Source organism: Terrapene carolina, unplaced genomic scaffold (assembly GCF_002925995.2).
Source record: "Terrapene carolina triunguis isolate 2854851 unplaced genomic scaffold, T_m_triunguis-2.0 Scaffold130, whole genome shotgun sequence".
In the NCBI taxonomy this organism is placed as follows: Eukaryota; Metazoa; Chordata; order Testudines; family Emydidae; genus Terrapene; species Terrapene triunguis.
The window spans coordinates 17,239,040-17,515,261 of NW_020664481.1; the positions used below are offsets into that span (position 1 = coordinate 17,239,040).

Here is a 276,222-nt window from a genome sequence, read left to right on the forward strand (position 1 = left end):
GCAACTATGTGTCCTCGTGCTGGAATTTACACCTTCCAGCTACAGTGTAGACATACCCTAAATCACCTGTTCTTTGACTGTAAGCTCTTTGGGACAGGGGCTGTAGCTTCATGTGTGTTTTACAGTGCCCAGCACTATGGGATTTATCTGTGACAAATCTTGATCCTGAATTGGGGCCTCTAGCCCCTGCCATAATAATAATGATAATAGATAACAACAACACATGCTTTCATGTTGAAATTAAACCCATTTGCATTTAAGGGTATTTAAAAGGGGCAAACTTTTAGGCAAATCACTGATGCTTTAGAATTCCAGGCCCAGGTTTTCAAACTTAGGTACCTAAAGTTAGGATTCTAAATCCATATATAAGTATCTCAATCAAAGTGGGCTGATTTTCATAAGCACTGAGCATCCAGAGTTCCCACTGAAGTCAGCAGGAGCTGCGGGTGCTCAGCTGCTCTGAAAATCAGGCCTCTTAAATTTAGGCCACTTCAGATGCTCGGGTTTGAAAATCTGGGCCCATCATCCTTTCACAGAGAAATATTATCTCTAAGTGTTCAAACAAGGATTTCAAAAGCCTCCAAGTATCTGAATAGGTAGGAAGATAAGAAACAAACTGTCTTTCTACAACCAAGTGTATATTTATGGAGCAGAAAGAGCAGGTGGGGATTAATATTCACACCAGTCATTGCCTTTGCTTGAGGAGTGGGAGACCTAATCAAGTGGAAAGACAAGAATGAAAGAGTAGCTCACGCAATCCCAAGTGCCTGAGAGGTGGAAGACCGAGGGGTGGATAATCACTCACTTGGGATCTTTCCTGCCTCAACGAAAGGTGATAATGAGACTCTCCTGCTACAGAAGTCTGATGTAGCAGATGCTGTTAGACTTCCATGTATCTGAATGCCACAGGAGTGACCAGTTACATGTTTTATCTTGTGCACTCAGATGAGTCTGCTTCATATTAAATTTTGCTTTTCAGTTAGGAAAGAAGTGGCGGGAATACTGACAGAGCCCTGCTCTCCAGTGACAAATGAAAGAGACAGAATAATTCACTCCCAAAACTAATAAAGGTCCTGTCAACACTGACTAAGGAAATCATGTTAGTATTTTTTTTTAATCACAGAAAGGTGCTAAACAGTGTGGAAAATAAAAGGCCATGTGACAATGCATGTGGTAGATCACAGGTCCAAAGGACTGTGGCGTTTTCCTTAGCAACTGGTTTTCACTTGTCAGATGTGCACTCCTGCGTATTAGTGGGATAATCTCAGCGGCAAATGGAGTGGTTAAAAACACAGGAAATAAATAAATAAATGCCAGTCTCTTTAACCTTTCAGCTGCTTTTCATATCAAGATCATGTCCAAGTCTTTTTTCTGGAAGAAATAGGAAATCACATCAAAATAAGTCCCTGGCTGGTACTGTGTAGTATGGATTTTATTCCTTTGGGTGATGTGTTTTATGTCAGGCCTCATGTTTTCTTGATGCTGCACAGCTCAAAATAGTTTCTTAGCGCCTTGGTTCAGAATTAAGATGATCTGATTCTCTTTTTCTAGGCTGGAGAGCCCTCCTCCCTCTGCTTGTTACTGTGTTCATTTTGTTGCCCATTTTCAACACAAGAGACTGGTCAAAGTTTGGGGCCCTGGTTATGCTACAGTTGGAAGTAGAAATTGATGGAGTCTGGTATTTCCTTTGACGCAGTTTTGTTTATTTACAAGGAACGTACAAAGCCCTGTGTCTCTAAACACAGAAGGAACCAAGATCAAAAGGAGTAGTTTCTTAGCTTACAGACCCAATGCCTCTTTAGCCGACACCAGACCCAAAAGCTCTTTCTCTAGCTTTTCCCAGGGCCACAATGCACTAACGCAGTGGTTCTCAACCAGGGGTCCAGGGCCAGTGTTAGACTTCCTGGGGCTCAGGGCAGAAAGCCAAAGCCCCACCTCATGGGACTGAAGCCCAGGGCCCAGAGTCCTGCCACCCGAGGCTGAAGCTGAAGCCTGAGCAATGTCGCTTTGTGGGGGCCCCTGTGGAATGGGGCCCCAAGCAATTGCCCAGCTTGCTACCCGCTAACACCGGCCCTAGCTTTTATATGCAGAAAACCAGTTATCGTGGCACAGGTGGTCCATGGCATTTTTATAGCACGTTGGAGGGCCTCAGAAAGAAAAAGGTTGGAAACCCCTGCACTAACGGGTTTCTGTGTGGCTTTCTTGATTCTCCCCCCGCCCCCCTGTTCTTGTCTGTACTCAGTTGGTGTGTGATCTCTTCCCACCCCCCACCCAACACGATACTCAGCCAAAAGCTCCTGGGAGGGTTCACTCACACCTTTTCTCTTCCGGTTTTGCCCCTTTCTTTCTCCTCATGTGGTGCAAGGATTAACAAGTGCAACCCAACAGGAGCTCTGTCCATGTCCCTGGGGATCCTCAATACAATTAAACTTCATTTTGTTGAGCATCTTTCCTGTAAACTGTACCCCAAATGCTTTACAGAGGTACACAATATTGGATGGGTAGAGAGAGATTAAGGGATATAGGCAAAATTGTACAATTATCCCCGTGGGGCTCCACACTGAGTCTTGCTCAATCATTTGAGGTCTAATTGGCTCAGTTTACAAACCAAAAGGTGATTTTTCTACCTGGCAATGCAGCAAACTCCACCCCGGATCTAAAAATTGTTTCTCCTGAGGTTCCTGCCATTTGGAACAGCCCTCCTGTATCCTACTCTCTATTCTGCTCCTTGCCCATCTAGCACTAGCCTCCTCTTAGTCACTTAACACAATCTCCACAGTGCTGCCGCAAGAGCCATCTCCTCCTCTTTAACTTCTCTGCCTCCTTCCTATCCTGGCTCTTCTTAGATTTCATTTTAAACCTTCTCCTTTAGTTTCTCTCTCTCCTTGATATTTGACTCTGTGGTTGTATTATTTAACTCCAGGATACAACCTGTATGCAAGATCCTATACAAAGTGATGTTGCAGTGTACTGTGTTGACTAAGAGAGAAATGAAACTACAAATGTCATAATTTGGTGTTATTGGGAACTTGAAATTGAAATTGTTCTGCAAAGTGTTCACCTAAAAGAGCAGAGCTGTGTGTGTTATTTTCTCTCCAGATGTTATATAAATCAATAGTAACCATCCAAATACACTCAGGGCCAAGCACTGCCCACATTATTCATGTGTCATCTGCTAACCTCAATGGCAGTGGGAGCAGGCCCCCTGATTTCTGTATGTCTATCTGGAAGAGTAAATTGAGCAGGATTTGACCCTGAGCTTATTTGCAACTGTGGCCTGATGCATAAGGGACAAAAATAAGGCCTAAGGCAACTTTCTAAACTCCTTGCACTAAAGGCTAAATTGGGCCCTACCCCAGTATAGGTGCCCAGGGCAGGTGGGGCTGGGCAACGCTATGCACAGCACTGCATCAGGGCATTGGTGCTAACTATCCCAAGAAGGTAGGGAAGAAATAGGCTCCTCCCACTCCCATGCTGGCCAGTCTGAAGAGAGAGTTCTCATCGCACTCTGCTCAGGGATGGTGCAGTGGCTGCTTTCCTCCTGCGTCCCAGAGGACTCTAGGAGGTGTCTCGTCTCACAGCTAGCTCCCACTGAGGTGGTGTGGCTTCATATGGGGTAGTGCTTGCAAGATTCAGTCCAGCCCTAATGCTGCTCTTTCAGCTTGGTGTGGAGTTTCAGAGAGGGATGAATTGTTTTGTGGGACTTTTGTGAGGAAGTAATCACTAATTTGAGTAATGGCTGCACAGTTAAGCCTAAGGCCTGGTCTACACTATGAGTTTAGGTCGAATTTAGCAGCGTTAAATCGAATTAACCCTGCACCCGTGCATTGGCGCTGAGCTTTTCGCGTTTGGCTAGCAGGGATCTTCCCTGATACCAGCCACACGGTGTGGGGAGGGATAAAGCGAACATCCCAGAGAATTGGATATGGGGGGGGGGTTAGTTTGGTTTCTGCTGCTGCACGTTATCAGGAAAACCACAGCACTCAACGGGCTTTGCTTGGTATGTGGGAAAGGAGGGCGCTGCTTTTAGGAAGGCTGCAGAAGCTGAAAGACAATGGCTTACCATGGCCGCATGCAAGCCGAATTCTGTTGCCCGGACCTGCGTCTGTGATTTCTAACACCAAAGCCGCAGGCACTCAATATTAAGATGCAGGACCACAGAGTGCCGCTGCAGCCCCTGTATAACTGCCCTCCCCCCTCACCATGTTCCATAGCCTTCTCACCCAGACATGTAAGAATGCGGGGGGAAGGCTCCGTGCACCCTCCCACTCCACCCCAGTGGACAGCCCAAGCAAAAGGCTGTCATTATTTTGAACTTTTGAAGTGGCCTTTTCCTTCCCTCCTATCCTCCTCCCAAACCCCACCAAGGCTACCTTGTCAGTTCTCTCCCTCTTTTTATAATCAATTAATAAAGAATACATGATTTTTAAATGATAGTGACTTTATTTCCTTTGAAAGCAAGCTGTGATCGAAGGGGAGGGTGGGTTGCTTACAGAGAATGAGTCGATCAAGGGGGCGGGTTTTCATCAAGGAGAAACAAACAGAACTTTCACACCGTAGCCTGGCCAGTCATGAACCTGGTTTTCAAAGCTTCTCTGATGCGCAGCACTTCCTGGTGTGCTCTTCTAATCGCCCTAGTGTCTGGCTGCGCATAATCAGCGGCCAGGCGATTTGCCTCAGCTTCCCACCTCGCCATAAAGGTTTTCCCCCTTACTCTCACAGAGATTGTGGAGAACACAGCAAGCAGCAATAACAATGGGAATATTGGTTTGGCTTAAGTCTGAGCGAGTCAGTAAAGTGCGCCGCGACCCTTTAAACGTCCAAATGCACATTCTACCACCATTCTGCACTTGCTCAGCCTGTAGTTCAACAGCTCCTGACTACTGTCCAGGCTGCCTGTGTACGGCTTCATGAGCCATGGCATAAAGGGGTAGGCTAGGTCCCCAAGGATAACTATAGGCATTTCAACATCCCCAACGGTTATTTTCTGGTCTGGGAAGTAAATCCCTTGCTGCAGCCATTTAAACAGATTAGTGTTCCTGAAGACACGAGCGTCATGAACCCTTCCCAGCCATCCCACGTTGAGGTTGGTGAAATGTCCCTTGTGATCCACCAGTGCTTGCAGCACCATTGAAAAGTACCCCTTGCGGTTTATGTTTATTTACTGGCTGCCCTGGTGCTCCAGTGCCAAGATAGGGATATGGGTTCCATCTATCGCCCCACCACAGTTGAGGAATCCCATTGCAGCAAAGCCATCCACTATGTCCTGCACATTTCCCAGAGTCACTACCTTTGGTAGCAGCAGCTCAGTGATTGCTTTGGCTACTTGCATCACAGCGGCCCCCACAGCAGATTTGCCCACTCCAAATTGATTCCCGACTGACCGGTAGCTGTCTGGCATTGCAAGCTTCCACAGGGCTATCGCCACTCGCTTCTCAACTGTGAGGGCTGCTCTCATCTTGGTATTCTGGTGCTTCAGGGCAGGGGAAAGCAAGTCACAAAGTTCCATGAAAGTGCCCTTACGCATGCGAAAGTTTCGCAGCCACTGGGAATCGTCCCACACCTGCAACACTATGCTGTCCCACCAGTCTGTGCTTGTTTCCCGGGCCCAGAATCGGCGTTCCACAGCTATAACCTGCCCCATTAACAGCATGATCTCCAAAGCGCTGGGGCCCGCGGTTTGAGAGAATTCTGTGTCCATGTCCATGTCCTCCTCACTCCCGTCGCCGTGCAGCAGTTGCAGCCTCCTCCTCGCCTGTTTTTTCAGGTTCTGGTACAGCATAAACTGCACGATAATGCGCGAGGTGTTTACAATGTTCATGACTGCTGTCTTGAGCTGAGCGGGCTCCATGCTTGCCGTGGTATGGCGTCTGCAGTGTTCACCCAGGAAAAGAGGCGCGAAACGGTTGTCTGCTGTTGCTTTCATGGAGGGAGGGGTAAGGCTGTACCCAGAACCACCAGCGACAATGTTTTTTGCCCCAAAAGGCATTGGGATCTCAACCCAGAATTCCAATGGGCGGGGGGGGGGGGTTTGCGGGAACTATGGGATAGCTATGGGATAGCTACCCACGGTGCAACGCTCCGGAAGTCAACGCTAGCCTTGGTACATGGACGCACACCGCCGAATTAATGTGCTTAGTGTGGCCGCATGCACTCGACTTTATACAATCGGTTGCCAAAAATCAAATTCTGTAAAATCGGAGTAATCCCATAGGGTAGACATACCCTAAGGGTATATCTACATTACAAGCACTACCTGAGCACAGCTGTAGATGCTGTAAGTCTGTAAACACATATGGGTTTTTCTGTCACCGTAGTAAATCCATCTTCTCAAGAGAAAAGAATTCTTCTGTCAGCCTAGCGGTGTCTACACTGGGGCTGGGTTGGCTTAACTACGTCTCTCAGTGGTGTGTATTTTTTATACCCCTGAGCGATGTAGCTAATCAATCAAAGTGTTAGGTGTAAACCAGGCTTCAGTCAACATCCTAAAGAAAGGAAACAAAACAGTTCTTCTTAGCCTGTCACATGTTTTTATTCACCTTACACCTCTCCTAACAGTGAGGAGTGTCTGAGGGCTACAAGAATCAAACCACATGTTAACAACAAGTGTCTGGAACTTTGGCAGGTCCTTTTTGTTCACCCAAAGCTTTGCCTTTGCAACATCCACTTGATACTTAGGGCTTGTCTACACCACGCAACTTTTAGTGACAAGGCTGTGTCGACACACCCTTGTCGCTAAAAGTCAGCATGTGTAAATGCTCCGTCGGTACTTTGTCGGCACTTTTGTCAACAAAATACTTTCAGCCCCGTGAGCGGCGTTAGCTTTGTTGGCAGGAGAGCGCTCCTGCCGACAAAGCCGCATTCACACTGCCACTTGTGTCGGCAAAACTTCTGTCTTTCGCGGGGGGGCTTTTTTAAGTACACGTGAAAGACAAAAGTTTTGTCAACAATTTCACAGTGTAGACATACCCTGACATGCAAAAGGGATGTTAATGCAATGTTAAGTCTGCATGGTGATTTTTTTTTTAAATCAGGAATGAGCATTGTTTTCATCCTTGCCAAACTCAAAATGTCTCAACAAATTTTCTGCTTTTGGGTTGAGATCAGGCATGGAAAGTTTTGGCTTAGAAAGGAAATTCTCCCTACAGTTATGAGCTTCAGAAAACAAGGGGTTATAACTGAAACATTTTCAGCCTTCACTGTAACTCTGATTTCTCACAAAAGCTTTAAGAAGAACAGATCTGGTCTGTTTCCTTACATCTTCAGGCTAATATCTACATCTCCTTTGTGCTCTGCACGAAGGCCCAGATCCTCAAAGGTATTAGGCGCCTAACTCCCATTGAGGATCTGGGCCTAAGTCATTATGCATTTACATGCAGTAACATCTTCCTCAGCAGAGCATGCAGGCCTCGCCTTACGTGTTTAATTTACTGCCAGGGGTTTCGTGTTATGACTTGTCTGGCATTTGTAGTGAGATTCAGTTGAAAATACATGAGTGATACTGTCAGTTTATTAGGGGTTTGTACTTCATCAACTTTTAACCTTTCTGCAGGAAATTTGCAAGAGAAAAGATAAATCATGCTATAGTGATATCAATCAGGCAGAAAATGTATCATTCCCTGTCTCTGACTTTACCTAGTGTGACTTCTTTAGTTGATTAGTATTTTGTTGAAGCTGGATGACATTTTCCCAGTATGTCTCTCTACTCCTACCCTTTGAGATCTTAGCTCAGATTCTGTCCTGATATATGTAGCTTTAACTCCAGTGGGACTCTCTGGGCTGAACTCAGTGGTGTAAGTTACGCCTTCAGGGATAAATTAGTCTCTCAGTTACATCAGTGTAACTGATGCCAAAGGATTTGCACTGTGGTAACTCAGAAGAGAGTTTTGCCCTGAATGTACGATTGTCAGAGAGTGAATTGCAAGTGGCAAGGTAGTGCAACTTCTGCTGATTTAGTATTTTGTGGGCCCAGTCTACCTCTGAACTTTTAGACAAAGAGTCAGATCCTGATATCAAATACATGTTGCATAACCCTACAGAGCTCCCATGTGCTTTAAATTTAAAGGAGAGCACCTCAGACATCAGTTCACAGATACATTAGGTTACACAGCTCTCCTCCCATTAAAAAAAATGTAAGCAAGGGGTGGGGAAGAAAACTAGCAAAGGGGCAACTGGAGACAATGAAAAACAGAGGGTGTAGAACAACTTGTTCAAATGAGTTTGATGCAATGAATAAATGAATGTCAGGGCAGCAGGTGTCTCATGCTGCCATAGATGTTTATATGAGGTCTCCTTCCTTCACACAACTCCAGAGGTCTCCCTAGAAGGAGGGAATGAGGCCCCAGTTTAGCAAATCACTTAAGCATGATCTGAAATGAGTGATTCCATCCCCATGCCTAAGAACTTTGTTGAAAGGGATGGAAAGTCTCTGTCATACAGGTGCTGTGCCACTCTGGAAGGCTTCCAGCATCATCATCATCTGAACTAGACAGACAGGAAAGAAAGAGGCAGAAGAGAGGGGTGGAGAGAAGAGAAAGATGGAGGGTGTATGTTTTATTTATCTACTAAAACAGTGTTTGTCTGATCTCTAATTCTCTATTCTATCAGCGAGAATTGGTTTTTCTGGTTCTATTTAAAGAAACCGCAGAGTTTAGAAGTAGCTGCACAATTATATATACAACATCTTCAGAGGTCATGCTGACACCAAGGAAAGGGGTTTCTAGTAAAATGAATTGACCAGTGGAAAAAAAACTCAAGACACATGCAGCTACAAGGGAGCTATTTACAAACAAAAATAACCACAATCGCTACTGCTCATTATTGCTTCATTTACTTAAAAGTGAAAACATGCAAGAGTGGCCTTTTGCTTAGTTGTTTTACAGGTCTGGACAAAAATATTTCACAACAGTTTTTGCAAAATTTCCTGCAATTTTGTTATACTTCTCTTTGTTCCTCCAAAAACTTCATGAAATTTCACAAGAAATGTTAATTTGGCAGCAAAACTTGTGAAATGGTGAGTTTTAAAATGATTCCTAAGGAAAAAAACCAATTGTACTTGGAAAAAGACCCCTTTTAATGAGAGCATTTCATGAGAATGGGACCAATTTCAAATCTGCAATGAGTAGGGTGACCAGATGTCCCGTTTTTATAGGGACGTTCCCGTTTTTTGGGACTTTTTCTTATATAGGCGCCTATTACCCTCCCACCCCCATCCTGTTTTTTTCACGGTTGCTATCTGGTTACCCTAGCAGTGAGATACAAAAATCCTCCTGTTTCAAGCATCTTGAATGTTGTTTCCTCAGCTCTCATTATTATGCTTCAGATAGTAATGATGTGACCCTGATGTTATTCAAACCAAAGGGGGTTTTGACCATTGCCTTTAACAGGAGAAGGGTCAAGTCCAACACATGGTATCATATAATGCTACATAAATTAAGGCAGGGATAAAATCTGCGGTTTCTTTTATGTGAAAGTGCTTTTTGCACTAAACAGGTTTAAAAAACACAACACATTGAACTGAGCAAGGCCTTTTATTAAACCCAAAATCTCTGAGTTCAAGAGCCCAAGGAGAGCTCTTAATCACATCATCAAAACTATTATGCCAGGAAAGAGCATCATAAAAATCCAGTCATGCCCTTTTTGGAATGTGATGAGTTTTACATAAGAAGCTGTTAATTAGGGAAGAGCAAAAGAAGGGGAACATACAACCAATGGGCTGAATCTGGTGCAAGAAGGACAAGACATGGCAGAGAAGTATATAATGAGAGATTACAAAGCCAAGAAACATATTTTTAGGAACTAGATTCTAGAAACTAGAAATTTTTAATCACGCCTGCAGCTGCACTTGCCCATGTTCCAGTCTCTGCTTCCAGTCCTTGCTCCTTTTCTGTTCCAGTCCCTGCCCCAGCCTGCTTCCAGTCACTGCTCCTGCTCTGCTCCAGGGTTTGTTCCCCTCTGCCTTTTGACCTCTGGCTTCTGTTCCTCCAGTACTGACTCGTGTGACGGGTTGGATCACAGAAACCCCCTTGGGAGCTGCCACCCGATGTGCCAAGACTACCCCTGCTTCTGTTTTCCCTGCCAGCTCAGGACTCCAGCACCCCGTCTTGCTGAATTAGACACTCCAGTCCACTTCAACACAGACCCAGGGTCTGAATTACTTGTCCCGAAGCTACAAGTTTACCCAAAAACAGCTCACAGAAGTGTGCTTGTCTTTAGCACTCAGATGCCCAACTCCCAATGCGGTCTAAACCCAGATAAATCCGTTTTACCCTGCATAAAGCTTATGCAGGGCAAACTCATAAATTGTTCGCCCTCTATAACACAGATAGAGAGATATGCACAGTTGTTTGCTCCCCCAGGTATTAATACATACTCTGAGTAAATTACTAAATAAAAAGTGATTTTATTAAATACAGACAGTAGGATTTAAGTGGTTCCAAGTAGTAACAGACAGAACAAAGTAAGTCACAAGCAAAATAAAATAAAATGTGCAAATCTATGCCTAATCAAACTAAATACAGATAATTTCCTCACCAGTTCCAGAATGCTCCCTTTTACAGGCTAATCTCCCTTTAGCCTGGGCATCCAGCAATCTCTCACACCCCTGTAGTTACTGTCTTTTGTTTCAGTTTCCTTCAAGCATCCTGGGGGGTTGGAGAGGCTCCTTCTTTAGCCAGCTGAAGACAAAATGGAGGGGTCTCCCCCAGGGTTAAATAGACTCTCTCTTGTGGGAGGAGACCCCCCTCCTCCCTCCTATGCAAAGTCCAGCTCCAAGATGGAGTTCTGGAGTCACCTGGGCAAGTCACATGTCCCTGCATGACTCAGTCTTTACAGGCTGAAGCCCTTGCCCACATGGAATCTTGCATGTCTCCAGGAAGACTTCTTATGTGGATTGGAGCATTCCAAGATGCATTGTTCCCTGATCAGGTACTTAACCTGGCGAATTCTTTCCTAAAGAAGCTGACCAAATGCCTCCCAAAGCTTACTTAGAAACCAAGCAAGCATACAGCCCATATTCTTAACCTCAAGTAGAAAATTATATATATATGTACAAATAGGATGAATAGATATAGTAGACCATAACCTTTACGGAGATATGTTACCTGGCACAGGCAGCACAAAACATATTCCAGTTATGTCATACATACATTTATAAGCACCCCCTCCCCATAAAGCCTTATGGGGTACACTGTCACAACTCGTTCCTGGACTCTGCCCATCCCTTGTTCCAGTCCCTGCTCTTGTTCTATTCCAGCCATGCTTCTGCTCTGGTCCAGTCCCTGCTCCTGCTCTGCCCAGGGCCCTGTTACCCTCCAGCTTCTGAGTTCTGGCTTCGATCCCCATCTGTCTCAGGCTTATGATGGTGGTTGACCCTCTGGCTTTGGCATTTGGTTTCTGTCCCTCCAGTACTGACCCTCCTGGACTCTGCCCACCCTGGACCTCTTACCGGTAGGACATACTCTTATTTCAACCAGTAGGCCTGACCACCTACAGCCCGGTCAGCTACACCCACATGCAGATGTACAGTCTGGGTGCATCAGTCCTTTGCTAAACCAACTTGTAATGTAGCATTTTACATAATGTCCTGTACAGCAGAGAGACACATTGAAATGCTACTTATCTCAGATCCTGAAGTGCTGAAGCCCCTATGACATAAGGTTGTGTTGACACTAGGACTTTTCCCCTAATGCACTGGTGGTAGCACCAGTTGGAGCATTAGCATAGTTTGGGCGCCAAGCAGCAGTCAGTGTTTTAATCACCGTGTCATTATCATGCTCAGAAAAAGTCTGGACATCAGGATAGTTAAAATACCAGTAGCACCTGGAACCCTGTCTACGTAAGTGCTACCACCAATTGAGTTGAACAGGAGGTGGGCACAATGTGAAGCTCTTTGGCAACAGATCCTCTTTTGAGTGTTGGTTAAAGGAGGGGACTGAGGGTCAGTACTCAAGAATTCTACTCCTGACTTATTGTGTGGCCTTGGACAAGTCACTTCATCTCTCTGTGCCATAGTTCCCCCATCTTTAAAAATGGGCATGATAACACTTACCTCCCTTGCAGAAGTGTTGTGGGTCTATATTAATTAAGTGCTTTATGTCCTCATGTGAAAGGTGCAAGTTATTTTTATTCTAGATGGAGAGATTTTTTTTACCCAGTCCTAACCAGCAAGTCTGGTTTCTTGCTCTCTATATTTGTTCACATTCATTTTGCAGTCTAGGAACTCGAAAACTTTTTCTTTGTAAAGAATGTTTTATGCTGATGCTGAAAAAGGAAATGCAAATGCTCTGTTGTCAGCTATGGTTCCTGGAGAGTGAGAACTCGAGAAATGATTTCTGCACAGCTCATTGAAAACTAACACAATTTATCTTGGTTGCAGAGAATTCATTTGTAGGACACCAAGGCCTGAGACGGGCCTGATTATGAGCTGCTTACCAGGGAATAAATCAGGAGTGACTCCACTAAAGTCAATGAATTGCAGTGAATTACACAGGGGTAAATTTAAGAAGATTTATGTCAACTATATGTGGGCCAGATTCTGATCTCTGTTATACTGGTGAAAATCTGGAGTAACTCCATTATCTTCAGTGGACTTACTCTGAATTTACACCAATGTAACGAAGATCAGAAACTGGGCATCTTTGACTCAGTGAATTTGCCCACTCTACCTACCAGCTCACCTTTTATCAGACATCTTATGCCCTGAAAATCCTAAAATGTAATGATCTATTAGGAGCAAAGTGTTATTTTTAGGTAAGTAAATAAAAAGTATATTAGGCTGAATTCTTTTCTCACTTACACAGGTATAAATCCACTAACTTCAAAGGAGTTATTCTGGAATTAGAACACACTTGGTTACTGAATTTGGCCGTATATGTGAGAAATCTGTTTTCATTTCCTATTTCTTTTAAGTGGTGTGCACTGTATTGGGGTGCATGTTATACCAAAGTGCATGGAAGATGGTATAATTATGCCTGCTCCATTAGGTCAGTAATACCATTATTAAAGTTGCACAAGGGCATCCGTTACCAACCCTGGTTTTAACATCTCATCTGTTTCAAGTCTCACTAGGAAGAAACCTTGTACACAAGTTGTCAATCAGTTGAGGTTTTTGTTAAGGATCAGTGTAGATTGTTCATGCTTCTTAAAATATATAGTGCCTTGCTGTGCCATGCCCCAATATAAAAAAATACATATTTTTAAAGGTTACATAATTTAGAAGCTTTTCTGATCAATTCAATCTAAAAAAAAGTTTAATTTTAAAAAGTATTTGCTATTCAGGCAACATGTGCCATATTGTCAGATGCCAACAGGAAGACGTTGAAGAAAAGAAAGAAGATTGAAATTAGCGAAAATATTTAAGTTAAGAAAATAATATCACCAGATGAGACCAACAAGGGGAACAATTACAATGTGTATTATGGAAGTGAAAGAATTTCAGCAGAATTCAGTATAAAACAAACTGATGGCAACACAATTTCTCCTGGGGTAAAAAGGAAAACAAACAAATAAACGGAGGAAATGAAAGACCAAAAAACTAGGTTACAGTTGGTATGGTGATGCCTTAAACCCAAATGAGCAAGTGAATTTAGTTTGAAGACCTCACTCTGCCTAGCTAGTGAAGCACCTTGAACATGGCTCTCCTGCTGCTTATCTTTGAAATTTTTACATATACAACTGTTGCCGTACCTAAGCCCAACAGAAATGTTTAAAGGGTGTGTGAGTGCCCAAATTATAACTTTCTTTGACTGAGATATGCTACTTATCTAATATTCTTTGCACAGTATGCTGTTGTAACATGACTCAGAATTTATAAACATTTGCAACATTCCACTAGACAAAAGCCTCTGGCTGGATTCTCATCTCACTTTTGGTGGTTTTAGACTAGTGTAATTCCATTAACTTCAGTGGGTTTACTCTTGATCTATATCAGTGTGGGGGGTCAGATTCTAGCCCTCTATTTCTCTTATTTTACCATCAGAGTGAAGCCTCATCTGGCTAGAACCATCAACTATGTCTTTGTTAAAAGGTTTCTAACAGCAGATAATACCAGCAAAGTAATTTATAGTCTGTATGGGTCAATTGGTGTTGCTGAAAACTGCTACGGAAGTAATCCCTAATCAGGGACCTGGCACTATTGAACATCATCTGTGGAGTGGTCCCCACTGGAATATATGGACCCTTGAAGCTCTGTCAATGGGTAGCAGGAGAATCTGCTGGTCCAATGTGTAAGTACTGTGCACCTCAATTCAAGAATGAGTGGCATTGTCACATAGGCTGGCTTTAGGCAGATGCATGTTAAAGTCAACAGTGTCCAGATGAAGACTTCCTGTGGCCTATAGTCACAATGAGACTCTACAAAGCCATCTTATATAGTAAAATACAGGTAGACACTATTTAGCTGCTTTTCTGACACAGCCACACACACACAAAAAAGCACCAGTCATGACACAGGGGAGAAACTCACTCCCCCCTTCCCCCCACATCCCCATTGCAAAGGAATGCACAGTTATATTGCTCCTATACTCATGCTGTCTCCTACACTTTCTTTGCTTGTCCGGATACTTTAAACCACAAAGAGATTCAATAAACTGCAAAACTGTGGTGCAGTAAATTCCACTGAAAAGCTGTATAAACATTTTCATAAATCAAGGCATGTGAGGGTGGTGTTTATTTGGCACCACAATAAATAAATAAATACATAAATAAATGTAGGGGATTGCTTCATATAAATCACATATGCAATGTGTGAATGGATTACGGGTCATGACAGATTGGTAATGTGGTGAACATCTGCCCTCATCCCCAAACCACCACCAAACTAGACTCAAATGGTGAATTTTTGCTCAGCCAGGAATAGGGGCCTGATCCAAAGTCCACTGAAGTCAATGGAAAGAATCCCATTGGCTTCTATGGACTTTAGATTGTTCCCTAGAACAGCAGGCAATACTACAGAATAGTGTGCTTTTGGGAAGACCTTCAAGGAATCACTCTGATTCTGCTGAACAGACATTCTCCCAAAATTGGATAATCCAAGTCTGTTAAACAGAGAGAAAGAAGCAGAGAGAGGCAGGTAGACAGCTTATGGGCTCTGGTTGTCTCTTGAAGTACCTACTTCCTTCATAAGTCTAAAGGATGAGTCCATTATGAATAAACACAACAAGTTCTCCAGATATCACCTAATGCTTATTCCTCAGCATCTAGATGCCAATCCAAACCTCATTGAAGTCTGTGGGAGGCTTTCTATTGACTACAAGATGCGCTGGATGAAACCCTTACTGCATAACATTCTACAACAGTAGAACTTTACCCTGGTCGTGGACTAGGGTCAATAAGGACATAGACATGCAATGGATTATTACTATTATTTGTCATTCATACTGTGGTAGCACCTAGGGCCCTTAACTCCATTGTGCCATTATGGTAGGCACCGTACAAATGTATAACAAAAAGACAGCTCCAAACAGCTTACAATCTAATGTAAATTAATAGCATCTTTATGAAAGACAGGGAATTTCATGGCATCTAATACTTTGACCCAGTGATAATCCTTAACATGGTGGATGTTTTGCAAAGTGGCCAGTTGCATTTTCTTTCAGGTTGTCTTGTCAATCTTTGGTTGGAAAAACATGTTGGCAATGAAATTGTCTTTTAAAATTAAACAGCAATTGTGTCAAGCTACAAAATTTTCATCTTTGAAATAAACAAAGGGGAAAACAAAGAAACAGAAAACAGGCCAGAAACAACTGAATTTTTAGTTGAGATACTATCCTGGTAACACACAGTGCCCCTTTAAAGATGAAAATTCCTACTGACAAACTACAAATTTTCCCTTTTAAAATGAAATTCCATGCTGGCAAGCTATAAAATTTCCAGTCTAAAGCAAGGATCATAGGGATTCTAAAGTAAATGCACTGTTTTAAGAGTAAAGGAAGACACTTTTTATAAAGGAATATTGATTTGCTAGGAGAAAATAGGAATTAAAAAAACCTTCACCCTACCAAAATTAAAGTTCTGTACAAAGACTAATGAAAATCTTTTTAGAAAGTATAAAAAAAAAATGATCCCCCAATGTTTTGAAGATGTAAAAACTTTTTATTTTGAAAAGAAAGTTATCAAAAAGACATCTTATTTTTTCTTCTCAGATCCCAATTCAGCAAAGCACCTAAGCGTGTCATTTAGTTTTAAGTACCTGTGGAAGACAATAGGACTACTCACTATTTGAAGTTAAGCATATGCTTAAGTGCTTTGCTGAGCAGTAATGGGATTACTGGGCCTCAGTCATTGTCTCTTCCATATTTGGGGTGATTTACTAGAAATCCTTTTATCTGTTCTCTTCTGGGTCTATATGGCTTCTTGGGGTGCTGCGACTCAGATGAGCAGTTAGGATGAAGAAGACATCCAATAAGCCAGACTTGTGTAAAGAGCCCATGTCCATAGACAAACAGAACTAAAATTACCAGTCAGTAAAAAGCCCTGGATCTTCAGCTCAAAAATCACCAGCCTACCTATGCTACTTGCATGAAAGGACTAACTCAGGCCTTCTCTACTTTAAATACATCAATTGCTTATGTTCCTCTGTTGATTAAGATGCACCTTGCAAACATATGTCCGTTGACTAATAGGGAAGCCAGGATGGAGTTGAAGTACCCGATAACTTGTAGAGATAATTGATGGAAGCTCAATAGACAGAACACGCTGACACAATCTGTTCAGTGAACTCCGACAGTTGTCATCTGCTTGATACCAGTGGTCGCAGCAGTGTACATACCTTCATGACATAGCAGTAAAAACACCTGGGCCTTGGCTACACTAGCACTTTCACCATTCCTGTCAGTTGCACCCAGTGGTGAAAAAAGGGCACCAAATTTGCTAGCATAGAGTGTGTCAGTGAGTCAGTGGCAGAACCTGGAACACAATCCGGGTCTCCTGAATCCCAATTCCTGGCTCTAACGACTAGATCATATTCCTTCCCTGGGAGCCATTCGGTCCCTACAGCGCAGCTGACCATATGAAATGTAACTCTCTCCCAAAACTTTAACCTGAACATCTCATAAGAAATACTCTAGAAGTGACTAAAAATTCCAGAATGAAAGCATTTTATTAGCACTTTGAGTTTTTCGGACACAGGTAACATCCCTTTAGCCACTGTAATAGCTGTGTAAGGACACAGTCACAGCACTGCTCCCCATGTTAGCATATAAATCAGGAAAGTCTTTGAAGCTGGGTAGTTCATCAGCAGCATCAACAAAAAAGGTAGCCACATTAAATAGTAGTTTAAATATTGCTAAGATAGCATTGCATCGATTGCGTGATTTTTCTCCTGCATCAGCATTTGCTAAAGGGAAATGAAATTCACTTTTGAGGTGAACACAGGAGACAAAGTTGGCAAACTACCAACTTTCAAGCTACCAACTTTCTGGTCCAGCCACAGGGTGGGGGCGCAGCTTTGGGGATTTTAGCTCCCAGGCAGAAGAAGCAGAGGGAAGCATTGTGATTGTAATTATGTGTGGAATAGGAGGCTGGGTCCTGGCATTTGCCTGGAACAGAAAAAGTATCTGAGGGTATTTAAGTTATGGCAACAGGAAAATAAATAAATAAATGCAGCAGTGACTTTGAGACAGAAACATAAGGTTAAATTAAATCAAACTCAAAGGAAAGAGCAATTAACTTGAGGGTCTTATCAGATCCGTTCTACAGTGCTTGCTCTACACCTCCACATTCAGGCCTGCAGTGCAGCTGTTCTCCCATCTCCCACTGTGCTCTTCTTGACAATGGCTCAGACCTGCATTGCAGTGTTACAGTACTTCCCTTGCTTTCCCATCTCCCCTACTGCTCTTCTCTCAGACCGCCTGCCTATAGAGTTATAGGAGCTCTACATCTTTCTTCCCACATTGAGCACTGACACTTGGGGGCGATGCACTTCAGAAAAGCCTGGTCTCTTAATATTACAATTATGGAGGCAGATTGTGGTGTCGCAGTGTATCAAGACATAAAACGTTTCTGTCTGTCTGCCTATAGACATTCTAAAGCAGGTTGGCAAAATCCTGACAAAACATTTTTGGTAGAAAATGTTTTGTGGAAACAGTTCTTTTTCAGTGGTCTTCTGGTGGACCCCAGTCAGAGTTCCATAGAACCTGACTGGTTTCTTGCCAGCTTGCCCACCTGGTTTCTTGGCAGCCCTCTGAGCCAGGAACCTTTCATTTGGGAGCTGGCACTTCCAAGGCCTTCACCACTGCCAAACACTTAGGGTACGTCTACACTACGAGATTAATTCGAATTTAGATAATTCGAATTTGGGAAACAGATTGTATAAATTCGATTGTGCGCGGCCACACTAAGCACATTAATTCGGTTTTTAACCACATTAATTCGGTGGTGTGCGGCCACACTACCCCATTAATTTTAACCACATTAATTCGGTGGTGTGCGGCCACACTACCCCTAATTCGAATTAACAAAATCGATTTTGGTGCTACTCCGCTCGTCGGGGTGGAGTACAGAAATCGATTTTAAGTGCCCTTTAATTCGAAGTAACTGGCTCCGTTGTGTGGACGGGTTAAGGATTAATTCGGATTAACGCAGCTAAATCTGAATTAAAGTCGTAGTGTAGACCAGGCCTTAATAGCAATCATGAAACTGACCAGATTGTTGTTAACATGATAATGAGAGTCTCCACAGTTTCATGGCTGCTATTCAGTGGTGGGCTGTGGTGAAAACATCAAGGGTCATGTCAGTTCCAATCAGTAGCTGCCACAGCTTCCAGGGTCCCTAGCTCCACTGCAGGCCACCAGGAGGGCAGCTGAGGGGTCCAAGGGAGCTCAAAATCCCCAAAGCTGCACCCCTACCCTGCTGCTGTTCAGAAACTGCATGTCCAAAATGAAATAGTGTAGGATTTCAGTGTTGCAAACATTTTTGAGTTTTTGGCCTTTTGTTATGATTCAGGATGAAAAATATGTCTGAATAGGTGAATATTTTCACAGAATTAAAATTCAGTTTTCTGGCTAACTCTAATGCACACTCTGGGCTCCATTTTCAGTTGCACCAGAGCACTGCTCGTACACCTGAGGAAGAGCATGGGACACTCATGACTTTTTGACACTTTTCTGCCTCCCCCAATCCCAGGACAGCCATGTGTCAGATTGGCTGCTGGAACAAGTTACAGGGCTGCTCCAACTTACACCAGGCATAAAGGCCCCTGTAGGAGCCATTACACGTGCCCAGATTTACCAAAGTACAGAAGGACTCTAACCTCTTCCACCTTCTGGGACAGCCCCTATGGTGGTGGACTATGAGCAGGTGGTGTAGTCCTCAGGGCTCACTTTACTTTGCTTAGGGATTTGCTTTGCTATTAGTGCAGCCTTAAATCCGTTTGTGGCACCATGATGGCACAAGGGGACTTACAGCATTTAAGGATTTGGCCTTCTGTTGCGTGCACTTGTGCATGTGTGTGTTTGATATTAAACTAAAACAAATGTTTTCATACTGTGCAGGCAACCTCTCAAACCAACATATCCCCCCTATTCCCCCGAACAATCCCCACCTCCTTAAAATGGACATTGTCATCCAGCTAGGAATGAAAACATCATAGTTCTCTTGGTTATACCAGAAATCTGCAGCCAACTTCAACTGTGTCTTTATTGAATAGATTTTTTTTATTTCATGTAATATGATATGGACCCTAAATCAACCTCAGGATGACAAGGTGTATCTTTCATTGGCATCATTTTTTGCTCCTAAACAGAAAATGTTCCTAAAGGTTAGAATAAAGGAGCTCTAGTAAGAACAAAAGCTTACTGTTAAAATTAAGAAGGTAATGACCATTTTGGTTGGCTTGTAGATAAGCTAGATGGATCTAAATATGTATCTAATAAGTTTTCCTCCATTCTTCTGGTGGTAATATAAATAAAATCATAAATAATAATTAATTGTTAATAGCTCACATTAACATTTCTTCATTCTATCATAATTTTTCCCTGGAGACGTTAAAATATTTTTAAAAGGGAAATAAATATGTATTAACACTGGCAGCCTGGAGACTGCAGGGTTGTTATGCTGCTTTGTTATGGTTCAATAGCCATTTGAGACATTGAATCAACACAACTCCGTTAAAGTCAATGGGAACGATGCCAATTTGCACCCGCTCAGGGTCTGTTTCCCATTTGTGTGTGCTATGACCTGGCTCACCTGCCCAGTTCCACTCTGCACATACAATTACCTGACCAACTGTTTTTTCTAAAGAGTCACGTTTTATTTGGTTCACATTAAGAAAGTATTTTCCCTGTGTACTGTGCTCTGCGGTGGGAAAAGTGTGTGACCACACCACAAACACGCCAAACGTCACAATTTTAAATGGATCATCTCTCCATGTGTGTATGTTTGTATATATGTTTATCTGTTTGCATATATATATGGGGACGGGGTAGTTGTGTCTATCAGTGTGTCAGCTCAGCGTTATCTCTCTTCAAGCATGTGTGTGGCCGTGTCCTCCAAGTGCTGCCTTTTGTATTTATGTTTGTGTATGTGTGTATTTGCTTGTCTGTGTGTATTTTTGTTGTAATCTGTGTGTGTGCATATATTTATCCCTCTCTTCATATTTGTGTACCTCTCGGTGTGTATATTTCTTTGTGTGTTTTTATCTCCGTGTGTGTTTCTGTACAGATTTCTTTGTGTGTGTGTAGCGTGTGTGTATATTTCTCTGAGTGCGCACACATTCCTTTACCTATGTGTATTTCTCTCTGTAGCTGCGTGTGTGTGTCCGTGTATTTGTGTGTATTTCTCTGTTTGCGTGTTTATCTCGCTGTACATCTCTGTGTGTGTGTTTCGCTCCATGTGTATCTATGGGGACACTGACTGTCTGTGGCTCTAGTTGTGTGTATTTCAGTCTCTCTCCCTCTCCCTGCACTTGTACCACTGGCTGCGCCTTGCCCCCTCTCTCCCCCCCCCCTGCTTGCAGCCCTCGCCTCGGGAGCTGGGCTCAGGCCCCCTCCCTCTCCCCCGCCCGCCTCCTTCCCTCCCTCCCTCCCTCCCTCCCTCGGCGCTGGGGCTTCCCTTTCCCCGCTCCATTCAGTGCTGCCGCGGCGCGCGCTGCTGCCGCTGTCCCCGCCATGTCCCGGAGCCGAGCTCCCCCGGGCAGCCGGACTTTGTAGCCCTTCCCGGGGCGGCTACACTGGAGGCTCCGTGCCCAGCAGCGCCAGGCACCGCCCGGGGATGGAGGGAGCCTGAGTCGGCCACGGAGCAGGAAGAGCAGGCGGCACCAGCGCTCGCAGCCGGCTAGGGAGGCGACAGCACCATGGAAGCGCAGCCAGCGGGGGGCCCCACGGCCCCGGACCCCTCCGGCTGCCCTAAGGACTCGGACCGCCAGCTGCGCCTCCGCCTCTGCGTCCTCATAGAGATCCTGAGCACTGAGCGGGACTATGTGGGCACCCTGCGCTTCCTGCAGTCGGTGAGTGCTGGGGTGCAGGGCGCGGGCGGTCTCCAATGGGCACCGGCGCGGGGCAGCTGGAGCGCACGGCGCGTCCAGCCTGGGGGTCCCCAAGGCACCGGCGCGGGGCAGCTGGGAGGACACAGTAGTTTCAAGCTGGGGTCTGCCATGGGGCACGTGGGTGGGCGCCTCCTATGCAGCCCTGCTGTGCGGTGCCCACGAGGTATGCGCTCTCCCCCGGGGGGCAGCGAGTGGGTCCCAGGGACAGGGGGGCACTTGGCGCAAGTGCCCCCAGTGGACGCTGCAGCTTTGCCGGTGTGGTTTTTACAGGATGCCTATCGTGATAGTTACGCAGAGGCGTGTTCACAATACTTGAGCGGGTTGTGCAGTTAAGTGTGTGTGTGTGTGTTGGGGCGGGAGTTTGGGGGGGACACGAGTGTGTGTGTGGTCTATGTGCTTGTTGGGGCGGCGAGGTGTGTGTGGTGGGGGCGTGTGTGTGTGGTGGGGGCGGCGGTTTGGGGGGGACGACTGTGTGTGTGTGGTGTATGTGTTTGGTGGGGGGCGGCGAGGTGTGTGTATGGCGGGGGCGGGTGGGCGTGTGTGGTGGGGGGAAGGCATGCGAGCGCTTTGGAAAGAGCATTGCTAGTAGCAGCAGAATTTGGTTTAAACTAAGAAAACCCTTTAATGCAAAGTGATCTAAATGCCTCCTTCTGTAGCCCCCAGTCACAGTCACAGTGAACTCTGCTTTCCTGCCCGGAGTAGAGCGGGAGGTGGATTCATGTCTGGTGTCTTGTATGATAATGACGGGGACCTGTAAAAAAATGAGTCGCGTCCCTTTCTGGGGAGGTTCGCTTTTGCTTTAGTTTCGCTGTTGTTGAGAAGTGACTGTCTATTACACCCAGATGGAAACTCTCCCCCTCGTTGCCTGTTTTTTACTTTAACGCTAAACATAAGTATGGGATTGGGTCAGGGTGTGTCTGTCCATGCGGGGACAATTACACCCTTCCCCTGAAATTATCCTCGGACAAGTTCAGAAGTAAAAGCTCCATTTCCTTCTTTCTGAGTGTAGAAATCTGGACTTGGAATTCATCAGCATGCCACCACACTCCTGTGTAACTTTGTTAAAGGGCTTAATCGTTCATGTAAATAACCAGAGGAGCCTGCACTAAAAGTCACTAGATAACGGATGTAATTAAAAGAGAGAGAGAGAGAGAGACTAAATACACTGATTGCAGTAGCTCAAGATGCAAAGCTGGAGGAGGAATCCCTGAAGAGACCTCTAACAGATTGGAGAGGGCTGAAATTTTCTTTCTGGTGGATTGCTAGCCAGGTCCTAAATTCTGGACTCATCTAACTGGCTTATACCTTGAACCCTTTCTCAGTTGTTCTTTCTGGCAGGTTTGTCTGTTTTTTTTTTTTTTTTTCAGTTTGGCTGCAGGGTTTTTCAGCATCTCCTAAGTGGCAAATTGCCTAACATAAAAGATAAATGAAAAGACTGTGGTTGCTTTATGAGCTGGTACCTACTTAAATCCTCCTTTTCTCTCACAAATGGTTGAACACAGGAAGAGTCTGTACATTTTGAAAGCTCCCAAATACAATCAGTTTGATTAATTTAAAAACACAATTCTATTTCAGTTTGACAGGCTTCTCTAAAATGCTACAAGTTGCAAAACTGCCCCCAGCCCCAGACATAACAAAACAAAAAACTCAGAGGAAAAACTCCTCTGTCCTAAGTACTGAATTTGCAATTTTGTCATCTGCAGGCTGGAATGTCAGTCACTGGCAAGATCCAGCTGAGTGTATTTTAGCTTCAACATGTACAGTTCAATGCCTATTCAGTCTCATTAGTGGGATTTTCATTTATTTAAAAAAGTAGCAAATTTATTTATTGTCATTAGTTTTCAAGACAGCAGTAGCGATTACTATGCCTTATGTAATGGAAGGGGGAAAACATTGACAGAGGCACTTTATTCCATTTCCACATTTCAGAACAGAGCAGCAGGCAGTCTTTGTCTTTCACCATCGTTCTGTGCTGCACTGGCTGCTGCTGGGTGTTGATTGGCTTGGGTATTAGCTTGGGAGGTTTGGTTGTTACAATATAACCTTACCCCACTGAAAAGTTTGAGTTGAAGTAATGATATTTGAATCCAGGCCTGGAGGATGGATTAGATAACCTAACAGGTCTTTTCCACTTGTAGGTCCTGATTCAGGAAAGCACTTAAGCATGTGCTTAACTTTAAGCATGTGTTTAAGTGCTTAAGTTCTGTCCCTAATATGGATGATTTCCTGAGTCGGGCCTAGTTTGTATGGGTCAGATTCTGCCCTGGTTACCCCCTACGCAGCCCCCTACAAATATTTGAATGGCATGAGCACCTATAAGGGAGAAGAATTATGTAGTGTGGAGCATGAGGGTAAAACTAGGAGTAATGAGGTGAAACATTAAGATGACGATAGGAATGAATATCCTATTAGGCTGTGGAATATCCTCTCCAGGGAAGTTGTGGAAGTTCCATGACTTGGTGACTTGGTACTTTCAATACTTGACTCCCCAAGCACTAAAAAATGAGAGCTGTAATATTTTGGTCTAATTCTGGTTGTGGGGCTTGGAGTGGAGGTGAGTGGGCAGTGTTTAGTGGCCTGTGATATGCAAGAGGTCCAGACTAGATGATCTGATGTTCCTTTCTGGGCTTAAACTCTGTGACTGTGACTTTAGTGCAGGGAACAATCTGCACTGGTTCCCACATCTAGGATAATACGCTCTGTGGAGTCAATGGGATTGCATGGGGTTGTAGGGCAAGGATTTTGCCCTATGGCTCTATTAAAAACAAGAGATGACCCTGTGCTCCCAAGTACAAATCCCTTGGTCCACTTTATTCCTTTTTCCTTCTCTTGGTCCTTTGATAGTATTGCTTAAGAACTGCTACTTCCCACCTGTCGGTCTGATCCTCCACTGCCTGGCACTGTGTGTGACCAGTCATTTACCCCTGTGTAAAGTGAGCATAAACTGCTGCCATTCTGAGGGACGTACCCAGTTAACATTCAAGTATTGTTGAGGAACATGTGAGGCTTCACTGGATGCTGTGAATTTTATTGTCATCAAGTGGATTTCTATATGCATTAGAAGTTATTGGCCCAATTGGAGCAAAAGTCTGTGCAGTATTCTCACTGTGCAAACCCACAGAAACTCATTTTCCTTGTCTGAGGCCAACTTGTTCACGTCAGTGCTTAACAGGAGAGACACAAGGGCCGGGGGAGCACAGTTCTCTTGGTTACTAACATTAAATATGAATTTGATAAATACAAGAGGGCTAAATCCTGCCATCTTTATTCAGGCAAAATTATCAGTGGGAGTTTTTCCTAAATAAGGACAACACAGATGGGCCTAGAAGGAAGTTAGGCAGAGGGAGTCTGTGCCCCCTGTTAAACATTCACCATTCAAGCCCTAGTTCTCATTGAGTATTCTCAATAAACAATGTTTTAAAAAGCAAACAACACAATTCTATGGGTTTATTCACAGTGTTGACACAGCCATCTACCAGCAACCTCCTTGTCTTCCCTGGTAATGTAAAGGAATCTCATGGGTATTTGATGTTATGGATTTGCCAATAAATCAAAGTAACTAAGAGCATTTTTATCTCTTTTAGAAAGACTTGTATATGGTCATGTAGCAGTAAGGGAAAGGATTTTTGTTTTTTTGGTGCTTAGAGACCTTTTCCCCCTAAGCTAGGTGGGGGTCCCTATACACACAGAGGCCGAGCCTTTATTTGCTTTGTATAAAAGATTCTATGGCCTTTATTTTGCTTCCATGGCTCAGTCAAGTGGACATCAAGGAAGTTATAGAATGGAGCGTCTTTTAGGTTCCCAACAAAAACGGTGACAGTCACCATGGAAAACTGTTGGATTTTTTCCTCCTGGGGAATAAGAAGATGTACTTGAAAGGGGCATTTGATCTAAGGTGTCAAGCCTCAACTATTTATGTATCTAAATAAAATATATTTCATTTTTAAAGTAACTGACCCAAAATAATCATATACGTGAAATGCCAATGTTCTGTGTTATTGATAATACTTTAGAATCTAAGATTATTCAATCTGGCAAGATATAAAATATTTAATGAATTTTTCACCAATTAGCCATTGGTTAACTTTTTGCATTTCATTGAGTTTTGGACAATGAAAAGAGTCTCCAGCCAGTTTTGTCCCTGTCTTGTCTTGTTTCTGGAACTCCAGTAGAAGGTTGCATTATGTTATGTTTCAGAATCCTGGATGGGGAGATTTATATAAAACCAACAACTTATCATCACATTTTTTTCAAGTTCTCACAAAAATGCTCCTATTCACTTTAATTGCAGGAATTTTATTTTAACAAAATCTAGAATTTCAACCTATCCTATCAATCAATAGCACCCCTTTAATGTCCTTTTAACTATCCTTCTGAGCCTGCAAAGCCTATAATTTCCTTAAACTAAGGGCTACCACCCTGAATAAAAAGTCAAAGTTTTCTTCTGGGCAATCCCCCACCATTGAACTATGGCTACGGATTTGATCATGAATGTGGATGTGTATCGTTGTACCACCTTTCTTATCTGCCTATCTGCTCCATACTCCTAAGCAGGCACGGTACTGCAATGTACAAGAATCCTGCTATGTAAGGCTACATCTGCACTACAAGCTAGAGGTGTGATTCCCAGTTCACCTAGACATATTTGTGCTAGCGCTCACCAGGGCTACTGCATACTGAAAGTAGTAGTGTAGCTGGATAGCCTGGGCAGTGGTAGCAGCAGCAAAGGCTAGCCACGCTGCATGCATACCCAAGGAGTTCAGGCAGGTTTGTACTCAGTAGGGCTAGTCCCATGCTGCTTCTGCCCATGCCAGTGCGGCTACAGTGCTATTTTTAGTGTGCTAGCTCAGAGTAGAGCTAGCATGATTATGTCTACATGAGCTGGGAATCACATTAGTTCATAGTGTAGACATAGCCATAGCGTAAAGCATTAGACGATCAGGACCCTACTCTGCAAATATCTACACACATGAGTAACTTAACTTTACTCACACAAGTATAAGTTTATAAAAGCCATTTGTGGTGTAGATGGGACCAAAAGTTTCCATCAACAACTCTTTAAACCATCAGTGAGGCATTTGAGAGGGAGAAAGTGAAAATCTGAGGATGCCAATGTAGTTAAAGGAATATTGATCAAATAGGAGATAAAATGGAAAACATGTCAAAGGCTAATGGAACTTTACTGAAAGTTACCGGTGGCATAAGATGGGCTTCAGAGAGAGAGTTTTATCCTTGGTGTCTGCTGAGATCGTAAACCATAAGAATTTTCAGAGTCTCCAGAACCTAAAAAGATTCAATTAATTCGTTCCCTCACTGCTGCCTGATTTAACTTTCTTCACTGTGATTTGGAAAGGCTTCTCTAGGTCCTGTGCTCTGTGTGACAAATTAAAAAGCTGTGATCAAAGGCTTATGTGAAAATCCAATGATAATCTCAATCCAGTGCCCAGCTGGGTACACTCCAAACCCACCATCTCAGTTGGTACTATGGCAGCCTTGCTGGCATTCCCACCAGAGAGGCCAAGAATGGAATAGATCATTGAGACTGGGCTATTGTCTTTGAGGCTGAGGCATGTTGGCTGGGCACTGCTGTTGCTCATAGAATCATAGGACTGGAAGGGACCTCGAGAGATCATCTAGTCCAGTCCTCTGCACTCATGGGCAGGATTAAGTATTATCTAGACCATCCCTGACAAGTGTTTGTCTAACCTGCTCTTAAAAATCTCCAATGATGGAGATTCCACAACCTCCCTAGGCAAGTTATTCCAGTGCTTAACCATCCTGACAGGAAGTTTTTCCTAATGTCCAACCTAAACCTCCCTTGCTGCAATTTAAGTCCCTTGCTTCTTGTCCTATCCTCAGGTTAAGAAGAACAATTTTTCTCCCTCCTCCTTGTAACAACAACCTTTTATGTACTTGAAAACTGTGATCAGTCTTTTCTTTTCCAGACTAAACAAACCCATTTTTTTCAATCTTCCTTCATAGGTCATGTTTTCTAGCCCTTTAATCATTTTTGTTGCTCTTCTCTGGACGTTCTCCAATTTGTCCACATCTTTCCTGTAATGTGGCACCCAGAACTGGACACAATATTCCAGTTGAGACCTAATCAGCGCGAAATAGAGCAAAAGAATTACTTCTCATGTCTTGCTTACAACACTCCTGCTAATACATCCCAGAATGATGTTCGCTTTTTTTGCAACAGTGTTACACTGTTGACTGATATGCAGCTTGTGATCCACTGTGACCCCCAGATCCCTTTCTGCTGTACTCCTTCATAGGCAGTCATTTCCCATTTTGTATGTGTGCAACTGATTGTTCATGCTGTACCTAGTCTGTGGATAAAGAGAAGTCTTCATTCGCCAGCATTGTCCATCTTACAGCAGCACTAAAATTCACTACCAAATTCAAAGAAAACAAGAAAGCTGTGTTTGTTAGAGTTCTGTATATTCACTTCCAAAAATCCCTAATCAAAGCTGCAGCATTGCAATTATGAAGGGCCAGATATTTGGTAAGGGAGACCTGAAAGCCGGCTTAGAAATGCATTTGCAATTCCATGCATGCTCATTTACTATGACTCCAAGAGCAAACCAAATATTGGTGCCCACAAATAGTTAGCTAGAAATCATTATTTATGTGTTCATTCGGCCAATTTGCCAGTGTAAACATCTGATCTGCATGTGGAACTGTCATAACTGCATGAACCCCATCTCCCACTGCAAATGTTATGTAGGTAGCCTATTGTACTATACACATTTCTGTACACACCTTGAACGTCACTAAACATTGAGCCCTCACTTATGCTTGTAGCTAGCACAATTGTGCCTGAAATCAGGAAATTGCAAGGATATATGGCTAAGTTGTGCCCAGCTTGTATGAAAATCTGGTTCCACATTTCATCTTTGTAAAGTCAAATCACTAACTTGTAACATTTGACAGAATATACTTTCTGGTCACTATGAGCAACTGTTGTGTGTATTGTGGTGGCATGAGAATAATTTTTAAGTTAGACTGTCCCTATCTAAGGCAGGTTTCATGTAGGGTAAGTATTTGCACCTGACCTATTTTTAGATCAAAGTATTATACAATCTTTTTTGATAGAATATAGACGTCTTTCTCCATCTTATCATTTGTGTAAATGTGATATGTTAGCACACGTGCCATCACATAAATTAGCCCACATTCTACAGACTCAAAATATTTTTGTTCTGTACCCTGTAGGATTTTCTGTTATTTGCTTTGCGTTGTAATCAATCTGGTATCTCTGAATTCTGCACTCCACCCATCTCAAGAGGTAACAGGCAGAGGTGTTTTTCATATTTTCACCAGCTGGTTTGCATTCAGGATCAGTGCTTTGGGGTTCAGAGTCAAGAAAACACATTTGTCTCAGAGGTGTGGTATGGTTTCCTGCCCTGCCCTGTTCTACGCCTGTTTCAGGTTCAATAGATGCAGATAAGCTCTGCCTGCAGGAAGGCGTACCCTGTGGTTTAGGTAACTGTTGTTTCTTTGCTCTAAGGGCTGGTCTACACTTACCCCCCAAATCGAAGTAAGGTACGCAAATTCAGCTACGTGAATAACGTAGCTGAATTCGACATACCTTACTTCGACCTTACCGCGGTTCAGACGCGGTCCACACGCGGCAGGCAGGCTCCCCGTCGACTTCGCGGTACTCCTCTCGCTGAGCTGGAGTACCGCAGTCGACGGGGATCACTTCCTGGTTCGATTTATCGCGTCCAGACCAGACGCGATAAATCGAACTCGGAACTTCGATCCGCAGCCGTCGAACTAACCGGTAAGTGTAGACTAGCCGGGGAGCGAGAGGGAGCGGGGAAAGGAACTCACTGGGAAAAGATCTAAATTAGCATGGCTGTCCTCTGGTTTCTGGGGATCAGCGCCATGTGCTTATGTATTGCTACAGTGTATGTGAGAGGCACTCAGATTTATTTATTTTCCTTTTGAAAATCATTACCATTCTCAATGTTGCTAACTCTTAAGATTTTTTTTTTGAGAGGGAGTCTCATATTCAGCATTGTTTTTAAAGCTCCAGCTCATGGAGTTGTATAAATACATGGGAATCTCTGCTTTCATTTAAAAAAAAAAAGTTTCTAGCCCTCCAGGTTCCGGAGAAAAGCTTGAAAACGTGAAGCGATAGCCCTCTTCCAGAAGGCAAAAGAAAAAACTCCCAAGTGTATTATTCTTTTTTAAATCCCATGATTTTTTTTAGGGGCCTGACTCATGGTGCTTGAACGTTTGGGGTTGGCAATGCTTCATTCTGTTAGTTAAAGAGATTTCCCTTCTCAGAAGAGTCCTCCCTTCCAGTCTGGGTAAGTTCCCAGCAAAATTGACTGTTAAGGACTAGGGCTTAAAATGCTACAGTGGTGCCACTGTAGTGGTTCAGTCTAGATACTGTAGACAGTATAATCCACTTTCCTGAAAGGCGGTAGCTAGGTTGATGGAAGAATTCTTCCATCGATTTAGCATTGTCTACACAAGAACTTAGGTCAGCTCAGTTATGCCACTTGGGGTGTGGATTTTTCACCCCCCCGACTGATGCAGTTAAACCAACAGATAGAGAATGAGGGAGAGATTCAGGGCTGGTCTATACTGAAAACTTGGGGCGTGAGAAATCCACACCTTTGGCAGGCATAGCTGTGTAGATCTAGCCCCCGGTGTAGACAATGCTAGTTACCATCTCTCGGGGAGGTGGATTAACTACAGCAATGGGAGAATCCCTCCTGTTGCTGTAGGTAGCGCTCCAGCTGTGCTGCTGTAGTGTTTTAGAGGTAAATCCTCAAATCACTCTGGGTGCTGTAGGCAGCAGCTGAGCCATTGGAGGCAGTCTGTATTTTCCACTGCAGAAAGCAACCTGAATGTAGGGAATGAAACAAAAGCAATTAAAAACAGACAAACCACCCAACCCCAGTGCAAACACCTGTTTCTTCAGTCAGTATCTCAGCTGATATAAATCAGGGTAGCTCAGTTGAAGTCAGTGGAGCTCCACTAGTTTTCTCCTGCTGAGGATCTGGCTCATAATGTCCTAGCAGCAATGAAAGGGTTATTAGGAAAAAAGAATAGGATAAAACATTCCCCTTACCTCTCCCTCTCCCCTCTCCTTCCTGCTGAATTGATGTACCAAGGATAAAAGAGGTGTACTTCTGAAGTGTGCACTAGCATGTCTGAAAGGGAGGAGAAAGAGAATGGAAGGGATTAGCTTTTTCCCATGGTATCTTCATGCCTTTCAGATGTTTCCAGTGCCTCCTATGGAACTCATCTTTTGTAGTTCAGAGCATGGTACTCCAGAGGCTGAATCATGTTGATGTTAATGATACTGAGCTCTCTATGTGTCATGGAGCTGAGAGATCCCTACAATTTTTACTTGTTTCGATGTGCCAATAAGTGGCTTCCTCTCACCCTCCTTCTATAGCATAGCTTGGAAGGCAACAGCGTATAGTCTAAAGGAGGGGTAGTCCTTTTTTTGTGTGTCAAGACTCAAATGTCTTGGTCAAGGTATAGACAAAGGGCAGACTCCAGAGAAACATTTTCCACACAGCAATAGCAATAATGATAATAGGTAAATAAGTAAAAAGATTTTGCGGTCCGTTCAAAAGCTTCTGGGTCCGGATTTGGCCCGCAGTCTGCCTACTGAGTGCCCCTGGTCTAAAGGGTTAGAACAGGAGATTGTGAACCAGGAATCCAGATCTTGGTAAGTGTTTCTCCATCTGCAAAATGGGGTGAATAATACCTACCTTGCGGGGTGCTGTGAGACTTTGTTAATTAAGATGTGTAAAGGTGCTGCAGATGTCTTGGATGAAGGGAGCTGTGTAATTACTATGTATTATTATTGCTTTCTAATAAAGTCTCCTTTATGGCATAGACATGATGGATAGAATAGCAGAGCCCCGCCTAGCGCAGAGCCTAGATTTGACCAGATACATCCTACCCTGTTTACTACAATCTGCCCAGAAGTGATCTCAGACTGCTCAGCTCATGACATTGGGGACTGCGGATTGGTCCAAAAGGAGCCAAAAAGTCAGCCAAAGGGACACTTAAACTGTGATTATATTTGTGTGTGGGATGGGGGTTATTTCACAGAATGCAGCTTGGAAAACTCTCTTTTTTTTATTTGCTGTTATAAACAGTAGATGGCACATGGATGGAGCCCTAAGATCTCACTCAGGATCTGATTTGTAGGAGCACTAAGCACCCAGAACTCCAGTTGAAGGCAAGATGAACTATAGGTGCTCAGCACCTCTGAAGACCAGGCCATCACCTCTTAATCTGAGTGACCAAACAGAGCAGGCCCTGCCCTTAAAATGCCATCTCAAGTGTGATGTAAGGGGTGTGCCCAGCTCACCCTGCCCTACCACACCTTCCTGCATGAACAGGACTCAAGGAAAGAGAACTGGAACCCCTAATTCTACTGAGCTGCATATAGCCCATGGGACCGTTGCGTGCTAAAAACACCCCTGAACTAATTGTTGTGTACAGTCTATTTGTCACCAGTTCACTACCAGATATGCCAATTTGGTGGGGATTAACCCATCATTTCTCTTGTTCTCCTTGGTTCATTCCAGCCCAATGCACTCCTGACCCTTGTTGTGGTTTATCTCAACCCCACTGTCCTTGTGCTCGCCACCTCCACAGATCAAGGTGTCTAAGCTGAATATAGTTCTGCTGTGTGCCTGAAGACCATTATTTATCCCTCCCCTGAATTGCAGTAACCAGCAATCTGCCCTTTTGCCATTCAATCCTTCCCCTCGCTACAAGGATGCCAGTGGTTTGATCATGTGTCATTATAAGGGGGCAGGGAGCAGAGAATAGTTCTATGGTTTCCCCGCCACTCTGGTGCCTGTGCAACTAATCTCCTTTGCAGAAGCATCACAGCAGCTGGGTGAGTGCAAGTGAGGGGCAGAGACCCTGGGCTCTGACAGGAAAGGACATGTGGATAGAAAAATAAAACAAACCACTAATAGTGAAGATGCTTCTGGCTCCCTTCCCTGGCACATGATTTGAGTGAACACCTCTGCCTATATGGCTGAAGGCAGGGAACATCCAATTCCTGGCTTCGCATGACGGGAAACTGTTGTTATCCATTAAGAATATTTTGCTTTCTATAGATAACGAGAGGGATCACATTTTTCCTATGCTTTCAAATGGGTTTATTATTCTTCATCTCTTGCCCTAAACTGGTTACGGTTGCTGTGTTCCATGAGCAGAGGTGATGCATATTGGGTGGGCTATGCGATCCTGTAATTTTTATATATATCATAGCAAATCAGTCATGTTTTTAAAAGGCCTACTCTATTTTTGTGGGCACAGATTTTGCACCTACAATTTTAAGACAGTTTATTGCTTGTGCCAGTGCTAGCATTGTAGATGTGTGAGTGTCTGATTTGCAGCAGCATTCTAGTACTTAGACATACAGGGTGAGATTCTGTGTTGTGCTGCTAGGCACAACATAGATCTCACAGCCCGGGGGAAGGGGATAAGGCAACTTTTGTTCTCTCCTGATCCAGAGGCTGAAGGGGCCCTGGTGTAACTTAGTCTGGGGGTTGTCCATATTACAGCAGCCTCCTGGGGCTGCCCTATGGGCTATCACCCAGTGCAGAATGTGTGCAGCACTATGGGGCTGTAGCCCAGCCCCAGCACACCTCCTGTACCAGGGCTTGCAGAGAGGTCGTCAGAGGAACCCACAGGGCCTGTGACGGAGGAATCGTCCCCTGACTTTTAAGGCCTTTTTCTGCTTCCTTCTGGCATGAAGGGGCCAGTGTGGGGAGGAAGATTTCACCTTGAAATGGGAGAATTTGCAGCCACAGTTAAATGTAGTCAGAAAAGCACATCTGCAAAAGTTGGGTTCCTTTTTCAAGGTCGTCTCCTTAAACTGTACTTGTCTTTGTCTCACCTGCCCTCAGTACTAGTTGCAAAACCTAATATTTGATGTTTTAAGGAGCAGAGTGCTCCCCAGTGAAGTGTGTCTGTACTCATCCAAATGAGTCTGGGTGACAGGTGAAACCTGTCAAAGTAGCAGCTAAAAAATAAATAATTTCTGGTGCCTGCCTGTTGTTTCCCTTCAGGCAATTGGAAGGAAATACAAGAGAACTAAAAACAAGGGTAGTTTCTGAAATTCCCTGCACCTACTGACATCTTGGGTTTTTCTTGTCATCCTCGGAGCTAGGTTCTTTATCTGAGCTGGGTTTTTTGCTGGCAGGTGCCTCACAGCAGCCGTCACAACCATTTTTCAAATATGAGATATAACTCCTGTGGCTCTTGGAATCTGTTGTCCAGTGTCAGAAGGTCTACGTGGGTTGCCAGTGGAGAAATCAGCTGAAACGCATTGACGGCCCAGATATGTTCTGCTACTCTCCATAGCTTTGACCTCCATCAAGGACCATCACCACCTTCCCCATCACAAAAATTAAATCCAGTAACGGAGAAGAGCAGAAGTTTTGCAGAGACCTCATTTGACCTCTGAGTTCTTGCCTGCGCCTTCTAGGGATTAGCAGATAAAACCACAGGCACCGGCTTCCAACTTTCCCCGGGGGTGCTCAACCTCTGCTCAGTCCCAGGCCCTGCCCCCACTCCACCCTTTCCCCCAAACCCTCACCCCGCCACGCCTCTTCCCATCCAGTTCCGCCCCCTCCCCCAAGCGCGCCCCATCCCCGCTCCTCCTCCTCCCTCCCAGCGTCTCCTGCATGCCGTGGAACAGCTGATCTGCGGTAGGCAGGAGGCACCGGGAGGGAGGGGGAGAAATTGATCAGTGGTGCCGCCAGTGAGCGGGAGGTCCTGGAGGGAAGGGGAGGAGCTTGGCTGCCAGTGGGTCCCACACACGCTGCTATTTTGGAGAGACTTTTGATTTGCTAGTAACAGTTTTCATGATAGCAAAAAAATCTGTCTTGTCAGTGAAATCTCTGTAATCGTCACAGACTGTTCTCTCTCTTCCCCCCTCTCTGGCTACATGACATGATGGTTCCTCCTCAGCCGACTTTCAGCTGTGAAAAAGCCAGAGCCTTTTGTTTTGTGCTTTGGATGACAGGAAAGAATGTGCAGTTCATTAGTGCTGCCCGCTTACTCCCAACCTCTTTGTATTGTGGTGGGACACTTAATCCATGTTTACACAGCAGTATTTCTGTTAAATGCCCTGAATTGACAGAATTGTTAAATGCCTTCATTAATATAATCAGTTAGGTGGTGCTGTTTTAGGGCACATGAAGGCCAGTTGGATTAAAGAGCTAAAAAGCAGGGGCAGGGCACAGTCATCATCTTGGATTTTAACTGTTGTTTTCTTTCTCTGGGGCTGGGGTGGTTCCTGTCTATCCATTTCCAGTTTTTCCCTGTAATTTACATTCTGTGCTCCAGCTCACACTAAAGCAACCATCCTTCTGTCCTCAGAGCATAGGCTAGGACTATGATTCCCTCCTGGAGTTCCCTTAGTATCACTCCTTATTTATTTGCAAGGGTTGCCTTTTAGTATCTGAAGTGTTCCTTGGGATGAGTGCAACATTCCCAGCCCCTACCAGTCAGAGACTGGGGCAGAGGATTGAAATGCCCAACAATGTCAGTTCTTAATCAGCCACAAAGCAAGAAGCAGTGCTTTTATGTAGGGGCTGCGTTTGCTGCCTCTGCAGCTCTCCCATTCCGTTCTGGACCATAAATTGAGGCCTGGTCTCACGAGTGCATCCAACACTGTAGTTGTGACCTGAACAGAATCGTGAACTTTCATCTAGCTGCAGATCAAAGGCCTGACTGGGACCTCAGCCTTGCCTCCTGTGGATGTGAGTGAGTCACGTTGCTAGGGCGAGTCAGACCTGGTGGCAGAACTGGATGGCGAAAGAACCCCCGGGAGATGTCATTGTCCAAAATGCCTTGCTGATGATCATTCCCTCCTTCCCCCGCTGTAGAAGCCACTTTCTTGGTGAAGCCTCAGGAACCCTTTGAACTGCAGATGCCAACAAACCAGAGTGAGAGAAAACAGCCCTGTGGCTGTGCTCCTTCCCTCTTCCGCTGGGAAATGCAGAGCCCTCCTCATTAGGAGTATAACCCCCTGCTTACACAGCTGATAGCCAGATGTCAGGCCATAAGATAGTGATTGCCAGCGGCTGACTGGCAGCTCTGATAGGCCACTGGAAGCCTGATGACAGAAAGACAGGGTCTGACCCCTCTTCCCCAGCACCAGTCTGCAGCACAGGGACTTATGAACTGGTTGGCAGCCTGATTCTGTACAATGCAGAGAAAAGCTCCAGCCCGCCACTTCCTTTATTGCTTTGATTGTGGAAAAGGCAGTCGATTTCTGCACCTCAGTCATTTTGGGGTTAGGCCAGGTTTCCCAAGGCGATGTTGGAGAGGGCGTGGAGTGTTGAGCTGTGGAATCATTTATGTTCATGTAAGCCTTTGGTTGCTTAGTGGACTGGAGCTTATCGACTTCCTGCAGCAGGTCATTACTGAGGGACCATATCAACTACACAGAGGAGCCTGATTCATCCTTGCTGTAACTCCATTGACTTCAGTGGCCCAGAGAGTGAAATTTCACCCTGTCTCAAGTTTTCACCCTGGCCTCCATTTTTGCACTCCCAGTTTTGCACTTGCAGATCCCTGATCTTTGCAGACAAGTTGGATTGTGCTTCACAAAGTGTCTAGTTTGCCTATGTAAAATGGATGCACATCCACTTTTTCAGGCACTGTCATTTATCCCTGCAAAAACAGAGGCTAATTGCTGTTCAGCTGGCCCCAAAAAATGAATTCGACAAAGAGAGGGCTATGCTTTACATCCAGACAATTGGAACTTTCCCCCCCCTGTGAGTCATCAGTTGTTCAGTTGCCAGTGTTTAGGGACACATTTTCCAAGGCTCCATATAGCCCATGTTAGGTGCACAGTTATCTGATTTGGGCATGCAATTGGATGCATGTGTAAATGTTTTGCTTGCACTAATCAGAGTGCTGGAGGAAGTGTGTGGTGTGGTGTCCTGGGTGTGGTGTTCTGTCCCGTCTAGTGGCACCGAGGCCACTTAGAGAGAGCGATAAAATGAGTCTGCTCTACAGCCTTAGCTAACAAGCAGGTGGCTTTTAGCTCACGCAGTAGAGGCTCATGCACTAAGATCAAGAGGCCCCAGGTTCAATCCCGCCTACTAACGACCGGGGTCTGTTGGCATTAAGAAGCACTTGATATTGCAGGACCGTTTGGGTTGAGTGGCACAGGCCCACCTCCTTCCAGTTGCTATATCCTGCACACGTCTGCCATAAGTGCTACTACTGACAGCTCTGAGAGTGTTCTGCCAGTGTGCCTCAGGCCCGCCCAGGAGGGACGACTTCTACAGAGAAGACGATAGCTCGGTCTTTATGCCTGTTGATCCTCACTGCTGAGACTGCCAACATGATGTGGACATGAAACAGACTGAAACCAAACCCATTTTACATAGGGGCCACTGCATGGCCAACAGATGTTAACTATGGAACTAGGCTGGGTTTGAACCAGGGTCCTAGAGATAAACTCTAAATCCCCTGAGACATCAAGTTGTCCACAATAAATCATTCTAAGGCTAGCGCTGTCATCCTGGCAGTTTTGCGTGGCTGCTGTTAAAGGCCCGCTAGCATTGCTTTAGGAAACTCTTGTGGTAACTCTTGGTGACCCCTGATAGGATAAAGGAGGGAAATGCTTGTCTGGAAAGACAGAGAGTGGCATAATAAGTTGTGCTGTGGCTTTTCCAGCAGCCTGGATAAGGTAATGCCAAGGGTCTCCAGAATGGGTTGTGAGGGTGAAGGGAGTGGATAATGATGGGAGTTCCCTGCTCTTGAGAGGGGACTCTAATTGATAGGGGCCCAAGGCTTAGGAATGGAGTGCTAATAAGGGGTCTGCACTTTACTGCGTTCTTATCTCAGCTAGGTGGGTGAGTTTCAGTGATGCAGCAAAGAGCCTCTGGCCCTATGGGATTCGCTGCCTAACCTGACTACTTTGAATTCATCACCTCACTGGAGCCATTTGCTCGAGTGTTGTTACTGGGTGGTGAGGGTAGCCCCTCTCCTTTCCTTTGAAGGGGCAGATACAGAAGGTTGTAAAACTTTTGATCTTGCAAAAATGCTGCGCTCTCTGGTAGCTAGCAAAAATCTAGTCAAAGTTGTTGGTGGCATTCACGGAGCAGCTGCAGACAGTGGAGTGCTGCTTCTCAGACATCAGTTGAACATCATTTTGGAGTTGAAAAATCCACAGTGGGACAGGCTATCTTAACACAGGTGTGCAGGGCCATTAATTGTCTCCTGCCAGGCAGGACTGAGGTGGAGCGGCTGTCTGCTGCGTTTTAACAGCCAGGCACAAGGGCTATTAGAAGAGCTCAATATGGAGCTCTGCAGCCAGTGGCCACAGTAATGTGGTGTAGTGGGCTGTGCTCTTCCCGGACCTGAAGTTATGGGGCCTGCTAGGAATTGTGTGTTGGTTGTTTAGTTGCATGAAACAAGCATTGGGCAATGGCACTGAATGCTGGCACTGCTTTCCACAGGTTGTGGTGGTTTTGGCTGAAATCTCACTCTTGAGGGTAACAAAGGCACAGAGAGCACAGCTGCTGCTGGCATCCGAAAGCCACCCAGGCCCGTATGCCACTAGCCTGTTTACTGCAATGGTGCCTGCCAAAGTGATCCCAGAGTGGCATGGGAAAGTGTCCTACCGCGGCGGAAGAAATAAGGCAGCCCTCCCCAGAAACCTTTGGCAGTGGATTGCAGAGTACCTCCATGAATGTTTCATCGAGATCTCTCAGGAGGATTCAAAGGACATCCCTGTGTACATAAACAAGATACACAGCATGCCCCCCCGCCTAACTCTACACGGGAATGGAAAGCAGATAACGGCTCCACCTCACTTTGTTGTACACCCTACCTCTTCTAGTATGAGTACATTACTGAAAAGTCGATAGAAAAAGGAAAGAACAACAGGGGAACATTTCCCAAGAAAGCTTCAGAGTTGCGTCCACTGTAAGCTTGCAACTGACGGAGGCGTGATCCTTCAAGAGAAACAGAAAAGGGGTGGATCAGAAATCACAGAACTTGGCCCCTATGCTGCCTCCAGATATAAACAAGGCACTCACTGCATGTGCAAACATTCCTATAGTGCACACACAGCTCCCTGTCCGTGCCTGTGCATGGCTATTAGCCAAATGAAGCTGAGAGGCCAAGTGGCCCGAACAGTTGAACTGAGCTGAACAGAGCAAATCAGTGTTGCAGGCCATTTGGGCAGGAAGGTGCTCTCTTCTCTTGAACCTTTGCCTGGATGGTGAAATACACCGCAGGGCACAGGGTTTGTACAAAGTCCCTTTGGACCATTTAAGTCCTATTAAGCCCTTAATGTGGATCTTCAGTGGTGCATAGAGCCTTGTGCAGGCCCTGTACACAGGGCTGAATTTCTACTTTGGAGTACAGATTAAGCACAGATAACCTTTATATTTAGAATCTTCACAAGCTGTGTTCCGGGGGAAATAGCAGCAGGTGTCATCAGTCACTGCAGCCTGGAGGGTGAGGTGAACTGTGCTGATACTGCACTGCAGGACACAAAACCAAATGCAGAATTTCATGTCACAGGCTCTGGTTTAAAATGCAGCTGGGCTTTTAACTGGGCCGGACCTGCAGCTTTGTCTTTAGGCTGAGAATCTGAGCTTTCCAGTGCACCCAAACTCCAGGCTTACCCTTGCCTGTCCAGTGGCCTGCAAAGCCTTTGTACAAGCTCTGAAGGAAGAAAGTCCTGTCCCACACATTTTTTACATCTTCTCACATTCCTCCTTTTCTATGCTTGCCATCAGTACCAACACTATACGCAGGACATTCCAAAGTAACCATCGTTCGAGATAGAGGGCAGGGGAAGAGAGATTTTGAAAGAAAAATGAACCGATGAAGCTGCAACAGAGGGGAAAGCTCTTGTACTAAAAGTAACCAGAAAGGAGGTTGATTCTGGATGAATGGAAGGAGTAGGAAGGGAGAGAGGAGATCTGTGAGATTACTGGAGTAAGTAAATGGATGGCTATGGAAGCATTTAATAAAGCCTTTTGCTATTCACTAATTATTATGGTGCCCTATAAAAACTCAGCTGTGAGCAAGTCTAGGTATTACAATCTTAGAAGTTGCATATGGTTTTTCTATTCTATTACTTTATTTTTTGTATGTTTGCCAAGCAGGATATAGCTCTGTATAGTTTTACACAGTGAACAAAACATTCCCCGAAGAAAGACAATTTTTTTTCAGCTGTCAAATATTTAAAGGAAGAAAATGTTAACATGATCAGCTGCAAGTTGATTCTGAGCTGGCAAGCAGCTCAGGTTGACAAAGCTTTGCCTTGTGGGCGGGTCTGTGTTGGAATGAAGGGTCTCAGAAATCTACAGAGGCTACATTAAGAGCAGCAAAAAACAAACAAACAAAAAACCGAACAATGTTTTGGATAAAATCCATCTCTGAGACCAGCATGGTAGAACTTACTTCCAATATTCTGGTCTCCCTATGGGCTCAATCCTGAGCAGTGTGAAAGCCAGTGTGAGTTGAGGGAGCTCAGCGCCTGGCAAGAGGTGCCTACCACCCTGCATGATCATGTGTGTAGATGGCAAGCACTGTAATCTGCAAGGCACATCAGACACTTTTGCTTTGAACTCTGTTTCCTTCCTCCATTTAAAAACAGCTTAATAAGTATTTTGACATAAAATACAGCCAGAAGCAACAACTGTTTGTCTGACTGTGCCTGTTGTGTGTGTCATGGAGGGTTTCTTTTGCACAACACAGGAACACTACATCTTTCGTAAGCGATTGCACAAGAAAAAAGCCACAATATTTGGAAAGTAAAGTATGAATCAAATTTTTACTTCAGTACAGCCAGAGGAACTGAAATTTGCAACCGGGCAGCAAGAATTAAACTGCAGTGGCTGTGTCCAAGTGGTGTGTGTTTGGAGGCAGTGCTTTATGACGTCGGTTCTCCTTTAATGTGGTTCTGGGTGTGCTGTCAGGCAGAGTGATACCAGGAAACAGTTTAGCCCAGTGGAAAAAAAATCCCAGAAAAGACACTTAGAGAAGAACATTTGGCTTTGAAGTACATTAAAGACAGAATATTGCTACTTTGCATTTACGCAGCACTTTTTCATCTGTACCCTCTCCATGTTGCAAAAGTATTGAGGAACAGATGGCAAGACTGAGGCCCAGACAGGTGAAGGGATTTGCCCAAGAGCCACGCAGGCAGGCAGTGGCAGAGTTGGGAAGAGAATCCAAGTCTCCTGGCCCCTTGTGCCTGGCTTTACAGGAAAGTAAGCAGAACACAAACATTTGCCCCATTGATTGAAAAAGGGTGAAGAAGGAACTTTAACTCACTCTTCTGACAACTCTGGAAACCCATGCAGAATGAGCTGGTGTTCCCAGAGGAAGTGTCTGCATCACAGTTGGCCTTAATTGTCCAGTTTATTGACATTCTCAGTAAAGACACCAATAATTGATGGGGCCAGAGAGATTAACTCCTTTCTCACTTTGAGGAATTGTCGGCCCTGGTAGAGTTAAGGCACCTTGCTAGGGTGAAGAAGTGGAAAGCTTACCCTGCTGCAACCCTGTGGAGTACTCACTGGGTGGTTAAAGGAGGACTTCATTCTTCAGGGCTGTCAGTCGCTGCTGCCTTATTGCTCTTAAGTGAATAAGAAAATAAAGTTATGTCTCAAATTAGCAGAAATGCTTGATCACAGTTGTGTGAGCAATTGTTGTGATTAAACTGCAAACTCAGCAAATGCTCACACAACCAAGCAGTTGGACATCTGGGTTCTTTACCTGTTTGCAGACTCACACATGTTGCTGAAACGATCTCACCTCAGTACTAGAGGGAACTGCTTATCCTTACTAAGAGGTGAGCACACTCCTGAAGTCTGTAACCAAGTCTGACTTGCACAATGCCAGTTGCAAACTGCACATGTCAGTGGCTTGCCTTGTCAGGAGATCTGACCAGGATGCCCTCTGTGTCCCCTGGGGATGGGCAGAGCTGTTCTAGTAAAATACGAGCTGACTTGGACCTGAACTGAGCCTTCTGTGAAAAAAATCTGGGGAGATTTAAATTTAAAAATAGAGAATGCTTCATTTGTGTGGCTTCCTCTGCACTTCCTGGTTTTGGTTAGTGATGTAAATGCTGAGATGCCGCAAAACAGAAGCCTCTTCTGAGGAGATTTCCAGCCTAGATGTACAGGCTCGGGAAGTTTGGATGAGGAATGGAGAATTAGTTGAGCTTTTCAGAAACAAACACTGGACTCTGCTGTGAGTCTCTCATGTCCGGTGTGTTTATGAATCTCTCTCAACTTCTCTGTTCCTCTCAAGGGTGCATCCTGTTCCTGTTCTCTTTTGCATTGTTCTAAGGGTATGTCTTCACTTCAGAGTTCATTCAAGCTCTGACTCAGGTGTTACCCCTAACCCACCTCCTGTCCACACACACACCTCTCTTAACCGAGTTTGTTGGCATTTTCAACCTGTCTGACCTGGCTGGACTCAGGTCCACTTTCACTTGAGGCTGGTAACTCACTTTGCAGTGAAGGTGCGCTCAAGTGTCGATAGTCCTCCAGTGCCATCCCACAATTCCCCTCATGTGCCCAGGACACACAAGTTCTCCCAGCATTCACTGTGAAAGAATCAGAGTGGCTCAGCTTGCTGCAGCACATCGGCTATGCCTCCAGACTTGGGTGCTGGTCACCTGGGCTAACTCTGCAGTGCAGATGTCCCCTAGTACAGTGCTTGCTTTCTGGGAGCCAAGCCCTTAGCTTGTTCTTTTTTCAAAGGTGAGTGCAGAAGATACTTGAGAGATGGCTTCAAAAGAAACAAATATAGGCGGGGGGGGGGGGGGGGGGAGGGAGACAGAAATCTTGCTGCCTTCTTTTACTTCTGTTTTATGGGCTCATGATGACATTGGTTATGTTTGCTGTCTAAACAGCAGCTCCAGCTGAACTGATGAAATATGGTCAAATGGTCGAGGCTTTAACAAGAAACAGGAACAAATGCCCCAGGGTTGTAAATGTGAAGCAGGATTTGGGGGTGGGCATATTCTCTCTCTGACCATAATGCGACTCAAATGTATACCAGCCCTAGCCGCGGTGAGACAGGGGTCTCTTGGTTTCTCCATTGCAAATCTTCTTCTTTCGGGATTGATAACCCAGCCATTTTCATAGGCGTTAATCTTAAATTGCACAAAGTGAATCATTTCCAACCTCCCTCCTCCTTGGACAAAGCTGTCTTTTGCTTTTATATTTTTTCAAAGGGGAAAGGTCTCCTGTGCATTGAAAGAGGCCTCTTTCCCCCAGCGTTTTACACATCAATCAATTGTCTTGAGCCTTTTACAGTTCTCCTAATCCTGTTATCTCCCTTGATGTTATCCTCCTCTCGACCTTTCCTGCCCCTCCCTGGATACATCTGAGGATGCCCTTTGAGACTGTTGGGTAGTTTGCATAATGACATCCATCAAGACCATCTAGGCCTAGAACCCATGGAGCCCTGATATTGTTATCAAATCACATCTCATTTGAAGTTCTAGGAGAGCTGCAAAGAATCTCGGGTGCATCCGTGCAAGAATGGCTGACTTTAGCATGGCAGGAAGAAAAAGGATTGAGACCCCCTGATATACTGACTTGCCTAATATAGCTCCTTCTGAAGATGAGGGCTCTGTTTGTTCGGGCATGATGAATCAGTGCTGGTTCTTTACTCTCTTTGTCCTTGTTGATGGAGATTGATGGTTTTTTTTCTTTCTTTCTTTTAGAGCAGGGGAGAAGGAGAAGCTGTATATCAGTTTCAGGTTAGTTTTAAATGTGGACTCCAAGTTGTGACAAGGAGCGAAATCCTATAGCAAGGTCTCTCTCCACATCTTTCTTTAATCAGCACTGAAATGAGATCTACATTAGGTGTGCAGCATTCTGCATACCATGGAAGAGGCTCTCATTGGTTTCAGGAAGAACATATTTCAGTCCAGAGACTGTGAAGCTGGAAAATGCCAGTTTCGCCACATGTTTTCATTTCTTGTTCTGGAAGAGTGTGGGGGTTTTAGTCTGAGCCATTAAAACATGCAACTATTTCAGCTTATAAACTGACCCTTTTGTAGAGCAGACAAGTTTTCATAGGGTCAGAAATGGAAGCAAATAACTGTTTGAAGATCCACTGGTGTTTCATGGGGAACTCAAAAAACCAGCCCATTTGGAGGCAAATTCTGCTGATACATAAAATGGGAACTTTTCTGCCTCTGTGTTATTGTTTTTTCTTATTGCTAGAGATATCAGCATGAAAGCAGGTTCCTTATTCCTGACTTCATTTGCTTCTTCTGCTTATTCCCTAGCAGCAACCAGAATCCTGTATGTGTTGATACGTGTTCCGGAGGGGTGGATAGGGGAGCAGGTGCTCTGGCAATCACTGTGGTGCCATGCAGGGTTTTAACCTCCGGGGAGGTAGACAGGAGAAGCAGATGAACTGCTAGGAAATAGAAGACCCCCCCCCACCCATGTAAACGTCCCCAGAGATACAAAAGAAAGTAAATACAGTAAATACTCTAGAAAATAAGGGACCTGGGGATAGAGTGGATTCTAAAACAAATAGGTTTCAGATGTTTTTATGTGGCTTCAGCTCCAGTTGGAGGATACATTTGTGTTCATATTAACCAAGGGATACAAAAGCAGGAGTGATACATTTCTAAAACGTTTCTCACATGGATTTTCTATGCAATATAGAGCATATGCAGATCACACAAGAGATATAAAAGGATTAGGGCTAAAATCCGACTCCGTCTGTGCACCAACACAGGGAAGGAAGACTGTCCCACAGACACCTGCCACTGGACTGCCTGGACTTTAGGTCCAGGCACACAGGGCAGGTCTACACTTACTTCCTGGTCCGGCCGTAAGCAATCGATCTTCTGGGATCGATCCCGGAAGTGCTCGCCGTCGACGCCGGTACTCCAGCTCGGCGAGAGGAGTATGCAGCATCGACGGGGGAGCCTGCCTGCCGCGTCTGGACCCGCGGTAAATTCGAACTAAGATACTTCGAATTCAGCTACGTTATTAACATAGCTGAATTTGCGTACCTTAGTTCGAAGTGGGGGGTTAGTGTGGACCAGGCCAAAGATGTAAGGGGTGCTGCATGCCTGCTTACTCCTCTGTACCAGGGACAGGTGGATGGGAACGGGTGAGGAATGGGCAGAGCTGAGCCAGAGAGGATAGGGAGGTGTAATTTGCTCCTGGTATAGGGCAGCAACAAATGATCACCTTCCTGAATAAGAGGGGAGCAGAGAAGAAATTGGGTGTAACATCTCATATGCATGCCACAAAAGCTTATGTACCACACCAAGCCATCGTATATTTCATAGTTTGTTATGTTTACTTGGTATTTCTAAATGCATTCTAATACATCAGTAACTCTGAATATTCTTTCTATCTATCCTTACCTCCTCAACCATGACAGAATTATGGTATTCATCATCGTGCTGGACAGTGAATGCTCAGACATTACTGAAGATTAATGTGGAGCTCTGATGAGTTTACATAGCAGTCATAACTCCAAATGCATAATCTATTGATGTGTGGCACCAACTGTTAAAGCATGCGCCAGCTGCAAATCTAAGCAGAGTCTGGAATGAGTTATGAAGAGCATTCATGCATGGAGTGTGTGAAGTTAGTATTATATGATGCTGCTCCTGCCCAGTGGTTCACATGGGCTTGCCAGGTCTCCAGCTGTTTGCTTGGGCAATGGCTGGTGTTTAAACAACACCACCACCACCAAATGCATTTTGATTCGTAATAGAATTTTGTTTCATTGACTAAGAAGTCAGAGGGAGATAAGCTACTGCTGTTTCCCTTCTCTACCCTCTAGGAGCTTGGATTAAGAATTAATTTTCTTACGGTCTCTTTAAAACGAACAATGAAGCAGTGATGGCGGAGCCTGGTTTGGATTTTATTAAGGAAAAATGAAAGATACAAATGCAATGGTGGAAACTGAGGCAACGATCTTGCAGAGGCAGGAGTAATTACAACAGGGCAGCATGCTCAGGCCTGGGGGAAGGTCGAGGAAGCCCCTCCTCTCATGTCTGAGTGACCAGCACACATGTCCCTTGGCTGGAGAGCAGCTTGGCCTGAAGCACAGCCTACAGCAGGGAGAGTCAAGCACAGAAATGTCACTGGACTGCCTCTCCCCTGAAAGAAAGTGGGAAGAAAGGATTTACGAAAGAGAGAACAAAGAGTAAACGCTCCAATCCCAGGAATGGAGAATTGAGGGTTGGTTTTTTAAGGCAAGTAATCAAAGAGCTGAAGAAGAAATGCCAATTGGCCAATACATTTCCTGCTGCCCCATCCCATTGCTGCCCTGGTCCTGAACACTCACTTCAGCATGAAGCAAACTCAAGGCTCCCCATCTGGGCACCTGATTGGAATGCACCGATTCGGGGCTGTGCCTGCAGGTGAAAGCTGCTCTCTTTTTTGCTTGGAGAAGCATGAAAGGAGATGACCCCCACTGTGCACAGTGATTCCTTGAGTGAACAGGTGAATGGCTCTGTCTGGTTTTTGTTTGGCTGGATCGGGGACAGAAGTAGTCAGTCACTATTTAAGGGTCTGGCTACGCTGCGATTAGACACTTGCGGCTGGCCTGTGCCCGCTGACTTTGGCTTGGGCTGTGGGCTGTTTTATTGCAGCATAGAGCTGCAGCCCCAACTCTGGGACCCTCCCCTCCTCACAGGGTCCTAAAGCCTGGGTCCATCTGAGCCCGAATGTCTACGCCACAACTAAACAGCCCCTTAGCCCGAGTCAGCTGGCACGGGCCAGCCATGGGTCTTTAATTGCAGTGTAGACATACCCTAAGAGGACAACACAGACAGAGTACGCTGCTGGGAGACAGACAGCACAAACGAGTGGAGAAAAGCCCTCTGGGTCATAAAGCAAGCAAGGCTAATATATAAGACCTCTTATGAATTAATGGGACAGGCAGTGCCTGCTTAAAAATCACACACCATTAATAAAACAAATTCCCTCATCTGTGTGCAGCTAATATGCTATTAAAAGTGAAAGAGTTTGAAAGTCTGACTTGCGTTTCATTATTGAAGCTCTTTGTTTATAAATTTCACTCAGTATGGACAATGGAGCTAGATTCATCTGTTTCTCCATTCCTTCTAGGCAGCTTCCCTTTCTGGTTACCTGATCTGATCTTATCTTATCTTATCCCTGTAGTCTCACTGAATGTCACTGGGACTTAGGCTTCTGAAAATGGGACTTAGGTGCTTTCAGAAATTTTACCTTGTCTTTTCTAAATCAAAAAAGCCTATTTTAAAAAAATACCCAAATGTAGAAAGACTTGGCCTTTTGATGTTGGGAAATCTCAAGTGGAATGAAGGAAAGTTTTTAACTGGAAGTTTCCCTTAAGTTTGTGTCAGATGTTGGACTGCGGTTTTAAAAATACCAGCGCTAGCCACAGGTGCAGAAACAATCTTGTGTGTCACATGCTGTGACACTAGAAGGATATTTCCACATCTTGAGGCGATTACCTGGGTAAATATTTTGCCCAAGTTTCCCTGGAGAGTGAGTGTTTTCTGCTAGGGAAATTATTTTTTTCCAGAACTGATACCCACCTAGATAAATTGCAGGTATTTCCTGCAAATACTATGTCTTAATAATTCATTAGCAACCCCTATGCGAGTCTGTTGGGTTCGGGGAACCCTTGGCTCTTAGATACATTTGGTTGGCATTGGTTATTATTATGACACTTTTTAAAAATGTGAATGCCCCAGAAAATTCTCTCCCTTTCTATCTTGGTCATACTGACAGGGTGGACAACTACAAACTATCGTTGTCCCAAACACATCAGCATGAAAGATGTGTGCAGGGCAAGTATCAATATCACATGAGGAGCAGGTTTGGAGCTTAGATGCTTGGTTTACAGCATCACCATGTGTCTGCTTTTTATCAATGAATTTGTTGCTGTTGCTTGGGTGAGGCACGGGGAAAGCTTGCCCCCCACAGCTCTGCTAGTGCACTTTAATCTAGACCCTGCTGTTCTGTGTCTGGGATCCTCCACATAGCTCTGCCAGTTCACGTCAGTTGTGTGCTACACTACAGCTGCCCCAGCTATTCCAGCCTTCCTCGTAGCTCTGCCAATGCATTTAAACCCCAATCTCTAACTTGCTACTCCAGCCCTGGACTTCTCTTCAACAGAGACTGTGAGTGAATTTGCCATTTGTAACAAATTGTGCGGTGTTATTGTATAGTCTAGTTACTAGACAGCAAGTGCCTATATCACAATTAGCACTCCTGCCCCCTGGCATATTAGAGGTTTCCCGTGTTGCTACTGCAAATGCTTTAGCTATTCTGTGCACAAACAGAGGAGTTGCCCTACCTCCAGCACCTTCAATGAGAACTAAGTTCACTTTGGGCCAGACTCTGCCGCTCTTATGCTGAGTAATTCCCCCTCCAAGTCGTCTCATTAAAGTGTAAGGTGCCGCTCAGTGCAGGGGTTCTGGCACTATGGGTGCTGGTGTGCAGCAGCATCCCCTGGCTTGAAGTAATAATAGCAACTGACTGCATGGCTACCATCATCTACAGGGTTTACAGTTTGGTTCAATGGCTTTCAGCACCCGCCACTGTAAAAATTTCCCAGCACCCTGACTAAATGTTAGTAAGGATGCCAGAATCAGGCCCTTAGAGAATATAAGTTATTTTAAAGAATGATCTGACAGTCCATGCAAGTGACTTGTGGCTCTTGTTCCCTGGGATGGTTAAATGCCCATGTCTGTCTCCGACCCATTCATTCTCCCACCCATCCAGTTTCCTGAACACTTGTCATTCAGTTCCCTTTCACTTCTTTGCCTGGGAAAGATCGTAGCAGAGAGAAAACTCTTTAGAAAAGTGTCCAGAACAGTTTCCTTAGGCTGTCAGATATTGTTTAAGGAAAAATTCAACTTGCTGCTGAAAGGTGACTCCACATTCGGAATCGATACTCCAGAGAGGTAGCTGCGGCACTGGTACCGGGGAGAGTCAAACAGCAAGGGGACTATTGGAGGTCAAAGCTTGATATCATTCACTCAGGATCAGATGAGGTGAGATCAAAGAGGTGTCCTGGTATGACTGTCTATGATTCTAAAGAATTTCCAATGAAATTGGAAACATGCTATAGATTATAAATGCCTTGTGATAGGGATTTGCCACTTGGAGTGTTTTTGTACAGCACCTTGTACAGCCGTGATACTAAATACATTAAGAATTACAAATCATTCATGGTAATCTTCAGGTTGGTTTGTGAAGATTTCCTTCCTTCCTGGAATTCTGTGAACTGTTACTATGCTTGGAACATTTCCATGGGCCGTAATACCTCCCAAATTCAACATGGTTTCTGACTTGGATTTTCAAAATTGCGCATTCATCTAAACTGGTCATTGGCATGTGCAGGGATGGTAATTCCATGCACAAATTGGGCTTGAGGGTCTGAAAAGTTGGGCTCTGGTTTACAACGTTGTGCCCTTGTACTGAACTGTTCACAGTGTCTTTGGAATCAGTGTAATGGTTACTTAGTCTACAGTCAGTGGCCCAGCCTTTGTTAAAAGTCTGTTTGGGTCAGGGTGCCACCATGAATGATTTCTCCTCGGGGATAAAAGAATGATTCAGGCTGTTGCACATTGTGGTGCAAGGCTGGGGGTGATGTCATTGTGCTGGATCTGAAAGAAGTTCCAAGCACATTTTGGTGTGTATCTGGCCTGGTTTAAAGGTTGTGGAAATGTCCCATCAGAACTGGGACAATCTTACAAAAGTTGGGACAGGTGGCAAAGTGACAGCCTGTGCTCAGTAAACAAATCAGTGAACGGCTCAGAGTTTTATTACATCAGGCAAAACTAAGCAATTTCCAGCCCTCTACTTCTGCTAAACTGATGAGGCCAGAAACATACCGAAGTTACACTGGAATCCTCTTTGACACTCACCCTGCAGCCATTTTTGCTAAGGCTGGGATCTAATTTAGAAAAGCATTACAGGCCCAACTCCTCATGGCAGAGCTGGACTCTTCTATTGTGCTCTCCCTACATGCCTGGCTCTCTGAGAGCTGCACATGTAGGAGGAGCAGCAGATCAGAGTGGAGCTTTGCTGGGCAAATCCCAGAGAATTTTGCCCATAGTTTGTAAGTAACTCTGGATCCAGAACTTGGGTTTTGTCTTTGCTCAGTGTTCTTGGCATCCCTCTGCAGCATTTCCAGTATTCTTTATCCTGATCAGTATCACTACTCTTTGGAAGTGGCTTCCACACACAATGGTATAGCTGTATTTTTCACTCCTGTAAACAATATTTTTTCCCCCTTAGTGCTCTTCCTCCTCAGCCGGGTATTCCCACACTTTATAAATACACTTGCAGAAGTGCCATAAGCCAACCCTCCTTATTTATGGACAGAGTTGCAAATTCAATCCAGATGGTGCTGTTTTCCAAAGTCTGCTTCTGAAATCTGTTTGCAAGATATGATCTGCACGAGCATATGCCCAATCGGCTGCTTTCAGGAGATCTCATTTCAGGTTTCATGGTTAATTGTGCAGTATCAAAATCACCCTTCCATAAATGCCCAGAGTAGGTGGGATTGGATCCTTTTTGGTTGCCACAGCAGCTCAGTGTCTAAAAGTTGCTTAGACTCAATTGTTATTTTAAAAAGAGCTCTGGTGATGACGTACTAGACATAATCATTTCCAGGAAATTCTCGGGCCTTTTATCTTGATAAGAATAAAATGTTTTTAATGCTAAAACAGCAATTAATGACACCATTAATAATAATCATTAGCTTTGCATCAAGAAGCATATGATTCTAGTGCACGCTAGAGACACATAAGGGATGTGGTTTCTCAAAATGCCAGCCACAAAGAGACAGTCACATTTATTTAACAGTGCATGTTCTGGAGAGCTTGTGTTCATACTACTCACAGATTTCATGTGCTGGACTCAGTGCCTGCTATCAGTTCACATCATATCCATTTCAGTTTCCCAGGCCGATCTCTCTTCATATTCATCTCCCTCTCTCTTCTCCCTCTCTCATAAGAACATAAGAATGGCCATACTGTGTCAGACCAATGGTCCACCTAGCCCAGTGTCCTGTCTTCCAACAGTGGCTAGAGCCAGATGCTTCAGAGGGAGTGAACAGAACAGGGCAATTTATTGAGTGATACACTCATTGTCCAGTCCCAGCTCCTAGCAGTCAGAGGTTTAGGGACACCCAAAGCATGGAGTTGCATCCCTGACCTTTTTGGTTAATAGCCATTAAGGGACCTATCCTCCATGAACTTGTCTAATTTTTTTTTAACCCAGTTATACTTTTGGCCTTTATAGCAATGAGTTCCACAGGTTAAGTGTTCATTGTGTAAAGATGTTCTTCCTTATGATTGTTTTAAACCTGCTGCTTATTAATTTCATTGTGTGACCCCTGGTTCCAGTTATATGAAGGAATAAATAAAACTTCCGTATTCACTTTTTCCACACTATTCATGATTTTATAGAATCTATCATATCTGCCCTCATTTGTCTCTTTTCCAAACTGAACAGTCACAGTCTTTTAAATCTCTCCTCATATGGAAGCTGTTCCTTACCCTTAATCATTTTTGTTGCCCTGCTCTGTACTTTTTCCAGTATCTTTTTTGACATGGGGCAACCAGAACTGCACACAGTATTCAAAGTGAGGGCATGCAATGGATTTATATAGTGGCATGATGCTATTTTCAATCTTATTATCTATCCCTTTTCTAATGGTTCCCAACATTCTGTTGGCTTTTTTGAGCTGCTGCACATATTGAGATATTTTCAGAGAACTATCCACGATGACTCCAAGATCTCTTTCTTGAGTGGTAACAGCTAATTTAGATCCTATCATTTTGTATGTATAGTTGGGATTATGTTTTCCAGTGTGCATTACTTTATGTTTATCAACATTGAATTTCATCTTGCCCAGTCATGCAGTTTTGTGAGATCCCTTTGTAACTCTTCGCAGTCTGCTTTGGATGGAACTATCTTGAGTAATTTAGTTCTGTCTGCAAACTTTGCCACCTCACAGTTTATCCCCTTTTCAAGACCATTTATGAATATGTTGAATAGCACTGGTCCCAGTACAGATCCATGGGGGGCCCTGCTATTTACCTCTCCCCACTGTGAAAACTGACAGTTTATTCCTTCCCTTTGTTTCCTATCTTTTAACCAGTTACTGATCCATGAGAGGACCTTCCCTCTTATTCCATTACTGCTGACTTTGCTTAAGAGCCTTTGGTGAGGGTCCTTATCAAAGGCTTGCTGAATGTCTCTTGACCACATGTTTGTAGATTTGTGAAGCATGATTTTCCTTTACAAAAGTAGTGTTGACTCTTCTCTAACATATCATGTTCATCTGTGTGACTGATAATTCAATTCTTTACTTAGTTTGAAGCATTTTGCCTAGTATTGAAGTTAAGCTTACCAGTCTGGAATTGACTGGATCACCTCTGGACCCCCTTTTAAAAATTGGTGTCACATTAGCTATCTGCTAGTCATCTGGTACAGAAGCTGATTTAAGTGTTAGGTTACATACCACAGTTAGTAGTTCTGCAATTTCACATTTAAGTTCCTTCAGAACTCTTGGGTGAATACCATCTGCTCCTGGTGACTTATTACTGTTTAATCAATTTGTTCCAAAATCTTCTCTATTGACACCTCAGTCTGGGATAGTTCCTCAGATTTGTCACCTAAAAAGAATGGCTTAGGTGTGGGAATCACCCTCACATCCTCTGCAGTGAAGACCAATGCAAAGAATTCATTTAGCTTCTCTGCACTAGCCTTGCCTTCCTTGAGTGCTCCTGTAGCGCCATCATACAGTGGCCCCACTGATTGTTTGGCAGGCTTTCTGCTTCTAATGTACTTGAAAATATTTTGCTGTTAGTTTTTGTGTCTTTTGCTAGTTGCTTTTCAAATTCTTTTTTGGCCTGCCAAGTTATACTTTTACACTTGACTTGCCATAATTTATGCTCCTTTCTATTTTCCGCAGTAGGATTTGACTTCCAAATTTTAAAAGATGTCTGTTTTGTCTCTAACCGTCTCTTTTATTCTGTTGTTTAGCCATGGTGGCATTTTTTTGGTCCTCTTACTATTTTTTTTAATTTGAAGAATATATTTAGTTTGAGCCTCTTTATGGTATTTTAAAAAAGTTTCCATGAAGCTCGCAGGCATTTCACAATTATAACTGTGCCTTTTAATTTCCATTTAACTGGCCGCCTCATTTTTGTGTAGTTCCCCTTTTTGAAGTTAAATGCTACTGTGGTGGCATTCTTTGGTATTTCCCCCCCACGAGAATGTTACATTTAATTACTTTATGGTCACTATTACTGACCAATTCATCTATATTCACCTCTTGGACCAGATCTTATGCACCACTTAGGAGTAAATCAAGAATTGCCTTCTCCCTTGTGGGTTCCAGGACTAGCTAGTCCAAGAAGCAGTCATTAATAGTATCTAGAACTTTTATCTCTGCATCCTGTCCTGAGGTGACATGTTCCCAGTCAATACTGAAATCCCCCATTATTATTGGGTTTTCTGTTTTTGTAGCCTCTCTAATATCCCTGAGCATCCATCTCTCTCTCCTTGCTCCGTCCCTCCTTCAGTCTCCAAACTAGATGAGCACCATCATCAGGACTAGCCTTAGCAGTTTTTTGCCAGGCCTGCAACCATGCCAGAGGACCTAAAGGGGTTCTTGAATGGTTTAAGTTTCAGAAAGTCATAATCTCCAGAAGGCATGGTCAGGAAAACGTACAGAGCAGCAGCACAGGTGTGTGGGTAAGTCTGCCGCAGCCCATGCTTCACAATATGATTCAGACAGGCTCGTGGGGATGAAGGTCTTAGTATCAGTGATGCCAACTCTTGCAATTTTATGGTGTGTCTCGCCATATTTGATGTTTTCCTTAAAGCCCCAGCTCACATGATTACAGGAAAATCTCAGCTTTCATTTCTAAGCCTCATGCTACAGAGAAAAGCTTGAAAGTGGCACTGGGACGCTTGAGATGTCCCAGTGCCATTAACGGTAGCTTGGGAGGCATTTCCTCTACAGCTGTAAACCTGAACTGGGGCCTTCCCAAAGGTCAAGGGACCCATAGCTCTGTCTTGTCCAGACATGGGTGGCTGTGACTGGACAGCAAATAACTTGTGATCATTAGGAAAAATCTATGAGAAGTCTTCAAGCCTAGTGTTCATCTGGCACTGGCTACATTTCCTAAGCTCCGCAAAGGGCTGCAGAACTGCGATTTCCCTTTACACTTCTTGGTCCCCCACATTCAGGGTGGGAAACTTGGCAAAAGCTGGTTTTGACCATCGGTACCAAACTGATCAGAGTCTGACCTCAAAGTCTATGTTGGACAACAAGCTCCCTAAAAATCCTGCTTTTTTTTCAGGGAACTCCCAGTGGTTGCTATTTACATCTGCCGAACAAAAACATGCTTTGATGTGATGAACTATTGAGGTGATCTGGCTTCCCTGCTCCAGTACCTACAAAACCTTCATACTGCATTTAACAGGTGTGGGAAGAAAGAGAGTGGGCAGAGAGGTGTGTGAGCTGACTAACATAGGCAAAGAGCAGGAGAGATTCTACGGTCTTCTGCTAGTGCCACAGACTTTTGACAGTTCTAAGACATGTTTAACTTGCCCTTAGCCATTTGCTCCAAGCTGGAGATTTGCATAGATCTTCTCAGGCAACTAGGGAATAAGAGCAGCTTCTGAAAGAGGTGGTGTAATCAAAATTATTTGAAAGGTTTGAATCCCAGCTTGAGGATCAATTACTGGAATTGGTGCAGGGCAATGACACGCAACCTTCAACAACGGCAAAAACTACCTGTGCATCAAGAAGTCCCACAGTGAGTCACAGTTCCTACTCCGTCTGCAACAATGCACGTAACAAGCTGGTGAGAGTTCACTCATCAAAACAGCACAATAAAGGTCACAGAGTTATTTAGGGCTCAGGGAGAGATTTAGCATTCACAGCCTGTCATCAGAGGAGTTTGGCTTTCTCATTGTTATGACCCCATATATGTGTCTCTGTGTGTGCATCTCTGTGTCTGTCTGCCAGTCTCTGTGTTTTGGTTCTAAATAGCCATTGTGTGGACTGACTCAGCCCGGAGAATGGAGCCACATGCTGAGCTATGAAGGATCACATGCACCTCATGAGTATTCCCGGTCTAGAGATATGAAAGGGTTGTGGAAATAGCAGCAGGATAGACTGGATCTCTTCCGGTGCCTCCTCTTTCTGCCTGCAGTTCTGCCTATGATCTGGAGGCTTTCTGCAAAAAAAAAAAAAAATGTGGAACTCTGAGGCGGGTAGGTCAGAATGTGGACTTGGGCTTCCTTTTGTGAGTCTGTGTCAATGTAAAACAAACAAATGGTGAGCACACAAATCTTTTCACTATTTGAAAAAATGCACATATTTGTACAATGGCTTTGGGCCAGGCATTTCCATAAGAGGGAGAGTGAACTCACTGCATGGTAGCCGTGGCTTGTAAACAAAGAGATCCACCATTACAAAATATGGCAAGCTCTGTTTTCACACAATGGGTCATTCTGTGCCATGTTGACTATTGGACACATTTGAAAAGAGGAATTTTCTCCCGTTGCTTTTATTTTGCATAATCATAATGCAGCCAATAATTGAATACATAAAATGAATAAATTAAGAAAATTCTTTTTTTCTGCCGTTTCCTGAATTCAAATGATTATCCAGACAGTTAATGCTCACTGCCCCTAGCACTTTTTTTCTGCTGTCTTCCTGGAAGTCACCACGAGCTTCCAAATGTGAGGCCCCCTTTGCTGAACCTTCCGGGGCGAAGGGCTGAGTTTGGTTTAAACAGTGGGGTCTGGAAGATAGGAATCCAAGACAGGTGCATATTATTTAATCTGCTAATGCTTTGGCTGGTTTAATAGAGTAACCTAATTCCAGTAACATAAATTCTGTTGAAACCCCCATGCAGGTCCTGGACCAGATTGAAAGGAAATAGCATTGTATTTCCCCCCCCCCCGCCCCTTCTAATATACAGATTTGCCTTTTGGCAAAGATCTATCTGTCTATCTTACTAGGTGCTTATATTGGCATCTGTCAACAAGGTGTCTAAAATCAAGCATTCTCTCAAAGCTTGGTTGGAAAACCAACATTTTTCCTGCAAAATATTTTGCAAGAAAAATCCCCTTTTTGAAATTTTTCAACCAAAACATTTGGGGAATTTTTGAAACAAAATGTGTTCCATCTCAAAATGTTTATTCCAAGCAAAATCTTTTGTTTCAGACTTCCCAGTTGGAAAATCAAAACATTTTCATCAATATTGACATTTTCCTGTGGAAAATTTCAGCTTTCCAACAGGACATTTTTTTTTGGTCCAAACCTTTCAACCAGCTCTGTGTGATATGACCTCTGTCAGGTGGCCACCTGTGACCCTGGCAGGGGGAGGGGTGAGTAGGTTCTTTTCCTCCCTAATTCTGTCATGGAGCAGACATTGGCTAGTGCAGGGGATTGGGATTCCAAAGACTGAAGGGGAAATCCTGGTCCCATTGAAGTTAATGGGAGTTTTGCCATTGTCTTGAACAAGGCCAATATTTCACTGTAGGATTCTGTTCCCAGCGCTCGCAGGGACTTGGTGCATGACCTGGACAAGTCAGCTTACCTCTCTGTGCCTGTTTCTATAAAAAGGAGATAATTATAGCTAGCGTACACAAGGAATTTGGAGCTTAATTCATTAATGTCTGTAGAACGCTTTGATGCCATTGGAAGGTGCTGGAGGATGGTAAGTATTTATCTTAGTATTATCATCCTATAACAAATAACACAAGCCAGGAACTCAGTGAGCAGAGACATTGTGTTCAGAGTGCCTGCAGAATAGGGCAGTAACGATACATGGAGTCAGCCTTTTAGGTTTTTAAATATGAGTTTTGTTTGCACCATAAATTTGGCTGTAGGAGCCCAGCCGGTGGAATCATGACTCCATGGAGGACTGCAGACAGGGGAAGAGGAAGATCGATGTGAGGTTTTTGGTTAACATATGTCACAATTAGCTCTGGGATTCTATGTCCCAGGTGTCAGCCCCCCCCTTCCGTGGGCTCAGGCTGCTGTTTCGCTGTGGCTTTTGGTTTTGGCACCAGCTCTTTACTTTTCCCTGTCTGAGACAGTAGCTGAAGTGTGTTGAGTCCAGCACACACTCCAGCTCCTTCCAATCAGGCACCTGTTGCCCTGTTCATTCCTTTGGTTTACAGTGGAGACTCCACAAAGTCAGTTCGTCCCAGTGGGCGAGGGACAGTAAGTCAGATCCTCACCATGGTCGGTATCGTGAGCGTGACTGGAAACACACAGTGCTGCTGGGGTTTTACACTTTAAATCTCTGTGGGTTGGTATGTAACTTGCCATATGTATGTATGTGTGTGAGTGCGTATTTGTCCTTTCAGGGTTTGGTCTATAATCAGGATGTAACCCCACCTCTGCGAATGGACATAATGCCTCTTGCTGACCTCAGTTGCTTGCCATCTAGCGATTCACATCTGTTAAACCAAAGTAGCTGATTTAGCATAAGTTAGACCAGTGTTTTGTTTGGTTACAAACATTGATGCAGACTGGAAATTCCAGCAGAAATCTGGGAACAGGCAATTCAGGAGACAGGTGGTTGGCATTCTGAGAGTCCCATCCTCCCCCCACCTTCAAATTCAGCTTCCTCTTGAGCAGTGTGAATTAGACGTGTAGGGAGAGTCAGAGGAAGAAAGGGAGAACAGGGAAAGGATTGGGGGAGAGAGAAAGAATTGGAGAGGAGGGACAGACAAGGGGAAAAGTAAGCAGAGAAAGGGAAAGGAGGGAAAGAAGAGAGGGAGGGAAGGAGAACAGAGAAAGAGCTGTTTCTTTTCTTTTTTTTTTTGAGGAAAGGGAGCCTTCAAATCAAGATGACTTCGTTCAGCTGTACAGGCCACTTAATACCCATGAACTTGCAATTAAAGGCGGAAGTGGCAGACAAGAGACGAGCTAAAAGAAGATATTGTTAAATGCTCAGCCGCGAAGGATGTAGGGAGAAACACGACAGAGCCCAAGTCATGAATAAACACTCAGTTTCCTGGGATCTGCTGTGGGTGGGAGGGGTGCTGGAGGCCTCTGTCATTCAGAAACGCTGCAGTGGCAGAGGCCCTTTGTCCTTCTCTGCTGGACGCTGCCACAAAGGGAGGTTTTATTCAGTTTCACAGCGCTGAGCCGCCAGGCCCCTTTCTAGCAGAAGGGTTTCTTCCCTAGGCCAAGCTCTCAGAGAGCTTTGCAGAGAAGCTCTGTGAGCCTCGATTGATGTTTGCCTTGGAAATGCATTGTTTGCAGCTTGAATTTTTCTTGATCTTTTGCCCAGATAACCTCAACTGGTTCCTATTTTGCTATGGGAAATGACACGTACCCAGTGAGGGTTTTTTTTCTGGATTATTTTACAGAACGGAGACACCAGAAAGAATCAGGATCGTTACTTTGTGGGTTTGCCTCAGGGCTCCTGGAATGCCCTTGTTTTTGTTCAGGTCAGAGGGTGAAAGCTCAGCTTCTCTCCTAGTGATAGTCTGCTCATAATTGTGCGTGTCCATAGTAACCTTTGCTGGCTGGTGAGAGAGAACACCCCCGCCCATTGCTCTAAGCCTGCTGCCCACCTCGCAGTCTCTAGCCAGACTGGACTCTCTCATAGTTTGGACATTAGCTAAAGTTTGCAACACATACTAGAATTCTTTGGAGTGAAAGATCCTGTATGTGTCTCAGATCATTCTCAGCAGAGTCCCATCTTTCCTGAAAACCTGGACTGATTACATACAACCTTGCGCCGCAGAGAGCCCTGGCATGTTTTACATGTGCCTTTCATAATTATGACCATTTGCAGGCACAGTTACCAGATTTGCATGTGAAGTTGTGGTAACTGCATTCACAAATTACATGCACAATCATGCATGAATTTTGCCCAGGCAATTATGCACCCAATTTTTATGAAAATCTGGGTCTAGAGAGGAGGTGTTTACTAGTGGTTAGAGTGGGGTCTAGGAGACAAGACTTCAGACTCCTATTCCCAACTTCACTATTTATTTTCAGTACAACCTACAAGTCATTCTTCTTCTCTGTCCTTCAGTTTGTCCATTTGTAATACTATAATTTTACCACTGTGAGAGCCTACTTCTGATGTCTCTACCAAGGGCTCTCTACACACAAACATTACACTGGTATAGCATTTATTGGTATAGTGCAACTTAGGCTAGGTATTCCAGTATCGTTTTCACTGCTGCAGGCTCACTGTCTTGTTGGGAATGTTTGCAGTTGTGTTATGGGGTACCTGCTGGCGTTGTGGGAGCTGGGGGTCAAATGCCCAGATTTCTCTTTGATCTGTCCTAAATTCCATCACTCACCCACATGGCATTCTGAACTGCTTACCACCAACATGGACAAGGCATAGAGGAATGTAGAGCTCTTGTCCATCATTGGGACAGGGTGCACGATCCTAGAAAGGACCCTGTGGGCAGATGGACTCAACAAGATAACTCGCACATGAAGGCGGTAGATGCACTCCTGTTTGATCTGGTTGCGGAGCAACTGCACTCGATGCAGTGATGTTTAGGGTTGTGTCCAACAAGCACTGAGTAGTGGGACCTGATTGTTTTACAAACCCGGGAGGACAAGCATTCATTCTAGACCTTCAAGATGCAGACGGCCATGTTCCTGGAGCTGTGTGCTGAGCTAGCCTCTGCTCTGCCAGTGCAGAAACCACCAGGATGAGCAAGCTGCCTTTAATGTGGGGAAGAGAGTGATGATTCAATATAGAAGGTTGCATGCACAGATTGAGGAACGACTTCAGCATGGGAAAACTGACGGGCAGTTGTCATGGAGGCCTGCAAGGCAATAAAGCGTGTACTGCGGCACAGCGTGGTCAGGCTGGGCAATGTGCAGGAAATAACAGATGGGGGTCTAAGCAGTTAGCTGTACTCACTATGATGGAGCTATAGATAGGATGAATATGCCAATTTTATGACCCCCTCCCCTAGACTTGGAGTAATTGAATTGAAAGGGGCATTTCTTGATGATTCTGCAGGCCTTTGTACATCACCAGGGATGCTTTGCTGACCATAACAGTAAAAGCCCACAACAGCAGAATATACAGAAATTCAGGACCCTTTTGCAGGCTGAACGCAGGACTTCTTCCCCAGACCATCCGTCCTCACTCTGGAAAAACTCATGAAATCAGTGGAAATTTTGCTGGCATAAGAATTCAGTGGAAACAGACTAAGGTCTGCAGGACCTGGCTCTCTGACATTGATCTGTGAAAAGCTTTCTGAAATGCATGTGCGTTAAACTTGCTCAGTAAACTAGCTGTTTTTTATTACTCTGATTAGAGCTGGGGCTGGGTTCAGAGTAGGGCACATCTAGTTACACTGAAGTGATTCCATTAATAAAGGGACTAGGATGTGCCCCTGCTTCTGCATCCAGGCTCTCCCCTGTGCTGTTACAACCCAGCACCAGGCTGCCTCCACATATGAACATTGGAGGGAAGCTACAGAAGGGCTATTCCACTAGCCTCTTAGGCTGATACACTGATTTGATGCTCCCAATCTTCCTTAACCAATTTATGATCCTGTTTCCTTTCCTAGTTTCTTCTTAAATGAAGCACTTTAGCAGGTTACATTAGTTCTTCTGTATGTGTTTGCAGTTGTGTCTCAGGGGATGATCTGAGCTGGTGCTGTGTGGTGACAGAGGTAACAAATGCCCCATCCTGCTATCATTGAGCAGGGAGGAGACCCAGAAAGCTGCTGCAAAGCCAAAGGTTTTTTGTTATTACAACCCTGTGTGAATTAGTCATCGTTTAAAGGAGACATTTGGCTGCCTGATAGCAATTGTCTGCAAATTATCTCCACAGTGTAAATGTAGATGTTAAATAACTCTCTGACATGCATTTGTAACTTTGAGCGGAGTCAGCTATACAAGCTCTGGGTAACTTACTGCTCTAGTCACCATCCAACCAAACATTCCTAATGATTAAAAAATATATAGGGGCAGGCTTTTAAATGGGTCTCTAACACCCACAAACATCAGGCTAGTGCGCACCGTGTATGTGGACACGCTGGGAAACTATGCATGAATTTACCCACAATAACAGGTGCTGAGGTGCGCTCAGAAATTTTGCAGGTGCATTTTGGGGTGGCCTGGTGGAAATTTGACCTGCTGTGTCAACATAAGGCTCTGTTTTGATCACTGGCCTTGGAGTGGCTGGAAGTCTGGGGATCACACAGAGGCCAACAGGGTCTTTAATGAGTGGATTCCATGATGCAGAGTGTTTTCTGATGAAAGCTTACTACAGTCTGCCACTTTCCCTGCCTCTGTGATTCGCCAGAATTGCCATCTCTCATGATTTTATCATGAGTCGAGCTGTGCGACATGTTTTTGGCAAATAGCAAATTTAACAAGGATTTTTTTTGGGGTGGGGGCACCAAAACCATTCAATGAGAAAAACCTCCCCAAAAAATTAGTTTTGGTTCAGAATGAATTTCAGATTTTTTGATTCAGCTACTGAACTTAAAAATCAGTTATTTGCTCAGGTCTCATCATGAATCTCGTGATATTTGGTGTTTCTTATAGCCCCAGCTCCTGGAGTCATGTGACTATGGGAGACTCTCAGCTTTCATTTTAAAATGTCCCTACATTTCTAGCCTTCATGGTTGCGGAGAAAAGCTTGAAAATGTGAACCCTAAAGGTTAAAAAGCCAATCAAACAGAAGTAAGCCAGAATGTGTTACTTTTAAGCCAATTTCATGATATTTTGGGACCTGAATCATGATTTTTGAACACTTGGGATTGGCAATAGATATCTCAGAAGCATGGCACTGTATGCATCAGTGGATCTAGGTGGGAATCAGTGCTCTGGCCTTTGTAAATTGCAGCTCTGTGTTGGTTGGCCCACTTTGGAAGGGGCTCATTGAAGTTACCCCAGGGATGGATTTGGCCCACAGTCTGGTAGGTGCCAGGTATGTGGAGAGCTAGAGGGCCCAGTTCAAAGTGGAGCCCTGGTGACTAGACACTGCTTAAGGTTTTGTTTTAAAAGTCTTGGGTGACTTGGTTGAGCTATACATTGCTTTGGAATATTAGGTCTTGGCAGTATATCCCGTCACTTTTTCATGAATAAGAGCCACATCCTGTTCTACTTTGCCTGGGCGTGTGGAAAGGAAGGTGGCCAGAATGCTGCTTCTCTCACTCCAGCGAGTCTGTGCAGCAGATGGGTAGGATACCTACCTAGCACTCAAGAGAACACTACTGGGGGGCAGTCATTGTGCCCATTAGCACAGAACCTCTTCAGTGACTATGGTCTGCTGGTTAGCAGTGCATGAAGACACTCAGGCAACTGGATTGTGCAGCACGCAGAGCTGGGAATGTAGGATGTTTCTTTTAAAAGCAGCGCTGTGCATCCTATCATGCAAGTCTCATTCACATCCTTGAGTCACCTTGCACAGATAGGATAGCTCCAGTGCCTTCCCAGCATAGCTTCTGCAGGTCAGGGCAGAATTCAGCCATGAATGGCTAAGATTTAGTGCTGGGTTGATGTCAGAAGGTTGCGAAGTTTCATTTGGTTGAGAGAAGAGCCATAAATGCTTCTCTGAACCCCCTGAAATGCTTCGGTCTGCAAAAAAACCCTGCCCTGGAAATCTGTTGAGAAGAGGATGGGTCAGAAATACCCCCCCCCCAAAGCTCTTCTTGGTGTATTTTGCTGCTTGTTGCCAGCACCAGGGAGCTCAGAGGGACTCAAAAGTTAAACAAACAAACAAACAATCCTGAACTGCTTGTGAGTCTCCAGAAAGTTTCCATTTGTGTTTGAGCAAAGAGTTGTTGGGCATTTTACCTAAAGCGGCTCATCCCATTGCTGCTCCGACCATTCCTCTGGCTGCTCCGGCTGGTGTTTTGGCCTCAGGCAAAGCTTGCTGCTCAAAGGGAGGTTTTCTCTGTTTATCATTTTTATTCCTTTCCTCCTTGTTTATGGGGACATGCTTTTCCATCTGCATGAAAACAGTGTGGAAGAGGTTTGCTCTGTACAGCCATCTCCGTGCCTTAATCACAAAATAACTGGGGCTGTGTTGTGCTTTGCCTGGCTGAGCCTTTTATCTCGCAAGGCCTTTCAGGCAGCTGCAGGGATTGTCTTTGCAGCCTAAAACAAACCTCTGGAACAGATTATTACCCTGTGGCAGCCAGCCATTGGAGAGTTAGCTTTTTTTAAAGTACCCAATCCTAATGGCTGCGTGTTAAAAGTGTCACATAAACTCAGGGCTCCAGCACTGTCTTTCTATGGCTTTTGTAAGTGCAGGACAAGTCTGGTTCCTCTTTACTAAATGACCTCAGTGCTCGTATGCTGCATAGCCATGATTACAGCCAGACTAGGGCTGGCCCCTATGTGGTGGCATTAGGGGCAGGTGGGAGGGCACAAGGAGCCCCGCTCTTTGCAGTCCCTGTTCAGTTGCAGTTTCTATGCTCCCCTAAGTGCAAGCACAAGGCTAGCACCCTAACAGGAGCGAGGAGGAGGCAAGGCTAGGAAGTGGCTGACTGGCCTTGGAAAGGAGCATCCACTGCACTCCTTTAAGAAGTGTGGCAGTGGGCACATCCCCCTGTGAGCGTTTTGCATCTTCGAGATCCTATGTCTCGCAAAGTTCCTGCTGGGATGGGGTGGCTCGGTTCTGCACCCTCCCTCCCCAGTGTTTCATGTACTGCGGGCTGGGTAACAACACAGTGGTACTCCATGCTTGTAATACTAAACTGGACCGTTATTAAGAGAACTATTTACAGTGGTGCAGCCTGCAACTGTTGTTAGTATTCTAACCATGTGCCCACAGATTGACTTCATGATGCCTCCCCCAAACTCTTCCCTCCTGCAACCTGTGCTCCTTCATCCAAGTTCCACGCAGGTTGCTACACCCAATCGCAGCTGAGCCCACAATTGGAACTGGTACCAGGGATTAGAATCAGTGAAATCCACATAAGTGACTCTACACTGGAGATGTGGCACCCCAAGCTTGTGTAAGTAGCGTGTAGCCTATTCAGAGCTGTGAACTAGTGTTCCCAAGCATCCATTTTCCACTGGGCAGCCCCTTGTCACTTTATACTGTCTGCTTTCCTGCTTTTTGTGGCTGTTCCATGAATTGGTTTTATCTTACTCTAGGACCATATCTTCAGGCAAAACTCCCATCAAACTCAGTGCATGAGGATGATGATGAGTGGTAGGTTAGTCCCTATTTATTTAACAGTTTACTTTACGCTGTGCTAATGTTTAAAGTAAAATTGAATGTCTCACAGCTCATTGCCTCCCTCTCAGCCTCCAACTATCGAGATACCCCTTAGGTGTTTTTGCCAGGCTCTGAATTGGGCCTCTGGTGCCTAATTCAGGCCACACAGAGAAGCCGTCCTCTCTCTCTGCAAGAGCAGAATGTCCTTCTGCAGAATTTTTACCTGTAATCCTTATGCCCATCTTTGGAAAAGACTTCTATAAGCCTGAGTTAAATTCAGCCCTGGTGCTGCTCCTCTGAATCTGACAGAGTTACACCAGGGATAGATTTGGCACTTTGCATTCAGACAGTGGCAGGTGGCTGTGAAACCTCAGGAACAAAGATGCTATCATTTTACCTTCACTGGTGGTTTTCAGTTCAGAAACTGCTAATCAGACATCACATCACTCCGGTGTTGAATGGATTAGTGGTTTGTGCATATTGGTAGGGTTGGGGCAATTAGCAGAGTCTCCTGGATGCAATAACCATCCCTATTCAAGGGGCAATAGTCGCAGGTTGTTCCAAGCTGTCCTATGCGAGGTTAAGTTGCTGTCACAGAAGGCAGCGATGTCAATGTTACCTCTACTGCCAAAGGCTGCTCTCAAAGTGCTAATTATCTTGTTCAGCTTTTAGAAGCCACTGGAACAATTGTTGTTTATAAGACAAGTCCTCCTCAGGGGTGGGGGGAAATGAGGGATTTCATCAAAAATCTATTTTTTTGCAGATTAGAAAATGAAATAAATGAGATGAATGTTCAGTGACTTACCGCTGGGTATTGCCAATGCCCAAGTTGTGCTCTGCTTGGGCACAAACTGAGACCGATGGGGAGGGGTGCAGCTTATTGACAAGGGATGAGGCTTTAAATTCACATGGGAATCAAATAGGGGTAGGGGAAAAACAGATTGATTGCATGTTAACAGCTGGAATTGATATGCATCAAAGGCCACCTTTATGGCTTTCCCACGCCAGCAGCCATGTGGTGGTACCAAAGAGGAGTGACATGTCAGACACACTCCAGCTGGGCTCTCATCCTCTTCCCCCTTGTCCAACCAGATGCTCCTTTCCCCTCTTTTTCACATTTTATTCAGATTTTGAAATAAACAGTGGGGTGACCCCTCCTGGCTTGGGTAGATTCTTAGTTTCTTGTAGAACATGAAGGTGGTAGGGACTCAATGGGAATAAATAATTACACAATAACAATTTGTATATTAACAGCTCCTTGCCACGGGCTGTGGCTCGCACAAATGCAAACAACTACACCACCACAAAAACCTAATGCCCTCCTCTCATGCCACCATCACCACTGAAAATACCAATGCACTAAAACAAAGGAGGGGACAATTTATAAAAGAAAGACCCAGGGTGGAAAGACAAACTGATTAATATGGGCCAACACCATGGAGAAAGTTAGGGGGAAGCGTTAAAGTTGGAAGGGATAAAATGACATGGGGCCAGATCATCAGCCGGTGTAAACTGTCATCGCTCTCTTTATTGGCTTCAATGGAGCCAACTGAGTGTCTGGCCCAGGGATTTCAGGAGGGAGCAAGTTCTGCACTGTGAGAACAAAGCATAGTCACCTGGTGGAAGCCATAAACAGCATGTGATATATGAGTGGAGATACATGGCACTACAGGATCGGGTATCCAGTTTAGCCAGGGGCAATGATGGTGGAGGGAAGATGCTGTCTGCTCACTGAACATAGTGTAAGAGGCATGCTTGCCTCTTGGGTTGGGTATCTGAGAGCCTGTATAAGGCATGTATTGGGCTTTGCACTTTGCTCAGATGTGGATATGTTGGGGGTGAATGGAACCATGAGTCTGTGTGCATGTTATACATTTCGTGTGTTACTCATGTTTCATGTCCAGCAAGTTCTCCATACTTTTTCTTGGCATCCAGGGGTTTTGCATCCCTTTGGGTTTATAAGTGAGATGAAGGCGCATCCAAATAGGGTACACTGATGAAAACTATCAGCCCAGGTCATTAGTGGTCGATAGCTGTTATCATCTGATGCCTGCTCAAGCGGCCCATGTGTAGCATTGAGCTTAGTTGTCTTAGTCCAATTCCCTGGGAAGAGGTAGCCATCTTATCAAACCTCCATCATAAATGGCCCTGACTGACTCCCTTGTTGGCAGTTGCACCAGAGAGGCCGGGCATGTTGTGGGCACGGAAACGAGTAGCCTCCCTTCATCCTGAAGTTCTGATCAGGGTTGCTGCAGATTGGCTGGGCAATCTGGGGGGGTGCATGCCATGGGGATGCTTGTAGCAATTCTACCCTGGCTATATAGCCCCTGTTATATGGGCAGTTAGAAGACATAATCTCCAGAGTTGTGAATACAGCTCCTTTCAGCAACACTAGAATTACTCAAGAAAAAATAATTGGTGAAAACTGTCTGTGCAGCAGCTGACTTGACAACGTACAAAACAACAAAGCAGAGAGTGGACCATGAAAGCAGGTCTTGAAATCAGGGAAGTTACTCTGGACTTTTGCTGGGGTAGTGGGAGCAGAACTTGGCTCGGTGAATTAGCTCTGTTCCAGTCCTGTCTGAGCCATATGACGTTCTTGGCTTTTATGACACATGCTTTTTTTTTTAAAATGATCCGAGCCTTTCATGTCTAAATCTGTGTAGTTCTAATATCTCAAATCCACTTCTGAAAACTGAAGTAAGGGCTCACTTAGCCACTGTCAGATGGAGCTCCCCTGGCACCCACTGTCGCTCATCTGTTATCAAATGTTATTCAGCAGCAGCGCAGGGAGATGCTTTCATAGAAATTCACAGGAATAAAATGGGAGCAAATCTCCAGGAGAGAGTTCTGGCAGATAGTCAGTTCTCTCTACATGGACCAGGTGCACTGCAGAGCTGCTAAAAGGCTTGGACTCTCCTCAGGTTTCTTTTGTCGTGGACACCATATCACCGTGCATTCAGGAACACACAGGGGGATTTTTTGAGGAACTTGTTCTGTAGCAGGCCTGAGCAACACACACAAAGCTGGAAGCTGTGTCGGCAAAGATATTATTGTTTACTGAGCCCCCACAGCTTAGTACTCAATTCCTGCCCTGCTTAGTTAACAATCTATGTGAAATATAGACAAAAAGCACAAAGGGCCTACCCCTGAGCCCACACTGAAGTCACTAGGAATTTTGCTACTGACTTCAATGGGAACAGTAACAAGTTTGAAGGTGATACATACAGTGAAATCCTAGAATTGAAACCAGTCTATTTCTGTTGTCATTTATTTCTGTACTTATATATTTCTGTTTCTCTTTATTTTACACACACACACACACACACACACACACACACTCTCTCTCTCTCTCTCAATGTGCGTCAGGCTCCATGGCTTATTCAGTACTTAGCCTCTCTGAGGGAGCTTTGGTCACTATCAAAGTAGGCTTTGGTCCTTAATAGAAAAAGGAAGATTACAGCTGAGTGCAGTGAGTGACCTAATCTAACACCTACTGAAATCAGTGGGAATCTTTCTATTACAGTGAGTTGGGCCAGACCTTAAAGGTGTCCCAACTTCTCTTTAGACTGTGAGTTAGGGCAGGGAATGATGACAATGTAACTGGCAGATGGACACACAGAACTAACCTAACGTCATTGTCATTTGCTTACAAAACCTCCTTGATTTTTACACTTAAAAATTGCTTTCAGTGGGAGAAAAATGGGACAATCACATTTCCCTCCTCATTAACCCACCAGTTCACCGACTATCATGTCACTGTTTTACTGGGGTTAAATGAAATCCCTCATAAATGGGAGGTTGCCCATACATCCTAAAGAGCCCTCTTTCCCCCTTTTGCTCATCCCGCTGCTCATGTACATGGATGATGGATCCCATGTTTTCATGAGCAGTTTCAGCCTGACCAGTACAAAGAAGGTGTTTTGGATTCCAAGTAGCCGTGCTGCCTGCAGGATGAATTTGTAGATAGCCTCAATTCCAAGCGTGCTGACATTCAGCACTTCTCTGGCTAGTGTTTGTCGATGGTAGGAATGAATAATAAATATTCCTTGGTATCGTGGAGCCTTACTGGCCAGGACACTGGGGGAGGGACAAGGTAACCTATTAGACCTTTCCCGTCTATAATCTCTATGATAAAGCCACTAGGTAGTGAGAAAGGCGTGGGGGCTTTTGACTAATTTAGTGAGACTGGCAGCCCAAACTCCCGGGTTCTGTTCCCAACTCTGCCAGGGAGTCACTAAAGGCATCTTGAGGCCAGTTAGGCCCCTCACCATGCCTCGGTTTCCCCTTCTGTGTAGGGAGGACAATAATGCCCCCACCCCCCAAAGGAGCATTTGAGAGTTCATTAATCAGTGTGTCTAGAGGAAAGTGCTTTGAGCTCTCTATGAGGAAAAGCAAGCTAGATGTGCAAAGGATAATTTTACAGCCCTCGGTGTTTAACCCCTTTTGGTTAAACGTTTATTTTCTCCTCTTTTGCCTCCTTATTGGAGCAGCCTGTCCATCCTGCTGAGGAGGACTGGATATGGCTCCCTAAGAAGCCTGTAAATGGGGCTTAGAGCATTGAGCGGTCTAAGGCCCTTCTGGCACTCTCTTTCTCCACACTGTATTTTTCTCTCCCCCTCTCACCTCTGATGATGAACCTAGTGTTCCTGGAAAGGAGCTGCCAAAGATATGCTACTCCTCATTGGCATTGTAGATTTCCCACTGAGCCTCCGAGATCAGAGTTCACAAGGGGGTGGGGTAAGATACACATGGCCGCCATCAGATGGCTCAGCACCTTATCAAGCAGGCCAGAGTGGCCTGATTGCTGAAGCAGATGTGGTGGGTGGTGCTGTCCTCAAAGTGCCCATGCTTTAGACTCACATATGCATATTTAATGCCACATCACAAGCTGTGATAGAAATAGAAGGGGTTCTGGTGCCAGAGCATCCTAGGCAGCTAACCCTAAATTAGAGATGTGGTTCCTAAGGGCTGCAAAGCAGTTCCCATGCGGAGAGAGTGCAGGAGGGAAGCAGGGACATCAGCAGTGCTTACTCAACTGATTAACCCTGGACATGCTGGTGAAGTTTGTTTTGTTCGAGTAAATTAGGCACGGAAGGGATGCTTGTCAGCTTTACTTTTGAGGGGGGTTAAAAAGGCATTGATGAGTGGGCTATAGGCCCTCGATATCAAACTCTCGTCTACATAAAACCCTTGAGAGAGAGGATCAGGGACAATCCTGAGCTAGTGCAGAGGGAGAAATCAGCAGGCCATACAACCTCTTCTCTCTGTAGGATGGGAGCCTTTGAAAGGTGTTCAGGGAATAAACTACTCTTTATGTTTTGGTTGTAGAGGCTAAATTTTAAAGAGTCAGATTTAGTTCTCAGTTGTAATTGGAATTACTCAGATTTACTCCAGCATAGGTGAGAGCAGAATCTGGCTCAAAACATGTAGCCCAACCAGCGTTTGTCCTTTTGTGTTTGGAAAACACGTATTCTTGTCCCTCTCTGTATTTCTAATGGAGCAAGAGCCGAAGTGGCTGCTTTATATTTACCGTTAGGTTGTCAGTGATCATGGTCTGCATGGGGAACAGATATGCAAGGCGTGACTGGCCACGGCATTACTCCAGTGTGACTCCCGTGGGGTCAGTAGAGCTGCCCTGGTGTAAACTGGAGCAACCTGGTGAGGAATCAAGCTGACTGGATTTTTGAGTAGTACATGACAGTGGAGGTGATTTTTGACTTCCTTGGCTGCAAAGAATGCTGAAAGCAGAGGTGAGACAAGGGGAGTTGTGTTGCAGTGTGTGCATGGTTGCTATTCACTCCGGCAATGCTTCTCCACTCCGTGCTGTCTGCTCCTGCACTTAGGGCTGTGACGCCCGGTGGGCTGAACGCCTGGCTTGGTTTTTACAGGTGTCACTAGAGTGACAGCTTTTCCAGAAGTGTTAAATTCCACAAAATATTGTAATTCTAGCTGGGCCTGGAAACTTACCTCTACAGCACCATTAAGGATCAGCATGAGCTTCCTTCCTTCTGTTTGTATATGGCTTGAAAGCAAACACATTGCTGAAATTTCAGTGGCATTAAGAGCTGTAGTATTAACTGCAGGAGTTAGGCAATTCTTTAATAACTCTCCAGGAGTGTGTCAGGCCCAGCTCAGAAAACATCTCCCAGAACAGACAGTTACGGGTTGTTGCTGCCTTCACCATTTCATATCCCTGTATTCAGTGTGGGTGGGGGTGATGGATTGACAGCCTTGGAGATGGAGGTCCTCTATCCCCACACCAAGCACAGCAGAGACAATTTAACAGAACAAGCTTCCCCTCACCCTACCGGACCAATATACCCGAACTCTGACCTCCAGGGATGATCTCTAAGGATGACTCACTTTCCATGGCTCATCCAATCCTTGGTCTCTCTGCTGACACTACCAACACAGTTGCTAATTCGTGCCAACTGCAATGGTGGCTTTGGAGGAACTGGGTTGAGACCCACTACTCTCTTGTCACACAGGACACCAATCAGCTGTCAGATGATAATAAGTTTCGGGCACTACCAATCTGAGCTGGATTCAAATGGGTGACCAGTTGTAGAGTTGTCTACCATCACCAGTCCCCTGAACCATCCAGGCCCCTCTTTCCTGTAGTCTAATTGATTCACAGATGTAGCAACATACTTTGTATGAACGGTAAATAGCAGGATGTATCCACCTGTGTCTGTTACGTGCATCATGTATGTGGCCTCAGGTGAGTATTATAACTGCCCTGCAGATAAGAATGAAACCTGACAGAAAATACACCAACCAACCCTTGTTTCAGAACAGTGGACGCCTCGAAGCACAATATGTGAAGGTGAGACGCTATAAAACAACACTGAATGTTCAGCCAATCGGAGCAGTTCCAAACTGATCAGCTAGTCATTCTGATACGATACTTCTTGTCTTCGCCTGCGGAATGAGCCCTCTTTGGAGAGCTGAGCATTATCTGTGTCTCTGTCCGATCAGAAAGAGCTGCTCTTCACTCCACCTCCCGCTCATTCTGGTCTTGCTCTTGGTGAAATTCTAACCCAAAATGAGGCACCTGACATTGTCTCATTCCCTTATCTCCACGTAATGGGGCTCTCTCATGTGTTCTTAGAGCAACAGGAGCATGAAGCAAAGCTGGGCACTTTTGTGTGCAGATCCCTGTCAAGCATGCGATTATGTGTGATATTGCATGCGAGTAGATCTTTTCTGAGGACTGCATCTTAACCCTTGGTGGGTTTCAGATGCTTTCTGATTTCATCTGGAAACGAGTTCCCAGGAGTTGAGTCTGATTTTCCTAAAGCAGTGGGAATGTTCACAATAGACAGTGATTTGAATGAGACCGTTTGTATGGGTGCAACATGAACACAGCAAAATGATAAAGTGACATGAGTACATCTGGCTTCTTCAAAGGATAACTCGCAATCTTAATTACTAACTGATTTGGAGGCTATTTATATATGACATCGATATTGTGTGTCCAGCAGCCCTTTCTGGCAAGTCACAAGAACAGAGCTTGGAAGAATATCATCACCCTTTTACTCTATGTTCTGCCCTTGCTAGGCAGCGTATGAAAGGGATACTGCCAGGTAAAAAAATCCAGAACCTTATTCTGACCTCACCTACACCAGCATAAATCAGAAATATCTGCTGAAGTCAGTGGAGTTATACAATGTAAACCCAGTATAAGCGAGACCAGAATCAGGTCCCATGTTTAAAAAAACCCAGCCACGATTTAAATCCATATTTGGGTACCTGCCTGATCTTCAGAAGTGCCCAACACCCATCAGCTCCCATACTGAGTTGCTGGTTGCTCAGTACATTTGAAAATCAGGTAGGTGTTTAAATATGGTCTTAGCAACCTTAAGTTAGGCTTCTGTTTTTGAAAGTCTTCACGCCACTTTCTATCCTATGTAATTATTATTTGCTTAATTGTTAATTAATTGTTGATTATTAAAACTTTAAGACTATTAAAAATATAATGTACCTGTCACTATTTATACTTATTGTTTATTTTTAGCATTTCCCTGATCTTTGCAATAAGGTTAGCATATTGAAAATAACCTAGTCAGTTTTACTCTCTGGCTCTCATGCACTTGGAAAACAATTAATAAATAACAATAATGAAAATAATAAGAATAAGAATAATAAATTGAACATTGGGATTGTATTGCTCTCCAGTCTGGTACAGACTTAAACTATTTTCAACTAAATAAAAAAAATATGGAAAAGTTTCTACTGGTCTTAGATTTAGTAAAAACTTGATTTTTCTCTTTAAAAAACCTACCTGTTTTGAGGCCTGACAATGGTTCTTTAAACATCGAAGTCTTCTCTTGCAGATATGTTGAGCATGCATTCATGCAGAGCACTACAAGGCAGCTGTCTTCCTCTGCTTGTTTTACAGAATTCAAGTTTCATTCCAGACTAACCTCATTAACCTCACTGTACAAGCCTCTCCTCTCCCACAGAGACCTGTCGGCCATTGTCAAGGGCAGTTGCATTTGCTTATTACAAAAACCTCAGTCATTAGTAACATCAATACAAAGCTCTCAACAGAACCCCAGATTACAATTATAAATCAATCTAAATCTCTTTTCAAGCACAGTTACAATATATATTGCCAGTGATCATTCACCTGAAGGGCTGCTGCAAGTTCCAGTCAATGCATACATTTTTAACAGAGAGATTTTTACCAACAGATCTCTTGGACACTAAACTCAATTGGTCTCCACCATTAGGTGGCAGGTTGAAGAATGGGCAGTATTTCATGTCTTGACAAACCCTGTATCCAACAGCCTTGCAGGTTTCCCTGAACGAATGAACAAATCTGAGAGCCACATCTCTTTATAGTCCACAAACGTGCAATAAAGTATTGTGATTGTGCAGACTGAGGGGCTTTCCCCTTCGGCGGGACATTCCGACAGTTCAAAATTTCCTTCTGTCCCAAACCAGAATGAAATGTCAAAATGACCTTATCGAAACATGTCTTTCTGGTAAGGTTGATGTACTTTGTTTCTATATTATATTATATCAGAATAAGGTCAAAATGAAATATTTTGACTTTATTGAAACCATTCAATAAAGTTTCATCAAAAATGGTGACAAACATCAATATGTTCCCGTGAAATGTTTTGATTTAGTTAAATCACCATTTTCTGATGAAAAAACTTTTTGTTGGAAAATTTCCAACCGGCTCTGCTTATGAGCCTGGAGAGATTTGGATTCTAACTACAATGGTGAGTCACAACTCCTTTTTGCTCAGTGTGGGGATAGTGTCCCTGACCTCAGGGCTCTGCGGGGGCAGGCATTGGACACAATGGCCTTTGCATCATAATTCTATGTCTGTTTTTAGGGCACAGTTCTGTTTTTATTTGTTTTTATTTTTCACACAGCCAGATCTATTGCCCTAGATAACTGGTATGCAATATAAATATGTTTTGGGGCAGACGGAGTGACTGCAACAGCCGAGTTTCAGAAACAAGCAGTGCAATATAGACAGTTGGCCTAACTCCTGGACTGTGAATTATCGTGCTAAGGGAAATATGTGGTTATTACACCATCAGTCTGGGCCGAAGGGGCTTAGCTTCTTGCCCATTGTGGCTAGCGGTGGCATGGTTTCTTCCACCCACATCCCTCAAGTCTTTCCATGGATTTATATTCCTAGCATTGTGATTGAATTTTCGATAGCCAAGCAAATCTCAATTCCCTGGAGATGGAGTCTCCCCCTCCCTCTCAGGGCTGGTTACAAGCCTTCTAGGCAAGCTTCCAGTGCTTGAGAGTCCCTGAATGCTTTGGGAAGGATTCAGAGCTGACATCTCTCAGGGAGATGTTAATGAAAGGAAGGGGAGGAAGGGGTGGTTTCCTTAGGAACAAAGACCTTGATCACTGCAATTCTGAAATCTTTGCATTGGCTGCCTGTAACATTTCAGATTGATTTCAAGGTTTTTTTAATTACACCAGGCTGCAATGACTAAGAGCCTCATATGCATCTGACAAGCATTTTTTTTTAGCTGATGTACCTTCTTGTGCATTGTGATTAGAATCACCAGGTTGTTCTGTAGTAGGTTATAACCTTGGGACATTTTGTAACCATGCCTCTTGAGAGCAGAAATTCATTTCCCAGTGACATCCGTGCTGTCCAACTTTTTGTCCCATTTCAAATGAAATTTAAATATACATAATACATTTGTTTCTGCTTTTAACTGCTCTGATCTGCTGCTAACTTTGCTTGTGTTTAATTGTCAGACATCCTGTGGCTTTTATGTCAGGGCTGAGCTGTAAGTACATTTTGGTTGATATGCCTTTAAAAATAAAGAGAAGCATGCGAGCCGTCAAAAGAAGTTTCCTATGTGCAGATACGTTGCTAAGAATAACACCTACACTAGGAGACTTGCCTGGCTGTTCTATAGTTACTGTAATGTAAAATTGATGCTTCTGGGTCAGTGAAAGCTAATGTTGCTTCATTACACTTTGGTAATGGAGCTTTTCTTTCTTTGTGAAGGAGACTTACAGCTGCTGGTGTTCCCTTCAGCTGGTGAATACTTCTCAGGAGGGCATTGGGGTACTAAGCTCTGATAGCATTGGTTAATGTGGCAGCTTCTTTAGAAGTGATCAGAAATCCCAGAGTACCAGTCTGATCTTGTCATTATTTCTCCATCTGCAGGAAGAGAGAGATACAATGTCTTTAAGAGCATCCAAACTGGCAAGGCCCCCTCTTAAAACAGATTTGGGGAGTTTTATTCCAGATACAAGCCCAAGGTCCAACCCTGTATCTCTGACAATATTTTTCTGCAAGTGAAATGAATGAGAACAAAGCTCTGGGTGCCCTACAGATTCCAGGATTGAGTCAAACTTGCACTTCATTGCTCACAAGAGGATGGATCCTCAGCTGGTGTAAGTGGAGTGACATCTGGCCCTAAATGAATAACAAAAGAGCACTGGGAAGAAAGGAGGAAACAGAACTGTATTTTTACTGAGAGGGTTTGTGGGTCGCGTCAATTAGGGTGCTGCTATTCAAGAGCAAGGACTTGTGTTGCTCTGCTACGTTGACGTTGCTTTTGACACTGAAGCATTAAAATCACGTACCCTGGTGGTTTAAACTACCTTGCCAGATTTCACCCCATGCACAGAGCAAGCTAGTGTCTGAGTCAGTGCCCTTTAGGAGTCAGTGTCAATGCAATCAGTACCGGAGAATAGGTTAATGCAATCATTGAAAGGGGGCCTAAAGCAGGATCCTGAATCAAAAGAGCTGTAGGTAATGTTATGCTAATGTCAGAGAGTCTTAACAAAGGTTCAAAGGAGCTGGCACTCTGACTGAGACTTGCAGCACAGATTGACAGGATGAGCTGGGGGCAGATCTAGGCTGGTTTTTTGCTCATTCCTATGACCCTGGAAGAAAATGGTATAAATTTCCCTCCTGAATTGTTTCCCTCTTCCCTGTCTCACAGCCTCTGGGTCACTGTTGACTCCCTCTCTACCTCCTCACACATTCACAGAGTTGCACTGGTCTAACCGTAGGTGTGAATTTAACCAGAATCAGTTAAACTGGTGCAATCCCCTTTGTGGACATTCTGAGGGCAGGTCTACCCTAGAAGCGCTACAGCAGCGTGAAGACGCTCTATGCCGACAGGAGAGCGTCTCCTGCCAGCATAATCATTCCAACTCCGCAGGTGTCCCTTAGGTTAAACTGGTGCGACTTTCCTGGGTAGACCAGACCTAACTAAAAAGTTAAAAAATCCACTCTCCTGAGTAACATAGTTAAGCGGGCCTAACCCCAAGAGGTGGCGGTGGATTACCTACACTGACCAGAGATCCCCTCCTGTCGGCATAGGTACTGTCTACACTGAAATGCCACAGTTGCACAGCCATGCCCCTGTAGCATTTCAAGTGTAGACAAACTCTAAATCTTGTTCCTTTCTTGCTCCACATTTGAAAAATCTGACCCTTCCTCTTCATCCTCAGGGTCAAAATACGTGTCCTCACTTTGTTTACTGTAACGGCCTCGTCTCTGGCCTCTTTGATCTTCACATTACTACGCACCCAGTTGTCCAAAATTATCCCCCTTGCTCATCATTCAGACTTTGTCACACACCCCCCTTGTCTACTCACACGCACTTTTAATCATTCCACTCCCTTCCTCTGCCCACTGGATTCCGTTTAAATGGCTTGTTTTCATGTATGACTGTATGACCCATTCCCATCTCACCTGCTATTGTGTCTCTCCTTATCTCACCACCTCCCCAATGCCAGCTTCGGGCCTTCTTCTGTTCCTTCTCAGATTACTAAAATGCTGGCTTTAGTTTACAGTCAGGGAGTACAACTGGGATGGAAACCTTCTATCACCCCAAATGTACAGTGCAGGGAGCTTCTCCACTGCCAGTCAAATCCCAGCCATTGAGGCTGTCGTATTTTCTCCAATGATATGCTCTCCTTCTTCACCAGCCATCACCGCACTAGCCACACCTGACACCCTCGCTGGACAGCAGGATTGACAATCTCTGGTGTAAATCCACTTTTCAACCATAGCTACTCCAGAGCTTTGAAGGGGGCGCACAGACCCTTCCCTGCACTGTGAGATGTCAAAGATTAACCCCAACTCTGCGTTTCCTGTAGTTGTGAAATCTACTGAGCTATGGGGCCAGTCCAACTAGATTAGCAGGCAAATCTTCATTTTTATGTTTAATGGGTTTCTAAAGGCTTGTCTAAATGCAGAGATACACTGGTTTAACTTAGGGTGTGATTTTAAACCGGTTTAGTTAAAGTGGTGCAAGGGTCTACATGGAGACACTGAATTAGTTGTACCACTTTAACTGTACTATAATTACAACAGTACATAATAATATAATTAAAGCAGGATAATCTCCTACAGTCAGGGTTTAAGTCCAGAAGGGACCACCAGATCATCTAGGCTGACCTGTACGTGACAGGCCACTAAACCCAACCCAGTTACTCCTGTAACGCTTTTCTGGCTAGAAATTGTATGAAATCTGTTATTTCTTGTGGTATTGCCACATCTTTTCATTTCTGTTTGGAACCCCAAAGAGCAGAGATGCGTGAACATGAAAAATAATGAGAAAAAAATTAACTAAATGCAGTACAGAAGAAAGTTTCAGCTCACGTTTTGGCCAAAGGATCAGGTTGTTGGTGGTGTGGTTTTATTTTTTCTAAGCCCTAGTTTCAGTGTTTCTCTGTTTTGCTCACTGACAAATTTGCTCTGTAGCTGTGGCTAATACTTGGCAAAGAAGCAGTTATAAGCAAAGTTTGCTTTCCTGACATGCTGGTCTCTTCTTGGCATTATTAAAGTTAAATCAGATTCTTCTGAGATTATCAAAGGGGTTGTAAACCTTTAAATGCTTCTCACAAAGCTGTTCCAACAAGGCACTGGAGCCCTTTATAAAGGCTGTAATTTTTTTTTTAAAGCAGCATCTTTTTGGAAAGTTTAATACTCTGGGACCTATTTGTCCCTCAGACCACCCTGTAAAAGTGTTGGACTTGAAATCTACCCAGCAGGTAAATTACTCTCTGCATTTATCTTTGCAAAAGAACAACCAACAGCTTTCAGTAACTTTCACCTCTCCTATAAAACTTTTCCTTGGCAGTCTAAGCATCTGCTCGAGTATTATATGGGGACTAATTGGCTGTGCAGCTGTTGGTTTTGGAAGATGGCAGTTGACTGCATTGTGTGAGTGTTGACTCCACAAATGAAACCAACAAAAATATTGAGGTTTGCACACACTCACACTCACACTTCTCCGTTACACTAAATAGTGAAGAGAAACGATTTAGAATTTGACTCTCTCCATCTTTCTACTGTTTTTCCACTTTTAAAAATATCTAAGGAAGGATTTTGGTTTTGTTTTTTGTTTTAAAGGGAGAACTTGAGAACACTAAGTGAGGCAAAGAGATGGGAAACTAGAACTTAGCTTTGTGGGGTCCTGTGTAGCAGGGGCCCAGGCAATTGCCTTGGTTGAAAAACAATTGTTGTGGCACAGGTGGGTAGTGGAGTTTTTATAGCTTGTTGCGGGGGGGCTCAGAAAGAAAAAGGTTGAGAAGCGCTGCTTTCGACAGCACTAAGGTGCTGAACAAATGTGCTTGCAACTGTGCAGGCCGAAAGGTTTGAGTCCAAGATTTCTAAGATTTTTGTAATCATTAATATTATCAGCATTTTTCTGCACTGGGATCTGTTGATGTAGCTGGAGAATATTGAAAGAGCATGTTAACGGGAGTCTTCCCTAATGGTGATATCAGGGGACAGAGAGATGAGACTCCTGGGTTCAGTGTTTAGCTTTGTAACTTTGTCACTGACTTGGTGTGTTGCTTTGGGCAAGTTGCTTAACTTTTCTGTACCTCATTTCAATAGTATCAGTTACCTATTATTGCTATTTATATTCTAGTAGCATCAGTCCTGGACCAGGTTTTCACTGTGCTGGGTGCTGTACAAACAGAGTTGGAGCTAAATCACAGAATGGTTGTGAGATTTAATTAAATGCTTGTGAGATGCTGTGATGAAAGATGTAATATAAATGCCACTTTTTTTTGTACTGCCGTCAAATTTACAATCTCCTGTAGAAGTGTCAGCACAGGGTACAAAGGCCCAGTAGCTGGTATCGCCTCTGAGTCATCATTCCTATCTTGTTCCCTCCACATCCACTTAGTCTGCAGTCAAGATATTTCCATCTTCATTACAGTGCAACAGGATGTGAACTAAGTTCAATAGGACATTCCCCTCCCACTGACAAACCTTTAGCAGAAGAAGACACAGTTGGCTCATCCTTTCAGTAGTCAATGAACTGAAGGTCATAGTATGAACAATGGGCCAGAGGGTGAATATGGAACCGGTGATTGTAATAGCTTTTGCTTGACATGGTGAGAGGAGCCATAAATCTCTACCATCTTTGATGACATTGTCTAATTATTTTTTTCTGTTCCTGGAATGTGACTTGCCAAGTCCCTGACAGCAGAGCCAGCTCAGAAGCATGGCAGAAGTTCTCAGTATTGGGGGTTAGTTTATGTGGGCCAACTGCTGAGCAGTTCCTATCAAAATGGTGAGAAAGATCAGCGGTTAGGGAATGGGGTCCGGGTAAAATATCAGGCTTCACATATACGCAGCAAGACACCCAGAGCCTCTTTTTTAGAACCTCTTTTAATCAGGACAGAACATTTTGAGATGGCTGAAGATTCATGCAATGAGAGTCTGAGCGCTTAGCAGGCCACTGGCATGACTGGTTGGCATTGCCTGGCATAAACATGTTTATGATTAGCGGTCAACTGGCCTTGGGACACAGGGTACCTCTCTTATTACCTTGGTTGGGACTACACCCTAGAACTCCAGAATAAACTTAAGTCCTTCCTCCCGTCAAGACAGATTTCCATGCTGTTTACTCCATGGGGGTGGAATGGGATTGCGGCAAAACATTCCCTCAGCGAAGGGGTTTGCCTTTAGTGTCCTTGGACAAAATTTCCACATATGTCAGTGGTGGATCATCAGCCTTCCATTGGTTGGCTGCTGCCTCCTGCCCTAAAAGTAGCTGCATAAACAGCCCTCTATGTATACGGTGTGTGAGGTTGGTTCAGGTTTTAAGGCATAAAGGAAATTCAAATGATTATTTATTATGAATTATTAGTCCCCTCACTTTACTGAGAACCACATTCGTGGGTGAAAAAGAAGGAAAGGAGCAAAGAGCTGTTTCAAGTTCATTCCAGAGCGAAACCTGCTCCTCATGTCATGAGTAAGCAGCTTTCTCCAAAGACATCTGCCTTCAGAAGGGCTAGTCACGTTTCTCAGTTAAAAGTATGTAGTAAATCCCAAGAATGGAAGGATCCTCATGCCCAAGCATTTGTATCTCCACCAGCAGTCAGCTGGTAGTTGAGGGATGTATCTGTCCATTTCTAGGGATCTCTGAGTTAAAAGGACTTGTGCTCCCCCCATAGCACTTTGCCTTGATTCAGTGCCCATTTGATAACATTTGCAACACGTTTCTCTCATCTTTAGCAGGTAACAGTAGGTATGATAGCCTCTGTTTACATATGACAGCCCCATTTTCTCTCGTCCCAGATACTTCCTTTACTTTGCCCATACAGAGTTCCCTTTCATGCCAGCAGAAATGAGTTATTGAATGTACAGGATTTGTAGTTTTAGTTTATTGCCAAAGCAAAACCCTTCACCATCCAGTCTCTCAAGAATACAAGCCATTAGAGCAGGGAGGGCGACCTAGTGATTGGAGCAGGCTTCTAATTAGAACTCGCAGGTTCTTATCCTGGCTCTGGCGCTGGCTTGTTGTTTGACTTTGGACAAGTTAAATGGGCCCACATTTACAAAAGTGGCCTTTACGTTTGGGTGCCTCCATTTTTAGTTGTCCAATGTTAGATAAACAGGACTTGATTTTCAGAGATGATGAGTCTCCGTAGCTTCAGTTCAAGTCAATCTGAATTTTGCCCAAGGAAGGACTGCAGGATTGGGCCCACCCGTGGTCTGCTCAGCATATGCTGTCAGTCAGAATGTAAAAGCAACATTGTTTGAGGATATTTTCTGCTTAGGATTCATTTTTGGCATACCATGCTCTCTCCAGCTTTGAAGGCCTCAGATGGCTCACGTACTGTTACACTAATTATATTAGTCTGTTTGACCAGTTAATGTAAACGACCCCACCCTCAAAGCTGTCTGAAATGTAAACATTTCTCAACTTACATCCAAATATTTATATATCATTTTAAAATTCATAAAATGCATCTAATGTGGATACTCAATGTGCTCGTGTAGTAGGTGGAAAAACTACTAAAAATTTGATATGTTCACTAGAAAGAAAAAGGCATTGAAACAAAGTGAAAAAATCAATCGGTGTTATAGTCGATTGCACAAAGGGGGCATGGTCAGACCTTGGGCTGCCTGTTTAATGCTCAATAACACTTAAGTGGTGAAATCTTGGCCCCATCTAAGTCAATGGCAAAACTCCCACTCACTTCAATGGAGCCAGGATTTCACCCAGAACTTTGCTCTCAAAATCAACTAATGCATCTTCACAGTGAAGACACTATTGTTCCCATTTTACAGATGGAGAAGTAAAGGCTGAAAAGTTATGTGACTTGCTCCAGATTACTGATAATGTCTTTATAAGGATAGAATTAGATCTCAGGAGTTTCTGGCTCTTCGTCCTGGGTTTAAGGCAAGCAAAAATAAAATAGATTTTGACTGGAGAACAATGAAAGCTAATCTTTGACATCAAAAAAGAATGATTTCTAATCAAACCAAAAATACTTCTCCCTAAACAATTCTTTGTGCCCTGACCCAGAGTGAGTAATTGCCATGGTGGGCTGGGTGTGTTATTTTATGTAGCTGTAGGAGACGGTCTCTGGAAACAATATACAAAAGAGACAGAGTGTAAAAATAAGCAGGGTTCTCTAGAGAGAGGCAGGGGAGAGAAAAGTCTCCTGACATTTCCTGTGCAATTCTTTTCCCAAAGCAAAACAGTTGTATTGGGTTGGACAACTGAAGAGAGGGGAAGCCTGGGAGGATTATTGTGTATAGTGTACGTGTGTGTGCGTGCGCGCACACACGTGCAGATGTGGGTGATTAAGGTACATAACAAGTAACAATGCAGAAGACCCTTCCATATCAGCCATAGGACATCTTTACTTAGCTGAACAATGTTCCCTGCCAGCCTTTTGGGTTGCTATTGATTGACATATCTGACCTACCTGTGCTGTTTCCAAATACATTGGCTTCAACCTGTAGTTAACTAAAAAAAACCCTCAGCTGATCCAAGCCAAGCTTGGCTGTGACCGTTTCTTAGGAAGCCATGTGACCACTGATCACATGGGTCAACGCTGGATCATTCCAGGAGCTTCACTGATGGCCTCTAGAGTGAGCTACATCCAGCCTCCCTTGCTAATGGGGAGCCCGTGTAATGTGGGCCTTTGGAGAAGAAAGTATCAAGGGGGAAGCTGGGAGGCTCCTCCAAGCTCTGGATGGTCATCAAAGAACCTACGGGTGTTGGGAGAAGGGAAAGTGCAAGGGGATCCTGCCAAAATTTGAACCTGTGGCTCCAGAGAATCTAGTATTATTATAGTAGACAGAAAAGGCACCTGAAGTGTCAAATACTAGAAACACAGGCATCTCAGTAATGCGGACATTCAAATTCCTATCCTGAAGGACTTCTGAGGCAAGGATGCACCTGAGAGCAATGCAAAGCAAAGGGGTACAGCAGTCAAATGCCTCCTGCTGCCTGCAGAGACCTCCCTGAACTGACTGTGTGGAAATGGTCTGGGGTGCTCTCTGTGTGAGGCCTATGGAGAGACTCTCCCAGCAGGAAAGCAATTTGCTCCTGACTTGCCAGTGCCTTGTTAACGCTACCAGATCCAGGAGCCGTATAGGCCGGCTTCTCCCCACCATACAGCAGGGGGCTAAGATCATACCACACAGTCGGAATATAAAAGTGATACCTTTCAGAACTGGGACAATCAAAGAGAGAGATGATGACGATGAAATACAGAAATCTTGGCAAAGATGTGCAATTGTGTATTCCACACAGTACAGTCCGTATTGCTGTAGTACCTTTCAGACCATGACCAAGTTATCACTTAGCCCGGATTTAGGAAAACGTCCCTCTACAGGACAGTACTTAAACATATACTTAACTTTAAGCAACTGCTTAACTACTATCGAAGTTAATGAGATTTATGCTTAAAGTTATGCATGTGCTTTAGTGCCTTCCTGAACCTGGGCCTACATAATATTGGAAGCCATTCCTCCTTCTTCCCCTACCTTGTCCCCCTACCCCTTCTGCTATTCCTGGAGGAGGCAGAGGAATGTCACAATAGACCTTATATCACCTTGCTTGGCTGTTGACAGACCATCTTGAAGAGTTGGGGTTGTCTCCAGAGTAAGCCATTTAAGTGGGAACATTTAGGTAGGATATGATCAGACCAATTTTTGGTGGGGGGTAACGGGCTACAGCCTCCCTTACAGTCCTCTCCCTGTGTTCTGCCAACTATCTGTACAGTGATCTGTAACTTAGTTTGCTAACAATGTATGGATGCATTGCAATAGATTTTCTGATCAAGGTTCTTCTCAAAATCACACTTCAAAATTGAACTAATTGCATACCTTTTTAATATGAACCATAATTGTAAACATTTGGTTTACAATGGGGCTTGGAAATATTCTAGCACTATTTAGATAGGTTGTTCAAGCCAATCAAACCCCTTCACATCTAGCAGGATTGGAGACATTTTTCCCTCCTATGTTGCAGAATTATTAAGGGTTATTTATGAAAGGTTTGCAGGAAAAATAACAAACCCAAGAAGCACTAGAGACTGGTTTTCCCCAAATCACAATGTGGTTATTTCTGTAGCTTCAGTGTTCAGATCTCAAAAATGAATTGGCCAAACAAAATGAAAACGATTATTATATAAAGTACAACAATGAAATATTTAATCATTTCCAATGGAGGAAGAAGGATCTATCTTTGAAGGAGCTGATTAATTAATGCCATATGGTAAGAAGAATTGTGGTCTATTTTCTTTTAATTAAAAAAACAAAGCAAAAAAACTTAGCCCCTTTTTAAAACAAGTGAATATAGTGATAATGGGAAGAGGTTCTAGGTACACACAGTGTAATTAATTACCCAGGCTGAAATTTGGCTAGACAGCAGGATTAGCACACAGACTCTTGCAGAATGTGCTAGGGGATCTGTAAGTAATAACAACAAATGATCAGGACCGTGAATTCTGTCTCATCAGATTTCTGACATTCCTCGCTTCCTGGTGTATGCCTTTAAGAATTCTGCCCTAAAGAAGTTTGGTTCGTGACAATCCCTGTGTAATTAGAAGCATTGCTGACAGCTCCAGCATAAGGGATACAATGAAGGAGAGGTACCAGTCTGTCTGAACGTTCAATAATTGACAGGGCATCAGAAGCAGCATGATTAAAACTGTGTAAATTAACACTATGATAATGAGCCTCTGACACTGTCAAAGGCAATGGAGCTGTCACCTTAGGGATGGAGAGCTGCATTTTTTAAATCTTTAAAATTATCCCAGTTCAATCAACATGCGCATTTCAAATAAAGATCGACCATCTATTGTATAAAGCATGGAGTCAAGGAGGGGAAAAACAACAGATAGCAAGTCTAGTGTAATTAATGTAGGTTAGGGTGATTAGCTGGGATTGTACTGCTGGTTTGTTACTGTCCCTGATATGTTAACTCAGCCCAAACTACCTGGCTTTTACAGATAAATAATATTTTAGATTTCTGTGACACCCCTTCTCTCTAAAGGGGCCCCACAAATATGTGTGTGTGCCACTGACATGCAGAAACACCTGAGGGAAGGAGAACATCAGTGAGGTTGACAGTTAGCACCCTGCACATCTCACATCCGGTAGAGAAGGGAAACGCTGGCTGGGGAATCTGGGAGAAGAGCCTGCTCTGATGAAAGGTGCAAAGGGATCTCTGTCATCCATACATCACAGACAGAACCTCATTTTTTACATTATCTGAAAGACACGCCCAAGCAGTAAGCAATGCAGAACTCCCATTTATCTATCTCTAAATGCTGAAGGGCTAAGAAACCTTGGTGAGATTAGAAACTGGGAGTTTGCAGATTCTACACCTCAGAAAATATTGATCAGGTGTCCTCATGTTCCTCCAAAGAGTTCTCCCGCTCTAATGGATTTCAACAAAGTTAAAAGGTGTGTCCCTATTTTTCTCCCCGATCTCCTTATTTATTACTTCCAGATGTTGGTAGGATAGACTAAGCTCTCCCCTTCAGGTCATCCACTGCAGATCCCTAATGGGAGCCAGTCCACTCGCACTGACCTTTAAAGCATTTCATAGCTTAGCAGACCCAAGGTTTTTTAATAAATAAAGCGGTATTGTAGAGTGTACATGCATCTGGCAAACAGTAGCAAAATGCTTTGCCTTTTCAAGTGTTCTTTCTGCTCCAGTTGCTAAAATTCATACAGTGAGAGGTTTCACAGGGACTTCTATACGCTATTGCTTTTTTCCTACATCTTGCTTTTAAACACAGCAAAGCTGACCTGCAAGCCTTTTGGATTCCTTGGTGGAAAAGACCCAAGATCCATTGGTAAATCGGTAGAGCAGTCGTTATCCATTATCTGTGGAGTGCTTTTTAGCAGGTTAGTGCCTAGTATGGTATTGTAGGATGCCAGCGCTGATCAGTCCATCATCTTCTGCTCCTCCTAGCCCCCTTTCTCTATTGAAGTATCTGGTCCCAGAGCTATTTCTCTGGACACCCCCAATCCATTCCTCCTCCAGCATACCAACTGTCAGGCCTGTCTCTCTGGAGTCTTGCCCCTTTATCCAGGCCCATCAGAGGGATTCACACTCTTCTGTAACCCTTCTAAGTCTTTCCTGCTCTTGCCAGACCTCCTTCCCAGGAGAGGATCCCCAAGGCCTATTCCCCCCCCCCCCCCCCCACACCTCCTTCACACCCCTGAGCGAGAAAGTTGCAGTGCTGTAAATTGCCAGTGTAGACAAGCCCTTATGCACACTTGCCACTCAGTTAACACTTTTTCCCTGCAGACACCAGCAGTGGTGTTAGCCGCAGGATGTCACAGTAAAACCATTAAGCCTCTGCATTTACATTACAGTCTAAAGGCTGGTCTACACCACAGTAAACAAGTGTAGACAAACCATGAGGCCGTATCTATATGGGTCGGTCAAATCATTTTACCTTATCCAGACTAGGATTTAAAGGTGTGATGTTATCTAATTACCACCTTCTAAGCTCTAGTCAAGACAAAAACAACGAGGAGTCCTTGTGGCACCTCAGAGACTAACAAATTTTAAACTCCTCCCTGCCCTTTAAATTTGAATAGTTTAATATATTGTAAAGTAGAATTACTTTGTATTGATTTGTGTTTTAGAAGGTGTTAGAATAACTAATTCAATCTACTGTCACTCTTTTAATCCTAATCTAGACAAGGCTTTAGAACTGTGTTTAGTTGCAGCAGTGGTAAAAGCAGGTTGAAACAGAAGTAGGTTTCTCACCACATCAGACAAGTGGGGAAGGAGTTGGGGGGAAGCACTGCTTCTCCATGCAAGGGAGAGGAAAAGAAATGTCCCTCAGCTTTTAGCATAGGAGGGGGAGCTCTGGGCACACCCCACATTTGTTTTCTTTATTCTCTACCTGCCATGATGTGAAAATTGTATTTACACATGGTTTCTTACCTTGGTACCTGGCTCAGTGTAGAAAGGGCTTAAGTTTAAAAGTTCTGGACACCTTGTGCAGGTAGAAGAAATTAGAATAGTTTATATGAGGCTAATTTAGAAAGAAAATCTTCCCAAACACCTACAACACTCATCTGGAAGCAGCCTTCAGTTTCCCATTCATCACAGTGCAGAACGAGTCCCCTCAGTCCTACTATCTGGATTCCAAGCAGAACTCAGAGGGTATGAACCACACAAGGTAAAATTCTCTTATCCAGTAGTCTATGAGTACAGGGAAACCCAAGGTCTAGGCTGAGTGAAATCTAATTAGAAACTGGCTGCTGGGCAAGATGCTGCCCTGCCCCTAAACTCCTGGGTGCATTGGCTGAGTGGTGCGTCCCACCTAAGGCTGAAAATGAGAAATGGCATCCTGCCTTTGTTTCCTTGTGAGCACCACTGAAGGATTCCTGAAATGGATCATTTTCCCTCCTGGCCCAAGATGTTTCTAAACCCTTCCATTTGCTCAGTCAGCTGCATCTCATGTTGAGAGGAGAGTGGACATTATTAATTATGCTGGCTACAAAAAAAGTGGGGACAACCATGTATTCTTATTAGACAAAGGAATTTGAGGTCTAGGTTGCTCTTGGACAGGTGACCTTGAAAAATATTTTCCTAGCCTGATTTTATTATTTATTGCAGTAGCCCCTCAGGACCCCAGTCATAGATCTGGGTGCCATTGTGTTAGCTGCTGCACAAACACAGAACAAAAAAGAAGCCCCTGCCCCGACAAGCTTACAGTGTATGTGGCATGGTATGAAGCGCTGCAAATTGAAACAAACCAAGAAGGCTCGCATGAACCCCTTTGAAGCAAACTTGCCAGATTTTACATGGCTCCAGCACCTTATCTAAGCTTAATTGTCAAAACTTCCTCCAATAATGATGCCACTCTGCATTCCGGTTAATCCTGTCCTTATGGAAAAGTCCTATTGGATTTTAATAAAGGGTAACTTTTATATAAGTGTTTTTACTAGCCTATAGAATGCCCAGAATTCTATGCCTGTTATCTATTTGTATAGGATGGTTTAAAATCCCCACACACAATTGAAAAGAACTTACTCTATTCATTCTATAGACTTTTAGAGTAATTTGTATAAACCCATATTAAATGTCTATAAACCCTATTGCTTTAATCCCTGTCGTGTTCTATAGGACTTTCCCATGGAAATAGAACAGTTAGGGCAAGGTTTACAAAACCAGAGGCCCAAGGTCTGCATGCATTTCTGAGGGCACATTTTTGCCCTTAAATTGGCTTGCATGATAATTGTGGTTGGACAGGCAAATTGGGTGTGTGCACAAACAACTAGTTAGTCTGCACCCAATAGCAGAATCTATTTCTTACAAACCAGGACCTCACATTTAACGGCCAGGCTAATTTATTTTATTGTATTGTATTTTTTAAAGTAAAATTGGCTACTGTTTCAATTCGAAATGCTGACTTAAAAAAGGAGAATTAATTAAACTGGCAGGACTTGAAAGTCCAGATTTATATAGGGAATTCTGGGCATCTCAGCAGATGCACCACAAGTCACTGGCAATCTCTGAGTGTTGCTTTTATTAAATTCTGGGGTATTTTTTCCACTCTCAATATTTTATTGCAAATAAAGTCTCTGCTCGGTGTGAGCCCTCAGTGACTGGCACTCAGCTGAATTCACAGATGCGGTTAGGACTCTTGCAAAGACTAAATTCAACCCACTGTGTAAACTTGGTGGGTGAAGTGTTAAATGAGCTATTTGCCTTGGCCCAGGACACTGTGGTAGGAGACCTGGGCTTTGGCAGCACATTCACGAGTTTGTTCTGTGGGCTGGTAGGGAAGGAGCATGTGGGGAATGTAGTGCAAGCAGCCTTTGGGGTGGCTGAGGATGCTGATAGGCTTGGATGGAGAGCTCCCACACTGACAGATAGGATGAATGGCAGGGGTGTCAGCTCCAAAGGGAACTCCTTGTGTGCATTTCTTGGCCAGAAATTAGGTGCTACTATTCAGCAGCTAATGAAAGGGCAGCTGAGGGGGGAAAATGGCAGCCTGAATGAATGGGCTGCTTAGTACAGCCAGTCAGTGCATTGGCACATAGGCTGAATGGTCAATGTGCCTTTCTTAGCAGGGGCCATTCTTAAGGCTTCATGTTTTGGGGTGCCAAAGCCCTGGATAATCCTAGTTTCAAATCTAGGGCTGTCAACTAGCCTGTTTTCATAGTGGCTGTCCCAATTTCCAGAGGCCTGTCCTGGCAATAGGTGCCTTGAACTGCTGCTGAGCTATTTCTACCAGCAACGCGGCTAGTACCGAGGAGGATAAAGCCTGCACCACTGCTGGGAAGAGCACTGGCTGCAGAAACGCTAGCCCAGGCTGCAGAAACGCTAGCCCAGGGAGGAATCTCAGGCCCTGATTCTCATCTGCCACTGGTGAAACTCAGTTGCCATCACATGAAGGAAAGATAACCTGGTGTGAGTGAGATCAGAATCTGCCCCTGGGGCTTTACTGAAATATTTTGTGAGTAGCATGCAATGTAATATAAATATAGAAAATGAGGTTATAGGGAAGGGGGGGAAAGAAGTCACTCTGGAATGGAGGAGGGCCTGGAAATAATAGGGAAACCCCTCTTCCCCCATCCCCCCTGGGACCTGATCATATTCTGATTCACATCACAGCATAGCCCTCATGCCAAGGGCAGTGGAGGAAAATGCCCATGACGGGGCACTAAACAGAAAAGGCCCTTAATCACCCTGACTGAACAATAAATAACCACCATCAGAGCCAGCTAAGTTTTTTTCATAGAGCTGGTTGAAAACTGAAAACTGCCAATTATTTTGCATAGGACATACTTTAAAAACATTTCCCCCCCAAAATATCCCGTGAAAATTTGTTAGTTTGCAAATGAAAGACTAAAATTGAAAACCGAAAATATTTCACTTTTCAAAAATGATTTTGGTTTCTTCTGTTCAGAATATTTTGACCCAAATAAAAATGTTCTGGGAAAATTTTCATTTTGGTCAAAAAGCCATTTTTTGACAATCAAATTTGACCAGCTCTTTTTATATATTTATTAATAAGAACATAAGAACGGCCGAACCGGGTCAGACCAAAGGTCCATCTAGCTCAGTATCCTGTTTACCGACAGTGGCCAATGCCAGGTGCCCCAGAGGGAGTGGACCTAACAGGCAATGATCAAGTGATCTCTCTCCTGCCATCCATCTCCATCCTTTGACAAACAGAGGCTAGGGACACCATTCCTTACTCATCCTGGCTAATAGTCATTAATGGACTTAACCACCATGAATTCATCCAGTTCTCTTTTAAATGCTGTTATAGTCCTAGCCTTCACAACCTCCTCAGGTAAGGAGTTCCACAAGTTGACTGTGCGCTGCGTGAAGAAGAACTTCCTTGTATTTGTTTTAAACCTGCTGCCTATTAATTTCATTTGGTGACCCCTAGTTCTTGTATTATGGGAATAAGTAAATAACTTTTCCTTATCCACTTTCTCCACATCACTCATGATTTTATATACCTCTATCGTATCCCCCCTTAGTCGCCTCTTTTCCAAGCTGAAGAGTCTTTAATCTCTCCTCATATGGGACCCGTTCCAAACCCCTAATCATTTTAGTTGCCCTTTTCTGAACCTTTTCTAGTGCCAGTATATCTTTTTTGAGATGAGGAGACCACATCTGTATGCAGTATTCGAGATGTGGGCATGCCATCGATTTATATAAGGGCAATAATATATTCTCTTTCTAGATTGATCTCTTTCTATTCCCAGTACAGAAAGTACACACAAATACCTCGGGGGCATGGTTGGAGCTGCATTTGAGGGTGCATGCTACACATGAGGCAAGCCGCATGTGTAGCATGTTCTTATAAATTAGGCACACAAATGCTTGCACATTTTTAACACATGCCTATGCATACACAGCACAAGGCCTTTAAGCCCTGGGTTCTAGACTGCCTGTGGTGAGGGTGACCTCTTCACACCGTCTGTGTAATGGCAGCTGGAACCCCAAACATCCTGAGGGATACCAAGGGTGGAACTAATATGCCCTACTAAAGGTTTGAATGCAGTCTGAGGTGATGGGAATGCTGGGGAGGGTAGCTGACTTGCTGGAGCATTTCAGGTGATGGTGTGCATTGCATGCATTGAATGCCCATGGAAGCCCTGAATGTGACTTCCTGACTGGCTGTGCCTTCAGGACAATTCTGTCTGGTTCCCAAATGCACATGTAGAACAGCATGCCTTATTACAAGTGTCCTGGCCTGCCACTGCTTTCAGGTCAGGTTACGCTAGCAAGCTTCTCGATTTCCCCATTATGTTTAAAACATAATGGTGTGATTCTTTGCCCTGATTCAGAGGAAGCGGGCATTGGAGGCTGTGTGTGATACGATTGTGTTCTGCAAGAACATGTGTGCAGGGAAGAAATGCTGCAGTGAGACGGAGTCATCAAGATAAAACAAATGTATGTAAAGGGGAACTATGAAACCTAGCTTTTTGTGGGTTTGGGGGAATGGGGCAGTAGATATATTTAGATTGTGCTCTTGTCTAGCTCTCTGATCAGGCAAAATGATGCATGGTTTCCTGTTTGTTTTGGGAGGCACGGGACAGCTTTCTGAATTTGCGTCTTGGTAAGCACCCCAAATTGTAGATGCTTTTCTGAACAATCCAGACTTCTTAAATCTGTAAAACTGGGCAGGAAATCTCACAGGAACAAGCTTTCTTGTGAGATATTCTGGTGTGTTCTGTGAGCTGGAGAACCCTGTAGATGAGCTTGTCTCACACCATTTTGATGCTTGCTCTTTTATATGGAATTTAAGGATGCAAAGGCAGCTGTGAAAAGAGGAAAAAACAATCTGCCCAATTCACCCCCAGGAAGATTTTTGGATTGGTTCAGAATTTGGGGCCACATTTCAGAGCGTTGTGAGGATTTTATGCTGCCTGTTTGTCCAACTCTGCATTATTTTCATTGACCACGTATTCCTTGTGGAAGTGCAGGCTGCTGACGTGCACAGGCATCTTCCAGTCTGTGGTGCCAAGAGGTAAATAATACCTTGTGCCAAGAGGTAAATAAAGGGCTGACTTTTGTGATAGTGATTTCCACATTACTGTGCCCCACGGCACTCAAATGGCTAACTGTTCCCCGGGAGGTGAGAGCCTAGACACTGCTGTGCTGGGCTTAGTAAAGAATGCAGCTCAGTTCAGTGACTGCACTAGCATCAAGCAGTTTTTCATTAGTGAACTGTTTATTCCTGTTAATGACATCAAATGTGGCTATGTGGCTTGCTCGGCTTGCTCTTTTAATTCCTTTTTTTAAAACCTGCATATAAAAGAAACTTATTTGCTGGAAAACTAAACCACTTCCAGGCCAGATTTTGAGAGGTGCAATTTTGTGTGTGGCCTGAGTCGCATGCATGCAAGCCCCAGGATCTGCATGCACAACCCTCAACTAGGGTGCGAGTTTCGGAAGTTATGAGCATGCAAAACTGAGCCTTTCAAAATCTGGCCCTTTATTTTCTAACTCTGAAACTATAAAGAGATTATGTTTCTTCTGAAGATGATTTGCATTAACAGCTTTATTGACAATTGAGTTTTAGTTAAACACAGACTTCCTGTCTTCATTCTCTAGAAATGGAAGTACCAGTCCTGAACCCTGCCTCCGTTGCAATCAATGGCAAAACTCCCAATTGACTTCAGAGGAGCCAGGATTTCACTGTGGGTGTGTTGGAATAGTGAGTGGAGTGAGGAGGCATCGGTGTTTGAAGAAGGGAAAGGGCTTGTTTAACTCTACCTAGGTTTTTACCTTATTTAGAGACAACGATGTGATTTGATGGTCTTATCACAAGCCTGGGAATCAGAAACTTCCTATCTCTGGTACTGACTCCATGTGTGGCCTTGAGCAAGTCTATTAAGCTCTCTTCTGCTTTCCTCGTCTGCAAAACGGGGATTATTACTACTTGCCTCACAGGGGTGTTGTAGGGCTTACTGAAGTCAATATCTGTAAAGCGCTCCATTATGTATATCTGTCCTTGGCTTTTACAAGCTTTGATTATTTGTCAATGGCCTACCTATCACAGCTTGTAATTCAGGGTTGATCTTCCCTGGAGGAAAAGAAACAATCCCCCATAAATATATCGATAATTTCAGGTAAACACACATACCATAATGTGCACAAGCAAGGCTGGACATTTCTATGACAGGATATACTATATGCTATTTCTAGAAGTAGCTTATAAATCAGTTCTATATTGACTGGTGACATCTGATCACAGAAATGGATGGGTGAGACCCTGTGCTGTTTGTGAGCACCTCCTGCTGGTTAGATGTTGGGACAAGAACAACAAATGAGTGCTGTCCTTAGTCTCCAAGCCCCAGTGCCAGGCCCAGGAGGAATGGCAGGGAACTTCAGCTGAAGTTTGCCGCAGTAATTGCCATGGAAGTGAGCAAATCTGTGTTGGGATTGAGAACCGAGAACCCTGCCACAGGGACCAGTGGTTTGCAAAATAAATATGAAAAAGCAAAACAGAAATATTTCACTGTACATTGAAATCTTTCAGACTAGCTGTTTGACTTGGCCAAAGTTGCTCCTTAAGGGAAAAAAAATACATGGTTAACTCTTTCTGTCCTCATTTCCCACCAAATAAAGGGAGGGGGAAGCGGGAACTTGGAGACAAATTGTTGCATTTGTAAGCAAGCTATAGAAGGGAGTATTAATTTAAATTCAGACACTCCTCCTTCCCTGAAAAGCCAAACTAGGGATCCAATGTTGGGTTCACTGAATTCAGTGGGAGCAGGATCAGCCTCTATATTCTTAGCTCTTGGGGGGATTTTGATATGTGTCTTCCTCTGGATTCAGTTTCTTTTCCGAGTAAAAAGAACAGGAGTACTTGTGGCACCTTAGAGACTAACAAATTTATTAGAGCATAAGCTTTCGTGGGCTACAACCCACTTCTTCGGATGCATATAGAGTGAAACATATATTGAGGAGATATATATACACACATACAGAGAGCATTTCTTTTCCATTTATCCTGAGCTGGTTAGCTGACAGACACACATGCACTAACTGCTTGTTTTATGAGGCGGAAGAATCCACAGCAGGGAAAGCTCAACATGCATTTTGCTTTTTGAAAGCAGCCCAAAGTGTATTAACTGCACACTCTCCGGGGCATAGCAGGGGAGAGGGGAGAGTTTATCTCCCAGATGCCAGGGGAGGCAGCCTATCCTGCCTTCCATATAGATAGTTTGGAACTGTTCTAATCCCACCACACCTCCTGGAACTCTGTGGCATCAATCCCGCTTTTGCCCTTTCACCAGATCACAGATTTTTCCATGTGTCTGCACTTCTTGGAAATTGCTCACAGGCCGCAGAGAAACAGCCTCTCGTGTTAGGCTCTGATGGTGAGAATCCCAGCATGTCATAGCCCTTTGTGGGGTTTGTGCTGCCTCCACAGAAAGCTGAGCTCCCCGTTGTCACATCACAGCCGCTTAGCAAAGTTCTTCTGGCGGGATATTTGAAGCGCCAAAGACCAGAAGTTATAACATGTGTGTTCAGTACTGGAGCTCCAGTCGCCAGCTTTGAAGGGACTTTTCAAATACCCCAGAAGTCTTTATAACCCTTGGTAGTGAACTGACAGATGCTGTGCCACGCTGACATGATTCTGAGGAGAACTAACTAGAGGGGCCGCTGTTACTGAAGAGATTTATGTTAGGATGGTCTAGTTCAGAAATATTAACTCCACCAATGTAAGTCGCATAGGTACATTCCTGCACCACTGTTCAGAATGTATAAGGGGAGCGGAGGGTTGTTGACTGCAGTCATTAACACTTGCTATATTAACTCTGGTGCCCCATATACCTTAATTGGAATTCAGCAAATTGTTTGAAGTGGATTCATGGCAACTGTTGCCAAATTCTAAGACCAGCTCTCTGGATGTGAAGGGCACGTACAGACTCTGAGGCTATCCTCTCTATATCAACACTAAAGTTTGGCTAACAAGAACCCCTTGCATGGGTAATTGTGTCCTGGGGAAAATCCCTCCAGATGGGAATGTCTGCCCCAGTTTAAAATTTTACTTGGTTCCTTTTTAGCTTTGTAATACAGCAGCTCAAAAAATACAACAGAAACACCACCCTGTGTTCCATCATTTTATCTTCCTGGGTCCTTTTAAAAATCTAGTACAAAGATCAAAGTACAGAACTGGTGGCCTGATTTTTCTGTACCATAAAGGTGACCTTAGAATAGTACAGTAGTTGCACATGCAAAGTAGATGCACAGATGCAGACTTATAAATGTTACCTTTTGGGCTTGCAAATGATAGAGCACACAAAACTGTGAATGCAGCTCATTACACATTTGCATACTCACAAATAGGGACCAGGATGAGGCCTCCTTGAAAATGTGGTTCATAGAGAGTATGCCCCACAGCAGCATCTCAATATTACGGTCCAGTTTGGAACCTAAGCTACTTCAGGGACCCTCTAACCATATGACAATTAGATCTGAACAAAATGTTCCTAATGAAATACAAAACCAGGTGAATGTGCTCCGTTTAGGATTTTGTTACATGGTTAAAACATAGACCTGGTTTGTGGGTCTCCCAGGTTTATGAGACTCTGAAGCAAGCCTCGATTGAACAATGACTGTGCATGGAAATTGTGTAAACTTGGTGGTAAAACTGGTGGAAACGTGCTGAATCTCACCTGTTTCAAGTAACTCTGAGCTTTCCTCTACACTTGAAAATCAAAGTGAAACTCGGTGTGAGAATCTGAAGACTGAAGGCTAGAGTCTCAGCTGTGTAATTTGGTTTTGCTGAAGTGGGGCTACAGTTAATTCCCTCAGCTGAGCATCTGGCCCTTATGTTTGCATGAACCCCTGAAAAGAGAAATTGCCAACTTCTCTTCAGCTTTGAAATGATCATAGAGTGCTTCTTGGAGCCAGAGCACAATGTCTGCAAGGATAGGCTGGGCTCTTTCACAGATTTCGGCAGGTTTTCATCTGGCCCATTGGTTTATTTCTGTTCAGCTTGTGGGAAGACCCAGGAGGGTGAAATCCTGGCCCCACTGAAATCAGTGTGAAAACCCCATTGACTTCAATGAGATAGGATTTTACCCTAAAAAAATTTCAGACTTCTCTGTGAAGTATTTGATATTCTGACCAAGAAAGAATCACTAGGAAGAGAAAGAGCAGAGGGCGAGAGAGAAAGAGAGAGAGATGTTGGAGACAGTCATCTCCCCATCATCTCAGTTCTTTAGTTAGGTCAGAAGTCAACAACATCTTTGCAATCAGAACATAAACTCAAAGGGTCCAACAGTTTGGTATGCGTCAGTTTAACATCTGGACACTGGTGTGTGTGTGTGTCCTCCTCCAAACCTGACTTTGGCATCTTTTGATGTTTGTAGACACTCTGATGCTTGAACCTCCCCCTGGAGAATGGAGTAATGTAACATATACTGGAAAATGGTTCAAAATGTCTTGGTACCGATGGGCTCTGTTTAACTGAACAAACTTCAGTGGGCTAGAATTGGCTTTAGTCTGCAGCCCCCTTTCAGGTATGGGTTCAGTGAGAGTTTAGGTAATATGGGTCACCTCCTGAGATCTTTACGCAGTGTTTACTCAGCCCTTACTCCTCAGGCAAACTCCCACTGAAGTCAGAGTAAAGGCTGAATAAACACAGAGTAAGGCCCTCAGGATTTGGCCCTATTGTTTCATAAACCACCTAAAAGAGGGGTAGAATACAATGCACCTTTCATGTAAACTGCACCCTAAAGCACTTTGCAGAGTTAAGTGATTCAGCAAAAAGATCAAAATAACCAATGATAGAAGCAGAGAGAGAGAGAAATTAAGAGGCCTTGGAAAGGGACAGCAGTTGTATGGAATTTTCAAAGGAGCCTAGGGGTGTTAGGCACACAGCCTCCTTTGAAAATACCAGCTGGCATGTTTTGATGTGAGTTCAGAAATGAGCTGGAGTAGCAATGAGATGGAGATATCTAACCCAGATGGCAGGAGAAGGAGAAGACTCTTTCACCAAAGTGGCGAGATTACGTGTAGGGGTTTGAGTGAGTGATGTTAGATTGGTGGGGAGGGGAGGGTCATGAGGTATGCTGGAGCATGCCCATGAAGGTGACAATTTTCAAAATGAATGGAAAACCCTTAGTGCTGCCTGAGGATGGGATCGCTCTGGCCTTGCTTCCTTGTACTTCGAAGAATGTGGGCAGCAGCAGCATTCTACAGACACTGCAGCCTGTGGAGCTGTTACTTGGGCCTGGTCTACACTAGGACTTTAATTCGGATTTAGCTGCCTTAATCCGAATTAACCCTTCACCCGTCCACACTACAGAGCCAGTTAATTCGAATTAAAGGGCCCTTTAAATCGATTTCTGTACTCCACCTCGACGAACGGAGTAGAGCCTAAATCGATTTTGTTAATTCGAATTAGGGTTAGTGTGGACGCACACCACCGAATTACTGTGTTTAAGTTAATGGGGTAGTGTGGCCGCACACCACCGAATTAATGTGGTTTAAAACCGAATTAAGGTGCTTAGTGTGGCCGCGCACAATCGAATTTATACAACCTGTTTCCCAAATTCGAATTATCTAAATTCGGATTAATCCTGTAGTGTAGACATACCCTTGGAGAAGCCAGGTGAAAGCTGCAGTGCAAAGGCAGGAGGTGGTGACAGCCAGGAGGAGGATTTCAGTAGAGGTCAGGACAAAGGTACAGAAGCGGCAATAGGCGGGTTTGCAGCAACAACTGTCTGTCACTTCAAGAAGTAGTCTTTATCATTTAAATGAAAACAAACTCTCCATAAGAAAGGAATCTCTCCCTCCCTGCAGTGTCAGACAGGCCACATGTTGCTCTCACTCCCCATTGGTCTCACCTTTCTTTGCTATCAAGCCATGAATGGCTTTTGTTCTCTTTTTGCAGATTTCAGGTGTAAACAGTATAATGGAAATGTAGACACAAGCTGGGTCCTTTCCAAACCTGCTCTGTAAATGATTTTCCCCAGGAAGCTATGCTAGGTGTGGTCACAAAATTCACATGTCCTGGATCCAGAGCAGGGCTCTACTGAGAATGTCCATGCATATGCATATTCATGTTGCAGGCATCACACTCCCAGTTGCTGCTTGCAGAGCCACAGTGCTGTCACCCATACATGCTGAGAGACACTGTCACTGGCTCATGGGTTGAGCTGATTCTCTTACATTTCACTAGTTGCCCTGGAATTTTGTACTTGCACAAACTATGAGATTGGTACCATCCAGGGAAGCCAGCATTGGTACATAATGACTTGCTGACACAATCCAGACACGTCAGCTGAGATTTACAATTGAGCCTAAGGGAGTCAAATGGGATTTGAGTGCCTAAGTCCCTTGGGCTCCACTGAAAATCCCAGCCCTATGCAATACCTATATTTTGCAATCCTTTTTATTACCTTCTGTGTTATACAGCATGATACCCACTTACAGGACGGCCGTTAGACACGTCAGTGGTGCGTTTTAATGTACGGGTGGTCCTTTTGATGCAGGGTTAGTTAAGGGAAAGGATAAATGCCATGCTATCAAGGATTTGGCTTGTGTAAGCAGCAGCCACTTCTCACTTCCAAAATATAAAGAAATAATCCTTCAGTTTATTCATACACTTCTGGATTTTAAACAGCTGTTCTTTTCCACAGTGCACTCAGCCCTCATTGGGAATCCCCATATATTGTGTTAAAAAGTGGAAGCAAAAGATTTTTTGTAGCCAGTGTCTGGGCTTAATTCATATTTATCAGATTGCTGGTACCAGTGTGTGTTTCGTAATACATATAGACATAATTATTATTTACCTATCCGAGGAGGTAAAAAATAATCTCTTGAATGTGGTATCTGTAAGCCTGGCTTGACAGGTCTCCGGGGAACCCTAGCAGTATTCACTGTGCTTCTCCCTGTGTTTGTTTGGAGAGGCAGCTGTTGCCTCTGGATTTTGCAACTGAAGTGGTGTTTGTTTTCTAGTGGCCTATCCATTTCCACTGAGGGCTACCTTTTAAAAATGTTCACACAGCCTTTCATAGGAGCAGATGATTTGTTCCTTATGTTGCTTTTAGGGTTGCCAACTTTCTACTCAACACAAAACCGAACACCCTTGCCCTGCCCCCTCCCCGCCCCTTCTCCAAGGCCCCGCCCTCTGCCCTGCCCCTTCTCTGAGGCCCTGCCGCTACCCACTCCATCCCCCTTCCCTCTTGCTCGCTCTCCCCACCCTCACTCACTCGCTCATTTTCACTGGGCTGGCTCAGGGGGTTGGGATGCAGTAGGTGGTGAGGGCTCCAGCTGGGGGTGCAGACTCTGGGGTGGGGCCAGAAATGAGGAGTTCAGGGTGCGGGAGGGGGCTGTGGGCTGAGGCAGTGGTTTGGGATGTGGGAGGGACTACGGGCTCTGGGCTGGGGGTGTGGGCTCTGGTGTGAGGCCAGGGATGAGGAATTTGAAGTGCAGGAGGGGGCTCTGGGCTGGGGCCGAGAGGTTCAGAGTGCAGGAGGGGGCTCTGGGCTGGGGCAGGAGGTTGGGATGCGGGGGGGAGGTGATGACTCCAGATGAGGGTGCAGACTCTGGGATGGGGCTGGGGATGAGGGGTTTTGGGTGCAGGAGGGTGCTCTGGGCTGGGATCAAGAGGGTGGGAGGGGGATCAGGGCTGGGGCAGGGGGTTGGGGCACAGGAGGGGGTCAGAGGTGCAGGCTTTGGGTGACGCTTACCTCAAGCAGCTCCCAAAAGCAGCGGCATGTCCCCCCTCCAGCTCCTACGTGGAGGCGCAACCAGGCGGCACCGCAAGCTGCCCCATCCGCAGGTACCGCCCCCGCAGCTCCCATTGACCATGGTATAGAAGTCAGAGGGGAGACATGCCGCTGCTTCCGGGAACCGCGCGGAGCCATGGCAGGCAGGGAGCCTGCCTTAGCCCCGCTGCGCCACAGACCAGACTTTTAACTGCTGACCAGAGCTGCCAGGGTCTCTTTTCGACCGGACACCTGGTAACCCTATTTGCTCTAACATCCATGTTCTTAAAATGTGCAATAGGTTCATAATCCTTAAGAATGAGGACATTGGAATGAAAAAAAAAATAGTTTCTTAGAGGAGACAAAGAGTGTATGTTAGCAAGAAAGAGACAATGTCCGTCTGGGTAGAATTCTGCACATATCACAGAGATCTTCATACATGCCTGCAAAGGATGGTGAAATGTACAGCACAAAGCACAAGTGATTATTACTATTAATCCACCTCATCACGTGTCTAACATAGCCCAGTGTTATGTAGGTGCTTTTACATTTGAAGAAAAAGTGCCCATTTGAAAACACTGTATAGAAAGGCTGATTTGATATTCTGCTGAGAAAAAAGCAGTAATGCATCATACAGGTCTTCAGTTCAGAGATCCAGGCACTGATTGGGCTATTGCAGGTTTTTTGTTTGTTTGTTTTTTGTTGACTCTCCAGTGTATAGTACATAGCTTTCATTCTACTTCTTCTTCTTGATCATTTCCAGGTCGTTAGCATTTCAGTTCCTCTTCAGAGATTAGGTCAAAATATAAATATGTGCCGGTGAGTTTTGAGACTTTGAAGCCTACGTAATACACAGGAAGCACAAAATTAGGGCAATAAAGAACACTGTGATGCTATTTCCTGCCACTAAACACCTCTGCCTATGAGGCAAGTCCCTGTTCAGCTGTTTGCAGATGAATTAATTAGATCTGAACCCTTTCTTAAAGCTTCATTCTTCCTCTCAGCTGTGACTCTTCATTGTTTCAAGAAGAGATGGGAAATGCTCTTTGTATGGCAAATATTGCACATAAGTATTTCTTGACAATTTGCTTGTATGATGGGACTTAAGTTCTTTTCTACCTTTACCAGAAATTGCTCATTTTAAATTTCTGATGATGAGAGCCTAAATATCAGCAGTCAGTAATTCTGCAATTAACACAATAAATCGCTGCAGTATAATCTGCAATATAAGAGGCATAATAGTAAATTATAATAATAAATAGTTTTGATCTCACACCAGTTTTACATAGGTGTAATTTCGTTGACACCAGTTGCTCCTGATTTACACTGGTGTAAATGGAGTTGCACCCATGTAAAACCTGTATATGTGAAAATTGAATCAAGCCCAGTATCTGGCTTTCATCCTGAAGTAGCCCAAATAGTTTTACAAACCATACTGTCTATATATAGACAGGAATCACTTCATTCATTACTAAAATCCAGCTTCCTCTGGGGTGGAACTCAGTAGCTTTTTAACAGCACACAACACTACGGAACAGGTTAGAAGTGACGAAGAGGAGAACAATTCCATCTCCAATTGAAATGACTTGATTCCTGATTGAATACAGGGCCGCCCAGAGGATTCAGGGGGCCTGGGGTCTTCAGCGGTGGGGGTCCTTCTGCTCTGGGTCTTCGGGGCATTTCAGCGGCGGGTCCCGGAGTGAGTGAAGGATCCGCCGCCGAAGATCCGGAGCGGAAGAAGCCCTTGCCGCCGAATTGCTGCCGAAGACCCGGAGCGGAAGAAGCTCCGGGTCTTCGGCAGCGGGTCCTTCACTCACTCCAGGTGTGTTCGGCGGCACTGAAGGACCTGCTGCTGAAAACCCCCCGAAAACTCTCGTGGGGGCCCCTGAAAACTTTCGTGTGGGCCCCTGTCGGGCCCGGGGCAAACTGCCCCACTTACCCCCCCACCCACCCTCTGGGCAGCCCTGATTGAATATGACTGGGAACTGTAGCAGAGTTTCATAAAAGTTCTTCCTTTAGGTGGTTTTCAATTTGCTTAGAAAGAAGTACCCAAAGATATGGTTTTCCTCAGACCTATATATTTAGTTTGAATGTGTTAATACGAAAATATGTCCCATATCAGATTGAAGTGTTTGGAAATAGCCCCAGTGCTGTCATTGTTTAAATTATCCTGAGATTATTTACTATGTTGTGGTTGAGACTTAAGCACAGATCTGTAGCTCACAGAGTGTTTGTCACATGGAGGATGAAGGATGTTCATGTTTCCTGTAATTTCTGCAGGGTGATTGGTTATGATTTGTGCATCTACTCCACACTAGAAGAACATGAGCACTCTGCTGAGGCTGAGGGCTAGCAGTTAAGCAACTTGAACTAGGATGCACTTGCATTCAAAACCCAGATTTCACCAAATGTTCATTTGAAACCGTCCCAATATTTTAATATATCCATGTTCCCAATAGGGCCGGCTCCAGGGTTTTTGCCGTGCCAAGCAGCAAAAAAACAACAACAAACAAACAAAAAAAAGTCACGATCTGCGGCACTTCAGCGGCGGTAGCTTCATTCTTCGGTGGCAATTCGGCGGCAGGTCCTTTGCTCCGAGAGGGACTGAGAGACCCGCTGCCGAATTGCCACCAAAGAGCCGGACGTGCCGCCCCTCTCCGTTGGCTGCCCCAAGCACCTGCTTGCTGAGCTGGTGCCTGGAGCCGGCCCTGGTTCCCAAAGAGGTTGTGAGCAACTGCATTGAAGACAATTGAGTTATACCAGTGTCAATTTGGTGTCCCAGTTGATCCGAAGCGCAGACCCAAGGGCAGTGGCAGTGCTCACCGAAGCAATGAGAAGAGAAAGGAGGTGTTGTACATTCAAATACAGGGTTTTTATGGGAACGAGGAGTTATTCCCAGCATTGCCAGGGCCAGATAAAGGTATAGAAACTGCAGGCCTGTGATGAGGGCCCCACTTTCTCAAGGCACATGATGAGATCAGAATCTCAGCTTTCATTTGAAAATGTGTTTCTGTTTCCTCATAGAGGCAAAGAAAAGCTTGAAATGTGACCTGCGCCAGAGGGGATACGTGGAGGGGAGGGGCAGGCTGGGTCACGCCCCCCCCCCCCCTTCTGATTTGCTGCTTCGCTTGTAATGAGCATGCTCACACAGACTGAGCATGGTCAGTAACACTGCTGAAGCCGGCTGCCCTCACTCCGCTCCCTCCCTCCCCCACTATCGGCAGGGCATGGGTCGCCCCTGCCTGAGTGTAACTGATGCAGTCTGAGTTTGCAGAAGGCTTGAAACAATAGCTCCAGGAAGTGTGAACTAGCTCCTTTATCTTAACTCTGAAATTTGCTCCCCCCCCCCCACCTAGCTGGAGTGGGGCCATGAGGGGGCATAAGGAGTTGGCTAGGGTGCTGGGTTGCTTTAATTCAAACCTGAGTATTACCAAAGTTAAAAAATAGTCTATCAAATATCAATCAAAGCCAATACATGGCATCAGCTACCTGTCTAGGGAACAGGCTTCATAATACTGCACTTTGAGTTACCGTTTATTGCTGATTTGGTGGTGGGCTGTCCCATGCTGTTTGGCTGTTTCTGTTCCCTTTTTCATTTCTCCCTGAGTTATGCACAGCTTCTCTTCCTTGTATTTACTTGGAAATCTCTTTCTATTCCTGAACATTTGAGGAAGTATGCTTTGTATTTTGGGTAGGGAAGTTGAGCTTGAGTCTCCTTGCAATCTCTGCTCTGTTGTTTTGGTTACAGAGCCATTCCCACTTTGTTTTCTACTGTGTCGTCCACTCCTTGTTTTTATTGCTAGTTTGCGATCTCTGATTTTAGAGTTGGTGAGAGCCTGTCCTTGCTTTGTATATTTCATGTGGTCATGTAACGCTTGTTGTCACTGCATTATTAGCTAGAGATATAACTCAAGTTTGGCCTCTAACCTGACTCCCATCCACACACACAAATCTGCAGGGTCATGGCTACACTACAGAGCCTATGTCGGCATAGCTGTGTAGTTGTGTCTACCCTAGAGATTCTGCCAGCATAACTATGTCTCCTGTGGGGGTGTGAATTTTTTACCTCCCTAGCCAACATAGCTATGCTGGCAGAACTTTGTAGTGTAGACCAGTCCTAGCTCGAGGGAAGTGGTGCTTTAAACTGGAGCTAGCTGGCCCATCAGGTGCGGAGGAGGGGTTGACATTCGAGTGCAGCTGACACTTGAGCTGCTAATGCAAAGGATGCAGCTACTGCTAATCCAGGCACTCTGCTAACCCAAACACCGTGCTGTTCTTTTTAGGTATAGGGCTAGTTTCTTAAGTGTTACTCAGTTTTGAATGTGGTTGCAATGATCATGTGTCTGGAAGTGAGTATTGTTGAGGGCTGGGAGTGGAAAGTTCTTGGAGTGTGGTTTTAACAAGCCTTCTTAGTGGTTTGTGGTGGAAAATGGGGAGCTAGGAAGATAGCTGAGTATAAGGGCATGTTTATACTAGGAAAATAAGTGTCCTTTTACCACGTTAGCGAACACCTTGTAACTAAACACTAAGGTATGTTTAACTTGACCGACTAATACACGTTAAAACTACAACAGCCTTGTCCACACTAAAATTTTACCATGTGTTAGTTAACACATTCGCTAACAAGTGGTAAAAACACACCTTGTTTCCTCATGGAGACAAAGCCTAAGTATTTAAGACGCAACAAGAACCCCTCAGAACCCATTTCAGAGGGAATCCAATGTGATTATCCATCTGTGAAAGACTCCTTCTGCAAATCATGCCTTAAACTGAATGCCACATGCAGTGGAGGTTCTGAGTTGCACAATTCAAACTAAATGACTTGCAGTTGTGATAGTGGACTGCCAGTGTAATAGACTGAATGGCGTAAGACTTGCATGCAAAGGGAGGCATTAAAAAAATCTGGCCTGATGAAAAGAAAATATCCGTGTAACTATTGTTTGCATATTCCAAGAGTGTGTGTGAGTTTCCCTGTGAGTCTGTGTAAGGATGGAAATGATTTTATTTTTCCTATCCTTATAAAGATGCATGATGCAGCTTGCCCTGCAACGTGGTACAGAAAGGAAACATTTCACTTCATAGTCTCTTCTGCTTAATATAGGTTTGCTTGAATCCTGCGAGGCATTTGCACCTTGAGTAAACATGCGTGATGTGTGGTGAATCAGACATGGCCTACTGTGTTTGGAAAGCCAGCAGACCTTTAAGGCAACGAGTCACAGACTCACAGTGCACAAATAAATATGGTGTTGATGCAGCAGCAGAGTTTTAAACAAAAACAAATCCTCCAGGGGCTGTTTTTCTGCAATGGGCTGCTTTCCGAGCGATTAGCACGCACACAGGGAAGAAGGAACCTTGAGCTTCAAGAAAAGTAGGAGGGGAAGGAAAATCTGCCCTACTGATCTGGCTTGTGCCATTGACTCAAGTGATTCCCCATTTGCTTCTAGACGTTGTGTAGTCCTAGTACTCTGAGCTAGGCTCTACCTCTCTGTGCTGGTGTGCTACCATTTCCTCCCTCTTTTCTGTTGTGCATGCAGTAATCCGCCACTGAGTTTAAGCTGCTCTAAAACCCAGCGTAATGACTGACTGCACAAGACTAAGGTATATGGGCAGATAGAATAGGAAAAGTATCTATCTACTGTCTGTCCATCCATCCATCCCAGGCTCACTGCCATGGTACCTCAGCGCCTTCAGAGTTTAACTTTTGATTATACCTAGGGCTGCAGATTTGTCACAGAATTGTTTAATCAAAAATCACAGAGCAGTCATGGAAAATTTAGTAGAAGTGATTTTTGATTTAAAAAATGCCATAACAAATGAGGAGGAGGGGCCTGGGTCAGGGGAGGGCTGGATAATGTTCTCACCCTACATGTAGGATGACCAGATAGCAAGTGTGAAAAATCGGGACGGGGGTGAGGGGTAATAGGAGCCCATATAAAAAAAAGCCCCCAAATATCGGGACTGTCCCTATAAAATCGGGACATCTGGTCACCCTACCTACATGCAACCTGCAGTGATTGTTCCTGCAGCTCCTGTCCTGGAGGGTTGGGCCCAGATCCCCACTCTAGGTGTTGCAACCTGGCACATGGAGTCACAGTGCTGCTCAGATTTGGCCTGGCCAACCCTCCCTCATGACAGTGGAGAGGCAGCCAGGCCAAACCTGAGCAGCACTGTGACCTCACACACCAGTGGCAATGCCCAGAGCAGGGAGCCAAGGCCATGGGACAAAAACCGCAAGAGCTGTTGCTGCAGGGTGAGTTTATTAAAATCACAGATGCAAAGATGAGTCATGGACGAATGAGAAAATCACATTATCTGTTACATGTTTCCCACCATGACAAATCTGCAGTCCTACTTATAACTTTCTTATACTGTATGTCTTGCGCTGCTCTCCCTTCCCCCACTATCCCATAGTTTTCTTTATAATTTGGGGAAGGCTAAAACAAGTCAAATAAGTGAGTTTTGCCTTTGATTCTGAAGGGGTGAGTTTCCTGGCCATCCTGGTGTGAATGAATTCCATCACCCTGGAAAGCTCAGTTCCCTATGTTTATGAGTCTCACCCTTGTGATTGATGGTTCTGTTATCCTAGAGAAGCACAGCTATTATAGATGAACATGACTGTGCAGAGGGAGACAATTCCTCTGACAACCTGTCTAAGGCATCAGGACCAAACCCTTGAATTCATGGTGTAGCCAGTGAAGAGTGCGGAGCCGGGGCTCTTTGCAGCCTTGGATTCTGAGTAACCAGTGGCTGACTTCAGAACCAACTGAAGCTTTTTTAATTAAGTGAAGGGGTCACTAATGTATGGCTTTGTGGCCAAATCAGAGTTGGATGGGATACAGACTTCTGGCCAGTCAGAGATGGAAGAGGCCATTTTTTGCATCCCCAGATCTTTAGGTATCTAGAAGGATGCCACAGCAGAAGCCTGTTTGAATGTTAAGAGAGCTGATGCCCTTAATGGAGGGTGAGGTTATGGACATGGCAGGTTGTTCAAAGTGCTCCCTTCTTCCCACCAGCATCACCTTTGTCATTCCGGGGCTCAACTTCAGCCAGTTATTCTTCATCTCTAGGTACCAGGGTGATGGTACTGTTGATGATGTTGGATGGTAAAGAAGATATGTATTGTGGGCACTTGAGCCTATGCCAACTGCTGAATGGGAGATGATGCTGGTGCAGATGTGATCTAAGCCAGGTAAAAACTGGTAGTTACCTGCAAAGGATGGGATGCGTTGACTCAAAGCATTTAACAAAATGTCTCTAGAGAAGGACTTATTTTCCCAAGCATATTTGGGAGCAGGTTGGAAGGAAGGCAGCATTGTCATGTGAACACAGCATGATACGTTAGCTGTGGGGCTGTTCTTTAACCACTTGGATCGTTTTCTTTAGTGACTTGAGTGACTGTTGAAAAAGACTTTGATTTCAGAAGAAAAGGGATTTAAAACCAGTGAATAGATAGCCAACTTTTCAAAATGTAACCATAAAAATCCGGACTTACTGGACGCAAAACTATTAGGTTTCTAGGACAAAAAACAACACCAACAATCTCATTTAACAACTGTCTTGTTTCAGTGACACTGGAGAGATTGTTGTTTATACACATCAAGATGATCAGAAGGTTGGAACAGACTAGACAGTCTGTCTACAAAGCTGATTCTCTCTCTTCCCCCTGGCATGCCTTTCCCTCTCTTCTTTTCTCTCTCTCTCCTTCTGCGTCTCGCTATTTTTTCATCTCACTTTCTCTGTGTGTGCCCCTCGCTCTCTCAGTCTCACACACATATTAAATGATCTTTTCAGACAGGCGTCACAGAAAAGCTGTTTTTTAAATTAACACAGGCTCTGCTTTTTATTGACTAGACCGTAACAGCTAATGTGATTTGCACCTTCTTCTTACCAGCTTTCTATTATTAGAAATATACATTGCCGGGACTTAGATGCTGGTAAATATTAGTCACCAGTGGAGCTCGCTAATTGTGTAGATTAATTAATTATTCCAATTGGATTTGTTATTTCCAAACAGCGAGAGGAACCTGTATTAAAGCAAGCCAAGAGTCCCTGCTTGGCTTATCGTTTTAGAATTAGGGAAACAGCTTTTCTGTCTCATATAAATCTGGCTCCTATTAATTAGTGCACAGCTATCACACCCAGTGCTGGAGCTGGGGGGGCATCATATTCTCCCCCCCCCCACATACTTCCTGTTGATCCTGGTTCCATTGCTCATCATGTTAAACAGTTCATCTCAAACAATCCCAGTGGCTTCCCCAGTTGCTGCCAGGACATTTGGAAGCACATGAACATTGTGGGTGAGTTCGGCAATCTTACTGGTTAAGGTTATTGGCTGGGTTCTTATAAACTGGCTCCTGGGTCATCAGAAAAATGTTCTGTCCCCTAAAAATAGTGGTTCTCAAACTTTCCCATCCTGGAACTCTGCTCCCAACTCCCCATAGCTAGCTGGGATCTAGTCAGGATCCTCTTCCCATGTAGCCATATGGGAAAAGCAAGGTGGTTGTGACCCCAACGTTTGTGAACCCTAGGTTGAGAATCCATACTCTGGAAATTATATATATACATGATGGGCCTAATCTGTCTCTCCATCCATCCAGCTGTCAATTGTGTACTGGCATCCATCCCTGTAGTGTCTGAACACCTTCTGATTCTCTTCTCCCTTCTGGTCCAATAGTAACAAATGAGAGAGGGCCAGGGCTGAGCAGGAATATAGTGGTGCCCATGCAGTACTGAAGGGCAAATAAATGGCTCATGCTTACACTCTTCAAGCCAAGAAACTAGAGGCAGAGACAGTCACAGGCCACAGGTTTGATTCAGCAACACAGCTCCCTGTAGTGTTATGGGCAGTTGCCCAGCTCCACATGAAGCCGAATCAAAAATTAGCTGGATCTGCATCAGCTGACATAGACACTGCTCAGAAAGAGTCCAGCTTTTAAAGGCTTTTTAGTATCGTTCAGTAACAGGACAGCTTTGTAGCATACATACAAAGGAATGACACAAATCCCCCTCTGTCTCAGGTGGGTAAGAAAAGCCCCTTCTTCTCCTGCTTGCAACACTCCCCAGGGCTCAGCCCTTTGTGTAGGAGGTGCGTATAGAAACCACTAACAAGGACAGACAGGAAAAACTCTCTCCCCTTTTATGTTGGTACCACTTTAATTGATCCCAGCAGATTCCCTCCTCTGGGTTCCCACTCAGTCAGCCTCCCCTTCAAGTGTTTGTGTCTGCCAAGATGCCTTGGAGGGGAAGGGTAAAATTCTCTTCTCCTCATCTCAAGGGAGGCTTTTAACCCCATCACTGCATCGCCAATGTCCTCTGCTAAATCCTTTCAACTGGATCAAACATGTTGTGGTCAGATATATTCAGTGTAAATGCAGACAGTCCCTCACTAGCAGTAACCTGAACAGAAATCTAAGATGGGTATTGGAATCACTGTCCATTTGTATCTGAACCTGAGCTTTTTATTGGATTGACTTTCACAACCAGAGATGTACTGAATGGGGGAGCCTGGGCAGGGGTGAAAAGTTCTGACATTGTTTTGACTGCACCTTTAAACTAGTCCAAGTAAAATGAAATGGAAATGAAAATGCAACCCAGACATCATTTGCAGGTTTCCATTTCCCTTCCCCAAGTTCTGGGTATACTGAGATTGTCTATAGCCCCAGTTCCTAGCTCTGACATGCCCTCAGCTTCTGCAACATGAACATCCTTTGTTGTTCCTTGCAGTCCTTTTCCTTGACATATATCTTGATGGGAGACAGGCATTTTGCCTCCCAAAGTCAAGTCAGAGGAGAGAGAGGAAGCCTTCAAGAGAATAAACAAACAGTTCCTCACGTTGGTCTGCCGGTGCTAACAGATATTTAAGTCAAAAAGAGTCAGTGGAGCTTCTGAGGAAAGACATTTGTCACAAGGCAAAAACCAAACATCTTTAAGGAAATGCCTTTTATGTACTTGGAATGCTAAGCTCAGTCTAACGGTCCTAGTAATGACATGAAGTAGGTTTAGATTCAAGTCTCAGAAATGATCGGTCCGTTGTGTTATAACATCGTACTTGTGTGGCTGGATGCTAGGGAAAAGCCAGAAGGCACAAGCAGTGAACTCAAGCAGTATTAAGCCATTTGAAAATAATCCCTTTTTCTCTTCCTTCAGGCATTTCTGCACAGAATCAGACAGAATGCTGTGGACAAAGCCGAGAAATACATAACAGAGGAGAATATCAAGGTACTTCTTCCAGCTTTCTCATTTTATTGGCAGTTTTATTAGTTTATGTGAAGAACTCATAATTAGTGGCAGAGAATCCTGGGGGAAATTATTCATGAATATTTCAGTGAATGAGAAACCAAACACCCATAGGTCATATTCACACTTGTTTTTCATTTGTTCTTCATGAACACGTTGCGAGTGACATTTGTCTTGTAGGAATTTTAGTTAAAAACAATTTTTGGGACCTGTAGCCAAGTGAAATTTGTGGCAGGAAGAAATGGAAGTTCTAGAGCTTCGGCCATTAATCTAAGGCTTATCAGCTGAACTGGGGCTTGCTCCTGTAGCAATGACATCAACGGAAGCTTTGCCATGAGCTTTAATGAGCAGAGGATCTGACAGTAATAGAACAAGGTGACAGCAGCAGCATCCTCATCATGACATGAACAAGGAGGTTAACACCCCTTGTTTTCCCCAGAGTTGGTTCCTCCCTTTCATATGTTAGTATTACTGTAATGTCTAGAGACCCTAATCAATGATTAGGACCCTGTTGTGCTATTCGGTGTGCAGTCAGTAACAGTAGGCCTTGCTGCAGACAACTCACTATCTACATGTCAGACAGGACAGACGGGTGGCACAAACCAAGCCAGATGATGTGGGGGTGGGTTGGCAAGATGAGATAACAATAAAATGAACAGAGTTTAGCCAAAAAGTAGAAGTCACAGCTCACCACTTAGTCCACCTGTGCCACATGGGAATGATTGGGAGGCAACAGGATGGGTTAGAAGGAGGGATTTTAAAGAAAAAGGGTACAGATTTTACCAGGGAGTTTTTCCTGTGCATGGGGGAAGGGAGAGTTGGGAAAAGCATGGAGAGGCTTGAGAAAGAAGCGGACAAGTGGGCAACTGAGGCTGCCACAGTTGGCAGAGTGAAGGCAAGAGTCCCTAAGCATTCCTTGTGCAGTCTAGCCTGACCTGTTAGCAAGGCAGAAGTGTTACCCATCAGCGGAGAGCACGTGTTCAGGGGAATAACACATGCAGTGACTAGTGACTACAGATCCTGCGTGCTGCAAAATATGTAAAAAATAAACTAATAAACCCACACACCAATTTGCAGATCTGACGAATGAACAAAGGTGTTGCTGAATGTTATTCTTGCTGCTATTATTCATTTAGTATTAAAACATGTGCTAATTATGACGGTTTCATAATCAAATGCAACAACCACCAGCCCATCCAGAAAACTCCTCATTTTCTCTGATGATTAAATGGATTTGTGCTTGAAGTTCCATTGCACCTCTCTGGGGATGCACCATTATATTTTCGGTTTATTCTTTCGCTAGGTGCCCAGAGGACTTTCATGATGAAGTCTTTAAAGGCTCTTCCTTATTAATGGTTATTATCTTAACCAGCTTGCAGGAACAGAGCTTCCCTTTGGAAATGAAGGGCCTATTTACATTACAGTGGAAGCGGGTTCATAGCAGCACAGTATGAACGTTATTTCCTCCTTTCTGTTCCCACCAGAAGCAGTTTCAGTGTCTTTCCTGCAGCCAGGAGCTTTTTCTTCTTGGCCTCCCCATGGTGTTCCTCACTGGTGCCCTGTGGAGGCAGGTGGCCACTTGTGCTCTGTATCTCTGGTTACCAGGGAGCTGTGAGATAGCTAGCACCCTGGCTGGCTGGTGGCACATACTGTGGAGAGTGTATAAATGGCTTGGAAGCCTGTTTAAAGACGAATCTCTCTCCTCCTCTCCCTCTTCCTGCAGTGCGAATGTCTGGAGGGAAGTTTAGAGTATTTTGACTGTTATTCACTGCAAAGCAAAGGAAGAAAATGTCTTTTAGGACCAGCTGGGATAACACTGTCAGTACTAGCACTGTCGATTTCTCCTACAGCTGACATTTTAGGTGGTTGGAGAGTTCAGGGAACCTTGGACACCAGTTGTGTCACCTCTAAAATGACCAGTCCCAGGCCTGGTCTACACACAGTTTTTGTACCAATATAACTATTTTGGTTTGAGGGGTGATGTTTTACTGAAATAATTATATTGATACAAGCCCTAGTCTGGATGCAGTTATAGCACCATAAAGGTGCCTCACATACATATAGCTTATCACCTTTCCATATGGGAATAGCTATCCCAGTATAAAGCACTGGGTATATGGCTATAACTGCAGCCACACTATGAGGGTTGTTCCACTTTTACTGTACCGGTATAACTAAAGCGACACAACCGTTGTGGGTAGACAAGTCCCCAGCTGCAGATCCCTGACATAGTGCTGGGAAATAGAAACTTCATATCAAACAAACAGACTTTTTAGCAAAGTTAGGGAAGGCCCCTCTGCCCCTTTTAGCCTCCTCAGATGACCTTTGTTACCTAAGGAGCCTGGATTCCATTGGCCATCACAGAACACAGTATATTACACAGCAGATATTCCTTGGATCATAAAATACCCCCTTGAAGACTGCTCCTTGTAGGGTAAAGTCATGCCTGACAGATGTTTTCCTCTTCCTTGCTAATCTCCTTCTGGCACAGCTTTCCTCCTGGCCATGCAACAGAGGCTAACATATCATAACATCGGTCGCAGCTGAGCTGGAGAGCTGTGGTATGTTCTGCTAGGATTTGCACTGGGAATTTTCTGGAAGCAAACAAACAGTCCCTCTGTGGAGAGAGAAGCTTGTGTTCCTCTCCTCCTTCCTCTGCTTTCTGTGGTTGAGCACAGCGAGCTGTTCAAAGGCCAATAGTGCAAATTCGCCATGTTGGAATGCTTGATTCTTTTTGATCCAAATGGTGGCTCTAAGACACAGGCCTGCATTGGGGATGGTGCAGGGCTACAGTGTTCTAAGTCAGTGGTCCTCAACCAGGGATCCGGGGCCCCCTCGGGGGCCGTGAGCAGGTTTCAGGGGGTCCGCCAAGCAGGGCCAGAGCTAGACTCCCTGGGGCCGAGGGCAGAAAGCCGAAGCCACTCCACATGGGGCTGAAGCTCGGGGCCTTGAGCCCCACCACCCGGGGCTGAAGATGAAGCCTGAAAAATGTAGCTTCCCCGGGCAATTGTCCTGCTTACTACCCCCTAACATCGGCACTGGCTTTTATATGCAGTAAACCAGTTGTTGTGGCACAAGTGGGCCATGGTGTTTTTATAGCATGTTGGGAGGGGCTCAGAAAGAAAAAGATTGAGAGCCCCTGTTCTAAGGCAAGCTCTGAGCCTCTTGCAGTGAAAGGGAAGAGCAAGTACAATGCAGTTCCATTAGGAGGATGCAGCATGATCTCCTTTGCACATCCAGCCAACAAGTGTGGAGCGGCAGAGGACTATGGCACTGCCCCCTTGAGAACCTTACAGCAGTGGTGGGCAACCTGCAGCCCGCAGGCCGCATGCAGCCCGTCAGGCTAATCCGCTGGTGGGCCGTGAGACAGTTTGTTTACATTGAGCGTCCGCAGGCACGGCCGCCTGCAGCTCCCAGTGGCTGCGATTCGCCGTTCCCGGCCAATGGGAGCTGCGGGAAGGGTGGCCAGCACGTCCCTGAGGCCCACGACGCTTCCCGCAGCTCCCATTGGCCGGGAACGGCGAACTGCGGACACTGGGAGCTGCAGGGGGCCGTGCCTGTGGATGCTTAGTGTAAACAAACTGTCTCGCAGCCCGCCAGTGGATTACCCTGATGGCCCGCGTGCGGCCCGCGGGCTGCAGGTTGCCCACCACTGCCTTAGAGGGCACAGTTGTGTCTATCCTTAATGTAGAGTGGAAGGCTCTTTGAATCCTCAATCTTGCACATGCTGGCAGGGACCAGATACAAACTGGCCATAGGAGGAAATGGACTTCATACCTGTCTTGGGGAGAGTTAGTACTTGAGCTCAAGGTGGTTCCTCCCGTGAGTGGCTAATATCACATTAACTCAGGCTGAAGCCTGTGATATCATAGCCAATGGGTAAATTCCAATGCACAATATTGCAACCTGAGAGCATGCCTGATAGCTAAAATGTGGGGTGGGAAGTGCTGGAAGCTTCTGAGTCTCCTGCACTTCACCCAGTGAATGTTTGGAAACTGGAAGTCATTTCTCCTTGGTATTGTTTACATCACAAGAGTGTCACTTATTGATGAAGCCAGAGCTAGGAGGCTGTTTGCAGTGTGAGAAATGACTTGACTTCACCGCATTCCTTCCCTTTGACACAGGCCTGGTTAGAAGAAAGGATTGGAAAATATAGTGTAACACACATATCCCAGATGAGGCTCTAGTATAAGGCCTGCCTGCTAAGCCTGTCCTCTAGAGACTGCCAATGCTTTTAACCTAGCTGGGTCACTCGTTTGTCGGGACTCCTCTCTCTTTATGGCAGCATTCCAGCCCCTGCACTTCCACTTCCACTCATGGTTTCTTTTCCTATTTCATATGTTGATAACTAAATATTATACAGCTTGCATGTTTGTAGCACCTTTCACCCAGAGAACTCTGTCAGCATACTACACCCCAGGGGCTTTTTTTCAGACCTGAACTGAGTGTGTGTGTTTGCACATCAGCCGTTGTGCATGCTCACTACCATAGATGCTCACACAAAGTCAGAAATCGTGTTCACACATGGCTAGCAAGATACTTATCTAGTAAAAGGATGCACAAATGCCCAACTTGCACCGACACGCAATAGTGCATATCCAAATTAAGGACCTAATTCTCCATTACCCTGCAGCTTGTGTGGCCATTTCCATCTGTGCAAAGTGGGAGTACAATGCTACTATTCTGATTTGGAAGCATTGTGATATTGATTTTGCTCTAGTATAAATAGCAACACAAGGAGCAAGGTAATAGAGAATTGAGGCCCTTATCTACATGTGCACGTGTGTGTGTGTGTGTGTGCAAGCTGGGAATCAGGCCCTTAATGTGTAGTTATGACTATGTAAATACATGCCTAATTTTGGTCTGAAAAAGTAGGTCCTGTGTTTGAAGGAAATGCTTTGTCCACTAGTAAAATACACGAAAGGTGTGGAACATGGCTGCTGTTTCACAGCATACAGCAACACTGCATTGCAGGGTCAGACGAAATGGTGTATATAAGTGAATAGTATCATAATTATTTAAAGGATAGGAATAATAACTCCTTCCAGTTTGCCTAGAAAATTATTGCTAGCCCCTCATGTTGTGCAAAAAGTACCACAGGTTCCTTAGTGACCACAAGTGCTGACGTGTTCAAATGACCTCTTACTTCTGTTTCCTCCGAAAGTTGATTTGTCATGAGTGGGAGGGGAAGGCAGAGGACTTTTTTGCCCATCTCCTTTAATGTGAGTTTGGCCTTTGTGAGCCCACATGGTATTTCCCATTTACCTTCTTGAGAGTTTGTGAGAAACATTCTATAGAACTGACAAAGGCCGATGATGATTATCAGGCCTTGGAAAGTTCATCTTTATTTACATAGGTCAATGGCACAAGCAAAACTAAGATCCTCCCTGGGGGAAGGCTGAGAATGTGAAAGGCACATAATCATCCATACCCCAGAGACATTTTAAAATGCAACCACTCCTATTGATTTTGATTGCTTCCTGGCAGCAGTAGATAGGCACCGTATTTAGGCACTTCTACTTTAATAAGACACCCCAACCTTCATCAACAGTTAACACTGGATTTCTCTTGGTATTTCAGATCCTGTTTTCCAACATCGAAGACATTCTTGACGTTCACAAGGAGTTCTTGGCTGCCCTGGAATTTTGTTTACAACCAGAACCTCAATCTCAGCATGAACTGGGAAATGTTTTCTTAAAATTTGTGAGTACAATGACTTAATGCTATCTGTAAATGCAGCTTCCTGTCACATGCTCCCATGTCCCTTAGCTAGCCCTAATCTCTTAGTTTTGGTAACTGTACCATGACAATGTGTATCTTTTATGAACGTACTATATAGGGTGGGAAAAACCTTTGTGAATGAGACTGGAACAATGGCAACCAGATCAAACCCAGCAAAACAAGGAGGTATTTTTAGAAATTCTTCCTCTTCCCCTTGCATAGAATTTCTTTTTTCTTTTCTTCTAATCTAGCTGATCACATTTTACTAAGAGTTAATTTTCTTTGGTTCTAAAAGTTTTAAAAGAGCATCTCCATTCTAAATAGAATCAATGCAAAAATCTCTATGTTTTAATACAAAATAAGATAGGGATTTTAAACCCACAAAAGACAGAAAATTCAAAACTAAGGCTCCTACTGTAGCAATTCTCCTTAATAACTTGGTTACACAATGAAGGCCCAATTTAGGTGTGCAATCCCAAGACTAATTTTTGTATAAAATACACTAATTGTGTATGCAAGACAAGTAATTATGAATGTGTACAATTTGATTGGCATCTCACTCACATGCTATTTGCATGCAAAGTTACCTGATTTGCATACAATAACCAACACAGTTGCATGGACATTTTTTATGTGCAACTGCACTCCCAAGGCGTTTGAAAATCAGAAACCTCCCACATAACATCTTTGCTGAGAACTCTAATAACTTTATTCAACAGCAGCAACTCTCCATTCAAATCTATTCCATCATGCTTCAATAATCTGGGATGATCCAGACTTTATAGTGTACCTGGTCTGTTTGAGTGCACAGATTTTATACAGTCATTCATTATATTCGTAAAACCACAGCACCTGCTCCCTTTGCATACATTTGTTTATTTATGATGTGACAATCATGTAAATATTATTACTAGTAGTAGAATGTATTATTTATATTGTAGTAGTGCCCAGAGGCTGTAGTGAGGAGTGGGGCCACACCATGTTAAGGCTATGCAAACACACAGGAGAACAACAAATCATAGAAATGTAGAGCTGGACCAGACTTCAAGGGGTCATCTAATCCACCCCCCGTGCAGAGGCAGGATTAAGTCCATTTAGACCATCCCTGACAGGTGTTTGCCTAACCTGTTCTTATGGTCCTTATATTGAACACCTACTAGTATCGTTGCCTGACAGTGGGACATACTAATGATCAGATGTTTATTTTACAATTATGTGGAGATGTTTATTTTATAGTTGTTAACTGGAGATACTAAATCAGGATGTTCCCTTGGGGATGCTGGAAAACTGCAGGGTTTCTTATAAAATAGCATTGATTCCACAGAAATGTTAGTATATAGTCATTCGCCCAAATTCAGCCCTGGTGTATAACCCCATTAACCTCACTGACTATAGTTTCTTGTATAAATGTTGTATTGTATAGAGTCACAAGGTGGATGAGGTAGTATCTTTTATTGGGCCAACTTCCGTTGGTAAGAGAGACAAGCTTTCGAGCCACACAGAGCTCTTCTTCCAGACCTCACCCACTTTGTGTCTCTCTAATATCCTGGGACCGACACGGCTACAACTACACGTCAAGTAATATTGTATAACAGTAGTTTTCAACCTGCTGTCTGCAGACTAAGATTTCCAAAGAGGTCTACACCTCCATTTGAAATTTTGTAGGGGTCCGCAAATGAAAAAAGGTTGAAAACCACTCATATATAACTTTGTTATTGAAATGTTTAGTAATTCATTCTTAATCCAATACCCCTTATTAATGAAATATACATAAATGTGTAACAGAGAAATTATTAGACTAGGGGTTCTCAACCATTTTCTTTCTGAGCCCCCCTTCCCCTGCTATAAAAACTCCAGGGCCCAGCTGTGCCACAACAACTGTTTTTCTGCATATAAAAGCCAGGGCCGGCGTTAAAGGGTAGCAAGCAGAGCAATTGCCCAGGGCCCCACACCACGGGGCACCACAAAGCTAAGTTCTTCAGGCTTTGGCTTCAGCCCCGAGTGGTGGGGCTTGGTGCCCCGGGCTGCAGTCCCGTGTGGCGGGACTTTGGCTTTCTGCTCTGGGCCCTAGCGAGTCTAACACTGGCCATGCTTGGCGGATCCCCTGAAACCTGCTCGCGGCCTCCCAAGAGGCCCCGGACCCCTGGTTGAGAACCACTGATTAGACAATAATGCCAGATGGATGAGTGCTACTGCAAATTTCTCTTGTATTGGAGTCTAATGGACTGGCACATTCTGCATCAATTTGCACTGAAGCCCGTACAATGCATTGTTCATAATGTCTACACGATTCTGTCCCACGATTCCCAAGAGACAAAGGCCTGCAGTCCATACATTGCAGTGAGTCAAACTCCTTCCAGTTCAGAATATACAGTCAAGACTGGTCATAACCATAATTGCTATGTGTGTCCACCTAGGGCTCCAGTTCTAAGGAGATGCAGAAATAATGCTGGGAGGCACTATCACCACTTATTTCCAGGCAAGCAATGACCAAGAGAAGGTTAGCAAAGGGGGAGAAAGCAATCTCTTAGTATGTGGGGTCCTGCTGGAGCTCAGAAGATAATATACAGCCTGAAGTGCAGCAATGTGGAAGACAGAAAGGGCTAATTCTCAGGGCCCTGTGTCTTGCCACAATGCAGATTTAAATAATGATACCCTGGCCACTGGCAGTAAGATTTCTAATGCAGTGGCCTGGGTTTAAAGCAGATCTCCAGTTCCCCTCTTTGCTTAGGGTACCAGTGCCCCATGTCTGTAATTGGTACTGTTCTAGTGAAGTCGTGGCACATGTGAGCAAGCTGTACTATGGAGGTACCGTTGTTCTCAGCAGTTTTCCATGGAGTCATTGCATAGTTTCAGCGAAATGGTGGGCAGTATTTTGTCACAAGGAGAATAAAGGATGGAACACTCTGGGCTTTGAAGGGAAAAAGCCAACAATGATCCCCAAGAGATGCAGTTCTGGGACATAGCTGTAGAGCTGACACTTTTTCCATAGCACATGTTGTTAGCCAGTTTGACAAGTGAGCAAACAACCTAGATGCAGGAGGGAGAAAACCTTGAAATAACAAATATTCTAAAAATAAATCTTGTAAGTCTCTGGGTCCCCCTAGCAAATAGAGTAGAATGAATAGATGGATTTCCCACCCTGAATTGCATATGAAAATCACTAAAGGTTTTGTGAATCCAAACATCACTCTCGCCATATTGTTTTTCATTATGGTCAAGTCACAGCATAACCCAAAGGGGGTTAGTGGTGAGGAAGTTAGATAAAGCCTGTGACCTGAATGTGCCAGTGTATCTTCATGATCACCTGACTTAATAGCAAGTTCATCATTGTTCCTGATTACAAGTGCCACTTCCGTGTCACCTGCCAGATGTTAGCACAGATGTTCCCCTGCAGCAGATAGCTGTTTTTAAAAAAATGCTCCTAAATTCAGCAAGTAGAGTGAGAATCCCAGGACTCAAGTGCCCACAGGCTAATAGTGTCTCTTTCTGACATTTCCCTTGAATTTCTAAGCTCTAAACATTTTCCCTGAGTTTTCTTGTCATAAAGGCTCTTTTATGCAGACCATGGAAACATCAGGCTGTCTGCGGACCAGAAATGCACAGAGCTGGCGAGAGCTTGGTCTCTCTGTTATTGCCAGAGCTGATTCATGTCGGGTGGAAGCAGTACAGGAAGTCTGTGTGCAGGTTCCTGGATCACAGTGAACTACCTGCTGACAGTGATATAACCTCAGAGGCCAAGCAGCATCTGCCTCCATATAACTTATGGTCTGAACAAAGCACAGAACTCCCCTTCCCCCACAAAAAACCCTCACAACACACAAGCACTTTCATGGGACTTTGAGTTCTGTTATTTTTACATGACTGCTCCCTGCTGGAACAATGGGGCTTCCCATCAATGTCACAACAGTCAGGCACAAGTCAGCCAAGCAACATCTATTGATGTATATCTATGGCAACTGACCTGCACTGTAGGCCAGCCTTAGCCTTCATTCTGCCTTGGATCAGCAGTAGGGTGACCGGCTAGCAAGTGTGAAAAATCGGGACAGGGAGTAGGGGGTAAAAGGAGCCCATATAAAAAAAAAGTCCCAAATATCAGGACTGTCCCTATAAAATCGGGACATCTGGTCACCCTAATCAGCAGTGATGAAGACAAGACAGGTTGCTGACTAACCAAGCCACTAGGTCTAGATAGGAGCCTTACTGGCTGATGGAAAGGAAGAGTATCAAAAATAGGGTGTAGATGCACCACTTGTAGCTCCAACCTCCAGTTCAGCAGTGCTGGTTTATTTGATTCCATCAGCTTTCTGAGCTCCTATTAATTTGAATTAGATACATCTGCTGTTTGCCTGGTGCCGTGTGAATATGATCAGACAATGCTGTCTCAAGGATGAGGCAAGTTAATGCAGCATCCCCTAAGCACACCGGAATCAAGCAATCTCGAAGCATTTAAGAATGTGCTTAAGTTCCTGAATAAGGATAGAAAGGACCACATGGTTAAAATTAAATGTGTGCTTAAATGCTTTGATGAATCGGGGCCCAAAAGCTGAGGGGCTCCTTTGAGGGGAACTTCTTTCTCTTCCCACTCCAAGGACTCCATGCAAGGCTCAGAGAGAATATGGGGGAACAAAGCTTTTAGGAATATTCCAATTTAGAGCAGTAAAAATTTATTTTTGTCAGTACAGCATCTCTGGGTCTGGATGCACATGGGGAGCAGCTCTGCTGAGTAAGAAGGTGTCATTTTTACACAGTCCCTTGTCTGACCATAATTGCACTTTAAGGTAGTGGTAACTGTAGGCTCAGCATTCCAGGGGATAACATCTCTAATTATGGAACTGATCATTTCTTCATCGATGGGAAGGAGGGAAACCTCAGTGTCACCCAGAGAGGAAATTAAACACTTCAGACACCGAGTAATTTAAAGCATAGCTCTCATACTTGTGGGTCTTATGCATGAAAGGCAGCTGGAAAGGACTTGATGAAAGCGCTCGGCTGTGTGTATAATTATGATATTGAGTCAAGTTTAGCAGGGTGATTTTGTCATGATACAAATAGAAGCTCTCAGAAGGTGGGACGCATGATGCTGCAGTCAGTAACCTGAGCAATGACATTTGCTCCTGTTGCATTGATACAAGCTCTCCTCCTGATCCGAAACAGATGCTGTCCTGAGAATGGAGGCTATTTCTAGGAAGCTGGTTTTCAAGCGTGCTGCTCCTGTGCATCTGGAGCTGCCTGAGGGAGTCAAGAAGAGCAAATATTGGAGGAACTCACATGCCCAGCTTCTCCTTCTTTAACTTGCTCTTTTAAAGACACAATCAGCATGATTCCCAGTTCCCTCCATCCATGTGTGTCATGCATCCAGCCTGCCTTTTCCTGTGTCTGGTGGTCTGGAGCCTCCCTTTCTATTGAACTCCCCAGGATTAAAGCCATATACTGATGTGTGCCATGCAGCTGAGAGATAAAGGTCCAGAGCATCTGCTTGCCCACTTCTCACTCCAATTTCTTTGTGGCTGCTGCTTTGTTTGCCTTATGCCATTGGTATTGTTGTGTTTGGGGAGAAATCAATTTAGTCTTAGCTCTACACCCATCAATAAAAGGAGAAACAAATGCCTCATCAGATCAGTGATCCTTTGGTATAAAAACAAGCAGCACTTTACTCAGTTCACGAGCACGTGTCCAGCCCTGAAGCAGTTGACCTGAATGCTGAGTTAGCCTCCTGTATCAGTGTGTAAACACAGTTTCTCTTCCATGAGGTCATAGGGAATGCAGCTACATTTCTCTGGATCCATGTTGCTTAACTGTTTCAAACAGCCATAGTTTTTGCATGGATCTGTGCATATCAACATAAATAAAGCTGTTAAAGTCTGCAAGTATCTAATCTGCAGCTTGCGGAGGAAGATCTATATGGACCAATACCGGCAAGATACTGCTTCTAAAAGTGCCCTTCTCATAGTTTGGGACAGATTGTGTCTGGTCCCTGGATATGGAAGGGTGCATGGAGCTTTCATCCCCTAGGGCACAAGAGCCTTTAAACTGCAAGGTGCTGGAAATGGTTTTTATTGCTTTTCTGTAAAATATTCCATGTTGTTCTCCAAATAAGTTATGTTTTGCGGTGTGCTCAGCATCTCTAATCTATTACACTGGAAAAAATTCTACCGTCACTCTCACCCTGTGGTTTAAATAAAGTAGAACATGGTACTACCAGCTGCTTCTTGTACTTTAACAAGGAGATTTTATTTCCATTTGTGGGCATGACATCATGTGTATGGCCAGAAGGATCATGTATATTTACAGCACAGTAGTTAAGGAATTAGAGGAGCACTTCCATTTATTGTTAATGTTGTGCCTAAATTCAGACTCCTTTGTAAAGTATTTAATTTGTATTATTCTGAGAGAAAATACGCAAACCAGTTCTGTCCATACAATCATACTCTGAGTCAACATGTGTTACTTTTTTCTTGCAGAAAGACAAGTTCTTTGTATACGAGGAATATTGTAGCAACCATGAGAAAGCACTCAGGCTCCTAATGGAACTGAACAAGATTCCAGCAGTGAGAGCATTCCTCCTGGTGAGCATCTTCTCTAGCATTTTGCACTTAACAATCCAACTTTGTACTGTACTTACAAGGAACCTTTCATGTCCCAGGGGCTCAAAGCACTTTACAGACATGAACCATTCAAGCCTTACAGCTGCTGGGAGGGTAGATATTAATATGTCCATTGTTTTGATTGGCAAACTGAGTCACAGAACTAAATTCAGCCCTGGAACGAGCAATTTCAATAGGAGGTTGTTCCCATTTAGGCCAGAGATGAGTTGACCCACAGATGATTAAATGAGTTGCCCAACAAGTCAGTGGCAGAATTAGGACTAGAACCCCAGTGAATCTGATTTCCCACTCCATGCTCTAGCCAATAGACAGAGCTCCCTCCCAAAAAAGTGAACTGCACTTCTTGATTATTTTCTGTTTCTTTGGTGGCATTTCCTCCCTCCAACATCCTCCTCCCATCTTCCTTGATTCCAGGTCATTTCTCCCTTGTTCCCAACCATGGGCAAAGGTATTGGGAGTGAGAGTTGCCACCAGCTGATAGCCTAACATCCTGAATCACCCTAAGTTCTTACTGCATGCCTTGAGGTAGAAAGGAGGCTGCCATTTTGAAAATGTGGTCCTTCATATGAGGGCTTCATTCCCTTCCACTCCTAACTTGTCTCCCACCTGCCAAAGGCCTAGTCCTTCCGGATTAAATAGAGAAGCAGAAGCCCCTTCTGAATGAATATCCCTTCCAGGTAGGCCCTCATCCTCTGGGCACTTTTCAGCCACAATTCCTAGACCTAACAGGAAGCATGGAGAACAAGAGTTCATTCCCTTAAGTATTCAGGCCCTCTTCACTCTTGTGAGTTTGAGTTAGTCCCATGATGTCACTGTGTTTTTGAAGCACTGAAGTGTCTCCTTCTAGCCTGATGGCTCCTCTGTGTGTCACTGCAAAGGAAAAATTATTTGGGAGAAGGTCTAGACCAGGGGTCGGCAACCTTCAGCACGTGGCCCATCAGGATAATCTGCTGGCGGGCCGTGAGACATTTTGTTTACATTGACTGTCTGCAGGCACGGCCCCCTGCAGCTCCCAGTGGCCATGGTTTGCCATTCCCAGCCAATGGGAGCTGCGGGAAGTGGCGCGGGCTGCAGGGACGTGCTGGCCGCCGCTTCCCACAGCTCACGTTGGCCGGGAACAGCAAACCGTGGCCACTGGGAGCTGCGGGGGGCTGCGCCTGTGGATGGTCAACGTAAACAAAATGTCTCGCGACCTGCCAGCGGATTACCCTGATGGGCCGCGTGCCGAAGGTTGCCCCTGGTCTACAGAGAAAAGTGCATATGACCATTGTTTCAGAGTGTTCTCTGCACCTACTAATTGGGCCAACAGAGACAAAAAGCATTAGCTATGTTGTTGGCCTCAACTGGCAAACTGGGCAGGAGGCCCAGAGTAAGAGATGATGTGCTGCCAACTGTCGTTTTCTGTAGCACCTGGATTCAAAAGATTCTTAAAATAGCTGTAAATATGGGGAAAACACTAAAGCCTGTGCTTTGCTGTGGCTGGTGTAATTCCTTCCACCCCCAATCTCCCATGAAAGCCCACGTTATAATGTCACCCTGCAACGAGGGCTACATTAGAATACAAAGCATTGCTTGTGTGAATGGATTTGGCCTGGGTGCCCTCTCACAGCTGGTGAAATATAGAGCCCAGCCTCAGAAGATCTGGGAATATATCTGAAAACTTAGTAAGATTTAAATGGCAATTTTGATCCAGTGTTGGAGCGATGGGCGGAGAAGAGGCCTGGGAAGGACTGAATCAGACGAGACTCTTGGAAAATTGAACTGAGAGCTTTGTGAGCTGGTAGCAAGCACCACAGATCTAGAATAGCCTGGAGAGTGGTTATTGTGCAGGAGATTGTACGTAAAAATATCATTCAGGGCTGTTGATAAATGGTGTCTGTGAGGGCTGTTTGAAAATAGAGAGATGATTAAACCTACAGCCAAAAAAGCACCAATGCTCAGAGTGCTTCTGGGCCACTATAATGAATGATGCACTAGGAAAATGTTCTTAATGAACAAAGCAGGTGAAGCTTGACTTGTTTGAGGCTTCGTTACAAACATAAAACTTAACTTTGGTTGACTAGAAGGTTTTGTGAGTCTTTCAAATACACTTTGAATGAGTTATGGAACAACTCTGACCCTTTTACCTGGACTTGGTTGGGTTTGGATTTACTTTTCTTACTTCTTGTATCAGCAATAATTATACTGAGTGTATGGTTTATATTGTCCCTTTCATTAACTATGTCTAACCAAAACTGGGTGGGTTTGCCCCATCCTGGGTACAAACATGCCCATTTACCCTTTTCTGTCTGGAAACTGCAGGCTAAAATAAGATGCACTCGTTAGGAACAGTATAATAAAGTTATGGCCAAAGTTTGAGCTGCTGGAAATCAAAGTCCACTGCATCCCATAGACAGTCTCACAGCCTAATCATATGTCACATAGGGTAAACAAAACATACCCTGGAACCAAACGATGGGTTCAGACATGATGATTAGGCAGTGAGACTGTCTATGGGATGCAATGGACTTTGATTTCCTGCAGCTCAAACTTTGGCCATAACTTTAATGAGTGCATCTTCTTTTAGCTTTTTGGGTTCGATATCCTTGGGGCCCAATGGTGTAAGCCTTATATAGGTGAGCACTAACTCACATGAGAGGTCACATTAAGTTCAGCAGGACTATCGAGTAATGACAGTAATGAGTTAGTTGGGTTCCTTTTGCTGATTGCACATTTTCCCCTTCACATTGTTTGACATGTTCTGAACCTCAGGCAGTATAATGTTTATCTTTGGATTAAGAACTCCACACTACCATCTTTACCCATAATGGCTCATCTCCTATTGATGCCTAGAGAGCTTTGAGCATCTAACTCCCTCCTTTGTGTCATCAGCACTTGCACACATAAATCTCCCGCCACAGTTAGTAGCATCTTCCTGAAGCATTTCCCATCCTTTCACATTCTGTCCACTGAGTTTCAGCATGACTTGCATGTCGGGGTTTTGCCCGGTGTTGTCAGTGCTCCAACTGAGCAGGTAGTTTTAGGAAGTGAAGACCGATTCTTATTTTCCAGAAGGAGCTGGGCTCCAACACCAAAAAGAAAAATACTGGATAAAACAGGGGTGGGCAAACTTTTTGGCCCGAGGGCCACATTGGGGTTCCGAAACTGTATGGAGGGCCAGTGTAGTGTATTAAATTGCTCCCCATGAGAATGTGCTACTTACAGCTGCCAATCCTGGTGCTCTGAGCAGCATGGTAAAGAGGCGGGGAGTGGGGGGATTGGATAAGGGGCAGAGGGTCCTGGGGGGAGTCAGGGGACAGGGAGCAGGGGGCGGTTGGATAGGCGTGGGAGTCCCAGGAGGCCTGTCAGGTGGTGGGGGTGTGGATAGGGGTTGGGGCAGTCAGGAGACAGGGAGCAGGGGGGGTTGGATAGGGTCGGGGGTTGGATGGGGGTGGGGTCCCGGGGAGTGGTTAGGGGAGGGGGGTCCTGGGAGGGGGCAGTTGGGGACAAGGAGCGGTGGGGTTGGATGGGTTGGGGGTTCTGAGGGGGCAGTCAGGGGACGGGAAGTGAGAGGGGACGGGGGCCAGACTGTTTGGGGAGGCACAGCCTTCCCTACCTGGGTGTAGTGCATTAAATTGCTCCTGTAGGTAGGAATGTGCTACCTACAGTGTTCTACTTACAGCTGCCAGTCCTGGTGCTCCGTAAGTAGCACATTCCTATGGAGAGCAATTTAATACACTACACCTGGCGGCTCTCACCGCCCAGCCCCTCTGCCCAGAGCGCAGGCGGCACGGCGAGCTGAGGCTGCGGGGGCAGGGCCGGGGGCTAGCCTCCCCGGCCGGGAGCTCAAGGGCCGGGCAGGACCGTCATGGGGGCCGGACGTGGCCCGTGGGCCGTAGTTTGCCCACCTCTGGAATAAAGGATATAAAATGTGGAAGAAAAAAAATAAAAAGAACATCATTGCAGAGGGCTGATGGGACCTGTTATGCAGGATTCACTCCCACTCATTTGCTATTAGTATTATTGTTTCTTTTGGGTCAGTAACCATTTTTCATTGTGTGTTTGTAGAGCACTTAGCACAGTGGGGTCCTAGTCCGTGACTGGGGTGCTTAGGCACTACCACAATGCAATTTACAATCGACTGGCCCCCAGCTCTGACTTGTCCTGAAAATTTATCAGAATTCCTCCAGCAACTCTTGACCACGGTTTGGGAATGACATTGCGTCTCCCTGGCTTTGTGCATGCATTGTTCATAGGGTGCAGCATTCTTCTTCATTTCTTGTTCTGAAATGCTCTAGAGTGTTAACAGCAGCAGAAAAACAGTTGCTGCCTTTCAGGAAGTGGCTGCTTTTCAATGGTGATGAAGTGATTCTCTTTCCTGTACAATATGGTTTGGGATCCGAATGTGTGAACAGTGCTATGGAACTATAAAGTCATTATCCAAGAGTGTATGGGAGCTTTGTATCAATGATGATGTTTCTTTTCCTTTCTGTTTACAGAGCTGCATGCTTTTGGGAGGCAGAAAGACGACAGACATTCCACTAGAGGGTTATCTGCTGACACCAATTCAGAGAATTTGCAAATATCCACTTCTCCTAAAGGTACCATTTAGAATAGAATTTCCCCAGCTGGCTGCTTTGTTCCTGGGTTGCTTCCAGCCCTGGCTCTTGCGCTCTCACTTCTGCCCTCCGAGTTTGCATATCTAAAAGTTAACTTCCACCCTATGTGCATGAATGACTTCTGTAGGTGTAGTCAAAGGCTGGCTCTAGTCTAACAGATGTGTGATTACTGCAGTGGTTTGGGTAGGTGAGAAAAGGAGATGTACTGACTCTGTAATGCCGTTCTGCTTGAGAGTCCCTTATGCTTACTCAGAAGAGTCAGTGCTAAGGTGCCACAAGGACTCCTCGTTGTTTTTGCTGATACAGACTAACACGGCTACCACTCTGAGTGCTATTTTAGCCACTTCCTGAAAAGCTGTGTTCAAACAGAAGTTATATCATTATTCCGGGGGTGTTGGATGGCTCAGGGGATGAATAATGGGCTATCAAGCCTTTCATCTCTAGGTTACTGGTTTGAATCTACAACCTCTTGTTGTTTGGCAGCTTGTCTGAAATGTGTTCAGGTGTCTCAGCTCAGTTCCCAATTGACAGGTAACACTGCAAAAACCATCCTTGCTGTTAGCACTAATTGGCCTCCTTGTTGGCAATCTCAGCAGATGAGCCAAAGAACCAATGGGCAATGAACTGACCTTACTTCTCATCCCTAGCAGTGGCCCCTCTGGGTCAAGACTGAGGCACATAGGCAAAGGCGGCCAGCATGGGAGAACTTGCACTGCCCATGCTGTACCTGTTTTGTGGTTAAAACAGAAGTCGTCAGTCTCCTGGGCTGCCAGTCTCATGCCTTCTACTAGAATCACATTCATTTATTAATACAAAAAATAAAAGAAGCAACTGCCTTCCTTCTCTAAAGAAAGGTCCCTTTGTGGGGAGTGAAGTAAGAAAATATATGTTCCAATCAGGGCTGGGGAAGCTGCCTTTGCCAGGCATAATGTTGTAGCGCCACTGTATGTCACAGAATGCCACTGTACTACTGTGTCCATTAGTCCCAAATGCATGAAAACTATCACTACCTAGGTGTGGACTCCTTGCCTTTTTCCTCCTTTTATTAAACCACTGCTTGTTTATTTGAGCCTATTGTATTTTCTCTAATTCGCTGCCACTCCCCCAGACACTTGATTGGAGTTTTCAGTGTCAAATGTTTCCATTTGTGCTTGTGCAACTTTGTACATGCTGGTTTTCACACACTATCATTTGTGGGCACAACTGTTAGGATTTACACACACTGAAACTGTTTTGTGTGCAAACCAAGTGCAGGCTGAGTTCACATTGGGTTTGCATACACAAAAGAGTGTGAGCATAAATGCAGAAATGGAGGACAATGGAGACTGCTATGAACATTTCTTCCTTACTAAAACAACAAGGAGTCCAGACTCCTCATTGTTTTTGTGGATACAGACTAACACGGCTACCCCTCTGATACTTTTTTCCTTACTGTTAGCAATAGGTGGGAGATGACAATAGCCTTTGTCCTACAGTGCCACCAGCTCTGGTGTATCTTTGGATATAAGACTGGTCACATCTAGACCTTGTGAAGCCTGGTTTGAATGGTGTCTCAGCTCCTGCAGTATATACATTTGTTTGTGTGGGATAGTTTGGGGAGGACTGGGTGTCTGTTCAGTCTTTGAATTTACACTGGGACTGTGAGCAACATTACTGTGCATAGAAAGACGGCTGCGGTGGTATCTAATAGGGTAAACAGGCCAGAGGAAGTGGGGATCTAAAAATGCGGTTGCTTTGCATTCCTGATCAAGGACCTTAGTAATATTTATGCTTCCTTGTTTCCACATTGTGGCTGGTTGCTTTATTGGCTCCCAGCTGTGTTTATCAGAGTGGTGGAGCCTGAAAATCTGAGGTTCCTTAGATTCTCTGGAGTTTCCAAAGGATTCAAAACACTGGCCACACACAGGAGAGTAGTGACCGGATTCTTGCTCTTGTTCCACTCTCTTTGCACTGTTCAGGAAAGTTCCTGCAGGTTGCCTGTATGGGGGAGTCCCCAGTGGGTGCAGACAGGGCCGGCTCCAGGCACCAGCTGAACAAGCAGGTGCTTGGGGCAGCCAAGGGAGAGGGGCGGCACCTGAGGCAATTCGGGGGTGGCAGGTCCCTCACTCCCTCTAGGAGCAAAGGACCTGCCGCTGTACTGCCCCGCCGATCGCGGCTTTTTTTTTTTTTTTTGCTTGGGGCGGCAGAAATGCTGGAGCCGGCCCTGGGTGCAGAGCTTGTGGAGCTGGCTCCTACACCTGCCTTTGCATAGCCTGGTGGGCATGTGGGGGACATGCTGGATGTGGATGGCCAAAGTGGCTAGTGGATGATATCCTCTAACTATCCCCAACTCGGGAATGGTCTCTGGGCTGTTTTCACCTGTGACCAGGGTGGGTCAGAGAATCAGGGATCTCCTCTCCTGCACCTAGTGGAAGCTGGGCATAGCAGAGAATCGAGCCCTAAAAGAGAATGAAAGATATTGCTTCTGGAAGGCCATTGGTTTTCTATGCCTAGATTTGTCCTGCTGCCTTCCCCCCGCCCCTTGACCTTTTCTTTCACTCAGACCACATGTTTGGAGTTTCTTTCAGACAGTTTAGTGCCTTCTGCTTTTCCATCCATGTCCGGTAAGTCTCGCCTGCTGAGTCAGCCTGTGCTGAGTGGGGGTTGGTGAATTCCTAAGTCTTTGGAAAATATGATACTTTAACGTGGATTTCTACCAGTCTGTGTTGATCTATGCAGCTACTTACTCATTGGCTGCAAGTTAATGACATGCAAATAGAAGTCTGTGTTCTATTTTAAAAGCCCATCAATATATTAGAACAGCATATTCTGCAAATATTAAAGCGAATCCTGAAACCTCAGTGCCTTCATTCAAAGACAGATGGGATATGTGCCACTATTTAAATACCATGGACATAGTTGCTATGGAAACATCTCAGATAGAGACAGACATTTTTGATTGTCAGATAGCAGTTCTAGTGATATGATGGAATTTTGGCACCGTCTGACTAGGGTGACCAGATAGCAACTGTGAAAAAACGGGTCAGGAGGTGGGGGGTAATAGGCGCCTATATAAGAAAAAGTCCCAAAAAACGGGACTGTCCCTATAAAAACGGGACATCTGGGCACCCTACCTCTGACTTCTGTTTCTCTTCTCTTCCGTAGCTTTTGGTGCAAGGCATTGAGTGCTAGTGATGGGTTCTATGCCAAGAGATGGCAGTGCCTATGAATGGAATTTCCATAGAGCCAGTTTCTCCTGCTTTGCTTTAATAAAGAATGTGTTGCTTTATACATGGAGAAAAGGGAAAAGACATTTGAATAAATGCCTCTAAGCCAGAGATTTAAATCTAACCCAGCTCAGCTGCAACCCAAGTCATTATTATCTGATGACCATTTATTGGTGTCAAGTATCAGAGGGGTAGCTGTGTTAGTCTGGATCTGTAAAAAGCAACAGAGTCCTGTGGCACCTTCTAGACTAACAGACGTATTGGAACATAAGCTTTCATGGGTGAATACCTACTTTGTCAGATGCACGTGGGTATTCACCCATGAAAGCTTATGCTCCAATACGTCTGTTAGTCTAGAAGGTGCCACAGAACATTTATTGGCCTTTTTTGAAATGGTCTGGTGGTTTCAATTCCCTCCCACATACTCAGGTATGTATGTGATAAAAATTCTAATTGGCACTAATCTCCATTCTCTGAAGCCAGACTAAATACTGACTAGGCCTGGAGACTGAAATAGCGTCTCCTACCTAGAAATGGTCCCTCCAGGTCAGTATGAAAGCACACTGGAAGAATAGGGTTAAGCGTGCACTGTTGATGCCCCTGCTGTAAATGTTTTTATAAGAACAGGAGAATAAAACCACTGAAGATGCTGAGCATCTCCTGAGGTACTTGGCTATAGGTAAGTAGTTAGTGTTGATAAGATGCTATGGAAATAAGTAAGCAGGTATCGCCAATATTTTCTATGATTCCCTGTGTGTAGTATGATATCTAGTGGTGGATCTTCCTATAGTTTCTCATCTGATGAGGCCAGTTGATGTCTGAACCAATGCATGAGGGAAATGGAGATGGAAAAATGAATTCAAATGTTGATGATTGTTGCTATTTTAATGATAATTTACATTTTCCTAGTTTGTCCATCCATTGCAGCAGCTCTGACTAGTGTGAGCAGTTTTTTAATGTTTGTGTTGCTTTTCTTTTGAACTCTCCCCAATTTCCCTGTCCCAGGTGTGGAATGGGGCTCAAACCTCAACACTGTTTTCCAGCTTCTGTGTATAGGTAGAACAATTCTGATACTACTATTAATGGCCCCCTTCCTCCCAGTACTGCTTTTGCCTAGCATCTCTAGCGTATAAGGGAGTAAGCACAGAATTTGTTGGCTTGCACATTAATGATCCTCAATATGAAGTCTTTCTAATCTTACTTTCTATTCTTCTCTTTCTTGTTGGTGCTGCGTTTTGGCAAAGGATTTAGAGTCTGTATTTGGGAGGTTGGCATTCAGAATATCCCACTAGTCATCTGTCTGTTGACAATGAGTTTCATCATGTACACGAAATAACAGGCGTCACCTTTTAAGCATGGGATTGGGCTCAGTGAAGGCTTAAATTAAACAGGGAGAAATGTGCTGTCTATGGCAAGCGTTCTGATCCTTTAAGAGGAGAAGAAACAAAGACCCACACCACAGACCTTGGTAGCGTACACTCTACCAATGAGGTAGAGTCCAGCATTGATGTGTCAGCTGGAAATCTCACTGAGTAAATATTAGTAGAAGATCTATATTAAAGCAACACTCTGTCTGGCTGATAACAATCCTACGACTCTACATTAATTAGTGGGAACTACTGCACTCCTTAGGAGTAGAAGCAGCTCTTGTGCTAGCTAATCCCAGCACAAAAATAGCCATTCCCCCCTAAGAAAGTGCATTTATATCAATGAAAAGAGAACCTGAGGAAGTAGTGACCATGAGTAAATCACAGCCTTCGGGGGTGGGATTGGAGGCATTCACCCCCCTCTCCCCTACTTCATACCATATCAGGAATGTATAGCCCATGATAACTACACCCCTGGAATCATCTGATCTCCAAAGGCATGTTACAGAGGCTATGAATGTTTCCTGTTTTATGCATATTCTGCTTAGGAGTTACTAAGTACCCAGCCAGACATTTACACTCAAGTTCCAGTCTATTTTTTCCCAATAATATGCATCGCTATACAGAAAATCCAAGGTAGTAATTATGTGTTGCCTCATGGGATGGGAGAGTCCTAGGTCCTGAGAGGGAAAGAAGGACCTGGAGGCAAAAGCTGAGCTGCCAGATTCAGAATCCATTTGAAAGATAAAGCAGAACAATGAGGCATATGTAAACCCTAATGAATATAGTGCCTGAATTTTGAAATGGAGAATAATGAGGCCAATCATGCAGATATAGAGTGGGATGGAAAACTGCTAACTTCCCCTCTATTCCCCTCAGAGTTGTTTAAAAGACAGGACACCTCTAATTAGCCAGCATTTAATGTGTTACCATCTAACTTTCCCACTTCGGAGAAACAATGGGGTTGTATTTGGGTTCATAACATTGCATCAAATGTTTAAATTAATTCCCCTGTCCAGAATGAATTTAAATTTTAAAAACGTGTTCATAAATGAATGATATACTGCTGTGCAGGGATGCCGTTCAATTTAAGAATCCCACCTATCCATGAAATAATTTTTATCTGCTATTTTCACAAGTGATAGCTAAGATTCCTATCAATGAAAAAGAGAAAAATTACTTCTCATGGTTAATGATTGTTCACTTTGTGGATTTTACAGCATTTGTGTATAATCAGTGGTATCGTTTCTCCCACCGTTCGTGAGAGTTTTTCACAGAGCAGAAGGGGGAAAAATACATTTAAAAATAGGATTATAAAATCACACAAATTAGCAGGCAGACTCAGGGGCAGAAATAAAATCTGAAGTGACTTTTAACTTAAAAAAATATATACTAAACTTCAAGTTGACAGAGTGCAATATTATTATTATTCCAGTTACTTTAAGGAAAATAATACAGAATCACATAAACATTAAAATCATGGAATCATTTCTATTCATATTAGGTTTTGTTGCAAAAATACAGTTTGGAGCTGAACTATTTATTAATGATCCTTTCCAAGTAGATTAGAACAGGAAATCTGGTGTCTTTGTTATCTTTATCAGTTGCCCTAAGCTTTTCAATATGTAGCCCACAGGATTCCCACCTAAAGCTATATTTTACATGTGCATTAGTTTGTTGTGAAAATCTAGGCACCCCGGCAGGCCACGACTTTCATCTGCAATGAATGTGCAGCGTGAACATTCCAGTGTGGAAAATGTAGTGTATGGTCATAAATGTGTGTGTTCTAGAACGTATGAAGGAGGAAGCATGGAAGTATTTTTATGTGGCTACTTGTAATTTTCAATTGCAAAGTATGTGCTCAGCTATCAGTTTACAGTATACAACTAGAGAGTATCATTTTGAGGGTGGTGAGGAAAAGGCTGGCAGAGTCTTAAAAAAAATAAAAGAAAAGAACAGTTTAGCTGAATAACATCCTTTGTGCTCGGAAGTGTTACAGCTGGGTTTGTATTTGAAAAACCTCTTACTTCCTCTGTCTAAATAATCTGCATTGTTCTTCCCTTCGGTGTTTGTACCTTCCTTTAAAACGCACATTACACTGAGTCCTCTCCACCCTGTTTTAGTTTTAAATTTATGGGGCATGCACAATTAGCAGCACGTACTTTTTTTCTGCTCCCTGATGTTATGTCTTTCATCCCAAGTGATTCCGTTTTTACACTTGGATTCTATCGGATGTTTGCAAATCTTTTAGCTTTGCGCTATGTGACCTGCATTCATGACTGAAATACTTGATTTAAGTTGGAAATCCTTTTGCTGTGTTGCATGATCTATGATTGGCATCTCTGCTTGTCGGGCATAGAGCTCTCTTTTTTCTGTGGCAAAATGCTGCACTGAGCATCTGAAGAATATTCAGAGAGTACAATTTCATAGAAAGAATGTACAGTTCAAAAGAAAATGTGTGTTGGGCAGCATGAGCTTTTCCTGTGTGCACATTTCTTAGGCTTAGGGTTGCCAACTTTCTACTTGCACAAAACCCGAACACCCTTGCCCCGCCCCCTGCCCCAGCCCTTCTCTGAGGCCCTGCCCCATCTCACTCCATTCGCCCCCCCGTTGCTCGCTCTCCCCACCCTCACTCACTCGCTCGTTTTCACCGGGCTGGGTCAGGGGGTTGCGGTGTGTGTGTGTGTGGGGGGGTGAGGGCTCCGGCTGGGGGTATGGGCTCTGGTGTGGGGCTGGGGATGAGTGATTTGGGGTGCAGGAGGGGGCTTTGGGCCGGAGCTGAGTAGTTCAGAGTGCGTGAGGGGGCTCTGGACTGGGGCAGGAAGTTGGGGTGCAGGGGGTGTGAGGGCTCTGGCTGGAGTTACAGGCTCTGGTGTGAGACCGGGGATGAGGGGTTTGGGGGTAGGAGGGTGCTCCGGGCTGGGACCGAGGGGTTCGGAGGGCAGGAGGGAGATCAGGGCTGGGGCAGGGGTGCGTGGGGGTGAGGGCTCTGGCTGAGGGTGCAAGCTCTCTCTGGGGTGGGGCTGGGGATGAGGGGTTTGGGGTGCAGGAGGGTGCTCCGGGCTGGGATCAAGGGATTTGGAGGGCAGGAGGGGGATCAGGGCTTGGGCAGGGGTTTGGGGCGCAGGAGAGGGGGTCAGGGGTGCAGGCTCCAGGCGGCACTTACCTCAAGCAGCTCCTGGAAGCAGTGGCATGCCCAACCTCTGGCTCCTATGCAGTTCCTGGCCAATGGGAGCTACAGAGCCGGTGCCTGGGACGGGGGCAGCGTACGGAGCATGGGAGCCAGAGGGGGGACATGCCACTGCTTCTGGGAGCTGCAGGGAGCCTGCTTTAGCCCCGCTGTGCCTCCAACTGGATTTTTAATGGCCTTTTGCCGGACTCCTGGCAACCCTACCTAAGCTCTGATATGTTTGCGTGGAAATCACAAGCAAAAATAAGCTTTTAGAATCCAAGTACAGAAGCTGCAGATGCACCTGTTGACATGGCGCTTTTATGTGGTTTCTTCCAAAAATAAGCACACAGATTGCCATTTCCAAATGAAGTGGTGCATGTGTGCATCAAAGTAGGTTTGATTTCAGTTACATTGGGATCCAGTCCTGCTTACATTGAATTCATGGAAGTTGTTAAACAGATTTCAATGAGCATCTGATCAGACCTTAAGTCTTTTGGAGAGGTGGTTTTCAAGCATGGTGCATGGAGGAATGAGATTATAGCCATGCACCACAAGCAAAATTCATTGCTTTGTTTATTTAGATATCTAACATTTGTTGCATGTACTAGCTCACACTTACAGTTCAGTAAATGCATGGAGTGGCCCATCATCATTTCCTCACTGAGTTTTAAAGCAGACTTCTGTCTCCACTGCCGTGTAGTCAGAACATGGTGGGCTGCTATGGGTGGCATGTCTGTAGAGCTGTGCAACTGTGAAAGTGATGTTGGAGTATAATGGAGGAGTGTCAGAGAGGGCCTGTCCTGACGGACCCAAGGGAGACAGTCCCCTCTGTCATCTCAATTCCCTTAAAGAGGGGAGGGGATCTTTTCTTAATTTAAATTAAAATAATGGATTTGAAATGATAATTACTTTTCAAATGGAAGACAGAAACCCAAGGTTTGTGACTCAGACAACGGTGGCTGTTGGAAAAGCTCAGGCTTTTCAGTTCCCCAATGAAGGCACGTTTGGGGGAAAGTTAGTGTATTTTGTGAATTTGTTTAAGATCTCCTGTGTGGCTGCATGCTTATTGCAAGCAGCAGCCTTACTTTCCCAATGCAAGGCCAGTAGTGCATAAATGATAATACGCAGGGCATTTGGCAATCCTGACTCAGGCCAGGCAAAACATATGTAAGCAGAGTCAGGATGAGCTCTACCCTGACATCTGGTGGTGAATTATGGCGAGTGTGGAAAAGAACTCCAGGGGCTGATCTTGTTTGCATAGGCACACCCACTCGCCTGGCAGAAAACACAGCAACTGAAAGTGGTTACTTTGGCTGGTGTGGGATCCCCAGTTTCTCTATTATTGGGGCAGGAAGAATAAAGTTTGTTACCCTGATTCTGTGAATCAAGGCCAGTGGAACTGTTGTATGACAGAAGGACTGAGTGAGTCCCTCACCATTACCTAAGTAGCACTTGCTTGACAAGGGGCATGGGTTACAAAACCCAGTGAATTGAGAGAGGATGGGGACAGGTATTTGTACCTGATGGTAAAGGGACCTCTGATGTGTCTGTGCTGATAGGAACCAACTCCAGTCTCTTCAAGGTGCTCGCGGACTACTGCAGACGACAGGCTGGGGACCAGTACCTGAATACCCTGATGATCCATACGCTTTGTGCTGAAGCCTATAGGAAGATTGAGGGTGCTAAAAAGGAGACATCTGAGCTACCGATTGGGGCGCTGAAGTACATGGGCACAACCCCCTTAGTAGTGCCTGCAAGGACAGAGCAGGAAGTGCTTGTCATGAGTACCCGGCTGAAAGGCAGTAAAGGGGCATTAGCAATGGTAGAGCAGCCAGTTGAAGGAGAGCTCCCGGAGGGAGTGCTGGTCCCCAGTGGAGTCATAACCCTACCTGCTGAAGCCCAGGAAAAGGTGACTATACTGATTGCTAATGAAACAAGTCGAGATGTTGTTGTGAAGCAAGGACAAAAGATAGCAGACCTTGCTTCAGCGAACCTGAATCAATTGTAAAACCCCAGTGTGAGACTCAAGTTCCGACAATAGACCCAGCAAAGTTTGACTTTGGAGATTCACCGTTGTCCGAGGAGTGGAAAGATCGCCTGAGGAGGAAACTTTGTGAAAGATCCAAGGTGTTCTCATTGCATGAGTGGGATGTGGGATGTGCAAAAGGAGTAGAGCACAACATCAGACTACATGACTCTCGACCTTTCCGGGAGAGATCTAGGAGGATTGCCCTCTCCGAGATGGAAGATGTGCGACAACATCTTCAGGAGCTGGCTGCGAATGGCATCATTACAGAGTCCCGCAGCCCATACGCCTCACCCATTGTGGTGGTCCGTAAAAAGAATGGGAAAATCCGGATGTGTATTGACTACCGCACCCTCAACCGCCGTACTGTGGTTGACCAGTACACAATGCCCCGAGTCCAAGATGCCTTAGACTGTTTGCTAGGAAGCCAGTGGTTCTCTGTGTTGGATCTTCGGAGTGGATACTACCAGATCCCTCTGGGTGAAGAAGATAAGGAGAAGACAGCCTTCATCTGCCCATTAGGGTTTTATCAGTTTGAACGCATGCCCCAAGGGATTTCTGGAGCACCTGCCACATTTCAACGTCTTATGGAGAAAGTTGTGGGAGACATGAATTTACTGCAAGTGTTAGTTTATTTGGATGACCTGATTGTGTTTGGAAGAACCTTGGAGGAGCATGAAGAAAGACTTCTTAAAGTGCTTGATAGGTTAGAGGATTATGGTTTGAAGCTTTCAATTGACAAATGCCAGTTCTGCAGGACCTCAGTGAAGTATGTGGGTCACATCGTGTCCCAAGAGGGTGTGAGTACTGATCCCGATAAAATAGAAGCACTCACTACATGGCCATGTCCAAGTAACTACAGAGAACTCAAGACCTTTCTTGGGTTTAGTGGCTACTACCGCAGATTTGTGAAAAACTATGCTACGATTGTAAAACCTCTGAATGATCTTACCAGGGGATACCAGTCCAGCAGGAGCAAATCTAAGACCAAGAATAAGGGGAGGTCCCCAAAGCCTCCTGTGCAAAGACACTATAGCCCCTTCGAACCATTTGGGCCACGGTGGGATGAGAGATGTGAAAGGGCTTTTCGAGAAATCATTACTTGCCTAACTCATGCTCCAGTCCTAGTCTTTGCTGACCCAAGCAAACCATTTATCCTGCATACTGATGCCAGTTTGGAGGGTCTGGGAGCAGTACTGTACCAGGAACTGGAAGGAAAACGTAAACCTGTAGCCTTTGCCAGCCGAGGACTGTCTGATAGTGAAACTCGCTATCCCACCCACAAGCTGGAGTTCTTGGCCTTGAAATGGGCCATCACTGAGAAATTTCGGGACTACTTATATGGTGCTCAGTTCCAGGTGTGGACAGACAACAACCCACTGACCTATGTGTTAACAAGTGCTAAGCTGGATGCTACAGGGCAAAGATGGGTGGCCGCTTTGGCTAGCTATGACTTCAGCATTCAATACCAATCAGGGAGAAGCAATGTAGATGCAGATGCATTGTCCAGGCGTCCACAGGCACCAGGAGTTGCTGTGATACCCACAGATGGAGTGAGGGCTATTTGCAGTGTGAGTCGCCGGGAGCCAGAGTCCCATGAAAGTCTTCATGGATGTGCTGCAGAAGCTTTGGGCCTGCCCCCTGAATGCGTGCCTTCTGCTTCAGTGAACTATATTGCGTTGGACCAATCTCCTTTGCCCATGCTCAATGCGGCGGACTGGCAGGAAGCCCAGCTGCAAGATATTGACATTCGTGATACACTACTTGCCAAAAGGGAGGGGCGAAGCCCAGCTGTGGTTGTCCCACCTAACCCGGAGGGTAAACTACTATTGAGAGAATGGACCAAACTGAAACTGATTCAGGGAGTGCTACACCGAGTGACCACAGACCCTTTACAAAAGCAACGAGCACAGCTAGTGCTGCCAAAAGAGTACAGAGCCCTGGCCATGAGGGCCCTGCATGATGACTTTGGACATTTAGGGATGGAGAGGACCCTGGAACTTCTTCGTAGTAGGTTCTATTGGCCTCGGATGGCTGAAGATGTTCGCAGGAAATGTGAGACCTGCGCTCGATGTGTTCAAAGGAAAACTCTGCCCACGAGGGCTGCATATCTGAAGAACATCACCAGCAACAAACCTCTGGAGCTGGTATGCATTGATTTCTTGTCTTTAGAAGTAGACAAGAGAAATATTGGGAACATTCTAGTAGTGACTGACCATTATACGCGATATGCCCAGGCATATCCCACACGTGATCAGAGGGCCACCACTGTTGCTCGAGTACTGTGGGAGAAATATTTCTCAGTTTATGGATTTCCAGCCCGGATACACTCGGATCAGGGGCGGGACTTTGAGAGTCACCTTCTGAAGGAGGTGCTGAGGATAGCGGGAATTAAAAAGTCTAGGACAACGCCTTATCACCCTCAAGGTGATCCACAGCCAGAGAGGTTCAACCGAACCCTATTAGATATGTTGGGGACTTTGCGGCCAGAGCAGAAGGCAACCTGGAGCCAACATGTCGCATTTCTGGTGCACGCCTACAATGCCACAAAGAATGATGCTACAGGAGTCACCCCATATCTCTTAATGTTTGGGCGAGAACCAAGATTACCCATAGACCTGTGCTTTGGTGTATCAGAGGATGGAGATAGCTATGAAACTCATCAGCAATATGTATCCCGACTGAGAGAAAAGCTGCGGGATGCTTATCACTTAGCTACATCTGCGGCTCGGAAGAACGCAGACCGCAACAAACATCGATATGATGCTAGGGTACGTCTGCAAGAACTCCAGCCGGGGGACAGAGTCCTGCTGCGAAATTTGGGTATTGCTGGCAAACACAAGATAGCTGACAGATGGAAGGCAATACCTTACTTGGTGATGGAAAAGCTAGGGGACCTGCCGGTCTACAAGATCAAACCTGAAGAAGGTCCAGGGCAGACAAAGACAGTGCATAGAAACCTTTTGCTCCCGGTGGGGGAATTGGTAGGCACCCCATATGAGATGAGCCACAACAGGGCAACTGGGCAGAATGAAGGTGCTGGACCAAAGCCGCCCTCCAACGTGGACAGGCAGCCCCCTGCAGCTAACCTACCCCCATGCAGCACATCCGAGAGTGAGTCTGAGGAGGAAGACACAACCATGGTGTATCCTGGGATGGAGACAAGATTTCAGTCTCGATCAGCTGAATCAAAAGAGAGCTCCTCCTCTTCCGCCCTAAACCCCATGGCAGAAGTATTTAGGCCCATTCCTGACGCCCCTGGGCCACTGGTGGGACCCCCATGTGATGACACACACAGGTTATTGGACAGTGGAGACATACAGGTGGAGGATGTCCTGGGTACCTTGGACCCTCCACTGTTAGAACTAGAACTGCAGGAGCCTATGCCAGTAGCCGAGGGGCCCTCAAAGGAAACCTCCCCATCTGTCGTTCAAGAGGCTGTCCACTCTACCACGGTAACAGAGAGTCTCAATAGACGAGACAGGGTAATAAGACCAGTAAAACGGTTGACTTATGATGCACCTGGGGTGACTAGTGAGGAACCAATATGTTTAGCACACAGGCTTGTGGAGGCTAAAGTGGGCTATCTGAGGCCCTTTGGAGGGAACCAGTGAGTTGGTATAATAGGGAGTGTGATTTGTCGGGACGACAAATTCTCGGCTGGGGGGAGGATGTAAGCAGAGTCAGGATGAGCTCTACCCTGACATCTGGTGGTGAATTATGGCGAGTGTGTAAAAGAACTCCAGGGGCTGATCTTGTTTGCATAGGCACACCCACTCGCCTGGCAGAAAACACAGCAACTGAAAGTGGTTACTTTGGCTGGTGTGGGATCCCCAGTTTCTCTATTATTGGGGCAGGAAGAATAAAGTTTGTTACCCTGATTCTGTGAATCAAGGCCAGTGGAACTGTTGTATGACAGAAGGACTGAGTGAGTCCCTCACCATTACCTAAGTAGCACTTGCTTGACAAGGGGCATGGGTTACAAAACCCAGTGAATTGAGAGAGGATGGGGACAGGTATTTGTACCTGATGGTATGGGGCCCCTCTGAGGGTCTGAAACACCAATTGCACCACCTCCTCTCTCCACTGTTGAATGTCAGAGCTAACTTTGATTCCCTTAGGAGCCTAGTTACAGGCTGCTGAGCTGAATTCACTTTGGGCCAATGGTGCACCAGCACTGGGGCTCCCCTACTATACTATGAGCTGAAATCGCTAAGAGCTGAAATCACAAAAGAGCTGATGTTATTAAGAGCTGAGATCACTGAGGCTATGTTAACTAGTGGGGGAGCCTGAAGCTATATTGCTCAGCAGCTGGCGGAGCAATTTGTGGGGACGACTGGAGGAGCAGCGAGCAGCGAGCGGCGTGGAGCCTTGCGGGGCCGGTTGGAGTGGCCCAAGGAACGGCGAGCGGAGCTGTTTGCGGGGACGGCTGGAACGGCTCACAGGTCGGTGAGCGGAGCGGAGTGGAGCGGAGCAGCTTGTACAGCGGAGCAGTTCGTGGGATGGCAGGAAAGTGGACTGGCTCGTGGTAAAGGCTGCGGCGGAACCCCCACGGAGAAACAGACGGCTGGCCAGCCTCGGATCACGTAAGGTGCCCCTTAACACCCTGCGTGCCGCCCCCCCCCCCTTTACTCTGGGGCTGCACTGACCAGGGGCAGAGACTTTGGGGGTTGTCGGACTTTTGGGACTTTGGGTGGTTGCTGGACCCCAGAGACTTTGGGGATGTTGGACTTTGGGGACTCTGGGTGATTTTTGGGTTGCTGGATTCGAGAACCAAAGGGAAAGGACACAGCCCAATTTGCTGGGGTGGGTTTTGCTCATGGTTTGTGTTATGAATCCTGTTTGTGGTGTTTTCCAATTTTATGCTGATGTCGTTTACCTCATGTTATTAAACATTTTCTGCTACACTCAGACTCCGTGCTTGCGAGAGGGGAAGTATTGCCTCTTAGAGGTACCCCGGGGGGTGGTATGTAATTGTCCCAGGTCACTGGGTGGGGGCTCGAGCCGGTTTTGCATTGTGTTATTGAAACGGAACCCCTAGATACAGAACCCGGCCCTTGTTGCTGCCAACTTAGATGGGCAGAAGGGTTACACATATATGGAGGGTAGGAGAGTCCTACCCATGGTCAGACATCTGGTCACTGTCTCTTGAGTGCTTTTCAGCATGCTGGCAAACATTCTCAGCGTTTACTCTGCGCATTCATAAATCTGTTGCTAAAATAAAGAAGCACCTAGCTGCTTTTCAGAAGTCCTGGGCACTGCCCTTCCAGGGGAGAGGTATCTCAGAGCACAGGCTCATGAGGCTCTTCAGCTCTGTGCCAAGCTTGAGCGGGAGTTGCCTTTCTGACAGTCTGTGGCAAGCCATTCCTTTTTACCCATATGGCTGTGGAGATTGATCTAGCGCACAGGCAGACGTTCTATTGGAAGAAGATGAATTCCTGTTTCTGATTAGTGTGATGGGAGTGGAGGGCCATTTTCTCCACCTCTCAATGGTATTTCGGAAGGGCTAGCTATACAGACAGCACTAATATATACATATACATTTCCAAAGCAGCACCTGGGACTTTGAGCTGCAGAAAACCCTTTATTGATTTTAATGGGAGTCATGCAGCAAAAATGTCATGCACCCCTTTGAATATGTGAGGCTGAGACAGATGACTGTAATGTATGCCCATATTATCCTCTCCTTTCTTTTTGAACACTCATCTCCTGCCTTACCCGGAGCCCATAGGGAGTAAGAACAGCCCTCCCATGGGATCTCCTTCTGTGATTTTTGATTGACAGTTATAGGGCAGGGTGAAAGCTGGGGACCCAGCTCGTTTCCCTGTTGCATATGTTACCCAGTCTGGAAATCACCCTAGAGCCTAGGATAATTAACTCTGCTCCCCTAATGGGACTCCTGGCTGTCAGCACAATACGCTTCTGCTCCATCACCCACCTGACAACAGCCATTATCAATCACCACTTATAATTTTCAGGAAGGAAAATTTGTAGCTAAGTGCAAGTTCCCAAAATAACTCATTCCATACATGATGCAAAAAGGGGCTCTGGTAAAAGGGCAATACAGGGTTTGATAAACTGAAAAAAATAATCCAAGGGAATGAAATTTCGGACTTTGTTCTTTAAAACTATCGGTTTGAATTTGATGGTTAATTATTATTGCAAATCTGTATAGCCCTGTAAATTTACCTTCTACTGTACGAAGATGAACAGTCTCATTATACAGCACCCAACATGTGAGAGTGAGAGAGAGCCCAGAAAATGCAATACCAATGCATCATGATTCTCATGAGAACAGTAGCTTAGCCTCAAGATGTGGATTTCATTTTAAAAGGTTACACAAAACTGATTAGTTAGTAAATAAGTAATGACAGTACTTTCGCACTTCTATAGCATTGGCTCTTAAACAGATTCACAGAAATCAATGAATTAAGCCTCTCAGCTCCCCATGTAAGGTAGATACTATTATCTTCATTTTACACCAGGGGAAAACTGGGCACATGGGTTAAGTAATTTGCCCATGGTCACATGGGGAATTTTGGGGCAAAGACAGAAATGGGAAGCCAGCCTTCCCGAATCCCAGCCTCCTCCTTTATAATATTGTTATTAAATCCTTAAACAGTTTTTGAGAATCTTTTTTTAAATCTTGACATTATGCCCCTTCTTTTATTCTTTTCTTTCATGCACAGTTGTCCAAATCTTTTAAACATCTCCAAACGTTGACTCATGAACTTCCATATTCTGTCTGGCCCCCTCTACCGTGTATCCATATGCCTCATACTCTTTAATATATTTTTCCTCACAACAGCCCTGTGGAGTAGAGTGCTGTTTTCCCCATCTGTAAAATGGGGATCTTAGGCACAGAAAAAAACCCAACAAACAAACCAACCAGCCCTCGTGGGGCTTGTGCTACAGGGCTAAAAAAAGCAGTGTAGATGCTCCTGCTTGGGCTGGCGCCAGGGCTCTGAGACCCAGCTCCCAGAGCCTGGAAGGGAACATCAACATTGCTGATTTTAGCTCAGCAGCATGAGCTCTGTGAGCCCGAGTCAGTTGACCTGGGCTCTGAGACGCACTGCTGTGTTTTTTGCAGTGTAGACGTACCTTATGTGACTTGCCCTAGGTCATACAAGAAATCTGTGAAGAAGCAGGGAATTGAACCCAGGGAAGACCATCAGTCTGGGTGTTGTAGTCCTGAAGTGACAGTTCTTAGCTCTGTTTGCAGCCCGCCCTGCTGCACATAAGCTCACTCCAGCTCCCTTTCTGGAAATGTGGAATGAGGCAGCTCAGCAGCAGTTTGCCATTCAGTCACAGAACTTAAAAACAACCAATGTCATGTTAAAAAGAAAAAGAATATTGAGAGAACGTGAAATATTCCAGCTGGGCTAAAAATGTGGCTCTTAAACACCATATTATGTATCAAGAGGAAACAGTGAATCTCACTAAGGTTTTTTTAATGGCTCTTTTATCCAATTGGGGCTGGCAATACAATAATATTGGTCTGAAAAATGATGAATTATGAGTTGACGGTGGTTACGCTATTTGCCAAACCCTCATCATTGGTGATTATCGTCAGGTTCCAAAGTGTTCCCATGGCTCTTCCCCAGCAGGCAGTGGCTAGCTGGGCTACTCTGATCTGAACCATGTGAATTGGAGTCTCTTAGGAATTCTTCACAGGTGACAGTTTGTTCATATTGATGTTAATAAGTCCAGACAACACATGTCCATCGACTACACTTCATCCAGAGAAGAACTGCTGAGCTCTTGCTTTTATCTGGGCCTCTCCCATTCCCACCCTAGATTGTTTGGTAGCATTTTCCTTTCTGGGACCTGTCTGTGATCACTGTGTGCTTTTCCGGGGGCCACTAAGGCCTTTGGCTCATCAGGGATTGTCTAGGGGTTATAGCAATGTTGTGAGAGTCAGGACTTTTTGGTTATGCCACTGGCTGGCTCTGTGACCATTGATCAAGTCACTTAATTTTCTGTGCCTTGAATTCCCCTATGGTATAATGAGCACCTGCCACCCAGAAATGTTGGAAGAATTAATTAAAGCTGTGTTCTTGTACAATGCCTTTCAACCCAGGATTTCCAAAGTGTTACTATCACTGTTATTTAGAGTGTTGCACATGGGGATACCCCTATTAGCTACACGTGCAGGGCTAGCTTTTCAAAAGAATACAGCTTCTATAGGCTGCTGAGGGCTGAGCTGTTTTGAAGATCTGGACTGTAGGTCCTTATCTTACACCACGGGAGGTGCACCACTGACTTCAGTGGGAACAGGATCAAGCCCATAGAAAGGGCTATCGTTAGAACAGATCTATTTGCATATGTGCAGCAGGAAATAATTTATTTTTTATGTAATTATTTAATGCAATTGAACGTGGTTCTTGTTAGCACCAAACACGTGACACAGCACAACACGCTTTGTATGTCTTTCCTCTTTTGACATATGTGATAAATGAAGGGGTGGGGGGGAGAGCTCCCTTTTATGGACCCAGCCAGCCAGTTAGACAGCTATAAAATCCCTCTTAGTAGCTGTTCTCTACTTGCTTTACCTGTAAAGGTTAAAAGTCACTGCAATGCATAGGTAAAAGGAAGTGAGTGGGCACCTGGCTAAAAGAGCCAATGGGAAGACTAGAACTTTTTAAAATTAAAACAAGACTCCCCTTTTGTCTGTCTGTTGTTGTTCTCGGGAAGAAGCAGAGACAGGGCTAAAACTATGCTGTAAGAAGCTTGGGGCCAAGTATGAAAAATTATCTGAATCATACCTAGAAACTACTCACTTGAAACCCCCAGATATGTAAGTAGATCAGGAAATGTCTAGAAAGACGCAATTCGGGGTTTATTTCTTTTTATTTCTTTATGGCTTGTGGACTCCTCTGTGGTAACCCCAAATGCTTTTGTTTCGCTTGTAACCTTTAAGCTGGACCTCAAGCAGGTTATTCTTGATGCTTAATTCTTGTAAGTGGGTTTTTTAAATCTAGCAATAGCCTGAGTTTTCAAATATATTTTCTTTCTTGTTGTTTTTAATAAAATTTACCTTTTTTAAGAACAGGATTGGATTTTGTGTCCTAAGAGGTTTGTGCACATTTTGTTTAATTAGCTGGTGGCAACAGCTGATTTTCTTTGTTTTCTTTCTCATCTCTTTCCCATGGGGGGGTGAAAGGGCTTGGGGGTACCCCACAGGAGGAATTCCCAAGTACGCCTTCCTGGGCTCTCAAAGGGGTTCTGCACTTGGGTGGTGGCAGCATCTACCTATCCAAGGTCAGAGAAAAACTGTAACCTTGGGAGTTTAATACAAGCCTGGAGTGGCCAGTATTAATTTTTAGAATCCTTGCGGGCCCTCACCTTCTGCACTCAAAGTGCCAGAGTGGAGAATCAGCCTTGACAACATATTTATCAGCATGCAATGCCTGCACTTATTTAGCAACATAGCAATATAACAGTACCCCTGCACTGACCAACAGCCTTTCATAGACCAGCATCTACAGCAACACACATACAATTTTCTTTAATTGAACAAGCTCCTGAGTGCTTTTCTTACGCAATTGCACACGAATCCCTTGCTAGTGACTGTTCACATGTTTACAATTTTCCTTTTTTAGGAACTAGCTAAGAGGACACCTTCTAGGCATCCCGATCACCAAGCAGTCCAGAATGCATTGCAGGCGATGAAGACTGTCTGCACCAATATCAATGAAACCAAGAGGCAGATGGAGAAGCTGGAAGCCCTTGAGCAGCTGCAGTCCCACATTGAAGGATGGGAGGTATGGTGGCAGATCAGTGGGGCTGCTAAACCCCCCGTAGGCAGTTAATTACACTGCATAACACAAAGAACTGGAGCGCAATGATTCACATTGTATACAGGGATCTCTGTATGTCTTATGTGGTATATAAATGCACTTAAAGGAGTGGGTGGCACTTTGATGAATTGAGAATTCAGTGGGTTTTTTATGGGAGTGTGAGCTGTGCCTACATGATAGCATGAAAGAAGGAAATTGCAAGGGATTTAAATTTGAAATTGGTAGATCTTATTTGAGGAACATGGAAGTCTAGAGGATGAAATCAAAGATGTTCTAAATTCCTCTTCCTACAAGTCTTGACTTTTCCCAGGAGCTTTCAAAGTTAACCCACCCGTCTTAATAAAAATTTTCTGTCTCCTCTGCCCTCTCCCTCCAAAACGACGACGAGCTAGGGCTGCTATGTCTATATTTGCTGCTGTTAGGTAACTCAGGGAAGGGATTCTAGTGAAGTATTTATTAGTTGATGCTGGGGAAGAGAACGGAGAAAGAGAGATTGAGAGAGAGAGAGAATGAGAAATTTGGGGGAAAAGGCAGTCTGGAAAGGAGCCTTCCAGTGGTAGATTCTGGCAGTAGATTTAATGCAAAAAAGTTTGTCAGTTTTGTAATTTGATGTCTTTAGCGGAGGCCATGGGATTAGCAGTGCTGCAATCCCAAGGGAGATGTACAGTTCATTTTTACTCCACCATAGGGAGTTAGTGGTGTGAAACGGCTTCATGGAGAGATTGGCGTCAGGAGTTTCATGTGCCTGACATTTAAAATATCCAGGCTGAGTGCTGCCAGCTAAGGATTCCTTCTCTGATGACATCTTTCCAGAGGTCATGTAAACTTCCTCGTGTTCGGACTTTTGGGTGTGCTCCAGGACTGCTTTTTTGTTTGTTTGTTTTAAACCTTGCTCATTTTCCCCCTGAAGGATGTTCTTGGCATCCAGCTGAAGACATGAGTGCAACACAGATATCCAGCTGTGTGGTTTTTGGATAGCAAGCTCAGCAAACAAAGCCAGATAAAGTTTAGTACAGCAAGACTCCCAGAAGCAGTTGAAACCTTTACAGCATTGATGTGATTTGGGGTCAGTTAGGCAAGAGGCATGTCTTGAACTCTGAAGCCTCAATGGTGACTCTGTGAGTGTCCATGATGTCATATGTAAAACAATATCCAAACTGCACATGTTTTCTTAGGGTTTAAATAACCCACAGAAACATTGTGGGGAGGAGAACAGTTTGAGATCTGTTTATCTTCCCTGTTTTACAGGAATGCTACCTAGGTCACTCAGCCCATCAGTTTGAAAGTTCAGAAGTATTTTTCACTAGCACTAAGCTATGAAAGACATTTCTGAGGCTCCTACCGGTGGTTTGAAGGTTGTGGTACCTTCACATATTGTAGAAAGAGATCATATTGACCATGTCATTTCTTCTGATGTACATTTAAGAAAGTTAGAAACTGGTTTGCAGTCCCTTACCCTGGGCTTCCACACTGCCAGGGTCTCACAAAATGATGTCACGTTTGAGCAACGTAGCCATCCCTAGAAGTGATAGGGACTCAGATACCATTTGCAGTTCAGAACCATGTCTTGAGTTACATTTCAGTTTATTCCCAGTGAGAAGGGCTCTCAACCTGTGCTAAATCATGGGCTGTATAATTTATGCATTAGAGCATCATCAAACAGGCTGTTTTCTCCACTTGATTCGTGATGAATTCCTTTCAGAATTCTGTGGATTTGTTAAAAAAAGGGGAGCCGAGAGAGAATGCTATAAAAGGAGAATCCTTTACATGGGGCTTTTTGTTTAGCACAGAACCAGTTTATACACTGTTTCAATTTACTATATACTGACAGTTCTGTAGGGGAGAGATGAAGTGGTTGAGGTAATATCTTTTATTGGACCCACCTTGTCTCTCTAATATCCTGGCACCAATGTGGCTGCAACAACACTGCAAACAGCAATGGAAGATATTCTATAGTAATCAGTTAGGGACACCCCATATAGACTGTTTTCCCTGTGTAATCACTACATGCTGATACCCTGGATTCCCCAAATCTGATATGTGCAGAGAAGCAAAACTCCCATCTTAAAAGAACAGCAGAAATCGTAAGAGATGTGTTAATGCTGAGGCAGATCAATCATTTTATAATTGGCTCTAATTTGCAGTTCCACTTGGTGTAACCTATTTTTACCTGCAGCCCAGTCCCACTCAGAAAGGTAAGAAATCCTTCCCCATCCGTGTCAACATCATAGAAATCATTCCTACTGTGTTCCTTACAACCAAAAGACTCGCTAATTGGTATGAGCAAGGAGCAAACTTGTCAGCACCAGATAGGAAATGCATCAAACTCTTTCAGTGGTGGGCCCAATATAAGTAGAAAAATTAGTAGATTTTAAGGCCAGAAGGGACTGTTATGATCATCTAGTCTGACTTTCTGCATAACACAGGCCATAGAACTTCACCCAGTGATTCCTGCATCGAAACCCCAGTAACAGACAGGCCTCTTATTGGTAATTTCACTGTGGTCATTGCTTTTTTCTGACCTTCTCCATCACTTTCAGTTCCCTTGCACAAATTAAAAGACATCAATGCCTGCATCTGCCCCATTGACTGATATGGGAGCAGGGATGCTCAGCCCCTGTTAGCCTAGGGTCCCAAGTGGACCAGAGCATTTATTCAGCTATTTGTACAACTGTACATAGGGATTAGGGGGTCACCATTCTGGAACTCGGAGATCTCTGCTGTCTGGTCCAGTTGGCCACTTCGCTTTGTCAACAGTTTATCTTCAAAATAAAATAAAGAGCGCCTCATTTCTGGGCATGTCTTAGCATGTCCCATATGATGTTTAAGAAAATAAAGCATGTCAGGACAGGAAATGGAAATATCGCAACCAGTTAATTCTTGTTAAATGTTAAAAACAAATATACAGAGACACAGATGTGTAACACCTGCACGCACACGCATGTTGACTCGCATACACAGCAGCCTTTGAATAGTAGCTGCTTCCTTTACTAAGCTTGAAAAATGCAGCACAATTGGAAAAAGCTGGTTTGGAAACCAGTGAATCCAAGAACAGCTCACACCTCTAGAACAACCAGGGCTGCACTGCATTTAGAAAGTCTGAACTCTATTCAGTGATGTCTCTCAAATAGTTTGATAGCATCACATAGCAGATTGAGACCTCAGTACACCTTATAAAAATCATCATGGGGGCACTTCACCCCGTATGCCATCTAATTCCCATTTAAAACATTCTGGAGAAGACCATCTGCACAGGGGTAAATTTCATCCCTTGTGCCTAGAGGTATCTGCGGTCTCACTTAGTGGGTCTAAAAGTTGCTTAACAGCATTGTTGCAGGGATTTGTGAAAACGGTGTTAATAAATTCTTTGCAAATTAAGCAGTTTAGCTGATATACGTCTTATAATCCAAAGTTAGTTCTCTTTTCCAGTAAGACTCAAATCAGCAGGTCAAATTATATAATATACTTCCTATTCTGCCCTGCTGACCAGACTAAAGAAGTCACAGCTACACTAAGAAGTTATTCTTCCTAACTAAATTACAAATGCAAAAAGTGTTACTCAGTCAATAAGTGTTACAGAAATGAATGTTAAGTGCTACCAATGCCTCAGTGTGTTTGTAGTAAATGGATCCTTGTTAATACAGAGTCAATTGAATCCCTACGCCTAAGCTTAGCAGAATTCAGTGGGTTTTTCATATTTTTGACAGATAATGTCAATGTTTATTTGTAAGCATTTTCTTCTATTTTTATCATTTTAAATTTTCACAGTTGCAGGAAATTATGGGGGGCAGGGTTACACAATGGGAGGGTCAGACATTTCATGACAGTAGGCATTGAGATTCAAAAAGTTAAAGGTTTACAACTGTTAAAACACAAATTGCCAACATCACATGTCAGAATATACAAAGTAAATAACCTTAAATCAAACTAATAAATTCTCAAGCAGCATTTTTCTTACTTTGCTTATCTGCAAATTTCAATTATCTATAGTAATATTTTTCATCAGTTTGGGTGTGTATGGTGAAATCAATGTTTACTGACATCTTACTGATAAAAATAAAATATTTCCAAGCCTATTGGTGCCTGTGAAATAATGCTGAACATAGGAACATAGGGCTAGACCCTAGGGAGTGACCAAACTGCACTTGGTGCAGGCTTAGGGGGAAGAAGAGGGGGTTATACCCCCTCATCATGGAGCTGGCTGGAACTGTTTCAGCCCCCAGTGCAACTTAGAACATTCCTACCACTTAATTTGTTCCCAAATGCAGTGGCCCACAAGGGTCTGTTTCACCAGCTGGGAATCAACCAAGTACAATGACACTCCAGCTATACTCTGTACAGTGGTACAAGGAAAGGATGGCCAGGAACCAGCTACAGCGGCCCTGTGTCTCCTAGGGACTCCCCTGTGCTGGGGAATCCTTGAGCAGCTATCTCAGCCAGCTTTGCAATTGCTTTTTGTACACGTGGACTGTCGCAGAGCATGATCTGGCCCATAGAAGACACAACCTAATGATTTTCATGGGTTTGTTTCTAACTTGGACATGTTTATTGAGAACTTGAGGAAGGAGAGCAGCTGTCTATGCTACTGACAGCAGGACTGAGGAGATGGGTCTCTGGTACGTTCATCTGCTAAAAAGATGGTTAACAGAGAACATGACAAAGCTGCAATATCAGGGAGGCTCCATTGCCCATTCTTAAGGCTACAACTTGTATTATTTGCAATGCTGGGCACAGAGTCTGACTCATGTTCTAGAGAGAGTACACACAGGGCCGGCTCCAGGCACCAGCTTCTCAAGCAGGTGCTTGGGGCGGCCGTTCCGGACAGGGGCGGCAGTTCCAGGTATTCGGCGGCAATTCGGCGGACGGTCCCTCACTCCGCCTGGGAGTGAAGGACCTCCCGCCGAATTGCCGCCGCAGATCGCGATCGCGGCTTTTTTTAGATCGCGATTGCGGCTTTTTTTTTTTTTTGGTTTTGGCTGCTTGGGGCGGCCAAAACCCTGGAGCCGGCCCTGAGTACACAGGTGGCAATACAACATTCTTGAGACTCGAAGGGATTTCTTATGAAGAAAGGATCATTGATTAGAACAGGGAAATCTTATGGTATATAGGATTTTCAATAAGGACATGTCCAGGGAGAGGACAGTACATATAGTCACATTCCAAAATTAAGAAAGAGGAGATTTACCATCTCAATTCTGATAAGTTCACCATTCAGTAGTTGTGATTAGAGCTGAGTAAATAATTGATTTTTCAGTTCAGTAGCAAAACCAAATATCACAGAGCTGTATGCGTTACTCTCCCTTCTTTCGTTCTTTCTTTCTTTGCCAAAGCTATTCGCCAAATCTGACTCTGATTCACAAATAGTTTCAGTCAACCCGAAACTGCATTTTTTGGGCAATAAACTGTCTGAAAAATGTTGCCCAGCTCTAGTTGTAACAGATGTGATAAGCAAATGCATAGATTAGTAGTAACAATGTTTGAACCCTCGGAAAAGAAAAGGTAAAATAAATAAAATTGTCTCTCTCTGCTCTAGGGGTCCAATCTGACTGATATCTGCACACAACTTCTGCTCCAAGGGACTTTGTTGAAAATCTCAGCAGGAAACATTCAGGAGAGAACATTTTTTCTGTTCGATAATCTTCTGGTCTACTGCAAGCGGAAATCCAGGTGAGCCCCAGAGGCATTAATAGGCTTATCATGGGACAATTCTTAAATGTACATCTTCCACCAGGGGAAAAACAGCAACAGCTGACCATCTACACTATCTCCCATCAGCCTCTAGGACTGAGTCGCAGGTTTATTATCTGTTCCTTTCATCTGCTTTTACTACTGTTGTTCATTCAGTCTGGTGGACATAGAACGTGCTGTACACCAGGATAAGTGTGCAGACCAGTAACAGAGTCCCTGCCCTGAAAAATGTACAGTCTAAAGACATGAGTTGATACAGCACAGAAGAAACAGAGTAAGGTGTGGCCCTTACAGCTGAAAAGCTTTCCAGAGCAGGTGAGTCTTCAGGAATGCTGTGAAGAAGGGCAGTTTGCCACTATTCATTGGCAGGTTGTTCCAAGCATAAGAGGGTTAGGTGAAAGAAGATGTGAAATCAGGAGAGGGCAGAGGAGACAAGAGGAGTCCAGAGAGAATGGAAGGCGAAGACAGGCCACAGGAGTAGAGCTGGTCAGGAAATTTCTGATGGAACAGGGTTTTTTGATGGAAAATGCAGATTCGTTGAAACTGAAATATTCTCTAGAAATGTGTCGGTTTTGATGAATTTCCGCTCAAACATAGGCTTCGTGTCCATGGAACCCTGCCTGATGGGTTGTTGGGGAACATGGGCCTCAGATTTAGGGACCCCAGGGCTTCCATGGCCTATGGCTGTGGGACAGCACCCCTATGAGGACTGCCCCAGGGTCTGGGATCCCAGGGTTTCCAGGCTCCCAGCCACAGAACTGTATGCATTATTTCCCCTTCTTTTCCTGGTAACACTAACTCTCCCCTCTTGCCACCTTATAGCCCTATTAGTATTAACTATTATTACTAATGTAGCATTGACAGTATGCAAGGCTCTTCACAGACATAGCTACTACAGCAATTAGTCCATATTTTATTGACTTAATTCTCCTTTCAACTTTTATTTCTTCCTTCATGGCTCAAATCTCATCCCCACACCTTCCCCTTTCCCTACTTTTCCCTTCATTTTTTGTTCCTTGCTTCCTATTATATCCCCTCTCATAACCCTCACCAATTTCCTCTCCTCTCCTCTCTGCTAAACGTGCTCCTTTCCCCCCTTTACAAATCATTCCTGAAGGAAGCCTCACACTCAGAATGTTGGATCTGACCTTTTACTGCTCAGTTTCGGCCTGCCTAAGAGCTTTCTCGCTCTCTGGTTCTCTTTGTAGTTTAGGTTGGTACAACCCCTCCCCTTAGGCACTTTTCCTGGAACACTAAGTTTTAGGAAACAAAATGTTCCACTGCCTTTTAAGCAAGTGTCTGTGTTTTTGCACAGCAGACATTACTGAGCTACTCTGTACTCTGGCTTGGGATCGGACCAGGCTGCTCTAACGCTTTGAGTTCCCCCCAAGGATCAGTGTTGTTTCTCTTTCTTCAATAACGTAACATGGACTGTCCAAATCTCCAGAATACGATTTCCATTAAAAAGCAGAGTATTCAAAGAAGCCTTCGGGCATTGCATCATATGAAAGATATATTTAGGGACTAAAAGGCTACTTTAATTTTGGATATTTTCCTTGTCTAGCTGCTATTTATAATTTGGTCCTGAGTGGAAATGAAAGTCTATGCACATGTGATAGCATTGTCTGTCAGCCAGCTGCATGAAAAACAACTGACACATTAATGGGATGCAGATTTTGTGAAAGTTAACACTGTCTACTACAGTGGTGCCTGGCTTAAAGCCTAATCACCTGATTCTGATCTCACTTATGCTGATTTTAACTGGTCTAACTCCACTGGCACTACTCCTGATTTACTCCAGTGTAACTGAGATCAGAATCAGGCCCACAAGTTTCAGTAAAATGTCAACAATAAGACAAAATGCTGCTGCTCTGTTTTGGAAAATATGGTATCTCACTCTGGTGTAAATCAGAAGTAGATTTGTTGAGCTCAGTGGAGTTACACTGTAAAATGGGTTTGGGATCAGAGTCCGGACCCAGATTTTTAAGTGCAGGTTTGCTGTTTGATCTTTTACAGAGCCTAGCAAAGTCTGACAAACTGATGACACAGATTTTCAGGGCTGAGTATTGTTTTGTTATGTTAGAAGCAGCTTCTATTGCTGTTCAGATTGCGTCCTGATGTCAGGAACAATATGCCTCCTTTGGGGAAATAGGCTGTCCATCCAAAGGTCTTCATCGGAGCTGTCTGAAGAGCTTCTCTTTTAAATCAACTCAGTTCTCTTGAGGAAATGATCTAATGACTCTGAGGTTTCAACCCTTGTCAATCTGATTGCATGTAAATATCTGGTCATCACCAAGTTGTATTTATCACCAGTGCAAGTTGGAAAACAAAATATAATGTTCACAAAAGTTTTTTGATTCTCTACTCCCCCCACCTCTGACACCTGTTTTTCATTTCAACAGAAATTCTCTGACTAGCTCTTTTTATCGCAACATTATTTATGTCCCTTGGACTCCTGGCAAGTCACGACGGCTGCCCCTTAATGTCACAGAGTTTGAACACCTGCCATCTTAAACAACGCTCATTTGGCCAGTTTTGTGGTGGTTCATATAGTGGGGTTGTTTTTAAATATGAGAGCCAATTAAAGTACAGCAGGTGCCAGCTGGATCATTTTAAACATCTTCTATGCATAAAGGCGCAGGACATAACAGTGAGAAGGCCTTTCCTGGATTTTTTAACAAGACACTTTAACAGAGACTCTTCTGTCAATTGAATGATAAGGGTACAAACCCTGATGCAAAGGTTGCATCAATGGGGCTGTTATGCCAAACAATGTCTGTATGAATGTAATATGCAGAGACTTTCCAAATGCATACAGCACACCATGTAACACTAGCCTCTGTGTGTTTCACTGCCAACTAGGAACTCAGAATGGAGATTCTGAAAGTTTCCAAAAACTATCAACCAAACAGAGGCCAAATTTAACATTTTACATCAAAATCATGAGGTTTCATCAAAAACCATGCGGAATTCAGCTGTGTCTACAGAAATCTGTGCTGACATTTCTGGTTGGTTCAAACCCATAACAAAGCAAAACTCAGAGAGGTCAAAATGCTCATTAAACCTTGCAAAATGCAGCTGTTGAACAGCACTGTTTGCTACACTGACAACATGGCATGGTTATCATTGACATGTTGTGCAATAGAATAATTGAATTAATATGTTTAGTGGTCAGATCCCCATGAAAAGCAAAATTGGAATAATGTGGATGTAGTTGGCATGGTGGTTTTTTTTAGTCTTAATATATCTCAAACGGAATGGAACTGTTGTTTCTAGTGTTCATTAGATTTAAAACAAGATATTTGTTATCAGCTACACTTGTTTATTCACATGTAGAATCGGTAACAATATAAATCCATCAGCCCCAGGTTTTCATTACATTTCATATATTATTTTTACTGCCTTGTTAATAATTACTTTCCTAGCTCCTAATAAAGTAAATTGAAAACAGGATTACTACAAATTATTTTAAAAGAAAGCCATCACATTTACAAACGCCAATCTCTTCCTCTGGGCAAAGATAAAGGACAGCTATTAACTGCATTTCTGATTCCTAATTGCAGAGTTGCTGGGAAAAAGGCATCTAAACGTACCAAGTCAATCAACGGATCCCTCTATATCTTCAGGGGCCGAATAAACACCGAGGTCATGGAAGTGGAGAATGTGGAAGATGGGACAGGTAAGGGATCAGTTTTCTCCCTCTAAGGACAGAGCAGGTCCATATCCTCCCTTGGTAAACCGCAAAGTACAAAAGTACTGCATCTGGTTGCAGTTTGGGTCCTTCCCTGGGACTCTGGCTCAGGCCCTATGTGAGCAGCAAAAAGTGTTATATACCCTTGTCATTTGAAATATTGCCAATTGTTACCCTGAGAATCAAGCCATTTATAAAGGATTTGCTGCCATGAATGAAATATGATTAGATATTACTGTCCTTGTGACCTACTGACACTGGAATCTGGCTTTGATAGAAAAGAACTAGTGGGTTTCAGTTCAGATCTTCAGTTGCCACCTATTGCTGTTGCACTGGGTCATGGGGTTGGTATTCTGTCCTTGAGGCCAGGGGCAGGCTAAGGGGACAATGCAAGAGTCCCTATGTTCTTAATGCAAAAATCCTCCCAATGTAAGTTGTGGAGGAGCTAGTGAATTCCCAGGAGGCTCAGAATGGAGAAACTTGACAAAGAGCAGATTCTTTTTCACTCAACATTTTAGATCCAGATATTTTCTTTAAAGGATTTTCATTTGAAAGCTTCTAGTACAGGGGTCGGCAACCTTTCAGAAGTGCTGTGCCGAGTCTTCATTTATTCACTCTAATTTAAGGTTTCGCGTGCCAGTAATACATTTTAACCTTTTTAGAAGGTCTCTTTCTATAAGTCTATAATATATAACTAAACTATTGTTGTATGTAAAGTAAATAAGGTTTTTAAAATGTTTAAAAAGCTTCATTTAAAATTAAATTAAAATGCAGAGCCCCTTGGACCAGTGGCCAGGACCCGGGCAGTGTGAGTGCCATTGAAAATCAGCTCGCGTGCCACCTTCGGCACACATGCCATAGGTTGCCTACCCCGTTCTAGTATGATGAGGCCCAGCTATAAAGCGTCACTAATTAGGTCCCTTTTGGGGCTGAGGCCATGGACATGGAGCATAGAGACTGAAAGGGAGGGATTCACACTAGAAGAGGTTGCTGTAGGTCTGGGTTGTAGCAGAGAAACCAGGGGATGGTTCATAGATTCATTGCTTCCAAGGCCAGAAGGGACCACTATGATCAGGTAGTCAGCCCTCCTATATAACGCAGGCCATAAGGAGTGCCCTGAATGAATCCCTGTTTGAACTAGAGGTGATCTCTTGGGAAAACACAGTGTGTCCATGTGTCCATGTGTGAGGGAGTGCGTGTCACTTCCAGATGTGCACTGCCACTGCCGGCATGTGTCACTTGTGCAGGGGTGATGAGAGAATTTCAGTCTCTAGGCCTGTACTTTGACACTTTTCACTTTCCTTGGCAGGACTTTGCACTACGGGATTTGTCCAATACAGAATAGAAATATATCAGTATAATTTCACTGGAACTCAAGCCGTCGGGGAGCCCACTGCAGACTTCCCCTGTTAACATGGCTCTCGGGAATGAGACTTGCCCAAACTCTTGCTGACTGAGGGGAATGCTGCTCAGGCATGGAACTCCCATTGCCACCAGTGGAATTTCTGATTGTTGAGCAGTCACAGTTTCAGGCCCATAATATACAAGAACCCAAGTTTTCAAACTTGGCGCACTAAAGATAGGTAGCTACATGAGTATTAGATTGTCAGAGGAGCTAAGCACCCCCAGCTTCCATTGACTTCCGTAAGAGCTGCAAGTGTCCAGCACCTGTGAAATTCAGGGCATTTAAATGTGGATATTGTGGCCAAAGCATCCAAGGTTAATTTGTTTTCATTAAAGGGCCAGGCCTTCCATTCACTGTCTGGGCTGTGCATTGTGTTTTTGCAGCAGATTATCACAGCAACGGCTACACGGTGACTAATGGCTGGAAGATACACAACACTGCCAAAAACAAATGGTTTGTTTGCATGGCCAAGACTCCAGAGGACAAACAGAAATGGCTGGATGCTATAATCAAGGAAAGGGAACAGAGAGAGAGTAAGTGAATGGCATATCTTCTAACAGCACTGAGTGACTCACACAGGAGAGACACTGTGTGTGTGAACACGTGTGTGTGTGTGTGTATGTGCGCATACATGGATGTGTGCGTACATGTTTGGGTGACTATGAATGTGTCAGAGGGAGAGAGAAGCTGTTCTAGTTTCTTAAAGTTTTCCTCTATGTGACAGTGGCTTTTAATGGCCAACTTTAATGACAAGAGAATCAAGTGACTGGAAGCATCTAATTCTTAATTTACCCTTGGGCATTTTAATGCCCCAGGCATCATATTTACAGGAATCAAATTGTCAGTTTCTTTTATGCACTGAAGCACTTTGAAACATTGTCTTTACTTAATCGATTTTTAAGTTTTATTTGTAAATAGAGTCTGCAAGGTGGAAAAAAACAGCCTTTTGCCAGGCGGTGCTACAAACTCATCCTCACAAGGAGTCAACCTAAATGTTTCTGGGCAGTGCATTGAAATAAAACAATTCAGGGAGAACATCTTTGGGACTGTTTGGGCTTCGCAGACTAGGAATGTTGACAAATCTGTGCAAATGTTTGTGTCGCTTTTATCTTTCTGGAACTGAATGAAAAACATGATTGTCTGTGGAACTGTTCTGTAAGAGAGGTAAGGTCTATGGAGCCTAAACACAGGACGGGGAGCCAGGAATCCTTGAGTGAAATGTTTCTGACACCGACTTCCTCTGTAGCCTCAGACAAGTTATATAACTGCTCAGCCTGTTTCCCTATCTTCAGAATGGGAACAATAACTCATTGGCAGAGGTGTTGCCAGTTAACGTTCCTAAAGCACTTTGGAGATTAGGAGCCTGACCTATAGAAGTGTCCTTCCATTTTGCAGGCACTGTTTTGTGGGTACAGTTGGCCTCATTTGCAGCTGTAACTACCTAATTCTGCCAGCATGAACTGAGGTCAGTCTGAGACCCCTTTTGTACCTAAGCCCTATAAATGTTAAGTGATCCTGGTTTTCACTAGGAATTTCAAAGGATTTTAAGGGAGATGGACACCAAAATCCCACTGAAATTTAATTGGAGTTAGGTGCCCAAATCCCTCAGGCTGCTTTGGAAATCCTAGCTCTAATTATTACAATACAATACTTTACTGCGTGATAAAGTGCAGTACAGTGTAGTATAGTACAATACAAATTACAATGTGGGTTGTTATCTTGGAATACAAGAATCATTGATAATGTGCCTTGTCATATCTGAATGCCAAGGTACCTGCCAATAATAGCAGGGAAACCATCTTCAGAATACTGTCCAGCCATAGCATAAATGAAAGTGAACTTCTAACCTCAGGCCAAAACCAGTAAGAGAAGGAATATCCCTGAAGACCAGTGAGAGAGTTTTAACTTTTTAAAGAATGTTTCTAACCATTGGAGGCTGGGAGGTGTCTGCTCGCTAATCAGTTCTGCATCACATTCTAACAGAGGGATCCTGCTGTGCTCCTTTAGCATTTTTCATTAAAATGGAGTTCCTAGCTCCCAGGCCTGTGTTCAGAACACTAGCCCACATCACTCCAAATCTTCATTGCAGATTAAATTCTTGTTTTATGGCAGCTTGATGTTTTGTGAAAATTCCTGTGCAATCAGATTAAAAATAAAAAAGAGGAGACAGGTTTAATAAGAAACAAAAGAGAGAGGGTGAGACAAACAGAACCACCGTTAAATAAACAGTTGGGTAGGGGAGAGAGGAGCCACCCATCAGGATGGTTGGGGACAAAGCAGAACCAAAAGAAAAATTAAAAATTAGAGTATTCTAATGATATGGGTTCTTTGCTGGTATACGTAAGCACGGGAACTAGGGGTGCAGAGAGTGCTGCAGCACCCCCGGGCTCCCGGCTGCCACCCCGCACCCAAGGTCTCGGTTGCCGCCCCACGCCCAGGGTCTCGGCTGCCACCCCATGCGCCCGGGGCTCTGCTACTGCCCCGCGCACCTGGGGTCCCAGCTGCCAGCCGGTGCGCCTGGGGTCCTGGCTGCTGGCCTCAGCTCTGGGGTTGGTGGGGGTGGACAGCGGCAACGGGGCTGGCTTTCAGCACCCCCACTATTAAAAATGTTCCAGCGCCAGTGCTGGCATATGTGAGATGTCTTCAGTGCTGAGCTGTTTTTACCCACACTCACGCACGCAGGTATTATATAATGTCATATTATAATATGTTACATAATTTGACTGCCCTTATACAGGTGGCAGTAAATATTAGAAACCTACAGTAGAGAAAGCATGCAATGTACACTTTGTTTCCACTTCTCTTTAAGAACTGCTGATGCCTCATAGCAAACTTTAAAAACCCCATTCTGCTTAGACACAGACTCCAATTCTATAGCCTTGATCCAAAATTGTTGGTTACTTTTTGATAATTATGACCTCATCCACTGTGTACTGCTGTGTGCCTCTGTAAAGCAGGGGAAACAATACTTTCCTACTTTGGGGCCATTGCATGAAATGTAATATTTGTAGAATGCTTTTAGATCCACAGGTGGAAATATCAACTCTTAACAACAACAACAACAACACACAACAAAATCCTCAGGAAAAAAATACAGAAAATCTTGGTGAAGGAAGCAGAATTATTTTTTAATGGAAAGTTTCTCAAAATTTTCTGTGCAGCATCAGCTACTCTGTCTTTTTTTTCTCGGCTGCTTTTCATCATCCTGGTTTATGATGTGGCAGTCGATGACAGGAACTCCGGATAAACACGACTATCGTGGCAGACATTCCAGACCTTATTGGAAAGCTTCATTTGACTCAGTACTTGCAAGGTCACAGAGCTATCAGTGTTTGGATTAGAAACCTTGGTGAGCTTCCCAATTCTGTGTGATCCTGGAATGAGCTGTGCAGAATGTGCATTCTAGTCTGCTGTTTACATCAGAGCTTGGGGAATTCGGTCATGTCAGACCAGAATGAAACATGTGTACTATTACACTGGCTGTTTTCTATCACAAGTTCACATTGCAAATTAGCTTTGGCTACACATAACAGCATGCATATTTGAATCAGATCATAGGATGGGGGAGGTGATACTAAGTCAGGAGGTCTGCAGAACCAAAACCTTTAGGCAGATATTGGATACATGAAACAAATGCTACCTTTGCAGAATGAAATATTGCATAAGACTCTCACTTCTTAAGCACATGTACCAAAACTCTGAAACAAATGCAATAACCATTTGAAAAAAACTCGAAGGCAGTGTGGTGAATAATTGATGGCCATCAGGGCTGTTAATTTTTGTTCAACTTTAGTTCTTCAAGCATAAAATAAGGCTAGAAGGGGTAAACTGGGCATCCTTTAGAGATAATTATGTATCTCTCTATCTAACTAGCCTTTCAGGCTGTTGCTTTAGTGTACAAAGTGAATGTATTGCTGGTGAAAGGTGCGAGAATAAAATAACTGGAAAACCAAGTCCTCTGTTCATTTACCAGACAGGTACAGCACAGACAACAGCAGTGCGTGCTCCCTCCATGCTCTGTCCCACCCAAGTGCCTTAACCCTCAACACCAGGGGCAAAAAATTAAAACAGTTTCCATGGTCTTTAATAAGATAAGAAAAGCCAGCTGTGATGTGGATGCATGTTCACTAGGAGCTGGAGTCAGACCAATAGGCTCATTTCAGACCAGCCATCTGATTGTTGCAACTTTCAGTCATGATTAAATTGGGCCACATGCAAACTGACAGCTGGAAGGTGACACCCTTCATATATCCCATCACCACTCGCTGAAGGCATCCAGTATCTCTCCAGCTGACTGCTTGATATGGTAGCCACAGTGTATCATCTAGCACAGCTTATTTACTGGTGATAAACCGAGGAATCAGTGTTCATATCTAGATTGGGTTTAAGTCAGGGTCTGGATTTAGTGTCAACAGAATTTTGGCCCCAATGATGGAAGTCTCTCAAAATCATCTGTCATCTTGAACTAATTCTTGTGAGGGTTACAGCTGCACCAGGAATGAATTGGGAATGATTTGTTTGTTTGTTCCAACTTGCGCATGTTCTCAGTGCATGTTCCTGAGAACATTCCACTATGTGGGATGTGATGGAGGCCTCCCATCAATTTTGCATCCAGATTGTGAAGGGCCCCATTTTTCCAATGCTTGTAAAATAAGACACTGCCATAAACTCTTATCGTCCCGTGTGGCTGCTGCTGCTCTGTGTATGTGGCTGGCTTCAACTTTTGGCTTTGAGCGAACACTTTGATGGCCAGGATCTGAGGGAACCCCTGCTTTGTATTCCAGGTCTGAAACTGGGAATGGAGAGGGATGCGTACGTCATGATTGCGGAGAAAGGAGAGAAGCTGTATCACATGATGATGACCAAGAAAGTGAACCTTATCAAAGACAGGAGGAGAAAATTAAGCACTGTTCCCAAGTGCTTTCTTGGCAAGTAAGTGGTGTTTGGATTGAAAAGGCCCTTTCATGCCAATTAACCGAAGGGACTGTGGGTTTTCTGTGGATGGTATTGTGAGGGCAGATCAGCTGGGCTTTGCCGGGGCTTAATTGGAAAAGCCATAACCCCCATTACAGCTGCAGTTTATTAAAATTAATCATTAGTTTCTATGTAGTGCTCTGCACAGGCTGTACAATAGCAGCATATTCCACTGTGGAATATTTCACAACAATTATTTCAGATCGGCAGCAGGAGTAAGAAAAAGAGCCTAACCCCCAGATAGCCCACCTGTGTCCCCTTTTGTTCAGAAGGGGATGTTTTATGAGCAACGTTTGAACCCAGTAGAGCTACGCCAGCCTCAGCATCAAATCTAGAGTGTGTTCATTTAGTTATTGCTACACCAGAGACAATGTAAATTGAACAGGAGACCTCATGTCTTGTAGAAGTAAGGGATAAAAAGGACTTTTCTATGGGAGAAAACTCTCTCAGTCAGGCTAGACATTAGGAAATAATTCTTAACCATCACAGAGATTATGTCTTTGAAGAGACACTGCGGAGGTGCCAGAGCACCATTACAGGAGGCGGTCAAGGGGAGATTAGATAAGGCACTAGTGGGACTATTGTAGGGAAATGTCCTGCACAGCTCACAGGGAGTCAGAGTTGGTGACCTGAGAAGACTTTTCCGACTCGGCTGCCTGTAGTTGAAATTATCAGCTGGGAAAAAATAATTTTGAGAGACAGCTTATCCAGATACTTCCCCTCCCTCCTGTTCCCAATCACTGTAATGAGGCCGTTTGCATGCAGCAGCCCTTGGGTGTATGTGAAGTGGAAGTGATGCAGTGTCTTTACGCCTGACAGACGGCAGTCTTGATTGACAGACTGGTATTCCTGGTAGAGTGAAAGTGCTTGGCTCTTTTTTATTTTTCCTAGTTTCACATGGAAAGTTTGGGCTCTGGATGTGAGGCGAGTTCTAGTATTTCCCAGTTTATGCACAGCCAGAAGTGCCAGACCAAAAGGTTGTGTCCTCACAATACTGGGTCCTTTGCTGAGTCCCCATATGTTATCTAGTTCCAAAAGTCATACGTGGAATTTCCTGAGCAAGCCCTTTCTCTTTAAACATACTCCTTTATGTATTGTAAATGCTTCACACTTTCTTCTGCTCAATGCCCTCAGTCCAGCCTGGCAACAACCCTGATATTCCAGTCTTGGAAACGTGATGCAGCTCTGGCAATGCCCCACAATCCTGACCCCTCCTAGGACCCCACGACCTACCAATGCACCTCAATCCTGAACTATTGTGTCTCTGCTATTTCATTCAGAATGCCACTCTTCTCCATAAAAAGTAGCTTTGCCAGTGCACGTCAGCCTTTACCTAAAGCAACTTTTCTATTCTAGTCCTGGGCCACCAGTACAGCTCAGCCAATGCATTTCAATCCTAACCTTTTTGCAAACTTGCCGTTCCATTGCTGGGCTTGCCCTGAACAATTCATTTCAATGGTGACCTGCACATTTGCCGGCCATTCCAGCCCAGGATCTCAAAGAAGAAGTTACTGTTGTGTTGAATTGTGCTTGTGTATTTGGTGGTTTTGAGGTGCAGGCAGGTATCAGCTGAGAATAAGGCCTGGTCTACACTAACCCCCCAATTCGAACTAAGATACGCAGCTTCAGCTACGTGAATAACGTAGCTGAAGTCGACGTACCTTAGTTCGAACTTACCGCGGTCCAGACGCAGCAGGCAGGCTCCCCTGTCGACTCCGCATACTCCTCTCGCCGAGCAGGAGTTCCGGAGTCGACGGCGAGCACTTCTGGGTTCGATTTATCGCGTCCAGACAAGACGCGATAAATCGAACCCAGAAGTTCGATGGCTTGCCGCCGAACCAGCGGGTAAGTATAGACGTACCCCTAAGACTGAGGCTGCTAAACTCATTTCACTCCTGCCCTTTGGCCATCTCACAGCATCCTACTGCACTAGAGCAATAGCACTAAATGATTCAAGGGAGAAAGTGTAGATGTAGAGGGAAAAGCTAATACTGATGTGCAGTGGACTAGCCATAACTGCCTCCAACACCTTGGTGTTATGAGTTATAGAAATATCAAGTGTATTTATTTATAGGACTCTCTCTGGAATTTGATTGCAAGGAATGATTTATGAGAGAGTAAATCCACCTTGCTAAGTTCTCTTCAGGTGCACCGGCAGACCATCCAGGTATGCGAATAATCATACTCTGTGAAAGGGATGCTTTAGTGCCAGGAATGCATTTGCCACAACGGTTGCTTTTTGTACTTTTTTCCTTCAGCACCCAGTTGCTCAAATGACCTTGAACGTTATTGAGTTTTGCAATGTAGAGGGGTTAACAACCCTAGAAGGTTTCAAATCTGTGTGGGCAGATTGGAGCAACCTAAATGGCTTGGAAAGATTTTTCTGTGTATTTCTTGAGGAGCAGAAACCCAGTAACCTCAGGGGTGGGTAGAGGTGATGTGGCTGTCAGAATTTAGAATTAAGACTACTCTAAATTATGCTGGGGACAAACCAGGGATCCGACAAGTGCCAAGGGGGCTTATGGCAAGCTTTACCCCACCTCCCACTCCCCACTTCCCAACCCCACCTGAGCTGAGCAGAGTTGAGTATTTGCCCCTGGTCTCTATTTAAGCCGAGGCAAAAGTGTCTAAGCACCCTCTTGCCCCAGGACCTAAGTTAGCTGTCTATACCACTTTTCACCTATTGAAGTGACAAGTGAAATGAATGACCATATATTTAGGGCTTTAAAGTGCATTTTATTGAAATAGAAAAGGCAAGATTATAGGCAATTCCAAGGGCTAAATTCTTCCCTCACCCAGGTGCATACAGCTAACACTGAAGTCATGTATGTAGTAGAATGTGACCCTAAGGACATTCCCAAATATCACCAAATTAATTAACATATTTGTGGTAGGCACTGGTTGCCAACTTTCTAATTGCAGAAAACCGAACAACCCTTCCCTGCCCCTTCTCTGAGGCCCCGCCACCACTCATTCCATCCCCCTCCCTCCATCGCTCTCTCTCCCCCATCCTCATTCACTCACTCATTTTTACCAGGCTGGAGCAGGAGGTTGGGGTGTGGGAGGGGGTGAGGGCTCTGGCTGGGGGGGCGGGCTCTGGGGTAGGGCCAGGGATGAGTGTTTTGCGGTGCAGGAGAGGGCTCCAGGCTGGGGCCGAGGGGTTCGGAGTGCTGGGAGGGAGTTTGAATGCAGGAGGGGGTGCAGGGTGTGGGCTCTGGGAGGCAGTTTGGGTGCAAGGGGGGCTCAGGATTGGGTTGGGGTGCAGGAGTGGATGTGGGATGAGGGCTCCAGGAGGGGGCTCAGGGATGGGGCAGTGGTTGGGGTGTGGGAGGAGGTGCAGAGTGCGTGCTCTGGGAGGGGGCTCAGGGCTGGAGCAGGGGTTGAGGTGCGGGATGCGAGCTCTGGGCGGCGCTTACCTCAGGTGGCTCCCAGAAGTGGCCGGTATGTCCCTGCAGCCTCTAGGCACAGGGGTGGCCAGGGGGCTCTGCACGCTGCCCGCACCCGCAGGCGCCACCCCCACAGCTCCTATTGGCTGCGGTTCCTGGCCAATGGGAGCTGCGGAGACGGCACTTGGGGCGGGGGCAGCACGCATAGCCTCCCTGGCTGCCCCTGTGCCTAAGGCTGCAGAGACATACCGGCCACTTCTGGGAGCCGCGCAGAGCCAGAGCAGGCAAGGAGCCTGCCTTAGCCCCGCTGCACCACCGACCAGACTTTTAATGGCCCGGTCAGCAGTGCTGACCGGAGCCACCAGGGTCCCTTTTCGACCGGGCGTTCTGGTTGAAAACCGGACGCCTGGCAACCCTAACTTGAGGGTAGACTAGGGTGACCAGATGACAAAGATGAAATATTTGGGGGGGGGGGGGGGGGGGCCGCTGGGGGGAAAAAAAAAAAAAGCCGACGGCGGAGCAGCCCCGTCTCCACCCGACTCTATGGTGGCCGCAACAGCTGAGCGCACCCCGGCCCGGAGCTCCCAAGCCCACGTGCTGCACTAGATCCCCGGGGCAGCCTGGCTTGCTTCCCGGCCACCCTCCCCGCCATGGGCGCGGCGCAGGAGGCCCAGGCCTGCCTTGCCTTCTACCTGGGGCTCAGGCGGAGGGAGCCGCTGCGGGATCTCTGCTGGGCCTTGCTCACCTTCCTGGAGAAGCTGGACTGGAGCAGTTTGCAGGGTGAGTGCTGGGGGCCACCCCCTCCCTCCAGGCTTGCGCCGCCATACAGCTGATCAGTGCAAGCCTGGGAGGGAGGAGGAATGCGGCGTGCTTGGGGAAGAGGCGGGGCCAGGGCAGGAATTTGGGGAGGGATCCAATGGGGCAGTGAGGGGGCGGGGCTGGGGGCGGGACCAGGGCGGGGATTTGGGGAGGGATCCAATGGGGGAAGGAGGGGGCGGGGCTGGGGGCAGGGGGGCGAGAGCCCCTCCGGGCTCCGCCTGTGCGCCGGAGCGGAGGGCAAAATTGCTTGTTTGTCCCGCGTCCCGACCAAACATCGGTCGGGACGCGGGACAAACAAGCAAATATCAGGACAGTCCCGATAAAATCGGGACATCTGGTCACCTAGGGTAGATTTTGCTGTGTGCTGGGCCTCTGGCTAAACTCTACAGTGGTGTGCCCCATTCCAGACATACAGACCTGGGAGTGAAACCATGTGTAGACACCAGGGGGCAGACCCTCAGTTGGTAAAATTGTTCATTGATTTGCGCTATGACAATTTATACCCTATGAGGATCTCCCCCTCCCCCCTCCAGATCTGAGAGGGAAGCTACAGCCCTTCCAGCTTCTGCTTTTTTTGTGTAGAACTAGATCCCTGGAGTTTGAGGGACTCCCCAGTATAAAACAGTTCTCTTTAAGTATAAAACTAAGAGCTGATGGGAAAAAATAACTGAATGCTGCTCCGAAGACCCTGAAGCCTTTAGCAAAGTGTGATGGTTTTCTTAAGTGCTACTTTAAGATTTCTATGGATTTTGGTTCTCAAGCAAAATTAGTGTTTGCTCTGTAGGCTTAATAAACTCTGAGAAGTATGTGACCCAGGAATATTGGCAGCTGCTGGACTGTTGCCAAAAAAACATCTGTTTGAAGCCAAAGAAGGACAATCAAGGAGTTTACAGGATGATGGAATTTTAACCTCATGCACTTGTTAGGCAGGAGAGGGCGGGGTCGCATGGATTCTGTTAGTGCAAATGCATATGGAGATAAGGGAACTGCATGTGCAAATGGCCAGGTAGACAGCTGAGTGACCATTTGCACACACAGTTACTTGATTTCCATGACTTCCATGTTGCAGGTAACTTCACCTACAATTTAATTGCATGTTAATTTGTGCACTAAATGTGTTTGAACATCAGAGTGTCTAATTCGGTCTCCCATGGGTCCCTGGGGCTTAGTTCCTCATTTCATTTGCTAATGACCCCTTCTGGCAGACAAGGAGCAGCATTGACTGGCTCAAAGAAAAGACACATCCCACCCTTCTTCACCTTTAATCCATGGGGGAAAGCAAAGGATCCCCTGGGCTCCAAGATAAGTTCATAGTGTTTGTCTCTCCATACAGGAGTTATTTCACATACTCTTTCCCTAAAGTGTTAGGTGCCAGTCTTCCAACCCTCAGCTTTTATTTGTGCACACACAAAATCATGCATTGGCAAGTATGCGCCCGGACTTTGCAGCTGCAAACACCTCTGCACATTTTAATGTTTGTACATGCCCTTTAAATAACCTAACACCTGTTAGCACACAAGTGTATCATTTGCACCTGCAAAGCCTATTGGGAGATATGTCAGAGGGATACAATGGAACATGCATGCAATTTTGCAGGCACATAATTAGGTAGCACAACTCCTATTTCCAGGAATGGGAATGAAGCATCTGATTCCCACCCATCTCTCTGATAGTTTATTTTCTTATTCAGAATCACTGGGAGACCAAGATGTTGGGCCTGATACATCACTGTTTTACTCTGGTCTTTTTACAAACTGTTGGTTTCCATGAGATTATGCTGGTGTAACGAAGCAGTTTTGTTGCTTTCTTTTTGCCGTTACAATTACATGGTAGTCCCTCAACAAGCTGAAGCTATTTTTGATTGTTGTTGTTCTAAAAGCAAAACAGTTACACTACCTAGGCTGGGATGAGTCAGCCCGTGATAAACACAGAAAGACTAAAAATGCTGCAGTAAAAGCCCATAATTGGAGGCACGAATGCTGGTTTTGATAAGCAACAGCCCTACACAAATTGGCAGGCACCCAACTGGTTTACTGAACTCAGAGTTCCCATATGTTGCTCTGCTTTCAAATATTCCTTTTGTTCTTTTCGATTAATTTTACACATTCTGGTGTAGTCCTGATTCAACTGACAAACTTGCTAGGTCCCTCAATGGCACTGCCAGTGTCCCATTCATCAGGTTAGCAAAGTTTATATTCTCTATACACACTGCCACTCTAGTTGAGTCACACACAACATAGCTAGCTGTATTCAGAAGTTTTCCTCTGCCCATGTTTGCAGCTCTGCCTTCATCATAGAAACAAGCTATGTGTCAAAGCACTGTGATTCACCTGCTCATTCAGCATTAGTATCCCTCATACCACCAACTTTTAGTAGGGTAGGAGAGATTGATAATCATTTAATTATAAGACAGGCCCCAGCTTTAATGCAGTGACCTTAAATTAGCCTATCAACAGGACTTGAACTCAGTCTGAGTCTACTCTCATTTGTAACGACGTAACTCTATTAAAGATAATGGAGTTACACCAGTGCAAAACCAGTGAGGGAGGCGAATCAGACCCAATGAAGTAAGATGAATATCTCTTTCAATTCAAGCCATGGACGTTGCTTTGATGGATACCAGGGTAAAAATATCATTTTCCTGTCTGTGATTTATTGTTTTTTAAGGGCATCAATATACTTTCCTTTCCTGCTCTCATTTGGGAGTCTGGAGTGCTCATTAAAATAAGTCCCTGTTGTAGCCCTTTTTGAACCAATTGGATCTTCTTTCCCTCCAAGTCTGCTAGTTATGGAGAATTAAGGGAAATGTTTCCCACAGGAAATGCAGAGCATTTCCCACAGAAATGTAGGCAATCCAGCTGTCTAGAAGAGGCGCCGTCATTCCCTTCTGTGTACTGTAGCCGAAATGTCGTGTAGATGTTAATGCGGTGCTTCAAGAAGAGAGTCACCAGTGGTTGGTTAATGCCTGGCAGAGACATGTTTGCTTGCCCTTAGGGAGAGAGAGCTAATTACTTTTGCTATTCTACTTCCCCTTGCAGTGAGTTTGTATCCTGGCTCATGGAGATTGGGGAGATAAGCAAGCCGGAGGAAGGGGTCAACCTGGGACAAGCCCTGTTGGAAAATGGCATCATTCATCATGGTGAGTGCTCTGTGTCATAGCAAAGTGCCAGATCTTAGTAAGACACTGGAGACATTGGTGTAAAGGCACTTGCAGTTGTTCACATGACATTCAAGCAGCTTCTCTCAATGTTTGCATCAAATCCTCATTGTCCCACTGTGAGAGGGCATTTAACTCCTACTAGCATTAATGGGAGTTATACACATGAGGGGGCCACCTTTGTGGTAGTTGTGTCATAACATAATGACTCAGCATCCATCCTAAGGCAAGGCTGCATCTCTCCAATGACAGGCTGTGTGACAGTCTTGTGAAAATCAAGGCCGTCTCTGAATCTGGGATTGGGTAACAACCCTAAGTGGCATATGGAGGAAAAGTGACCCTTCAGTTTGAGACAAATGCATTACAGAGTAAGTGGATCCTTTCTCCATGCCTCTTAGCTGTTTTACTGAGCAAAGGAGTAGAAGGACAGTATTCCAGGTGCAGTGCCCTCATCTATGACAATCCAAGCACTTGTGTTCCTTTGGGTAAGTGCACTCTGAGGGCCAGATTTTGGATAAACAAACACATCTAGTCGGCCATTTATGCCTGTAATTACTTGACTTGCATGTACCATCTCAGTAGTTGCATGCACACACACACACACACACACACACACACACAGGCCTAAAAATTGTGTGTTCATTTGCACTTAGTATTTTTAAAAATCCAGCCTTGAGCAACAAGTCCATTCTCGATGTCTGCTATGGAAAGCAAGAGAGGAGAGCCAAGTTGTGCAACTCAGGAAAAGACCAGAGACTTGAGTAACAGGGTGGGGTCTGTGGCTGACTGAGTGTAGAGACATTGGACAATTTCCCTTAAAAAATGAGGCTCAGCCTGAGGAGCTGCAGAAGTTAGGAGTGTTTTCTCATCGACACACAGTATTCTCCTTATGCCGTGAGATTCCTAGCCATAGAGTGAGGTAGTAATGGGGGCGGGGGAGTATTTGTCCTTTCCAGCTCACTTTCCAAGAGCATATCTTTTTAAAAGTGTCATGTGACTTTGTTGATGAAGCCCAGGAAATGTTCCTTCTACATGAAATCCTAGGGCAGATTTTTAAGGTTCTGAGGCCTCTTTGTATGAGCAGTTGTGTGAGCGTTTGCACACCTGACTTGTTTGAAAATCTGACCCACTCCCTGTATTTCTAGTAAAGCATGATTTTTCTCCTGCTTTTTGTGCCCTTCAAAACCCACATTTCTCCTGTTCTTTCCCATTCTTTTTCCATTTCAGAAAGCAGAATAACTCAGTCATGTACAATTTAAACAGCAGGTGCCCCATTTCTAGCCATTAGATGTATGTGGCTGGAAAATGCTCCTCAAGGGAATAAGGATTTTATTCCTTAAGGTCCTAAATTTCCGTGCAATCTCTAATCCAGTTTAAATAGGGGAGCTATTTAATGAGACTAGTATTGCTTTAGCACTAATCTGTTGGCATTATAGCTCCACTAGGGCTTCTTCCAGGTGATTATAACAGTGTTAAGAAATGATGTCTGTTGTCTTCTCTTAATCAAAACACAGGGAAACCTTTATTTGCTGTGTGCTAATACCAGCAGCATGAGATTTCCCCATGCACACACACTTCCACCGCCCATGTGCAGACACCTTCATTCGTTTGCACTCACTATGAGCCCCTCTTTCAAAAATGCTCAACTCCCATTTAGGCAACAAAATAAGTGGCCAGATTTTCAAAAGTGCTCAGTACCGCGGAGCTCCCATTGTGACACTGATGTCTTATTTACGTGCCTAAATAGAAACTGAGCCCTAATTGTGGGTTCTGAGTCCTTGAAACTATGACCCCATGTGCATATGCACACAGATATCCCTTTGCATGCATACCCATACTCTACACACACACTCAATCGCTTGCACAGCACAAGAAACTCTTCTGAGGATGCATGATCCAGTATTGATATTTTATTACAGCTATTCAAGCTACTATAGCTGACCACCCTGGCATTGGTCTGAGGTTCTTAGATATGATTTAGCAACTGTCCCAACAAAATCTTCCAGCACAGAGAAATTAAAATAGTTAAATATTACACTCCTCCAAAGGCCCCTGACAAAGAGCAGATCCCTATGCCTGTTTAAAATATTGCCTGTATCTAGAGCTCCTATTGTCATTGTCTCCTGGTGACAATTGGTATGCTTTAGAAGGCACCTTCAACCCTATTTTTAGCTGAGGAAACTTCCCTTGTAATTAGGCTTTGAGTTTTACTGACATGAAAAGAGTCACAATATCCATCTCTTTATCTTGAATTGAGTTAAAACCAAAACACTGCAATGTAGCCCCACATTAGGCAACGTGTCTTATCTTTTGTTTTTCCTTGGTATAATGTGACTGTTGGAAGAAAACTGCTGATTCTCCTAGCCTGCCTGACCTCCTCTGGGAACAGGACTCTGTGCAAGGCAGAACAGACCCATAGCAGATCACAGACTTGCAGGAGTGCTGAGCTTTGTGCATTTTATCACTTTGCTTCCTCCTCATCTCCTTTAATCCTGGCTCGTTTATCTGAGGCTGCTGATGTGTAAGTGACAGCCTGGTACACATAGCAGCGAACTAAAGGAGTTTCATCAGAACTTTGTCCTAACCTGTGCCGGGCACAAAGGATCAAAGAGATCTCCCCGCAGGACCCATTCTCAGTCAGATTCAGAAGTATCAGACCCAGAGCATGCAGACTCTCAATGAGGAAAGAGTCAGCAGCCATCACAGAGGGCATCAAAAATTCCCCATATATGAAAGGACTTGAGAAGCTTATGAATATGATTATATGATGGGGTTGCCTTCAGTACCAGGAGACTGGACTTGATAAGTCTCTTCCAATCCTATGTCCTGTGTTTCTATGTCAAAACGGTGACTGGATTCTGCAACATGGAACCAGCGTCACCCTTTGAAATTTTATACAATCTTTAACGCCCCGCCAAAGAGAGCAAGCAGCATTATAGACACCCGCAGAACAGGAGGTAGATTATAGGTAGTTCTTCCCCATCCCCAAATATCCACAAAAGAACAATCTTTGTCTTCTAAAGGTGGGGCCCGTCCACTGTGCAGCTCAGACAAAAACCCGGGACTAAACTGGCTCAGGCTAACTCAGTTTAAACAGCTTTGGCCAGCCAGTGAATCCCCATTCTCGTAGGTTGGCCAAACTGCATCTAAATTGAGCTAGTCTCAAATAGTTTTAAACCACATTTTAAGTCAATTCATCAAGCACGGTTCCCAGCCCAGAATATAAGGCTTCAGAAAAAAGCCTGGGGCTACCAGCTAGTTTTAGTCCGTCATATGACTCATTCGAGATAAGAAGGATGACTGAAACTGCTCACTCCTCTCCTTCATCTCTACCTGCTGCTTTGGTTGCTCTGTTCCCTTGCCCTTCTCCTTCCTCTGTATTTGCTTTCAGTTTTGGACTCATCTTTCCATTTGGGACGTGTCCCTATCCCCAATGAATCATATTCTGCTTCCTAAGCTCACGTCAAGTCACCATTATAATACAGCATGGACCAATAAGATCTCAGCTGCACCATTGCAGAATGGCCATTTTAGCAAAGTAGTGTCTGGAGAGCACCATTTAATTACATCAGTGAGCCCATTAACACCTTATTAAAAACCAGTGCTCTGGTGGAAGAATCCGTCCAACATCTGTATTTCATCTCACCAGTATTCTCTCTCCTTTAGGAATTGCAGCAGAGCCTTGGGCAGCCTTGGGCAGCTGCAAAAATCATTTCATTCATGTTAAAATGACTGTTGTAGGGTTACAGAATCTGCAAGGGCCTGATTCAAAGCTGATTGAAGTAAGTGGAAAGACTCCCATTGACTTCAATGGAGCTGGTTCCAAAGCTGTAAACAACTGAAACAGGTTTGATGGAAGAGAACAGCATTTTGCAGGGTATTTCACTTGACTGAAATTGCAACGTTTCGGAGAACCATCCCTTTGGGGCCAGACATTCAGAAATGTATCTGTGCAAGGTATGCACAACAGCAGGACTGGTAATTGTGTGTGTGTGCAAACCTGACAATGTGAGCCTTCGTCATCAGAGGGACTGTAGAAAATGGTAGATTCTTTGCGTGCAGAAATACTGTGCTGTCATAATGCATGGCATGGGAGGAGGCTTAGACTGATTATTAATTACTGCTCTGGTGGTTTCAGTTTCAGATAAGCATCACTTTAAGAATGAGCAGGTGATGTACAGGTTTCGGTATGATGATGGAACGTATAAACCAAGAAGCGAATTGGAAGATATCATGTCCAAGGTACTTGATCTCCCTTGCAGGTTGGAGCCTGATAATAACTCTGAATAATAGTTATGCAGAGTGTCTTTTTTACATCTGTTTGGCCATGACCAGCACTATAGCACACTGTCCAAAGCTAGTAAAACCACTAATTTGTATCATTCTGCCACCATGGTAGTGTAGGAGACATTCTCCCTCTCGTTCCCCATCCTGCCCACTTTTCATGCCATTTTGGATTATTCTATTGATTAGGAGAGAAAGCCAGGCCTAGTGATAAATTATTATTATTATTTACATACATCATGGTTGCACCCAAAGCCCCCAGTCAGGATGAGGGTGTGAATTCTGTAAAAACACAATAGGCTAATTTATACTAGCCGAAGCCTCCTTCCAGTTTAAGAAGAGAGGTGATGTAGCAATGGTGTGTAGATATTTAGGGTTTTTTTAATGATACTTACATATATCTAAGGTGAATTCCAGTGTGATCCCCATCTGCCCCTCAATCTGTTATTAATTGGCTGATTTCTTATGGCCATCACTTCAGAGGTGGTTCTTGAGGAAAGATCAGGAGGAGAAGGGGGGTAATTCCATGGGTAAGAAGCAGCATAGAATAAGCGGAGCTATTTGTGTGAGAAGCTGATGTACAAGGCTGCCATTGCTGGCAGAGCAAAGGAGGTGGGGTGACACAGTAAGAGACAAGTGTGGAAAAGCTGGGAGAGAGGTGAGAAGGTACTTGGAGGTGAAGACAAGAAGCTCACACTTGGTAAAATGAGACTAGGGGAGCCAGTGAAGGGGGACTCAAACAGGGGTGTGATTCAACCAGAGTGATCTTAGCAGCTGCAGTTTGCATGGGCTGGAATGGGGGTGGGTGCTGGAAAGGAGGACGTTAGCAGTAGAGAGCAGAAATGAAACCTCAGTGCCACGGATGGGAGAGAGATTGTTGGAAGTGGAAGGGGAAAGAGAGGAGAAGGAGAAGAGTTTCTAGAAACATTTGATCAGTCTAACTCCTGATGAGAAGATGTTGTCCAGGGCCATACTACTGTAGTTCCAGAGCTGCTATAGCTATTCAGTATGGTTTTTAAAAAACACTGGATCTGATGCATAATTATAAAGCCACATTTGTTTTGTTCCTTAGGGTGTGAGGCTCTATTGCCGACTGCATAGTCTTTACACTCCAGTGATAAAGTAAGTTCTGCTTGTCTGTTGTGTCTGTCTTTCTTAAGGGGATAACATGCTGCCATTTGAAATCTCTCTTTCTCCCTATAACCTGGAATGAAACAGTTTGCTCAGTTTATCCAGGCTCCTTTGCTACCATCCCATCTCCACAGCTGGGATTAGCAGAGGTGCTTCTGCTGAAGGACTGTAGAACTGAATTCAGGAGGGCTGGTCTCAGGGCCATTCTGGAGTCTGCTCTCTCTACCCATTCATCACAACCCTTAGCTTTAGAGCATTTATTTACCCCAGGTATATTCCTGAGTTTGGGGTTAGAGTGGGCATATTAATAAGTGATGCCTGAATCAGGAGAGATCATGGAGGTGCATCTGTTGCTGTTGCTTGTTGCAGGCAGTATTGTTTGTTTTGTTAAGTTATGTAAACTTACTCAGAGGCTGAAGCAAAGGTCTCATAAAAAACCACGAAGGGATAAATCCTGACCTTGGCAAAAAACTCTTACTGACTTCGGCAGGAGGATAGCCTGGATAGGGGCTTTGCAATTTGACCTTGTGTAACAAATATCAGCCCAAGGCATAGAACTAATCGAGGTGCACTAGTTAACCTGCTTCCAAGACATGGGATTTTTAAACCTTAATGCCTTAATGGAACATCCAGATCCGCAATTACTGAAGCCTGTGTCATAAGCCTATGTGAGGTTCGGAATGAAGTGTTTGGATGTCCTGTTCCGCTGCCCATGGTTGAGAATGGGACATTTTCACTCACAGGAACTTTCTGTTTTAAGGTTCATACAATTTTAATGACAAAGAATAACCCCTGGGAAAACCAAATATAGGGTATGGTTGGAGTCCCAATTTGATCAGAGTTGACCTCCTGTCCCTGAGTTGCTCAGGAGATGTTCCACGGCGAAAGATACTTTTGGCATGACAATGCTCTATCTGCAGAATGGACACACTTAATCATAATTCTGCCTAACTGAAAAGGCAATTACCCTGGAGGGTGATGCAGCCGTGAGTAGGCAAAGTGGCAATGTGTGTGTGTGTGTTTGTGTGTGTGCCTCATCCATTAAGAAATTCATATGTAAAGCGGAAATAGCTAATAGTAATGTGAGCCAAGAAAAAATGTCCCTGACCTCAGGGTCCCTACAACATCAGATGGATTGTGCTGGATGCAGCAGTCTCATGAGATAATGATCAGCAAGGAAGAAATACCACCACGGGTCCATCTTGTGGCATTTTAACAATGCACCATTTTTGCTACCAGGAGATTCTCTAGCCATCCTTTTATTTCAAGATTAATCCAAGTTTATGATGGGATGGAATTAAACAGAGTATGACCTGGTACTGTGAAAAATTACAGCCACTGAAAACTTTGGGCTCCTCAAGGATAGACGTACACCTTCAACACTCTCAGACTCTTCTTTGAAGCCCACCGTCCTTCAAACAAACTCTTCTTACCATCTGCCCAGGGTGGACTGATGTCTTCCACTCCTGAATCTCTGATCCTCCTGCTTAATGACAAGTCTCAGCCTGTCCCAGCCGGCAGCAGCCTGGCACCATTCAGTTGTTCGTTGCCCCAATACCCACCTGTTCTGCCTTTCGATCACTGCTCTGTCCGGCATCTTCTGTTCCTACCGTTCCTGCTGTCATAAACTCCTGGTTGAGGAAGCTCACTTTTCAGAGCATGCTTAACAAGCTGGGAAATCTGCTGAAATTGGAATATCTGGGTGTAAATGCCAAGAAGTATTGGGGGGAAACAAGAAGTCCCTGATTTTATGATTCTGTGAATATTTCCTCTGTCACAACCCTAATCCGTTCCCTTTACTGAAAACACAGTGGCCTCGACACAGCATCTGCCTTTGCAGTTTGTAAAACCATGAGTGGGTGGGAACAAAGCTTTGGGGCAAAATATGATGGTGCCCCACTGGCAGCAGAGCATGTCTTACTTTGGAGGGCGTTGCCTCAACAGCAAAGTATGTGAGGAGGGTGTCTAAAGAGAAAATTGTTAGATTTGTGGAAGACCGGCAATAGATGATTGACCAGCTAATGACGGTAAGGGTCATAGCAGGAGTATTTGTTTATTCCCCTGGCACTAGTGTGTGAGTGGTAGATAACACTTCCCTGTGTTATGGGGGCAGTAGGAATCATGCTACTTTAATTTGTCTGAGGCAGGGCGACTGGCTGCGATTCAGGCGTTCACACAGATATGTTTCCATATTGTGGCCACTCATGTAGTGGCATCACCTGCAGCTGATGTATCAGTGAGTTTAGGTCCAGACGTCCTTCCTGAGAAGCATTTAACTGGCAGCAGTGAGCAACTGGGCCTTGGACCAAGAGCCCAAAGCTAATGAAATGTTAGCCCTTTCATCCCAGTGTCAAAGCTCTCCCTGTACGCTGCTGTCCAACATTAAAATGCGAGGAGCCACCTCTCACAATCTGGAAAACCCTATTCATTAGAGCTCAATATTTTCATGCTCTGCTTTCTTATTCTGACATTTCCAAAGCACATTTGCTCATGATAAGTGTGCGAGAGGGGGAAGGTGCCCACATAACTCCCACAGCTTGGGCTGGACTTAATGCATTACTGGAAGCCAGGCCAAAAAATGTGTGTAAACACTATGGGGAAAGCTTTTGTTCTGAGGACACACATTTCTGGAAATGTCACGCTGTTTTTTCAAGTTCTGGAAGTGCTACTTCCCCTTCTAATTTCTTACTTTCTGGGTTATGCAAACATGCAGGTTGGAGTTATTTAAAACAGCCAGACACAGCACAGTCGCATCTGTAGGTGACCAGTAAAGGAAAAATGTGGGTAGGGTGAATTTTAATTTTAGATTTTTCTTCTTTGTCTTAAAAAATCTTTTGTATAATTTGGTGCTAATGAAAGGGGCTGAGTTGATAGCACCAGAGAGTAAAATCTTCTCTTGAGCTATAGAACAGGTACATCCTGGAAGTAGCTGTGAAAGTTGCTCCCACAAAACTGTGCCAATGGACCTCAAACCTGAATTGGAAGGACCACCTCTGGGTTGAGAGGGGAGTTCATCCTCCATGGCCCATTCAGCAGTTGGCCTCTCTGCTGAGACTGCCAACAGGAGCAAGCCAATTAATGCAAATTAATTGCAGTAATGGCTTTTGCAATGTGGGACTAGGAATTGGATCAAGTGACCTAAAGGTAAAAGTCGTTATATCCCAATGTCCTGAGCCACCTAATCCCCCTTGCTTTAGAGACTTGAGACAAATTTATTTTCATAAAGACCCAAAGTATCAATTATTTCCATGATCTTGGAACTGGAATGGACAAAGCCTCTAAGGAGCAGTGAGTTATAAATGTATTTTTCCTTTGTCTCAGGAATGGTGCTGCTCTAGATGAGAGCAGGAGTGTAGAGGTGCTGGTTCATATTAGAAGTCCTATGTACTGGCAATTATAAAAAACACTGTATTTGACCTCTTCTCCCTGGATATGGTGGGAAATAAAATCTAAATGCCAAGTTTCAGAAAAATGTGGATCTGAAGCTGGACATGTTGTTGATCTGGAATATGTTTCTCATCCAGGCTGTGAGATCTTCCCTAGCTTAAATCTCGGTCCTTTCTTCTAGAAGAGCAGAAAGAACAGGAGTACTTGTGGCACCTTAGAGACTAACAAATTTATTAGAGCATAAGCTTTCGTGGGCTACAAGAGCAGAGTCGCTTCTACTTTTTTTTAAATTTTATTTAATTTAGTTACGATGCTACACAAAACAGGGACGGTCTAGTTGACCTCATAGGTCTTTCCCATCCATAATTCCTTTTCCTGCAGAAAATACAGACTGTAATAATTTACTCATTTATCCAGCCTAATTGAAATGTGTACATTTTTATACTGATGTTTCTTATTTTCTTTGACCTAAGAGACCGAGACTACCACTTGAAGACCTACAAATCAGTCATCCCTGCCAGTAAACTAGTGGATTGGCTGATTGCACAGGTAGGAAAATGTAGATAAATAGTACTTACATATATTGCTGTCATGCTATCATTGACAGCTTCTGAGTCGCAAATGCCTGTTCTCACTTCCTGGTGACATTGTAAATAAGAAGAGGGCAGCACTATCTCCTATAAGTGTAAACAAACTTGTTTGTCTTAGTGATTGGCTGAACAAGGAGTAGGACTGAGTGGATTTGTAAGCTCCACTTGAAGCTTGAAGTTTTACATTGTATTGTTTTTGAGTGCAGTTATGTAACAAAGAAAAATCTACATTTGTAAATTGCACTTTCACGACAAAGAGATTGCACTACAGTACTCGTATGAGGTGAATTGAAATATACTATTTCTTTTGTTTATCATTTTAACAGTCAAATATTTATAATCAAAAATAATATACATTTTGATTTCAATTACAACACAGAATACAATGTGTATGAAAATGTAGAAAAACATCCAAAATATTTAATACATTTTAATTGGTATTCTATTGTTTAACAGGGTCATTAAAACTGTGATTAATCACGATTAATTTTTTTAATCGCTATTAATTTTTGTCAGTTAATCGCGTGAGTTAACTGTGATTAATCGACAGCCCTAGAACCTGACTCTCCCTTACATACAGACCCCTTTATTTTAAGTTCTCATTGATGAAAAGCACTAGATAAGAGCTAGGTATTATTATATTGCCAAAGTGACGTAAAAGGGCCTTTGTGTAAGTAAGCATCGGGCCTGGAATGTTCTTCTTCGGAAAGGTTCTCTCCAATTGCATTTGACATCTTTTTACATTAAGGAAACAAACGTGATTGAAGACACACTGTGGGACCCCATTTATCAAATGAAACAGCTGAAGGGGGGCTACCTATTCCTGCCTAGCAAAGGCAGAAGGAAAGCAGACAGATTAGAGCTCAGGTTGTTGAATCTGTTCCATGTGGCTTAACAGGGTCCATGGAGAATGGGGGGAAAAGAAGCTGCTCTGGCCAAAGGGGAGCAATTTAATCAATCTAATGCGGCCATGATTGTAGTTAATCACAGTTCTGTAGGCAAGAGGATGACTCAGAGGTCAAAATAAAAGATCAGTCTTAGGTCTGGAGAAAGTCAACTCATTTTTTCCCCTCCTTTTCCTCATTCTATTCGGTTAATCCAGCCTGCAGGTTTGCTGTTCACTGAATTTTCCTTTACACTTCATGCATTAGGCTTGAATCATCTGTGTATAGAGGCTAAATTGATGTGTGTGAGATATGAGAAAAATGTCTGGGGTATTCATTTAGTTAATAGGAACATTGTCAACATTTAACTTCTGCATCTTGGCCTTGGCCCAATTCCCATTCATGTCATTGGGGACATTCCTTTGATTCTAGTGGGAGTTGGATTGAGTCCCAAATTTGCTAAATTAAAAATCAAAAATATGATTTTTTTTCTAACTGGTGGCACTACAAATTCTTCCATGGATATAAAAATCCAGCCAGATTCTTCCTGCTACTGATGTCATTCCTTCCTTTATGAATAGGTCCTATGGAACTTAGTAGTAAATTTTCACTTTTCTATAGTTTTTTTTTTTAACTATCCCATAGAATTTAATAGAAAATTGCTTCCATGCTATGGAAACCTATAGGATGGTACAGAAACATATAGAAAGATGATTATTTTCTATTAAATTCTGCAGGTATTTGAGTAATTTCTCTAGAACCCTAATGCACTTCTGTAGAATTCTATTAGGACTTTTCTATAAGAGCAGTAATAAAGATTGTGTAATTAGAATTTAGCTGGTGGCCTTGTTGATGTGCATTAAACAGAATAGACTCCCAATTGCTCTTCCATAGCTGTGATGGCTCTACAGGAATGGAAAGGTGTTTGTATCAATAAAGCAGATGCAACTTCCAGGCATTGAGGGGAGCATATGCAGCATGTTGAATATGGGGATGATGCCACTTTCATGTGGCCACTTTTCTGACTATAGCTACACTGTAAGTGCCCTGCATTTACGATAACAACAATCAGATTTCCAGTCAGATAGACCCACAAAGAGCAGCCTTCCTATGCACTTGCTTGGAATCCTCACCCCCAGATTGAACTGTTATCTTACAACTGGTCACGCTTTGGATCTTCTACCTAAATATTTAACAGCTGATTTCAATGCGAGCCGCTGGGTGCTCAGCCCTTTGGAAAATCAGTTCATCTTTTAGTTACCCAAATATGGCCTTAGGAATTTAACTTTAGGCACCCATTTTTGAAAATCTTGGTTGTGGTGTCTAATGTGATTTCATAATTAAACACATCACAGAAAAGGGATCTTGGAAAAAATGCACTTTCTGGTTCTGACAAACCCTCTATAGTCAGGATTTTAAGTAGAAAATCATGGTTTGATTTAGAAATGTACAAAAATAGTGAAGACCATTGTTTCCTTTAGATTCAATGATTCAACATAGTACTTGAAGGATGGAATCTGCCTTCTGTTTGTCATTTGGACTGGAAAAGTCAGGGGGATCTTTCACTAATAGAAGAGGCTGTTTTTCATTTCCTTGGCCCTCACAAATATTCAAAAGATTCAGCAACACAAAGGAGTAAGAGCTTTTTTCCTATAAAAGAAATGACATTTTAGCCATCATTTGAGATCCTAAACCCTGCCTCCTACTTGGAGAATATTATATTTTCTTGCATCTGTCAACAGTCAAGCTGAATTTGGTCTTGAGCGACACTTAACTATGTGTACATTTAACCTGTTGCCATTTAAATTTGATACATGCAACAATCCTTTGTGTATCACGTGCTCTCAGAATCTGGGCCAACATAGACACTAATTGCCTGATTATCAGAGATGTTGAGCACTAGTAGCTCCACTGACATCAATGGGGCTGCAGGTGCTCAGCACCTCTCACTATCACGCCTATTAAATTGTGCAACTTGGAATACTAGTAATGCATATTCAATACCGGAGAGTCTTTGTGTGAGAGAGGGATGCTGCGGGATTTCCATAAGCCTGGAGATTTAATACAGAGCTTGCTTGACTTTTCTGTTAGTTATTTCCTGCTCACAATGGCTGGATTTGGTCTCAGTCATCTCCCATTCTGTGTCTAAGGTGTGTTCTGTATTCAACACTAGAACACAGTATTAGCCATGGCATTGGAGGGAAAAACATGGCCGATGGAAGATGGGGTATTTATGTCTCATCCCATGGCATGGGGTTAAGTCCTGGAAAATGAAGACTTGTAAGAAAGCCTGTGTTGGGTATTTCTCCGGTGACCCTCTGACCATTGTCGGGAGAGGGCTTCAGTGGTCATAGCCTGAAAGGAGAAATACCTGCTCCAGCATCTGTGATTGCGTGGAAATTTATAGATAATCCACTAAACATTCATGCAGGTGAATGGCTGGATCCTATCCCCTTCATGTTCCAATCTCATCTACCTCCCACTGACAGCTGACTGAAAAAAGATGAATACGGGCCCTTCCCATAAGAATGAGGGCTGTTGTAGTTGATGGAAGCTTAATAGCTGTAGCTCTGAGGAAAAGGCTCCAACAATCATTCTTGTGCTTTCTTCTGTACCACTATGAACTGGTCTGTAAAGGCCACTTCCTTCTCCTCCTTCAAATCCCTGCTCAAGATCTGGTTCTATCTTGATGCAAGAAATTACCCAACTAACAATAGCTTGGTATTGAGTGGCAGTTAAGGAAAGGTGAATGAGGCTCTCACCCATCTTTATAATCCCCAATCCTGGGCCAAGCCAAGGGCCAGTTTAGGCTCCAGAGAAACTCACAGCAGCTTCAGGACTGCTCTAAGTCTCTCCAGCTGAAACAGCCCCCAGGAGACCATTCTAACAGCAAGAGATCACCATAATGCAAGGGCCATGTCCTTTTCTCTTGGTCATTCCCCTTAACTTGGGGGTGGGGGAGGGCTACAAAGTAGGTGGTATAGGCTAGCTTTGGTGACCCTGTGCCACATAGGGATTCTCCCATATGAGGAGGATGTTCAGATGGTTGGTTTTACATCCCCTTTGCCTCACCAAAGGCGTGCGAAGAGGCTGTAACAGGGGCCACAGGCTGAGCCTTGTAATTGTAGATTCTAGACCTATCCTCCCTCCTTTATATGTTGCTTTTCTTCTTAGATTGTAAGCAGGGCAGGGACTGTCTCCTTATGTGTGCAGACAGCACCTAGCACATTGTGCGTTCTACTGTAATGTAAATAATAATCACAATCCCAAGACAGAGCACTGACGAGAGCATCCCAAAGAGAGTGCTGCTGGGATGCTAAAGGACAGCTCCTTTTGCTCACTGGTAGAACTTTCATCATGGAGGTGTGTTTGTGTGCATCTCTGGGCATTTCCTTCTTTAGTGTGGGCGTGATTCTCAGCTAGTGTAAACTGGCATAGCTCTATTGACTTCTTTCGAATGATGCTGACTTGCACTAGCTGAAGCAAAGATTTTCTTAGGCATGTTTGTAGTGGACAAACCATCCCTTCCTGTTAATTCCTCCATTCTCTCCTCCATACCATCCTTTCCTCTGTCTTATCCAAAGCCTTCCTCTATAATTCAGCTTCCATAAGCAACATACTATCTGCTTGTACATGTAACAGAGGGAAATAAGCATCTTCTAGGCACAGAATTTCCTTAAGGTTACTGAGGAGGTGCTGCTAAGTCAGATCAGGCCATCAGAAGACCACATCTGCAGCGGCAACTGAGCTGGCAGCAAGTAATATGAGGATCTGGGCACCCTGGAACTGAAGTGTGTGCCCTCTTAAAGTGGGAGCATTACTTCCCAAGGCTTCCCAGCCTAGATAAGGGTCTGAATTGTAATGGAGCTCTTGCAGCTCCCATTGACCTGAATTTGACTTCAGTGTGAGCTGCAAGTGCCCTGAAAATAACAAAAGAATATGCAGAGCTGGGAGCATTCCTGATCAGTCTGCAAAACTGTGCAGAACCGCACCTTGATTTTATAAGAATCACAAGCATCTGCTGGAGACTATATTGGTACTGACAAAAATCAGTTCACTTGTGACCTGAGTCAGAATTTGAATCCAGAGCCCCAGAGATGACAGAGGCTAATCCACCAATAGTTGGTCCACATTCCACCCGGAAAACATTAAGTGGTAATTCTAGGAAAGGAGGTATGAAAGTAAAAGGAAGAATGTAAAGCAGAATGCTTTTACAAAGATCATTCTTCTAGCCCATTGCTTTGACCATGTCACCCCTCTTTGAATCCCTCCACTGGCTCCCCCTTCTCTATTGCATCAGACATAATCTACTTGTCTTCACTTTCAAAGCCCTCCTGGCCTATCCCCACCCTACCTTTCATCTTTTACTCACTATTGAGATGTAGACTCCCACCTCTGATCATAGGTGCTGGAACTAGGGGTGCGGGGAGGGGAGTGCTGCAGCACCCCCCTCTTGAAGTCGTTTCCATTATATCCAGGGTTTACAGTTTGGTTCAATGGCTCTCAGCACCCCGCCTCCGATTGGCTCATGATGCCACCCTCCATCACCTCCTTGTTACATTTCCAAACAGGTTCCTTTGTGCTCTCTCCCATGATGCCCCTTGTGCTTGGGAGGAGCTCCCTGTAAACATCCCCAGAACTATCTCATCCTCCTCTTTCAAAACCCTCCTGAAAACTCTCCTTTACAGTGATGTCTACAAAAAAAACTTAGCCACGGTTTGGCCACTAGTGTATTGAGAACACTGCCTACCATGCTGGCCAATAGTGTCTCCTTCTACTCCCGTCTGTCTGTCTGTCTATCTGTCTCCATCTGTCGTCTCTTGATTCATACTTAGATTGTAAGGTCTTTGGAATGTCTTTTTGCTCTGTGTTTGTACAGTGCCTAGCACAGTGGGATCCTGATCCATGACAGGGGCTCCTAGGTGCTACTGCAATACAAATAATAATAAAGGGATATTGGGCCTTATTCACCACTATGTTAGCTCATTGTTTCCCGGGGGGTAGCTCCATTGAGTGCAATCCATTGATTACACTGGCATAAAACCAGAGTAACATGGTGGTGTGTTGAGTTTCATGTGCAGTTTCTGCAAGAGACACATCTAAAATTATATGTAGAATGTTAAATGATGTCTCTCTTTATGGTTTTTTTTTATTACTGCTCTTATTGCAGTTGGAGGGATTGCCAAATACTATTTGGAAATATGCACCGAGGATCTGAAATGCTCTATTTTTAGTTACCTCCTAAATTTAAAAGGTGCTGGTTTTCAAGGGATGTGATCTGAGGCCACGCTAATGTCATAGGAGTAGCCAAGTTTGCTTTAGAATCCCCGCACGTGGAGATTTTAATGTGCAGTTGCCTGGAAGAGAACCAGATCCCAAAGGCTAATTTAAAGAATGGTGTCAGAAGGCATTTCCCCTTCAATTTATTCACAAATACAGAATTAAATTAGATTTTAAATCCCAGCCCCTACGCAGAACGAACTATCCATTTAGCCTAAAAAATAAGTCATATTGATAGCTGGGAATTGTCACATGGCAGGATGTTGAAACTGAGAAGAGACTTGTAAAGCCTTGAAATTAGTTTACAGTCAAAAATTGAGTTTACTGTTTATTAATACCTACTGCTTGTGTATCCTTGGGAGATTATGAAATAGACTCAGGCAACCCCTGGAGCAGTCACGCTGTATCCTGGCAGGGATACAGCCGTTGCTTTTTATTTTGCAGATCTCATGGGTTTTGTCTTGCTGTCAGATAGTGGCAGTCACACCATCTCACAGTGAGCAGCATATGCAGAGGATAAGGCAGTAGAAGGGAGGGAGCCTAAATGCAAACAAGTCAGGGTAATAGGAATCTACCCTAAGCATGTCAGTCATTCTTAGCCAACTTCAGGGTGTGGGCTTGGGGAGTACGGGACCTGTGCTCAAACTGTGTGCTTAATTTGAGTGTTAAATCCCAGGCTGCATGGGTAAGGTCTGCAGGGTGGAGCCTCGTCATTCTTCATACATTTTTTGTTTCTTTGTATTTTTCTCTTGAGAACAACCTCTAATGGCTGCAGTTGTGGCCTTTATTTTAGAAATAAAGGCACCTCAATAGGGCCTGATCCTGAGAGATGCTGAGCACCTAGAAATCAGTGGGTTGTCACTCGGAGCTGTGAACCATACTCAGCACCTTGCAGGGGCTGGTAGCGAGCAAGAGAGGGTACAGGAGGCACACCTGCAAAAATCTTCCCGTGTGCATGCCAAATAAACTATTACATATGCAGAATTTGGGCATTTATTGCAAATAACCAATTTTCTGCATGCAAATTACTTTTTAATGATTTGTAACAGGCACATTTGCAGGTGCACCTCTTGCACCCTACTTTGAAATGTTGGCTCGAGGGCTTCAAATGATATTTAACTGAGTGAGTCCTTTTTTGTAGATTTGGCTGTATGAGAAAACAGAGTACCATAGAAGTTTAATTAAATGCAACCTTTGGGAGTTCACTTGAACTGATTATGCATAGAGAGTTTTCCCTCTCGGTTTAGATATAGATAAAAATCTCTCTCTCCTTCTAAGAATGAGTGGTATTGTCTGTGGCTAATGGGTACTGAACTCAATCTTTATTGTGATTGCCAGTAATAAAGAAAAAAAGTCTCCACACTGAGGTAATATTATTCGTCTGTGCTTGTAAAATAGCTGCTTTCCAGGGGCTTGGTCTTTTGTCCTCCCAATTCCTGTGGGAGGGAAGGGGTGCTATATATAGGAATGAATGGGATTTGGGCAAAGGGAGGCCTGTTTTAATTGTTTGCTATTGTTCTCTACCACTCTGCTAATTTCAGAGCCGCAAGCACAGGGCAGGGAAATTGTTTAGATTAGGAAGTAGTCTGAGGTGTAACATTTATCCTCCTGTTTCTAGGGAGACTGTCAGACTCGGGAGGAAGCTGTCGCACTGGGTGTTGGACTCTGCAATAATGGTTTCATGCATCATGGTAATGTATCAATAACCCATCTCATAGCCAATTAACAGAGCTCTCACTTCAGTCTCATTAACCGGGGATATCTGCAAATCCCTCTCCTATAGGCTGTGCCACACATGCTGATATACAAACAGCTGCAGAGGTCCCAGCAGGATCCATCTGAAATGCAGCTATGGGGAATACTGCAGGCATTGAGCCTATACAGGATGTCTGGGGTAATAGCTCCCCCATAGGGTCCCCCTGCGTTGATGATACAACAAGGAGTCCGGTGGCACCTTAAAGACTAACAGATTTATTTGGGCAATAATCTGTTAGTCTTTAAGGTGCCACCGGACTCCTTGTTGTTTTTGTGGATACAGACTAACACGGCTACCCCCCCCGATACTTGACACGTTGATGATGTTCATGGTAAGAACTGCAGCACTTAGCATGTGCGGCATTTCCGATGGCCCAGACATGGCACTGAAACACATGGTGAGAAAAATATCTCCCCTCTACACTGGCTAAGTGCGGTCCTGAAATGTACTTCAGTGGGTCTCAAGAGTGACATGACATGCCCTGGTCTAACCTGTGCTGAATCTCCAAACACTAGGCTGAGCTATTCTAAAGGAATTGCCAAATTGCTCAGTCCAGTTCCTGCCTCTTGGAGCTGCCTTGGCAGCCCTCAGAGCTGAGCTGCTGGAGCTGCCAGATTCTCAAGCTCAGCCCTGTGTTTTGAGGTCTGCCCTGCTCTTTAATTTCTCGTGGCTATTTTAGATTGTTTTTGCACCCCCACAGCGGTAAAGATTTGCTCTAAAATAAAAGCACCGGCTGTTTACTGACCCCACATTCTGCCATCTCCCATGTCCTCATAGTAATCACAATGCGGCATGTGGGAAACCCAGCTGAAATATCCAAAAACCCTAGTGCAATATAGGAGTAGCAATTAGTGAGGGAATGTAAAGCAGCATCACTATAATTCCTGCCCCAAAATGAAAAGGTACCACCTCTCCGATGGGCATTTTAGATGGGCAAAGCCAATGGAAATTCACATGGGAGGTAAAAGCTTGGATTCTGAGAATCTGTAGCCATTTGGGGCTTTAGAGTTTGAATTAAATTCTCTGCCCCCATTGCCTATCCCTGAGAAGACACTGTAGCAAGCACAGCCTGTTCCCGGAGTCTAACTGCTAATCTCAGTTTATGGAACTGGGGGAACTCACCATGTGGAAACTCACTAGCATGTTCGCTCTCTTTCAGTTCAGCCAGCAGCTCTGGCCCCACTCAGGAAACCTGGAGGAAGAGGGACGGGAGGGTCAGATTGTGATACCCTTATTCACATTGTGTAGTCCCTTACTTCTCAAAGAGCCCTAACGATCCTTTCAGAGCAAGGTCCTACTCAACAGGAGCAAGTGTCTCAGAATATGGCCCATCATGAAAAGGAGACAAGTGATGAGCAATCCCCAGGGAAGCCGAGGGTCCAAACTTTCATCCCTCCAGCCTGGTGATTGGGTGCATGGAGACCTGAGCTCAGAGCTGGAAAATGTATGTTGTAGAGCCCCCATCTCTGGCAGACCCTCAGGGAGTGCCCCAGCCATCGCCTGGATTTTAGGATACATTGCCTTGTGACAACTGCAGGCTTTTAAATACAGATATATTATATACATATATAAATGAAATGGCTGCAAACATTGTCATGAAATGTTCCTGGAAAAGGTGAGTCAGGGACTGGAGAGGAGGAGGAGTGTGGAGAGCACCCAGTATTGCTGCTCTGGGCCAGATCAGAGGCTGTCTGTAGGTTTCTCTGCAGTGTTTACCCATAGGCTTTAATCAGAACCACCCTTGACATGGCCCCAGAAGAGGAAACAGATATGAGGAAACAGACACCACGGCCAAACTGGTTCTGCAAATCCCTGCCAGACAAGTGATTAAAAAAGCTGCTGAAGGAAAGAGACTCTGTTGAGAAGTTAATTTACTTCTGAGGCCATTTTTTGTTGTGTGGAGCTGACTGGCCTTTGGAAGCCTCACAATGGGCTTGTGTTTACAGATGGGAATTTCTCCAGCTAGTGGCTGACAAAGCAGTCACTGCATCCTCCCTTGAGTATTTCAGATTCTGCACCAATAGCGTGAAAAGGTGCCCCATATCTGACTGCAGGGAGAGGCACGTTGAATATGAATAAGCAGGAGCCATGGGGATTGGGCATGGTCTTAAAGCTGTAGGGATAGGGATCATGGGGCCCAGCATGGAACTCTTTGGGCACTAGCACCCAGATTTACTCTGGTTTATAAAGCTATTGTTACACACATACAACAGCCTTTCTCTCTCAGAGCCATATGGTGGAACTCCACTCCCATTTTCAGCTCTCCTATCCATTCTTAATACCTTCATTCCACATACACTCTGAACCATTATGTGTGGACTCCCTTGCTATCCCTCTAACAAGCAGTTCAAGAGCAATATTGTTCCCAAAGCTGTGAACCTGCCCATTGTCTTCCTCCATGATGCTGATGCCAAGACAGGGAAGTAAACAAATCACATCAATATGTGTTTCAGCTCCATTAGACAAACTGCCAAAGATAAATCAGCATTTGACCAATGAAGAAATGCTAATTCAGTGGGGAAGTAATATTTACTTTCCAGGTTCCAAGTGGTGTTTCCAGAGATGAGACCTATATGAACCAACCATAATACATAGTTGTCTAATGCTTGATAATATACTACATAGCACCTTTCTTCTAAGAGGCCCCGATGGGCATTACACATGCATCAGAAGCATGGGTGTAGTTTGGGGGTGTCAGAGGGGGCATTGCCCTCCCAAACTGCAAGCCTCAGGCAGACGTGGAATTTGCCCCTGCCCCCCACACACAGCCACATTGGCCTGACTGGAGCTGACCCCCAAATATAGAAGTCAAACTATGCCTATGATCAGAAGAACTGAAGATCAGACCAAGATCCACCATGCATCTTGGAGAGGTGTGTCCAAAGTGTGCTAAATAAATGATTGGCTAGAATTGGTGGTCAGGATTTTGTTTGGTCTTTAGTTTTCTAAAGGTTGGGGAAATATTTTTAGATTTCCTTCTAACTTGCTCTCTCTCTCTGTCCACGTGTGTGTGTGTCTTCCACCTTTGGTTTTCAGTCCTGGAGAAGAGCGAATTCAAGGATGAATCCCAATATTTCCGTTTTTATGCTGATGAGGAGATGGAGGGTACAAGTTTCAAGAGCAAGCAGCTGCGTAATGACTTCAAGCTCATTGAAAACATCCTAGCAAAGCGCCTGCTGGTAAGACAGAGCTGGTCTGGTGTTTGTTTCACAAAAGGCATTGTGATCTTTAGCTTTCTAAGAGACTAAATTTAGACCACAGTATAGTAGAAAAAAAACAGGGTGGGAAATTACAGACAGTAGCCAGATACTGCAGCTGACTGATTCACTGTGAGGCTTCTTTTTCTTGAGAGACAAGATGGGGGAGGTAGATTCAAAAGGAGGCCTTGCATCAAATGGGCTGAAGTTAAACACTGAGTGACATAAATAGCATGGAAGATGTACTTAGGTAAAAGTCGGGTAATTCTCCAAGATTCATATATTTTTAGGAGTCACTATCAGTGATTCCAAATAGCTTCAGATAGGCTGGATTCCTATACAGAACATATCCAGTTCAAGTCTCAGTTCCAAAGTCATGGCTGGGATCCAAGAAAACCATTTTCCAGGCAATAATATTGTTCTCCATGTTGACTGCCCTTCAAATAGTTATTTCCCATAATTCCCAGTCTGTTAAATACCATCACACTCTTGACTCCATGTGGACTGCTTTACCCTTGTTTGGACTTGGATGTCATTTGTCCAGAAAACCTCATTTACTGTCAGTGGCCCAGAGCCCACCCTCCTCTCCTGTTGAGCACTGGCAGAATGCAGGAGCAGAAAGAAAGCCCAGGTCAGTAACAACAAAAACAGCTTTGTTGGAAAGGATCCTGAGGCCCATTAAAGGAGGGAGGAGTTTTCCTGGTGGATGGCCAAAATTGTACCCTCCTGCTGCTATTCTACCTGCAGGGAGATCATTCAATGTTTGTCTTAATGGCTAATTGTGATATTTAAAGCACTATACAGTGATGTCCCTCCCTCCTTCTCCCTAAAAATCGTTCACCTGCGCAGCCAGTGCTAGTGAGCTGTGTGTCTATATTCATCCTCCTATAAAGTCATTTGATACAAAGAAGCTGCTAAAGGAATAATTTACTTAACTTGCCAAGAACTTACACTCTGGGCTTGATTCCTGCATTTTGCAAAGCACTCAGAGATCATTTTCATATTCACTCATAGGGAATTGTCATCACTCAAGCGGCTTTGATTTGCTTCCCTGTGGACAGAGGTCCCTTTTTGGGGGAAACAGATTAACCAGCATACATCTTCCACTTTTCTTCCCCCTTATTTAAAAGTTCAAGTGTCTAACAACAGCATTATTTCTACCCCTGAAATAAGGGAGCCTTTTAAAGGTCAGCAGTAGACCTGATTGATCCTACTTTCTGCTAATGGGTGTTTATTAGCATTCACCAAAGTGTTTATGTGAATAAATTTCAACCTCTTGGGCTGTTCGCTTTGTCTGTTTCCTATCCATTACAAGTAGTGTATGACTGAGCACCTAAGTGACATCTACTCCCTGACTGGGTAACTGAAAGATTTAAAACAGGAGAAATACTTATTACATTACTGTTACTGTAGTTCCTAAACAAGTGTCATTGTGTTAGGCACAAACACAATCCCCTCCCAAAGAGCTAACAGTCGAAAATGAATAATGAATGATTCATAGCAAATAAACAGCACACTTCTTGGTACAGATTTTCAAATTAATAATTATTTGTGCTAAAATTCTGCGCTTCATTGCTATTTACACAAACAAACCAAGAGCTGCCTGAATACTTGTGAAGTAGAAGATCCCACAGATACAAGCACTGGAAGTGCATCACATTTATTCATGATAACATCCATGCCTCCCTTTTTTGGTTAGCAATAAGGAGCTGCTGGAATCCTTGTGCTTCCCTGTCTGCAGAACATCTCCGCCTTGCCCCTTAGGGCTCCCTGTAAGCCACATTGTAGTTAGGGTAACACAACCTCCGCTCTGCTGGATTCTGTACTGTATCTCTGCAGTGTAACCTGTGTTGCCTGAGGGGAACAAACTCAACTCACTTACCAACTGGTGCTAGGTTTTTTCCCCTTTCCCTATCTTGGACAACCTTGCACTGTAAGGAGAGAAACAACAAGAGCTTTCTGGCCAATGAAAATCACAAATGCCAAAGGAAAGTGATTCCAGGCTGGAAAAAAATGCACTTCAAACAAAGTTTGATATTCATTTATTTATGCAGTTGTTTTTGATTTATGGACATAAATCTTGACATGCTGAAAAAATACACAAAATTCTTCGCATAGTTCAGAAAGCATTAAGGCTTCTGACTGCCTCCAGCTACAGGGATTGTATCCATGTTGCAGCATTCCCCTGTTAACTTTTGATCTACACTTCAGCTCATCAGGCCCAACACTTAAAGAATCAAATCTCAGACAGACAAATGTACTTGTGGAGATGGACATCCATGAAGGATCCACCAGAAGTTTCACACTCACAGTACAGTCTATCAGTAGGGTACACCAACCGAGTCAGGATCATTTGTCTGATCTTAAATGAAAGGTGTCAGAGTGTTTCCCATCACTGTAGAAATACTGCCTGCAAACATCATGGGGAACAGCTTCTAAAGCATCTAAGGAGTGCAGTAGGAGCCTAAGTCCCATTTTTCAAAAGGACCTACGTCATTCAGGAGCCTAGCCACCGTTGAAAGTCAATACCAACATTACTGCCTTCTGGCATTGTAGGTGTTTTGGAGAAAGGTGGCATCTAGTGGTCTGAGCACAAGAATGAGGAATACACATGTGTCCTAATCTAGTTTCTGACATGAGCTCACTGTATAGCCTTAAGCAAGTCACTTAAACATGCTGTGCCTTAGTTTTCCCATCTGCAAAATGAGAATAATACTTACCTTCTATCTCGGTCATATTTAGAAGAGGCTTTGAAAACAAAAGGCACTAAATCAAATAATAATTAATAATAATAGCACTTTGAACTTACTCTGTATAGTGTAGCACCCTCGCATCCCAGGGTCTCAAGTGTGTAGGTACTAGGTTGCATTATAACTCATTCATGTTTCTCACTTCAATTTTAAAAGAGCCATTTCAATGAACAAGGCAACCCCCTTAAATGTGCTGATAAAACTATGGAATTGCAAAACACATTTCTCTTATTCAGAGATTAAATAGTGACTTGCATTGTTAAAATAAAGTCCTGCTCACTCCCTAATAAAATCTCTTCACTGTTTACTCATTCCAGGGGAATTATTCTTAAGTCTTGTGCTAATATAAAATGACCTCATTCTGCACAGCTTCTGCAAGAGAGAGGCTGCCTCATTACCTTTCATTGGTCTAGCCTCCCAAAGTCTATTCAGGCTTGAGAATTCAAAATCATTGATTAAAAACACCCTCAGGAACAGAGTCACTAATGAGAGTCTGTCCCAGAGGGATCTCTGAACTCCCAAGGAGTTGGGCTGGCAAGTCAATAACAAGAGGCATCTGTCATCCAGGTGTAGCCAGAGGCCATGATAAGGGTATTTTTGAGTGGATTTGGCCACTAAAAACCCCAGCAAACACTAAAGTGAAAATAAGTCTCTCTTATACTGTAAATCTTCCATTGTTAAGTTATTCAGAATGTTCAGTTCACGGTGGAGGTCATGGATCAAAAGGATCTTGGTTTTTGTTGTGTTTTATTTTTTGTGTTTAGTGATTGGCGAAATGTAACACCAAAGACTTTAGTGGCTCAAAGGCTTCCTTGGCAAGGCTTATAGCAGAGCTGGGTTTATGCTGCAAATGTTTTCCCCACTAGTGTATGTCTGAAGTTTTCAATTAATTCACTTCAACCATGTTCACACTCTCTGTTGAGTTGGATTTCCGCAATCATGCAATCAAGTTTTACTCGTGTATCCTGAGGGGGACTGGATTTAAGATCACACACTTAGGTCAGTATGCATGCAAGGAGCACAAGGAATACATCTGAGGAATACCTAAAAATACAGTTATGGGGCCAGATTCTGAAAACTGGAACAAAGTCTCAGTAAAAGGGATTTGCCCCGAGGAAACTGAGCTAAAGCGAAAACACAGCAAATGCAAGGGGAGAAATCTTCAGCCTTTTGCGTGCTTCCAAGCCTTCTGACTACATAGCCACCATCAACCGGCCACTGGAAAGTATGTGAGGGGAGTAGCAGATATAACCTTTGCTTCCCTCCCAACACTGGTTTAGCCCATGTGCATTTGTGTACAGAAGATGGCTGAAATAGAGGTTAACCTGGAATAAAGGTAGCCACAAGCTATCCATTTGGTGTTACTGTTTATTCAGACAGACCATACTGCAATCTGATGTCCTGGCCACTGACAATGGTTTAACATGTGTTTTCCATGTTGGGGGAAAGTCCCCTACCAGATGATTGGGCACTTTCATAGTGCAGTGGGGTTATAGTTCCATGTTCACTGAATCATCTCTCTCTTTGTTGTCACTATTTTTTAATGTTGGCTTGTGGCCAAGTTCTGCTGGTCCATCGGGGCACACAAACCCCTTTGATTTCAGTGCGGAGCTGTCCATGGAAATTTGAGGGCAGAAAGTGATCATTAATGACTTAGATTCTCCTTAGCTTAAAGCTTATACTTTCTGCCTCTCTGCCATATCCCAAATAGCCATCTTTGCTTCTGCCAAGAGCCATCCATTAAATAGCGTGGCTCTGTCTGGGAAGATCAGCCCTTAAAGATACAGTCCCCTGTACATATCTATTACACTGATTACATTAAGTAGAGGATCTACAATTTTTTCAGAGCCTGGACCATCTTTTAATAGACATTGTATCATGGACATCGCTCCACCATTCACAGTTATATGACTTCCCTGTGGCACTACAACTATAGCTTATGTGGGAAAGTGTCATACAAGAAATATTTAATTCAGTATTTTTAGCTGCCTTTTAATGGGATTTAGCAGCTAGGAATGAAAGAGGAGCCAGCATCATGTGACCAGCCTGCTTTGCATGGACTACTCTGCAGACCATAGTTGGAAACCTGTGTACTAGAGTGACTAGCAAAACAAAGAACTATATAATTGTTATGATGGACACTGTAGTGGTAACAAGCTGTTATTGGGAAAGAGTGCAGTCACTAATAAACGGTGATACATGTGCTGGAACTCGTATCTCACTTGTTGCAAAGAAAGCAAATGTGATAGAAACAAATATAATGGGCTATTTTTAGGATATTTCTTCTCCCTGTGTTCTGGCCAAATTCTATTTGAGGATGTTCTGCCTGTCTAAACTTCCCCTGCAATTTCAATTGAATATTCTTCTTTACATCCTGGACTGTATAATTGTGTGATGCTGCTGTTCAGTATTAAGCAGCTGCCGTTTTATACTCCCAAAGTGGCTGCATTTCAGGGGTGACAGAAGTGATTCCTGTATATGGAAAGTCTCTTCATTGCTTTGGGATCCTTTGGGATGAAAGGCTGTACTGTACTGAAATGCAAGGTATTACTATTTCATTATGTGGAAAACACATCACAGCTTTCTTCAAGTGTTGCATAGCAGCAGATGAAGTGAACACTGACTATAGTTTGCATAAATGTTTATAAAAGGGCTTTGGGATTCTTTGGCTTGAAAAGTGGCATAGAAATGTAGGACTATTAGTTTCATCACCATCACTTTCATTGAAAACAATCCACATTAAACATTTTACAAACAATTCTGTTTGCCCTCAGTTTTAGAACTGTGAAGGGCAGGAAGGTCATTAGAAAATGACAGGGCATGAAAGAGATTTCCATGTGCAATCAGGGTATTTGCACACAAACTAGACGTTCAATGGTGTGTAGCCCTTGGCTTCTCAGGTTTTGCAAATCAAGACCTTTGTGTACATCTACACAGTGAGCAGCAGCCCACAGCAGTGAGTCTCAGAGCTTGGGCTACAGCGCAAAAAATAGCAGTGTAGACATTATAGCTTGGGCTGTGAAACCTACACCTCTCCCTAGGCTACAGAGCCCAAACTCCAGCCTAAGCTGCAATAGCTACACAGCTATTTTTAGCACCGTGGTGCAAGCTCCATGAGCCCGAGTCTGTTGATCTGGATTTGACACGTGCGGCCGCAGGCTGCTGCTCGCTGTGTAGATGTGCCTTGAATGTTTAAGATACTGGGTCATTTTGTTTCACTATCCGCATCTGTGAGAAAGCTGAATATGGTCTTGTCATGCCACATGTGAATGTTCAGAAGCACCCAAGGTTTTGTTCAGAGTAGTGGTCGTGGGTCATATAGAGTGGCAACTTTACCATGTTATCAGGGAATACAAGGACAGTGAGTTAGTGTTGTTTCCAATAGAGCTATCTGAAATTACCACTATTCCCCAACAACCTGCCTCAGCGCTGTTGGTTGATTTTTCTCCCAAAAGGTTAACACTGCATTTGGCTTTAGCTACGCGACTCCCATTCAAATAAATGGGAATTTTAAGGCTAACTCCCCAGTTGGTGCTTTGAAAATGTAGCCCTGAGCATGTTTCTCCAACAGGAGAGAAACTGCACAGCCTCTTTGCATGGAAAATGACAAGTTGAATGGGAGAGCTGCCCAAGTAGTTTTCAATTGAATCCCAAACTTGAGGCAATAATGTACACATTGTGTTGGGCTGAAACTCATGCCACTTGTAACAGTGCAAGGTCAAAACCTAACTAGCACTGTGCTCATTTTCTAATGAACTCTTTGTACTGAGTATGCTTGAGTAGCATTGTTCTCAAAGCGTTTTGTTAGAAGGAACCACTGCACATTTTCCACTGAATCTTCCCCCCTTGGTGCTTCCCTTTTTATCTGAACATCTCCTGAACAGGTTGTCGTTGTTGTTGTTTTTCTTGCAGGTGTCCTAGAGTAGTGAGTTATTTTGCACCTGGAGATTTTTGGCTCCTTCAGGGAAGGAAGGTTCTATTTTTCATAATCTTCTGCTGTGATGAACCACTAACAGGAGGAAATTGATAAGTTTTAGTTAATGGCATTGACTGTAATAGAAAAAGACTAGTGCTTTTCAGCAGTGTAGAAGACGGAAGGATCAAAGGAGTAATCTTCTATAATTTTCTTCTCATAGTTGCACGTGTTAGATTACAGGCAGCTTTTATTTTCATCTGATTTATTAGATTTATTTCTCTGATTTATTAGATGTGTATTAAATGTGTTAAGTTCACTAAAATGCATGAGGCTTATCTGATGGAACTCAGTACAGAGACTGAAATCACAAGTTATTAAGTTCAATACACTACAGGGGAGGAGTAACTGATACAATTTTAGGCTCTGTGTTATGCAGAAGATTACATTAGATGATCTAATGGTCCCTTCTGACTTTCAGATCCATGAATCTATGACAACCGTGACTTAAGAAGTGAAAAGCCCAGCTCTGTCTCCATTCAACTCGCCAGTTCCTCCAAAACACACTTCCATATCTGTAAAACATTACCCGGTGCTCTTTTTGTTTTTAAGATCTTACCTGGAGAGGATGACTACGGGTTTGACATTGAAGAAAAGAATAAAGCAATCGTGGTCAAGTCTGTTGAGCGAGGATCTCATGCAGAGGTGAGACCTTCTGACAATTATAAACATTTCCCTTTTGGCAGTGGGAAGAAGCTTCTTCTTTGAAAAGGCACAGCAATATCCTTTATGAGCCTGTTTCATGTTAGTGGCAGCTAATAGGAAATTGGGGATTGTCTGCAGTTCCTCTGGTCATAAACTGCCTCTGTGCATTGATACGTGTTTGGCTGCTTTGCGTAAAACATTCTTGCTGAAACATTTTTATTAAGTGAGAAGCTCCTTTCTGTGATGATCGCAAAGCTTGGGCAGTGTCAGGAGATGCAAAGCTGAGAGCAGGGAGACAGTAGTTGGATTTACAGAGTGGGCATACACTGTATTTGAATACTGTTTTTTTTTCAACCATATATAAACTGGTGATTCTGGTGTTTTCTAAAAGCCCTAATCAGCTTTATTGGATTCTCACATATAGTAATGTATCTATCTGAGGTAGTTATATGGCCTCCATTACCACAGTATCGGAGCACCTCACAACCTTTTGATGTATTTATCCTTACAACCCCTTCCCCTCCCCCCCCAAAGGTAGGGAAGTGCTATTATCCCCATTTTGCGGAACGGAGGCATGGAGAGACTTGCCCAATGTCACACAGGAAGCTTGTGGGAGAGCAGGGTCTGGAACGCTAATCTCCCAAGTCCAAGCCTAGCACCTCTGTCTGTGGACTATCTTTCCTGGCGATCCTGCAGATTGCTTGGATCTGTACTGCTCTGGGCTGCCTATGCTTCCTTAATGATCTAAGGAGAGGAAGCAACCAGATTGATTTCGACATGTTGAGAGAATCCCAAATAGCAACTTTAAGATGCAGTTTAATATTAGAATTAAATGATCTTATTCTCCTTTGTTTTGTAGCCATCAGCAAAGCTGTGCCCATGCCTCAGCTCATACTCAAATTAACAGAAATTGGCCAAATATTTTATTAATGCAAACCTCTAGGGTAAACCATTGCCTGACAGATAATCCCTCGGCCATTTCTTTGGCCAGCTGCCTGTAGAACATTCTGCATTGAAAATCTGTTTGTGTTTTGAGACAACAGAAGCACACAGTTTTCTAAGGAATCTTTTTCTTGACTGTCCAAGACAAACAAGCTGTGACCATCTGCCCATCTTTTCAACTTGGCTTTAAAATCTTGAAGGAACCAAATCAAGATCTCACTGAACTGGAAAGCTGTCAACTCAATTCACCAAGATTTGAAGCCTAGCAGTAATGCGTTTCATTACATTCTTGGGCTCTTTAATTGCTTTTTGATGCTACAAAGCGATCTAGCATATGGTTCTGTGCCAGCTCAGCAGCTTTAGGCCATTTTGGAAATCCTCTGCCTGTTTTAACACTCCAGGGACAAAACCAGGGCAAGGAGTTTCACTTCATTGTGTCCAACCACGGTTCATTGGATTTTATTACCGAACTTTAGGCCAGGTTAGGATTTCAGATATACTAGTGTGAATCTGGAACAACTCCATCAACTTCAGTGGGGAATTACTCCAGATTAAAGGGGGCAGGGGACAAAAGCCCACAGCTAGGTATAAAAAAAGGTGCCCTTAACATAGGGCTAGATGTTGGGGGGAGGGGAGGGGAGAATGGAAAATTACAGTAGGGTCATAGGAGCAATAAGAAGGATAATAATGGGTGGATCTACTCAGCATCTTAGATGTCTGTATACAAATGCAAGGCATATGGGGAATAAAAATGAAGAACTGGAAGCATTAGTACATAAACTAAATTATTACTTAATTGACATCACAGAAACGCAGTGGGATAAATTCATGACTGGAATATTTCTGTAGAGGGGTATCGCTTGTTCAGGAAGACAGGCAGGGAAAAAAGAGAGGTGGTGTTGCATTATACATCAAGAATATATACACTTGTTCTGAGGTCCAGAAGGCGGTGAGAGGTAGACCAGTTGACAGTCGGTTGGTGAAGATGTCACAGTAGGGGACTACTGTAGACCCCCAAATCAGGAGGAGGAGTTGGATGAGGCATTTCTAGAACAAACAGAAATATCCAAAACACAAGACCTGGAACTGGGACTTTTAACTACCCAGTCATCCACTGGAAAAATAATCCAGCAAACCACAAAATGTCCAGTGAGTTCTTGAAATGTACTTGGGACATTCCTTGTTTCAGAAGGTGGAGGAAGTAACTGAGGAAGTAACTTGATTCTAACTAACAGAGAGGAATCTGTTGTGAATCTGAAGGCAATTTGGGTGCAAGTGATCATGAAATGATAGATTTCATGATTCTAAAGAAAAGGAAGGAGTGAGAGCAGCAGAATAAGGCCAGTTTGATGTAAAAAAAACAGACTTTCACAAACTCACAGAACTGGTAGGTAAAATCCCACAGAAAGAAAATCTAAGGGAAAAGGGAGTTCAGGAGAGGTGGAAGTTTCTCAAAGAGACAATATTAAAGGCATAACTATCCTGATGTAAAGGAAAGATAGGAAGAATAGTAAGAGGCCAGCATGGATCCATCAGGAGCGCTCTGATGATTTGAAAATCAAAAAGGAATCCTACAAAAAGTGGAAACATGGACAAATTGCTAATAATGAGTACTCAAGAATAGTACAGGCATGTAGGGACAAAATCAGAAAGGCTAAGGCACAAAATGAGTTACACCTAAGCTAATGATATAAAAGGCAATCAGAAGAGGTTCAATAAATATATTAGTAGCAAGAGAAAGATGAAGGAAAGTGTAGGTCCTCCACTTAGCGGGGAGGGAGAGCTAATAACTGATGACATCAAGAAGGCTGAGGTGTTTAATGCCTATTTTGCTTCAGTCTTCACTAAAAAGGTTAATTGTGACCAGATACTTAAAACAATTAATATTAACAACATGGAGGAAGGAACAGGTTAAAGAACATTTAGATAAGTCTGATGTATTCAAGTCAGCAGGGCCTGATCAAATGCACCTTAGGATGCTTAAGGAACTAGCTGAAGCAATCTTGGAACCATTAGTGATTATATTTGAGAATGCATGGAGAGGGGGTGAGATCCCAGAGGCCCGGAGAAGGGCAAACACAGTATTTATCTTTAAAGGGGAATAAAGAGGATCTGGGGAATTATAAACCAGTCAGCCTAACACTGCACACAATCAGTTTGTAAGCACCTAGAGGATAATAGGGTAATAGCCAACCTGGATTTGTCAAGAACAAATCATGCCAAGCCAACCTAATTTCCTTCTTTGACAGGGTTATTGGCCTAGTGGATGTGGGGAAGCTTAGATGTGATATATCTTAATTTTAGTAATGCACGGTCCCATCTGACATTCTCATAAGCAAACTAGGGAAATGGGGTCTAGACTGAATTACTATACAGTGGGTGCAAAACTGCTAGAAAGAGCATACTTAAAGAGTTGCTATCAATGGTTCTGTCAAATTGGGAGGACGGATCTAATCGGGGTCCCACAAAGATCTGCTCTGGGTCAATGTTTTCATTGATGACTTGGATAATGGAGTGGAGAGTATGCTTATAAAATGTGCAGGTGACACTGACCTGGGAGGGGTTGCAAGCACTTGGAGGAGAGGATTAGAAGTCAAAATGACAAATTGGAGAATCTATCTAAAATAAACAAGATGAAATTCAATAAAAGACAAGTGCAAAATACTAAACTTAGGAAGAATATATCAAATGCACAGCTGCAAAATCAGGAATAACTGGCTAGATGGTAGTACTGATTAAAAGGAACTTGGGAGTATAATGGATCACAAATTGAATATGAGTCAATAATGTGATGCAATTGTGAAAAGGCTAATATCCTGCTGGGTTGTATTAACAGGAGCGTCATATGTAAGACACGGGAAGTAATTGTCCTGCTCTGCTGGGCACTGGTGAGGCCTCCGCCGGAGTACTGTGTCCAGTTCTAGGTGCCACATTTTAGGAAAGACGAGGACAAATTGGAGAGACTCCAGAGGAGAACAAAAAAAATGATAAAATGGTTAAAAAAACTGGGCATGTTTCATCTTGATAAAAGAAGGTTGAGGGGGAACTTGATAAACAGTCTTCAAATATGTTACTGGCTGTTATCTAAAGGACAGTGATCAATTGTTTTCCATGTCCACTGAAGGTAGGACAAGAAGTAATGGGCATAATTTACGTCAAGGGAAATTTATGTTAGATATTAGGAAAACCTTTCTAACTATAAGAATAGTTAACCTGGAACAGGCTTCCAAGGCAGGTTGTGGAATCCCCATCACTGGAGGTTTCTAAGAACAGGTTAGGCTAACATCTGTCAGGGAGAGTCTAGGTATACTTGGTCCTGCCTCAGCACTAGGGGCTGGACTAAATGACCGCTTGAGGTCCCTTCCAGCCTTCTGTATGTATCTCCGGTATGCCTCATTCAACGCATTCCATGTTTAGTATATTACCAGCAACACTTGTTTCCACATGTTTTGATCCTGGAGCTTGTTTGTAAACAGTACACTCAGACACCTAGGAAGGAAACAACAGTGAAAAAATTACCCCATTGAGAGTTGTGCTTGCTATCTGACTTTGAACATCCAACTGACAAGCAGATGTATTGTATTTGCACAAACCATGTCCAACATACAACCATTTGGCCAAAGGCCATCTGATGGATAGCAACCAGTGGGCTGCTCGCTCTTCAGAAAAGCCAGAGGCCCATAGCCAGACAACTGTACTGAGTTATCATAAGGAACGTCCATGATTCAGGAAATGCAAGAGCCATTACAATGTAGAATTTTGCTCTTAAAGAAACACGACTCCAAATTTTAATCTGCTTGAATTGTTATAATCCATGGAAGAAAATATATTTTCCTATCAGGGGGTAGCCGTGCTAGTCTGTATCTACAAAAACAACAAGGAGTCTGGTCAAGGAGATGCATCTGAAGAAGTGAGGTTTTTACCCACGAAAGTTTATGCCCAAATAAATCCGTTAGTCTTTAAGGTGCCACCAGACTCCTTGTTGTTTTTATATTTTCCTAGGTTGTTCAATTTGGCATGAAACTTTGCACCTAATTTGTACATGGATTTACTGTACTGTGATTGTTTGTCTAAATTGGTCTGTAGTGGGTATAAAGAGACAATTAGAAATTTAAAGTAGTCGTTTGCACATAGACTTAGTGCAATTATGCGTGAATTTGAAGTAACTCTGCACAAATTAAATGCATAGGCATAATTCTGAAAATCTGAATTTATTTTTGTTGCAAACTTGTCAGTATAAATAGCTACTAATGACGCAAACTTTTCCATTTAACTATAAATCAAAATATTAAAAAAATCTATCCTCCTCACTTTGTTCACAGAACTCTCATAGTTGATATTGATGATGCACCAGGTCAAAAGAGTCATGTTCATTTCAGCTGTGTTAGAAACTGGGGGCAGGTGGATTAGGCTGAATTAAAATTTGCCAGATGGAAAGATAAAAGAGGAGAGGGATGTTCTCTAAAGGGATGTTATGAACAGAAAGTGCAAGTAATATAGAGAGCATTTGATGGCTTCTCCCTTTAATAATTTGGCTGAGAAAATATATAGTTTAGTAGGCAATAGGGTGCACCAGCTCCTGTTGTCTCTGTGATGAAATGAACAAAACCAAGCACTTGTATTTCCTAAATTCTAATTAAAAAAATCAATGAACCCTAGACTATAAACTGAGCTCTAATTTCCAAGATCGCAGTGCTAGTTTAAGATGAGCGAAACCATTCATAGGCTAAGACAAATCTGGGCTTCCAGCTTCTCTCATGCCACAGGTTAAGTTTCAGATCTGGAAGTGGATTTGTGAAGTAATGTGTATACCTCCTTTATTGTAAGTCAATGAAACTGTCTGTAGATTTCAAATGCAACATCGAAGGGCTCGTGGTCAGGGCAGCATAGCCAAGGTCTTGTAGAGCCCAATTTCTGGAATTAAAATTTGCCAGCTGGAAAGATACAAGAGGAAAGGGGAATGAAATACCATTTACAGGTTTCTAAAGGGATGTTATGAACAGAAAGTGCAAGTAATATAGAGAGCAATACACTTACACTGAGAACGGCAACCCAGTACAATCCCGAAGAGATTTTGCCTAAGAGAGTAAAACCATCTTCAGGTGTTGGACGTTTTTAACTGGCTGAGTTCAAAAGCATTGAACCTCACCAGCTTCAATTATATTTTCAGGCAGAGAAGATATGGAACAAGACAGATCTTAAAATCAGTGGGAGTTACTCAGAACCTGAGAGCTGAGTGGTAAATTGGGCCCATAGCATTTTGTTTTTCTTTAACTTCATTAAGGGGATTCTGGATTTTGTGATTCTCAGTCTAGGTGCTGGTATCTCATTTAAAACGAGCTGATATGTGGATGGATTAGTAAGTGAATTGTTAAGGGTTATTATCTAATAGTTAGAGCAGGGGGTTCTGCATTCTGTTCCTGGTTCTGCCTCGGACTTACTGTGTGACCTTGGCCAAGTCACTAAGGACAAAAGTTTCAAACTTGGGGGACTAAAGTTTGGCACCTGAATAAAAATGGCCTGATTTTCAGAGATGTTGAGCAACCAAATCTCCTTTTGAAATCCATGGCAGGCTTTCCACACTACTTAAAATCAGGCCACATTTATTTAGGTGGGTAACTATAGATTATATGCTTAAATTCAGTCATTCAAGTTTGCAAATGTTGGTCTCTGTGCCTCAGTTTCCCCACCTGTCAACTATGGATAGCAATACTTCCCTATCTCACAGGGGTTAGTGAGGCTCAGTCTGCGATCCTTCAACAAAAAGTGCAGTAGAAATGCAAAATCTTAGGAAGTAAATGTATTCTTGGTATCCCCTATTACTTCATGTTACTGTTGTTGGATAGAGATTCTTTTATTAGTTGTGGACAGTCGTAGGGTCTCTAAATGTAACTGACAAATGATTTGGTGACCTGGGGAAAGAAAAAAAAACTTTGTGGATATCTTCTGGACATTAATAATCCTAGTAGCTTGCAAACCAAGGAGTAGTCGAAGCTATCAATCCACACCTGTGAATTGCAAGGTTTAGTGTAGACAGCACCGCCACCAAGAGGTGGCACTATATCCGTATCTTACTGTTAAGTTGTTGTCTTGTATGTTGTTGTGTTGTTGATCTGACCTGCGGTGTTGGCAGGACATTCAGTTCTGTCTGTGTGTACTGGAGTTGATACTTGCAGTGTCCCCATAAATCTCTGTGACTCTAACAGTGAGTATTACAGTAGCCAACCTTTCCTGCATCCTGAACTGTTAAAGACCTTTCAAATGACCTAAAGCTTTGTGTGGTATTTATGTTTCATTTGCAGATGGCCAGCCTGCAGGTTGGAAGGAAGATCTACTCCATTAATGAGGACCTGGTATTCCTGCGTCCGTTTCAAGAAGTGGAGACCATCTTAAACCAATCTTTCTGCTCTCGGAGGCCACTTAGACTTCTGGTGGCCACCAAGTCTAAAGAGTAAGTGCCCAGAGGGTCAGACATAGAAGGTTATCCAGAGACATTAACTTTTTTTAATACCTGTTGTTAAGGTAACTACATAAACGTGTTACCCATCAGAAGTTGCAGTTCTGTTAAAAGAGGTAGAAGTTGTGAATCGTGCTTGTTAGTGATCCTTACATCTCTTAAAGCAGCTGTGGAATATCCTTTGTGCATCAGAATTAACTCTTGGCCTTCATGTGCACAAATGAAACTGAGTTACAAGGAATATAACTTCGTCAGCAGCAGAAAGCGTCTCAGCAGTAGGTCTTTGCTTGAGAGAAAGCACCTCAGTCTACTGTATCACATTGCTTGTTGTTGGACTGGTCTTTCCATCTCAGTTCATACAGTTTTCTGCTCCATAATGAGAGCGTAGGCCAGAAAGGATTGACACCACACCCAGACTCTTGGATCAGGCCCTTCTTCTCAGGGCTTCAACTTTATTTCTTCTACACAAGAGACGAGTAACTCAAATTCCTTCCCCCGCAATCCAAGGTCTTCTGCAGGAGCGATCTCTTCCCTGCAGGTTCCCCTCTATATCCAGCTGCCTGCAAATCATCCACAACATGTGCCCTTTCCCCTGGTGACCCAGGGGCTTCCTGTCAGAGCCCCCTGCTCTTTGCAGCTCTTTTTCAATCCTCCTTCAAGCGATTTGCCTAGGAGTTGAGGGCCTCCCTCAGGAGCAAATCCAATTCCTATAGCTCTGCCCCTAGGGTTCCCTGCAGGAACCTGCCTACTTCCTGCAGCTTTCCAGCTCAGCTGAGCTACTAGCTGGTTGTATATTTAGTTGATTATTTAGCTAATCAATCTCAGCTAAGAGATAGCTAATAAGTCACTGCTGGGCCCCTGTGAAAGAGGGCCCGTAGTGAATCAGGGTCCCGTGTATTATTGGATTACATAGCCACAGACTTTGCCATGTAATCTACCCCTTGATGTGGAATTATGGTCCAGAATCTAAGCTTTCATTTAAAACAATTGGCCAGAACCTCAGCTGATGTAAATCAGAACAGCTGCATTGAAGTCATCCTGGAAATGGAATTTAATATAAAAATAAATAACATGGAGGTTTCCGTACTGACTGTATCATTCACTTTCAAGCTTAATACATTAAACACACAATTTTTAATTAGCAAGTCACAATTTCTCATCTCCCAGACCAGACTGCTACAGAACCCAGACTGGGTTTTGGTCCAGCCCAGGTAGTTGCGGGGTACAGGTTGATAATGCCATCTCTCTTTGTTTGCTGGGGTATACAACCTTCAACTTCATTCTGAGCAACAGGGACGTGAGCCAACAAGACCTGTGAGTATCTGGCTCCTAGGAAAACCTCAGCAGAATTCATTTCTTTGAATTGAGAATAATAAGGGTTATGTCCTGTGTGCTCCCCCTGCACGCTATGCTTAGCTGTAGCCTTCATTAGACCTGGATTTGAGTCTGTCTCCAGGCAGGGGGGCTGACCCACCATATGTTCAGCTTTCCTATGCTCTGCATTCAGACATGTGCAGCAGCTGTCTTTAGTTTTTAATTTGCATAGACTGTGATGACATTCCAGACAGAAACACAATCTGCAAAACTACTTAGTGACAAGTCACTTCTGTGCTCATGAGAGCTTAACTACTGTGGTTTATTGTTTGTTTCTTCTTCACTTTTACTGTCACTTTAATACATGGCATGTCCATACAGAGAGTTAATGAACAGCAAGCTGGGAAGTAAATCTACATTGCTGTAGCATACCATGCATTAATTGGCCATGTGGGCCCCACTACTGCACACTAAAAGTTCCATAGTGCACTTTGACCTACTGCTGTTTGAAACAGTTAGCGCTGAGCATGCGAGGATGCTGTAGGTTTACATTCCAGCTTGCCATGCACTGGCTATCTGCATGGACCAGCCTAACAAGAAACTCAGACTAGAGTGGGTTATATTGTATTCCATTCAAGGTCCTATAAAGCACACGCTCCTAGAATTAGCCTAATCAGTTGCAAAATAACATTGTCCTGCATATGAGGATTAGATGGTTCATCACAGGCCTCATTATTGCATACAGTACATATTACCACAAGACCATTGAGTCAAATCCAGTTCAAGGTCAAAAGTTGCTACCATCAGAGACTGTTTGGTGGCTTCCTATGTGAGTGTGGTGGGTCTCAATCCAGTTCCAAGAGGACAGATATTCACAGCATAAAATCCACTACCTCCATTGGCACTAATGGCGACCTCTGTTGTCAAGTGATTGGGCTTGCCAGCTAATCTATCCCCTCAGCTCTAGAGAAGTTTCCTTCCAAGTCGGGCAGCCTGGAGGAAGCTTGCACTGGTGCTGTCTAGACTGTACTAGTTCTGTGGGCACTGGGAAAACATCTTCATTCTGTAGGGTTGTCAATCCAGCCATAGTCCACACTAAAGTATAATAAAGGTCAAAATATTATCTGACAGAAAGGCAGCTGAGGTGGTAAAATAAGTTACTGCTATGTGACAAGAGCTATTGCATGGGGTTAACTCATCTCTTATTAAACTTTTAGGGTATATTTAAAGCTGTTTGCAAACAGTCTAGGAATTTTATTGAGCCCCGAACACACAGAGGTATGATCTTACACAAAAATTGAGAGCAGTACACATGGGTCTAGCAGTCTAATCTGACATGCTGCTTTCTTTCTTTCATGTTTTCTGCAGAATTATAAAAATCCCAGATTGTCACGAAGCTCTGTGCTTTCAGATACGGGGAACAGCGCCACCCTACGTCCGTGCTGTGGGCAGAGGTAAGCAAGGGGTGTGTGATGTAGCTATGGCTTGAAATATTGATATACAGCCAGCCAGATACATCCCTCTGACAGAACAAGAGCCACATTATGTTGTCCGAAGGTCCTAAAAAACTCGGTAGAAGTCTCTAAGTGTCGCAGTCACAGAGCAGGACCCCTGGTGCTAGGTGCTATACAAACACAGAGCAAAAAGACAATCCCTTTCCCAAAGAGTTTACAATCTGAGTTCAGTCTACGTATTGCTTTACTATTAGAGCTGGGTATTGGGTGGCTGTTCCCACCTACAGGAAGCAAAAAGTGACTTGGCTCAATGCCAGGAGAAATGTGGTGTTAGACTATGGAAGGGATGTTGAGGAGGCATCATCACTTGAGCCATTGCAGGCTGGATAAAGCACTTGAGACTGCACAGTAGGAATCACTCCCATGCTCTCAGGTGGATGGATCATCTTTTCAATGTTCATGAACTTTGCAATGCATTATATCAGATTTGGGGACTGCTTCTACCTTCACACCAGTTTGTACTGCTGTAACTCCACTGGCTTTAATGGAGCTATTCCTAATTTACACTATTATGAGTGAGAGGAGAATTGGGTCCGTCGGTTCTTTTAAAAAGAGAAAGCATAGGGCATGACACATAGATATTCATTAGTGCTGTGACTGCAATGTGACATACTCCTGGGAGAATTCTGCGCCACTGCACATGCGCAGAATATATGTCCCCCACAGATTTCTTTGCTTCCCTGCAGAAAAATGACTTTCTGACAGGGAAGCAAAGGGAAGCCACAAGAGCAGTCATGCAACCCTCCTCAGCAGTATGTTTTGGGGGCCCAGAGAATCCGGAAGAGAGGTAAATCACTGTGGGGCATGCGGCAGGACTGGGGAAGACCTGGCTGGTGGCTCCTAACCTGCGCCAGGCTAAGCTGCTAGTCCCAGGTGGGCTGGGGAGGACGGGACTTCCTCTTCCCTTGCACGGCATCCAGGGCTGGGTCAGACCCACCCCCAGATTTCTCCCCTGGCTGAAGGAAGCTTTGCAAACTCCCCCCTCCCCCACTTCCTGCACCCATCACTCCTCATCTGCAGGAGGAGGATCCCTGTACAAAGAGCTGAGCCCCCATCCACCCAACCCCCATGCATTCAGAACCCTCATACTGAAACCCTCCCGCCGAACCTCACCCCGCCCCATACTCAGACCCCCCCCCAATGAGCCCTATTCCCCCTGGACCACTCTGATGAACCACCCGCACCCGGATCCCCACCCCACCCCACCGAGCCCCAACCAGTTGCATCTGCACCCCCCACTGAGCCCACACCCATAACCCCTTGCTGAGCTCTATCCCCCTCCCCACATCCAGACCCCCCACTGCTAAGTTGCAGGCACCTTCACCTGGACCCTCCTGCAGAGTCCCATTACCATGGCACCCAGAACCCCTCAACAAGCTCCTGTGCATCCAGATCCCCCACTGAGCCGCCCGCACCCAGATTGCCCCACCCAGAACCCTCTCAACCCACACCTGGATCCCCCCCCCACTATGTCCCTCCACACTTGGATCCTGCCTTGCTGAGCCTGCCTCCCCACACCTGGTGCACCTGGCACAGAGGGGCAGGATCCTGGGGTGTTTCTGGGGCAGGCTCAGTCCTTGCGCTGTGTCAGGGTTGGGTGCAGCCTCACCGCTGAATCCATGTCCCAGGGTGGGAGCTGCACAACAATCTCCCACCTCTGTGCAGCCAGTGGCCTGTGCTCCCCAATGCCATGCTGGAGCCTCCACATTTATTTGACAAATAATATTTGCAGAATTTTTATTTTTTTGGCACAGAATTTTTAACTTTTTGGCGCAGAATGCCCTTAGGAGTAAATGTGAAATGAGCCACAAATGAAGCACAGCCCTTCCCTTTATCTTTGGCAGGTACAGAGAGCAAGACCTTTCAACTGTATACGGCTTCCTTCCTTCAGTAGGATTGTGTGTATGTAAAAATATATAATGTCAGCATTTAGAAACAATGCAAAGACTTATCATCCCATATATAGGCAACAGTACCCTGCTTCAAAGCACCTTTTCATTACAGACCTTCAAATAAGCACAAAATATAATTTTTAAGCCAAAGTGCTAAAGCATTTCCTTAATGTACTAGCTAGAAAGATTTCATTTCTGAAGCCGTTACTAGAAAAGGGACTAATTACACTGACTAAAATTGTTTGCATCTTAGATAACTGAGCTTAAAAAGTAATTATGGCTTTAATGTAGACTTGTAGGGGCTAAATTCTGATCTGAATTTCATTGGTGTAAATCTACTCAAGTTGGTTAAATTACTCTGGATTTACTCTGGTGTAACTGACATTAGAATCTTGTTCCCGGACTCTGGCAAATTGCCTAATGGGGAAATATTCAGCTTCTTTCAATTAGCATGTGACAGGCTGCAAACTGTATAGTTATGCAAATTTAAACAACATCTTAGCCAATTAAGACTAGAAAGAAAAGATCGTCAAAGATTCCCAAAAGATAAGTTTCCCCCCTAAGAATTTCATTATCTTTCTGCAGTGACTGTATACAGGTTTATATAAGAACGTGCATACTGGGTCAAACCAATTGTCCACCTAGCCCAGTATCCTCTCTTCTGACAGTGGCCAGTGCCAGATGCTTCAGTGGGAATGAACAGACCTGGGCAATTATCAAGTGATCCATCCCCTGTCGTCCAGACCCAGCTTCTGGCAGCTGGAGGTTTAGGGACACCCTGACCATCCTGGCTAATAGCCATTGATGTACACCTCTATCCCGATATAACGCGACCCGATATAACACGAATTCTGATATAACGCAGTAAAGCAGCGCTCGGGGGGGGGGGGGGGGGGGGGGGGGGGCACCCCCGGGGGGAAAAGAAAGTGTGATATAACGCGGTTTCACCTATAACATGGTAAGATTTTTAGGCTCCTGAGGACAGCGTTATATCGAGGTAGAGGTGTACCATGAATTTGTCTAATTCTTTTTTGAACCAAGTTATACTTTTGGCCTTCACAACATCCCCTGGCAATGAGTTTCATGGGTTGACTGTGCGTTGTGTAAAGAGGTACTTCCTTTTGTTTGTTTTAAATCTGCTGGCTATTAATTTCATTGGGTGAACCCCTAGTTTTTGTGTTATGTGAAGGGGTAAACCTTAAATTCATGTTGATTTAAAAGTGGTCCTTAAAAAAAAAGATATTTGTCTTTCAGTCAAAGAGAGAAGGACTCTACATTATTAAATGGGCCAGATTCCCCTCTCTCACTTATCTAGGACATGATCCAAAGATCACTGAAGTGAATAGCAGATTTTCCATTGGTTTCTAAGAACTTTGAATCACGTATATAAATCAGGATTAACTCCACTAAGGCCAGAGGAGAATCATACCTTATATGTCCACATGTGTGAGTTAGATGGAGCTACCTGTAGCTGATCTGAATTTTCTGTAATTTTGGATTGAATTACTTGAGACAATGATCCAAAGTGCATCGATAACATGAAACAGTTCTTACATATTTGCTGCCTGCCTATAATTATTATTATAAAAACCTGGTTTGATAGTTAAAACCACTAACGTGCTGTGATAAGTGAGGGGGAGGGTTAAAATAAAAGTTTAAAATGACTTGTGGAATTCTTTTAATTTCCAAAATAAGATTGAAAGTCCCAGTTTCAGTACAGTTGATAAAATATTGTGTTTGACAGAAAATCTGCATAAAGTAACCAACCGTTCATGCATTGTAACATCAATATTTAATTTGTACTAATTCATCGCTTTATTATGCATTCTGTCTTCATTGTAGAGCAGGGATCGGCAACCTTTGGCATGCGGCTCGCCAGGGTAAGCACCCTGGCGGGTCGGGCCGGTTTGTTTACCTGCGGCGTCCACAGGTTCAGCCGATTGTGGCTCCCACTAGCCGCGGTTTGCCGCTCCAGGCCAATGGGGGCTGCAGGAAGCGGCGTGGGCCAAGGGATGTGCTGGGTACTTACCCTGGCGAGCCTCGTGCCAAAGATTGCCGATCCCTGTTGTAGAGTATTGAAAATTGGTAAACTGGCTTGTCAAAACAGGGACTCTACGGGTAGGTGTACACTGCAATTAAACACCCGTGACTGGCCCGGATCAGCTGACTCGGACTGTTTAATTGTGGTGTGGACATTAGGGCTTGGGCTGGAGCCTGGCCTCTGGGACCCTCGCCCCTTGTGGGTATTTAATTGCAGCATAGACATACCCTACAAGTCTTAACATATATTCTGTGAGTCACTGTGTTTTAGGCAGACCCAAAGGGCCTGAATCTCCTCTCTCAACAGTGTATATCAGAAATCACTCCAGTGAAATTCTGTAGGACTTTTCCAGGGTATAACACTCCAGTCTAGCCCTTTGATGTGTACTTTGTGCCCTCTAGAATCAAGCTAGACACTCTGGGCTGAATATGTGAATGAGGGCAGGGGACTCTAACCTATTTTTTTGTTCTCCTGATCCTGGGCCAGCCAGTGCTTGATAAGTTTACGAATGGTATTAGATGATGTGGGTGCCTGTGATAGCAGGGGACTGGACTCAATGACTCAGTAGGTCCCTTCCAGTCCTAAATTCTTAGTATCCACATATGCATGTGCACCGGTGTAACTGACTAGACAAAGTGCAAAGTACTAGAGAATCAGACAGACACACAGCAATTTACCAGAGCGTAATTTACAACCTCATCTTGCACATCACCTACGATGTAATAACATGTGCACCGAGGGCCCAAAAGAAAGGCTCTGTTTGAAGGTTATATACATTTGCCTCATACGACAAAGCTCTTCCAGAGCTCTTTCACCAAACCCAGCAAAACCACAAGATAGCTCCCAAATATCCTGACTCCCCACGCATCTTAGCCAGAAATGTTTTTCACTCCCTCTGTTCTCTTAGTCTCCTCCATAGTTGGGCTGCTGAGCTGTTTGAACTCCCCTCTGGTCTGTTTCAGGCTCCAAGGCTGCAGCTGTGGGACTCCACTCAGGGCAGTGCATTTTGAAAGTTAATGGGAATAATATGATGAATGAAAATTACACGGAAGTTCTGGAGCACTTTACAGCATACAGGAACAGGCAGCAGGAATTGCTGGTGAGTACACAGATGTGAGACCTGGATGGAACTTAACATAACGTTTTGAGGGGAAAAAATAATATAATGGTCTTATACAAACGTGCTCCTTAAATATTTAAAAGCAATCTTAAAAAGTACGTTTTAACTTATCCGCCTGCACCCATGGGACCCTACTGTAATTAATGGAGATACTCGGGGTGAAACCCTGAATAGAATTTACACCTTCGTTGTAAAATGTGTATGAATCACAAGTATTCCAGTCCACAGACTTCTAAAGATTGCTTTCCAGCTAATAGCAGAGGTGAGTTTGAGCTACAAAATTTATACCCAGGTTCATATTTCATACACCTAAATTTCAGGGTGGATCGGATCTGGATTCTACTCCAGCCCACTTTGGAAATAGGGATCAGCTGCAAAATTCACAGATACATCCAGTTTTATACTCCAAACCTACACCCCTTCCTGAGAGTGTTCAGGTGTTTGTATCTAGGTTATTAATTGTTAGGTTATGGTTGCAACAAGGTTCCAGTTGCCAGTAGAGTAAACTCAGCCCTCACTTACATGACACACAAACCCAGATTGCTAGAGGACAAAAATTTTTCACAGCCATCATCAAAAGGCTTAAAATCCATGCGAGAAGAGAGTGTGAAATCCAGGTATATCCCTGATGAAGTTGAGGCAGCTCTTCGTAACTTTCCTGTTCTTTTGAAAGGGATTGTACCAGTGGGTGTACCGAACACACGAAGATGCTGAAGAGGATAGAGCTCAGCAGCCAACATTTAATGCGTACCTGAATGGCAGCCATCTTGAGTCAAGCGAAGGACAGCTCTCAGGGGAAGGAAGTGGAGAACTGGATCCCCTTTATAAAAGCCAACAGGAAGCAGGTAAAGGAAAGCCCACCCAATTTCATGAAGGAAGGAAATGTAGGCAGGCAAGTCAGGCACTTTCTGATTACTTGGGAGAAAAGGGGTGGTGGAACTGTGAAATGTAATTATTGCTGTAGAAAATCTCTCATTCTAGCAAAATGTGCAACAAACTGCAGCTTCCCAGGTGAAATATTGTTGTGCTCCAGTTTATTTGGGTGGAACATGAAATTGGGATGTAATATGGAAATCTCGCTGTTGTGGCTCTCAACAGAGAGGAATGTCCCCTGCTCTGAACAGAAGAGACAGCATTAATTAATTGTGGGGTTTTAGATGCCTGATTCTTGCTGGCGCCTTCGGGAATCTCTATAAGTACCAATGTCACAAAGCTAGGTAGGCAGAAAAAAGCCCTCTTTTCAGTACATCTGCTTTGTATTGTCTCTTGCATGCCATGCCCTACAGTAAATGACTGGGGCCCCACATGCTGAGAGAGTATGTACTAATTGGAGTTGTATAGTTGGTAGCTGTGATGTCAAGCCACAACCCAACATAATTACACGGTGTCTGAGTTTTGGGTCAAGATGCATCACATTGGAAAACACTTTTCATGGAGTGAGCCCCTCCCCTGTGCCACGTGTAGCTCAACTTCTTTGGATAGTTCTCCTGGCTCTTGCTCAGTAGAAAGCAGGGACTGATTCACTCTTGGAATATGGGCTACTCAGCAAGCCCTGCCAGGGGTCTCAACTAGAGTAAGGGACCATGGGATATGGTTAACTGGCCACCATAGGGTGAGCTAAAGCTGAGAGATTAAAATGACAGGAGAGGAGGTTCTTCCTCTGAGACATCTGGCCCCCATTTGGCATTTTGGCCATCTGGCTCCCATCATGGGCGTTAGATTATGACTAAAACAAATATGGTATTTATACTTAACAGAAAACTTAAGCCAAATGTAACAAAGCCCTGGGCATGATTCTTTGGCATGACACAATCTAACCTTTAGGGGCAGATTCTGATAACCCCACTCACATTGAGTAGCCATCTATGCCATATTGGCTTCAGAGATACTCCTGACATGCATACAGTGAAGGACGTGCACAAAGCATTTGCAAGACTAGGGCCTAAGCAAGACTCAGGCCCACCGTGTTTATTTCTTCCACATATTGTCCGTGTTTCTTAGCCGGCTGTGCCAAATGAAACCAGATTGCAATATCCCCCATCTTACTCCTACAGGACAGTTGCTCATTATTAAAGTTTCTGGAGTGAGCACGTCTGATAGCTGTGTGGTATCATCTCCCACAAAGGAAGGGCTGGGCGATGGCAGCAGCAGGGGGGGGGAGGAGTGTTCCATGGTTGTGTGGATGACATGGCTGCAAATTAAAGGTCTGCAAATAACTCCAGCTAGAATAAAATCTTTTTTTTTTTTTTTGTAATTTAAGTGACTTTGATATTCCAGACCAAATTTTCAGAGGGTGAGCTAATTGCATCAGCAACATTTCTGTGCACATTGCTTTCTACAGGCAACTCTCCTCTTAGCTTGAAAGAGTCTAAGTATAAGTAAAAAGACTGACTTACTTCATATTAAGATACTGATGGAGAAAATTAATTGATGTGGGAGGCCATTCCCAAAGAACACTCAAACTGGATTCACTCCAAGGGGTATGCCAGTTGAATCCAGACTCGCTGGACCCCTATTAACAATAGATCTGGGATCAGGTGCACAGCAATGCAAGTTGCATGCAGACCCTAATGCACCAGGGGATCTGAAGCCATACACTATATCTCCTAAACAGGGGCATGTGCAACGGGGCACGCCCCCAATAATCGTCGGGGGCACAGAACTTCTCCGGCCCCGGGGCTGTGGAAGCAGGGAATATCGAGCTCCTGCTGGTGGCCTGGTGGGGAGGGGGGACAGCAAGTTCATCCTGGGGCTGGGTGTGGAGGGGAGCAGCGAGCTTCTCCCGGAGGTTGGGGGGCAGCGAGCTCAGGCTGCAAGGGGGGGGGGGAGCAAGGTCCTCCCAGGGAGGAGGAGCTGCAAGTTCTTCCTGGGGCAGGGGAGAGAGGGGAGGCAGCGAGCTCCGGCTCGGTGAGGAGATGGGGCAGTGAGCTCCTCCCGGGGCCAGGTGGGGAGGCAGGGCAGCAAGCTCCTCCTGGGGCCAGCGAGGAGTGGGGAGAGCAAACTTCTGTGCCCCCCGAGAAGGGGTCAAATTTCAATTCCTGCGCATACCCCTGGTCCAGAAAAAGCCAGAGATAGGCCACTGCAAGATGCACTTCAGCACCTCTGGACTGCCTCTGCTGGTGAAGTTCATATTGAGTGGCCTTGACAGCTGCCTTGGAGAGGAGGTGGTGATAGCACTGGCTGCCCTCCCCTCCCTCTGGCACAGCTGCATGTGCAGTGCACTCACCAGGGTGAACCTGCAGCACTAACTGCAATTTGGAATACAGTGGTGACAGGGAGTCAGTTAGGAACAGTAAACTGCTTCGTGTTTCATCAAGGACATGGAGAGCTAATGTAATTTACCTCCCATTTGAGAGCCCTTGCCAGGTACCCTGATCTGTGCCATAAATGTATGCTGGGCATACATGTCTCCTGAGTGTGTGTGCGCACATGCACACCTGTGTTTGTGCACGTGTGTGTTACGGAGTGTTGGTTCCCTAACGACTTGCCTTTGGTTCCAGTCTCTCCGTTGATCATGAGTGAAGACATGCCTCTCATTAGCTTGACTGTGGACAATGTCCATCTGGAACACGCGGTGGTGTATGAATACGTCAGCACTGCTGGGATCAAGTGTTATGTCTTGGAGAAAACCATAGAGCCAAAGGGTTGTTTCAATCTGACTGCAAAGGTACCCACCACCATACATTGCCAGCTTCCTTCCCAAGCACAATAAGGGAAACCAGTGGCCCAGGCTTACCCGCTTTGTCTGTTGGTTGACATAGCATGTTATGCTATTGGCCTTGCCTGGAGCTTAGGCTAGTTCATTAGAATGCACCAGTATAGAGTAACTAACTCCTGTTTGGTACAGGCAAGTTCCACTGACCCTGCCTTCATTTCAACTCTTGAGGACTTGAGTCAAGACACTCTTGCAGGAGGGTCCTCAGCTGGGAAACTCTCCCAGTGAAACTCTCCCTTTGTCGTCTGTCCACTAGAGCAGGAGTTTGCTGCTCCTCAGGGCAAATGGGAGGTTCATCCTTTCAGGCAAGCATTTGCTGCACCTTGGGGTAAGACTATGGAGGTTTTCCCCATCAGATTGGTTGGGTTGGTTGATACGAAGTATGGGTCTGATTGTTGCCCAGTGTGGACAGGAATGATTGGTATTATGTTTTGGTGTGCACTACAATGGACAAATAATAAATGTCTGCATCAAGTAACAATAAAGTTATTGGCATGTCCATGATAGGACAAAGCAGAAATAACAAGAGAGGGCAAATGTGCCAGAGAATGAACATTCCCTGTGGCAAAATGACTGTTTTGAGCACATCCAATATATTTTAAAAACTTCTGGCCGAAGTTTTGAAGTGTTGAGATTAGGCATGACAATGATTCAGAAGGGCTAATTAGGGAAGAAAGAGGGCTGGATTTGTGCTGAATGCCACTTTCCTCAAACATGCCAAAATGTGGGGTGTACACTGTTTATGCAGTGGAAGGATATTGCGGTATTCCTGGCTCTCAGCCCTGTACCATTGGAATTTTGTTTCCTTCAGATTTTAGAAGCCTTTGCTGTAGATGACAGTCACTTTGTGAAGAACTGCAAGAAGCTCATCTCCCAAAGCAGAGCGATGGAGACCATGCCCGAGTATGATTTCCGGCAAACCTGTGACACTAAGCTGGAGAGTATCTGCAAAAGGCTCACCAACTACCACAAGGTGCAGCGTTAGTAGATCTCAGTGGCGTATCTAGACAATCCTATACTGTCAAGATAGTGAGGTCTGAGTATTCTTTGCTGTGTTTTCCCCATTAATTGCTTTAGAAAGACGTGTTCTACTGGTCTGAGCACAGAACTAGAAGTTATGTAGATTGCAAGCTCTATGGGGTAAGGACCTGTCTCTAGAGCATCTACACACTGTTGTCACTATGGGTTGGAATGCAAGGCTGGACTCCTCTGCTGACGGATCCATCCTGCCCATCCAAATGAGGAGCCCAACCCCCTGCCCCCCATCAATGACAAGAGCAGTCACATCTGTGTTGTGCACACAAGTTACTATGATTGCATGAGCACATTGTATAACTGTATGAACAAACTAAGTATGCTTTTGGTACAGTTATCTGACATGTTTGAAATCTGGCCCTCAGAAAAACTTTTTAAACAATTCTCAAGGAGATTAAAATGTCATTTTTTCCAGTGATATTTTTGGAACAGTACCCTCCAGGATAGCAGAGATGAGATGGCGGTGGGGATGGGAGGCTGGCAGGGAAAAATAAGGATCTTCTGTGTTGCATCATCATTTTTTGCAAATGAAATCTCACAAACTTGCTTTATCCCCCAGTTTGCAGATGAGCTCAAAATGAAGGTGAGCCCAGCCTTCAAACAAGCCACAACAGAGCCTCACCCCCTCAACAGCATGGATTTCTGCCCCACCAACTGCCACATTAACCTCATGGAAGTGTCCTACCCCAAAACCACTACCTCAACAGGAAGGTCATTCAGCATTCGCATTGGACGGAAGCCATCTATAATTGGTCTTGATCCGGAACAAGGTGCTCATGAATGCTTCAGTGACATTATCTTAGTAAAAAGATTAATGTATTTCCGGCGGGTCAGTGAGTTCAAGACAAATCCAAAGAAATGTTGCCTTGACAATATACTTTTTTTTCTTCTTAAAATGCTCATAGTAAGATGGCAGGCAGTATGCAGTTACTGTAAAATAACTCAATGCCTCAGGCACAGAGTATGGCCTCAAGTCAAACATCTTTAACAGCGAAGCAATGTGGTTTTCTCATCACAACTAAAATGCCCTGGGGTGTTTTTTCCACTTAGAAGAGTTGACTTATTGAGTGGAAGAAAAAAGTGATGGGGCTAAGTGGTTCCATAATGTGAAGTTGTATTATAATCACAAGGGCGAGAAACCTCAAGTAGCCAATCAGATGGTAGTACTCTTCCCTCTGAACCATTACTAAACTAATCCCCCACATTGGCACTAGGAGGTTCTGTAATGTTGGAGGTGCTATCTTTCAGCTGTATGGCTGCTACTTAGGATTTCCCTGCCAGGCAAATACTTGTGTTGCAATGTTTCACTGTTGTACCTCTCAGAATATACTTCTGACTCATTCAGTGTCCAACAAGATGAGTGTGCAAGAGGGCTTGCGACAGCCCCATGGAAATCTGGACTGTCCCACATATTGAAGAATGGTTGGAGACCCTGTTCAAATTAGGCCAACGAGAGAAGCCCTGCCCACTTGTACTTCTTAAAGATCCCATGGCACTTTTCTTGGGAGTAGGAGGGGCTAGTCACAGTATCACAGTCACGTTCCAGCTCTGCTGCGGATATTCCCCTTGCCACCATTTGTAAATGAAAATAATTATTCTTTACTTTTCTTAACAATGATAGTTATTCTTCCAGGGGTCAGTTTTCCCATCTGTAAAGCTGGGATAATACTGACCTAACAGGTTTGTTTCAATCTTAAATTTGTTAGCATTTTAAAAATGCATTTAGCTCCTCAGAGGGTCAGGGCAATGTACTATTATTAGTTGTATGACTTATCGGGATCCTGAACTACAGTAATGTCAAAAAGCTGAGTTTGCATGCCATGGAAAAGTCCTGTAGAATAAATAGAAAATTATATTTTTGCCACAATGTTTTAAAGAAGGTTCAAAATTCCTATAGGGAAGCGCACATTCTCTGTTAAACACTGTAGGATTTTAGAGCAATTTCTATAGACTAACCCGTTTAAATTTCTGTATGAGCCTGTTGGTTTAATTCCTATTAAATTCTATAGAAACCTGCTCTAAATATTGAGAGGCGGTGCATACAGTCACGAGAGCCATACTAACTACTTCCTTCCATGTTTAGTAGGTACTCTGAATCCAGTCTCATACACTCAGCATTGCGTCACCAGCATGGCTGCACCATCATGGAGGTGCCTAACCCCAGAAGATGGAGAACTCAACCCACATGGACAATACGAGGGTAGCTTTGACCAACAGAATGGGGGAACAAACCAGGAGGAAAGGGGACTCAGCTTTTTGCTGAAAGAAGAAGACCGGGAGATACAGGACTCATACCTTCAACTTTTTAATAAACTAGATATCGCAGTGAAGGAAATGAAGCAATACGTCTTTCAGATAAATAAGTGAGTAAAGAGACCCCTGTGTGTTTTGTGTATGCGCTGCTGAGGGCACTTCCTAAATAAAGGGACACACTATCTGAGAAAATGGAAATATGCAACCACAGAAATATGTTCTGTGTCCATCAGCATGAATTATAATATGTTAGTATGTGTGTGCATGCCCTCCCCCATGCCACCACCTTTTGCTGGATGGAGGCAGCCTGACTTGCTCATATGCAGATCCATCTACCTATGTGTCATTTCCACTTACGTAATGAGCTAGTGTAGCTGCTCTTTGCACTCGCTGGCTTGAAGTCTATGTTAGAACTAAAGGTTGTCCATTCGGGTTCTGATTCCTATTATTTGTTAAACTCTAAGAGTGGGCTAAGTGCTGTACTAGACACAGACACTGGGAAAATCCCTGCCCTGAAGAGTTTGTCTATAAGACTGACATAAAAATACACTGGGCGGCCCAGATGAAGGAGCTATTTTAGATCAGAAGTCAGTAGTCAAAAGGGATTTGAATAAAGAAGGCCTGGCAGACTAGGACTGAGAGTTCATTCCATGGAGAGGGGCAGCATGGGAGAAGGCACAGAGCTGGGAACAGGAGAAGAAAGGAACAATGAGGCTGACGTTATTGGAATGAAGAAGGAAGGTGGGATATGGCAGGAGTTTGAATCAATTACAGAGGCCAGTGCTTATGCCCCATGTGTGTGCATTTTAGCTTGTGACCATGGTGGTTGTGTGTGTGTGTGTGTGTGTCAGGCCATAGACTGTTATGATACATGCCCTACTTGGGTTGTGGGGGATAATGTTTTCTTATTCTCAGATGAACAGCAGAAGGGGCTCAGTCTTTGCCTTCTATCCTTCTTTTTCTGGGCTTTGACCACGGGAGTCAGCTGAATAGGACAAGTAAAAAGGACTCTCTTTATAAATGTGATTACAGTTTGGCAGACTCAGCACGCAGGAAAATCTGCAAGGCTTTGGGCCAGTCTCAGCAGGATGAGATCTCCTGAAAGAGTTAGCACATACTGACTAGAGTTCTTCCTCCACTGGCCAGTAAAAGGCAGATTTATGATGTATACTCTGTGGTTTTTGGAGTGCCAGTTAGTGTCTAGAGAAAAATCCAGCAGGAAAAAGGATGCAAACGAGGGGACATTTCGTCACTCTTGATGGAAGTGTGACTATTTGTGCAGAATAATTTATTTTAGCAAATAATTACACTTTAAAATGTGCCTAAGAGTCTCACAGTATTTTGCAGAAAACTGGGTGGATGACTATTCCTAGCATGCTGCCACAGTTCTGTGTTGCTGTCTTTTTTTTATTCCAAACACTGTGTTATGGGGAGGGGATCATCTAGACCTGCGCAAAACTCTCATAACCAAAACTCACCTGGTTTTGAGAGTTGTTACAGGGCGTGTTTGCTTAGTTTTTTGAATCTGGGTTGATATTTTTGTACAAGCTATCTGAAGTGCTTTTGACCTTAAACTAGTCAGAACTTGGCAAGTTTCATGTTGCACTTTAGGTTTTGAATGAATGCAAAATTCACCTATTGTGAGTTCACATGAACTAAAACCAAAAAGATTTGCATGAACCCCTGTGAATCAAACTGAGTGAGTTTCGTGTAGCTCCTGTCTATATATAGCTCAAGTAATAGAAATGTTGCTTTTGATTTCAAGTGCACTTGAGTTCAGATCACAGTAGTGAATGCATAACTCACAAGATTACAAACCAGTCACTGAGAGCAATGTGTTTTACCTTTGTAGGCTTTTGTCCACCATAACAGAACCCACTGGCACATGTGAACCTCTGTCCACTGAGGAGACATCCCCACCTTCCTTGGGGGCTGAAGAGAGCGACACTGACAAAGCTGAGCATGGTGGGAGTAAGAAGGTTTGTTTCAAAGTTTCTGAGGAGGACCAGGAAGACTCAGGACATGACACAATGAGTTTCAGAGATTCCTACAGGTGTGTTCAAAGATATACATGGCTCTCCATTCTGGTTGGCAGAGTACTTTGAGGCTATTTAATCTTAATATTACAGTGCTGGATGGCAGCTAGACAGATCAAGACAGATTAATAATCAGAAAGTCAGGTAACTGAGACATAGGATAATGCTGTTGAAATCCATAATTGTGGATATCAAAGCATTATACCACTACTAATACGTGGTAGTTATACACAATGCTTCCACTTTAAAAGTGCCGTACACACGGTAGAGTATATCCTGAAATCCTTACTGCTTACTTAGCAAAACTCTCCTTGACGTAACTTCAAGTTTTATTATTGAGTAAATGCTTCAGTGTGTTCCCCATTACCGAATAAATGGGCCTATAGGTCTGGACACTTAGGACTTGATTCCATTCCCACAGAAGCTTGTGGCAAGACTCCCATCGGTATCAGGGAGTGTAAGAATGGGCCCCACTCCCTGCTCATATGGTATGCATTTAAGTGTATCCAGTACAGGATTCACAACATCTCATCCATTTGACATGGTTCACAGGATCCATTTACTGCAGGGTCAAAAGATCAGATAGTCATGTAAGGTCAAGAAAGAAGGCAGTTCTCCAATGAAGTGCAGCAGCTGCAAGAGGGAATTCTCCAGGGCTTTCAGGAAGAGTAGCCCATTGCTTTAAGACCTGCTCAGCAGCTTCTGTATCTGATCCTAATGGTTTAGTGCCGCATGTGTACAAACACATTGTCCACAGAAAATGCAGACTAATTAGACTTTGGGAGTGATTATGCTGATGGTTGTATCTTGGCCCCAGTCTGAGGTTTCTAGGGTAGACAGTGTTAATGTAGCACCAGTTGTCAGGAGAGCTCACCAGCAGGATTGTAATGATGCTGTATTGGTCTTTGTGATTTTAGGTCTTAAGCGGAACAGTTTCTAGACAATACATTGCATCATAAGGAAGCAGAGGAAAAGCATGTACTGGACTGTAGTTCCTGATATTAATATGGGTGTGGTGATCTGCTACAAGGATAATCGCTCTTAGTATAGTTACGGACTGTGGGCTGACAAACTGCCATGTGATTCCCCTGGCAAACACAGACATCCAGATTTATCCCTGGTCATGTTTGTAGAATTACACCAGGGATGATTCTATTCTTGGGAAAGTTATAAGACAGTGTAGCATGTAAAGTGGAATGGTATTGGAATATCCCCCATCAAATTACTCCATTTAGGATCCTCCAATAATTTTGCCTGCCTCAGGTTCTTTCAGTAGGTGCAAGGGCTCCCATATGATTTCTTGCAGGATGTCCTGTGAAGCCTCTGGCCAGCTCTTGGGAGTCCCCCTTCAGGTTTTCAGGATAGAATGAAGAGAGACAGGGTTTTTCTCTGGTGTCAGCACTCTGAACCAGCTTCTGGTCTCAAGTGCACAGCCCAGCATAATTACCAGTGCTCAGCCAGTGCCCCTAGAGAGACAGCAATGCCCACTACTGCTAGGATTTTGAAAGGTGCCTAGAGAAATTAGGCACCCACCTCCCTTAGGATCTTTGAAAATCCCAGTCCATGTGTTTTGGGATTAAAACCCAGCTGTGCAGCTCAAGGTTAGAACTAGCTTCTCTGAGGCTTATTTCGCTTAGGAAATAACAGCATTGTTTTCAAGTCAGTGCTTTATTTTGTAGTCAGTTGTACATTATTAAGCTCGAGTTATCTCACTGCACTTATTATCACGCAGATAAACATAGCAAACACTCCTTCCCCCATCCCCCACTGACAATGCCTCAAAACCAAGGCTTTTAGAAAATTTAATTATCTTGGAACATCAAAAAGTCTAATGTGACTTTTTCCCTCCTATACTATATAACTGTGAGCCACAGAAGCTCGACAGAGTTTGTAGACTGCTTGATCTTATCATAGATGCTATTGTAAGAGGGTTTTTTTTTTCATTCAAGTCTGTGAACAATTTTCCCAGAAGCCTAAAACACTGAGAAGCAGAAATGGACATCCCGCCTTTCTTAAAAAAAATGGGTCTTTGAAACCACAAACCCAAATATTTACTCAGGTGTCTCAAAATCTGGTTTTTGAGACAAGATTGACTTGCTGCTTCTCCTGGAATATTTGCTGCTGAAGGAAATCTCAGACACTCCACAAGAGCCGTCTTTCTTGGGAGAGTACGTTTTTAAAGGCAGGACTTCAGAAGAGAGTAAACAAGTTGCCTTTTTCATTTTCTAATGGAGAAGGATGTGCATGTTATAGGCCTGCTCTAGTACAGAGCAGTCCTGTCAAAGAGAGTTATAAAAATCAGAATAATTCAATCTAATCACGCATCCCTGAAGCTTGTGCAGTATGGACCTGTTCTCTTTGTTGCTATTTACATTGATGCAAATGAGGTGTAAAATGCTACTGTAGCAGAATGGTAGCATATTATCCTCATTGTGCACTGATGTAAGTGGCAACACAAGATCGAGAGCAGTGAAAAATCAGAACCCTTGCTTTAACTGTTTAACCTTTTGGCATCTGTTTACTGTGCTAGATTGGGATAAATTCTTGGAGATCGTGGTTTGACCATGGGTGACCCCAAATGAGAGTTAGCACATGTTTGGTTGCTCCTGGGCCTGAAGGATGCAGAGGTCCAGATTCTAATCTCTGTTACACCAGCTAAGTCTGTCAGTGAAGACAATAGTTATTCCAGATTTACACCAGTGTTTCTGAACAGAGCATCCAGCCTACAAAAACTGTATTTGCCATTGTAGCTTTTATGCGTTAGATGATGCTGGCACCTGGAATTCTTCACAACAGTACATATGATCTCTTCTTCCTCTGTGTAGTAATGCATGTAGATGGCTTTTAGATTGGCTCAGTGTGTCTGCTGCATTATTGGCCATGGAAATGTGGCTAGATAAGGCTTTGCATGAGTCTGATAGCAGCAATGACTACTGAACACTAAAAGGTACTAAGAAACAGCCCTGAACTGGCTAGTGTTCATGCTAATTTGTGTGAAAGCCTCAACGCCTTTTGGAATCTACAAAGTAAGGAAAAAATAGGCTATGACAGTTTGATTAGAAGTGCTATTTCTTTTTCTTTCTTGTTTTAAAACAGTGATAGCACGAGCTGTAGAGTCTCATTCACAGGAATTAACATTTATTTCCGCTACAAGTGGAGCTTTTTTACAAGTAGAAAAATGCATTTTCTTAGTTCAAACCCTGGTCTAGGTACCAAGTAGGGTGACTTTGGTGGGTTCAAACTTGATCCTAGTAGATATTTGCCTACACCAAAATGAAAACCTGCTTATGTGCTTTGAAGGTCTTTTAATGAAATACAAAGAATTGTCTCCCTCTTTTAATAGGAAGCCCATTTCTGAATCCTGTTTTACTTACACAGATTCGACAATTGAGCCTAATCTATTATGGGTAACACAGTGAGATCAAAGACAGTCTCTGTGGGGCTGTCACTTGCTTCAGAATTTTACACATAAATGTAAGATAGGAAAGATTATTCTGTCTTATCTTTATTAGATAGAGGCAAACAATTAGGTACATGTAACAGATATGATAGTTACTCAAGGGGGAATCAAATGTATTTTGATAGTTTTTGATCCAGAAAATGGATACTGAGAAGCTACAAAAATGAGCAAATTACAGATAAGAATATGCCTTGTTTGCATTAACCACGCTCCTTTCTCATTGACTGTTGGGAAAACTAATTCAGTGTTTCTCTGAAAAGGGTTTGTACTTCAGTTCAGCAGTATTGGCTATCTCCCTTTAAACTTCTCCAGAAAGAAGAGAAAACAGACCTGACTGATAATAGCTCTTACAAGGGCAAACAAAACCCAGTTCAGGGAGATAGGACTCTGTAGGTTCTTTTTATTAATGAGTTAGGAGGGAAATTACTCTCATTCTTACAATAGCAAAGTTCAGAGCCCTTCTGGTTTAGGTTTACATTTTTTAAAATCAGTGCTGGTAAGTTTCCAAAGCTAAGGTTTGAAAAATTCTAAGCCAAGGCTAGATAAAAACTGTGAACTGGATTCTCCAGTCCATCCAGTTCTCTTTGCACCATGGGTGTGGGGCACAGTGAACTTGAATCAGGAGGAGACTTGTGCTGGAGAATTCCTCCTGTGTACAAGGAATCTCCTCTGGGGTAAAGCTGGTTGAAGTGACTCTACTGCTTCCTGTGCCAGCTTTGCCTCCCAACTCCACTGCCTCCTGTGTCAGCACCAATCCCCTCCCAGTACAAGGGGAGAGAGGCTGGCGGGGCAGGGAGGGGAGGGAGTGTGGTAAGGGAAGAGAAGGGATTGGACATGACAGTGCAAAGCTCCACTATGCCCAATTCTCCACTGGCATAAGGTTACGGTTCCCTTCCCTTTCAGCTCTGCCCCTGCAGCTTTAACATATGCTGGAGTTAGATGGCTGAGAATACATGGCCAGGCCCCTGTGCTTGGGCTCAGTGGAGAATCCAGCCCACAGAGTTTAATTTTGTATTGGTCACCCCCCTCTGGGTGTTCCTGGAGCATCTTTAATGAACTCTCTGTGCCCTGATAGTGATGAGATGCTCACTGGGAAATCAGCATTCATCCTTTATAAGAGACTTGCTCACAATCATGCTTCAATTGTCCCGGGAACTGAAGGATGATGTCCTCTTAGGGTATGTCTACACTGCAATTAAAATCCACAGTTGGCCCGTGCCAGCTGACTTGGGCTCACAGTGCTTGGGCTTAGGGGCTGTTTAACTGTGGTGTAGACCAAGCTCTGGGACCCTCTCACCTCGCAGTGTCCTAGAGCCCCAGCTCCAGCCCGAACATCTACCCTGCAATTAAACAGCCCCTTAGCCCGAGTCAGCTGGCACACGCCAGCTGTGGGTTTCTAATTGCAGTGTAGACATACCTTTACTAGCCAAATCAGGAATCCTTACTTAGTATTATTCAGTCCCTACTTAAGTCAGCTCTCATTAATGAGTAAGGACATTTCCCTGAGGGACAATAGGGTTGAATATAAACCGAGTGATAACTGAGTCAAGGCCCTGGATAAGGAAACATTTTCAACATCTTCCTTTCTTCTCCTTCCAGTGAGTGTAACAGTAACCGGGACTCTGTGCTCTCCTACACCAGTGTACGGAGTAACAGCTCTTACCTGGGCAGCGACGAGATGGGATCAGGTGAGTGAGTGCCTGGCTATCAACCAGGCGTAATAAAAGAGGCTCTCCAACATCAGATGGGACGGCAGGCTAAACATCTACAGCTTTGCTGGTTGTTATTACCAGGGTGTTTAGTTGCAAAGGTGGTTCATTCAAAGGAACACAGACCAAACGAGTCACATTAAGGAGTTGGAGGTCTGCTCTTTCCTCAGTGGACCATTTACTCATGGTGTGTGGAGGAGAAATTAGGCCAGATTAGAGCCCTTTGTTGCGGATTTGCTTACAGAGGGTATTTGCATCGTCTGAAAAATATTTTGATCTGTGGATTGGGGAAGGAGAGCTCGCAAGCCACCCAGTTTGTCTTCACTGATCTCTTCAAGGTCATTGTATTGCAATAATATTCTTCATCGTTAAAAGCATGGTCACAGTGCTGGTTGGGTTGGGCCGTAATCACATCACAAGATGTGAGAGACCCAAAGTGATTAGAAAAAAAATTTGTTTTTCCTTTATTAGGTGACGAACTTCCCAGTGACATGAGGATTCCTTCGGACAAACAAGACAAACTCCACGGCTGCCTTGAGCATCTTTTTAACCAGGTACAGTACACGAGCGCAGTTACGGGAAGCAGCGTACGCTGCATCTCAGAACAAGGTGTCAGAAATACCAGAGTCTGCATTACCGCATCATATCTCAGCGGGGATCCAGCTCGCAAGGGTTTGGAGTCAGATGCGAGGAAGTGGATGTGAGATAGTTTGAGGAAACAGTTTTGTCTCCACCAACATTCAAGTCACTCTGTGTGGTTAGGACTAGGGTGACCTGCAGCTTTGGATTCATGACAAAGAGCTTTGAAAACAGAGGTGTGAAAACCGACAATGAGTGAAATCTTCCTGTTATGAGTGATCGGAATAGATCTCATGGACAGAAGTTTTGGAAAAACTGCCCCCTATTAGAGGAAAAGAGTGCAACCAAAGGATGTCTTTACACATTTATAACCTCAGCTAAATTGTTCTTCTCTATCCCCCTTGTTCACCAGAGCCCAGATCATGACTCTCATGCCCACACTGCATACACATAAATTCATACTAGGCTCCTGGGGAGAGATGAGGGTTGGAATGGTTTAATTATATTTGCTAAGGATGAGATTTCCATCAAAATTAATAGCTTTAGACTGTGGTGTGGAGGCATCCAGCTTAGCTTAAGTGAATTTAAAAGGGTGTCATAAGGAGGAGGGAGAAAACTTGTTCACCTTAGCCTCTAAGGATAGAACAAGAAGCAATGGGTTTAAACTGCAGCAAGGGAGGTCTAGGTTGGACATTAGGAAAAAGTTCCTAACTGTCAGGGTGGTTAAACACTGGAATAAATTGCCTAGGGAGGTTGTGGAATCTCCATCTCTGGAGATATTTAAGAGTAGGTTAGATAAATGTCTATCAGGGATGGTCTAGACAGTATTTGGTCCTGCCATGCGGGCAGGGGACTGGACTCGATGACCTCTCGAGGTATGTGTTAGCGCCAACGTGCAGCAAATGCAGCTTTTTTTGCACTTTTCCTCAATGAGTGGCCTCTTCAAAAATTCTCCTGGAGTTTTACTAAGAGTGACCTAATCTAATTCCTGCTCCAGGTGGATGCTATCAATGCGCTCCTCAAAGGATCAGTCATAACCAAGGCCTTTGAAGAAACCAAGCACTTTCCAATGGACCACAGTTTGCAAGGTAAAAGAAAAACAGTTTGGTTGTATTAAATAATGTAATTTCCCAGAATACAACAAGCCCTTAACATTAAGAACTAGAGGTTCAGAACTCAGTACACCCAAGTTCATGTACAAAATTATGCACACATAATTTGCACATACAGTTACAACAGTTATGTATGCAGTCACAATAACTGGACATATAAATGACCAGTGACATGTTGACTGTTGGTATTCTGTACTGTTCAGTGGGATCTCTACACATCCTGGAGGACTCACCTCTGTAGCACAACCCTAACAAGCTGCAGCTCTGTGGCACCCAAAAGTTCTGCATAAGTTTGCTTAAGGAACTACTCCACTTCTTTTTGGGGATGGATAATCGCCAGAGTAACACCACACACATAACACCAACACACATTCTGGAAATCAACCCATTCCCAGAGAGAGCACAAATGATGCTGTGTTTCTTTTCCTCAAAGAGGATGATGGGAATTTGGTCTCATGAGTTTGGTGACCAGAATGTGGTTTTTTCTCTCTGAAAAAGATTGGTGTTTATTTCTTAAACATTTGCTGCATTTCCTTTTCCTCTTGGAACCTAAACTCTTCTGTTCTCTTGGCTGATCTTCAGGTGTTCTGGTCAAGGGCTCTCTCTCTTTCTTTTATCCCTGGTTTTTAGCTACATGGGCAACTTGCGTAGTCACTTTTCTTCAGAGTTAGGAGAGGTTCCTGTGAACGCTGTGGAAATGTTTTGAAAAGCCATGTTCCTGTGACATTTAAACAGCTGTAAAGTACCTATCCCGGCTCTTACGCTCTTTGAATGCAGTAAGGAAATAGCAGCCACCCTGCGTATATTTCCTTCAAGCTTTATTTTGTTTGTTTCACTTAAACACAGACTTGTCTATTCAAACTGGATCAATTGCACTGAAAGAGCCTTTCAGTTCACTGCAGCTTCAGGATGGTCCCATATTAACCACCGAGAATCACACTACAGGAATAGACAAGCCCTGATTATAGTCAGCGGGAATCTTTGCCCAAATTACCTTCTTAATGCAGTCCCGAGTTGCAAATAAGCATGGAAAGGAGAGCTTACCATGGTCACATCTCAGTGATGGGTGAGAATTTGCAAATCATCCTGTCTCTTTTTGGAGACAGTAATTTGGCACGCAGTATCACTCACACCAGAGTGTTTGGCTAAATCGCATAACTGCATCACAAGGAATAGAATTTACCCTCTTCAGTTCAAAATACATAGGTTTCTACCTGGTGAAGCAAAGGAGAATATTAACTAGCTTATACGTTCCCAGCAGCTGCGGCCTTAAGTAGGTGTTGGTCTGATTTCCCCCAGGAGGTGACACAGACACACTTGGCTATGCATTAGAAGAGGCAGAGAGAACCAGAGGGGAATGCTGAGCTTAGTTCTGCAGCCATGGTGCTCAGGGATATATTTGTAATATATTGCAAAAGAAGTTAATCACACAATTCCAGTGCATGTGAGTCGCATGCCTAATTTTTGTGTATGATGCTGAAAATATAACAAGTGAGGACTCTGTTTTTTACAAGACTATAGGAAATAGCAATCTTTTTTTCTATCTGCATCAGATCCATTTAAGAAATTCCCTCACTGGTGATGGTTGCTGTAGGTGGTGTATTCATTGGTTAGACCTATATGCAAATTATATAGCTAATGAGCTACCCTGAGTTATGTGGCATCTCTCCACTGCCTGGACTAATTTCTCTCTTTTGCTGCAGAATTTAAACAGAAGGAAGAAACCACAATAAGATGCCGGAATAATATTCAATTCAGTGTCCAAGAAGATCCCTGGAACCTTCCACTGCGTATCAAGAACCTTGTTGAAACCATTCAAAAACATGTGGAAGGTCTGTGAATGCAGGGTGGTCATTTATCAGTTTCAGTGTTAAAGGAATGTTTTGTTTCTAGAGATGAGCACAAGCTGTAAAGCTCATAGAAGTGAATAAAAAGGGGGAGGGGCCTGATCCGAGGTTTTTGTTGAGATCATTAGGGAGCTAAAAACCAGCTGCAGAGTTTGGAGCCAAACATCTCCACTGTTTGGGGTTGTTCTGACGTTTGGTTTTGGCCCATACCTGATTGTTAAGATAAAAATTGTATCTATGGAAAAATCTTCCTTCCCTAAGTTCCCAGTAACTTTGCAAAATATTAAAATGGAATGGGTTTGAAATAGCCAGTTCTTGATTTATTTTTGCCCTCATGCTACAGAGCATAAGCCAACGTCTTAACTATCAGGGTCAGGAGGAAACATTCTTAAGGGGCAGGTTATTCTGTAACTGCCTATTGCAGAGTTTTGTTCAGTGTTTAATTTGTATGAAAGAGGTGCCAGGGCTCAAGCAATTAGCTTATAAATAGATCTGGATTTTAGAGGGAAGTGGGGAGAGTGGGTTATTGTTCTTCCCAGTGATGATGTATTACAGCACCACAACTGTGGATTGAATGATCATGAGGAACTTTTTTCTAATTCTCTTAGTCTACTTCCGAAGTCTATAGGGACTGAATTGGGTGAGAGTGACTTGCTGGTGCAATTTTAAAAAACACTTAAAGAAAATGAAATAGAAAAAAGACTAAGCAGATTCTGAAAGGAGATGAGCGAAGGAGATGGATGTAATCAGTCCCTGTAGCTCCCTGAACCATTACATTTACAAAACACCTTGCTTAAAAAGCACCGGTAGGATTCAAGTAGGATGACTGAGTCTGGTGATGTCTACTCTCAAGTGCAAGGCCCAGCACTGAGATCACCTCTGTAGGGATTCTCTACATGTGCAATTTGTTCCCAATAATTCATGGTAGTCGATGGAGCATTTAATCTATCAAGGTGCCTGATTTATGCCTCGCTCCCTGTTTAATCAAACGTTTTTAGCGAGGAATAACTCTAGACTAAATAGAAATGGAGAGAGGTGTCAGCAGGGTACAATCAAATCCACCTTTGCATCATGTTTATCAGGTCCTTCCTTCTCTTTACTCTTCTAGATGGGAAGAATCAACTGCTTCTGGCCTTGCTAAAATGCACAGGTAAGGGCTTCTGGTTTGGGGTATTGGTGGGAAAACTTTGCCATGCTGGCAGATGTCCTAAAGTGTGTAGTTTGGCAGGCATGTGTTACAGAGATCACAATACCGTATCCAACTAGCGGTGTGCTTGCAAATCTGATTCAACCGCGCTACTGATGACATTATGCCATTCCTTGTGCTCATGCTGGGCAGCTCTTTCCTATTTCCTTTTCGCTCAGTCTTGCTTAGTCTTGGGGTTGCTCACTTTATGCTCCTGTATCACCAGGCATGTTGTAAATGTCATCAAGCACCATGTCCCTTTGCCCTTTCTTCATCTTCTTCCCCTTGTGTAAGCCTCATTCCCACTTGGCCTCCACTGTTTCTTGATGTGGTGGAGACAGGGCCGGCTCCAGGGTTTTTGCCGCCCCAAGCGGCCAAAAAAAAAAAAAAAAGCCACGATCGCGATCTACAGCGGCAATTCGGCGGAAGGTCCTTTGCTCCAAAGTGGGAGTGAGGGACCGTCTGCCGAATTGCCGCCGAATAGCTGGACATGCCGCCCCTCTCCAGAGTGGCCGCCCCAAGCACCTGCTTGGCAAGCTGGTGCCTGGAGCCGGCCCTGGGTGGAGACATGCAGCAAAAAAATAAGAAGCTATTGCACAGTTCATTATGAGGTTGTGGCCTGTCATTCTTTTCAAGCAGGCTACCCAGATAAGGAGTTTGGGTTTTGCCCTGTGTATAGTTTTAGGATGTGAATTTCCCCTTTAACCAGTTCATTATTTCCTCAGTGCACCTATATAAGCCTCTTTAGTGTTAACAAGAGCCAAACTTACATAGCAAAGTCCTAAGGGCTTGATCCTGCCTTACTGAAGCCAATGGGAGTTTTGTTATTGATTTTAATAGGAGCAGGCTAAGATCCTAAGGCTATGTCTGCACAGCAGTGTAAGCCCAGGGTTAAAAGACGTTCAGGTAGCAAACCCTGGGTTTGTTAACCTAGTGCTTGAGTGTCTACACTCATTTGTAACCTAGGTTAGGATGTGTTGAAACGTGGGGCCCCAGCATCTACACTGCATTATACAGTCCTGAGTCCAACCACCTATATCCCAGAATTCTTGCGCCCTCCCAAAATGGAACCACTCTAGCTCTTTGTTCATGGTGTAGTGTGGGAAAACTTGATTGTCCACCAAACTTGACTGTCCAGAGGACAAAACAGTCAGCCCTTGGGACTGGGGGACACTTTTGGTAGATTCCCAGAACACACGTCCAATGGGGGCTGTGTATACACTGCAAAGCATTTGGGCTTGAACTCTGGGACCTGACTTGACTCAGGCTCGGACCCTCCCCACCCATAGTGTCTTGGGACCCTGGCCTGAGCTCTTGGTTAGTGCAATTTGTGAGTAGATGGAAGGCGCGGGGGGGGGGGGGGGGGGGGGGGGGTTAGGCTTTGAGTCTGAATCTGAAGTCTGGACTTACATTGCAGTGTAGACGTACCCTAAATTTGTACCAGCATACATTGCAGGCATCATCATTACAAGGGGAAAAAACACACACTGGCAAATCGGATAACTCCCTCTCCCTATTTGTACAGTTATTTCATTTGCACATTTAAATACAAAATATGGCTATCTGTAAAAAAAGGCAATACATTATAACAAATAATACGCCCTCATCATTTGCTGGATCATTTTTAAAGATGGCTGAAAATCTGGGGCTTGCTTCTCAGCTGCACCAAGTGAGGGTGGGAGGCAAAGGTGGCTCTAAGCCACCTTTTTGCTTCCCCCAATCCTGGGGCTGGCTGGGGTCCAAACCGACCCCTGGTGTAAATAGAGCTGTCATGGTTTTGGCTCCGCCCCATCCTATCCTTCCTCCTCAGCCCTTTATGGAACACCCTACAGAGAGGGTGTAGAGCTGGCTGTGCCACCTTTACATCATCTAGGGATTCCGTTGTCGATAAAGCAGCTTTGAGCCCTCTTTGCCTCACCTCCAGTGAGGCAAAGGAGACTTGCCCTGTGCTGAGGATCTGGCCCTTGGTCTTGATTGTCTTAGTTCTTTCATTGTTGCATTCAGTGCTTTATAAAAATAATCTGTATCTTCAAAGCCTCCATGTGATGTATTCAGCTTCGTTCTGCAGAAACCACTCTCTTGGGAACAAGAGAGGCTGCTATAACCTACCTACTGCATACCACGAGAAACCCAAGGTGCCTAGGAAGCCGCTCTTCATTTATGCATGTGCTTCCCTTTCCTGCCCTTTGCATGTTCTTTGTACAATCTGCAATCCCCTGAAGTGTGACACAGTTTATCTGTCCAGCATTAGACTGACTGGCAAGCTCAGTGGAAGCACAGTTAACACTGTGAAGATTCCCCCAGGCAAACATGCACCAAGTGGTACCATTAATGGACGTCATGTATGGGAAACCTTCATAACGAAGGAGGTAGGGGAAGTGGCATCACTAATAGTGGAGACCCTGTTTCATGAATACAATTGTCAATGAAGGGATCAAGCCAGGTCTGGCATTGATGACACAGGGGAGCCTCATCTAGCCCTTGGCATCCAGACAAATGGACAAGTAGGCACAGGGCATCTGTATGGGGGAAAACAAAAGGAAGACTGGGCTGGAAAATCCCCTCTCTTTCTCACACCCCCACCCTCTCCCAATAGGGGACAGATAACAGGAGCCAGTGCAAGGTGACAGCTCAAATCAAAGGTCATACAGAGATTGCCTTCCATTCCATCTCAGACAAACTCCCTCTGACTCCTTTGTGACTCTCTTCCCTTCTCTCTGGCAGATACTGAGCTGCAGTTGAGACGAGATGTCATTTTCTGCCAGTCCCTCGTGGCTGCTATTTGCACTTTCTCGGAGCAGTTGCTGGCTGCTCTCAACTACAGATACAACAACAACGGGGAGTATGAAGAGAGCAGCAGGGATGCCAGCAGGAAATGGCTGGAGCAGATAGCGGCCACTGGGGTTTTACTTCACTACCAGTCCCTGCTGTCCCCCAGTGTGGTAAGAGAGATGCTAAAGAATGGGTTTCACAGGTCCACAGTGAATGCTGACTTCTTCAAGGTCACCTAGACACTTTCCTCCTACTTACCTCCTGGCCAGAGCCTCTGACTTTATCTATATGGAAACTCCTACCCCCTCAAGGAACCCGCTGTTATTCTCATCCTAATAGCCTACCCATCACATACTGATCCCCACAAATGCTAAACAACTGGCCTGGGCCAGGTGAACACGTTTCACTATTGAAAGATAATAGACCGCCTGCCCCATAGAGAAGGGGCAGGTTGGTATTTTGCCAGAGAGGTTTCCTTTTCTGGAGTAATGCTGCCTTCTTTACTGTGGACTAATTTCACAGTTGCTAGGAAAGTGTGTGTGACCTGACCTCTGCTGGTGAGAAAATGAATTTCAACAAGCAGCCAAAAATGGTTCTTGCTGTTCCCAGAGCTAAGAGCAAACTGCAGATCTGGTCCTTTCTCCATGTGCTGACTGAAGTCACTACTCAGGTTCAACACAGGCAGTGGTATTAAAAGCTTTCTCTCATGCTGCCCTAATTATGTGTCCAAGCCTGACCTCGAGGCACCACATCTAGTATGAGAAGGGCAGGACTCGTAAAATCCACTGGCCTGTGTTGAGTAGGAAGCTCTCAGGCAAATGCCACCAACTTCTGCAGGATCTAAGCTAAAATAATAATTTTAGAAGGAAAATGAGTGTGAAGCTATGAAGGGAAATCAGGTCTGACAACAACAAGAGCTGTGGAGTGAGACACATTTATGCCCACTCTCCCTTTGGATAGATTACCCATTCGTGTTTGTTTCTGTCCATCGCAGAAGGAAGAGCGCATCATGCTAGAAGACATCCCAGTCACGCTGTCTGAGATGGACAAGGTTGCCTTTTATTTCAAGCAGCTGGACGAAAGTCTCGTAGCAAGTGAGATTTTTGAGGTTTTTCTATGAACTATTCTTTCTTGCTTGTATTCCTGGTTAATTTACTTCATGATATTAAATCCTTCAGAAGTGCTCAATCCTGAAAGGTGCTGAGCATCTCTTGTGAAGTGCTGCATTCCCACAACTTCCACAGAATGTAATGGGAGTTAAAACCACGCAGCACCACACCCAAGGGTACATTGCGTGATTGGGCCCTAAAATGATAACTCGCATCAGCTCTCCCTGTTTTCTGGACCAGGTAGGAAAGTATCATAGCCAATCAGCTTTCTTCATAGCCAGGACTACTGCTAGGACTTGCCTCATATGAGCAAGGAGGAGAGACTTAGTGAGATGAGTATCCCTTGCTATCTTTTATCAGACTGACTATCCATTTTGGAATATCTGCTTAGCCCCTTATCCTTCTAAGTCTGTCGTTTGGAATAGTAAGTATTTGTCTCTCTGTGAACTGTAGTGGCTAAAGTGTAACAGAAATTATAATAATAACTGCAGGTAATTGCTGAGGACCTTGCCTCCAGATCTGTTAATTGACTGCACGATAGAGGCTAGTAGTGTCAGCCTCATTGCCAATATTCATCTAATGATGCCACTTGTAAAATCTCTACAGTTGGGAACCACTGGGGCCTGCCTGTGTTTCTTGCCCAGCATGTGCAGAGACATGACAGCTGGGATGAGCAGCTCCAGACAGATGTTTATTATTCACCAGCCTTTCGGCAAGTGAAAGGACGTGCACTCCTGCCATGTTTATCCAGTACAAGCTCACATGACAGGATGCTATTATTATTATTATTAACCATGTTTACTGCAGTAGTGCCTAGGGACAAGCTAAGAACAGGGCCCCATTGTGCTAGGTGCTGTACAAATACAGAGTAGTAGACTCCCTGCTGCAAAGTGTTTAAAAATCTGATAGAAAAGAAAGACACACAGTGGGGGAAAGGGATCTTACATACAAGCAAAGCAATCAGCATGATGGTATCAAACATCATGTTAATTGATGGCATGTCTTGTAAACAACATGCTTCTTCTGAGCATAGTGTTTCCCTCGCTTGCTGCCACTTCTAACATTTCAGTAACGAGATGTTATTAAATGGACTGATATGCGCAGACATTGCTAGTCTCTCACTGCTGTTTCAGAAAAACACAAATGTCTTTATCTTTGTTTCCCCAGATACTCACGTCTTCTACCACATTGAAGGAAGTCGGCAGGCCTTGAAGATTATCTTTTACCTTGACAGCTACTACTTCTCCAAACTGCCGTCTCGCCTTCAGAACGGGGGAAGCTTGAAGCTGCACACAGTGCTCTTTACAAAAGGTGCCCACAAAATTCTTGACCAAGAAAAACAAGTGATGTGAATCTAATTAGTTGCTAAACATTTTAAGGTTCATTATTAAGGAATGACCATACATTTGTTATTGAAACAAAACTGACAACTCCATTGAAAATATTTTAAGAGGCAAAAATTGACTTCTCCCCAGAATGACAATCTGATATATTGGGTTGGGAGGTTAATATGCTGTAAGACGGTTAGGTTGAGATGTTCATGAGCAGATTATCCCCAGAGATGGCTGCTGTGGGGTTTCTTGCACCTTCCTCTGAAGCATCTAATCAAAGACAGGATATTGGACTAGACAGACCATGGGTCTGATCCAGTCTGAAAATGTCCATGTTCCTATGCCACAGACTGGGATTTCTAAAGGACGCATTTTCTGTGCACACGTGTGTATTCATAGAATTATCTGGGCTGAACGTCAAGGGACCTTGTGTGGACCAGCTAAACCACTGTCCTGCATTGCGGCATATGGCATAGGATACTTCCTTTAATGCAATAACACTATGACCATATTCCAGTGATCTGGTACAATAGTAGCCCTTGCCCTTTGAGGTGTCATAATGAAAACTGTGGTTCACAGAAGACATCCCCATTGAGGGAAATATATTCACTTCATCTTATTTTTCACATGGTTGGTGTTTGACATGTTTTGGCAGCTACCTAGTAGGGGGATGAACTAGAGAGACAATCAAATGAAAAAATGATAGCCAGAGTAATATAGTTATTAAAAATCTTGTCTCCTTCCAGCTCTTGAAAGCCCAGATAGCCAGCCCCAGCCAGGTGACTCATCTCTAGAAGAACTCCCGCAACAGATTAATGGAGTCTCCCTTGAAAAAGTGCAGCAATATTACCGTAAACTCAGGTAATGTGCCTCTCCTCCCATCCCCCAAACAAAAAAAGAAAAGGGTGCTGTTTGTTCAGGACCCTTCATAGACAGATTTTTCTTTCCTGGTGGTTTCATGTCTTGTACACAATGATTCTTTGGAGAAGCCAGTGATATGGAAAGGAGATCTCTAGGAAAAAATATATTCCATTTAAGTTTCACATGCTGTTTTTTAATCAGAGGTTTTTTTTTTTTAATCTTTGGTGTATTGAAAACCTCTTAAATTATTTAGCAAAAAATAGCCTTAATTATAAACTCCTCCTGGAATATAGGAATGTGTCAGAAGCAATTTCCATCTAAATTGGACTTCAGATTTTTGACCGGAGCTAAAGTTAAACTAAAAAGACTTTTTGTTAGTCTTCAATCACTATAGAAAGAAACAATTCAAGTGCTTCAGTAAGAAAATACACCATCTTGGACCACAGGACTTTCCTTTCATATCCATCTGAGATGTTATGCAGTAGTTAGTGAAGTGAGATGCTCACCAACTAATCCAATTCTTAATGGCTAATTGCAGGACATTTTACCTTGAGAGATCCAACTTGCCTACTGATTCCAATACAACAGCAGTGAAGATTGACCAGGTATTATTATTATTATTATTTATATTGTGGTAGCACCTTACAGCCCTAGTCATGGCCCAGGACTCTCTAGCACTAGGTGTGATACAAACACAGAACAAACACACAGTCCCTGCCCCAAGGTCTTGAATCAGCCTGTCTGTGGCTCAGTTAGAGTTCTGTCACCCAGAAATGTGATGCCTGCAATCAATTTAGAAATGATCACTTGTCTATTTTTTTGAGAATTTTGTTCACAACTTACAGTACAATAAAAGCAACATCTCCCAGGCGCTCACCTAAAGCTCAATTCAGTAGTAAACACAGTCTGTATTTGGGGCAGATGCTTCGTGTGAATGTTTGTGCATGCTGTAGAAGCATACAGAGATTCAGGTGTTTTTATTATAGTGGAGACAATTCAGGGACTCCCGTCAGTGCAGTTATTAACATGTACTGGAAAGTAGATTGATACGATTTGTGTTCACTTGCAACAGACTGTCTCAAACCCTTGTCAAGTACTCACTTTTTGTGCTGAAAATCATATCTATTGTGAATAGTTATTACTTTAGATCTACTGAGGAGCTGTTACCATAGGCCTGGTCTACACTAACCCCCCAAGTCGAAGTAAGGTACGCAACTTCAGCTACGTGAATAACGTAGCTGAAGTCGACATACCTTACTTCGAACTTACCGCGGTTCAGACGCGGTCCACACGCGGCAGGCAGGCTCCCCCGTCGACTCCGCGGTACTCCTCTCGTTGAGCTGGAGTACTGCAGTCGACGGCGAGCACGATAAATCGAACCAGGAAGTTCGATTTCCAGCCGCCGAACTAGCCGCTAAGTATAGACCAGCCCATAGAGTATTAGACACAGGAAAAAAGTTCTTATAAGAGTCTATATAAATGAAGGAGTAAATATGCCACTGATGCATGTGTTCACTGTTCCTGTGTAGCTTATTCGCCCCATTAATGCAATGGATGAGCTGTGCAGACTGATGAAGTCCTTTATTAATACAAAACCCACCCAGTCGGGATACTCTAGTAGTAACACACCAGGAGCTGGGCTGCTGCCTATATCCTCAGAGCTCTGTTACCGCCTCGGAGCCTGTCAGATTGCCATGTGTGGCACTGGGATGCAGAGGTGAGATTTAAGAAACCTTCCATGGTACTGTTGTAATACTAACTTTTCTTCTGTATAAGAATCTAAAAAAAAAACTTTTGTAGTGATGATAATCCTTACACAGTGATAGTATCCTCACACCTCTTGTCAACTGTCTGAAATGGGCCATTGATTATCACTACAAATTTTTTTTTCCTCCTGCTGATAATAGCTCATCTTAATTAATCAGCCTCTTAGAGTTGATATGGCTACTTCCACCTTTTCATGTTCTGTATGTATAATATCTCCTTACTATATGTTCCATTCTATGCATCTGAAGAAGTGGACTGTAGCCCACGAAAGCTTATGCTCAAAAAAATCTGTTAGTCTCTAAGGTGCCACAAGTACTCCTGTTCTTATAACTGGTTATATATTTTTAGATAGGAAACCAGAAAGTAAACATAAAATTGGTGTAGTGGCCAAGTTAATTTGCAGTTACTAGCTAAGTAGCTTTGTTAAAAGTTGTAACTCAAGACTTCGTTAAAAGTCATAAGTCATTTTAAAAAATGCTTTGTGGATTTATCATTCCCTTATGTACCCATGTCCAGAAGTACATTGAGTGTGTCCCTGGAACAAGCAGCCATACTGGCTCGAAGTCATGGACTTTTACCCAAATGTATCATGCAGGCTACAGACATCATGAGAAAGCAAGTGAGTGTTTAGGTTCTTTCTATTACTAGTTCCTTAGCGGGATCACCTGCATGCCACTATCTTAATCCCTGGGACCTCTTTGTGGAGATACCAGTTAATTTCTCTGTGGAGATATGTGTTGTGCATATACACACCCACATCCAGACACTGTAAAATTTGTACAACTGCATGCATACCTTGCAGGAGCAAATGCTAACATTTGCATGTGTGGACATTAGCCTATTTAAGGTGCATACGTAGGGTTACATTATTTAAAGTGTGTGCACAGATGTTTGAAAAATGTACAGAATGTGCAGGCTTATGCCCTTGTAAAATATGTGTACAAACATGTACAAAAGAAAAGGAGGCTGGTCTTTGAAAATGTAGGTCATATAGTATACTTGTATACATCCTGTAGATTCCATAACGTGTTCTCATGCATACAACATTATATGGTGGCAATCTTCTAGTGTTAGACAGTAGTGCTTGTAAAGTGCTTTGGGACTTCTGTCATCTTAAGTAAACGCAGATGGCTGATGTACCTACCCAGTGGATTCCAGAGCTACTAAAAGTAGTTAATGGATTGTCAGATAGAAATCAGACTCCTGTTACAATATTTTCCCTTAAGGGTCAGATGTTTTATTGATATTATCAATGCCATAAGTTCTGTGTTTCCTTAGGGACCAAGGGTTGAAATCTCTGCTAAAAATCTCAAAGTGATGGATCAGATGCCGCAGTCTGCACCCCGGTAGGTTATGTACAGTATGTGTTCTCTGAGTATTTATGTTGCATCTTTGCACCCAGCTGTGACATTTCCTTCTCAACTTGACAAGCTCTTCAGCAGCAATACACAGAACTATCCCAACCATCACTATACTAAACCAAGTGCACCAGTATTTAAAAAAGCTTTGTTTCAAATCCCCCTGTCACTCACCATTAACTTGTAGGCCTCCTGTGTTGTCTAAATAAAACATCACTGATGATTTTTTTGACAATGACAATGAATTGCTAAAGCTCAGTGGCTGTCAGTTATCTGTGGAATGCTGAGGAGCAGAAATTCTTGAATGGCAGATCCGACTGCAACTATGTAAAGATAATTCATGAGCTAATACTTTGGCCAGAGCCCCATGAAGTGTCTGGAATAGCCCGAGTGTCTCATGATTTACTGCAGAGTGGGTTTAAGAGCAAGCAGCTCAGAGCAGAGTGAATTTATGGTGATGCAATTCCTAGAAGAATCAATTGCCCGAAGTTATAGCCATTCTGTTGTTGTCTGAGGGTCAAATCTTGAGAGGTGCTATACACCTGCAAATCCCACTGACTCCAATAGGAGCTGAAGATACTCATTGTGTCTCCCCGAAGGACATAATTTCAGGTGGTTTTTACTATCTTTGTTTCTGAGAGAGATTTTTTAACCCATTTCCCCTCTCTCTGTCCTCCCCACCTGCCTCCCAGACAGACGCAGAAGAGGTTCTATTATAGCTTCATTGAACATTTATAGAATGCTAGGGCCAAATCCTGCTCAGCTAAGCAAGTAGCCCATGGAAGTCATCTGCTCCTATGGAAGTTAATGGGATTCATTTGAGTAAGGCAAGTCAGCTCTGGCCCTTAAAATGAGCAGTGGAAAAGATTATTTAGGTATACAGCATCTCTCCTGGATAGTGCAGGTTTATTCTATTATAGTGTTTTATCTGATCCACTTTTGAAAGCCCTATGAGATGGAACTTAAACCATAGTATATTTCAGAGTCAGTTTTTCCTTTTCATCCAGTTTCTCTTAGCTATACCGCATTGGACCACCCTAAATGATTCCCCACCTTCAGTGGCAATTGCACCCTTTAGGTGCTTGTAGAAAGTTATTTCAAGCATGTGGTATGAAAACAGTAGTTGGTGGATGAGGTGAAGTTGTCTGTAACACAGTTTGGCCTGGTTTTGCTTTCTCGGAGACCTTTCACAGGGAACAATATTTTGGTTCTACTACATTCACCCCCTCTCGGATTCTGAGTGCCAGCTCAATAAGGGATGAATGTGCACTGTCTACATGTGACTCTGTGCCATATCCCAAATGTCAAGCATCACAATTCCAGCAGCAGTGACATTTCCCCATTTTAATGAATATTCATTACCTAAGATCCATTTTTATGATCCTAAAGGTGTAATGTGTTTGAAGTAATTCAGGATAAATAACACTGGAGCTGTAGTTGTGATTTACAAAGTAGAGTGAAGTAGAGAAAAGCCTCATATTTGATTTTAGGGTTTTAAAGAGCCTTTCGTTTTAGGAAACTTATATTTGAAAAGCCTAGAGACACAGGTTCCTATTTGGTTTCATCAGTGTGATGTGCATAAGACTAAATGGAACGAAAATGAGCAAAAGTAAATTAATTTCAAGTAAACTGAATTTGGGCTAAATATCAGGAAACATTTCCTAGCAGTAAGATCTGTTAGACTGTGGAATAATCTTGGAAGGGAAGTTATGGAAGGCCTCATCATTTGAGTTATTTAAAATTAAACTGGCCAAAGCCCTGGAAAATATACTACAGAGAACCATCATGCAATTGGGAGATGGAAAAACCCCCACTTTCAGCATCTTGTCTATCTCAAATTTCTGGGTTTTTCAAATGTCTCTGTAAACAAGGGTAAATCAACCATATTCACAAGTACATTGATTGGCATCACAGTGGAATGAGACTTGTCTCAGTTAAAAATGTCCAGGCCATATAATAAAAAACTTAGTAAAAATCATAAATTATGGCTTGCCAACTGCTAAAGGCCTAAATCCGACTTGGGTTGCACAGGGGTGGAGTAAGGTCTCAAAAATAAAAGTCATTTTTTAAGATAACACCTCTGTGTTTTAATTAGCAATTCTCTAATGGCACATTTAGTTTGCAAAATGATTAATAATTACAACTAGCTGAATCTTTCCTGTCAGACTATCAGTGAGTGCTTTTTAGAGTGATAAAAAGCTGAATGTCATATGCTAATTCTAACAGCTTTTTATGATCATTATGCCATGTAACATCAACTTTTAATCCTCCCTTATAGACTCTACAGGCTGTGTCAGCCACCTTTAGATGGGGACTTATAAAAATGAAAGAGACACCCATGTTATGGAGTCAATAAAGTGTTCAGCTGAGAGCAACCGTGCCCGAGGACCCATGTCAACTGACACTGGTGGTGTTAAATGGAGACGGAAGGATATGGTGCTGGGTGTCTCGTTTTCAGTAAGAGAGATGAATCTGCGACGCCCACCTGCTGAGAACTCCTACAGTATATGGGCAAAGATTCTTATGGTTCCTTGGCTTATTGGAGAAGTTCTCTAACCATAAACACCCTTGAGCCGAGACAAACAAACTGCCTTCTGCCAGAATGCCCAGAAGGAATAGCAATTCCATGTCAAGAAACTGCAGCTTTACTAATGACTCAGCTGTGCTACTGGCTGAAAGTTGTGGCCTTCAAGTTATGGCTCCGTAAAGCAAAAGCAAGATGAAGCACATCTACTCTCCCAATAGTGTATCTGGCATCCATTTAATTGCCAGCATAATTTTGGTCAGTGGTCTTGAGTAACAGCATCAGAAATACCACTGATTTAACATACTGACCTGCACTTTTGAACAATGAGTAGCTCAAGTTTCTGGTTTATTTCCATATGAATATAAAGTATTTCTTCTAGAGTCATTTTCCTCTTCAGCCCAGTGAGAACCAATCTCTGTATGCTGCAGAGTATACATTCCATAATACTTACCATTACTTCCTCTTACTTACTGTAGCGTTCAGGTTTGGGATTAACATTTTTTACTAATGGTCTATTATGTATTCTGGAAATACAATAATATTTTACAGGAGAGTTTGGCAATGAAGGATTTTTTAGGCGAAATTACAAAGAAAATAAATTGCAGTCCTATACTCTGATTATTTGAACAGATGTAGTTTTTAAAACCAGGTCAGAAGAACTATAGTTATTTATGTGGAGTGGAGTATCTGTTTTGGATCATGTTATTATATATACAAGATTTAAATAAAAATTATATTGTTTAAAATGGGACCAATATGCTGGCAATTACACAGCTAATCCCAGTTTACTGGAAACAATTCTACATTATTTAAAATCTTTCGGTATTTAAGTAGTCTTTAATACAGTTATTAAAATGTATTAGGAAGGCTTTTAAGTTAAAAGAAAAAGGAATCATGTATATAATGTACTTTATTTTTTTCCTATTTCAAAATTGTTCTCCATTCTATCAGTATTAGCATTAGTGCAGTAATTTTCTCCAAGTTACTGGCTGATACTCATTGAGAATGTCAGCAGTCTCAGGCCAGAAATAATGTTCTTTTGGAGTGAGTGCCTTAATAATGATTCACCTATATCTAACAACATTCCACAACAATGGGGGAACCTAACATTATTCTCTTTCACCATAGAAAAGCCATAGTCTCTTTTAAAACAATTCATTGTTGGGAGACTCCAGGAACTGTTTGGAGTGATGGACGTTCTAGAGAATGAAGGTTTTCTTTTGTTGGTTTTTTTTGGGGGGTGGGGGTGGGGGGGGAGTGTTTTGTTTTTTGTGCTGAACAGGGCATTAATGAACTCCAGTTTTATTTGGTTAACAATCCAATCCATCCCAAATATTAAGTTAAAAATCATCTCTTCCCACTTGGCTGTGAAGGTTTTTTTTAATTAGATTTCTTCAACTAGCACAAAATAACTTACTACAAGTTTTGAGGGGTTGTGTTGGCTTCCTGAATTATTAAATGTTTTTAACATTTTTGTTTCTTTCATTCTCAGACTGATTTTTTTGGGAGGGGAGAACACACTTTTGTTTGTTTTATTTACTTTTAAGTATTCCTTCTGACCCACCTCAGTCCACAGCTGAGGCTTATGTGAGTCAGTCTCCTGTTACATCTCAGACACAGGCGTCAGTTACTGTAGAATCCATTGCACTGCAGTCAGATCAGCAGAACATTGTTTCAAAGCAGTTTGTGCTTCTTCATAATCTTGGAAGACTTAATCTTGCCATTTGCTGTTGAAAAGAATGATATTTCTTGAAAAATCCCCTAACTTAAAATTAATTGTAATGATATGTAAAGAAAAACTATTGAAACACCCAAGAAATAAAAACATAGGGGCCAGTATCCTCTCCTGGGGTAAATCAGCATAGTTTTGTTGACTTCAGTGGATCTGATTTACACTGCCAGATGAGGATCCTGACCTACATTTATGCAGTTCGTACAGACATTGAAGGCGCATAGAAGATGATCTAAGGGCATTTACACTGTGCACTGTTTTACATTAAAATGTATGTGTTATTCTCATTAAATACATGCTAGAACATTTTATTATTAAAAGTTGGTTTATATTACAATGAAAGAGGATATGATTTTATTTATATAAGTTACCCCTTTAGTTCTTTGTTGTTAAACAGAATTTAGGACTTTGCAGAGCTATGAAAGGTCAAAAGTTGAAGGTGTTTGAAAAAGTTGTTTTTGATATCTGATCAAACTCACTCTGCAGTGCCGAGCTCTTCCTGTTTGTGCAGTACCACCCACAGATGCGTTTTCACTTCAGAATTCTTATTAAAAATAGGACAGAGCAGTTCTGAGACTGTATAATTGCAAAGTTTGAGCCCAGGCCTGAAAAAGTGAGCACAGTTGGAGTAAGAAGGCTGTGCTCATGCTAAACTACAAGTGAAGTCAGCAGAGCAGGCTCAGGCTATAGAATCTTCAAGACTAAAAACAAAGTCAGAATTAGACTCCGTATCCCTGCAACTGCTCCAGAAATACGGAGTCTGTTCTGGCTGGCTATGACGAGCAAATAGTTGAAGTCGTCTCCTGCTTTGTCCCTGAGGTTTTGCATTGTGTGTGCAAGCATTGGCCAAGCAGCCTCCCTTTCCATGATGCATCATAGAGGGCCACTTTACAGTATCAGTGTGTGTGGAGGGGTGGAGCAGGGTCCCCCTAAATGGACTCTTCTCTGTTTGGAACTAAAGAAACAAAGCATTACTGCTCATTTGATCCTAGATCTCCTGAATAAGCAGGCTCGGGATCTGGATTTTAGAGTTGGTGGGATCCATCCTGCAGCCTTTCAGCAGGTATAACTCCCACTGAAGTCAGTGGCAGTTCTACATGTGAATAGACTGTGAGATCCAGATTAAATACTTCATGGGTCCAATTTTAAGGTAAGTCTCAACCTAGCCTTTCATTCTGTAGGCAAAATTCCACACTTGCAATTTAGCATTCACAACAAACTACAGGCACAATACGTAACACTTGGACATCTTTTGCTTTGTGCCTGTAAACAAGCCATTCAATGTCCAATTAGCCGATATCACTGCATGTACAAAATTGTGAGTGCAAGTATTTATGGACACAGAGTTGCAACCACAAAATTAGAGGCCACTTCTGAAAATCTGGGCCTGGATAGTAGCAGCATTATCCATTTCCATATGATTAAGCTGCAGACACAAATATTCAGATTCTCACAAGAATTCATAGATTTGGTCAAGGACACATCTGAATTAAGCTTTATGTGTAAAAATGTCATAGTTCCTCTTTCCCCCTCTTTCTCTAGGTGAAATTAAAAAATTGTTTCCTCAACAAGAGTGTATTTTGTCTGCAAAATATTATTTTTAAAAAGTATGGCCATGGAAAACAGTATTTTTCTCCTGTATCTATCTGCAAAAAAATGATATCACAACAGGACATTGACATATCATGCCCTTCCTCCTCCTCCTCCAGAAATACAAGAAGTCCCCAAAGAGAAGAGGACAAAATCCCAGTGGCGACAGAACATTTGAAAAATGGCCAGTACAGTTATGTTTCTGGTTAGTAGGAAATATTCCTCTCTTGTGTCAAATGCTTAAGACAGTCATGAGCTAGTGACCTGATCATACCATAGGGAGATTCGAAGTTCCAAGTTCTAGTCCTGCTGTGACACTGACACCTTCTCTGGACTTTGGCAAGTCCCGTAACCAATCTGTCGCAGTTCCCCATCAGTATGAAGGGATAATCATAATAATGCTCGCTCGTCTACCTCTCCGGGGGGTTGTGAGGATTGATTAAGTCATGTTTGTAAAATGACTTGAAGGTATAAAACACTAACTATCACAGTTTCACTGTACGGAATGCACCATTTGAAATATACCTGCTTCCAAGATAACTATGGTAAATACTTAGGCAATGTCTGGCAGTAAATCATACTAAATGGTATCTGAGGCAATCAATGGGCTTCTAGACACCTGGCCATTATTCACTGATAAAAGACAATATCAGCCAATCAAAAGCAGCTTACTCACAAAAGTGGAGGTTGTAGTTTTGTAAATAAGGTACTTTGACTAATCCAAGTACCCCCAGTACAACTCTTCTCTAAACTAAATATCGGTGTAGCACCTAAATATTTGAATGAGACTGTCATTCTGTCACACACCAGATACATCAGTGAGATCTACAGTAGTAGTACAACTTAAGAGTCGCTGTAGTAGAGCAAGGTCATAGGAGCCATATTTCCTGCTTTGGATAAAATTGGTTTGGCTTTGCCCAGCCTCAGGAGGCCATTATCCTATGATCAAATGCTGTCCCATTGATACACTTTTATAAAATAAACACAGAACTGTTCATTGCTTAAGTAGGGTTGCCCTGAACATGTTTAACCCAAACCACCCCAAAAAGTCAGTCTGTTTCCTTCAAACTGTAATTGCATGTCAGTTAATCATTTGGACCATCACTATCACTGCATCACTACAGTCCAACCTAGCACTGCTTTCCTGTTTAATATGAAGATGAAAACAGAAGCAAGCACTAGTGTATGGACCCCAGGTTTGGGAGCCATGAATTCTTGAGTTCTAAATCCAGCTCTGACTGGATTTACTGCCATTTCCTGTCTGTAAAATGGGAATAATAGTACTACCAACCTCTTGTGAGGCTTCGTTAGCTATTGTTTGTGAACTGCTTTGAAGCTTGAAAGTGGCTTGAGAGGAGGCATTTTGTTCCCCACTCAGCTGAGAGATAGTGAGCTGGGTACGAGGGAGACAAACAACAAACAATTACAAAAGAACTGCACTTATTTCCCATAACTAGATAGCTGGCAGCAGCAGGCTTAAGGAAAGTCGACCAAAGTACATTTTACATGCATCTTACCTGCTTTATTGTGTCACTCACTTCTCACTGCAGGACTCAGTGTTATTGGATATTGCAGTGCCTCCCAATCTGGGAAACCAATGTATTTACTACAGCTCTCTTCACTAGGAAAAGAAACCACTTCATTATATAGTGCTTCATCAGTCTTGCTCATCTGGAATAGTACCCTACACCCTGATTTCAAGAGTATCAGAATCCAGCCTACAGTAATTGGAAGTTAGATGACTAATCGCTTTAAAACATTGTCTTGGAGAGAGGGCATTAATTTTAGATTCAGGGTATCCATTTTGAGGCCTGAGTCTCCTTTCAGTCGAGTTTGAGACCTGTGTAAATCTACTTCAGGGGTAGGCAACCTATGGCACGCGTGCCAAAGGCGGCACACGAGCTGATTTTCAGTGGCACTCACACTGCCCGGGTCCTGGCCACCGGTCCAGGGGGCTCTGCATTTTAATTTAATTTTAAATGAAGCTTCTTAAACATTTTTAAAAAATTATTTACTTTACATACAACAATAGTTTAGTTATATATTATAGACTTATAGAAAGAGACCTTCTAAAAACGTTCAAATGTATTACTGGCACGCAGAACCTTAAATTAGAGTGAATAAATGAAGACTCGGCACACCACTTCTGAAAGGTTGCCGACCCCTGATCTACTTATTTATGATCCTTTTTGATTCACACCAGTGTAAGTGAGAGGCGAATTAGAACCTGTATCAGAGAAGAATTAGAACCTGTACATTTGCTACCTGGATGCAAAGCAAGGGCGTCCCAATGTAACAGAAGAAAAATCTACCATGATCTATGCCATTTGGCTGGGTCACTTGTAGGGGTGCTGGACCCTGTAATGTCAACAGGCTGCATTTGTGAACGGAAAGTGAAGGACCTGATTCTCCATTGTGCCACACCAGCTTTATGCCAGGGTAACTCCACTGCTGATTTAAGAGGGTGGCAGCATCTGCTCCATTTTATACAGTGTGGCCTTTGGGTTTTGGCAAATTAATGTGTGGCCCTGATTGGGCTAAATTTGAGAGTCCCATTGCGTTGCATTGAAGATCATCTATTCAGACCTCAAGTACCACTGCTGTGCTATTGCTGCATTTCAAGATAATTTTGTACCTAAGACCAATTGCCTTCCCTGGGGGCAAGGCTGAATGATACAAGATGTATAATATGTTTTTGCATGCAACAGAACTTCTCATGTTTTAGGGAAAAGTTCCAGAAATGATATTTTATAGAAATGTACAGAATTCACATTTTCAAATGTTTTGTTAAAAATGTACATATTTTAAGTTTTTTTTCCAGTTAAGTTTTTTTTTGGGGGGGGGGAGTGGGGAGGAGAGGGAGTAATTTGTACCAGTAGTGCTATATTTTCCTTACTGTTCTTGTTTTGAATTGAGCACGTGTGTCCTGCATTAGGATAAAAGTTTTAATATACTTTGCAGATGTTCAACTGAATGCATTGCCGTGATGCCTAATCCATGTGGTCATTTGGGGGATTGTTAATACTGTATGGACAGTAAACTATATTTAAACTCCACATCAGAATCATTCCCAAGAGGTCAGAATGATGGATCCTGTACTATCCAACGGGATTCAGATTGTTTCTCTAAGGTTTAAGGGGATAGGGAAATGGGAATGGTGGGAATACTTACACTAGGTTAATAAAACCACTGGGACCAGACCCTGATGTTCTTGCTCAAGCAGAACACCCTTGGGCTTCCAGGGGAGTTTTCCTGCTGGAGGACTAAGGAACTACTTATCATTTGGTGCTCATGTCCCTTCTGGTTTATGGGGATGATAAGCGGAGAATCTGCTTTCCCTCTACTTTGCCAGGCCCATTAGAGCCTCTTTTACTACTGAAAAATTATTGTTGTGGGGATGGAAAATCCCAGGAAACCCATACAGAGCCTCCAAACACAAGAACTTAGAAAGGAGATGGAGGAAGAGTCCCTGCAACTGAAGCCAAGCTTGATGCATTAAAAAACAAGCAAAGCTCCCTTAGCCCACTCACTGCTCTTTAAGTCTTGTGTGTATTGCGCATATATTATGCTTTCTGTTTTATTTATGATTAAGGGATTCCTTTCCCCTGCATACACAGTGCAGCCTCTCCACAGTGCACAGCTGAAGGACTGAAGAACCAGATTACACACACACACCCCCCAACAAAAGTGTGGGGTGACAGAACTACTGCCTTTCAAGCCTGAATTAACATCTATAACTTTCTTTGGTTCCTTTAACCCTGGAACTCTGGTAGGTGCTAGACATACCCTCAAACTAGCCTACATGCTTTAATTTCACTATTTATCCTTCAGTTCATCCCAAATCCCCAAAGAAATGACAGCACTCATCACTTCCCAAGGCATTACCTGATATACTGCAGTCTAGTGGTTAGAGCAGTGGAAGTACAGACTGACTGGAGTCCCTATAGTTTACTCCCATCTGTCACTGATTTTATGCATCACTTAACCTCTCTGTGCTTCATTTTAGACATCTGTAAAATGGGAAATGTAATATTTCCCTATCTCCCAGGGGGCTTGGGAAGCTTACTTACAGTACCGAATGTTTGCCTGGCACTTTGAGATCATCCAGTGAAAGCCCCTATAGCAGTGTTAATTATTAGCAGCCTACACTTGCACACCTGAAGAAACTTCTGCAGGCTCCCAGTAAGGGGAAGCAGACGGAGATGGAATCAGCCCTTGTAATAATCATCTCCTGTATGCCTCTGGCCAGGAGCTAACAGTTTGGTTCCCTGATATTCATAGGAGCAGGAAGAAATGTTGCCCAATGGGACGGGCAGGTCTCAAGAGGGATCCTTTGTGATGATGGGCAATAAAACACAGTTCTGTTCCATTACTGCATGACAGAGCAGGGCAGGAGTCTAGCTTTACTCAAATCAAGCCGGCCAAGTGGTTTAGGTCTGAAATTGTAATTGCCTGCAAATTGTGAGATTTTAATGTTGGTATGATTTTACCATTCCCCACTCCATTTGCAGTGAACTTAAATGTGCACATAAAAAGCCTATCATTATGCTGCCAAGTCATGGGCTCCATAAAGAACAATGCTTGGGCTCCTTCTGCTGAAGCACCTGAACAAAGGACCTGTTTTAGCCTGCTAAAAAGTGTTCTAAGGGGTTGTTCCAGTAAACGTATATCACAACAGAGTACAACAAGGCTGCATCTGCCTGGGTCTATCTGCCACTAAAATTCCATAGGTTGCATTCATGAATAATGGACTAATCTCCAGACAGTATTGTTTGCTGTGGTATATGAATAGAAATTAACCTAACAGAGGTTGATGAAGATAACACACACCTCCTCTTCCCTGCTAACATACTAGGTGGAGCTGTGCAATTGTTTCATCCTACATTGCAAACTACACTACATTAAAAATTAGCCTCAAATAATAGGGCAAGCCTGTATAGAAAGAAGGAAAAAGGAGGAGAGAATGAAAAACAAGGGCTAACAGGAGTTGGGCATTTGGGCTAAGCAACAGAAAATTCAGTCAGCAAATTTTCCTTCTCAGGGCTTTGTTCTCAAGAATTTATAATAGGTAGGTAACAAGGAGGACACAAAAATAGGCTAATGTAATTCAGAACCACAAACAACCCTCCTCCCTCTTGAGGTACAGCTTAGCTCTGTAGCACCTAGATGGGGAACCCTGCCTTAATAGAAGCATTTCCCATTTGCTGCCTCAGCAGTTGTTTTTATAGAGTTCCCTGCCTTTCCTGATTGGGCCCTTTCGCCCCAGCCCTGCTTCATTACTCCTGATCACCTGAGGCAAGAGCTAGCAATTGAGCAGAGAGTTAACTCCTTGCTTGTTAGAAATCAGGTAAAGTCCTGCAGCTTTTCACAGTATTCTCCAAAAGAAACAGACTTTACTGAGCTAGTTCTACACCTTAGGCCTTCCAAAGCAAAGGGCCAATGTGACAATGGTATTTCTAAATAGAGAGTGGTATCAGAAGGGAAGACTGAGGTCCTCAAAGGTATTTAGGAGCCTAATTCCCATTGATTTCAACAGGAATTTAAGTACCTAAAACCAATGAAGCTCTGGGATGAGGAGTTTATACCAATAGTCTACCAATACTGCGCACAATTTCAGACTGGAATAAATGAATGTGATGTAGATTAATATCCTGTCTTCTCAGAGCAGCAACAGGAAACTAGCAACTGTTTCCATTGTATGTTGGTAATAGTCATACTCTTACAAAATGCTGGAATTCTCACAAGTCTGCCACCATTACAAGAAATTAGGAAACAGCAACACATAGCAATGTTATTTCCTCCCCCTTAGTTGGAAAATTAGCAAAAGAACTTAAGTTCCTCTGCATGTTTGTTTCAGCTTGCCCTAGATGCAACAAGGCAGAAAAAAGAGTTCTGTGTAGCAGGTGTATTAGTGTATAGACACACACCCCCACCCACCCCTCTGTCTCTCTGTGTGCAGTACAAACCAGTGTATAATGGCTTCATCTCAGTCCCCAGAGAGACGTATATTCCTTCCTGATGATTCTCACGTTTCTTTCAGGGTCCCTTGGGTGGCTTCCAATCCCCTTCTCAGGGACAGCTCTTCCAGCATGTCAGTTAATAGGCTATTTATTCCAGGAGACTTCCCCTTGTTTGATTATATTCTGTTGTATCATCTTTGATGTCTGTGTCTGAAATATCAATGGCACTTACATCACCCTGACTAAATGTGCCTTTTGGCAGCTCTTTTGCGCTCTCTCGTTGCATTCCAGACCTCCCTTTGTCTTGTGCATCAGCTGTGCGGCCCAGTGCACCATCAGTGCATTTCTCATTAGCCCTTTCCATTAGCTCTCTCTTCTGTTTATTATGTTTATAATGTTATCAGTGATTTCTAATTATTTAGGCCCAGATGTTCCTCTGTTCTGTACAGTGTGAAGAGGACCAAACTCATTGAAATTGGCCAGCATGCAGAGAAAGTCAATGACATCATAGCATCTTGCTTTGAGGCCCGGTGTGCTGAATTTGCACATAGGAAACTCCACCATAAATGGGTGATTGAGGTGTGCCATGAAGAAGCAGGGACCAGCCATGCTAGGATGATTATTCCCTGCTCCAAAATGCAGAAGGAAAAACCAAATCCAGTTCAGAGCAACATAGATCCCTCCTCAAAGGAAGCAGTGGGCCAGACAGGAGCCATGCTGCGACGGCTGCTACAGCTCCCAGATCTTGGGTCGATCAGGTTTTGGATGCTGCATTTCCTGCCCACTCCTCAGTCCCACTTTGACTACAGCAGGGGGCCAAGTTGGCACATAGCCAGCCCAGCTTCAGAAGCGTCCAAAGGCCACCTTCTTCCGGAAAGAATCTTCCCCACACTCCTACCTCTCAGTAGTGCGATGCTCTCTTTTGCCATAGCCAAGAAGAGGGTCTTAACTTTCAGTTTCTTTTCCCTTTCTGAGTTGCCCTTGTGCTCCCTCAACTACTGGCAATCCCCTTGAGTCAGTTAATTCTCTTTTCTTATGACTAAACTCAATGGCTGTCTGTTTTGTGCAGGGCGCTCTGTTTTACACTGCCCATTCAGTTAACACGTTGGGTTTTTTCTTTCTGAACTATCAGCTTCTAATTACTGTAGAGACCTGGCCGGGTTGCACTGATGTCTACACAGTCTCAATAAAATCATGTCATGTGGTGCCATCTCTTGTTGTTACATTTATGCCCAGAATGGCCAGTCAGGTTGATATAGTTGAATGATCAGTTTCTATTTTTTGTACATGTTCCTTGTCCCAGGGTTTGGTGAAGGACAGAGAGCACTTTGGGTCAATAGAAAACAGGTTTTATATGCAAAGCAAAATGGGAAAATGCAGCTTTTCGGCTGGTTTTCTATAATTCAAATACTTCCTTTTGGAAGGTGCAGTTTCTCTAGTATCCACCATAAGATGCTTGACTCAGCTCTATCTCTGCTTATCATGAGTTCTATGGGGACAGAAAGGGAGAGGAAAGGAGATGAAATTCACAAGTGGAAAAATTTAAATTCAATGTCAAGAAAAACTGGCTAATGGTGAGATCTAATACCTTTAGTCTCTTAGTCTCCCAAGGGAAGTGGTGGAAGCCCATATCACTTGATACTTATAGCACTACATAGAGTGTACAAATACAGTTAGGGGTGATCTACTTTAACCACGTTAGTTGAATTAGATGCAGGAATCACTGGGAGAAATTTATGGTTTGTGTAATGCATGCAATCAGACTAGATTGTCATAATTCGATTTTTATTTTTTTATAATTTCAGCTGATAATATTGATCATTTTAAAACTTTTTTAGATTTTTATTTATTTAAATGTTTACAGTTGTGTGAAAGTATGAAGGGGTGGTCAGACAATAATTATTTATCACTGGCATTACAACACGTTTTATACACATTCAGATGGGACTCTGATAAAGTCTCAAGCAGCATTTTTCTTACTTTGCCTATCTATAAATTCCTGGAAACATTTTTGTCAGTTTGGGTGTGTATGGTGAAATTGATGTTTACTGACATTTACCAATAAAAATTGAATCCTCTCAAGCCTAACCATCATGGTCCTTGTGGCGTTAAAATCTATTACTATTAATTATTATGACTTATTATTTGTAGTATCATAGTGCCTAGGAGCCACTGTCATGGAGCAGAATCCCACTATGCTAGGCGCTGTACTATCACAGAACAAAAAGATAGTCCCTGCCCCCAAGATCTTACAATCTAAGTATAAGACAAGAGACCACAGATGGAGACCGACAGACAGACAGGGGAACGCAAGGAAACTGTGAGACAATATTGGTCAGCATGATCGGCAGTGGTCTCAGCACATCGGCAGCCTAACCACTGACAAGTTTTTTTGTAGGTATCGGGGCAAAGGAGAGTTTTGAGAAGGGATTTGATTGAAGGAGGATAATGAGGGAGCTTTGAGAATGTTTACAGGAGCTCGTCCCAAGCGGCGGCAGCAGCATGGGAGAAAAGCACAAAGGTGCTTGTTTGAAAAGTTAGTAAGTGGTCAATGGAAGCTGGCATCACGGGTTGATTGGAGGTGAGAGATAGTGAACAATAGGTAATGTGGGCCTTGAAAAGTGATGACAACTAGCTTATATTTGATGCGCTAGAGAAGGGGGAACAAGTGGAGTGATGCAAAGAGAGGGGTGACAGGTCAAAGTGTTGGGCTAGAAAAATGTTCTTCCCAGCAGCATTCTGACTGGATATGAACATAAGAATGGCCATACTGCGTCAGACCAAAGGTCCATCCAGCCCAGTATCCTGTCTGCTGACAGTAACCAATGCCAGGTGCCCCAGAGGGAGTGAACCTAACAGGTAATGATCAAGTGATCTCTCTCCTGACATCCATCTCCATCCTCTGACAAACAGAGGCTAGGGACACCATTCCTTACCCATCCTGGCTAATAGCCATTAATGGTCTTAACCTCCATGAATTTATCTAGTTCTCTTTTAAATCCTGCTATAGTCCTAGCCTTCACAACCTCCTCAGGCAAGGAGTTCCACAGGTTGACTGTGAGCTGTGTGAAGAACTTCCTTTTATTTGTTTTAAATCTGCTGCCCATTCATTTCATTTGGTGGCCTCTAGTTCTTATATTATGGTAACAAGTAAATAACTTTTCCTTATTCACTTTCTCCATACCACTCATGATTTTATATACCTCTATCATATCCCCCTTAGTCTCCTCTTTTCCAAGCTGAAAAGTCCTAGCCTCTTTAGTCTCTCCTCATATGGGACCCGTTCCAAACCCCTTCTCTGAACTTTTTCTAATGCCAGTATATCTTTTTTGAGATGAGGAGACCACATCTGTACGCAGTATTCAAAATGTGGGTGTACCATGGATTTATATAGGGGCAATAAGATATTCTCCATGTTATTCTCTATCCCCTTTTTAATGATTCCTAACATCCTGTTCGTTTTTTTGACTGCCGCTGCACACTGCGTGGACGTCTTCAGAGAACTATCCACGATGACTCCAAGATCTCTTTCCTGATTAGTTGTAGCTAAATTAGCCCTCATCATATTGTATGTATAGTTGGGGTTATTTTTTCCAATGTGCATTACTTGACATTTATCCACATTCAATTTCATTTGCCATTTTGTTGCCCAATCACTTAGTTTTGTGAGATCTTTTTAAAGTTCTTCACAGTCTGCTTTGGTCTTAACTATCTTGAGCAGTTTAGTATCATCTGCAAACTTTGCCACCTCACTGTTCATCCCTTTCTCCAGATCATTTATGAATAAGTTGAATAGGATTGGTCCTAGGACTGACCCTTGGGGAACACCACTAGTTACCCCTCTCCATTCTGAAAATGTACCATTTATTCCTACCCTTTATTCCCTGTCTTTTAACCAGTTCTCAATCCATGAAAGGATTTCCCTCTTATCCCATGACAACTTAATTTACGTAAGAGCCTTTGGTGAGGGACCTTATCAAAGGCTTTCTGGAAATCTAAGTATTCTATGTCCACTGGATCCCCCTTGTCCACATGTTTGTTGACCCCTTCAAAGAACTCTAATAGATTAGTAAGACATGATTTCCCTTTACAGAAACCATGTTGACTTTTGCGCAACAATTTATGTTATTCTATGTGTCTGACAATTTTATTCTTTACTATTGTTTTGACTAATTTGCCCGGTACCGACGTTAGACTTACCGGTCTATAATTGCCGGGATCACCTCTAGAGCCCTTTTAAAATATTGGTGTTACATTAGCTATCTTCCAGTCATTGGTACAGAAGCTGATTTAAAGGACAGGTTACAAACCATAGTTAATAGTTCCACAGTTTCACATTTGAGTTCTTTCAGAACTCTTGGGTGAATGTAGGGCCGGTGCAAGGAAGTTTCGCGCCCTAGGCGAAACTTTCACCTTGCCCCCCCCCGCCCCCCGGCCGCTCCCCACCCCCCCCCCCCCCCACCCCCCCCCCCCCCACCTTCCCCCCCCCTCCGCTCGGCCCCCCCCCCCCCGCAGCAACTCCCCTCCCTCCGGGGAGCCGTGTGGCAGCTCCCCACCCCAGCTCACCTCTGCTCCGCCTCCTCCCCGAGCACGCCACCCCCGCTCTAATTCTCCTCCCCTCCCAGGCTTGTGGCGCCAAACAGCTGATTGGCGCTGCAAGCCTGGGAGGCGGGAGAAGTGGACCGGCGATGGCACGCTCGGGGAGGGGGCGTAGGAATGCTGGAAAAAAAAATTGGGGGCACCGCTTTTTGGCGCCCCCAAATCTTGGCGCCCTAGGCAACCGCCTAGTTTGCCTTAATGGTAGCACCGGCCCTGGGTGAATGCCATCTGATCCTGGTGACTTGTTACTGTTAATTTATCAATTAATTCCAAAACCTCCTCTAATGACACTTCAATCTGTGACAATTCCTCAAATTTGTCACCTACAAAGGATGGCTCAGGTTTGGGAATCTCCCTAACATCCTCAGCTGTGAAGACTGAAGCAAAGAATTCATTTAGTTTCTCTGCAATGACTTTATCATCTTTATGTGCTCCTTTTGTATCTCGATCGTCCAGGGGCCCCACTGGTTGTTTAGCAGGCTTCCTGCTTCTGATGTACTTAAAAAACAATTTGTTATTACCTTTTGAGTTTTTGGCTAGCTGTTCTTCAATCTCCTTTTTGGCTTTTCTTAGTACATTTTTACACTTAATATGGCAGTGTTTATGCTCCTTTCTATTTACCTCACTAGGATTTGACTTCCACTTTTTAAAAGATGCCTTTTTATCTCTCACTGCTTCTTTTACATGTTTGTTAAGCCACAGTGGCTCTTTTTTTAGTTCTTTTACTGTGTTTTTTAATTTGGGGTATACATTTAAGTTGGGTCTCTATTATGGTGTCCCTGAAAAGTGTCCATGCAGCTTGCAGGGATTTCACTCTAGTCATTGTACCTTTTAATTTATGTTTAACTAACCTCCTCATTTTTTCATAGTTCCCCTTTCTGAAACTAAATGCCACAGTGTTGGGCTGCTGAGGTGTTCTTCCCACCACAGGCATGTTAAATGTTATTATATTATGGTCACTATTTCCAAGCAGTCCTGTTATAGTTACCTCTTGGACCAGATCCTGCGCTCCACTAAGGACTAAATCGAGAATTGCCTCTCCCATTGTGGGTTCCTGTACCAGCTGCTCCAAGAAGCAGTCATTTAAAGTATCGAGAAATTTTGTCTCTGCATTTCGTCCTGAGGTGACATATACCCAGTCAATATGGGGATAATTGAAATCCCTCACTATTATTGAGTTCTTTATTTTTATAGCCTCTCTAATTTCCCTTAGCATTTCATCGTCACTATCACTGTCCTGGTCAGGTGGTCAATAATAGATCCCTACTGTTATATTCTTATTAGAGCCTGGAATTACTATCCATAGAGATTCTATGGAACATGTGGATTCATTTAAGATTTTTACTTCATTTGATTCTACATTTTCTTTCATATATAGTGCACATATAGTGCACAACAAGGTTCCATTTGCTAAGGCCAGAGAGAAGGTTGTTGCAGTAATCAAGACATGTAAAGAGCCTGGATGAGAGTTCAAGCTATATGGATGGATAGGAATGGCTGTATCCTGGAGATGTTATGCAGAAAGAATGGACAAGATTTAGACAGAGCCCAGATGTGAGGATCGAGAGAGAAGTCTGAGTCGAAGATGATGCCCAGGTCATGGGCCCGAGTGACAGACAGGCTGGTGGTGAGAAAGTCGATAATTAGACTCATAGACTCAAGGTCAGAAGGGACCATTATGATCTTCTAGTCTGACCTCCTGCACAACGCAGGCCACAGAATCTCACCCACCCACTCCTGTAACAAACCCCTGACCTATGTCTGAGCTATTGAATCCTCAACTTGTGGTTTAAAGACTTCAAGGTGCAGAGAATCCTCCAGCAAGTGACCCATGCCCCATGATTAGACTAGATCAAAACCCATAAAATATATCACAAGGACCAATCCTTCACTAGTAAGGCTAGATAGCGTATGTCCAAATCCTGAAATCCTTACTCGGTTCTAATTCCCATTTCAGGTGATGGCAAAGATGGAAGTAGAAAGACTCCTGACTCCCACCTGCATACTCTCTCTTTCTCTAGGATGGGCTTGTTTGCTCCAGAATAAAAAAAAAAAAAAAAAGATTCACTTTAAGAAATGATGATTAATGACCCGCAGACTCTGCAGGGGGGAAATAGATCCGTTTTTTAATGAATTAGGATTAAAATTAGTAATTAATGTTTGAATCAAGTCATTATTTTCTTGATCCTTCTTAAAATTAAATTTGGTTAAAAGCACTTTGAGGGCAATGAGCAGAGAATCATTATTATTTAATCAGCTTTAAATTATGTACATAATTAGTTACACAAGTGAGGCATTTTTGTCTTCAGATAATTAAAAACAATTAGCACGGTTTTATCGCAGTTTTAATGTGTAAAAATCAAATTCATATTGTTAGCAGAGCTTGAAAACTTGCTTTTTTGGGGTTGAGAATTCCTTTTCAAATTATTGCATGAGAGTTAATGAAGCCACCACACGAACACAGTGCTTGGAAATGAAGGATTTGCAAAGGATGCATCATTTATCTCTGATCCCACATGAACTCGGCCCTCTTTTATTTTTTCAATTTGTTTTTATTATAGTTTTGTGAAATAATAATCAACTTTATAGCCATACAAGCCCTAATGTATCTTGCTTCAAGGGATAATACACACATTGGGCCTTATTTCCTTTTGCTTATAGATTAATAGAATAGATTCCACAGCCAAAAGGGACCACTGTGATCATCTAGTCTGACTTCTTGTATAACACAGGCCAGAGTCCTTCCCCCAAATAATTCCTAGAGCAGATCTTTTAGAAAAACATCCAGTGTTGATTTTTAAATTGTCAGTGATGAAGAATCCCCCACAACTCTTGGTAAATTGTTCTAATGGTTAATTATTCTCACTGTTGAAAATTTACGCCTCATTTCCCATCTGAATTAGTGTAGCTTCAACTTCCAGCCATTGGATCATGTTATACCTTTCTCTGCTAGCTTGAATAACCAGTTATTAAATATTTGTTCCCCACGTGGGAGGTACTTATAGACCAGGGGTGGGCAACCTACCACCCGGGGGCCTCATCCGGCCCTTCAGACGTTTTAATCCGGCCCTCTAGTTTCCGCCAGGGAGTGGGGTCCAGGGCTTGTGCCACTCTGGTGCTCCAGCCGTGGAGTGGGGTCGGGGGCTTGCCCTGCTCCACACGTGCCATGGCTCCGCACCACTCACGGAAGCAGTGGCATGTCCCTCCTCTGGCTCCTATGCGTAGGGGCAGCCAGGGGGCTCCACACACTGCCCCCGCTCCAAGCGGTGACCCCACAGCTCCCATTGGCCGGGAACCATGGCCAATGGGAGCTGCAGGGGCGGTGCCTGCACTTAGGAGCCAGAGGGGGGGCATGCTGCTGCTTCCGGGAGCTGCAGGGGGTGGCGCTTGCGGATGGGGCAGCATGCAGCTGCCTGGCCGCGCCTCCACATAGGAGCCGGAGGGGGGACATGCCGCTGCTTCTGGGAGCTGCTTGAGGTAAGCACCGCCCGGAGCCTGCACCCCTGAGTCCCGTCCCGTCCCCCATTCCCCGCGGCCCAGTCCTTATCCCCATCCGGCTCTCCGAACCCCTAGGTCCCAGCCCCACCCCAGAGCCTGCACCCCCAGCCGGGAGCCCTCTCCCCCTTTACCCCAACCCCCTCCCCCAGCCCGGAGCCCCGTCCTGCACCTTGAACTCCTAATTTCTGGCCTCACCCCAGAGCCTTCACCCTCAGCCCTCACCCTCACCCCCTCGTGCAACCCAACCCCAATTTCATGAGCATTCATGGCCCGCCATACAATTTCCATACCCAGATGTGGCCTTGGGCCAAAACATTTGCCCACCCCTGTTATAGACTGTAATCAAGTAACCCCTTAACATTCTCTTTGTTAAGAGAAACAAATTGAGCTCCTTGATTCTATCACTATAAGGCAGGTTTTCTAATCCTGTAAGCATTCTTGTGGCTCTCTCTGAATTTTCTCCAATTTATCAACATCCTTCATGAAATTGTGAACACAGAACTGGACACAGTATTCCAGCAGTGGTCACCCCAGTGCCAAATACAGAGATTACCTTAGAATAAATCAGGTGTTGCTCCAATTAATTCAATGGGGTTACAATAGTATGAACAGTGTCTAGCTCAGGCCCAGCAAGAATAGAGCAGTGGTTCTCAAAATTCTAAACAGTGTGGATTGCACTTTAATAGTCCAATGGAGCACTTGCCCTTCTATTTTCAATTACACTAATCCCCTTCCTTCCCATTCATAACAAGATAACATCATCCCAGATCAATTGTTTACATAGAATGGTAAGATTAGGAAAGTATTTAATGTATCTTCATCTGCCTTTTAAAGCAATTTAACAGCTGAAAATAAGGACGAGGAGCCAGCACCATATGACCAGCCAATTCTTCACAGATCAACAGAATGTACACAATTATCTAAGTTTTGGATTAAAGATTGACTCAGTCTATAAATCTCAGATCTGGATCTTGAGGCGTGATTCCTATTCATGGTTTTGGTTAGGGCCATTACAATGTTGTCTAGATGTGGGGGTTGTTTCAAGCCCAGTTCACTTTACAATCTGCTTCTTATCCAACACCAGTCCACCCTCTGGGCTTAACAGTCAGTGAACTTCTCATCTAAATCTTTTGCCACTGGCCAATCAACACAGGGCAGACTCAAGTCTCCATATCATCTCCTGATCTCAGATCACTGGTTTCAGGTGGGTTTGTACTCAGCATGCACGGCTCTGCTGTGCCTCCACAGTTGCTACCAGAGCTACTGTGGCTATACTGCTACTTATACTCATAGTAGCTTGATAAGAGCTAGTGTGAGTATGTGTGTACACGCAGGGGAATAACATCACTAGCTCACAGTGTAGACAGCCTATGTCCATTTGAGGATCCGGGCATAAGTGACTTGCCCAAGGTTTCACAGCAAGTTTGTGGTGGAGCAGAGACTTGAACCCAGCTATTCTAAGCCCTAGGCTGGTACTAACCACCTTTCTCTCAAATCTAATGAACCTGACGCTGCTGCCCTTCCTGAAACACGTGCTTCTCATGGTCAGCTCTGAGCACCTCCTCCCATCTAGTATGTTTTCTTTGCCTTCACCCATTAAGAATCCTCAGAAATATTGGTCAGAATCAGATTTTATTATCAGTAGTTTCAGAGCCACATAAAGCCTTCATAGCAGGCTAATACTTTTTCGTTTTACTCCTCATAACCAGAGAGTTTTAGTTGTGGCCACTAGTAAAACTGTAAAATACATTAAAGAAATCTATTGAACTCCCTGTATTTCGCAGCAGTAGGTAAAAACCCTGTTGGTTTCAAGTGAAATAATAGGCTTTTTTTCCAGACACTAAAGTAAATAATTGGAAAGACTTCATACCTCTGGCACAAGAACAATCCCATTTTTTTATGCCCCTTCTCAATGAAGATTCTGGAAACACACTGGCTACACTTCCCAGTAACCGCTGCACAGCTGTAATTTCATTAGAACTCTCTATTAATAATCCTTAGCAACCACATAGTGCTTTGCATCTGCAGGTTGCTAAACAGTGCAGAGAAGGTAAGTGATTTGTGTATGTCAATGGCAGAGGTTGGAACATACCCCATATTTCCTCCTAGCATGGTGCTCTGTCCCCTCGCTCCCTCCGTATAGAGCCCATTAAAACCCATATCTTTCATCACACAGTTCATGTGGCGGGTGCTTTGTCTCCATAGTGCTGTGCACTTGAATATTATCTGATATTCATATTTTTCTACTTATTCCTTACTGTTAAATTTATACTGCTGGACTCATCTTCAAGGAAGGGTTGATTTAAAGTGATAACAGGGTGCGTACATTGATCCCAAATCACACATTCTCTGCTCTTCCAAACAGAGTGGAGGTGGAGGGGGGGACCCTGAACCTAAATAATTGTTCAGCAAACACTTTCCAGTTATCTCCTGAGAAATATGCATGTATATAGCATTACAATAATGGTGCCCAGGCATAACACAATGATGGGTGTATTAGCAATTCTGCCTTAGATTTGACTATGGATATGGATCCCCAATTCTTATTGATTTTAATGGGCCTCAGCAATAAAGTAAATATTGGGCCAACTCTTCAGTGGGTATAAATCAGCTCTTGATTTCAATTTACCCCTGCTCTGGATCTGGTCCATTATATAGGTAGAATCATCCATATACATACACACCCAGAGTTATAAAAGGATGAACTTCCTCAACCGAACACATATAGCACCAAAACCTCTTCCTAGCAAAGTAGAATGAGACCCTGCAGGCATTTTAATACCAAAGCAGGTGAGTTAGTTGCAGCTACCTTAAACTGGTTCTCCCACAAGCTGTTACATTCTTTACCTGTAGATAAATGACATTCAAACGGGTCTGAAATTGTTTATCTTTGAAAGTCAAAGAAAATTAAAGGGATCACTTCCGGCCTGCTCCTTCTAACTGAGTACCCCAGTTTTAATATGAGCAGGGAGCAAAATATCAGCACTCCTCGGGACTGGCTTTTGGAAAGCAATTTTTGATCAATACAGCTGAATGATCCGTATTAAAGACGATTATTAAAAACTAATTTCACTGTATATAACTTTCTGCACATGATGTCATTCATGTGATTTGTTGTATAATACCATTATGGTAATATTACTTTTGTTCCACTCTTGCTCATCTGAGGGAACCACAGCTGATGGACTACTCTTGCAACTCAGTGTAACTAGTTTCAAAGATGTTCAGCCTCGTTAGTTTTAGGCAGACTGTAGTCCATAAAAATTTTCAGACATGCTGAGAGGTTCCATATGTGCAGGAAAGTGCATTCTTCACAAAACCACAAAAAATCACTCAAAACAGATTTAAAATACATAGCACAACCCCCCAATCCTGCTCCTTTCACATTATTGCAACAACCCTGGCTTGTGTATATTTAGAGCAGTGTCACCAGTAATGGAAGTTGATGCTAGTAGGCTCTGGAATGTAATGTCTTTTCCATACACTCCGATTAAATTAAGATGGCTGAGGTCTTGGATAGTCAGATTGTTCAATTATTGATTGGCTTCTCAATAGACCATATTTGCTTTTCAGGTTTTTAATTTTAACCCTCTGTTCCATTAAATTCACTGAGAATAAATTGCATCTTGGAAGATTAACCAAGTCAGATGGTAAAGCTAAGTGCACAATCCATCCTCCCTCTTACCAATCACTAACAGCTCGTCATTGCTTGTAATAAAAAATGAGAATGTTAAAAGCCTCAGCAAGAACAGAGTCTAAAGGCCACGCTAGGTTTTAATCACCTTGATTTTTTTTTCTTTACTGTGGTTGCACATAGTGCAGAGTTTGGAATAGTTAGAGTGAAGCTTGAGCAGCTCTTTCATTTCCTGTTTGAAACCACAACAAGAGGTGATTGCTTTATCTGTTTCTCTCTGGATGTCCTCTTTGCCTCTCTAACCAAATGTTCTCATAGAAGGAATCACCACTTGACACAGAGCTGGGCAACATTTTTTGGCTGAAACTTTTTTCATCAAAATATGTATTCAGGTCAACTGAAATGTTTTGCTAATTGAAAGTCAAATATGAGTTAGACGCCTAACTCACTTAGGTGCTTTTGAAAATCCCCTAGGCTACCCTTGTCAATCTGGACCTATATAGCCTGGAATTACACCTAAAGTAGAGAGCCCATCTGTTATCAACTCATGGATGCTAGTCTTAGATTTTGCCCATCTCAGTTCTTTTGGCTAAAACCCCTGAGAAGGACTTGTTGTAAGGATGATAATAAAAATGCTATTTTTCAGCCGAAAACCTTCTTGAGTCCTGTTGTAGACATGATGACTCCCAGCATGTTTAGAGATTCAGATAAATATAACATTGACAACAGCTCTGAACAGAGAGAGAATCATGCTGTTTTCATTGGCTTCATCCATTGGCTAACAGAAGCAGGGTACTTTTGAATGGAGTACGCCAAATGACTAGAATAATCCTTCACTGCTTCCCACCCGATAGAGGTCAACAACTCGTTTTGTGAAGAGAGATGGAAGGTGAACTACAAAGCTAAAATGAAACCTTAAGAAACTCTCTGAGTTTCAATTGTGGTGTCACATGATAATGCGTTCTTGGATGTCTTCAGGGAACCAGGAAGTAGCAAGTGGATTTCACAGAGGGCAGTAAATAATCACTTAAGAAGAAAGCTTATTTTTGAGCTGAGTGCCTACCCAGGCCTGTGGAGCGCAGATGTTCAGTACATTAACCCATGTTTAACTCCACTGCCTTTTTTGCTTTGCTGTTTACCTTTAGCAGGCTTTGTTCCTAAGAAGGATCAAAACTCTAAGCTGGGTTCATCGTGTCTATAGAAGGTCAAGAAGTGAAATGGCATGAAGGCCCATCTAATACAAAGTACAAAGAACTCCCATTAATTACTCACTGCTTGTTAAGTGGTAGGAAAATGAAAAAACTATTAAAGTCCTAGCTCAGTGCACAGCATGGTGCAAAGGACTGTTGCACTTCAGTGCAAATGTACACAGAGGCTACATATAAGCATGAGTAAGATTAAGCACTAGGTTTAATCCTGTGTGCTGAGCAGAATTCTCAAAATCCTGAATGACCACTACTACTTGCATGTGGGGTGGATCAAGAAAGAGGTGAGATCTGGGCACAGAACTGATGCATCTATAGAGGACATGGATTTAAGCATGATCCTCATTAAGCTAACAAGGTGCTAGCTATATTCTTCCCTCTCTGGACTCACTCCTGTAATGAGATACGAGTCACACTCTCATAACGCAGAATTGGTGTCCCCTGCATTCTCCTTCCTGTCCATTACTCTGTTCCATGCACTTAGATATGCAACATTCCACACCTGCACTGTAGACAATCAACCGTTTTTTATTTGAATTATTATTGCAACATTTTTCAGTGGATTGAAAGTACTAGCCCCAGGGTTTTGGTTAAATTCCACTTGGGGTAAAGACATCCACATTCCCTAAATTCCCCCTGCAATTTCAATTAGATACTGAATTCTTCATTGCATTGGCCTAAATATTTTTTCAGCAATGCTGTGTGCTGTTGAAAAACTGGCACATTCCACCCCAGAGGTGGCCGCATTTAAGCAGTAGTTGAAATAATTGCTGTATAGGCGCTTTGAGATCACAGTGAATGAAAGATGTTGAAGGGTTAAGATATATGATAGCTCATTTTTTGGAAAATAAACTTTTGTGAAAAAATTCAAACATATTTGGAAACAAATTATTTCAGCTGGCCATGGGCAAGCCAAATCATTCTGATAAAGAACAATCACAGCAGAACTAATGTTACCAGAGATCATACTCTTGAGGGACACATAAATACCTTATAGAAATGATCATATCCTATAAATCAAAGGCCATCTTTTTGTCCCCTTTCACATATAGTAGCGGGGATGTTACTTAAGCAATAATGACAGCACAAGGCATTTACGGGCAATAAATGACTAGCTGAAAAGGGCTGACGACCCTCAGCTGTTCCTCCAGCCATTAACCCTAGCTGGTCTCTGAGCTCCAGGATGTTGTGTGCAGAAGTTGTGATTGGTGGGATGAGCTGCACATGAAAAGACAGATTTTGTAAAGGGGGTGATGCAGTTGCAATTAGTCTGTAAGGACCATTTCAATCTATCTATTTTAGACATGTAATAATGATTAGCTCCTACATAGTATTTTCCATCCAGAGATCTCAATATACAATACAAAGGTGCATAGGTATTGTCATCTCTATTTTATAGAAGAAGAAGCGGAGGCAAAGAGAGGACGAATGACTTGCCCACAGTCACACTCTGAGCCAATGACAGAGCCAGATATAGCACTCAGATTTCTAGTCTGGGGCCCTATCTGCTGGAACATGCTGTCTCCCCTCTATAAAGTGAATATCACCTTGGTATCCAAGTGTCAAAGTGAATAGCCTATACTACAGCTACTCACATGCTTGAACAGCCTGCACTGTGACAAGGAGGAACAATGCTGAAGTGTGCTTCCTTCTATGGGAGGGAAGCTTGTTGGCTATAATGAATGAATGGATATTTTTTTCATAAGGCCAGTAGATGGTGCTAATTCTCTTTGCATGTGAAAGTTTCTTGAAATAATGGCCATCAGTTTGGTATCAAGCCATTTTAGTTGTGCAGTGTGCAGGAAATACAGCATATTATAGCCACATTAAGGGTATGTCTACACTACGGGATTACTCCGAATTTACAGAATTCAATTTTTGGCAACAGATTGTATAAAGTCGAGTGCATGCGGCCACACTAAGCACATTAATTCGGCGGTGTGCGTCCATGTACTGAGGCTAGCGTCGACTTCCGGAGCGTTGCACTGTGGGTAGCTATTCCATAGCTATCCCATAGTTCCCACAGTCTCCCCCGCCCATTGGAATTCTGGGTTGAGATCCCAATGCCTGATGGGGCCAAAAATTTGTCGCGGGTGGTTATGGGTAAATGTCGTCAGTCAATCCTCCCTCCGAGGATTGAAAGCAATGGCAGACAATCATTTCGCTCCCTTTTCCCTGGATTGCCCGGGCAGATGCCATAGCATGGCAACCATGGAGCCCGTTCTGCCTTTTTTCACTGTCACCGTATGTCTACTGGATGCTGCTGACAGACGCAGTGCAGCACTACACAGCAGCATCCCCTTGCCTTTGCAAGTTAGCAAAGACAGTTACCAGCCATACTGTACCATCTGCTGCTTCGCAAGTTGGCAAAGACGGTTACCAGTCATACTGTACCGTCTGCTGCTGTCATGGGTGCTCCTGGCCAGCCTCGTGAGGTCGGTCGGGGGCGCCTGGAAAAAAATGGGAAAGACTCCCCAGGTCATTCTTTTCTTTAAGTTTTGTCTAATGGAGAGTCAGTCCTGCCTAGAAGATCAGGCAAGCCTACTAAAGAACCAGAGAGGCAAACGGCCGCTCCGGATCAGAGCCCCAGACATCCCGCAAAAATGATGAGCTGCATGCCATTCTAGGGGGTGCCCCCACAACAACCCCACCCGTTGCTTCCCTCCTCCCTCACCCCTCCCGGGCTACCTTGGCAGTTATCCCCCCATTTGTGTGATGAAGTAATAGAGAATGCATGAATTTGAAACAACACTGACTTTATTGCCTCTGCAAGCAGAGATCAAAGGGGGGAGGGGAGGGGAGGGCGGTTGGCTTACAGCGAAGTCGAGTGAACCACCATTCTGCACTTGCTCAGCCTATAGCTGAAAATGGGAATCTGTGATAAGCACTAGGATAGAAGCACAGGCAGGACTGAATCTCCATTTGTGTGTGGGCCTTTGGTTGACACTGGTAAAATACAAAATGTCCCAGGATATGTATGTTGGGGGACAGTTCTAAACGGCAGCTTTATTTTTTTTATTTGCAGCAAAATGTAGAGGTCTAAGTATCTGATTGTGAGCCCTGGGAGCAAGGGGTAGGCTGGGGTAGGTGCGACCATGCGGTGCTGCCGACTGGGAGAGCAGCCTGAGGCAGAAGCCTCAAGCTGGCATGATATTCCAGGCAGGACTGAATCTCCATTACACAAAACTTAAAGAAGAGAATGACCTGGAGTCATTCCCTTTTTTGTCCAGGCACCCCCGATCGACCTCACCAAGGCCAGCCAGGAGCACCCATGTCTGCCCAGGTGCCACCGACCGACCAGGAGCACCCACGGTACGACGATGACAGTTACCAGTCATACTGCACCGTCTGCCGTCCGCAAGGCAAGGCAAGGGGATGCTGTTGGGTAGCGCTGCAGCACCGCGTCTGCCAGCAGCATCCAGTAGTCATACGGTGACAGTGAAAAAAGGCGAGAAACGATTTATTTCCCTTTGCTTTCACAAACGGGGGTGGGAGGGAGCTGACGACATATACCCTGAACCACCCGCAACAATGTTTTTGACCCTTCAGGCATTGGGAGCTCAACCCAGAATTCAAATGGTTTTCGGAGAGTGCGGGAACTTTGGGATAGCTACAGTCGTCAGTCGCCCCTCCCTCCGTGAGCGTCCATTTGGTTCTTTGGCTTTCTGGTACGTTTGTCTCAGCTCCTTAAGTTTCACGCAGCACTGTGTTGAGTCCCTGTTGTGGCCTCTGTCCATCATGGCCTTGGAGATTTTTTCAAATGTTTTGGCATTTCGTCTTTTGGAATGGAGTTCTGATAGAACAGATTCATCTCCCCATACAGAGATCAGATTCAGTATCTCCCGTACGGTCCATGCTGGAGCTCTTTTTTGATTCTGGCTGTGCTGATGAGCTCTGCATGGTCTCCTGTGCTGATCAGCGCTCCACGCTGGGCAAACAGGAAATTCAAAAGTTCGTGGGGCTTTTCCTGTCTACCTGGCCAGTGCATCCGAGTTCAGATTGCTGTCCAGAGCAGTCACAACGGTGCACTGTGGGATAGCTCCCGGAGGCCAATACCGTCGAATTGCGGCCACACTAACCCTAATTCGAAATGGCAATGTCGATTTCGGCGCTACTCCCCTCATCGGGGAGGAGTACAGAAATCGATTTTAAGAGCCCTTTATGTCAAAGTAAATGGCTTCATTGTGTGGTTGGGTGCAGGGTTAATTCGATTTAACGCTGCTAAATTCGAACTAAACTCATAGTGTAGACCAGGCCTAAGAGAATTAAATTCCATGCAATTAAAGGAATATAGCTATGCTCTTTTTCTTGGTGTTCTTTTACTTTCTCTTTGTGTCTAGGAAAGAGACAAATTGGTGGATAGATACAGGATTGCCAGGGCTGTCAAGTCAGGATTTCTCATGAGCAGTACAGAAAGAACAATGGCTTTCGTGTGGTGGCTGTAGTGCTTTCCCGGTAATATAGCATATATGGATATATGCTATACAGCATAGTGAGGGCCCTGGGCCTAGTTACTAATCCATTGGGGTGTACAGCCATCACAACCCCTCCCCATAAGCAGATTTACCTCAGTAACTGAAACTTATTTAATCCTGTTATATGCAGCGCAGTTGTAGTCATGTCAGTCCCAGGATACTAGAGAGGCAAGGTGGGTCCAATACAAGATATTACCTCACCCACTTTGTCTCAAAGTCATTTGACTTAATACGAGTAGCTGAGTTTTTTAATTAAACATGAATTTATTTTTCCTAGCTGGACATTTTTCAGTGGTCACCTTTTCTCATTTACCTGGAATAGACAGGGTCAATTATTGTGTGATCCTCATGTGTGAGCCTGTGATAGGCTGTCTTATCTCTACCACAGAGTTACCCTTCCCTTTGGCCTTCTTGGATCCCTCCTGAACTTATTATCTTCTAAAAGAACCAGTAGGAATATTGGGCCCAATCCACTAGCCCTTATGCCCTGAGCACATGCTGCAACTACTGTATATATATTTGTGTGTGTGTACACACACACACACACACACACAAATGTTCTTTTGAATTTCTGTGTTTACCCACCTCCCCCTTTTTTGTTCCATTTCCACAATATTCTAGTGAAGGAGTAACCAGGCAGGGCTGTTCACAGAAACAGCGAATACTCTGTGAATATTAGAACGTATTCACAGAAAGCATATTTCAAATTCGTATTTGTGTCAGAAATGTAAGGAGTGCAAATTCGTTCAGTCACAGGGACAGAGCCTCAGCTGGTGTAAATTGTCATCGTTCCATGGACCTCAGGCCAATAGAGCTATGCCGATTTACACTGGCTGAGAATCTGACCCAGGAGTGGAAATCGCCAGGGAGTGGATGTCAGGAGTTGCCTGTATAGCTGTGGCCCTTGGAGTTGTACAGTGGCTGGCCACACTTGAGCCATGAAGGTGCAACCTGCAGAGACAACAAGTCTCAGCAACCAATGTGCCCCCTTCCTTTCAGCAGGCTGAGCAGCTCAGTTTTAAGGCCACAATCCAGCTCCCATTAAAGTAAATGGGGGAAGCGGGGACTCCCATTGACTCCAAGGGGAATTAGATTAGGCTTTAAGGACACAATTGTGTGACCCCTGCAGTAGTGAGCATGTGAGTAATCCCAATGACTTCAATGAGTCTATGCTTGCGGGTAAGTGTTGAACAGTTTAGTACTAACGATGAGGGCAGCTACAGCTTGCTATGCAAATTAGGTGCAGCCTCTAGTCCCCTGGCAAGTTGAAAATGAACTCCTGGGTTGGGCACTTTAGCATGTGTCATCTGACTTCAAACATATGCTGCCATGATCTTAATGAAAACAGCATGAATGGAGCCCACATTAGCTCTCTGCTGGATTTCTAGCCTCCTGTCTCATTAGAATTCAGTGAGAGAAATGCCAGAGTTTGCATTAATATTTATCTGGTTTATAGTGTATTCTATGCACCTTAAAAAGTGTTATTGTACATTATTTGGTGACTATACAGTGCTCATATTTTTTTTCCAATTAGCCTGTATTTGCCTATGCTGCCTGTTTTCAGGGAGTTTTTTTAAATAGCTTTTACAATCTTTTTGTATATGTTTAATACTGCTCCTTGCTTATTTTCTTCCTCCCACTGGGCTTTTGTTGTCATTTTTGGCAGTTTAATTTTGTTTGAATGAATACAGGTTTTTCTTCTCTTTAGTTTTTCTTTTAAAACTGGCTCCATCCTCACAGCAAAGAATGTGGGATGGGAAAACAAAGGAGCTGGTAAACTGGTGAAAACGTATTTACATTAGTGAACCATGGATGCTATTTTCATCATGGCTTTATAGTAAAAAGAATGTTGATAGCAGGTGCTTCTACGATCTCACAAAAGGCAACGCTATTATAACTAACAGGTAAGTGTGTGTTACAGATCCACTTCTATACCCAACCCACAGAGGATGTGAGTCTCTTACAGCCCCATCTAGAAAAATTAGCTCAAGATTTTAGTTCTGGAGGACCCTGAAGTTTCAGCCAAGATATTGGCCATCACACCGGGACTCAAGTGGTTGCATTGTCCAACAGACAAGTTTATGGCCCTGCAAAGCATCTGCACTGCACTGAAGTCAAAGGGTGATGTGGAAATCCAGGGGTTGCCTGATCGGGACCCAGCTGTGAGATAGTGCTGCTGGGACTCACTTTGTTCACAGCTATAGGGGATCCTGCACATCCTTGTATGGGTGCCCAGCAGGGAATGTAAGGCTGTTGTGCTCCAGCGTAAGGCTGAGTGGATACTGCAAGTGGGAGCAGGCAAGGTTAAACATTGTGCATTAGGAGGGTGAGGAGAGGTAAGTCCCAAGACCCATGTGCACCTGCTCCCTTCTTCTCAGGAATGCAAGGTATAAAAGGGATGGAGCATGGGTAGAGCATGGGCGTTTCTGAAGAGTGAAGACAGAGAGACGTCAGTGTGCTACTGGTTTTGCAGATGAGGCCCTTAACTACACACTTCCCTCTCTGACTTCTCTCCTGGAGATGAGTTTATCACCAGTGTTTGTGCCTGCACTTGTTTAGGATAATTGAAGATGAAAAAAGACCCACATGGGTCACTGAGTCCTTTTCCAGTCAAGAGTAGGACAGAGAGCCCTGAAAGAGAATGTATTGTCCTTTGAATGATGCTCAGCTCATCCAAAGGCTACAATAAAAGTAAAATGAAATAACAAGGTCCTCCTGTGTTTGTAAATCAGAGGCAGACTCTGATTCAATACCAATTTCCTTTTGTTCTAACTGCTGACTGACTCAATTCGAATCTGATTATTTCAGTAAGCAGATGCCTCCCTTCGCCTATCTATTGAAATTTTTTCCAAAGGGCCTCTGATTTCGTTGGCTGCTGAGAACGCAGGATAAGGAAATCTGTCAATAAATATATCCTCTGCTTCCTAAATCCCTCCATAATTCTCATTCCAGTCAATGTCAGAGTAATTGCACTCTCCTATGATCAATGGTCTAACCCTGGTACAGTCCTCTATCTGCATAAATATTTCCTGATCTGTCTTCTCACCTTGCCCTGAGAGATCAGTAATTGTTTTCTATTATAATTGTTTTACCATGTCAGTGTTTAGCCTTGAGCTCAAGGTGCCTCAGATTTACCATCCAGTGTGAATGTTATTTCTTTCTTCAAACATCATGTCCTTCCTTGTTTATATTATCACATCTCCTCCTGCCCCTCTCCTTGAACTTAGCCTGTCTGTGCGCTGTGAATCTTGGTAATGTAATATTACAGCCTCTTTCCTGATTCAGCCACATTTCAGCTACTCCAATTACACCAGATTTGTCCTTAAACAGCAGGTGCCCTCACTTTTGCAATCTTGTTTTCTGGGGTTTTTTTCCGTCTTCCCTGTCCTGTCATGCCCAGCCTGCGCTCAAATTTTTCATCTTCTGGGCAGTGACAGCAGTTAGTCTGCCTTATTCAGAGATTCTCCATACCCCTCTAGAAACAGAAGTTTTGAGTGTGATTATTATTACCTCGATGTTTGTTCCTCCTTGAACTAAAACTATGTGGACCTATCTGAACCAGATATTAGCCCAACTTCAGCAATCAGTGGCCAGTGGCGCTGGAACAGTTTTAATAGTGGGGGAGCTGAAAGCCAAACTCCTTACCCCTGTCCATCCCCCACCCCGAACTGGGGCCAGGAGCAGGAATGTGCCTCCGGGAGGGGGGGACCTGGACAGAAGTAATGGGGCTGAGGCTGGAGTCACAGCTGGGGGCGGGCACAGGTCCAGGAGCAGAGCCCCAGGGCGCAGGCCAGCAGCCGGGACACTGGGCCGGCAGCCAGGACCCCAGGTGCGGGGTCGGGAGCAGAGCCCTGTAGCAGGGCCAGCAGCCAGGACCCTGTGTGGGGGGCCAGAAGCAGAGCCCCCCATAAAACCTGGGGGTGCTACAGCACCCCCCACACCCATAGTTCCCGTCAGTGGCCAGCAATGGTCATAGCTGCCCAGTGCAAACCCCTAGTATAGACAAGAAAAGCCAGAATTTACACCAGAAGAGTTTCCCCCTGCTTGAGATCAAGGTAAACTCCACTAGTGCAAATTGCAAGTTTTCTTATCTACACTATGGAATCGCACCAGGGTAACTACACTGGTGGCTGGCCACCACTAGCTGAAATAGGGGCTAAACCCCAGCACAGACAGTGCCTCAGAGTACTCATATAGGACACAATCCAAAACCCACTGAAGTCAATGGAAAGATTCCCAAGGACTTCAGTGGGCTCTGGATTAGACCCATAATGATATGCCTGCCCACGTAGGGTTGCCTTTGCTTTGAATGGGCACATTTGCAACTGCATGAAGACCACTGTGTGCACTCCCCTGGCCCTGTGACAGCTATAGCCTATTTGCCACTTAGCCCTTTACCCGCGAAGGAGGAATTGTACAATTCATCTCACATTTTCTGTTTTGCATCTCCCAGAACAACAAACATAAGGTCCTTGTGCACTGCAACTCTAGGTGCCCCAGGGCTTCTCGCCCAGCTCTAGGGGAATGCTGCTTTATGCACAAGCTCATCAACCTTAGCAATAAAAATGGCATAAGTGTTTTTAATGCACATTTAATTTCATTTTATTTCCACTGAATACATACATTACTTATGCATTAAACAGGCTGTGCCAGGAGCGTCATTCCAGAAGCATATTCAACCCGACAGCCTATTCAAGCAGAACAGCAGTGGCACTCATTAAACAGAGGATTAAAAGTTCCTTCCTCAGAGTGGAGACTTTCATTCCTAGTTTTACCTCTATCAAGGGCAGGAGGATTTGCTTTTCTTCCTGCCTTCCTCTCTGTTTACTCTGCCTCAATCCTGAGTAATAAACTGCAGTCTTAGACTCCAAACTAAAAGAGACAGTATCCTGCTCACAGACTTTCCCAGCCAGAGTATGTATTTCCTCCTCAGATAAAGCACCATTCTGATCCTCAGGACATATTAAAAGAAGTAAAATCACAATCAAGTGCACACAAAGGTCAATGAAAGAAAAAGTAAATTCTCGGTTCATGTTTGAAGTTCACCATGTCAATTACTATGGATCAAATACATCCCTGATGTAACTTCACTGAAATCATAAAGCAACACCAGAGATTAATTTAGCCTTCTGTATCTTCTTAACAATGGTGAATCCATGTTTGCTCCCTTTTTCTGAACTTACAAAATTCAGGACAGTCTGTATTTAAAATGGCAATATACTAGTTAATAGGATACTGAGAGCAATATATGTTATAAACATGAGAAAATACAGAAAACACTCTGCAACTGAAAATCATAAAGCAACAGAACCGTGAGATAAACCTCAAAGTAACACCAGAGGCTTTTCACTGTGGCATTTCTGTGGGAACAACAAAATATCTTGGAGCTCTCAAAGAGCATAAATGTAACCACTTAGAAACTGGCATTCAAAATAAAAAGATTAAAGAAGATTTATTATGACAAAGATTTTACTCAAAAAAATTTTTTTTTTAAAGGCTAAGTGCTATCTGCTCCAAAGAAGTCTCATCAATTTATGGGCTTGGAGAGAAGTTTATGGGTCCAATGTATGCCTCATTCGTTATAATATTTGGCTCTTCTTTACTGTACTAAGAGTACCTAACTGACTCTCACAGCAATCCTGGGAAGTAGTACTAGCCCCATTTTACAAATGGTGAAATGGAGGCCAAGAGGCCCAGATCCTCAAAGGTGTTTAGATGCCTAAGTCCTGTAGATATGAACCTTTGAGGATCTGGGCCAGAGAAACTAAGGCCAATATTTTCAAAGGTGTTCATCAATTTAGAATATCCACCATGACACACTCAGGGCCAGAGGCACTGAGAATTCACAACTATCATTAGTGGGAGAGGAGTTTCAGTATATTCAGAATAATGAGCCATTCCACGGATTTTAACTATCATTACCAGAACCATTGCCAAGCTATTTTTTGTAATACAATGTACCCAATTCATCCCTGAGTGTGATGCCACTGAGATCAGTGGAATTGCATTGGGGATGAATTGGTCTCAGCATCTGCAAAGCGTATTATGAAACCCATAATGCAAGAACAAAAATATTATACATTCTTGTTCTTGTTGGTCAATCAGCAGGTATCTCCCAAGCATAGGGGAGTCAAATTCAAAAAGTGGAGGCCGGGCATAGTAGTTTACTATGATTGCACCCTCCAATTACCGTTATTAATGGAGCAGGCAAAGGTGAGCAGTTTAATGCTGGAGAACAGTATACACATGCCCTGCCATTCCCTTTGACTGTTCCCAGTGCCATATCATAACTGTGTGCACACAGTGTCTAGCACAATGGGGCCCTGAGGTGTTGGGGCCTCTAGGCCTCTGTAATATGATCCTCCCCTTCACTGTAAGGCATTATGGAATATCTCTTCATGAAGGTGAGTGCCACCCCCCTGCCAGCTAGCTTCAACCTAGAGGCTTTTGTCTGTTTTCAGTTGACCCAGCTTTCTTCACCAGGGCCTGACCCACGTCTATTTATGTTCAGAGAAATATTCCTATCAACTGCAGGGTGCCTGGATCAGACCCTATGTAAAGAGTTTCCTGGCAAAACCGAGCACTTGGACATGCTTTCCTTAGCTCTAGCAAAACCTGCCTAAGGTTGATCTGCACGGTTACATTTCCAGCAGTAACAGAGGAACTATTACTGCTGTACTCCTCTCCCATCATTACTGTGGCAACAAAACACTCCCAGAACCAGCAGGCTATTAAGAACTATGCAAGGCCCACCTGAGCCAAATGAGACTCTCCAGTGTCATTTTATATTTATTCTGTAAATCCTAGAGCCAGACCTGGAAAACAAACTATTTCCAGCAGAAACTGGTACTGTCCTTCTAGCTGATTTCACTACTCCGCTGGGGAGGGGGGCACCACCAGCTGCCCAGGAGGTCAGACATGATAAAGGAGCATTTTGAATCACCTATACACAAAGTACATTCACTATCAACAACCTCAACAAAAAATGCTAATAGAAAGGATTAGCCGGCCTGCCCTAAGGGTTATGATGGCCATCTTCAAACTTAATTGACCAGAAAATACATGGCAAGTATCATTTTTATCTCGCGTCCCAGAAATAATTTGTGTTGCTACCCAGAAGATGCGCTTACTCTCCTAAGAATAGATGGTTTCCTTGGTTTCCTGACAAGAAGTGCATATATGTATAATACTAAGATTACACTGCTCTACAGCCAAAATGCTTCTGAAATAAATGTAGTC

General features: G+C 44.0%; 1 protein-coding gene across 3 annotated transcripts; it reads left to right on the forward strand.

Annotated features, from left to right (window-relative positions):
- Positions 1-21,256: 21,256 nt before the first annotated feature.
- PREX1 (phosphatidylinositol-3,4,5-trisphosphate dependent Rac exchange factor 1) lies at positions 21,257-243,519 on the forward strand. 3 transcript variants are annotated; one of them, XM_024207459.2, is made up of 40 exons: positions 21,257-21,442; positions 108,769-108,840; positions 114,439-114,561; positions 121,044-121,148; positions 125,666-125,767; positions 145,159-145,320; positions 150,890-151,023; positions 154,608-154,723; positions 156,524-156,673; positions 160,925-161,072; positions 168,358-168,458; positions 172,615-172,718; positions 173,833-173,882; positions 177,752-177,827; positions 185,651-185,723; positions 188,825-188,967; positions 196,261-196,353; positions 203,598-203,746; positions 206,435-206,520; positions 211,476-211,612; positions 212,307-212,478; positions 215,134-215,300; positions 216,160-216,321; positions 216,943-217,153; positions 218,467-218,746; positions 220,489-220,689; positions 225,732-225,820; positions 226,313-226,395; positions 227,418-227,508; positions 229,236-229,364; positions 230,488-230,529; positions 233,290-233,507; positions 234,332-234,431; positions 235,614-235,757; positions 236,524-236,638; positions 237,177-237,243; positions 238,168-238,355; positions 238,922-239,024; positions 239,684-239,751; positions 242,042-243,519. In XM_024207459.2, the coding sequence occupies exons 1-40, from the start codon at positions 21,290-21,292 to the stop codon at positions 242,082-242,084; spliced, it is 4,950 nt and encodes a 1,649-aa protein (XP_024063227.1). In that variant the 5' UTR covers positions 21,257-21,289; the 3' UTR covers positions 242,085-243,519. The 3 variants fall into 3 exon arrangements, with proteins under 3 accessions (XP_024063227.1, XP_024063233.1, XP_024063240.1); XM_024207465.2 differs by having other exon boundaries at positions 218,470-218,746; XM_024207472.2 differs by having other exon boundaries at positions 156,527-156,673.
- Positions 243,520-276,222: the final 32,703 nt, after the last annotated feature.

Bases quoted from the DNA above. Each gene is read 5' to 3' on its own strand.
- PREX1 (XM_024207459.2), top strand. From the start codon at position 21,290: ATGGAAGCGCAGCCAGCGGGGGGCCCCACGGCCCCGGACCCCTCCGGC. The intron at 161,073-168,357 runs GTAAGTGGTGTT...TTCCCCTTGCAG, and splicing joins CCCAAGTGCTTTCTTGGCAA to TGAGTTTGTATCCTGGCTCA. The intron at 235,758-236,523 runs GTGCCCACAAAA...GTCTCCTTCCAG, and splicing joins CACAGTGCTCTTTACAAAAG to CTCTTGAAAGCCCAGATAGC.